At 43.0% G+C, this 218,204-nt stretch overlaps 9 protein-coding genes and 1 long non-coding RNA gene across 15 annotated transcripts; 1 reads left to right on the forward strand and 9 right to left on the reverse strand.

The window, feature by feature from the left end:
• Positions 1-9,040: 9,040 nt before the first annotated feature.
• Positions 9,041-39,598, reverse strand: LOC106864815 (T-box-containing protein TBX6L). Of its 3 annotated transcripts, none has more exons than XM_088176032.1 (12): positions 36,969-39,598; positions 31,404-31,526; positions 30,680-30,822; positions 21,054-21,380; positions 16,856-17,000; positions 15,768-15,870; positions 15,162-15,326; positions 14,702-14,848; positions 14,119-14,189; positions 13,261-13,352; positions 12,747-12,939; positions 9,041-12,160 (listed from the first exon to the last, which is right to left on the reverse strand). In XM_088176032.1, the coding sequence occupies exons 4-12, from the start codon at positions 21,067-21,069 to the stop codon at positions 11,734-11,736; spliced, it is 1,359 nt and encodes a 452-aa protein (XP_088032158.1). In that variant the 5' UTR covers positions 21,070-21,380; positions 30,680-30,822; positions 31,404-31,526; positions 36,969-39,598; the 3' UTR covers positions 9,041-11,733. The 3 variants fall into 3 exon arrangements, with proteins under 3 accessions (XP_088032158.1, XP_088032159.1, XP_088032160.1); XM_088176033.1 differs by lacking the exon at positions 36,969-39,598 and adding an exon at positions 33,977-35,593; XM_088176034.1 differs by lacking the exons at positions 30,680-30,822; positions 31,404-31,526; positions 36,969-39,598 and adding an exon at positions 23,936-24,452.
• Positions 39,599-39,742: 144 nt separating this feature from the next.
• On the reverse strand, positions 39,743-144,611 carry CABIN1 (calcineurin binding protein 1). 4 transcript variants are annotated; one of them, XM_014894730.2, is made up of 38 exons: positions 144,541-144,605; positions 143,440-143,577; positions 142,239-142,303; positions 141,727-141,819; positions 141,319-141,432; positions 141,012-141,146; positions 140,590-140,770; positions 139,712-139,841; positions 138,879-139,028; positions 137,757-138,040; positions 137,059-137,227; positions 136,491-136,627; positions 135,896-136,113; positions 134,435-134,513; positions 134,007-134,194; positions 132,608-132,757; positions 132,036-132,230; positions 130,788-131,024; positions 129,362-129,515; positions 129,018-129,133; positions 125,106-125,267; positions 123,410-123,616; positions 122,909-123,054; positions 120,472-120,733; positions 118,111-118,371; positions 117,371-117,522; positions 116,659-116,837; positions 106,287-106,469; positions 103,670-104,010; positions 98,543-98,656; positions 69,240-69,403; positions 67,183-67,279; positions 65,345-65,986; positions 64,823-64,897; positions 54,905-55,184; positions 43,558-43,722; positions 41,656-41,882; positions 39,743-41,157 (listed from the first exon to the last, which is right to left on the reverse strand). In XM_014894730.2, the coding sequence occupies exons 3-38, from the start codon at positions 142,239-142,241 to the stop codon at positions 41,014-41,016; spliced, it is 6,534 nt and encodes a 2,177-aa protein (XP_014750216.2). In that variant the 5' UTR covers positions 142,242-142,303; positions 143,440-143,577; positions 144,541-144,605; the 3' UTR covers positions 39,743-41,013. The 4 variants fall into 4 exon arrangements, with proteins under 4 accessions (XP_014750216.2, XP_014750215.2, XP_014750217.2 ...); XM_014894729.2 differs by having other exon boundaries at positions 137,748-138,040; XM_014894731.2 differs by lacking the exon at positions 43,558-43,722 and having other exon boundaries at positions 137,748-138,040; positions 144,541-144,611.
• LOC148221662 (uncharacterized) lies at positions 96,940-99,441 on the forward strand. Its single transcript, XR_015807665.1, has 2 exons — positions 96,940-97,190; positions 99,255-99,441. It is a non-coding gene; the product is annotated as an uncharacterized LOC148221662 (long non-coding RNA).
• A 2,729-nt stretch (positions 144,612-147,340) lies between the features above and the next one.
• Positions 147,341-150,117, reverse strand: LOC106864949 (D-dopachrome decarboxylase). The gene is made up of 3 exons (XM_014894734.2): positions 149,768-150,117; positions 149,506-149,681; positions 147,341-148,666 (listed from the first exon to the last, which is right to left on the reverse strand). The coding sequence occupies exons 1-3, from the start codon at positions 149,873-149,875 to the stop codon at positions 148,594-148,596; spliced, it is 357 nt and encodes a 118-aa protein (XP_014750220.1). The 5' UTR covers positions 149,876-150,117; the 3' UTR covers positions 147,341-148,593.
• Positions 150,118-151,204: 1,087 nt separating this feature from the next.
• LOC106864947 (glutathione S-transferase theta-1) lies at positions 151,205-160,353 on the reverse strand. The gene is made up of 6 exons (XM_014894732.2): positions 160,163-160,353; positions 160,030-160,086; positions 156,954-157,041; positions 155,697-155,847; positions 153,433-153,609; positions 151,205-152,438 (listed from the first exon to the last, which is right to left on the reverse strand). The coding sequence occupies exons 1-6, from the start codon at positions 160,332-160,334 to the stop codon at positions 152,238-152,240; spliced, it is 846 nt and encodes a 281-aa protein (XP_014750218.2). The 5' UTR covers positions 160,335-160,353; the 3' UTR covers positions 151,205-152,237.
• Positions 160,354-165,147: 4,794 nt separating this feature from the next.
• GSTT2B (glutathione S-transferase theta 2B) lies at positions 165,148-170,370 on the reverse strand. The gene is made up of 5 exons (XM_014894733.2): positions 170,191-170,370; positions 167,340-167,427; positions 166,561-166,711; positions 165,867-166,043; positions 165,148-165,390 (listed from the first exon to the last, which is right to left on the reverse strand). The coding sequence occupies exons 1-5, from the start codon at positions 170,300-170,302 to the stop codon at positions 165,184-165,186; spliced, it is 735 nt and encodes a 244-aa protein (XP_014750219.1). The 5' UTR covers positions 170,303-170,370; the 3' UTR covers positions 165,148-165,183.
• Positions 170,371-171,134: 764 nt separating this feature from the next.
• DDX51 (DEAD-box helicase 51) lies at positions 171,135-180,059 on the reverse strand. The gene is made up of 16 exons (XM_014894444.2): positions 180,011-180,059; positions 179,445-179,818; positions 178,801-179,045; positions 178,546-178,696; positions 177,765-177,910; positions 177,357-177,428; positions 177,093-177,199; positions 176,443-176,551; positions 175,927-176,072; positions 175,076-175,268; positions 174,370-174,485; positions 174,163-174,279; positions 173,132-173,233; positions 172,824-172,887; positions 172,481-172,615; positions 171,135-171,678 (listed from the first exon to the last, which is right to left on the reverse strand). Exons 1-16 carry the CDS (start codon positions 180,031-180,033, stop codon positions 171,652-171,654), a joined length of 2,127 nt encoding a protein of 708 aa, XP_014749930.2. The 5' UTR covers positions 180,034-180,059; the 3' UTR covers positions 171,135-171,651.
• Positions 180,060-180,900: 841 nt separating this feature from the next.
• Positions 180,901-183,567, reverse strand: MIF (macrophage migration inhibitory factor). Its single transcript, XM_014894736.2, has 3 exons — positions 183,329-183,567; positions 182,372-182,544; positions 180,901-181,168 (listed from the first exon to the last, which is right to left on the reverse strand). The coding sequence occupies exons 1-3, from the start codon at positions 183,434-183,436 to the stop codon at positions 181,102-181,104; spliced, it is 348 nt and encodes a 115-aa protein (XP_014750222.1). The 5' UTR covers positions 183,437-183,567; the 3' UTR covers positions 180,901-181,101.
• Positions 183,568-191,430: 7,863 nt separating this feature from the next.
• On the reverse strand, positions 191,431-198,592 carry LOC106864952 (solute carrier family 2, facilitated glucose transporter member 11-like). The gene is made up of 11 exons (XM_014894738.2): positions 198,467-198,592; positions 197,877-198,037; positions 196,207-196,331; positions 195,435-195,564; positions 194,757-194,905; positions 193,935-194,122; positions 193,683-193,793; positions 192,969-193,070; positions 192,736-192,811; positions 191,974-192,101; positions 191,431-191,637 (listed from the first exon to the last, which is right to left on the reverse strand). Exons 1-11 carry the CDS (start codon positions 198,590-198,592, stop codon positions 191,431-191,433), a joined length of 1,503 nt encoding a protein of 500 aa, XP_014750224.2.
• Positions 198,593-202,062: 3,470 nt separating this feature from the next.
• LOC148221663 (solute carrier family 2, facilitated glucose transporter member 11-like) lies at positions 202,063-212,829 on the reverse strand. The gene is made up of 12 exons (XM_088176144.1): positions 212,736-212,829; positions 212,045-212,143; positions 211,037-211,197; positions 210,365-210,489; positions 208,824-208,953; positions 208,539-208,687; positions 207,767-207,954; positions 206,627-206,737; positions 206,450-206,551; positions 205,344-205,419; positions 204,244-204,371; positions 202,063-203,496 (listed from the first exon to the last, which is right to left on the reverse strand). Exons 1-12 carry the CDS (start codon positions 212,757-212,759, stop codon positions 203,290-203,292), a joined length of 1,500 nt encoding a protein of 499 aa, XP_088032270.1. The 5' UTR covers positions 212,760-212,829; the 3' UTR covers positions 202,063-203,289.
• Between the last annotated feature and the right edge of the window lie 5,375 nt (positions 212,830-218,204).

Raw genomic sequence — 218,204 nt, forward strand, 5'->3', positions numbered from 1 at the left:
GCCGCGTGTCCAGGGAAAGAAACGCTCACAGCTGTCCCGGGCTGAGCTGCCTGCTCTGAAATGCAAGCCCTGAGAGCCACAGCGGCACCGATTGCTGTGACTCATTAACACCGAGTGTTGTGTGCCCACCCTGAGTCAGGCTATCCCTGCCTGCAGTGCTCCAGCTGCCCGCCCTCCCTGGGAGCAGCCCGGGCACCCAGCGCCCACCACCGTGACTCAGCCCATCTGCTTCAGCGGGGCTCCTGCTCCAGGCTGGCACAGCCCTGGGGGCTAAGAGCTGAGCTGGTCCTGCTCTGTGGTGTGACGGTGCTCACCAGGGACAGCAAGGCCTCGGTGCAGCCTCACCTGCGGAGATCCATCCCGAGGCAGGCAGGGGAGCGAGAGGCGATGGGGAATGAACGCAGTGCTCCCCTCAGCTAACCTTCCCAGCACCTGCTTGCTTCATTCCAGGCATTTTGTAACCAGAACCCTCCCTGCACGAGTTATTAGTCTAACCCGCCGCTGGCACGGCAGACAATTGGGATCAGAGCTAAATCTGGGGTATCCGCAGGGAACCAGCTCCTGCTTCATACGTCCTGGCTGGCCCAGCAAGGGCAGCTGAAAGTCAGCGCTGAGAAAGCTGTTGTTACTAGCATTTGGTCTAGAAATTTATCACTAAACTGAACTGAAAGCGTGGATACCGAGGGACTGTTAACCCCCCTCCACTGCACTGATTCCCCATCTGTGCTATCCAGTGAATCCTCTCCAGACCCTCAGGTAGGAGCAGTTCTCACTGGGCTGTCAGAGGGCAGCAGGGGTAGAAGGGTAATGCTGGACATGCTGCTTTACCTTCCCCCAGCTGCCCCTTCACCCAAAATCCAACTCATTTGGGGAGAGTGGCAAGGAGAGGATACTGTTTTGAACAGACAGAAGGGACTGACATAAGTGAACAACAGGAGTTGGTTTGAAACTCTTGGCACTCAACTCCTGTTCAACCCACCACTGGTCAGCAGCCAAGCTGGAGACCCCCAGGAATGCTCCTGACAGCAGTGACAAACCCAGCCAAGCCTTAGAGTGCACTGTTGCTATCCCTGTCATAAAAAATACAAAAATCAAACTTGCCCATTTTTCATTACTGGGAAGTAATGACCCCCTGTATTTCTAGTCACGATTTCCACAGTTTTTAATGTATTCTGTTCTTTACTACTTTGATCTGGATTATGTGGTTCAGGGGCTGTCATGAGGACTTCTACCTGCTGAATCCATTTCTGTTATGTTAGACCATCTCTTCTTTTCCCCTCTTCTTGTGACCAGTGATACAATTAATCCAATGACCTTGAAGAGAAAGAGCTTTTCTCTTTCCAGGTATTGCAGCTGGTGCTCTGGCTCTGAGTCTGCAGTGACAACGGACACACAGCTCTGGGCTGGATTCCTGCTGAGCATCAGCCTCATGCTCTGCAGGGCACAAAGGAAATGTAATTCATCAGGCTTGGCCTTCTTTGTGTAAGGAAGAGCCATATCCCAAGACTGAACACCTCCTGCTGTGCCCGACTACCTGGAATAGCTGTGCCTACTTGGCACTTTGGAGATCTAAAATTAACAAAGATCATTTCCCTGCAAGAAATAGCACCTTGGCCTGGACACGGGACACATCAGCAGGAGTCTGAAACAGAAAGGCTAAAATTAACTCAGGTCTGGGACTGCTGAATGCACTAACACAGGTCTGATCACCACACGCAGGATAAGCAGCACCACTGGAAATCTCTGGCCAAAATCATCCCAGCAGTGACAAAAAGGTTACTCCAAGTACTCTGTAGCAGCTCCTGCCTGTACGAAGCTCAGTGATCTACCCTCACCATGACTAGTGATTGAAGCAGAGGTGGGTGATGGGATGGAAACAGCTCTCCAGCTGGTGCTGGATTTCCAGCAAGGCTTTGTGCTCTACAGCAGCAGAAGCCCACAGACCTCCACAGTGGTGTTTGTGGGATCAACACCGGCAAATTGAAATAGACAAAAACAAAGGCATATTGGAGAGCAGCCCAAGAACAGAAAGTGTGCACAGTCCTTAAGAGGGCAGTGAAGATGTGGGCTTGCATCATCAGCCGTGCAGGGCTCACACCTCCCTCGCTGCAGTGCCCTGATTCCAGCCCATGCTGCAGCCCCATGGCAGCACCGCACTGGAACAGCTGGGGAAAGTGCAGGGGGGTGGAGATGATGTACCTGGAGAAGGACAGGCTGATTTAACACCCCTCCCTGCTGCCAAATGCTCTGTGGGCCCTGCAGTCATCACCCAAAATAGAGCCACAGTCTGTGCCTCCTCCAAGAGACAGTCCCTGCTGGAAATGTATCAGAGCATTGCTTGGGGCAGTGATTTCCTGCAGAAGCCACCTCGGGAGATGCCAGCACTATGCCCCACTGTACCTGGCTCCTTTCCCTCTCCTCCACCATTCAAGCTGCCTGTTGATGCTTGTTACAGCCTGGGAGCACAAGACACAAGGATTGACTTAGCAAGGAATGTAGGCAGGGTTTGGGCAGAAAGGAGGAAAGATCCTGCATTAACTTCATAAATCCACCACATGTGGCTGTCACCCATTGCTCCAGACACAAGGGGTCCCTTCCTGGGAGAGGCCGAGGGGCTCCAAGGCAGCCCCTGCAACATCCTTGTCTCTCTGGGACCAGACACACTGCCCCAGAGCTGCCTTGCACTTCTCAAAGCAGACACATCCTCCCCATGGAGAGCAGCTCGTCCCAGGTAACCACCTTCTCCTCCCTTTGTTTTGCTGCCAGATCCCTCCTAAAACGTGAGCTGCTTCAGCCCCAACTTGCCTAACACTTGGCTTCTGTCAGCACCTGAGCCAGGCATGCAAAACGCTGGCTCCAGACACAGCACAACAGCCCCAGAGCTTTGCCCCTTGTGCACTTTAACCAGAAAGCAACAACGTGGACGGTTTCTTGGCTTTCTGTTCTCCACACTGCCCTGGGTTACCTTTGCTGCAGCTTCCAGGCCTCAGCACCGTTGAAGCAACCCCCCTGCAGGCAGCCCCAGCTGTCCCCTCGCAGGTCACACGCAGTCACTGGGTGGCACTGTGCCCCTGCCTGTGCATGCCCGGCTCCAGCCTCATCCTCTGCTCGGAGGAACCCCCGGCTGGGCCAAGGGGCAAAGGCTCTCCTTGCCAAAGCGCCACCCACGGTGGCACCGACAGATACCCGGGCACCCCAGGAGCCCACAGGGTTTTGACCCCAATGCCTGAGCACAGGCTTCCCACTGCCTCCCTGGCAGGGTCTCTCTCTCCCCACCGTGGTTGTATTTTCATTACCGTGGCAAAAGGAGACCAACTGCATCCTTACAATAGGCCCCTCCATAAAACTAATAGGCCAGGCAATTGGGACAGGCCTGTGAAGTACTTTATAGTCTGGACTCAAGGAGTTCGTGCCACAGCTCACGAGCTGTCCCAGCCCTACATCCCAGGAGCACAGCGTTGTTTCTCCCTCTCATCCTCACTTTCAGCCTGGGAGCAGCGTGAGGATGAGCATGGTGCCCCCACACCTGCTTCCGTTTGTGTCCTGCCACCCAGAGCCTCACCTGATTCCAGCAGCACAAGGCTCTTAGGAGCATCCATAAGAATCAGGGTTTCCTTTTTCCAGGGCACCATGGCACAGTTCTACCCTGATCCCGGGAGATTTGACACCATCAGCACGTGTCCAGGGTCGGGAGCACCAGGCCAGGGCAGAGGCCAGGGAGGTCCTTTGTCAATGCTTTGCCATTTGCTTCATTTGCAGTTGAAAGCCAGAGGAGCAGAGAGCCCTTCTGACACTGTGATGGCAAAACCCGCTCAGCTCTGCAGAAGATCCTTCCCTCGACACTGACAGCCCGTGTTTGTTGGGGAAGCTGGGGTGACATTTGATGTAACCCAGAGCCCCATCTCAGAGGGTACCTGGTGAACTCTGAGGGACTGCTTTGCCTTGATGGCACCTGGCCAGTCCCCATGGAGCACACCAAGTGTTCCTAGAGCAGTGAGCTGGGCTCTGGCTCCAGCAGGGGCTGGGTGGGTGACCCTGGGGACAGCAGTAACTAAACAGAGGAGCCGCTGCCACCTTCCCTCTTCCTGCTGTGTAAAAACTGCCCGAGAAAAGCCTCCTTTAATCGCTCCCCCTACATTAGACCTTCCAGGGGAAATTAGCACAAATGCAACATCAGTGGCACCAAGGGAACAGACCCTGAATGACTTGGAGGGAGGTTAATTAGTTTGTTAAAATCCTTCTCTCTTTAGTTGCTACCTAAAGCTCCAAGCCTCGACAAACAGTTAGGAAAAAGAGTCTCTGCAGAAAATCAATGCTCTTTAGAGGTAAGAGTTAAAGATCCTCCAAGGAGCATACCATTGGGAAATAAAGTGGAGAAGACTGTTTCTCCACCATTAGGGTAGAAGATGAATATTAAATGGGAAAGCAAAATGTTTCCAGGTCTCCATAAAAGTCAGAAGGGAGGCAAAGAGCCCATTTCTCCCCCTGTGGTTTATTGACTTTAATCTCTTTGCCTTAGTGTCCCCACCTACCCTTCAACAGAGCTGCTGAAAAGCTTTAACTGGCTTTTGCAGAACTGCTTCAGGATCCCAGATACTGAGTGCCAGAGATGTTATTGCCTGTCCCTTCAGAGGACAATCCCCTCAGTGCCAGAGCTGCTCCCTGCCCCAGGCACATCGGCCAGGGAACACAAGTGTGCTGGGGACAGGAAGAAAGCCCCACAGCCCCTTACAGACAGTTGCCCCCTTAGATTAATTTAACAGATGACTGCAGTGACCCCAGAGAGTTTTTACAGCTCCCAGCCCACCGTAGCTGCCCCGAGCAAGGTGGCACCAGAGCTGACATGTGCCCATGATGAGATGTGTCCCTGCCAGCACTTCTACTTCCACTGCCACTGTAGGGCTGTGGTGGGACACGATGCTGCAGCTCAGTGACTGCCACAGGCAGCACTTTGGGACTAAAACTTTCTTGAGTACCTGGTTTAAAGTTGGGACTAACTTCATCCAGTCTCTACAGCAGAGCTCTGTGCTGCCGTGTGGGAGATAGAAGGGCAGACAGTTCCAGCTCCAGAACCAAGTTTTCTTTAATCAAAGGACATGATTTCCTTGCTAGACATGATGAACTGTGTGTCCTGCCTATACTGTCCACTGATGTTTGTATTTCAAAAGCTACTACATGATCTGATTCTGCCCAGCTGTCTAAAAACAAAATCCAAAACAGACATCCTGTATACCGCTGGGACCTCTTTGTCAGAGCTGTGAACTCATCTCCATCCAGCACCAGGATGGATTGAACAAACTGAAGCACTTTTTTATTGCTAAAGCATAAAACATGGGAATAAACAAGCACCAAAGTGCTACTGATCATTAAAACCAGATGGGAGCCCATTTACTGCCTCCAGCAGCGAGGTGCCATGGCTGCTCAGCTGGGGCCCCCTTGAAATAGGAAACCCAGCACACCATCTGGGAAGTGCTGGATGGCAGTGGCTACAGGCAGCCCCTGCAATTCCAGCATGGAGTTATCTGCACTGTGCTCTCACCACCACCCTAGGGATGACCAAGAGGTGTCAGAGCTCTGGTCCTAGCTCCAGAAATGCAGTCACCCCTGTAAGGTTGTTGCCTACATGAAAATGCCGTGGTAGGGACAAGCAGCCCATCCAGGGGAGGTGGGATGGGGAGAATTACTGGCTGAATTCCCACACACAGACCAGGGACTCGGTGACATTTCAATAGTATTTGTTCAAATGCATAACAGAGAACAATCAAGGGTTCTGGTCATTCCTGTGCAATTCAGCTCCCACATAATGGATTATCCAAGGCAGTCCAGGTCTGACCTTCCTTACCAACCAGTGCTGTCTGGCATGGGAAGTGAAGTGCTACGGTGGGAAGGAGCCAGAGGCTATTTCCTCTCCTTCCTAATTAACACACACACCACCGATAAACACCCAACGAGAACATTCCCAGTCTGTCTACTGGAAACTGGCCTCCAGGAACAGCCCCATCCTGAGCAGCCCCAGCTGCAAGCTGAGCTCAACCCCCTCCCTAGACTGAAGCTTTGCACCTTTGTCTCCAAGGCCATGGCAGGGAGCCCTCCCAGCACCGAAACCGGAGCACGGCATGGGGCCAGGGATGGATTCCTGGGCAGCCCGAGAGGAGATGCAAATGGAGCGGGAGACTGCTGGAGAAGCAGAGACAGACAGATGCTTTTACACTTCAAAGGGAACGGGGCCCTGTGAGGCTTTCAGGAATACGCACAAATCGATAGACTCCTTTCAAACACCGAGCACATTTGCTCAAGTGTGAGGCAATTATTCCCTGAGGATGGAGGCAAGACAAGGCCATTAACAGCCATAAGGGCAGGATGAGGAACATGCGGCTCCAGGAGGAGTGCCAGGCCAGCCTGGGGGGCAGAACTCCGCTGTCCTGGCCGAGCTTTCTCATCCAGGATTTACAAAATGCCCTGTGTGTCCCCAGGGGCTCTATGGGGAGCACATTAGTGTCATTCAGCCTATGTCAGATGCTCAGCACATCCTTTTGGTGAACAGCGGGTTTGATCACATCCCCTCCACTGCTCTAGTTCGCTGCCTTTATCCCCGGAGGGCTGACTTAGGCTTACTGAAGCAATTCCCATTTCCCCCTCACTCGAACGCTGGGACGAGCCTGAGCTGCTCTGGAGAGCTCTGTCTCCACTGAGCCCCTTCTAGATGGCAAAGCAGAGCCCGAACCAGATTGTGGGCGAGCAGAGGGCTGGCTGCTCAGCGTGGGGACAGACCCCACGGTGTGACAGGAATCACGCCTGACTCATCCCTGTCTTCTCTGCACCAGCACTTCCACACAGATTACCCTTAATGCACCATCTCCCAGCAAGGATGTTACAGAGATCACAGGTGCCCGTGCTTTGCGACCCCACAGATGGGATCTGGAGTGACAGTGCCAGCACACAGGAAGTCTCTCCTGTGAACAGCTGCTGTTTTACATGTACAGAGATACGGAAAGTGAGCAGTACTTTATGCCTGGTGCATAACTGATGGGAGTGCCCATCCTGTATCACTGGCTGCCCACTCTGCTTTATGGAGGCATATAATTTACCCTCTTCAGTAAAAATAGAGGAGGAGGAAATAAAAAATCTCAGCATGTCTCCAAAGAACTGTAGGAGATTAAAATTAAATCTATCCATTACACTCATCAAGCAGGGTGCTGTCTGGGCAGGAACACTGTAGTTGTACACCTGCATGTTCAAAGAAAATAAATTGAGTATTAGAGAAGTGTCAGAGGCAATCCAGCACCCCACAGCTAAGTGCTTCAGGTCATAAAACAAACTCACACGACTTGGAAAAACAAAAAAGGAATAACACTAAACTAAGTTGAACAGTAACACTGCTCAACACAGCTGCAGCACCTCTTCTCAACCCTACATCAAAAGTTTGCTGTACCCTCTGTTTAATTTTTGTCTGACACTTCTGCTCAGGCCCAGGCCTCAAGAACGCTTCTGGGTTTGTTCGGGGACGTGCATGTTTGTGCTGTGCAGGAGAAATGCCTTTCCCACTTCCTTCACTATCCCCCGTGTTCCTCCTGCTGTAACGTCCAGAAAGCACATTTAGACCTCGCTGCAGCTCTGCAAGGCAGGACAGTAAAACGCAGCTTACCTGGAGGAGCAGGGAGCCAGGCCAGCAGCAGAGGGCTGCAAACAGAGCCCCGAGGCAGGAACAGGCCTCCCTCACAGGCACTGCGGCAAGGCCGTGTCTCTGGGAACAGCTGAGGGACACAGAACTGGCCACCCCACCACGATCCAGAGGAATCCCTCCATTCCCCAGCCAGCCCTGCACAGTTTTATCCCTCTCTCTTTGCTCTTGGCCACTCAGCGAGTACCTGGAGGCCAAGGTGGGCAGGGACAGGAAGGCACCTGCAGGCACACGTGTGGCCGCTGAGGAGCGGGCAGGGGTGGCACGGAGGGCAGCTCGGATGTGGCTCGGAGCCACTCCCGGTGGGCGACCAGCACTGCTTGTGGCTCCAACCAAACGCTGCTTCCCCTTGCTAAAGAGGCTCCGCATGGATCCCACCCTAGGGCTCGGGAATTAAGTGGATTTTAAGCTCTGCAATAAAAAACTCATTAGACTTGAAAGAATGTTGCTATTCCTGGAAGGGGGGTTTGCGTTGCTTGCTTGGATCGCCTTAAAGTGAGCCTCGACTTGGGCTGAGCACGGAAATGCAGGTGGCAGTCTGCAGGGAGCTCAAGGAGCACCACACACACCCCAGGCCGGGCCGTGGGGTCAGCCCAAAGCCGGCCAGGAGCCCTCTCAGCCTGGCTGTGCAGCAGCAGGTGCTCCCCGAGCCGCAGCCCAGCCGAGCCCCCCAGGCTCCCCTCAGGCCTCCCGCCCTGCCCCGTGAGGGCTCGCCCCGCTCCCCGTGCCGGGAGCTCGGCCAGGCACCGTCCCGGAGCGCGCTGTGCTCCAGCCCGGCACATCCCTGTCCCGGCAGCACCCGGAAACTGGAAAAGCTCTCAGTGAAAGCAGCTGGAAGTTGTTTCTGCAGAGCCAGCGCAGGTGCCACTGAACAGGCCATAGCCTGGACTCGCCGTGTCCCCACAGGGCTGTGGGCACAGCTCGGAGCTTTGCTGCCTCGGCAAGGACTGCAGCATCGGCAAGAAAGCGTTTTTCTGCCATTCCCATCTGCATTGAAGCGGCGTCAGACAAGTCTTAAGGCTGCAAAAACCAGTAGGAGAAACCAAAATAAATCAAGATTTTGATTTCCCATAGGAAATTTACCTAGATCCCATTTATAGTCCATTTGCCCTCCTCCGTATGTAACTTCTCTGCAGGAGAGGAGCAGAAAACACAGAGAAAATAAACAATTTGCTGCAAAGAATTGGTGCAAGAGCCTGAGTCACATCTAGCAGTGTGAGCAGATAACCTGAGGCTCACTGAACACAGTGTGGAGAACAATGAATACCGAGATCAACAGCGTGGCATGCATGTACAAGCTGGCCCCAGGTACCATGACTAAAGCAGAGCACGTCGTGCTTGAGAAAGATGCACAAAACCTACACTTTTGAGTTTATTTTATTAGTCTTAATGGCCTGACTTCCACATGTCTCATTTCCTTTTATTGAAGCTGTCAGAGGCATTACATTATCTCACATGCGTGCAAAACCAGCATCTCAGTCGAGCTCCTACAGACTTTAAATGCCACAGCTGAAGAAAACAAGCCAGTGGGAACTGCAAAGGGAGGGGGCGGGAGCAGAGTCCAGAGCACACCTACAGGCAAAATCTCCAAAGGCTTCCCAAACAAGCCGAGAGCAGTCTCTAATCACAGAGAAAGGATAGGTACTTCTCCAGCAAGCTGGATGATTCACTGGAGAAGGGCAAGCAGTCCTGTTGCAACAGAAGGCTGATGAGTAATTGATGGCTTGTCCTAGGCACAAAGCTGAGTCTTTTACCCCAGTGCAGAGCCGTCTGCCAAACCAGCTCTACCGACAGGCCCAGGGGGCAGCAGCACCTGTACTGCTACTGCAAAGGTTTGAAAGAAACAGCATTGCACTCCTATTTTCACAGGAATTCCCCAGTGCTGCCCAGCTGTCCTCAGTTACTCATCCTCACTGCAGCTTCTCATCCTTATTAGTGCTCTGTGACAGGGAAACACCTCCCAGCTACAAAGATAAAGAAACGGATCCAGCCAGGTAGCCTGTGGGGAATGCATTCTCTCTGTTGTGGGCATGCTGCTGGCCCTGCACATGGTGCTCAAGGCACTCACTCACCTCCCCAGCCATTCTGCTCATCTCATTTCCAAGATGTGAAGGACAGTGGTGGTTGCTACTGATGGCCAGAGACAGCCTTTTACAGCTGACCTGCCTTCACACAGCTGGCATTTGGACAGCAGGAAATCACGATATTTTGGCATTAAAAAAAACCTGCTCCACATTTTGTTTCCCCAGCCAGATTTCTTTTTAAGTGAGTTGCTCATATCCACACGTGTGTCATGCACAGCAGGTACAAATCACTACTGGCCAGGGTGCCATCCGAGAGGAGGCTCACAGGGCATTACGTACATGTACTGTGGCAAAGTCTGACCTTTATTTCAATGCTGCACATCCTCAGATCCTGGGAAGCCCAGGAGAAGTACTCAGCTGCTCTGTACATATCATAATTGTGGTACAAAAGCAGTTTGCAATATACAATTTAAATAAGGAAACAGTCATTGTAGCCGAGTCCACAAATTTACAGGGCTACTTTTCACAGTAATTTTAATAATAACAACATGGCTCAACATCCCTATGCTATGCAGATTCACAATGAGGAGCTGGTGCCCCAAGAACCTGGTGCACAGGCTTTCCCAGTGTCCCTGCACATGGGTCCTGAGGCACTGGGCACAAACCTGCCTGGGTCTGCTCAGAGACATCTTGCTACACACACACACTCTCTCACACGTGTGTGCACACAGAAAACCATCTGGCACACAGGCTAAATGACACACCTCGGTGCCTACTGATGGCTGCAGGCCACATGGCAGCTATTAGCGTGACACGAAAACATTCCCTAAATAACACCTAGCAACATGTCTATCCTCCCTGAGAAGCAATGAGTCTGTCTCAGCAAGTCCCCAGTGCCACGGCCATCTGCACTTGGGCAATCAGGGAGGCCTCCCCCTTCTAACAGGAAGATGAGAAGAATCCCTGCTTGCATGGCAGTGCACGGGCTGCTCCTGCTCAGGATGGGACCAGAGAGGAGGGAGGTGGAACCACTCTGATAACTGAACATGGACAGATCCCTACAGACTCCCAAACAGCAGCGAGATGACTTCACACACTCAAAGAGCAGCACAGGAACCACAACTATAAATTATATTCTCCAGGGGTGGCAGGGAGGAGGAGAAGGACTAAGTTCACAGTGGAAAATCTCCTCTCTCTCTAAAGGAAGAGGTTGGAGTGACACAGCAGCAGTGCTGCTCATGGCCCTGCTTCTGACAACCTCGGAAAGCCCCAGAGGAGCCCCCCACGTTGCACGAACAACCTCCCTCCACCTCCACAGAATGAAGAGCGTGTCACTGACCTTGAATCTAGGGCTGACAGAGGAAGGATGGGCACAGGGACAGGAAGACACCACACACAGCCTTGCTGCTACTTCTGCATGGAACAAACTCTCCCCTGCCTGCACGACCCACTGCTGTGCTCCAGACACACCTTGCTGTGCATTTGACTCTCATCTGCTGCTGGAAGAAAGGTGAGACTTTAGCTTTACTTTGACTATACTATACTGCTCAAAGTTCACCAGGATTGCTTGCTTTCCTCATCTTTGCAGTATGTTCTATGGCCTTTTGGCCACATGGCTTACTGGAAGTCCTCAGCCCCTATCTCTTTGCACCAAGTCCCAGGAGGAAGGGATGTTGGAAACTGCCAAATGCGAGGTGCCAACACTGTGACTGTAAGTTCAGTCTTTAAATACTGTTCTTGCAGACCTGTGGTCTCCTACTCCTGCTGGGAAAAAAAACCACTGCAGAACACATCGGGCTTGACCCACAATGACATGGCTGGGGCCGCCACCAGTTTAACCACTGCTTGTGAAATATGGTGAGGGCTGTTGTGCAAGGAGACAAGGAAGTGAAGGTGTCCCATGCTACTGCTTGCAGCAAATACCTCTGCCTAGTGTAGGCAAAGCTTCACAAGTCCAACACCCCAGAGCAAATTCAATCTCATTTACAATTTTCTTTCAGTTTTTTCACTGGGAAGGGTCCTCCCCATTCACCAGCAGGCGTAGGGGAACAGAGGGTACTGGCTCCACTCTGCCATGGTGCCATGGGCATGTCCTGGAGTTCCTTGTGTGTTGTACTCCGTGGAGAAGGCTGAGTAGCTCATTGCCCTGTACTGGCTGTGGGGAGGCACCACCCACTGGCCCAGGCCCTGCTCGCTGCCATAGGGACTGTACATGGGCGCCCGGGCCCCGGCTTTCCCCACCGAGTCCAGAGCCATGTTCACCACTCCTGTGTAGTCCTGGGGAGGAGGCAGAGGTGGGGGCAGTGGGGGCAGGTTGGTGAAGCCCTCTGGGAGCTGTTTGGAGTCATGCTCAGGCACCATGGCCAGATCCAAGGCGTGGCACCTTGCCCGGAAATCATTCAAGGTCGAGGCATCGCGGCTGGGAAGCTGCTGGCTGTCCCCAGCCTCGTGGAACCTGGGCCCAAGGGCAGAGAGAACAGTGAGTCAGACCTACCAGAGTGGAAAACCACGGAAAACCCACAAAGATCCCCTGGGGAAAGGCAGGGCAAGCTCTTCCCCTTGCATACTGCTTCATCTTATTATTACTGTGGATTTTAGCCCAGGCCTCGCTGTCACACTCACAGAAAAATAAAATGCCAGAGAAGGTGAGTCCGGACTACCTTGGTTCTGGCTCAGTTCTAGTCTGGGCTCACTCACACCCAATTTTGCAATGAGGAAGGAAAAATCACTGGAGTCTTGTCACTCCTCCACCACTTCCTCCAAAGGACACAGAGCTGGCTGGGAGAGCATTTTGGGACAGGGAAATAAAGAACATTACAAAGACATGAGCATGCCCAGAAACGGTGGGTTTGAACTAGAAGTCAAAGGCCATCCTTGGAGCTATGTCCATGCTAACCTACCATCTCTCAACCACATGTGCTGTCCAACAGAAAGGCATGCTCCTCCTATTCCCAACTGGCAGTTTTTCTTAGGAAATACCCAGCAGAAGAGGAGGAATCCCACCAATTAAAGTGCAGCTTTGAGCAGAAGGCAGGACTCACCGGTATGTCTGGTAGGATGGTGTTGGCACTTGCTGCTCTCTGGCCAGACCCTCCCTCTGCTCAGCAGGCACTGGTGAGGCTGCAGGGAAGGCCTGGCTGCTGTTCTGCTCCGAGCCCCAGAAGGGATATCCACTGCTCACCACTACAGGGTTACTCTCTTCCTTCACATCTACATTCTCATCCTTCTCAAAATCTGACTCAAAGCAGGGAAAAGAAAGAATGGAAAAGAATGAGAAAGGGGAAGAGGGAGGCAAGGCTCACAATGGTCTATTGGCAGTTGCAGTAATCACAGGATGGTGGAAGGAAACACACTGCCACCTCCTGCAGCCCTTCTGTTTTAAGGGAATGGCCCCCCAAGCTCCTTTTTGCCCAGATACTGTGGTGGTCAGTCCTGCCCTGTCCTCTCTCCTTTGCTCTGCTACTGCAAGCAGCACCATGAGCTGGAGCAAGGAATGATTAAGCTTAAAAAAACTTTCTGAATATCATTCTCTGTGTTTGTTGTGATGAATATTACCACGTTCCTCAGCAGCAGGCTCCTTTTCCTCAGGCAGCTTCCTCTTCTGGCTCTTGGCTGGACTGGGCTTCTGGCATTTGGCTCGTCCTTCCCTGGAAAGAAACAAAATGTGGGGGTAGCTTGGATGTAAGCTTTTTGCCTAGATATATAGGAAGGGATGCTATTAGGAGGAGAAAGAAAATCCATAACATTTTTAAAGTTTAAGTAAAAAAGAGTCAGCTTTGGCCTCTTTTCATCAGGAAATTTTTTTTACAGGAGTTTTTTTTTTCAGGCATAAAACAAAATCTCAGATATTTTCATAACATTTTCTGCTTGGAAAAAGCCTCCATTTTTTCCTTCTCTATTGCCAGCCTGGGATTGCAATTTAAGCTTTTTTTTCATCTCATCCATGGTTGCCCTCAGACCAAGCAGAAGATCTCACTGATATTGGTATCCATCTTCCCTCTTGCACAAAAAATCTCCCACTGGAAGAGACACTTCCACCCACAGGAAAAGGAGACAAGGGAGCCTCCAAATGTCAGAATCAAGCTGATCTCCAAGAGACCAAATGGTCTGCTGTGGACTCCTGTTATCACTGCTATTCACATGTCAGACTCCAGTCTAGCTCCAACGTGCAAGGGAATGCAGGTCTCAAATTTGTCACACCTCCCACATCTCTGTAGGAATTGTCACCTCCCACTCCCCAAGTCTCTTGAGAAGAGGCTGCACAGAAGGACATCACTCCCAGATACAGGGAAATGCAGTGTGCACAATGCAGCAGGCTCAGCAGAGCTGGCTGGTAGTTTTGCTCAAAGACCTTGGGCAAAATTCACAAGTGAACTCCAGCTACAAATAAATTAAAATGAAAAAGCAGCTTACCTTCGAGTGTTCTTCCCATGTTCACGGAAACCTTTAGCAAATGGATTGTTGTCAATCTTGAGCTTTGTAATCTTTAAATGAAAGGAACAACACTGAGCATCACAGTGACTGGTTGGCTTCTTCAGTGTTCCAAGACCTTCACCTCAGTATTTATCACAACAGATAAACTGTGTGAGGGTTTTGGACATGGCCTTGCCACAGTATCTCAGCTCTCCCAGCAGCTCCCATCATTGATCAGGAGCTGACCCACAGAGAGAAATGACCTTGTCAGGGTCAGCAGGGATTTGGGTGTGATTCATCTAACTAGAGAAATATACAGGGTGAGCATCTGTATCTGGACCTGCAGCCATACTTTTTAGTGCATTTGGAGTTCTGTGTCACTGACAGTGCACTCAATATCATCAAGGTTCATGACTCATCACAGAGGAGATGTTTTCCACAGGAACCACAATGTTCCTATTTCTTCCCACTGTCCACCACAGGTGCCCAGGATGAGCAGACAGGAAGGAGACACCTTCCTTTACAGGAAATTTTACAGACAGCATTTCACAGTGTGTCCAGAAGCAGAGCCTGCACACTGTACCTGCTCGTTCTGGTAGGCAGTGACAGAAGTGAAGACAGTCTCAGGGAAGCTGAACACCTGGAAGATGCTCCAGCGGACACTGAAGAGATCATCAGCCTGCACGATGTGGAAGCGCGGCTTGTAGCGGTGCATGGAGTGCAGGATGATCTGGGACAGACAAAGGACAAGGTTACCATGTGCCACCACTGCCAGCACACTGCAGGTCCCCTGTGGACACTCCCAGGACAGCCATTTCTAACCAGAGACTCCTGCTGGGGTTGGTGTCTCCAAGCCCTGCAGTGCCAGCACAGAGCCACGCTTCCCTAGCAGGGAGCTGAGAGGGCACAAAGGTTGGCTGAGGGAGGAAGAAAGGGCACTTGAATCTCTTTTAATTTCTACATCATTTAATTGTTCACAAATCCTGCTTATTTCCCACAAAGTTCATCTGTAATGAATTCCAAGAGAGCACAGCACAACCTACATGCCCATGTTGATCCAGAGTGTTGTTAGTGAGCTTCAGTTTTTGGAAGGAGACAGGTTCTTTCATCCAGTGGCTGCCAGGAGCTGGGGAATCTGGGTGGACATAGGTGCGACAAGGGAGCTGGGGCTCTGCTTTTCCAGCAACTTCCCACTGATCTTTATTCCACTGTGAAGGGAAAGACAGAAATGTGGAGCTTAGAAAAAAATGCTTTCACTACAGAAAAGCCACAGCAAGTTTGCTTCACTGTCAATTCAGTGCACTCCTCTGAAGCACAAGTAGCCAATTTTTCCTTACAAGCCATGATCATGTTACCAAATCAGCTCCAAGTTTAGGCCTCATTTTTCCTCCCTTTCTCCCAATGGCTGCCAGAAAAGTCCAACATTAATCATGATTAAAACTGTACTCACAATGAAAATTAGTTACCTTTCCAGCTGCTCCCCAAGCAAAACTGACAAATAACTCCAGAGAGGCATAAAATCCATCAATTACTTGTGAACTTTGTCCAAAGAGAATTTATTTATCAGTGTGACAAGTGAAGCATAAAGATTAATCTATTTCAAATAAAGATGAAAAGACAGCATAAATTCTGATATTTAAAGTACTCACCTTGTACCTGAAGTTATCCATTGGCACAAAATCTACCAGCATGAGGTATTTGGCATATGGGATTAAGCCAGAGACTTTGATTTTGCATTGAGGAAACATTCGTCTGAAGGAGAAATGAAAAATTGAGTATAAAGGTTTCTCTGTGAGTGGCTGTTAATGATCAGCATGTCACATTTACTCACTACTGTGCAAAGCCCTGTGAGCAGTGTTTCTCCAGCCAGCCACTGACCATTTGTCCATCTTATTGACGGACTGTCTAGTCCTGTGGGTTTAGGTGGGATAGACACTAACAGGGCAGCAGCCACTGAGGATCTGACACTGTTACTGCTTTTGTTCTTCCAATTCCTCTAACACAGCAGTGGCAAACTTGAAAGGGACTATTTGGAGGTTGCATGTAGTTCCTGGCCTGCTGCAGCTCTCACAGCCCTGGAGGATGGATTAAATCTGAACGTGGGTAGAAAACGTGCTCTCATCTAAGAGCACACCCAGCTTTCTGTTCCCATACTCCTTGCCACTACTTTTAACTTCTGACTCTGCAAAAGAGCTTTGACAGCTACCTCCCTACCCAAAGGGATTATTCCAGCTCACAGCAGCTTTGAACAATACTTTACAGCTTCACAATTCCATCTTCTTTCCCTGCAAGCTCCACAATACATGACTCATTTATACTTCAGTGGAGTCTGCACACACAGATCGTTATGAGTCTGGGCCACATTCTTGTCTGCAAACACAGGCTCAAACCCAGGCCTTTACTGCTCAACTGCTGCTGCCTGTGACCCAGGCAAAGGGAGCCCAGGGCACTTCCCAGAGCAACCTCAAAGTGAAGGGAAGAACACCAGTGTTAAGTGGTGAGATAAGGGTACAGGAGTTTTCTCAGCACATCAGCCCTACAAGTGACCTTTTGCACTTCACAGTTTGGACTTCTATGACACCCTGAAAGTGCAATTCTTCTGCCAGGATCAGGAAGATCTGCTAAACTGGCTACAAAACTAGTTCAAGGGTCACCATTTGAAAAATGAGCACCAGGAGACTTTGACAACAGCTCAGAAGGGTGTGGTGTGTGTGGGCAGCTGTCCTGTGCCCCTTACCTGCCAGATTTGGTGATGATCATCTCAGTTCCTATCTGGTGAAACTTCATCCAGAGCCCCATGTCCTCGAGGGTGACCACGATGGAGCTCTGTGGGAAGGGCTCCAGGCTGGGGGAAGGAAGGGCCTCACACGGCGCTTTCACGTCTGCAAGGAGAAAGGAGAGGGTGACTGCAGACAGGCAGGAGGGGAACTGACCCTCGGGGTCTGGGCACTCTGAGCCACAAGAAACCTCAAAAACTGTTACTTTTCTTCAAAGGATTTTTGTTACTTAGTAGGCTCAGAGGTATGGAGCCTTTTCCAACAGGTTTGGTATGAGCTGGTAGGTGTGTTGTACCAACCCAACCTAACCTCCACTGTTACAAAACCCACACTGGCAGGTAGCCACAATCCACTGTTCTGGTGTGATCAGGCTTACACAAAACAATTTATCAAGAGAGTGCAATGAAAGCTGAAAGGACTGGAAGGATTTTAAGTGCACCAGTGGGTAATGGGAAAATGACAAGTAGGTGGTAGCAGAGGTGAAAAATCCCCACATAAGACAAAGATGAGACAGACAGGAGTCCTAAATGTAAGTGAAGGCAAGAAAAGGAGGCGACAGGGATAGACTCTATTCTGAAAAGAGAATGGCTGGTCTGAACGGGAAGTGGAGATGGGGAGCACTGAGGAGCTGTGAGAGGGGTGGAAGGTGTCTCTTCAGCAGCACACCATGGCAGTGCTGCAATCTGCCTGCTCTTCCTCTGGAGGCACAGGACCGACTGGGGAAGAGGAAAGGGAAAGCATTCTGGAGGAACTGCCTTTGGTGTTGATAGCACCAATCACCTCTCTACAGCTCTTTGGATTAAAAATTTCCTTAAAACCTCCAGTGTGTGCTCTCAGCAATATTGTAAGGCAGGCAAGATTGCTGCTGCTGTACTGAAAAGCCCAGTTCCATTGTAGGTCAGGATGTGACCCAGTGCAGTTCTGCTGGGCTGAGTTCAGACCAGCAGGGCTTTAGGAACACAGCCCTGAGGAGGGAAGAGGAGCAGGGCACCCACAGCAGCAGGGCTGTCCCAGCTCAGGGCCAGCAGGACCCCTCTGGGTGGTGCATTAGCAGCCAGGCACAGCTATTTGTTTAAAAGGCAGATTTTTCTGCCTCTCAGCCTGATCAGATCTTATTCAGAGGACAGCAGAAAAAAGGGAATTTTCATCTTATTACAGCTTTTCTGAGCAATGCCTTCAAAATTGTATTCACAAAAAGTAATTACCTACTTTCAGAGAAATTAGCTTTTTTCACAATGGAACGTCTTTCCACCAAAACAACCCAAGACAAGTCTAAGTGGTTCTTCCCTTAGGATTAAGAAGTAGAAAACATTAAAATGTAATTTTGTCTGTCTGTAGAGGTCTCTAGGCATTTAAAAAAATTCTCTACCCTTTTTTCTGCTTTGATCCAACATTAATGAACTGGCCAAGAAGTGACACCTAGTTTGCTCACCAAGATTAGCCTGTTAACATCTTCTTACTAAAGCTTCCCCCATATCCTCTTGCAAAGACATGAAAGCTGCCATGAGACCATGCATTTGGTAGCTCAGAGCAGCACATGTATCAAAAGGAGTTACAATAAAATTGGGCTGATTTCCCACAGGAGCCATCCAGTCACAAATAAATGCAAACAGGTTTTGATTAGCTAGACAGATGCTCACTCCTTCCCCAAATGAATTTTCGAATTAACATTTCTTTAAGCAAATTCCAATGCCATTAAAAGAGACTACAAGGCAGATCTCAGGAGTCTTTAGTGAGGGGAGATTTCCAATAAATTCGAGAGGAATTGAAGTGAAAGGAGTTCAACACTGAATTAAAAATCAAAGGCAGATGTTATAATCTGGTTTTTACCAAAATGAGCCCACAATGCACCTGTAGGAGCACAATGCTGCAGGAGACAGGGACAATTAAATGTCGCAGCTAAGGTTTTAAAATGCAGTTAATGCCTTTGACTGTGCAGGTTTTGTGTGCACAGGCTGAGGCTGAAAAGCAGGATATGAACAGTCTGCACGAGGAGCTGGAGCCCAGCAATGGTGGGAGCTGGTGAATGGATCCACTCAGCTTCAGCAGGACCCTGCAGTGATGGATCTGTTTGTAGGATCCACTTTGGATTTTGTTTGCAAATTTTGTTTGGATTTTTTTGTTTCCCTCCTAGTTTGTGCCTGTGTAACTGATGGCAAGGCTCATGCACTCACCCTCCCACAAAGATGCCTGAGTGTTGGAATTGTGGCACTGAGAGGTTTGGGCAGTGTCCAAGCACTGAAGGGAACTTGTGTGAGCTGTGCTGTTCTATGGTTTCCTCTTCTGTGCAACTTGATTTTAAAACTGTTATTATCCAAAAGAGATTTAAACCTTTTCCAGCAGTTCTAGTTTTAAATAAAAAAAAATATTCCTATTATCATTGTGTTGGTAACACCATACATGGCCTGTTCAAAAACGTGTTCTTTATGTCCAGATGAGGTTGAAAGGTAGGAAGCTGCAATGGTAAAGGCACTGAAAATTAAAAGATCTTCAATCTATTCTGTGCTTGATTTGAAGGTCCTTATACCAACAGGAGTGGCTTGTGCCACAGTTTCTGTATCTAGAATGAGCTGTACATATCTTTTTGTCATCTTGGGGGCAGAAAGGAAAGAAGGAGAAATGTGAGACAATTTAGTAGTTTTAGGAAGAAGATCTCTGGATGGAAGATTCTGCAATACAATTGCCTCACCTAAAGCAGTTCCTTAATTAATTTTCCATTACTGAGACAATGTGAAATATCAGAAAATTTGCTGCAGCCTTCCCAAAATGTGTAGGATAGGATCTGCAATACTGGGAAAACTCCAATAAGGGAACAAGCTATGCTTACCTTGACTAAAATCCGTTATTATTACGTTTGTTGCTGTTACCTTCCAAGTGAAGCCCAACACTTACAGCTATCCAGTGTCCACCAGGGAGGAATGCACATCAATATACAAAGTTTTCTAATAAATTCATATTGCAAACAAGCAAAAAAAACCCTCCCATGTTCTCTGATCTTCTCAATGTCAGTAGGAACACCCTGACCCTCTGGAGGGAGCCTCATTTCTCAGACCCAAAGAGTTTTTTAGCAATAACAAAAGTATGATGTTTCTACATCTCTCAGATGCATCCAGTCATCACCTGGAACATTTCAGCTCTAGGGGGTCATACACCAGAAGCAACCCAGTAAGAAAATGAGGTGAATACTGCAATATTTGGAACCTTTAACATGAAAATACCATAATACTCTCTACATTTTTTTTCATTGCTGGCCTTTTGTTTCTTAGCTTAAAATTCAAGTGACAGAAATCAGTATGAATCAGATCAACACAGCAGGGACTGAAAAAACCCAAAACAGCAGCAAAGGTGGAAATCATCTAACATATTGCACATATATTTTGTTCATGAATGAGACAACATCTTGCAGAGGAAGAGAAAGGAAGCTGAGGCTGCCCAGTCACCTCTGATGTGCCTATAAACTGGGCCAGGATTTTTTCTGATGTAAATTTAGGGTTCAGTTGAACTGACAAATACAGCACCTCTGGGCTGACCCTTAGTGTCTCAAGGCATCTCTGCCATTGTGCCCAATCCAATCATGCTCCACACAGGAAAGATTAACAGCATGCTCTGAGCTGGACTGAAGGAAAACATAATGAAACCCTAAAGAAATCATACAAATCTTGTGCTTGGTGTGAACCTGGAAGGAGTTGGCTGTGCCTGATTGGGGTTCACACTTTCAAAGGGCATAGGAAATAGGGAAAAAACCTCAAACCCAGAGACTTTGTGCCAGGACTGTTATTAAAAATATGACAAGCATTTCCAAACTTTCTGTGGCCTTCAACCTGAAGAACTCAGTGCTTTGCAGACAATACACAAACAACACCTCCAGCCTTCAGCTGCAGGGTCACACTGCACAAGGTGATGTGGGTAAGGGAGTTTTGGGCACAATTGTGAGCAAACCTTTGCTATCTTACCAAAGATCTTCTAGGGCTCTCAAAAAACACTCAAATGCACCATTTTTCATCTACTCCCATGAAAAAACCCAGTTTTAAAATCCTCTCTAGCCCCACACATTCTTCTATAAATGCTGGTGAGCCCTTCAGGTGCACTTGTTCCCTTTCTGGCATGAGTCTGGGATCTTTCCATGCAGTGAGAAAAGGGAAGGAGCCCTTCACTTACCTGGTAAAGCTTGCATTTTTCCATGTACTGTGACGTCAAGGAGCTTGCAGGGCCAAGAGAGCCACCAGAGTTCTTCCAAGGGGAGCCAAAATAGTCCAGTTCAAAAGCAGGTCTGATTTCCTGAAGCAAGCACAAGCCCTTCCTTCCGAGATCCAGTGTCAAGAGTGAGCGGGATGAGGATGGGACTCCAAGCACAGCTAGCCAAGGTGAGTTCCTGTTTTATGGAGGCTAATGAGCAGGGAGGAGCTTCCCGCCAGGGCTGTCCCCTTGCGAGCCTTTGATGTCCAAAGGGACAAAGAGAGGAAGGATCTGCAGCAATGGCTGGGGCTAGGGGAAGAAAATCAAAGAGAATTAACATGGCTTTGACATACAGGAAACCCTACAGGGGAAATGCACCTTGATTTACTGCTAACACACTTTTAAACAAATAGAGACAAGACTGAAAACATCAACTGAGGACTTGGCTACAAAATAAAAACAAATCCCTTAAACAGCAAGCAGGGATAATTTCTGTTTGGCTCTTCGATGGGTTTGTGATAATTCTCATCTTCAGCACACAGAATCATTCTACTCTTGATTTCTGGTATCAGAACCGGGATGGCCTGGAGCTCATTCCTTCCCAAATGGGAGATTAACAGTCTGTGTAAAGTTTGCTCTCACAACAGGAATGCTGCAGCAACACATGCCTTCACCCACTGATGCCTTCTCCAACAACATGAACACGTTTGATGATATAACATCACTCATCTGCCCAACCTCTGCATTCCCAGCCTTTAACTGCACTTCTTTTCCGGGAAGATCAGGCACTGAGGTTATGCCTTGCTCAAGGCACTGCTCTTACCCAGGGAAGGCTGAGCATTAATCGAAGGGCTTGAGCATTTTCCCTTAATTAGTTTATTCTGCAAGTGTGACCATTAGCTTTTGTGCTTATAAGTGCTTACAAGTGCTAAGAGACAGCAATCAAGGCTCAAGCTCCAGGGCACAGCACAGCCCCTGCACCTCCTGAGGAAGGGGTTCTGTGCATTCACACACAGAAATGGCTGTACTAACATTTACAGGAATAAAAAGTCAAAAAAGTGGAGGTCAAAAGCAGGATATTGCTCTGAACGGGCCAGTGCTGGGTGCTGCACAGCAAATTTAGGAGCTCTGTTCATTACAAAGAACTTGCTATAAGGCTGCATCTCTTTCACTGTCTCGATTTATTCCAAATAAAATAAACGCTTTTTTCTATTTTGTCAGTGATGTTACCGGGACATCTGATCTTCCGTCTGACATACAAAACAAATTTTGAATTTATTTAGTGAGTTTCTACACCCAAACAGCATTCTTTCAGTTCTGTTTTTACTTTCTTTTGGAGCAGACAATGGAAGGACATGCAGAGAGGACAAAGGAGCTTAATCAGATCAGGGACTGACTCCCTTCCAGTGGTATATTGAATTTTAGGCATCCCAGTGCTAGCCAGGGACAGAAAAGCCAATGCTTAGTGTGGCAAGGAAGAATGTTTTAAATAAAAAGGTTGGAGAATTTGGGAAGCCCAGAGGAGGATTTTACAGTAGGAGATGGTCCACTGGCTCCTGGCACCTCTGAAGAAGCACATCCAGCCTTGCTGACATCCCTTTTAAACCACTGGGTAACACAGAAGACTCCAGGCTTTTCTCCCTCAGGTAACTTGGAGACATCCAGAGCTGTGGAGTCTCAGCACCACTGAGGAGAGGAAAACCATGTGGTGGAGAAATGTCAGCTTGTAGCTCAAATGGAAATTATTTATTAAATATGTGGAGAAATAAATCAGAAGGGCAAAGGTCAGCTGAAATGGTATCAAGGTCAGATCTCTGCTTGTGCTGGCACAGCCACTACCAGACACAAAAAAAGATGCAGAAAAGCTTTTTTGTCCTGCTACAGAAGGAAAGCCAGCATTGCATCTGCTCCCCCCTCCATGTCCTGCTTTTCTAATGCTAGTATTTTAATTGTAGAAAGCGGAAAAAGACAACCATAATCAGAATCTGAAAAGGAAAAATAGAACAAAAATTGGGTCAGATTCAAGCTAGCAGCGAGATGAATCAACATCCCACACAGTCAGGAACCGCACAACAGCAGCAGCAGCTCTGGGAATTTCAGACTTCACCTGACAGGAGCGTGGGATGTGTATCATGACTTGCTGCTGCTTCCACAAAGGCTATGAGATGGTCTCCTGCTGCCACTTCATTTGCACACCGTGTATCAGCATGTCTGGGGAACCACATTTGCTACAAGTACTCAAATCCTTTTGGCTTCTCCCAGCTGATTGATGGGGAAGGTGGAGCCATTAATTACCCATGACTAGTTAACAACCAGCTTTCTCCCAGCCATTCTAGTCGCACTGGAAATGGTTTAAAAGTGAAAAAAACCTGAATTTGTTACTACTGCTGGAAAGCGTGGCTAATAGGAGCAATCGCCAGGAAATTCATCCCGAGCAAAGAGGGAATTTAGCACATTACCCTCATCTGTCCATCCATGGAGAGCCCTCAGGCAGTTTGATGGGAAGTCAGAGGTGAATGTGCTGGTGTCTAACAATTCACTGGCAAATTGGAGGCTGAGGGTGTGGAAAGGGATGGAGAGAGTGGATCTGACATGTGTAGGTCAGTGACATACACGGCTCTGCTCTGAGCCCATTGACAGCAGCAGGGATAAATCCTGCTGAGCCCAGCTCTAACGGCAGGCTCTGCCCTAGGCTGAAGGATGGGGTAGGGCACGAGGGAGGGGATGTGTGATGACAAAAGCAGAGACCAAGACCTTTTGCTTTGCATCTCTTTGAGAAGCTGATTAGAAAGAAACATTTTCCTCTGGGTTTTGTAGTAAGGCAAATGTTTTCTGGCATTTCTCCCACCTTAAATTTCATTCACCTGAAATGACCTGAAGCAAGGTCCTTACTGCTCAGCAGGACCCTGGAGGGAGCTGGTTTGTACACAATCCTCAGAGCTCTCCAGCACAGTGATGTCTCTCCATCGCTGGCTGCTGCCTGGGGCTCCCGGACTGCTGGAGGAAGATAAGGTGTCAGCCTTTGGCTAATGGGGTTGGAGTGGCACTGCCACCTCTGCCCAGGCAGCGTTCCCAGGGAAACATTCTGCCCAGAGAGCAAGCTCCAGTGTGAGGGGCACAAAATCATTGCCAGAGAGACAGCTGAAGTATAAAAGTCACCTTTAAAAGAAGCAGCCTTGGATTATTGCTCGTGGGTGCAGTAGGCAGTACCCAACCCTCAGGCTTCCTCTGTGAGAAAGTGTTACCTTATCAGCTTTAATAAACTGGGCTAAAGCCAGGCTGCCTTGTCTGCCTGGCTCTGCACAAGCAGGAAAGGACAACATGGAGCAGTACAAACTGCATCTAAGAGATCCTCCCCCCCAAAACGTGAGGAAAGCCTTCCTGCCATTTAAATGGGACTCATTAGATTCCCACCTGGCACACAGACAGAGGCCACAGTTCCAGAGCATCTTGGCAGCTCTTTGTGAAGGATCCTCTGCCATGTGCACAGAGTGAGTACTGGAAAGTGAAAAGACAGCATGTCATCAACAGGGCCCAAAATAAAACAGATAGCTCTACACTGATACCTACTTACTTTCATACCTCATTAAAAACATGAAGTGGCCTCAGATTCTCCAGAATCCACAAAGTGGCTCCTTAAATGCAGGCTAAGCTCACTGTGAAGCAAGTGCAGCCTGATTTATGCACACAGGGCCATGGGGAAAAGCTGAGTTTTTCCAGAGAAAAAGTCTGATGAAACTCCTGCTCCTACAGCTGTGCCAGCATGTGACTCCTTGTCCTTGTTAGTGCCTGACACCTCACCCAGAAAATAGGAAATACAAGAGCAGGGTTGGCCAGGACAGAACTGCTGAGCTCTGGCAGCACAGGCACAGCCTGAACTTGGGCAGCTTTCTGAGCAAGTGTCTGTGGGTGGCTACAGGAATGGTAAAAGCCTGCAGAGTGTTTTGAGAGCCTCTGAAGAAGTGGTACATATCTGCTATCATGCTGCAGCACAAGAAACAGCTCCTTACAGCAGCTCACATAACACAGCATTTTCTTTTGATGGAGGGGAACCTTTCTCCCTCCTTTTTATGGTTTTGATTGATTTTTTCCTGAGAAAAGCCATGTGCTGTCTTCAGGTATATTACAAGGATCATCCAGACCTTCCTACCCTGGGACCAATGCAAGGGACCCCACAGATCCTACAGATCTCTGTAGGACTGCAAACCCCATACTGAGTCCCCAACTGCATCAACCCCAAATTTCCCCCGTGCTCTCAAGAGTGCAAAAATGACATTTGGCAAAGGCAAGCAGCTGTTTGAGAGGCCTGTTGGTAACATCCCCACGCTAATTCACCACAGGGTCCCAGGCCAGAGGCTCAGTGAGCTGTGGGGACGGGTCACAGGGCAGCTGTGACAGGATCTGCTCTGCAAGGGAACGTGGGAAAGCAGCTCAGGTAGACAAAAAGTTGTACATTATAAGCCTAACATAAGACTTTTCCTTTTGCAGCTTTGAGGATTGAGGTATGTGGCAAAGCTGGGGAGGACACTGCCCTGTCCCCATCCCCAGCGCTTCCTTAGCAGGGGCAAAGAAGGGAAACACTTAGCAGCCACTTAGCACTGCAGGCTGAGTTTGGCCTCAAAGGCTGCAGTCCAGAGTCAAATGCAAAATATGTCTGTCTAGAGCCCTTTCAAGTTCTCCCAGACTGCTGATGGTGGGTGCACTGTTTTCCTGTCAGCCCATTGTGTTTCCCAGACAGAGCTCAGCTCTGTCCCGCTCCAATCCACAAAAAGAAGCTGCTGGAAGGAGCTGCAGCACCAGGAGAGCTCTGCAGGCAGCTCGGCTCACAGCAGCGCTGCCTTGTGCAGCCCTGCATCCTTCCTCCCACTGCTGGCACTCACTCACCAGCCCTGCATCCTTCCTCCCACTCCTGGCACTCACTCACCAGCCCTGCATCCTTCCTCCCACTCCTGGCACTCACCAGCCCTGCCTGAGCTCGCTGCTCTCCACCGGCAACCTGAGAAAAGGCAGCAAATAACTCTGGCTTAATCCCTCTATAAATCCTTCTGCGTTTGTACACATGTGCACACACTCATGTGCAAAGAGAAGCATCATGCAGATCTTCAAAACTGCTGGCAGTTTACTTAACCATGGATTGAGACCAGACAAAAGCCCTGAGCAGAAGCCCAGCAGGCAATACTGCAGCAATCTCTGTTCAAAAGCTGATGTTTCCAAAAAAAAAGGCAGCAGCTCAGACCCAGAAGGTTTTATCTAAACTTCACTGACTTTCGAGATTGCTGATACATTGTCATGGTACCTTGGTTTCCACGAAAGATTACTTTTGTAAAGCCATGAAACCGACAGGTAAAAAGCCAGACTTGAATCGTGCAAGTTAGGGTGCAAGTTACTTTGTTTGGCACAGACAGATCTCTTCTGTCATAAGGAAGTTTCCATAAACTGTTCATCACAGTAAGGTTCTAATCAAATAAAAATCAATAAACACGTATCATTCCGTATCAGAGGAACTACGTTCAAAGAGCAAATTAAAATTGTTAACATTTAAAGTGTTTGGAATTTAAAAATAAAAATTGCTGTGAGCTCTACAGAGCTGTGTAGAGCTCAGTTCCTCCAACATCACTATTGACTCTAAAGAACTTTCTGAGGAAGTCAATTATCATTACCAGAAACCATGACAAGAGAACAATTAAACCATACACAGCAGATTTTGATTCAGAGCACTTACAATAAATCACGTTTCATTTTAATAAGATTTTATTACTGCCTATTTGTTTTCCTTTTATAGTATTATTTATAATTTCTTTGAAAAAGAACTATAAAAAAATTATATAGCCATAGGATACATACAACTGCACATGCATCTCCCAGCAGCAAGGGAATTGAACACACAGGATGTCTGACCTGTAGGGTCTGAGCTGAGCTTTACAAAAAATAAAATGAACACCCAGACAGATTGATGCAGCACATCCTGCTATTTGCTTTCTGAAAACTGATATAGGGCATTATGATGGGACATACATCATCTGCAGCAAAGCCTGAAGTCAGTAACAAAGAGCTGAAAATATATATGGATTTTAAACAGAAAACCCTTGGATAAACTCTGAGCTGCACTTTTTCTCACCCAGCTTGTTCATCACCTCACAGAAAAATGACATTTGGGCCCATAATAACAATACTCAGGTAAGAATCCTTCAACACCACTGATAACAGAAAAAAGCACCTGTCAGGTTTCATGGATTCCTCAAATCAGATTGGGATGAGGCTGCCATAAGTGTACAGGAATTGACACAATCAAACACAGCTGCCACCTCTCCTTGCACTCCTTCACCTCTCCAGATTTTTTTCCCTTCATTCCTCCCATAGTGAAATTTCTCATGCTCGTTGTTTGTGGCAGGCAGGGCTGGGTGCAGACTGCGGGCAGATCAGAGCCCAGGGCTCCCTCCCCCTCCCCAGCAGATTGCCAAGTGTTTATGACCTGCCTCTTATGGCTCTAGAGGTGCTGAATGGCCTTTTCCCCCCTCGACTCTCAGCTCCTGATGGGCAGCTACAGACCAACTTTTAGCGGGTTTGGTCCGTAGTTGTGGATTTTATTGCCCAGTTTGTCTCTTCAGCTCACATTTGTAAGCTCCAGAGTAGATTTTTCCCTGGGTAACACTCTGCAGCTCAAAGAACTCCTCTTGTTTTTATTACATCCTTAGTGATTAAAGGGATATTTAAACCTCACAATGCTCCCTGCTGTGAATATAAAAGCCTAGCATCATTTCGGATAGATGTGCTTAGAAAAATAAATTAAAAATTAGGCCTACTATATCGAACAAATGCTCCTAAGTGGTTAAAAACATCAGACACCTGAATGATTTAAATATATGGGATGCAATTCCTTGAGAAAGCAAGGAGTGACACATGGCTTTTTCCTGCCAGAACAGTTATATAGACAAGCTTCCCTTGGAAGGAGGACAGAGGTGAGCAATGAGTGCATGACACTGAAAACACTGGATTTTATCTACTTAGGCATAAATGACTTTGATTTCTTCTCTGTAACCCTGTAGACATCAATACACTTCATAGGTGCCACTCTTAAAAACACAAACTTTGCATTTGTGAGGCAAAATTGTTTTTAAATGACTGCCACTTCACAGCCTGACCTATGCCTGCCAACCAAACACAGATACAAACAGTGCAAGGTAAATTCAACAGAAATATTTATCAATTCTGCTCAGAAAAGTGCTGGAGAGTGTGCAGGAGGAAATTGAAGTCACGTTGGGGGCAAGCATTCCTGTGAGCACAGATCAGATGGTACCAATAACGGGGTCACTGCTTTTCCACCCTCCAATATTGCAGTTACTGGTTTCAGTTTCTGCTGGGTTCAGCTTTGCTGAGCTGAGCCTGCCTGAGATGGAGGTTTGGACTCAGCACCAAGGACCTTCATTTCCAAATAACTGCTGACAGTGCAGAGAGAACCTAGCAGAGCTGGAGGGCCTGTGCTCTGCAGAACAGGGGTGGGTAAGTTACAACAGCAGCTGGGGAAGGCTGGTTTAGATTATCAGAAACCTGAAGCAAAAATTTGAAATCTAAGTCCATACATAGTTCCCCCAGTATGTCTTTCTGACTTTTTTGTCTTGTATTTCCTCTCCAAGATGGAACTACTCGTTCTCTTCCCTTTGCACCATACTCTGAAAAGCTGTCCAGAGGAATTGCTGAATCTGGAATTCTTCACCCCAATTCCAGATTTTCCCTTAAGAGAAGATCACTTAAGCTTTTATTTCGAACAGTGCAGCCACATCCACCAATACAAATATGGAAATATTAAGGAGGTTCCATTACAGAGGCAATTTCTAGGGTTTTCTGCACTAGGTGTGATTTAATTTCCTTGTTGAAAATATAACCACAAATATAACCAGAGGATACATATGTGAAAATAGCATATAGCTGAGCAGGAAAGTGGCAGGGCCTCTTTCTGTGAGCCTGCTGTAAAACAAACTGGCAAAACCACATGTAATTCTTATCACCTCATTATCAAAGCTACTGGGGAACTGGAGGGAGACTGGATGAGGTGAACACCAGAAAAGATTAGAGGAGTTGGTTAAGGAAAGCTTCCATGATTGATGGCCCTGTTCACAAAGAAGAAATGAACATGTCTGCAGGGTGTAAACATACAGATGACAGAGGAATTAATATTCTACAAAGGGATATAATTATCTTCATTAGCTGGGATGAAAATGAGAGAGATGCAATTTGACTACCCAGGAAAAAACACTGCAGCTGTGCAAGGGCAGCCTGTTCTCAGAGGAACACACAAACTCCTTCCTGTATTAGGCTTTTAATGGCTTTTGCACACACCAGTGGCATTGCAGAGAACAATCCTGCCTTCGTGTGAGCAGTAAAGCAGGCTCTGGTGGATCTGCTCCTCTCTTATTCCTCAGATTCCTCGAATGAGCACTAAATGAATTCAGGGCACACAGAAGAATGGAAGTTGTGCTGGCACATGAACAGGCTGCTGCCCAGGGGGATGGGACCTGGGCTCACTGACACTCTGTGGTCACAGCACTACACATATCCTGTATTTCTACACATCATAATTATCCACAAAACACCAGCTATGGACTCCCAAGGGAGGTGTGGCTGCAATAGAAACACCACTGACCTAGGGAGAGCACTCCCCTCTTGCACTCCAGGGCTCAGGTCAGAATGAAGGGACAGGTGACAAATTATTGAGCCACTGGGTTACATTTCCCACAAAGTGCCTTTGGGTGACAGTGGAGATACCCTAAAGCCACCAGCCATTGTGTTAGAGGTGACAAAAGATTGATCCACGGATGAGAGAAGCATTTTCTCTGCAGTTCTGAACACAAAGTTTATGAGCTGCTCTCTGGACTTCAAACAGCCCTCAGAGGAGAGAAAGGAACTTCAGGTTACACAACCATGCCCACCCTGTTCATTTAACTCCTGCACAGAGCTCATGGTTCACCAAGTCATTTTCTGTGTTCTAACAAACTCCTGCCACAGGCAGCTCCTCCCTTTTTCCATCGCAACTTTCTTTTCGATTCCTTGATAACCAAGAGCAGGTCAGAAACAGAACATTCTCTGTGCTGAGAAGTTCTTTCCTTTGAGGAATCCAACCCAGGACTGTTCTTGCAACAAACTGGGATGGACAATACCCCCCCTCTCTTCTGTTTCAGCCCTAATGCTCACAGAAGTGCCAGATCCAGCTCTGCAAACTGAAGTCTTTTTTAGCAGAACTGATACAGCTGTGGCTGAGGCAGTGGGTATTTCTCATGGATTCTGGACAGGAATATGTGCATCTTTGTCCAGTAAGGTCAACCTTGAGACTGACTTCCCACCCTTCAATACCTGAGTTATGGTCTCTCATTAGTAGAAATGCAGCAAACCCATCAACTCCTCGTTTAAACATGGCTTTAACCTTGCAGGGAAGTAAAATTCACATAACAACAGTTATTTAGGAACAGAACTTGTCAGGTTCTGGTTTAGCACTTACTGCCTGAATTTTTTCTTGCTTGAAGACAAATGAAAATATTCCTGCAGACACACAGATCTTGTGCAATCTGCACCAGGATCAGGACAGTCAGAATAAAGGAAATCATCACTGTTACCTGCATGTCCCCCTGACCAGCTTTGTCTTCTGCAGTGCAGCCATCTTCACTGATTTTGTGACCCAAGGAGTTCCAAACTGCTTCTGTGCCACATCTTCATTAGTTGGTTCTGTCTTGCATTAGGTGAGACAGTGCCAACAAATCTGCAGTGGGATTATCACCATTAAAAGGTTTTCTGACAAGCCTGGCCTTACAACTTGTTTGCCATCCCCAAAGGTAAAGCTAAATCCTGCATCTTGTTCAGCAACATAGCAAGGGCATTCAAGCCTCAGTCAGTTCCTGTCTGCAGAGATAAAAATTATGTTAATGGATGAAGATAGTGTGGGAGACAGTTCCTCTTCACCAAACTCTGCCCAAGCCAAAGGATCCTGGGTTTCCTGACAGCAGTTCTGCCCCAGCTTTTCCAGAATGTTGCCTTCAGAAATGGAATTAGGCCCTTAAGAGAGCTCTCATTTAAATGTATTTACCAATCAGAGGTCATCTTAAATAAACCTCAATGTACTTTTGCTCTCATTTCATGTTTAGCCAAACAATGTAACAGATTTTCTTCAGCAAATAAATCAGAATTCAGCAAAAATAAAAGCAGCAGAATCAACCCTGCCCACTCCAACATTATTCTCCAGCAGGCAATGTGCTAAATCTACATCAGTGTTTTGGCAGTGAGGAAATATGTCAAAACAACAGTATCACAGCAGTAATGTCTTCTGCTTTGGAAATGTGTTACCTTGATGTTTATATAGCCACAGGAGACCATTCAACAATGGCAATGTGTTAATTCCATTGACATTATCACTCAAATTCAGTCACAGGGGCTGGTGAATCCTTTTTTTTTACATGGCTCTTTCATCTAAAAGAGAATAAAGCAGGACATAATGGATGGTTAGTAACATATTGTTAAATGGTTACAAGACACAGGAAATTTCAGCCAGGGAATGGGAAAAACTGAAAAATCCAAGTAAGTCTTAATTAGAACAGAAACTTGGTGTTGCTAGACTGCACTGTGCCAATTTCTCAGCATTCAGAGCTAAGGATTCTCCAAAAAAACTGAGCATGCTCTACTCTTACATGAGCAGCCACTTCTTAGTCCTCTCCAGAACTCTGCTCATAGGAGACTGAGTTACATGGAGTTATTCACCATAACTTTTTGTGTTGCTCTCATTTAACTTAATTATAGGAGTGGTTCCTATTGGATACTCATATTCAATCACTTAAGATGAAAAGCCCCATAGTTTTACCCTATATTGGCTAGAAGATAAAATTATAAACAATTTATGACATAAAAATGTCCTAGCTGCAAATTCAGTGGCCATTTAGGGGTGGAGGGACAGTTTTGGGCAAGTAGTTTCTATATGATGGAGACAGAAAATGGAAGATAAAGTGAAAATCTCACCAGCTAGTGGGAAAGCTCTGAGGCAAAACTGAGTTATTTTGATTTATGATTTCTCCAATTAATCAACGGTGTTATCATGAAATAGATGCAAAAAGTGAATATTGACAAAGCCCAGATAGAGAACCCAGGAAAAACGAGGCAGCTTCAAATCCATCTTATTCCAAACCTATCACCACTTCTGCTGCTACTGTTCTGAAAGCCACCAGAATTTCCTTGCTGCAGCAATATCAGCCACTGGGGGATGATGGGGAAGAAAAGCTGTTAAAGAAAATTATATTCCTAATAAACACTGCCTCAGGGATCACATGAATACAGGTGTCACTAAACAGAACTTACATAAGTTGTTCTGCAGAGTTCCTCCATATGCCATAGCCACCATAACTTCAGGCAGAAGTAATTAGGGCTGAATTTTTTACCAGCAGAGATATTTCCACCTTTCCTTGGCTTTTTGCATTTTTCAGTGGTTAACTGTGAACTTTTGAGTTTGCACATATTAAGGTATTTAAGTCTGTTTATTTTAAAGCAGCTGTTTTCCACGGAAATTTGTGTTGTAGAAATACTTGATGTCACTGAAGAAACTGTACACATCATAGGCCTAGGGTGACACACAACCTGAGGCTGCCCTTTGCTGTCTTCACTGAAATCAAAAGGAGCTATTTATGTTTTGGTACCTTGTTGAATCAGGCACATCTTTAAGAAGAAACATTGTCCTCCTCTCTCCCTCTTCCCCAGCAGACTCTCTGCATTTGGAAATAACATCTCCATATTTTCAAATTCTTTCCAGGTACTTTTCCACATGTGCTGATAGTACCAGTTGTGACACTGTTGTGTCTGTGCCCGAGTTGTAACATGACCACACACCCAGCCTGGACATTGCCACATTCTGGGTATTTCTGAGTTTTATGACATTGCAACGAATTCACCTTATTAAAAAATAAAATGCAGCAGGAGTGCATTTAAGCACAGACTATTTACTCTCTCTTACACTTTAATCGAATTCTCAATTATCTAAAGTGAACTCCCCAGTTTGGAGGGTGACACCTGCAGAGCAGCAGCTGAATTATGTGAATTATGCACAGTTGTTAAAGCCTTTGTGTCTGGCTCTCAACAGCTGCCAATACACGTCCAGGGGCTCAGCCAGGCCAGGCAGCTGCACTGGGACATCTCTGTGACAAGGGGGAGGCACTGCAACACTGCAGAGGGACTGAAACAACTCCCAGGCGTTCTAGCAATCCCCCACTGCTTTCTCATCCTTCTACACCACGAAATCAGTTATATTAACAACTTCCAAGGCCTGGTAAAATGTGCCACTGTAGGAGAATCCTTGTGCAGTTCACTGGATACCCATTTCTGAGACAGTAAAAAGCATCTCAGTGCAGCCAGGCATGCACCAGGAAATGCACTTTGTAAATGTGCAGAAGGGCCCATGACTGCCAGCAGTGAAACAGGAGCTGACAGCACTGCCTGCACAGCAGCAGCTGCTTTTGGCTGCACTGGCACAATCCTCAGCCTGCAGAGCCATGGGATGGATCCCAGAGCAGGACAATCCTCAGCCTGCAGAGCCATGGGATGGATCCCAGAGCAGGACAATCCTCAGCCTGCAGAGCCATGGGATGGATCCCAGAGCAGGACAATCCTCAGCCTGCAGAGCCATGGGATGGATCCCAGAGCAGGACAATCCTCAGCCTGCAGAGCCATGGGATGGATCCCAGAGCAGGACAATCCTCAGCCTGCAGAGCCATGGGATGGATCCCAGAGCAGGACAATCCTCAGCCTGCAGAGCCATGGGATGGATCCCTGAGCAGGTTATCAGCACGAATCCTCCACATTTCTCTTTGCAGAAATCCTTTACAATGTGCAATCCCAAGCTGTTATTATGTTCCAGGCAAGCCAAACTGAAAAATCACCTTGTGCCACTGCTGCTTGCTGTGAGGAAACACGTCAGGCTCTTTGTTTGGCTCCCAGGAAAGCCCATTTGCTTATTAAGTGTAGGAATCATTTCCAGCAGGGTGTCTATTGGGAGAGCCATGACAGAAGTTATTTGTTTGAACTTGTGCTGCTTACTTGAGGGCACAGCATTGAAAATTGATGTTGTAAGCTCAGAACTTCCCCTACGAATTTCTCAAGTTTAATTTTTTTTCCCCTAACCCACTCTAACCTCATGGAGATCTAACTTACAGCCAAGACATTCCTAAGTGAAAAATAACTATATTCAAACTGCTTTCTGACATGCACACAGCACGGTGAGTTTCTTGGTATGTTGGCTCAATTAACAAGTTAAGCAATTCTTTGAGCATCTAGTGCCATCTCTTAAGGGGAAAATTATCACTGCAATCTTACTGAAAGAGTAGCATTTTATACATATCCATGCATTTAGCAGAGAAAATGTGACTCTTCATACACATTAGGGTGTAATTTAAGGAAATTAAATCTCTGGTGTGACTTAAATTGCAAGGAATCAAAGAACACTTCTGAGTATGAAGCTTTTCTGCTCATCCAACATCCTTTACTAATTATTACTGAACAGTATGTGTTCAGTGCTATATTAGATCATAGCTCATGCAATGCATATTGCAAATAAAACTCAGTTGCATATTATTCCTTGTGAACAGCCCTCTGGATCTGCCAGACACCTCAGAGAAGCAAAACCAAAGGAATGTGAATACAGAGGCAGTATGTGGATATATGTAATAATTCAGCATTCTCACAGGAAGCAGTTTCTGAAATATCTTTGCCCTGTTACATGGCCTTTCAATTGTAGCTATTATATCACTCAACTAAAACTCAATGAATACCATTCTAATGTGGTTCTCATATGCTTACACCATATATGAACTTCGTTTATATTCCATTTATACTGGAATTCACTGTTGTTTGCAAGGTCTCCAAAAGAGATGGGAGAGAGAAAAAACAGGCTGAGAAATAAAACTTGAGAGGGGGGATATCTATGTCTAATCTGAGAGCAAAAACTCCTTTTTACCATATATGTTGACTTGGCCCTAGATAGGCAGTTTCCTTCAGTAAGACAATGCACTCAGAGACTGCAGAGTGTTCCTCCCACTGGGGTTATATAATGGAATGTTTTTCTACCAGCTACAGACACAACCATTTAATTGTGCAGATAAATCTTACACGCAGGCAGAAGTGTGATTTTACTTTTCCCCTTGGTAGGAGTGATTTGGTTTTTCTGATTCTGCAGTCAGTGCATGGCCTCAGCTCCACATCCCTGCTCCTTTCCTGAGCTGCCAGATGGCTGCAGGACCTGATCTCACCTCGGGGCTGCTCCACATCACAGAGACTCTCTTACAAGATTCTATCCAAGCTTGAACACTACATCTTTCTCCCATCATTCTCAAACACATTTTCATCCCTGATTAGAATCTGACTTGAACAAAACTACCTCAAAGCACTTCACAGATGCACACAGACGTTTGTCACTGACTCTTGGGCTCAGTTTTGCCAGCACAAGTCCCACGCCACTGCCATGGACCAGGGCTGAATTAATCAGGATTTGCACTGACAAAGCTGAACACATTATCTGAGCCCTTTACACAAGACTGGCTGTCAGGAGATACCCCTGACACCCCAGTGTAACATGCTGCACCTTATGAAAATGGACACACCCAGGGGGCTTCTTATGGGGGAATTAAGAGGAAAAAAAAAAAGGGAAAAACAGTCATGGGGCAAAGAGATTTTGTGTGGAAAGCAAGAATGTAGTGGATCTGTTTTCCTGTCAAGTGTCAATATTAATGGTGACAAAGCAAGCTCTTGGTTTTTGTTGCCATGGCCAGGGACACAATCCTGCACCCAGCCTGTGAGGATTCTCACTCCCTCTGCCTTCAGTCAGACCATCCATGATGCAAAGCACAAATGGTACAGTAGCAGAGAGCCCTTAGAACCCAATGGGGTCAAAACCAGCAATGCACTGCAGTCTCCGTAGTTTCAAGATTGATCTTGGACATCCATTCAGGGTGGGGTTGATCCCCCTCCCCCTTTTTCCCCCCTCACTTCCCTCCTCTGTCCTAGGGCCCCCTCTAGTGCTCCTGGAGCTCCTGGGTGACAGGGACAGCCCCGGGCACTGGGCTGGAGATGCACCCAGAGCCAGCACACGCCTGCACAAAGCTGCTGCTGAGGCCGGGGTGCTCAAAGGCAGCTCTGAGGACTGGACCAGAGGCTCTGGAGTTGGTGAAACAAGCACTTGGTGACGAGTGTCATGGTCACAGTCACAGATGAATTAAACAAACAGCAGGAACACAAACATCTATGCAGGGAGACAAACCTTGTCATCTCTGCTGAGATTTCCTGGCATTCTGTGGGTATTACTGTGAAAGAGCCATGTGAGAGTGAAGGTAACTCATCCTCCAGAACCAACAAACCCAGATGCTGCTCTGATGGCCTCTGCAATCCCACCTGTGCCACCATGCCCTGCAAGGACAGCTGAGTCCCACAGAGCATGACCTGGGCTAGCACAGCCTGTGGCACAGTACCCTGAGGTTACCCCAAAACCCACAAACCACATCACAAATCAGCATCACTGGATCCCATGTCATTAACTGGAAGGGAAAGATGCCAATTAACACTCAGCCTACAGTGAACTTCATCATCTTCACATCCAACAGCAAATCCTCTTCATCCCAGCCTTCCATCACCAAGAGACCACAAAATTTATGTCTGCTGTGCCTTTTTAAAATGTGGATCTCAACTCATTTACTCACCCAGTCCCCTAAAATATGAAAGCACCTGCAGGAGCAGAAATGAGCTGTGCTCAGTGTGTACACACAGGCTACACCACAGATGCTTCACCCTCACTAGAATTTCCAGTTCAATGCTGTGCTTTTTGCAGTGCTGTTAACAGTGCTGGGATCTCACTTTCAATGGTAAGACTTTGTCTGGTCTCACCTGGGCCCTCTCTGTTTCCTTCAGTCCATTTTGTGTCCTATCAGCTTCAGTTGCTGCTGTGCCTTCCTCATCTTTTCCTGGTCTCTTTCTCCCTGACCATATGGTGTTTATTTTGGCTGCAAAAGACATTAATTTCATTATTCATGAGAAATCTCACTCCAATTAAGAAAAAAAAACCAAAACCAAAAACCAAGAGACAACAACTGACAAACCCTAGCACATAATAAAATTAAGGAGGTACTTGGTATCTTCCTTGATCTGCTATTTTGGTTGTGGAAGGAAACATTATTAGCTTTTGCAGAAAATGCTACAGCATTTGTCAGACAGTGGGCAGAAGCCACTAATGACAGCTGTGCTCAACAAAATTAATTCTTAGTAAAACACTAGTCCTTGCCTGAGAGAGAGAAATTCTCAATGGTCTCAACTACACATGGATTATCTAATCCCTGTGCCAGGAAATGAAAGTGCAAACAGCCAAACCCCAGTACTACAGATCTTAACAATACTTTCACCTTAACAGTGAAAGATACCTGTGTGCAAAGAGAGTGCCCAGTAACAGCACAGATAGCAACTCTCCACAGCCAATTCAAAAAAAATTCCTTTTTCCATATCCTTTGGAACAAAAATGGTTTTGCTATTTGCCTGAAAGTCTTAACAGTCTGGCTTTTCAGGAGCCAAAAAGGATTTGGTTTTTAATCAATTACTATCAAGAAAAAAAAAAAAAAAAAGAGAGAAAGCCTCACCCCACTTGGTCACAGACCTGACCTTTAAGTTTGCTTTAGGCATCAGATATTCCTATCCCTATGGCTTCAAAGGGAAAACCCAAACCAAAACCATACCAGAGCAACATACTTCAGCAGCTGCCATTTATTTTCTGGCACATCAGAAAGACACCTGGGAACAGATTTCAGAAGCAATGGTTACCTAAAGTAAACCCTGAAGGCAGATGAAGTGTTTACATTTCATCTGCAACTTGGTCAATTGGATCTTGCCTGGGCTTGAATTTCAAGCTCTTACCACCAGGATTAGACCAAAATAAAAGAAACTACTTCAAGTCATTGCTAATTTCCTTGATAATTCCACAAGATGACATGCCAAGCTTCACGAGGTCATTACTGAGTGAACAGCTCTGCTTAGAAGGATTTCAACTTCTTGCTCCAAGTACCTTTGGGGATGGTTCTTCAGACAAACATCATTACCCCAGTGACCCAGGGACCTTGGCACCTCCACTGCAGGACGTGGCTCCTCGAACTGAAGAACTACATCAGCTGTACTTACAGACAGGAGATTTCACACATGGAGAAGAACAAAGGCTCCTTCAGTGCAGCAGCAACACCTTTGTGGAAGAAAGCTCACAGCTGAGAAACATGGCATTTAGTCAACAGCAGAAGGACAGCACTGGAGGGAGGTGGCCTGTAATGGTTCAGTGTCAGTAATTTCTTGAGCTTGAGAAAAAGTCCTTGAGCTACTCAAGAGCATAATGGGAATTAAAAAAAATCATAGATTAAAACAAAAAAACAAACAAAAAAAATCTAGGTAAGAGAATTCAGTATAGCACAAGACAAGCTGCATAGTTGAGTAATTTGAAGGTGAAAATGAGTTTAGAGCAGATCAGCAAATGCAGCTCTTGTTGCTGGCAGGAACACTTACACTTACTGTCCTAACTTTCCTGAACCAGCAAAATTTTAAATCCTTCTCAAAAAGCAGGACTAGAAATCAAAAGAAAGCTCAAGACCAGCATTTTAGGAAGTCTGGAGAAAAAAAACCCAGAAAGCCAAGGGATTCTTAAGAATAATAAAAGAAAACCAACAATTTTCAGTGGTCACATTCCATTAGAAAATCAGATGCTTTATACATCAAACCCAAGCTAAAATTTTAAATGTGATCTTTAAGTTAGCAATACATTTAAGAATACACATTAGCCAAACAGTCTGTGTAGTCTATTCCATTTGGGTGGAAAAGCTCTGTTCAGAACTACACCCTCCCCTTTCAATTTCTCATAAGCAGCTGATTTATTTCATTCTGTGCTTGCTTCTAGAAAACCTAAACATCATGTTTACCTGAAACTTCTCAGTCTTTTACCTGCCAGTGACTACACAGTATGCAATACACTGCATTTAGAACAACTTACAGCAAATCAGAGTAAACACTGAAAACATTTTCCTACTGCAAACACGTTTGCTTTTACCATCAGCTGCCTCTTCTTTTCTGTATCAGTGGCACTCACCTCACCTGTCACTTGTAGTAAGTGAAAAAGTTACACAAACAGTTGCTAACACATCCAAAATGGACATGCTCACTTCCTTATAAACCACATTTTCTTCAAAACAAAAGCCCCAGAATTTGAGAACAACCTTGCAATACAAAGTTTGCCACAGCTTCTTCTTATCCACAGTCCATTCATCATTCTTATCAATGAGATCAGTGGATCAAGTGCAAATTTGTACAGTCAAATATTCTGTGTGATCCTGCTCCCCATGTGGTGTCTTCTCCCTTATGTTGCTCATCAGCTTTCAAAAACACCAAGATGGGTGAAAAAGAATTCATGTCTCAGTGGGAAACTGAAACTGCTGCAGGCAGCTTTGGCAACACTGGGTTCTGGGTCTCACACACCAAACACAGCCCCAGAGCTCTGGCAATCCTCAGAAAATAAAGGGGCTCCCATCAAGTTCTCCCAAGCCCTTTTTTGTTACCCAAAACTAAAAGGAAAGAGGAGCAGTGCTTTTTCTAGAACCACGGCACCTTGTGCCCTCTCAAACAAACAGAGACAACAGTGCATTTCAACTTTATTAGAAAAGAAACCCAAAAGTTTATACAAAGCTCTGCATTTTACAGAAAACCAACCCCCCCAAACACAAAGAAATCCGACATTGCAAGCTGTATGCATTTTCTGTTTTCATATACAGACATATATATATGTACATACACATATATATATGTGTGTGGGTGCACGAGGGTGTATATATAGTGTGTGACTTTTTTTTTTTGCATGGTTTGCATTCATTATTTTACAAAGTTAACATTCAGTAGAAAAAAAAAAAAAGGATTTTTGTTACCATTATTTTCTCATATAAATAACTGTGAGCAGTCCCTCTGCAGATAGATAAAAAACACCTTTTCGTGTCATTCTGTAAAAAACAGACATTACTGAAATGGTACTGAAATCTTTCAAGTTTTTTTTTTTTTTTTCAATACCACCATAAAAATATCATCTAGCCCCCAATTCAAAATGCTTGTCCAAGGCATTAGAAGAGAAAGGACTGTAAGACAATTCTGGAAAGATCAGTTCTTTAAGCCAACATTCAGGTAGATAAATTTTGCTGGACCTCATACATTGGTGTGAAATGAGCACGAACAGGAGACCACCCTCTCTGTCTGCCTGGAAAAGCTGGTTCTTTTGTCTATTTGAAAGAGTCAAATTCCAACAAAGCACCCAGCAGTGTGAAGGAGCTGACAGACTCTCAGCTCACCCTCCTTGCCCTATGACAAAGCCACAGACTTTCTCAATGCAATTAAAATCTCGACCAGCTCAGCACATTTTTCCTACTCCATTCACCTCAAAAGGAGCTGTTGGATTAATCATGGCATGGTTAGACAGACATCAGGTTGCTGAATTACTGGGAGAAAAACTTAGCTAGAGGGGGAAAATACAAGACAACTAAAAGGAAGAAAACACTAGAGAAAAGAGCTACTGGAGCAACTCCCAGGGCTCTGGTTTGGAGAAGCAGGAACAGCAGAGAGAAATGAACTGCAGCTCAGAACATCCTTGTGTTTACTGAAGTTCCTGGTGACAGCGTGATCCAGATCAACCAACTGCCTGGTAAACAATCAATCATTCTTTCTGTCAAGCACCATGATGGGCAGAATGGTGAAGAGTCTGAAGGCAATACAAGTGGTTGTGGTGATAACAAACGTAATGAAAGTGAAGAACACAATGATGCCAATTAAATGGAGAGTAATGCCAATGAAGATGTTTCAACTTCCAGAGATGCTGGCAACAAGAAGAATGGTTATGTGGTTGGTGTTGATGATGGCCAGAATTCATTCATATGTCCATGTAGTCATCATCTTCATCAGTATCACTTTCCAGTGAGGACTCCTGGCTTGAGGTCTCTAAGATTTCCAAAGCTGGCTGACAAAGGCTCTCCTTCTTTACATTCGCTGCAGACTGAGCAGACAAAATAGCAGACTGATCCCAAAAAGAGAGAGAGAGAATATATTGCTAAATAGTCAGGATAAACCCATGATCACAGGGACAAAAGCCCACTGGTTGCTATTCCTTCACATTCAATAACTGTCTTGTGTTGATAAAAGATGTCATCCTAATGTAAAACAACATAACATTTACCAGTAGGCTTCCCCACAGTTACTGTTCTGGTAGCTTCCACTAATCTAAGAACTGCAATGGCTCCACTAGGTCACTCAGCCATTTTTGTAACTTTTTTCCAAATCCCTCAGAAAAGGGATAGGGACTAGAATAGCTCTCATTTCACCCACAGCCAGTATCTCACCAGTCCTTTAAGAACTGGCTCCTGCTGGTAACAGCTAGCACCTCCTTCCACTACTTATCTACCTCTGGTTATGAACTGGGGACATGAACTGTTGCTTCTTTCATACAAGTATTTTATTGAGGGGAGAATTAAGATAAAAACAAGAATCTAAAAAATTACTGTTTCCCTTTTATTACCTTTAATTTTTGCTTGGTCTCTTCTGAAATGCTGCCCTTTGGAGAAAGGAGGGTGGGAGTGGGTGGAGTGACAGTGATCTCAGGTGGAAATTTGGTGACAGATGAAGGTATGAAAAGCTTTGGCATGTTGGGCAGAATGCGAGTTTTTACTCGGGTGCCATCTGTCTTGTTCTGCTGACTTCCCAAAGTCTGTGAACTGGAGCTGAGTTCAGGCTTGGAACTGGAGGCTAAACAGAAAACAGCAAGGAAAAAATATGTTAGGAAGTTATCTAGGATTTCAGATGTCAAAGAAGAGGGAAGAGTTCATTGTTTGATGTAAGGCTGGCTCAAAAGGCCTCTCTTCAAGCTTTACAATAACCAAAGCTTAGAACCAGAAAAAAGATTGTATAATGACAACTGGAAACTAGCAGTAATTAAAAAGTATCTTACTGGATGGCAGAAACTCAACCTGAGCAGGCACAACAAGTGGCAGTGTAGCCCTGGCCATCTACATCTACTACAAACACCCTTGTGTCAAACAAAGCTCTTCAGCTTGACTTATGAGCCTTCATTTCCTGCACCACAGTGTTGTCTCTTTAATTACTGAGAGAGCAACTCCTCAACAACTGCACAAAAATATATGGTAACACCTGTCAAAATTTCCCCATTAGTCTGCTCAAGCTCCTTGCTGTGCCCATGCCACTGGTCCCACACGAGTTGGCATCATCTCCACATCCTCCCCAAGTGCCCCAGCTGGGGTCTCTGCAATGCAAACTTTCTCAGAGTGTTTATTGAGGACATCTCTAGAGAAGGATCCAGCCCTTCCCTAGGCACTATAACATTACACAATAACAATAACCAGTAGATGACAATGCTCTTGATGTTAAAATTTGAATATTTGTTAAAAGATATTTCTTACTAATAGTGCTGCTATTAATAATGCTGCTTCACATGGAGTCAAAATTATTTTTTAGAAACTATATAAATGGAAACACCAGAGCTTTTCTCAGTCTGGTAATAATGACAGGTGTTCATATACATTTTTTCAGATTCAGTGCTGTCAAATCCATCTCTGGCAGATATTGGGAACCGACATGGCCACTTACACACAGCAAAATAAAATGCCAGTTTCCTAATGCTATCCTGACAAACAGCAGCAGTACAGCAAGCTACTGAGGGATGTAAAATTGAAATGCATGTTCTCAACAGCACACAGGAATGTAAGAGCTGCCACAAGAGATGAGGCATGGCTTTCCATCAAGGTCAGTGACCCATCTCCATGGGCAGCCAATCCTTCCAGACAGTAATCAGACACAGGATAATCTGCCTCACACAAAGAAGGAAAAACAAGATACCCCAAACATGAATATCTAGATTATGCTTGCCTGAAATACCAGGTTTTACATTTTTTTCAATTAAAACACCAACTTCTTCTCTTGGGAAGAGGGCAGGGGAGGGATAGAACACATTAACTGCTGTAATGCTGGTTTTTATGTTTACTCAGACTGAGTCAGTTTTGTGAAAAACCATTTCCTTCTGCTAAATATCCCAGTAGTGTAATCCAAGGTGTTATCATACTGCCCCATATAAGACTTCAATTAAAAGAAAAATTCTGCTTTAAAGGCTGCACAAACTATATTGTATGAGAGCTGGTACTGGAGGTTTTTGATTTGGCTTTACTGCCATGGTATTTAGCATGCCAGACATGCACCAAACACAATCAGCACTAAGGGATGACAGGGCTCTTGCCCAGGAAGCTCAGGCATTGCCAGCAATGCATCCAAACTCTGCAATACTTCACTGGAAGGCAGGCAGAGAAACTGAGGAATGCCAATCCCAGCTGTCCAAGCAGTCAGTGCCTACAGACTGCTGCACAGCTCACCACCCCATTTCAGAATTCCCTGAAGCACAGGAAGCTCCTACCTGGGGTACAAACATGTCCCGAATTTGTGCTGGCCACGGGCTCCACTTGCCAGCAGACAGGCTCTGGCGATGGTGCGACAGTGGCCATTTTCATCTGCTGACAAAGCCGTGACTCCTGCTGCTGAAATCCAAGCCCCTCCAAAGGCACTTCAAGCTCTTCTTCCTCTTTAGTAATGAAATATAATTCACAGATTAAGAGACATCCTGATCTCTCTCCCAAGCCTCAAGCCTTTTGCTGCCTAACCAACAGGTAGAAAAATCCTTTTAACCCTTGCTCCATTTCTAAACCGTAACATGACTGAGTGAAATTAAATATTGGTAAGTTAAGATGGCAAAAGCAACTTTTTCACACTTAGTGCCATCAATTCAAACTCTTTTAAAAAAAGTGTCATTTAAAAAGCAAAGGAAAAAAATTCTGAGTCTGACATTTTGTCATCTCTGCACATCTGCAAAAACACAGAGAGCTGAGCATTTCCTTTGGGGCTGTGAGGGCTGGAAGGAAGAGCTGCCACATGCAGAGCAAAATCCATCACCCTTAATGAAGGAGTAGCTGTGATCAAATGGGTCCCTCTCTGATCTCCAGCACAGGTACCTGCTACACTGAGCACAGCTCACTGCTGAGGAAGAATCCTTACTGTGAACCTCGAGTAGCAGGGCCAAATCCATTTCTTGTGAAACCAAAATCAAGTGTTACTGAATGCCCACCCTTCACTGACACATCCACTGTACCTCTATAAATATATTAGCTTAAAATTCCCACCTTCTGCTATTCTAGAACCTGGGATGTTTATAACTCAGAGTCCATGTGTGTGTACAGTCTTGTTATTATGTACCAGCTGTACCTGCTTTTCAATTAATGCAGTGTTAAACCAGCTTTCATACACACTGAGCTGCATGGTGTACATAACAGGAGTCATTTTCTCTGAACTACTGAGCTGCCAGTGCCCTTTTGGGGCAGGGCAGAAACCCTTTCAAGGCTATGGACACACAAACAAGCTCTTATTCTCTCTTAAAAATGAAGAGATTCTACAAAAAACAAAGGGCTGCCTAGTCTAATTTGAATCACCTCGTATTTCCACAGGCTAAGGTGTGCACAGGCAGCTATCAGGGACCAGCATATGCAGTGGATATTCACAGTCTCACTTGCTCTGAAATTCTTTGTATGGCAATGCTCTAAATTAATTTGGGATTTTGACCATGCAACGTCTTAAAAAGGAATACATATTTTAACTTTTCCTCATTGGAAAACTGCTCCCACCCCCTCAAGTGTTGAAAACACTTCTCCATCTCCACCAATATAGAGAAGATCTTGGAATTTACCATGGTAATATTCTCCTGTACAAGAGTTCCCCTTGTAGAAAGTGCTTCAGAAAACATCACAGCTTAACAATCTGATCTATACCATTTGAAAGATGCAACTTTTCTACAGAGCTTTCATTTTTATGGCTCTTAATAACTTGTATGAAAAAAAGCTCAGGAGAGTAGACTGTTCTTTCATCCACTAAATTTCATAGATAAAGAAAAATCCCCATCATCTAGACCTGTAGCTGAAAGCTCACATAAGCCTTAGGATAAATGAGATTGCTTGTAGCAAAGTGTCCAAGAGCTCCCAAAAAGGAAAGGTCACCCACGACAGCACAGTTCACAGTTCTCCTGTTCTGAGATGTTCCACTCACTATCAAGCACAAAATGGAACAGGCTAATGCAGATCAATGTACTTCTCATTCTCAGCACTCTCTTGCACATTTTTCTCTGGATACTTCAAAATACAGCATTGGAAGTAGGAAAATAATCTTTGCATCTGTGCATGTATTAATAGACCAAATCAGCTGAGAAAGTGCAGAAGGAAGTGCTGAACTGTAGGAATCTTGAGTAGGAAAATCCCAAAGCATTGTTTCCCTCCTGAAGCAGCAGAGGAGAGCTGAAGGCTCCCTGGGTGCTGCCTGCCCTTTCCAGCTGCACACGGGGACTGAGGGCCAGGCTGGGAAGGAGCAGAGCCCGTGGGCAGCAGGAGCAGCCCCAGGCCAGCTCTCACACATCCCACCCCAGTGCTGTGCTGACAGGCTGCAGGCTAAACCAGAGCACTTCCACACTGAAATGGCTACAAGACACTCCATCAAAGACAGGAGCAAACATTGCAACATCTGAGGAAATGCAAGATGAAAATGATGATGATTTCAGATTACTCCACAAGACAGAGGAGAAGTCAACTTATTCCTAACTTACTCCAGCACTCCAGAATCACCATCTTAAGCAGCCAGGGTAAGTACCAACAGAATCTTTCTTATCCACTGATTAACCCAGAATACAAACCAGTAATTAACTCAGCAGGTACAAAACTATATACAAATAAACTGCAAATCCTACAGCCTGAACTACACAGCTAACTGAGAGCAGTTTTCTATCTACTCTACTACTTAACCACATTAGGGACTTATTAGTTCACAATACAGAATAAGAGCTCTGATTTGCATTATTATTTAATGACAAAACTCTACTTCTTATGCTGATTACAATATTTGCTTAATTATAAGATATATCATTGCTTAAACTGATTTGCTGTACTTTATTTTAACTAAATTATGGCCCACTGACAAAAGCTCTTTTGAGCAGCCTAATTCTAGGAGGAGGCTACAAGACTGGTATCAGTCTATGTTCTCTCAAGAGCAACCAGCATCCTCATATACATCTCCATCTTCCAAAATATATTTTTTCAAGTTTTGAAGATGCAGTTTTACAGTGCAGTAAAATTAGATTTGAATTTGAATAAAATATCTGACAGCAATTTTTAATGCAGAAGTGAATGGAAATGAAAGGGCAGGACTCTGGCACACTGTATATTTCTATCACTGCACTTCTGAAACAATATTTGTTAATATTCTATTAGAATGTTACTTTCAGTACAATAGAAATCAAGAACCACTGTTCTGTTAATCAATCCCTTGCTGCCAGAGATGTTCAATACAGTCACAGAATTCTATTCCCTGACTGGGTCATACACTTTATTCTTTCAGGACTGTGCAATTTTAATTTTTTTTTATTTAAATAGAAACAATGCCACTAAAGTGACCAAGTTAAAAATAAAGTTAATAAACAAAATATTTTTAGACTTCTTGAAAATAGCAAGACTTGGTTGTTTCGGTGTACATATCATAATTTATACTTTAATATATTGCATAAATATCTGGGTTTTTTTCATTATAGACAAAAAGGTCAAAACAAGGAAAGACAATCAAGAAGAAATATACAGTTGTATCTCCTCATTATTTGTCTAAAACAGATTTCTGAAGAGAGTATTTTAATATTTGTTTTGAGGAAGATGCTGTTAAAGCCCTGAACATAATGTCCTAGTTCTTCTAATAAAAACTTTCCCCAGGGAGGTAAAGACTCCACTAACTCGTGAGCCACAATATTCTGCACAAGTGGGAGAACACCAGAATGTAAGTGCAGCACATTCTGAAGGTGTTCAGGAGCTCAGATTCAATACCAGTTAATAAATCTTTTGGTATTACCCAGTACTTGTACTGTCTTGGCAGGTTTTCAAACATGAGCTCTACAAACCCAGTTTAAAATAAAACCAGTTTCTGAGGATACAATATGCAAGAGACACTTGTCCCCAGGCTGAGGATGGGGCAGTACTGTACTCTGGAGACCCATTTAGCACTCTCACAACACAACACACAAAAACGAAGCACACACAGAAAAGCACAGATTTGCAATGCACGTCACTATTGATACTGAAAAGTTCCTCTCCAATCGAGCTGAATTACAAGTATTTTTTTTTAGCCTTCCCTTTTCCCAACAACTGCCTAAATACATATAAAACAGCACACGACATAGAAAGAGGGACATCATACCTTTCAACATCTCCCTGCTTTAGTGAGGAAGAAACAAGCTGACAACAATTCAATGCAACAACCTACTCCAGCTTTCCTCTCCAACCTCTTCCCACTTGTTGCCAGGGTAACCAGTGTTTGCAGATGCCTATAGCGGGCGCCTGGGTTCATGACTTCATCACAGTTAATATCCTCTCCCCAGCTCTCCATGCACACAATGCACTACATACATTTATCCACACACCACAAACACACGGATTACACAACCCTGCCGCTGCTCTCACTCTGACACCGCTCGCTTTGCTATTCTGATGCACGTAAAAAATCAAAAATAACGCCGGCAAAAATAATCACTTGGCAATCTGAAGATGTGCAGAAAGTTTAAAAGCAGTACTACTGTAACCAGCAAGCAGCTGCTCTGGACCCTTTGCACTGAACACTTAATAATTTGATTTCATCATGCTGTCAGGTAGGAGGCATTAGCATTGGTGTTATAAAACATTTTGTATGGAGTTTCAAAAAATTCTTTAGTCATGCACTAAAAACCTTTTACAGTACAACTGAAAGACAAGCCCAGAAAATGTGACTAGCACCTGGAAAAAAACATTTTCCAGTTTCTAACAGAAGCAGTTTGAAAATATTACAGCACAGATATGTTAAAGAATATAGGCAACACAGAGTGCAAGCACAAAACACCGTTTCATTAGAGGAAAGAAGAAGGAGCTGAGCTTTGAACTCCAGGACAAAATAGTAACATAATTTAAAAAAAAAAATACAAGGATAAGTAAACAGACAACAACCTCAAGTGCTTAAATAATTAGCACTTGCATCACTTGCCTTCATCCCTCTGCAAAACACCTTCCCCAGCAGTTCTGTGCTCCAAGACAAAAAACCTGAAAATACATCAGTAGCATTCAGCTGATTTGTACTACCTTGCCTTCCAACCACTTCAAAAGAGTCAGGATTGAATTCTGTGTGACTCCAGACTCTAGGAAACACTCATGTTCCTATCCCAGTAACAACTGGTTTACTCTGCACCAGCGGCCACCCACAGCACACACAACTGTTCACACAACTCATTTACTGTACAAGGCAGAGAATATTTTTTTTTCCACCCAGTGGAAATGGATCTCATCCTTTGCTCCCTGACATAGTGGAGGAAGTATCTTACCACATTTCCAAGGAATAATACTAATGTGAAAACAATTTATTTTCTCTATTCCATCTGCCTTGCTCTCCAGTGTGCTGGGAATTAATACAGCTTTTTTCCCCACACAGCAGTTGCAAAGGCCATGGAAAGCCTGAATTTGAAGGAGCTCAGAGTTTCCTTATGAGCTGTGCTACTAAATCAGCACAAAGACTGCACTGGAACACAGGCTGGCTTAGCTGGACAGAGTTAAGGATGCAGAAACACAGGAACAACAGAGCCTTTAGCCACGAGGTACCAAAGCACAGCAGACACTGAGGCTACCCAGCTCATCACAGGATGTGGCAGGTACACTTGCTAACCTTGCTTTCTCTACATTCATTCCAAATATCCTGCCATGAAATTTATTTCTAAAAAAGCACTGCCAAGTGCTTTTAGTGGCTAAAGCTGTAGAAAGAAGTATTTGACTTGAAATGCCAAATGCAGGAAATTACATTCAAAGCTGACACACAAGTCGTATGTAAAAAATTAAACATCAGAGTAAATTTGGAGGTGAAAAGCTGCAGAACACAAGTTCTATTGCCCCCTGAAATAAAGGAAATTCAAGCAGCTGGTGAACAGAAGTTTGCAGTGCAATAGCACAGCACAGTGCTATATTTATCACCAGGTCCTGAGCAGGGAGAGTGTTCTGTACAATCCAATGAGACATACCCCAAAACTTTTCCTAATGCTCAGGTCAGCTGCCACACAACATTAACAAGACTAAAATTTAAAATGAGTGGCTGCTTTTAAAGTGCTTCCTGGAAATAGTCCCTGGCCCACACTAACTCCCAGATCCTCTAACAGCCATGCTGGGCCAGTTTAACAGCAGAGACAGTGAATTTCCTATATCCAAAAACATTTCCTGCCACCACAGCTGTCCTAGAGCTGCAGAAACCTGGCTAAAGAAAAACCCTGAAATTCAATCCTAACTTTCTTCTTTTTTAAAACAAAACTTCAATTTAAAAGAGCAAACAATAGGCCTAGATCAAAAAGACAACAGTTTGATATTCAATTACATGAACTTTCAAATGGCATTACCAATACACAGTTAATTGATATTTGTTTAATAACTGACTCAGTAAGAACACATCACAGCAGCACCTGTGGACAGGAACAGTCATCTGCAGTCTCCTGCTTCTGAAATTTCTCTATGAGTTACCTAACAAAGCTTAGACCTTCTCTTTGCCATCAATATTTCACCCTCCTTTGCCCTGACAGCCAGCTAAGCCAAGGAAATTAGGAAAAGCAGCTGGCAGAAAAATCTCTTAAGTGAATGTAATGACACCCCACAATTTTCTAAGTACTTTATAAGCAACACAATGCCTGTGCAGAGGACTTATAACTACATCTCTCTTCAGTCTGCCTTTGTGCAGGAATATATGTAAATTTTATGCTGCTGACAGCAATGTAAAACTAGTGAAACTGAACCATATTGTAACCATACAGCATTGCTACCATGTTCCTTTACAAAAATCTCCAAAAAATGTGTTTCAGTAGTGCAAGACATCCATAGGGCAACGAGGATTTTCAGGGAGATCTAAGAGTGCACAGGGCTCCTGGAGTGCACCAAACCCTGGCTTCAAAGCATCACCTCATCTGCCTCTGCTGGGCAGCTGCTGCCCCTGCCCTGTTTGTTCTTACTGATCCAACACAGGTACATTACAATTATGACAGTTTTAATGTCAAAGGATTTTCTGCACTCCACTGGGTTGAGTAAATAAGATTTAAGGAATCTGAAGTGTAGGTATCAGAAATAGACATTAAGTGTACTGAAAAATTCTTCTGGAATGCATTTGTTTCGACAGGAGGTAAATCAGCATACTTTCACAAAGGGGAGAGGAAGAGCCATGACTGACTGCTACTGTCTGAGCACTACAAAAAGGAATTAAGAAGTCATTCACAAACAGGAAACCCCTGCTGACATTCAGCAGTCGAGTTGTTTTCAGAGTGCACCCATTGTGAAAAATAAAGAGTTTCACAAAAAGCATGGATCAGACAAGGGGAAGTGAGAATACCAATGCCAGGGAGGCTGAAGCAGCAAGAGATCAGAGAGGGCCCATGCAGAGCTCACTGGAGGAATTCCCTGATTCCCCATTGATGACTCTTCAGTCACTGACAGGTGGGCAGGAGCTTCTGCCCCAGGACAGCACGAGCAGGGGGGGCTACAAGCATTTAAAAAGAGCTTTAAAGCTTAGGGGAAAGCCAGCATTGGGAACTGAGGAATGCCAGCTGTCAAAAACCAGAGCAAGCCAACACTGGAAATTGAGGAGAAAGTAGTGAAAGTAAGATGCACACAAATGCCACAGGAAAACAGAGAAGAAGAACAGATTCATGAAAGAGAGAGGTTTCATGCCAGGTAACTGCAATATGAAGGTAGCTCACATGAGGCCACATGTCCTGGGCATGCATAACTTTTTCTGCTTCATCTTTTTTTGAGTCATCTGTTGAGAACAACTCTGTGCTCTACAGCACCATTTTGAATTCAACAGAAAAAATAAGGTAAGACACTGACTGCAATTAAGAAGGTTGAATGTTACTACTTACAGTCATTTAAAAAAATACCTGCAAATTTGAATTGAAATGCATAGTTAAAAGAAAGGCATGGCCAACAGGGCCAAATATTTGTGCAAGAAGAAAGTTGTCAAAACACTGAACTACACGCTCATAAAATCTGTTTGTCTTTGGAAATTCACAACAAGCAAACTCAGGAGCCACTGAGATCAGTATGAGGTTAAGCTCAATCTATGATGGCAAAGCACAATCCCCATTATTTCCCTCAGAAACAGCATGTCCACTGATGTGGAGAAACTGCAATGAATCCAGGTGGGCCCTTGTGCCATCACTGCTTTAATAAAAAGAGATGCTGTCAATGCAAAATGATGGTTTACATTCATAGTGATGCCTTAGGAAAACATTCAGTCTCCTCAATCTTCTGAGGACCCAATATCAACCTCAAGTCACGTATCAGTTGCTAAAATAATCTCCATTGCAGACTTGTGGAAAAAGATGCTCCTTACACCTAAAAGTTCTCCTATGACCCCAGCACCCAGTTATCCTACAGGGTGAAATGTCACATTCCAACACTACTGAATTCTTAGGACTTCCCACTTCAAAACCCTCTTTAGGTTTAGGAACATTTGCCTTTCAAAGATTCTGCACCTGCCTGCACACACTTAAAGAATTTAACTTCATAGTTTTCTATGCAATAGTCTGCTCATCTTTCCACACAACTGTCCTCACTTGTATTTATTTCTTGTGCTTCTGAAACTCTCAGAGTTCCACAGGTTGAACTATATTTACACCTCTACTTCCCCTGTTCACAACCATCTGAAATCACAGCAGGATATTCCCATGGCTTATGGAATATCACTTCCCTGCACAACACAAAGTTGTTGTCTCCCCTAGCTTTGAATTTCCAAGTTTGGACAGTTTTATCATGACCTTGCTTTCATATTGAACTGCTTAGGCCTTAGATGGACAAAAAAATAACAGTGGGGAGTCTTCTACTTGGATTTTATATTCCAACTTAGTAAATAGCTGGCTTTAAGCAAAACACAGAACTTTAAATAATTCCAGGTATAAAAACCTTCTCTTGGTATCAGAACTCAAATGTGAATGTTTTCCAGTTCATTCCTCATAAAAATCATTATTGCAAAAAGGACAGTGAAGAAGAAAATGTCAAGATTTTCCAGCAATTTAGAACCATGTAATACTGGAACAGTGTGACAGGCTGGAGAGAGTTTACCTTAATTGTCCTATTTTAGCTTCCCCAGAGAAATGTTAGGCTGAGCTAGGAAGGCTGAGGCCCAAGTACATTTATACCCAAAAGTTGGAAGGTGTCTTGCTGAAACTGCCACCATCATCCCTCTGCTGCTGGACTCCATCACTCTGTACCCTGTGCCAGTCATGCACTGGACAAAAGCTCAGGAAAATATTTACATCAGAAATGAGTGGCACTGCAGCAGCAATGCTTGGAAAAACAAATCCTTTTCCTGGGTGAAATCAGAGAAAATGAGAGCAGTTAATACTCTGATGTGTAATACTTCCATATGAATAAGCAGGTACAGGTAGAGGTGATGAAACAAAAAAGTTGAAAACAGTTTACTCTAGAAATGGGAGGAGTTTTTACACAAACAGAACTAATGGAAGGGAGATGAAAAAGGGTTGTAACAGAATTAGAAATGATTCTTTGTAGAGGTGGTGGATGCAAAGGAAGGAGAATTAAAAAGAAGAGAAGAAGAAAGGACACAGCAGTAATTGGTGTCTCTCTCAGCTAGAGAAATGACCTGTCAGGTAGGGCTGAGAGCCAGATCCAACACATGCATTGAGCACTGAGCTCTGGAGAGAGACAGAGCCTCTTGATCTTCAGTTTCAGGAGTGTAATTCTGGCAGCTATCCCTTCCATCTCCCTCAACCAAGATGATGTACAGAAAACATCAGACAAGAACGAACAATATCTACCTCCACAACCTTAACAAAGCCCAGAAAGTCAAAAGATTAAAATAAATGTTCCAATCACTGCGACGTGGCCTGGGGAATTGCAGAGAGGAAAGCACATCAGAAAAGCTCGTGAGTTCTGTTTGAAAACCAGAAGAATAGGTGAGTTCTTATCAGCATTGTCATTCCTACACCAGTCTCCTTAGTAAGTACATAACAGCCTCACACAGGATTCATTTTTTCCTCCCCTGTTGTCTAGGCACAAACCCAAATTACTCCCTGCTGAACAAGCCAGACAAGACATCTTATGACACCAGGCAACTCCATTCTTTTGCTTCCCGAGGACAGTAACAAATGTAATTTACACACAGACTAAGCAATTCCTTCCTCATCACTCCCCTTTTCTCTTTTTCCTTCCTAAGACAATCTCTCCCTGGAATTGTGAAAAAGGAAAATTAGACACCTATAATACAACTGCTGATACTAGATGTTAACTTTCCATTTTGTTCTGTACTCAGAGATTAGCAAATTGGGAAAACCTATTTCTCCCTAACTTGCTCTTCACTGCTGATGAACTCAGACTATGTGCATTCAAATACCAAGGCTGATTACATAAGGAAAGAAATGACATACCAGAAGTATCAAGACAAAAACTTTACAAAGTCACAATTCCAAACTAAACAAACATCCTGTCTCACAAATCTGGACACTATTTCCACTGTGCCTTCATGCATCATTTTCCACAATACCTGTTGTGTTTGTGGTTCATTCATAACTGATCTGGGCTCCCATGACTTGTCTAAGGCATTTTGTGAGTAGTGCTGGGCCCAGGCTTGTGAACAGATGGAGTGAGCCCAGGCAGCAGCAGATGCTTTTTCAGACAGTGCTTCTGCTAAAGTTGCAAGAAAGTACAGGCTATGGCAGGTGCTCTGCCACCTTAACATGCACAGTGTCCCACAAATATTCCCAACCAAGTCTTTGGGCACCCAAGGCAAGTCTGAAATTGGGTCTAATCTTACTTCATTCCCCAAAGTGGATCAGTATGACCCAGCACAGAGATTTTTCAGCTGCTAACAAGCCAGCCTGCCATGACAGCAGTAAAGCAAATGACAGTGTTCTCATTTATTCTTTCCTCATCTAGAAGACTGTACAGGACCAATTACATAATACAGTCATAAACAAATCACACAATGATGTTATAGAATAAATAACATTTGTTTGGTTTCTTCAATCCTTTCCTGTGCTCTGACCTGGCACATAACCACACCAGGGCTATAAATAACACATTCCAACATTCTGGGCCTGTCAGATGCTTCTTTTCTGAAATGTGAAATGCAATAGTGATGATAAGCTAACTTCCCAGACCATGTAGAAACTTGCTCATCAGTGTTACATATCTCCACACTCACATATGCTGGGCAGTGAGAGCTCTGCAGATAATTCTGTTAATCAAGCACTTCTAAGACAGATGTGGGCTGCTCACCAGTTTATTTTGATTGTAACCACTTTAAAATACCTTAAATCTTTTAAAACGTTAAAAGAACTGGATCCTCAACTCATTGAAAAAAACAAAATAATTTTAATTTTAATCCTGCTACAGACTTCAATTCTCTAAAAGAGATGACTATTTTCAGGCTGCTATTTTATGACTTCATATAAAAGTTACATAAAGTGGTCACTCTTTTAATTTATCCTACAAATTAAAGTTTGTATTGATCATGCACATGCACTCACTTCAGGACCAAGACAAAAATCTGTGCAGCCTTTAGGACGCTGTGCAGCGATCAGAAAACGGGACAGAAGCAGAACTCAGGCATTAATTAATTAATTAATTCACCGTGTGGAAAGTCATCAGAGGGGGCCAGAAGTCCCTGGCTGGACTTACCACGAGCAGCATCCCCCGTGCTGGGGGCAGCCTCTGTGCTCTGGCTCCGGGGCTGCTCCGGCTCCTGCGAGGGCGGCACCGAGGACGCCGAGGAGGAGGAGGATGAAGAGGAAGAGGCTGGTTTGGATTTGGAATGCAGATCATTCAGTCTCAGGAGGTTTTCAGGAGTCACAGTGTCTGGATTCACTGGGGTGGGATGCAGTGTGGCTGGTGCTACTGGGAAGAAGCTCTCTCGGGTGTCCTTGGTGTGCTTTGGGGTTGTGGGTGCTTCTCCTGTCGACTGCACGAAAAAGGGGCAGCAGTGAGAAAATGTCTGCAAGTCACCAACTCTGCTCCCTGCTTCACTGACCACTGCACCAGCACATCTGAGACACAAAACACTCCCTTAAAGTGAATATAATGTAACAGGGACTCAGCCACTATTCTAAAGACATCTTTTCTCCTTTATGGATTATGCTTCTGTTCTTTATGGTCTATTTATCAAACTAGCACTTGAACACTTATTCACATTTAAAAAGTTTAATTTAACACATCCCTCACAACATAACATACTTTCCTGAACTCTGTAATTAAGCATGAGTTACAATCTCCTGTAAACAGAAACATATTTCTTTCATTTAAAAATATGTTGACAAGTGCTTGACCTGAACAAACAGATCTGCAGTGCTTTAAGAGATTTTGCAAATTATCACAAGAAATAATTCTTAGTGAATGATGCGAGAAGAAACGGAGAAAATAGAAAAATGTATTCGCTTGTGAAATAAGAGATCAGCATAACTCCAAATAATAAATTCTGACAACTGCAGAACTGAGTAACACCAAGGCCCAGCTGAAACAGGCTGGGGAAGATCTGCTGCCTGTGCAGGCACCAAGAGCAACACTCTTCTCCAATGCCAGGGTTAAAAATTTAATGCAGTGTCATTTATTATACAGACAGAAGGTAGAACTGGGACATAAATTCACCAAAGAAGGGAATAAAAGTACCCATAAAACAGATATCTTCTCTGTAACTTTTATCAGTAATCAAATAATGTATTCTTGCTTGTGAGGCCACAGAAAGCATTTATTTTACACTCTTCAGAGTCTTCATTTAATGGAGATTTATTGGACTGTAAAAGATGCAGTTAGATAGAATCCTCAGATGTTTAATTGTTTGTCTCATACCTGTACCAAGAAAAAAACCCCTCATTTTAACCATAATGCTAAGAGTATGAATGTCTGAAACAGAAACAGGGTTCAGCTGTCAAATGTAAAATCAAATTGGACCTAATGTCCTGGATGACCAAAGACTTATTGCAAAGCCAGAAAAGTCAATAGAATTTCACTGAGAGCATAGAGGAACTTTCAGGTGAAGAAAATGCATACTTAAAATTCAAAGGTAGAGAGCACACAAGTACATTAAAAAAAAATAATTGGCAGAATGTATTTTTGAAGTTCCTGAACTTGATTAATTAATCTCTAAAAAGCATACAATTAAAACCTGCCAGATAATATGTGTACACAAAAAAAAAATTAAAATACAGCAGTTATATTCACAACAATTACCACACTGGATCAAAAAAAAGGTCTATTTTTCCTCTGAAAGCAGCAAATTTCTGAAGCTTAAAGCATTGGTTCCAAAACTGAAGGTCTCACACAAATGGGATCACACAAACCTGAGGGAAATGAAACTGCAGAAGAAAGCCTTAAGCCAGAGTGAGATCACTTGAGGAAATGTTTTCAGCTGTGATTTAAAGGGAAAACCCTTCACACCCATGCACTTCATTAACTTGCATAATGGATGATGTAGAACCTGACATTTCTGTGCTTGTATTGTATCCAATTTTTTTTCCAAGAGAAACACACGAAGGTACTACTTACCTACATATATGTTAAAAATGGATCTGCACCTCCAACTGGATTTCTACAAAAATGCACAGCTATTTGCAGAGCCAGAAAGAGGACATTTGGAAAGTAACTCAGCTGCATTTGGACAGTATTCAGATGAAAAATTATTAGAGAGAGTGCAACCCCATGGAATAATTGCTGCTGAAGGGACCTTGGAGGTCTCCAGCCCCAGTTCCTGCTCCAAGCAGAGCAGAAGTGACTTCCCAGCTCCATTTCAGTTCACTGGGGGCCCAGGGCCAGCCCAGTCCAAATACTGCCAAGGAAGGAGATTCAGCCTCTCCAGGCCCCTGTCTAGTGTTTTACCACCTTCCCAGTGAACATTTGTTTCCAATCACTTCATCCAAATTTCTCTTGCTGCAACTTGAAATGGTGCCTCTTGTCTGGTTCCTTCCTTTCTGCTGAAGACCACAATCCCATAACCTAATCTTCCATTATTCTTCTCCTCATCAGGATGAAGTATCCCAGCTCTTTTCCCACAGAACTGAAACATTTGATTTACAAAAAAGAATAAAGCTGAAACTAATGTGATGTTTCTGACTCGGGAAAACCATGACCAAAAATTCTAATGTGTATTCCAAAAGTGCAGCCTTATACAAAAGAAAGCAACCCAAAGATTATTGTGTTCATACTTTAAAGGGAACTGTCTTAAAAAGCTGTCTCAGGCTGCTGTAAACAGACAGGTTCTCTTCAACCCAAGGAAACAGAGACTTTGGGAGGAAAATAAAAAAATCTCACACTGATTTTTGTCTTCTCAAAAGAGGGAGTGGGGTGGAAGGAAAAGGAGAAAGCTTTCTTTAAAATCAGAGCCAAGCATTAAAAAACCCATTGTTGGCTACTGTGCATTCTGCAACTCACAGAGCCTTAAGAAAAGGGATTTAAACCTGCTTTTGGTATTTTTACTGCACTCAGAAACTGAAGACCATCCAAAAGCTGTAAGCACAAAGCTAAAATGAGCACCAGAGTGAGGCACATGTTCTTTAAAAAATTTTGGGTTTCGTGGAGGGGCAACAATTCCAGCCCCTCTGATCAGTAAGTGATGCTACTCACAAAAGCCAGCTCAGGGACTGTCACTAACTACACTGCTCAGGACTTTTGGGGCCACATGTCATCATCCTGCAGCTCTCCAGGAAAACACAGGACCTCATAACACCCAGCTGAGAAAAAAACCCAGAAAAATTCACTACAGTAAATCTTGGATTTACCAGAAGCCTTTTATGTTTACCTATCTCTACTCTAAGCCAACAGTAAGGGATAATAAAGATTATTTTCCACAGACAGACAGTAGGAAACTGAGAGGCAGTGACAAACCTTTACCAGTGTTTTATGTGGTTTCTAATCAGAAGATTATTTTTTAGTTTTTACTTTGCTGTGGTACTAAGCCAAAACTCAGCCAGTTCTGACTCAGAACTTCTCCTTTTCCCCTCTCCAATCCACCTCACCTCGCTCAATGCCTCTTTTACCATCACTATTACAAAGTGGCTTTAGTCACCAAGAAGAAACCAATATTTTCTTACATTTAGTGTTACTTCCAGAACATGTGAATATAACTGAAATAAGATAAAAAACTCTTTTATCTGACTTCTTCCTGTCTTTCATTGTAACCACAGGTTCCTCTAGTCAAGACTGGACTTCCTCCTAGATTTGTTAAAAAAACATGAGGTACTAAAGGACATGCAGTTACTACTTTCAGATTGACTATATATCAAAGTGGATAGAATAATTATTTAAGGCTTATTATTAATATCCAAATAAGGTGTCATGGATGATCCAGTGGTTTCATAAAGAGCTCACCATCTTACTTCTCTTCTTTAAAAAACTTAGCAAAAAATGGTTTTCATTGTGAAGAATGTATAAAGGTGAAATTTAAATGAATAATTAGGATGGATGTCTGTGTGAATTGTGACTATTTCTGATTTAGGTTGCAAAATCAGTCTCTTTATTTGTTAGAGCCTTGACTATTTCAGCATTCTCCTCAAAGAGTTCATTCAGCTTCACAGAGCTGATGGACAAACCCTTGCCATGTTGAAAGCTGATGTAAAAATAAGCAAAGAAAATGCTGGAAATCCAGCTTTGGGACAGCCTTCCACCAATAAAATTAACAGCAAAAGTGCAGAATTTTTGCACAGATGTTACTGGAAAAAATAGCTCCCTACAGTTTCCCAGTGAGGCACTTCAGCAGCAGCTAAAAGAAATCCACCATTAAGATAAAAGAAATCCTGCATTAAGATAAAACATGAGAAAAAAATTTACTTTGTAGCCTGTGAAGTCATAAACCAGAGAATGTGACCAAGGCTTTAGTTTTACCATACTTACTGTTTTTTCAAAACACATTTTGAAAAACAAAGAAATCCTACAGCAACCTTCCTGCTCCTGCTTTTGGGAGGGCTCACTGCTCTGTGGCTGTGGGAAAAATTACCAACCAAATGTTCCAAAGAAAGGGAAAGTGACAGTTTTCCCATGAAAAGTTTCCTAATGAAAGATGCTGCAACTGCAACTGTTACATAACGTTTTCTTGTGATTTTTTTTTTTTTTTTTTCCAATTACTCCCATGCTTGAGTTTAGCACTCTGGTGGGACTGAAGTCAGAACTCACCTCACACTAAGGTGTGTTTTTTTAGAAGGACACCAGCACATCCCCACAAAGCCTGGAAGCTGTCACACAAACAGCTGAACAATATGCTGGCCACATTCCACAGCATAACCACTCCAGCTCCTGCTCAGTATTGTGTTTTAATTAAATTATGCCTTTATTTTTTTTCCCCTCCTCAATCTCTCTACAGCAGCATTTGAAAGAAATCTCATTTGGAAGTTTTCTTCTAGGTGCATCAGAAATACCAGCAATATCTATGATCAAGATCCTGAAGAACCTTGTATTTCTCAAGAGCACTTTATGTATAGAAAATAACAAAGGTTTATACACATATGATTGAACTCTAGCCTAACTAAATCCCCCATTAGCACAAATGCATGCAGGGTTCATGTCCTGCTCTACATTGGCAGCCATACTGCAGCAACACTTCCATACACAAAAACATCATTGTTACACCAGGTAGCAGGATGAAAAACATTAATATACAAAGTAAAAGAGAAAAAGTGACTTTTCTTTCCTTCATGTTCACTTAATGATTGCTTTCTGCAGGAGACAGAAGGAGGAGAGCTGTTAATTATATCAAGAATACACCTCCAGGATAGAGTGAGAGGGGGATGCCATGGCAACTGGCAAATGCAACAGTGAACAAAATGGTCACCCTTTGGTAGGAGACCATGAAAGAGCTCGTCCTTTTGTCCCCCCCATCCCCACCTCCTCCTTCCCCCTCCCTTCTTGTCATCTTTGCTGCATTAATAAAGCATACAGACAACTCAGGAAAAACAACTTTTGCTGTAAGCAGTCTCTGACGTCTTGATGTGCAGGAAGAAAAGATGAAAATTAGCAGCATGTGGGTGGAACAAAAAGGGGGAGAAAACACATGAGGTAGAAGACGATTATTTTCTAATTATTTAATATTCTCCTAATCTCCTCCCATTCCCAGCAAAGTGCCTTTACAGAAGGCTTTTAGCTGCTTCCTGAAGAGAACAGCTTGGTGGTTTGTTGCTTTGTGGGTTTTTTTTTAATGTGAGAATTCAAGAAGAAAACACTCTAGACACTCAAGGCAGTTCAGACAAGTCACTCTCAAGTTTTCTCCTTGAAGAAAAATGCCTGAGAGCCCATGTCACTGCAGTGCTGACTGCATTCCAGAGCACAAGGAAAAATCCATGGGAGTGCCCTCTAGCTTCACTCACAGGAGAAAATGTTTTCCTATTCCAAGTGAAATATGACATTTACTGTCAGGTCCAACACAGGGACTGTCCCAGCACCAGAGCCATGCTCCTGAGTCAATCTGAACTTGGTGTGTGGTTTCAGCACAGCCTTGAGATAAACCCACCAGTGATCCCAGACAAGTCTTCAGTACCAGGCTGTGGATTCAGACCACTCACACCAGCCCTGGGAAGAGGGGGAAGGTGGAAGGAGAAAACAAGACCCCAGTTATCTGTTCTGGAACTAGAGAAGGGCAGGAAGAGCAACTAAAGCAGCACCTGCCCTCAGGAACTACCACTTTTATATTACAGTAGCAGCAAAACTTTTATAAACTCAGGGATCATCCTGGCAGCCTGCCAGGAGCCTGAAAGGCTCATTTGCATAACCTGATTGTGTTTATAATAAAATTCATTGTTTTGATTCCGGTGGTAGCTTCATGAAGCATCAGTTTTAATTAGACCTGACACAGAAATCTGCTGATGTGTTTTGACTGTAGGGTGAGACAGGGAAATGGGGAAAGCACGTGGAGCTTGGCATCAGCCAGGGGGAGAAGGTGGCCATGGGTTTGTTACTGTGGAACAGGTGAGAGAAGCAAAAGGTGAAAGGGAAGATCTGGGCAGCCTGAACCAAGCAGGGAGAGCTCGAGGCCTGGCAGATGGAGCAGGAAAGAGCAGCTGAAAATTTCCTTTCTCTCCCTGACACTTCAGGGATGGAGCTGGTCCCAGAGCAAGGATTTTTTGGCTAAGGCAGCAGTGAGCCTTAAATAACTCAGCAATGTTGAAATAGCCCCTTCTCATGACATTTGGATGATATACTATACCTTGAAGAGCCAATAGAAATTTCAGCTCCTACAACACTACCCATTACCAGGGCTTTCTACACACAGTCCCATGTTCTCAGGGGTCACAACACAGGAGCAGAGACTGTGGCATTTTGGAGCTTTGCCTCTGAACACTCTTGTATTTTTAGAGATGTTAAATCCAGCCCTGTGTGCAAAGTTGATTTTTACAATGTTTTAAAAGTATTTGTTTTATATAAATTCAGTTCTCAGGATTAGTGATACATTAAATCCCAACATACAACCATAGAGTTTTAACTGTCATGACTTTCAACATTGGTGAAAGGTGCAATTTTAATATTAAGGAATTCAGTATGAAGTCCACAGTAATAGAAATACCTTTCCTGACTGCAGGAAAAAAGAAGACAAATGGGTTCTTAAACTGAACTATCTCCACATGCATTTATAGAATATTCTGGGCAATACAAAACTTCATCCTAGCTTGTACTGTAATAGTTTTCCCATGTCAGTATGTCCTTACTAGCATAAAATGAAGAATTTAGTAAAAGCAATTTTAGGTAGTCAGTGGAGCAGCTTATTAGGAATTCTCTAATTATCTAGAATCCTTACAACTGCTTGCTGCCAACATGTCCCCTCCTTGGTACCCAGGACCACATATTTAAGTTCAATGTTACTTCAAAATCAAACTAGTCTGCCTCAATCTTTCATCCTCCCTCAACAAGGCCTCCTTCATATTCCATTTCCAGGGACCATTAATTTCATATGAAAATCACAGTTGGCAAGACTAAAAATATAACTCAGAGCAATAGATGACTGCTTTCAGGATCTCTGCAGATCTTTTAGATAACATTCTCAGATAGAAAAATCAAAGAAAAGAACAAGAAACCTTCAAAATGCTGCTTGACCAGAAAGTCAATTAAATCTCCAGTGAAGTGACTTTAGTTACTTGACTGCTAATGACCCAGCAACCACCAGTGGATTTCAGCCCATTTGATAGGTGTATATCAAAAGTCTTATTCACACTTAAGAATTTAAAGAGAAAAGGACAAAAAGTGGAGGAATTACTTTTGGCCACACTTTTCTCCACAACAACATTAATATCAGCACTTTAAATTGTGAACCAAAACGTGCTGAAGTTGATGAATATATCACTAAAAAAAAGTATTAATATTGAATACAGAAAGAAATGTCCCAGCAACTTACACAGAATGCCATTTTATATCAATTACTGGAATCTGCCAATGGAAAACACTCCAATTTCTCCAGTCCTCCAGGAGCACTGGAACTTATCATGGCAAAGTTTTGTACCACTGACTTTTCCTGCCTTCTTCAAAGCTGGAAGCCAACCTTTCTCAGCCTCTCTTCATGTTTTTAGCTGACTTTGTAGGTGATGTGCCTCTCATTGGCTTGAAACACGTTAGCAGTGCATCACTCATAACAACTAGAGAGGATTTCTGAGAGCAAGTCAAAGGGTCACAGCATTGCCAAGCCATTAAAGAGATGAGATCTGCTCCCACAAGTGTAAGGACCCACTTTGTCCAGTTCCTCTCATTGAGTGCTCCATTGTTTCCTGCTTGTGCCTGGAGAGGCAGAGGAGGAGATTTTAACACACTTGTTAAATATTTAGGTTAGAAACTTTGACTAGTCTGGAAGAAAGTTAAAAAGTCAGAATTTAAGTAATGGCTAATTTTAGTAGCAAGTGAAAACTTCCATAAAGAAACCATATAACACCTGCAACTTTAAAATACAACAGCCAGCTGAGAAAGACACATATAAAGGTGGATTTTTCCCCTGTTTTTGCCTTTTTTCTTTTTTTTACTGTCAATTTCTTGGGCTAAGTGACTGAAGAACCACAGGCCCTGCAAACCCCCTCAAACTATCCAGGAACAAAGCATTTACCCAGGCTGTGGCAGCTCTGTACATGACATCATTTGCTTACAGAAGGCAAATACTTGCCAATTTTAAAGAAAACAGGATTCAGTCTGCTGAAAACAGACAGATGTCTACAAGAGTGGCTATTCCTGTGTCTCCACACTAATTCACAGTGCTGTATGAGCAGCTTCACACAGCTTGCAAGATGCTGCTAGAAGCAGAGGAAAATGAGACTGCAGGATGTAATAACCTCGTTAGCTGGGACTGCTTCCTAGAAGGGAAAGTTTCCAAGTGCAGCATGTTAAGGGGTATGTTTTATTTCAAGTGATTTAACAGGAAATCTTATTGCTTCCAGTGCTGTTAAATACTAGTTCACCTATTGTGTCTGCTCTCAAGATTAGTTTGTGTGGTTTTTCACTGCTCTCATGTTTTGTCACATGCCTGAGAATCAGTGACTTTGCTGGAAGAACTGGAATAGCAGTGACATTCCCAGAACCTTCAAGGAATTGGGTTGATAAAGGAGAATTTGGTGAGTGGTTTTTAAAAAAGGTGAACACGTCCAAAAAAGCAACAGTAACATTACTTTTTAAAGAAGCTTTCTAGCAAATTCTTTTTATTTTAAAGTCATAAATCACAGTGTGATGACGTCTATTTTTTCCTCAAAATAAACTGAAAAAGACCATGCTGAGCTAACATTTATTTATTAAAAAAATTGAAAACCTGAAATACCAGACCACAAGTAAACCAACACTTCTATTAAATACCTCTCTCGACATCTCTGTTCATTTCTATAGTTCAATGGAACAATGTTACTGACTTCCTGAGGGGCACAAATTGGAGAAAGTTACTTCCATGAAAACCAAATAAAGAAAAAAACCTACCTTTCCTCTTACATCCTCTGCTATTACTCTGCTAAAAGATGCACTGTACAAAAGCACATTTTAACTGAACAAAAATGATGGAAAATACAAATGTAGTAAACATATTAGGGCTGCAAAATGAATACCAACAAATATGTCATTCATCCAGTTTTCTTCTTGGCTTTGATTTCACATTAAGGACTGATAAATAATGATCCCTTTAAAGCTCTTATAATTGTTTGCTGGGTAAACTCAGAAACTAGGAGCTAAAACAAAGTGAGTAACTGTTTTTAAGAGAGTTAAAGAAAAGCTATCTGGTATCTCTGGAGCAGAGAGCAATGTCAGCAAGGCAAGAGCTGATGAGGTTGGAGCCCTTAGGGAGCAGAGAGAAGTAATTGCCATCCATGAAATGCTGGGCTATGATGTGGACATTAGGAAAATTGTAGTATGCCAGAAATACTTCAGTTTGAAGATCATTTGGGGTTTCCCCAACAGCTTCTGGGCATGAAAACTATCCTGCAAGCCTGACATAAACAGCAGCCCTAATAAAGGGGATGATCCTCCTACTAATGTAGCCCAACTTATCTTAGATGACACCAACACAAGGAAAGCAGGTATTTCTGGGTGCTGCAGACACTCAGCAACAGATTAGCCTGTACAGACTCATAAAAGCTTGTTAGCAGCACTCAAGGCTTCAGAGCTTACCTGTTTCTGTGCTGATGCTCCCATATGCACCTGGCAAAACTTGACTGCCTGTTCAAGTGCTGCTTCTTCATCCACCTGAACACAGAATCACAACTAATGAAGTCATAATTACTTAGCTCCTCTATAAATCTAATTAAATTGAGATGAAATGGGGATGTAGAGCATGGGAGCAAGGGGGAGAAGCAGCAGTTCTACAGCAAAATGCTGACCTTAGGTTATTCAGGAGCACATATCCAAAGATAAATACTCAGCTCTCTCAGTTTAAACTAACATTTAGCTGAACAAACACCACATAACTGGTATTACAGCTCTTAACTCATTTCACAAATTTAGTTTCAAACCACGGAGAGTCCTATTTCCCATTCCCAGCAATGGCCTTGTCAAGAGAATGGCTCTTTGGGAAGTGTTTATCTCCCCAGGTTTTAAACAGATCTAGGGCTAATTTCACACTGCTTGGTTTGGATCCTGTTAGATCCTAAAACCATGTCTGAGGCCACACAGAGAAATAACAATTAATCATACCTGTTTAATCAGCATGTATGTTTCAGACATGATCTTCTCAATTTTGCCCAGGTCATAGGCCATAACCTTCTGCCCTTGCTGCCACACCCGATAAGCATCGAGCAGAAGTGTTTTTCCAGACTCCACATCCTCAAGTAATTTCCTCTTCCTGCTTGACCTCTGGACTGGTTCTTCTGCAGGTACTGCTTGAAGTGTTCCTTTAGCTGCCTGCTGCTGGTGCTTGGAGCTGATGCTGAGCTCTTCCAAGGAAAGCTCAGGAGTCCTGCTCTCTGGAGCTCTGTCCTTCGCGCTCCTGCCGGACTGCACACGCTCCGGCTCGCTGCGCTTACACGAAGAATCGATTTTTTCAGGGTCATTGGAAAAGCCATCAAGATCCATAGGCTCAACTGAACCAGGCCCAGGAAGCTCTTTAATCTCCTTGTCGTTCCTGTCCTCTTGTTCCAGTATGTCCATAGCATTGGGAATTTGTCCCTGGGTCACTTCCTTCACTCCATTTTCAGTGCTGTGTACCACTCCATCCGATAGAACTGGCTTTTTGGGAAGGACATCTTTGCCCTCCTCAGCACTAGTTTTATTGGAGACGTCTGTTGTCATCCTTCCTGAAGCAAGGCTACAAGACTTGGAACCCTGATCTTCTGAAACCTTCATAAAAGAAATCATTCCTCTCTGTTACCAGTGAAATCAGAAAGCATTGCTGTGACTATCATGAATAGTGACAAGTACCTTTCATTACTTCTTCTGTGTTCATTCTTTTTTGTTCCTCAATATTAATTAACCCAGGCCACAAATCTTACAATTAGAAGTATTTTAATAAATGAAAACACCACAGAGAAGTGTAAACAGCTCAGGCTGAACTGAAGCCACAATGTTTATTTTCCCTCACTACTTCAGTCCATGCTAAGGGATCCAACTAAATGAAATCCAAGGTTTTAATCACACAAATTTTTCTTCTAACATATTAAAATCAAAAACAAACCTGTTTCTTTTGGCAGCTGCAGATCAAGCTCAAGTTTAAGAATCTTTCCTTTCATTGTTCTTACATAACCTTTTTGTTAATAGATCAAAAACTAGGCAAAACCCTGCTATAGTATTTTAGTTTTTGTACCTTTACTTTGGTGATGTTCCAAAGGTAGAAAACCTCAGTACATCATCTCTTCTTTCAAAAACTGACAGTGATACAACTCTTACATCCAGATTTATGAACAAACTATTTCATATAGTGAGTTCCAGTGTTCTTGACAATGTTTTCATTTAATTTGTTAAACCTATAGTCTGTTAACTTAGAAAACCTTTAGGAACAAGCTCTTCCTTGAATTTATTTACCAAGTAAAGCTCCAATATTCAGATCCCTTAACCTGGAAACTGATTTGCCTCTTGATGACTTCTAAAAACTAAATCTAGATTACAATTACATGTAATAATGAGTGTGCTGCTGTCAAGGACTAGCAGTGAAAAGTGTCTACGCATGTAACACCAAGCTGTCTGGGATTGTTTTGCAAGAGGAATCTTAGTTCATTTTAAAAGGAAACTTCCTATAAACCCCACCTGAAAATGGAGATCTTGTACACTACATGTATCTACCATTATTTGAAATTTAAGGGACAGCCAAACCAAACTTACTGCAATCCATTTTCAAAAACTGCATTTATTACTGAATTTCAAAACCAAAAAGCAACAATGCTGGAAGAAAATTTTCTGTGTAGTGGCATTTAAACAAAAGGTATCAGAAGTTAAGTGCTTATAAATACAGCCCTTCAGTCTCAGGACACCTAAGGTGTGAACTGAGCACTGCAAAACCTAATTACTAAATGACAGCCATGAAGTGCACTGCTCCTCACCTGGGTGAGATCGTTGAGAGTGTCCTCCAGCACCTTCACTGTGAGCACAAAGGCTTGCTGGGCCAGAACCTGGCGATCTGCATCACGCAAATACTTCCTGTGCCACGGCAGGAGAGCACAAATGAAGTTAGCTGCCAAAAGCTTACAGCACTCGAAAAGCAAGAAGCAGGACATCGAAAGAAAAACAGGAAAAGCAAGAAAAAGCCAACACAACGATTTTAAAACATCAGAAACAAGCAAAATATCTACAGGTGCATACTGAAATGGAACAATTTTGGGATATAACACTCTAGCTCTTTTCCTCTCCCCACAAGCAGAGATGACACAAACAAAGCAGAAGCTCTGTCTGCAAACGGAGGGAAGGGGAGAAATGGGAAGACACCAAGGAACCAAACCCAGAGCAAACCAGGCAACCAGATTTACAGTCTTCTTGTATCAAGCCTTTTGTGCCCCTCAAATTCCAGCTTTTTATTCAGTTCTTTTTTTGAAGAAGAGTATTATAGTTACACAACACTATGTTGAACTCTCAGGTGATTTTCATGTTCTGGATAAAGCGTGCATCTGAGATTAAGGACATCAGCAAATCCTCTCTCTTTGATCATATCAGTTGCCTTCAGACCCAGGATTTTTTGAGCTAATACATGGGTGTGCTACTACCTTTTTTCCTAGTTAGTATTACAAAAAATAATATTGTGTGCATAAAACATTCCCTCTATAGCTTCATTTAATTTACTACAGCACTGTAATTTCAGTGTATTTGGACACAATGTTTTAGTCTGCTTTCAAGAAAAACACTTCCAGCTGTCAATCCCCCCTAATTAAGTTAAATGGAAAACTCAATTTCTATTTCAGAATTAGCTGGTTTCAATGAGAAGCCTAGAAATCAAGTAAATAACTCTGAAGGGTATTATTTCAGTCAAAAGGCCAACATTTTAAATATACATATTTCCTCTATGATTTTAGGTTAAATTGGTAATTTTGTTATCTTTTGCCTAGAAAGCAAACGATCAACACATGACTCCTCATCAGTTCAGTAATAACTAAAACCTCCCTATTTTTAAAAATAGGGTTGTTCCAGGCATATCCCAGACACACCCAGAATATCTGCATTCCTCAGTACCTCTAACAATTGCAGCTCACCACAGCTGGCACTGGCTGATCCAACATGTCAAATTACTTGTTTTTTTAATTCAGTCTAGACTTACAAATAGCACAGTATTTTTAGTACAGCTATGGGTTTGCTTAGGACAGAATTGAAACCTTCTATGGTCCAGTTCTTCTGATAAGTTAAAAGTCCAAGTATTTTTGGCTTGAAGTCTGCTGAACAAGTGGTGGCATATTCCCAGACACACTACAATCCATGCAAATTCACATGCACTCACACTCAAAAACACATGAAGAAACCTTCAATGCCTCCAACTTTTTGCCATCAATCATTCAAGTTTCATTTCTTAGGCATTTGCCAGAAACCAATTTCAACATTTCCCACAGGACAACCTACTAGAATTTTACCTCAGTTGCTTTAATGTTTTCCTTGGATGTTTATTTTGGTCATCCCATTGATACGAGTCCATATATAGCTCACACTAATAGCTTCTTTTTTCTTAAATAAGGTTAATGCAATTAAAATTAGATCACTCCTGAACAGGATAAGCTTTTTAAATAGCATCAGCTGCCAAGAGGCACATAACCATTGTTCAGGCCACCAAGGATTACAGGAAGGCAGGATGCTGGGCCATGACCTCCTGCACTGCTCAGCTCTTACACAAGAGCGAGCAGAGGGTGCCCAAGCCACGGCTCTGCTCCTCCAGAGAATCCCTCACGTGACACACCACCTCTGTAAGCCTGAGCAGGCTTAGAAGGCACAGAAACTCCAGGCTACATTACAGAATCACAATCCTGAGAAAAATTAGCCATCATTCCACTATATTCCCAAGGGAATCTGCCTAAAGACTTTTTTTCCTAAACAAAGAGCGGCTTTAAATAAAATAGTCACACAGCGAACAAAACACACTCGAAGCTTTACAAAGGAAGGGCTTAAAAGAAATCTATCGTACTTTCCCTGATCAGGGGTCCTCTGCAGCATAGATGAGACTTTGAGCAAGGTGTTGTAATCCTTCAGCTGTGACAGCACATTGAGCAGCAGCACGATGGAGCGGTTCATATGAGACGCAAAACTGCCCGGGCGGTCGATCTCATCCACGGGGATGCGCCAGATTCCCTGCAGAGACAGGAAAAGGGAAACCTTCAAAGAGGGATCCAACTGTAAAGGACAGAACCATGAAAATATGAGTCAGATTCTGCAGCATGTTCAGTTTCACTGAGGGCCAGGGGAATAATGGACACACAAAAGCTCTGGTCCCCAGACAGTGAGATATGGATTTAGACCTGGATTCGAAGTCAACTGATTCCTGCCAGTAGCAAAAGAGGAGGGCTCACAGAAGCCACAGCACACCTTTGAAATATGCTTCTGAATGTTCTGAGAAAAAGCAGGCAAAGCCCAAATTATACTGTGCATTTGTCTTCAATGTCAATGAACATGCCTTACTAAGTCAAAGCTCAACTAACCTTAAAAAACAAGGAGTAACTTGAAGTAAGTTTTCCTGGCCTGAAAGCTGTTAATATGCAGTCACAGCAAATTTCTATCTTCAAATAATCTGTTACTAAACATCTTAGGAATTTGGTTAGTGCCTTGATATCATCAGTGTTCACAGCCCAATAGGAAGCATCAGATTCCTCAGCAGAATCCATTTTCCAGTGGCAGATTCAAATACTTGGCCATACATCCTTCTAATTAAATTTCTGGGACAAGGGAATCTTCGGGGAGCAAGGCTGGAGAGTGATAGCAAATATAATTTAATCAGGGTTAGTCAGCTCAGATTTTGCCATGCCTAATACATCTAATGAGATTGTTTTCAGAGGTGTTTATTGTGGATGCTGTCAGCACCCTAGTCTACCACACGTGAAGAAATGAACTGCACGTGCTACCATGCATGTTAGGATGGGACTTAGATTATAATCATTCACAAAAACTGCTGCTGCAACAGTGCAAACCCTTCCCTTGTGCTTTATTTGGTTCTGAAGCTTTTCCTGTAGTAGCTTTCTAAGATGAAAATCCTCTGATTATGTAAACAATTTTGTGGCAAGGCAGGAAAGAATAGTCTCATTGATAGGAGTACCTGACTGAGAAAGAGTTTGGCTTTCCAAACCCGTTCAGAGAGCAGGATATACAAATATTTACTCCTTTATCTTTGTTTAAAGGTCATGCTTCGATTTGTTTAGCCTTACTTTCGGTGTGATCAAAACTCTTCAGAACTTAATACAAAGTGGAAGCAAAAAAAATGATTACTGCAATCATAAATGACATTTGACCAGAAAAGCAGATCCATAACCCCCTGTGTAAAATGGACCCTTCCCTTGCATGTCTGCAGAAAATCTCTAGTTCCACTCCATGAGATGTAGGAACTTAGGAAAAAAAACCCACAGAAATATCAATGGTTTCATATCAGTGCTTTTACATGGAAAACAGTGACTTCAACCAGATACAATGCACAGACTAATCTGCCAAATTTTCTTGCTCTTCCTTTTCCTCATGCCCTCCACTCTTACTCCCTAGTGATCACAATAAAGCTGTTCTTCCTCTTTGCTCCCTGAAGCTTTCTTTCAAACTCTTTTTTGTAGCTTCCCTTTTCCAGAATGTTCCTAAAACTGTACCACAACCAAGCCCCAGGCACAGCCATCCCTTCCTCCCATTCCCAACACCCAGTGTCCACAAACACCTCCCCTGGCCTGGTGGCCCAGAGCTCACCTGCCCAGGGAGCTCATCAGCTCCAGGCACATACAGATCCTGCAGGTGACAGTTCTGTAAACCAGCACAGATTTCTATTTAAATAGAGATGCTTTTTCTTTGCCCAAACCATACAATGGCTCTCCTTTCAGCCTACAGATGAAACACATTCTGGAGCTGCTATTTTTTGCTTCTCTGCACGTATGTAAACTGGGTTCCTGCCAAATCCCAAAACAAGTGAATGCCTCATAATGGCACCACATTGCAACAACCTACTTAGCCAATTTAACTACACAAAACAATTTATGGTCAACTCCAGCACACTGTAGGAGTGGAACACTGCCAATGTGTAGGTAGGTTCCTGGTCTTTTTCAGCATTATCTCATCCTTCATTTGAATCAGGAGGATCACTTGGATCAGATATCCCATCTGGAATTAGCTGGAAATAATTTTGCAGCTCTTTCTCACATATCCCATGCATACATTTTAATGCTACCCTGGAAATTACAACAATGTATTAGAACCACTTTCAACGACAGAATATACAAACTGCATCCAGAAAGCCAGGAAAAAGGCCCCCAGATAGAAACAAAGTTGTGTATTTTGGAGAGTGCTGCTGTCTTCTACAGCAGGGCACATTAGAAGAGGTTAAATTAAAACTCACATTAGGAGTCCCCAGGTTTACCAGTGCAATTACAAAAGCAGGATTGATTTGAAAGCAAAGTCACTAACATTTCATGTGTTGACTTGCAGCTTTATAAATGCAAAACAGCAACAGACAGGGGTCCAATGTTGCATACCTGCCTGTTCCACAGGCAGCCTCGAGCCAAAAGCAGAAAGAAACCTGCCACCAAAGCAATCTTCATTCCATCAGTGATTTTATTAAGCAATATGCAAAACACTGTTGGTAAAGTGAGTTTACCACAGTTTATTTCATGAGCCATGTGGAACTTTGAAGACTGTGATTTCAGTCAGAATCTAAATAATGTCTCTTTTAAATCTCTCCCAAAGAGAAGTTTAACAAAGCCCATCAGGAATTCATTTTTCCTTCCCAAATATCAAAAAACTTCAGGAAGAACACTTCTGAATTCAGATCACACACTGCAACCTTTTTAAAGAAGCTGAACATTAGGCTTTTATTATTTTTAACAAAGCTTAAGAAATACAGGAATGCAAAGTTTGCAAAGATACAACTGGGGAGAAGACCAGGAAATATTATTGTGTTTGACTAAAATTAAAGTTTTCACATCATCACTTGAAAATGGAGATTGGTTAGCAAAGCACCTCCCTTGAAAATACACTCACAGAGAAGTGCAGATCCTTGTGACAACAATTCCCAGTTCTTTGAAAGATTTTGTTGCTGGTTATGGCCTCTCAAGGCACCTGACAAAATGTCTGCAGCTCTGGCCCCGAAAGGATTTGACATCCAGCGGCCGCTCGTGTTTGCTGGCCACCATTGCCACTGCTCAAAGTTCTCCTCCCTGCTGCCACAGCCAGCAGAGCTGTTTACACCAAACCAGAGGAAGGAGTGAGACACTTCCAACAACTCCAAAATGCCTCTCAAGATCCAAAACATCAGGCTGCTCTCCATGCCTTCCTGGCAAAACAAACATGCTGCAAGAGTGGGGGCGGGGGAAGCCTGCCACACACTGCTAGGAAAAAATAAATCTGGGACTAGTGAAAACCCTGCAGAGAACTTAATACTGAACATTACATTAAATATGAAACTGAATAATGAAACCAGTCTACCATAATCCTGGTGACACTTCTACAATTCTTTTTTGGCTTGGAACTGCTGCTCTGCCTGCCCTGGCAGAAGTGCAGGCTCGGGAGGAGGGTGAGCAGCAGAGAACTTAATACTGAACATTACATTCAATATAAAACTGAATAATGAAGCCAGTCTACCATAATCCTGGTGACACTTCTACCATTCTTTTTCAGCCTGGAATCGGTGCTCTGCCTGCCCTGGCAGAAGTGCAGGCTCGGGAGGAGGGTGAGCAGCAGAGGACAGTGCTGTGAGCAGAGCCGCAGCACTGTGGCACTTTCTAGTTCAGTCACTGAAAATAGAAAGGAAGGAAGTGCTTATTATTCCTCCACACTGCTTACTCCAGAACTTTAGGGGAGGGGATTCCCTGGGGTTTAGGAATGCCTCTCTGAGGAGGAGAGGCTGACAGATCCCAGCAAACCCCAGCCTTCCCTGGGGATGCTGCTGCTGCCACGGCACAGCTCCAGGGTAAGCCATTTTCTAAGCACAGATCAAACTTGACTCCCTCAGTGCTCCATGGCTTCACTTCTCAACGAAATGGAGAAATGCAAGTCATGCTTCAGATGATCCAATTCACATCTAACAAGCAAACACATAAAACCCACACTAATACAAATAAAGACTTCCATTACTTAACTCCCTCTTTTTCATCCCTTTTTTTTTTTCTTCAAGGGGTTCTGGAAGTTCAAGTTGTACTACATACAACAAACTGGATTCCAAGTGGCCAAACCAAAACCAAACATTTTTTCATTTGTCAGTCTCAGTCATTACTGTTAAGAGCCTTCAGTGAAAATAATTTAAATATTATTTTAAGATTGCTAGAAAGTATGACAAAACTAGCAAGCTAATTAATTAAGTGGTTCAGAGAAGGCACCAATTAATAATGCAACAATGGACATGATATTTCAAAACCATGAAGTTTAACTAAGCACAGCTGTATAATCCCTGGAAAGCTCCCATTTTCCTAAACTTTCTAAAGTCTCTGCTTTTATACAGGGTTAAGCACAACATACTGAGATACTACCAGTTTTACTAATGTCCTGTGTTCTTAGTGACTTAAATAATTTTAATGTCTTGTTCTGGGTGCCTGCAGAGGAAAGGAATATGGTTCAAGCTGAACAGATTCAACACACAGGGTTGGAGACCTCTCTATTTGAAGTCAGGAAGGTCCAGCAGAGACCCCTGAATTTCCCCACTCTCCTCTAAGCATTGCTTTATTTAGTGCTCAGCTAGGAGTGTGTCTTTGCCTCACAACTTCCTGCTACCTCTGAGCACAGCCATTCAAACCACTGCCCCCTCCCCCATTTAGCAAACCACTAAACCACCTTTCCTCATGCAATCTTAACATGTTCCCATATCTCTTCTTATTTTATTCTGTCACCTGATTTTGACTCTTCTTCTTTTCTACAGATAATTCTATTATTTTTCTTTCTCAATTCCTCATTTCATCCACACTGCTATTCAGCCTGTAATGGAACAATTCTGCCTCTGTGATCAGGAATGCGAGTGGGCACAGAAATATTAAGAAAGGAAAGCAGCAATATTCAGAGTATTAAAACCATGATCTGCAGGGGCCTGTGTCATTGAGCAACCCTTGCTTACTGTAACTTAGCTGATTTCAGGAAAATCTTACCAACTTTTCAGACTATAGTCATTACATAGTACAGTAATAATATCTTTTAAAAGTATGATAATACATAAATTACATTTAATTGGCCTGGAAAAGGAAACAGAAATAAAGGCAAAACTGCAGCAACCTCCTTTCAATAAGTCAAGAACAAGCAGGATTACAATTCCTAGTCTACAAGGCAAATATTGTCAGTTCCTTATTTTCTTATCTTTTAAATACACACACACTTGGAAATGAATAAACACCATATATGCATTTTGGAAGAACTGTGGAATTCTGTAACTTTATTTTAGCAAGACAGCAGCATGAAAAAATATTGACAAATGGAAGTGCTCCACATGTTCCAATCATCATATGCTGATAAAGAAACATAATGGACAATTTTCACCTCTTATTTCTCCCTTCAAAATACAGTATATTTGCAGGGTCTTAAATTTCAGACTCTTCAATTTCCAGACCAGTCATTTTACAGTTGACTTGACTTTAAATTGGTTTTAACCCTATGAAAAGAACACCCAAGCTTTGGGAGGCTGTGAACATGAGTCAGGGACATCCACATAGGAGGCAGGGAAAGGCAATGATTTCCTTGCTGCATAAGCAATTACAGAAAACCAGAAATGCCTTGTTAAGAAGATGAGTTACAAGTTCAGGTGGAATTAATGAAACAGAAACTGAGGCCTGCAGATGGCCTTTGCAGAGCTTTGGGTTTGGCCATTTGCCAGGCAGAATCTAGAGGTTTATGTTCACCCGGTCAGGAGGCTTGAGGAGGTTTTACTCAGATGGTTCCCATGTACCATGTGATTTCACAGCCATGTCAACACAAAGTCACATCACTTTTTTTTTTTTTTTAAAGGGAAATAGCTAAACTAGACTGTAAGAAAAGCAAATAAAGAAACCGTTCTACTGCGTGGCTATAATAGAAAGAAAGACAAAGAAAGCAAGGAGAAGCAACAGAGCAGTCTTTTAAAACCTGCTTTGAAGGTGCAGTCCTGCTCAAACAATAACACAGCTGCATTTCCTCCAGAGCTGTGCATCACTGTGCCTCACTCAGACATCACCCACACGAAAATCCAGGAAACACAGGAGGAGTGTGCATAATGCATCATCCTGTGGATGGAGGTGGCTGCTCCCTGCACTGCTTTTCCACGTTAACACCAGCACTGCCAGGGCAGTGTCTTTCTCCAGGGTGCTCTAAGAATTCCCTCGTGTTCAGTGCCTCATTCCTCTAACTGGCAAATCTGGGCTACTAAAGCAAAAGAGGATTTGAAGATAAAGCTGTGGAACACTGACTTTTTTTCTTTTTCCCCCTTTTTTTCTGTTGCCAACATTAACAAAGGTTCCCTTCAAGACAGCTGGACAACTTCTCAAGCTGGAAGGTCAGTTACTGATAAAAAAGACTTTTAGAATAAATTACTTAAGTAGATTTATTATCTCTCCTCTATAAGTTGCTCCCTTTTACCAACTGTATTTTTGGAGAGAGAAAAAAAGGGATTGGTTAGGAATTAAATTACCAGCAATTAAGTTTCATTCACCATGTCCTGCAGACAATTCAAGCTTGCTAAAGGGACCCAGAAAAGCAGAAGTCATCCAGAGACTTGGGCACTTCCATCTGCTCAACAGAAAACACTGAGAAGTGTCTCTTAAACCATGCTGGAATTTCAGATTCTGCCTTTGTTACTCTTCAGTACTTTGTACTGCCTCCAGTACCCCTTTTTGAGGTGTATTTCGGTTTTATGTCATGTCTCTGTCTGAAAGAGCTTGGAATTTTTCCTTTGGGAGGATATAAAGCACAGAAGTCCAGAGAACACAGACTGCTTCTAAATCTTCTAACACACAAATAATTTGATGCAGAAATCTAATAAAAGAATATGAGAACTTTGATGGGAATACCCTTTATTGGAATTTTGATTTTCTTTAGTCATTTTCTGGGGCCACATTTCCAGGCAGAAAGATTTCTATACCATCAAAATAAATGACTAGCAGGGCACATCTAGACAGTGACAGAGGTTCTGGTTTTACCCAATAGACAGCCTTTCTTTGTATTAAGAGGATTTTCCTGCTAAGAACTTTTCTGTGGATCTTCTACAACCAGACTGCCTGGCATCAGATGCAAATGAAACAAGGCACAGTTTGGTCCAGCCTTGGTACAGGCTGGAAGTGGGCAGGCTTCTGCATCAGCCCCCTGAAGACACAAGCAAACTCTCGTTTTTTTCACAACACAATAATTTAATCTAACTCCACACACCTCTGATACAGACACATTTTACAGAGGGAAAAAGGGATTTAGGGGATGTGGCTCACCTGAGCTATTAGAGGCACCACATCAGATGAATTACAAGCTAGAAATTACTACTTCCTTTCAACTCAAAGGATGATGACGAAGTCATGAAAGATGACAAGTGTTAGGGGACATAAATGACAAGCAGAAACTTTGCAAGGTAGTTCTGGGCTCTGCCAGTGGCAAACCAAGGCTGAGCCCCACCACTCAGTCTTACTCCTAAAGGAGGTGCTGCAGAACCAGAGAATTGGGGTTAACACAGAGCTGGGAGAAGCTGTTGGTTCTCAGATAAGGGCAAGTTTAAGGATTATGAGATTTTTTTTTTCACCCAGACCCCAACACTTCTGTCTGTACAGTCCCAATACCCCAGAGGTTACAAAGGAAACAGGCAGCAGTGTACAGGCACTGTAAGTGGTGTTATTTGGTGCAAGGAAGGTTACCTGGGGATCCCAGCTGGATCCCTGTGTCCAGCCCCATGGTCCTCAGCACAACAAAGCCATGGACCCACTGCAGTGGGTGCAGAGGAGGCCACAAAGCTGATCAGAGGGCTGGAGCACCTCTGCTGTGAGGAAAGGCTGAGAGAGCTGGGGCTGTTCAGCATGGAGAACAGATTCCTTTCAATACTTAAAGGGGGCCTATAAGAAAAATGGGGACACACATTTCAGCAGGGCCTGTCACGATAGGACAAGTGGTAATGGTTTTAAATTAAAGAAGGGTTGACCTAGATGAGATATAATGAAAAACTTATTTCACAGATTAGGGTGGCAAAACACTGGCACAGAGTGCCCAGAGCAGTGGTGGATGCCCCATCTCTGGAAACATTCATGGTCACATTGACAGGGCTTGGAACAGCCTCATCTGGTTGAAGATGTCCCTGTTCGTTGCAGGAGATTTGGACTGGGTGACCTTTAAAGGTCTCTTATAACCCAAATTATTCTATGATTCTCCAATTCTATGATTCTACCTCAGCCTAATTTCAAGAAAATTGAAAAAATGCTTCAGAACACAGAACTATCAGCTATAATTTACAAGACTATGTCTTGTAGCACCCAAAAATAGTGAATGTGGCACAGAGCATTGCTAGGGTTATTCTGACAACTCTCCTGCCTTGAAAGCCTGCATGGGCAGTACAGCCTCCATCATTAGTGCAGTGTACACAGCTCTAGAAAGGAAAGGACAAGAACTTCATAACATGAAGTGCTATGCTGATTGCTGAGATTCAGCACACTGTTCATGTAGAATTGACATTCTGAATTAACATGAAGACTTCTTCAGAGATTCTTCATGCTGTAACACTGCAATAAGGGGCTCCTCCTTGTATAGGATGTCACTTTCTACTGTTTCAGCCTGAAATCCTTCAGGCTTGAAGGATCTGAAGAAATATATTTTCACCTACTTAAATACCAAGTTTTAGATGTAAATTACTGATTATCCAGTACATGAAGATCCATTGGTTTTGAGTGTTTTAAACTAGGCTGTCAGAGTGCTAAAAAGTTATTTTGCCAAAATACTCCAGTTTTTATGCCAACACAAACTGGTCTTTAATCCTACATTGCTTGCTTTTCAACAAACAAAATGCTTAACTGCCCACTCCTACCCAACAGCTGACACCCAGCATCCCTGCACTGACAGTACAGACTTTCAGCTTTTACTCTCTTCTATATAATGACACACAGAGTAAAATATCAAGATGAGAGTCTATAAAATCCCAGTGTTTGCAAAATATTTCAGCATGTTCATGAAATGCTTAGAAAAAGTGACATATCAACCTTCACATTTTACATCTATATCACCGTGTTAGGCTCAAAGTCTCAGAAAATATCAAAAGCTAGAGGGTTAGATGAGCACAGAGGAAAATGCTATCATTTCAGAAAATAGTACTGATCAAGCACTCAGTGTTCTTTCTTGTCAGTACCAAATCAGTAGAATACATGGCATCAGGAGATCCTGCTGAGATCTTTGAGCCCGAAGAAACATAAATCAAAAGGTCCAGAGAATGCTTGCTACTCATTTCCATTACATTTTTTGAAAACAGAAAACCCTCTGCAGCAATATCAGATGGCAGCTCATAAAATACAATCAAGTGATAATCCTTAAAACTGGTAGACAAGAGACTTCACTTTAATTTTATCTTGATACAAAATTACATCTTCATAAAAATGACTGAAAATGCCTGCTGGCTAAGATGCATCTATCAGACAAACACTCCAGAGTACTATGAGTGACCACACAGCCACATCACCTAACTCTGCAGGTCACTTAGGGACTTTTAAAAAGAATACATTTTTCCTCAGTGACCTGTTGGGTAGGCACATTTTTCTCAACTGACCCTGGTAAGTAAGAAAAAGTGAAGTAGGTTCAAGGTGACACAACACAAAATCACATTTGTGTACAGTACATACTGAAACTGGTCAGAAAAGGGCCATGTCATTACTGGGAAGTGACAAATCCACATGTAACAACTGCTCTGGTTGGGTACTGGCAATTTTCTTTAAAGCTACTGTGACCTTACATTCATGTTCAGGAGTTTATAAGCTACAGACTTCAAAAGACATGTAGGCAGGGGATTTTGCAGCTTATTTAGGAACAAATCAAGACTATGAAAAAGCTAGTAAACCCCACTGTATAGACTGTGAAGTTATTTATAAAAATTAAGAGAGCTGCATATTGGAATTTAATAAAGAACTGTCAGTACTTTTAACAGCACAAATATAAACAAGCACTACCGACCCGGGTGAAATATAAAATGCAATACGTACCAGGAATAGTACTAAAAAATATACTCAACTGTTCACTATTGGAAAACACTTTTGGAAAGTGACAGGAATGGCACGTTCTATGACAGGCTGGTATTTTGGTACGTGCATACAATCTGGAAGCACAGCGAAATACTCGAATCTTTTGTCAATGTTGAGAAGAAAAAAAGCAACGGAAAGCTGAAGGGAACAAAAACTTCAACTCCTCTAGGGTTCTGACAGAGTTAAGTGACAGCAGGAGCTAGCAGAAAAGCCTTTCAAACCAGAATCCTCTAAGATCTGACTAGGGCTCCCTGCTCCTTTTTCTAATGCCAGTTCTAGAAAGACATGTGTTTGTAAACACATGACTTAATTCATATTTGGAGGTCCCAGCTCCATCTGAGGTTTCAAACTGGTTTAGGAATGACAGAAATACACGCCCTGGATTTCAAATGGTTTGTCAGCTGAAGCTGAGGGCAGGAAGGAGCTTATTTGAAATAGGTAGTAAGAAACAAATATCCCATAATAGAGGTTATGAACCAGAAAAAGGCATATGAAGTGGGTAAAGCCTTGGAGAAGACATACTCCTCTCCAAAAACTAAAGCTCTCCATGAGTTTGCACATTCCATCCTCAACAATTAAGAGCCTCAAATTAAGAGATTAGGAGTTGACAAGTAATTAATTTCATTATCTCTTCTCCCTCTACTAGAACAGCATCCACAGAACACTTCCCTTCTCTGTCCAGCAAGTGGAAGCCCTGAAGGAATCCTGACGGCTATAAAAGGTAAAAAAATCTCTTTCTGTTATGCACCCCACAGCTAATCTCAAGTTATTTTTCTCCTCTGATACAGGAATTCATGCAACAAAAAAGAATTTCAGTAACTCTGTTGCTCATGTATTTTACCTTTTTTTTTTTTGTGGGGGAGGACATATATGTGTGTTAACACCTTATGCTATCTTGCTTTCAGACACTGCCAGGACTTCCTTAGAAAAACAAAAGCAGCTCTTTATCCAGTTGTAAGAGTTAGTGGAAATGCCTAATTCAAGTAAACATTTAGGCAGCAGCCTGCCTAGCACCCCAACTGAAGTTGACTGATCTTTGGTAACACCAGAGGAACAAGACATTGCAGGGAAGCAATAATTTAATTACCCTATTTACAGTAACATAAATCACAGTATACACAGGGGAGCTTCAATGTTCCACCAGCAGCAATACTACATAACCCAATCTAACACAAGGCATGGAAGTGTCTCAGCTCTCAGCTCAGAAAACAGGGTACAGTCTGCTGGTGTTTGATTGCAGCAATACTGTGAGATAGAAATTATTTGAGAATAATCAGAGTAATTATTGAGGGGGAGGAGGAGTTAGGAAGGCTTCAACATTTCGAGTATTTCAGACTCCAATAAAGATGCTAAAAACACACAACAGTCCTATTACTGAAAGCAGTATCTGGGTATTCAAGATGTCAACCTGAATATGCTCCAAAAGAAAGGACACAACTTGCAGCTCCCTGGGTAATAAAAACCTCTACAGCATATGCTTTAATTCCTAGATCTGCTTCATGCAAAATGCCCCCAGCACACTCAAAAATCTGCCATTGCACAAATAAACAGAGGCTGCAGAAAATTTAAAAAATAGAAACGTGGAGCTGCCACAGCCAATGCCGCAAACAGCATGTGGCACTTGCTTAATGCACAACACCAGAATTCACTGCAATTAAGACATACGTTCTAAAATTATAAACATGTGACTAGACAAAGCCGACCGGTTTTAACAAACTGCTAATTAAATAGGAATCCTCTTATCCTCTCTCTCTCTTCAAGCTGAATGAAGCAGCAACTGTTACAGCATAGTAGCTCATGCAAAATAGACACAGAACAACAGGCTTTCCTGTTAGGTCACCGTTAAGCAGGGGAATCTCCCGTGTGCGCCCGGCTCTCGTAGCAGAGCGGGGAGCGCACAGCAGAGAGCACAGCTGGGCTGCTCTGTGCCACGCTGCATTCCTAGAGACCCAGCGGCTCCCACAGACATGAAAGCCGCCCCTCGCGAGCTTTAGGGCTGGATTGAAAACGAGGGTGCTAAGTAATTCATCCCACCCAGGGAGTGGAGGAAGGAGAAATCCCAAACAATACACACCGAATCAAACAAAAATCCCTCACCCTTTCGTCCCCCCTTCCAAACTTCTCTCGACTCCTCCGTTTCCCATCGCCCTCAGGATTTTCCTGCGCAGCAAAGCAGCTCTGTTCAGCCTCTAACCGCAGGCGAACCGAACTAATGAAATAAGTATTTCTCAACCACGACGCCAAATGTCATCAGATCTCATCTCCCTCCCTCCAGCTCGGAGCTGGGATGAGCCCAGCGGCGCCCGCAGCCCGCCCAGCACGGGAGAAGGGATTCCCCGCAGACCACGGCCAGCTGCTCGGGAGGGTTTCAGTACCCGCGGGCAAAGCGGAATGGGAAAGGGCAAAAGCACGGCGCACCGAGGAACGCCCTGCAGCGCAGGGGAGCCGGCAGCTGTTTGCGCTGCTGCGGGCACAGAGACCGAACTTCCTCCGGCACCGCATCTGTCCCCGCCGGAGCCCCCCGGCCTCCCCGCGGGGCATCAGCCGCTCCCGGCGCGCCGGCCCCGGGCTCCCCGCGAGTGCGCGGGGGAAGTTCCCCGAGCCGCCCCCCGCACTCACCATCACCGAGGCGCGGGCTGGCTCCGCCGGAGTTCCCCGGCGGCCGCGGAGCCGGAGCGCGCCCGCCCCCGCCCGGGCCCCGCGCCGCCCCCGCGCCCCCACCTGACCGCCCCCGCCCGCCTCACACTTCCTCTCGCACCGGAGTTGCCCGAGCCCTGGAAGCCGCATACCTCGGATTTCCTGCCGCCGCGGATAGTTATTTATTTTATTTCTCCCTCTGTCTTCGCCGCCGGGAGGCTGCGGGCCGGGGCCGGCCGTGCCTGACAAGTCGGTGCCGGTTATCGCCGAGCCTGGCTCGCAGCCATCCCGCTTAGGGCAACGCAGCGAACAGCTGCCGCTGTCGGTTCGCGAGCATTAATAAAAACCAGTTATCTGCTCCCACCTGTCCGCCAAACCTTCCCGAAATATTCCCTGACCCAGTTTAACCCCGCCGGTGCCGCTCCACCGCCCTTCACCTCGCCGCCACCCAAGGCCCGTCCGTGACCTATTTTCCGCCGGCGCGGCCGGCTCGCTGCTGTGCCCGCAGCGCCGAGGCGGCGGGGCCCGCCGGGATGCTCGGAGCGGAGCCGAGCCCAGCACCGGCCGCCTCCCCGCCGCAGCTGCCGCCATGGCCGGGCGCGGGGCCGCCCCCGCACGGCACGGCCCGGCACGGCCCCCGCATGGCACGGCACGGCCCCCGCACAGCCCCGCATGGCACGGCCCCCGCACGGCCCGGCCCGCACCGCCGTGCGCTCGCCCCCGCGGGGCCACCCCGCAGCTCCCCCGCACGGCACCGTGGCCTAGGACACCATCCCCGGCTCCTGCGGTACCAGGGGTGCTGCTGGCACCGTTCTCGCACCAGCCCTTCGCCACCTCTTTCGTTACATCCTTCTGCCTTTCTCAAACTATTCGAAGGGAAAAACAAACGATCTCCCCCCCTTGTCCTTTCCCCCGACATCCCTCTCCCTACTTTTGCTGATTTCGCCCAATCTCCCATTAAAGAGACCCAAAATGTGTGCCAGTCCGCTGCCAAGCTCAGTCCATGTAATCCTGCCTCATAAACTCACTGATACATGTTCCACAATTTCAGCTCAGCACAGCTAAACTCATCTTCTTTTCCCAGCCACTGATCCAGGCTCTGTTCCAGATTACCTTCATCTCAGAACTTTAAACATTTTATCTTCACTTGCTCCTTTCTCTCACTGTATAGGCAGGGCAATTGCTTTGACCTCCTCCTCCTTGCCTTTCCAAGCATTGCAAGGACTTGGTTTGGTTTGTTTTCTTCCCTCTCCCACTTACTAGGATTATTCTGAAGTGCTCAAAATCCATCCTGTTTACTCACACCTCAGGTTTTATACCTTGCTTCTCAACCAGAACAGTCCCCACGGTAGGTAGAAATCAGGTGCTAACATTATCTTCCTTTCCCCTCATTTCAGTCACTTTTTACTCATCTTTTCTTCACGTTCCTCTTTTCTAAGCACAGCAATTCAAGGATTCTCACACTGAAAGCCCTATACACCTTGCCACTTCCTACTTATTTGCATACATCATATATACACTTCTATGCTCAACAGCATCTTGAAAAAACAGCTGTTTTTCAAGCTGCCCTATCTACCTTTTATAAAATTATATTAATCAACAATACCCTGACCATTTCTTGTTTTAAAGCTAAGATTTCACTATGGGCATTGCCACTCTCTAAAATAACCCATATTTTCATTGCCTCTCACATCTTTCCACCAAAGGCAACAACAAATTCTATATTGATTAACAACACAATTTTGACACTACCACTTCAAAAATCCATTAACCTTTACTCTTTTGACTGCATAACACAGATTTACATTTTAAATACAGAACTGAATTGAATACTTACTTTCTGTGTATTCATGCAAATAGGCTTCCTTCTGACCTGCCCTTTTTCATCTGCTTCTTTAGTCACAGTAGAGCTCCTATCTCCCCTATTACACTGGGGCTTTTCCCTATGTATTGTTCTGTTTAATGCAAATTAAGTAGTTGCTGTACCTGGAGTTAAGTACACTGTTGCTCTTCACTAATTTGAAATTGTCTCTTTATCTTTAAGGTTTAAAATTATATGTTTTTCACCATGTATTATTTTTTATTCTGTCCAATTCCAAAGGTTTCTTATCAACTTTTTGCCTGACTGGCATTTTCATTAATCACCATGGTATTTCCCATGCTTGCATTGCAGACTCCTACAGCATACATTAGTCAGTTGTCTGAACCATCACAAGCAGAAGGAATTTTGTAATACTTGCATGTGCAGGTGTACATAACTTACAGTGCTACTGAGCAAAATAATTCCAAATTAGTTACCTAAGGTAAAAAATACATCTGCTCATGAAGGGTTAGTGGAATCCCCTGTACCTGTGGGAATCAACAACACACCACAGGATTTTCACACTCTGGATATGGGACATGTTACAGAGATGCTCCAAATTCAGGAAGGTTGTGAAAAACAAGTGGATAAAACTACCTGGTGCTCATAGAAAGGGACTAAACCTTTGGTGCTCATGTTAGAAATGCCCTTGAGTTATTCACAGAGCCCCACACACATCCCTGGAAGCTGCAGCCCTGCTCCAGGCTCCTGCAGAGGGTGGCTGGCACCATCCCACCGGCATTCTTGGTGCAGACTCAACACCACCTAAAATCAAAGGCCTTTTCACTCATTACTTGTATACAGAGCAGTAGTTGGGACACAATATTTAAGTCTTCTGGCTGATTAAGGGTAAAAGATGATACACTGTTTTCTTGTTTTGTTAGTTGGAGACACTGTGCAAATGAGGGCTGTAGTAACAGCTAACATCTACTACTTTTTAAGCTTAATTTAGGTGATATAGAACAAAACAATGTGGCTTTATGCATTTTGGCAAGGAAGGATGGATGGGAAAAAGACTGACAGAGCAATTACAGGGAACTTGAAACATGCCCAGAGTCAACAAGATGACCTAACATTTGTCCTTTTAAAAATAAATACCCAGAATGAATAGTTTCAGCTCAGCAAACCATCTCTGAGAAAGGAAAATAATCATCCTAGGTGCAACTGGTAATCCTCAAAGACCATGTCCTATACTTATCCTACAGTTATGGGAAAAGGGGAGTGCAAAGCACTATTCCAGACCATTAAAACTGACAAGTTTGTATTGCACTCCATATTTCCTGCTTCCAGCTTCATTTAAATTTTTGTCTTTAATAATCTTCAGATCAATCAAATCAATAACAATCAGAAAAAGTCTGATGAACACCTCAGCCAGCTACAGTATGTGAACTCTAGCATGTGCTCTCCAGTGCTACAATACCTAGGAGCCAGATGGAAATGATTTTACACTTCTGCACACTGAGATTTCTCCATGAAATGTTCTAGGGTGAATAATGAATGTTCAGAAAGGTTGCAGGCCTCTCTGCACTGTTGAGATAAGGGTGCCAGCTTTCCTTGCAAACACAGCATATGAATTTGTTAAGGTCATTTGAAATTCTGTTCCATTTTCAAAATTTTTTTTTCCAGTTTGAAGGATATGCACTATAAATCCTAACATGAACTCTATTCATTATTTCACCCCTTGTTTTTAAGGAAGTAGGACATTGTTTTCACTTATAGATGACTTCTTTTTTCCTTTTAGAGATAAGAGTAATCTGAAGTTTCCAGTTCAGTGCAAGTCCTACAGGAACTAGAAAGAATCATTCTTCCAGCAGCAGTATTTGCCTCCTTTAACTCAGGTATTTTCAATCTTGCAGTCAGGTAACAATAGCTACAGATTGAAATATTTGCCTAGAAACCCTAATCCAGAGTGGCAAATTTTGTGGTCTTACACAGGTATTTTCCAGGACTCTTTTCCATCAGTGCTGGAACTGAATTTGATATAACTTCATACCTGAAAAACTGCACTCAAGAACAGCGATTTCTGCAGATAAAGCTATTATTTTGGGAATTTCAGATGGACCATATGCTGTTTGTCTAGAGACAAACAAATGTAAAATCATATCAAATGATTTATCTACACACGACATTTGAACTGCTGCTCTCAAAAGGGCAAATGGAAGAAGAAAGATCAAGTGCAAATGGAAAAATGGGAGAGGAGGATATCAAAAGGTAGCAATAGGAATAAATGAAGCTGAAAGGAGACTCGAACAGAAATCTGCAATTCATCATCTTGCTGTCTTCACCTTGCTGCCCACATACTTAAAAGACTTCAGATTCATCTCCTGGTGGGCCTTTCATTTTGTCAGCTCCAGTCTGCTGCTGGAGACAGCTCTCAGACAGAAGTTTTCAGGAAGAAAGACACTTTGCTTTGCTTTACCTTATCGATTCAAGAACATACAGAGGCAGGAAATTTTATTCTGGCTCAATTAGTCACAAAAAGCATGCAGAGACTTGTCAGATTTTGAAGGGAGAGAAGTGACATATTGAGAAGACAGTGACAAAATAACCCAGAAAATAGGCCTACATGGGAATGCTTTACCTGCCTACCCTGTCACCGTGATGTTCAGCCCAGAAAACAGCGGCTGTGGCTTCTAGCAATGATTTCAGAAAGAACAGCAATACTCACTGACTGCTAATTCACAAGGCAGAAACCCACCCTTCTGCTTAAAATTATTTCTCCCATACTTTGTCAGCAGGGTCCCATTGACTGATTGTCTAAACCCTGGGCAGGAAATTTGTAAGGCACTTAAATCTTGTCTCTATGTCTGTATGTCTGCTCTTCCCTCATTCAAATCCTTCTGCTTTCTAAGTGCCTGGGTGACAAGGGGCACAACTTGGAATAATAACTTTAATGGCACAGGAATTGATATTTATGAATGTTCTGAAATTTCCCATCAAGACACTGATGATCTCCAAAGCAATCAACCCTGGTTTTTTTGGTAAAATTCTTCACTTGAAGTTCTGTAACACAAGTCTGTTTCTGACCAAGACTCCCTCCAGCTGGAACACACTCACTGCTGTTAATTTAAATTTCAGTCAGTTTCTAATACTTTTGTAGCTTAGCATTCGTTTACAAACTATACAAAATATTGCTTATTTGCTCATGCAATTTAAATATTGAAAAGAAGGTTTTTAAAAAAACATTTACTAAAAGCCTAAGCTTCCAAAAACTCTTTGTTTGAAATAAGCTCAAGTCTCAGAAAATGCCTGTGTACATAGCTGCATGTTTTATTTGAAACACTAGAAAATGTAAAGTATTATTTTTGTTGGTTCTGAAAGTAATGTTCTCTCTAGTATAAATAATTCAGAAAAATACTTTTGCTTTCTTATTAATTGGGAAAAAAATTACAACGAAAATACCCTGACCTGAGACCTGCTGGGAAGTAATTAATTTTCAGTAAGACCTTTAGTACAGAGCTGTCAGTCTAAGGACAAACAAAGCCATATGTTTTTCTTTCAAGCATGTTGAAAAAACTATTTACAGGCATGAAAACAGCACCTTTATGTGTCACTAAATACAATTTTTAAGGATTAAGTTTATCCCATTGTCAGTATTTCAGCTTACAAAGTATTTGGAATGTGCATTTCATTTCAATACTTATATCCCCTTCACGAATATTTCCCCTTATGCTACCAAGAAAATACCTTTGAAATCACTGCACTGCATTCACCTCAGAAATCCCATCTTCATTATACAGCCACACGGGCCTGCAAGCCCTACTTCTCTTTAAAATCTGATTTATGAATCTATTTCAGCTTTTTTAACCCTGAATCTGCCACGAGCTGTGACACACACTGATTGCAAACATAAAATATGTATTCTGTATTAAACAGATCACCCATGACAGGAGGCAGTGCTGAAGTGTCACAGAGTTGGGATGGCTGCACACACTTCTCCATGGATGAGCTACATGGACATAAAAGCTTGGTCTATATCTTCAGCTTTGGCCAGATTTTTCCCACTTGGAAATATTTTAGTCACTTCAGTATCACTGAAATAACTGGAGCACAGTGATTCTGAAATGCTGTAGTTGATAGTTATACTATTAATTAAGAAAAAAATGAGCAACAAACTCCAACACATACTTTTAAACCCTTAGTGTAGTCTGTCAGGAGGAATAAACCAGGGATGTGTAAACAGAAATCATTTTAGCTGTTACACCAAGCTCATTAAATTATCTCTGAATACTTAAGAAAATGCCATTGTATTAATGACTCCCACTAGCTTCAGTCTGCTAAACAGGAGATCATAGTCTAAGTGCTAATTCATTTTGAATATACACACAGGGAGCAGCTGAAGAGATAAAGATTTAAATAGAAAATGACCTGGTACGAGTTTTCAGTTCTGATTTTTACTATGTCAGCAAACCAAATAGCCAGCAAAATTCATAATTCATTCTGAGTAACTGTTAGGAAGTGCTTCAAGTAAAAAGCTTGTGGTTGCTTTTTTTTTTTTCTGATTTTCTTTTCTCTAACCTACAGAAAAATTAAACAACTGCATAAAAGCCGAATTCGTGAAACTTTATTGACAGGAGGTGAGTAAGCAAACTGGAGGAGATGAAGTGGAGGCCACTGAAACGAACAAAGGCCATAAAGCTCCTGGAAAAAAGCCATTTGTCAATCAAGCTCTTACAGAAATTCTCCTGTCAGATCACAGTAATAATGTGAGTGTTCAGAGGAGCACGCTGAAATAATGACCACTATGGGCTCCATTACTTTCACTCACCCTCTCAATCCTATTTTGTTTTCATTCCTTTCAGGAGGCTGAGAAAGTCACCTTGTCTAAGTGGTCAGCCCCTGCTGCTTCCCACAGCAGCGACCACACAAACTCCAGAAGTGTTCATATTCTGCCAGGAAATCCTACCTCCTCCACAGGAGCCAAAGAGTCTGCAACAATACCACACTATACAATATTCAACCTTTTTACTCCTCTGACTTTAGGAATTTTGCCAAAAGATGGAGTACTATTACTAAGAGAGCTCCCACTTCAATGTCCACATTTCAGCTGAGTGCAGTGACACTGGCCAGCCTACACACAAATACCTGTCATCATCCCCCACCTTATCTTCTGCATCTTAACCTTTTTAACTTGGCCAATTAGATCTTGCTGCAGTCATTAAGTTCAAAAATATTTATCTATAAATGCTACCTGCTTGCACAGGTACACACGGACTTGCATCATGCTGCTCTCATCCCACATTCTTCTGTTTTCATTTTTACACTAAGACAGTGTATATCCATGAAAAATTCTTATATCCTTCTCCAGAGAACTGAAATTCCTGGAATATTTATCATGAAATACACTTCTTTAATAAAATAAAGTTAATTTCACTATTAATTCTCTTCTTTCTACTAGGATGAAAGTTATAATAAATTACCATAATTCCAGGTAAAATAAAACTATCACTGGTGCAGAAGGAAATTTTCAGAGGGTTCCAGAAAGGCAGGATGAGCTGTTTGTCTGATGGAAGTAGTTTTGTGTTCCCTTACTGCCATTTGGGTTGATGTTTTTACACAGCAAGATACAGGAAAGAAAAAAATCTGCCATACCAGGGATATGGCACAGACAAGTGCTGTACTGAGAAAGATGAGATACAAGCTGGTACCTACCTCAAAAGTAGTCCTGAAAATATCTACAAAATTAAATGTATAAAAGAGGAAACTGCTGTAGGAATTTGTAGGAGAAAGGAAAGCTAATGACAGGTAATTAAAGATTCAATTTCATATCTTAGATTTTCTTCGAAGATTTCAGATTTAGTCTTTTCTGTGTTTGTTTGCTGTGTTTTGCTTATGCAGCAGTCTACACTCATGTAACTGTTCTTACCATTTATTTCCACGATAAAGTTAGGAGAAATAACTCATAGTAAAAACCTGCAAAAACTACTCTGATAAATTGATAATAGACATATAATACACATGAAATATAGAACAGTGTATTTTAAAGACCTTTCATGGATCACCACCTTTAAAACTCTGTTCTCCTACTGGATTTAAAAGTCTTAAGTTAGTTAAAAAATCTCATTTAATTTTTTTTTAAGAGAAAAGAAGCCAATCCAAGTATAAAAGTAATCCCATTAAATGCCTAAAGGTAGCTCTTCCACCCATATCTCATACACAGCTAGCAGATGGAAAAATCAAATTATGGATTTATTCATTACACATTTGTAAAAGGACACTCATCACACAGTATTCCAGCAAGCCTCCACCTTTCAAATACTGTTTAGAGTGGGTGGAATGTTTGCTGTTAGACTTTTAAGGTCCAGATTTAAAACTAACTGCTCTATATCCTGTAACACACTACAATCTCCATGACAATTTCTCTTCCACAAAGAAATAGCTTCATTTATTTCAGGTTATTTGCTCCCTTGCTTACCTTTGCCTAGAAATTCAATTACTCAACAAAAGAAGAAACTTTTCCTAGGGAAACAGAATGGAAAAAAATAGCTGTTTAATATCCACTGGCACAAATGACAGCTCCAAACCCCATGCTTGTATCTCCAGGGATTTAGATTTATTGGCATCTTTACTAGCTGGGTCTTGGAAGCCTGCAAAGCTGGCCAGGAAGAACAGTGTGTATATATTGAGACAGAAAACTCTGTGAACGACAGACATTTTTCACTGATGAGTTCTGTTTTTCCAAGAGGATGGAGTGAAGAACTGTAAATAACATGTTGGGCAGAGGTTGAAAAAGTTATCTAGCTTTTTATAGGCAACTTTTAAGACTTCATTGCTTGCTGGGTTTCTGGTCTCAGGCCAATCACTATGAAAGTTTCACTTGCACAGTTAACTCCTTGTTTGCCTTTGCTCCCAGACTTGGTACTAAGGTTGCATAAGAGAGTGAAAACACATGAGAGCAAGTGAGAGAGAATGAGAGAACAAACTCCTCTGCACCTACTAAAAGCATTCTTTCAACTCAAATGATAGAAAATCGGTGGATGGGGGATGGATGAGTAGAATGACATTAAGTTTACCGATGGAAAAACAAGGGGCAAAGATGGAAAATGGCTTTTTACTGACAAAAGAACAACTATCAAGGGTAAAGTCAGAAAAGGAATCATTTAACTGCAGGGACAACCTGTATCATACTTCCCTGCTTCCCCTTTCCCCAGTGGAGGCCATTTACCACACCAGATGAGAAAAACAATGGACATTAATATGATTTCTTTACTAAAATGTGAATTTTTGAAAAGCTACCTTTTTCCACATAGAAACAGCCTATTTCAAACACAAAAACCTCAGTAAATTTAACAGAGTCAGAGTCACTAATCTTTCATACACATTCAGTTTCATAAAATTAATTTTCAGTCATGGTTTGAGAAAAGGGCTGGGCTATCACCTTATTACACATTTTAATGAATCAGACTTAAGTGTCAATTAAAAACAAAAAGAAAAACCACCCACAATTTCTATATTTGATGCAAAAATAATCCTGTAAATAAGAGTTATATGTAACCAATGCAAATATGCTTTCCTGAATCTGCAGGCAGGTAAGACAATGATTTTTTTCAGCAGGAGTTCCTCTAATCTTGTGGCTCAAGGAACATTCAATGATGAGTGCTGGAAGCATCACACCTGTAACCTGTATTTTGCTCTGCAGAAGATACAGTGAAGGGAAATGGAGAAAATTAGCAAAGACCAGAAAGGAAGAAAAACAAGGAAAAGAGAACAGAAATCACTGATTTGTTTGCATTTTTCAGTCTTGCAAACTTTAGCTTGAAGTGTTACCATAAAATATCTGCCTTTTATACAGTATTTACAAATTAAGGCTATCAATAGAATCATTTGGCTCAGAAGGGACTCCTGGAGGGTTTTTCATTTATTCCCAGCAGTTTTCCACACAAGTATGTCTTCACCACACCAGAAATGGTTTCCTCACCCAGACAAAGAACAATAGCTCTAGAATGTCATTATTGGAGAACGTAGGAAAAGATTTTGGAGCTTTTGTTCAAATTCCTGGGGCAGCAGGCCAGGCAGCTCCTGCAGAGTGTGCACACTGCAGAGTGTGGCAGCTGCAGCCCACGAGAGGCAGAGCAGCGAGGTGTGTGCTGTGTGTGCCCAAGGACAGCCTTGGCTCTGGCAGCCCCTGTGCAGCACAGGCTCCCCAGTGCAGGAGCCTGCTGAGCACAGCCCTGCACTGCTGACAGCCCCAGCTCCCACACTGTCACATCATTCCACCGAGCACTGCCTCTTCCTAGCACGAGCAGAAAATACCTAGCAGAGAAATGTCTTTTACTGAATCCTCCCCAGCTGCTGGAGAGCTGGCAGGAGGAGCTGCATTGCTGAATGGCACTTTCACAAAGCACAGCACTGTGCTGGGCCTGGTCCTGCCCAGGGAAAACACTGACATTTCATGGCTAGAATATGGCCATCTCCTGAAGAGATTAAACACAATTCGATCTTCTAAAGTAAGTAGGAATTTAACCATCTCCTAACCAGATGTCCCTACCTACCTAGCCTAAGCACAGAAAAGAAAAATAAGTAGTAGAAAAAAAAAGAAATTAGACTATTATTATAGGTTGTCATTATGGTATCATTACTATTTTGTTTAGTGCAACTACACAGTGTCAAAGGTGGAGATCACCTTTTCTAGACACTTGTTTTGCATATTGAATGGCATTAAGTCTAATAACTTGCTTAAACCATTATCTAGTTGCTGGAATCAAAGGTTTTTTGGGGTTTTTTTTAATGATTCCTTTATGGTTTCTGTTCCCTTGTGGTTGCATAAAAATGGCATCCAAAACACTCAGAAGTACAAATGGCAAAACGGAATAACTAAACCCTTGTGAATTCTGGGATGTCCCTTGTGATTTCTTTTTTTTTTTTTTTTGAGTTGGCAACCCCTTGTACTCATTTTTACATAAAGCATTAGAAGCACTAAAAAGAACATTTTTTTCAGAACCAATCATGATCAAACCACAATATAATCATTAATTTTCTTAGAGCCTCCATACATGATGAAACTCCACCTCTCACCACGCTGAGGACCCAATCTCAACTCAATGGATGCACAATAAGTTTCTTCAAGTTTTTTCCATTTCCCCCCAGTGTGATTTAAATGGCAGTAGTTTGGTTGGAAGGCTCATGTTCCACATAGCAGATGTCTAGGAGCTGGAGGCACATTTGCCAACCAAAGAGAGACACATCAGCTATGAGCAGGAGGAGAGTAACTCAGAGCTCTCACCAGCCAAGGACAGGAAGGAAAGAAGAGTGATAAGATTTCTACAGAAGTGGTTTTAGTCTGCTGTTACCTCCAGTTTCAAGTTTTCCAGTACATGGCAGGAAATACTGAACCTTAGCTTTCAGTCAGGTTGTCTCAAGCAGCCTTGAAGAGCTGTCCCTTGGCACTGTGTGCTGTTTGGGGGTTCTTCAAGCCAACTTTAGTAGCAAACTCAGACTGGGCAGAACACACATTTTTAGGTTCAGAGCACTGCTAATGCATTTTCCTCTTCCCCTGGATGATATATAGTCAGCTGTCTCTAACAGAGACATTAGATTCTGCAACAAATCTTGCATTTTAATCAAAGGCATGACAATCACTAATGCTGAGGTTACACTTCAGGAAATGGGAGAGAAGCAAACAACGGCTGGACTGGATCAAAAGAAAATCCCATATATTCACTCAATGCCATATTTTTGACAGTGACCAGTAATGTCCATCTATGTGATATATAAAGACAATTCAGGCATAAAATGAAATTTCCTTGATAGACTGCCCAACTTCCAGGAGAGCTGAGGCATGTTTCCTGTTTGTCTCCTATATTGGAGACTTCATAAGAGCCTTCTTTTCTACATCTCAAATTCACCTGCATGCCTCTGGTCACACAGAATCCCAGAGCACACCCTGCTCTCCTTTTCAGAACCAACTTTCCTCTTAAGACAGGCAGATGTAACTCTCAGCCTGGAACACAACTAGGGGAAGAACCTGCTACAAGGAGAGTACCAGAGAAAGCTCTCACTGGGTAACATCATGCTGTGTAATAAGAACTACCTTTAAAAACCTGCAGCACCAACTTTAGACTTCAACTTCTAGTGTCCAGAACCTGCCCTTCTGCTCAGCAGAGTCTCCTGACAGTCACACTTGGCATGAACAAAGGCAAATTAAAGGGAACTCACTGCTGTCTCCAGCTTCAGGCATCCAGAGGATGTCCCCACCTTAATTTGACCCTGCTTGCCCAGACCACAGAATGAAGGGCTTTACACATACAGAAGAGAATAAACACACTGCATTGCTTTGGGGATTAAAAATAGAACAATTATCCATAACAGTTTGCAGCAAGACTTCATGCACATCAGTGTCTGCACTACAGTATATGGTGTGCATGCACAGCTTTTGTCTGTGGGGAACAGTTACCAAAGATGGACATGAAGATCTTTATTACAACAGATTATTATTACCATAGAAGATGTGCCAGGAAAATATAAATAGTGTATATTATACCATATGGAGAACTTGCTGATAAGTGGAGCTCAACCACCAAAATGCTCCTTCCACAATCCCCACCTACCCACAGCCTGATCAATGCCCATCATCTGTGCACAAAGTTTAACTTTGTTTTATTAATAGTATCATGAAATCTGGATATATAAGAAAGTGCCCTACTATATAAAGCAATATATTGGGATTTTTTTCCTCCTGCTGAAATAATTTCTAATTTAGTTACTATAGAAACCATCCTGCAGCCATCCTAAAAAAAAAATCTCTGCATATATTTACACTCACACTGAGAAAAAGAAGAGGAGAAAAGCTGCAATGTACCTGTACATGCAAGAGAGAAATGGCCAAACAAATCAGATTTGACAGCAATTTATAGGAACACAGCTAAAACTCCTTAAAATCTAACAGCAATATTCATTCATATGATTGCCATCACTAACAAAGCCATCAACATGCACAAACCTCTGCTTACAGAAAATCAGGGCCTTTCTTTACTGCTCAGGAAACAAATAGGTACAATCATGCAGTAACTCTCAGAACTGAAAAAGAGAAGTTCTGAGCATCCTGACATTATTCTAATATGTCAAATGAGAAGAAGTCAGGGCTAACTGAACATGCCTTTTTTGCTCATTTAAGTCGCAGAAGAGTGACAGCTAACAAATTATACAACAGCCTGTGACACACAGATCCAGACCAGCAGTTCTGCAGTAAAATCTAACAAGAGACAGCTTTACCCAGGTTTATTTCTTTTCATACAGTGCTGTCATAAACATTTCATAAATAATTCTGCTAGGAGTATGCATGAATTATAAAATGTCTGGGAGGAGCTGCTAGCTTTCTCTCTTGCACTCTGTTGTTTGTACTTGTAAAATTGAGTCAGTTGTAATTTCAACAACCCTAAATCTTCTCTACAAGAGATTAAAAACAGCAGTGCTACTTGCTGCAGAAGAAAAAGGTATTCCAGTAGTAAAGTATCTACAGAAAACCACTGAGACATTCATTTAACTCTTTTGTATCATGAAGGCTGAAGAGTTCTCAAAACAGAAAGTCAAAGGCATTTTGTGGAAGCAAATAAACCCTTTGGGCAAAAGGTTTCTGTTGGAAATAACCCTGGGGGACATTAACAGGCTTAGAAAAATCTTAAGGTTGGCCATTTAATTTCTAAGATTAGATGAGACTACTTTTGTAGAGTGCTAGAACTTGTGTTTTATCACCCGAGCCTGTATGTGAAGACAGGAGCTGGGACAGTGGGCTGCAGCACCATCTGCACAGGGGATGACACAGCAGAGCTCTGACCCAGATGGTGCAGCTCAGCCTCTTCCCCACTGCCTGACTGGGAGCTTTGAGGGAGAACAGAACAGTTGTGCTTTAACCCAGGCAAGGTCAGCAGAGCTGAGAGGTTGTTTTCCAAGCTGTTCACAGATTTAGGTTTGTCCAATTCTGGAATGTCAGCTGACACCACCAGCTTTTTGTCATGGGCACTTGTAGCCCTTTCCCTCTCAGATCTGGATTTTCTCACTGTGCTATGTCTGTGTCATCTGTTCTGGATTAATGCCACATGCTTCACACAATGTTACTTGAAGAGGATTTTGAAAATATTGCTGGGTAGAAAATGAGACCATCAAAATATTTTATCATGCTAAGCTCGTGCCTGTTTCCAGGAAGACTAACCTGCATGCATGCAGGAATAAGTCAAGATGTCCCCACAGCTGGGACACTGGAGTTCACCCCCAAACCAAAATTTCTGAAGCCTGGAGACAGAGGTCTACATGGAGAACACAAGAGTAACACTACATTTTATGCTGACAGACTCAAATTCAAGCTGAGAATATAATTTGCAAATACCAGTATTCCCAATATATTGCACTGGGCCAGCATATACCTTTTGTTGAAGGTAGTCTTTTCTTTCAAAGTGTATCTAATTTCTGATTAAAGAAATCAATTATGGGAATAAAGTTTTTGTTGATTTACAAAATAACGTTATTATACTGCTGTCTAGTATCTATACTAGTACTTTTCATCCCTCAGAGTATAAAGATATCAGTATGCAGAGTAAGAAATAATTACTTCCTGAAATAATGCTAGAAAATTCCACCTAGGAATACAGTGGAATCTCTTTAAATTAAATTAGCTAGCATTAGCATTCAAAAACCAGACACAATTTAGGTCAACCACTGATCTCTCTTAATGTGGTAATTCACATTTTCAAGTAGAAACACTCCCTTATACACACCTCTCAGTTCCCTACTGCTCATCTTCCTCATACATTAAAACAGAATACTTTTGACACTTAACCCTGCAGTGATGAACAAGCCAGCCTTGATCATGCAAAGTTCACACTTGGCTTGAAGCATGTTGAATAATTGCATCAATTTCCACAGCAATACTTTGCACTATGTGAATCTGAGTCCAAGCATTCAGGAGTGTGAGGGGCTAATCACAGCAGGATTTTTGTAGGGAAAAGTGGCAGACAGTGCAGGGAAATCAGCACAAAGCCATGCAGCCATCAATCAGGTCCCCAGTGTTTAGTCTGCCTCTCAGGCTGTGCTGGTTTCAGCTGGGATGGAGTTAATTCTATTCCTAGGAGCTGGTACAGTGCTGTGTTTTGGATTCAGTGTGAGAATAATGTTGATAACACACTGATGTTGTAGTTGTTGCTAAGCAGTGCTTACTCTAAATCAGTTTCCCAGGCTCTGCCAGCGAGGAAATGCACAAGAAGCTGGGAGGGAGCATGGCCAGGAAAGCTGACTGGAACTGGCCAAAGGTGCAGGGGAGGTAAGTAGAGAAACCAGTACAGAAACTGGGGGAGCTGATTGCTGCTGGGGAACTGGTCCTACAGTCAGCAGGTACTGAACACCTGTACTGTGCACCACTTGTTTTTCTTGGGTTTTATTCCTCCTTATTTCGTATCTCCCTTTTCATTACTATTTTTTAATTCCCATTTTTTAACTGACTTTAGTCCACAGGCTTTACCTTTTTTCTGATTCTCCTGCCCATTCCATGGAGGGTATGGCAGGGGAGTGATCAGATGGGTGCATGGCATTTAGTTGCTGGCTGACAGTATTTGTTAATCAAAACTTCTCTCCAAAAAGATGTAATGATATAGAAACCCTTTTTGCAGACTGATCCATGAATCAAATTTGAACCATTGTCAGTATTCCTCAGTTGTATTATAACCAGGGAAGAGCACTTACCTTACACTTAAAAGAGGTTTGCAGAGAGGTGCTAATTAACACAATATACAGCAAAAATTAAGATACATGTTAACAGATATAAAGCTGAAATAAATTTCACAATTCCAATGTTAACAGAAGCACTGGATGGGAAAGCAGAGACACAAAATTATGTCATTGCCATCACAGGCAACCACACAACAAATTTGGGTTGTACTCAGGCCAGAATGACAAGCAGAGCATCTCCAAACCAGAGCTGCTAAAGAACCCTATCAAAAAGAATTAAAGGCAAAAACCCTGGGGCATACCACAGAAAAGCCAAAGACACCAAAGACAAGAGCAGTGTGTAAGTGGCAATCCCAGCAGGGAATTGATTGATAAATGCCCATGTGAGTCTCAGCAGCATGCTGTGAGGCACAGGAAGCCCTGTGGGAGTGATCACAGACACAGGGACAGTCTCTGTGACAGTGCTGCTGCCTCACTCTGGGGCTTGGAGCCTCTTCCTGCTGGGCCGTGCTACAGAGAGCAGAGCACAAGAAAGCTCCTTCCAACTCGGCAGAGTTCTTAGAGCAAATAGCATTATTTTTCATCATGAGAAGTGCAGGTTGAGTTGAGAAGCAATAAACAAAAGGATAATTCAGATGAACAAAATTAGAATTTTTAAAGAAGGCTCAGCCATCAAGTATATGATAAATGATGCATAACTGAAAAAATGTTGGTGCTTCTCTCTCTCCATGTTTTCAAGCTCTCCAGAAATAATCCCTCTAGTGTGGTTCCCTCCAAGACAGAGTAAATACCTCTGTAATTCTCCTTTCCTTTAGCTGCTCATGGCTTGTTTAACATGCCTGTGTGAAATTTCCCACCCCCATCCCTTTGCAAACCTTTCAAACGAGGAGCAGGTGTTGCAGGGATGGCTGAGAACTTGCACTGTGTTTACCAGCTGTGTAAACTTACATTGAAGAAGTTGGTCTTGTTCCTCTCACAGAAGAGGCCCTGTGCAGGCATGTGCTTCAGCTGCTGCCAGGGCACCCCACTGCCCAGCAGCACATCCCGTGCCCACTGCAGGTTCTGTGGACAACAACAGCCACGTCAGTTCCAGGCAGGACAAGTAAAAGTACAAAACAAAGTATGCTTTTATTTATTAACCTGCACTGTCTTCTCTTGTTTTTCACATACTCGCTGTTCCAAGAACATTTGTTCTCCCCACACACTCTCTGGAAGCACTTCCAGCTCTTTCCTTGGGCCAGCCACCTGCAGGGAATACCTGCCAGAGCTGAGGCTCGACCTTCAGCCTTAAACTGCAGCCTTCTTTTAGGGGGGTGGTGAATTCAGAGCTTTGAGCTCTACCCAGCCACTGCCCCCCATGTAAGTTCACTGAACATCCCTGGAAATTCCATGGCTTTCATCAAACTTGTTAATAGCACTCAGTGAATTAACAAGTATCAGTAGGGGACTAAATGACAGAAGACAAATCAAAAATGATAGAAGACAACCAATTTTATAAAAGCACTATTCCTCTAAGAGTTCAGTGCATGAAGCTCTCTTATGTAGCTGAGAACAAGGGACAGCTGTTGGCTCCAGGCAGAATGTTACCAGCAGATGGGACAATTATTAATTGTGAGATTTCACTGATGGAAGGTTTGCTTTACTTCATTTTTTATTTCAGGGTTCCAAAGTGACATTTGAGTCACATTTGACCAGCTTTTGTACAGAAAACTTCACAACAGAGGATATGAAAGAAAGAGGAAGATGTTTGGTTCATAGAGATAAATGAGAATGTTGCACTCTTGTGTTCTGTGGACTGGAAATACACTTCTCTGAGTCATAAATGTGATTAAATCATGTCCATCCAAGAAGTGTATTCCAGCTGTAATATCCTTTTTTTGTGTATGTATGTGTTTTGGGGTGGGGGGGTTATTAGAAAAGTTCTTATCCTGTGTTCCAGATTATTTTTGTTTGACACCCTGGTGAAACAGTAACAGCTTTGCTCAATCATCAGTGCCTTTGTGCTAATGACAGTAATCATGCAGAAATCTCCAATATCTTACCAGAACTAGAGCATCCCCTCCAGCAAAATGCTGATTATGGATTCATGTGCAAGAGAGCTGAACGCTGGCAATAATAATGTAAATAAGATATTTATGGGTGTCAAAAATCCCTCATTCCAAGAGCTCAGAGAGGTACTTACACAGGACCTTCATGATTATAGTGCAGCATAATCAAGAGGATTTGGATAGCTTTCTTTTGGTATGGAGCAAATTCATATTCACTCATAAACATCACAAGGTACTTTCTGGCTGGTTATGGGAATCAGTAAATTTAATTATTATCACTGAGTGTCAAATTTAATTAAGACTGAAGAAAGCAAAGGGTGTAAACTCAATTGCATACTAACTTTTTTTTATATAACTTCTTTTGTAATCCTGTTAACCTAATCCTGAAAAACACTTGGAAATACATACAGAAGAAAATACAACACAAAAGAACCTACAAAAATCTGGTCTTCCATGAAAGTCATCTTGTTTTGAATAAAATCAGAATCCAACAAAAATAAGCCTATTGGAACATCCAAGATCCAGGCACATTTGCTTTGATTTTTTTGCTAATCACAGTCATCAGAAATGTAAGTTAATTCCAAGTGAGAAAATGAAGTAAAACTTGCCCAATGTGTGGTAATCTGAATCTTACAGTTAAAACTATCACATAAAAATTCAAGGAAAACAAAACCTTTAAGAAAGTTACCATCCCACCACAAAGCTTACATCTAAAATCCCACGTTAGCTATGGATGTATTCCCTACAAGGACAAGGTTAAGAGATCATTAATTGTATCATTAATTGTAGCATCATGCTCTGGTGCTGGGATGTGCTCTGCACATTACACTGACCATCCACAGGCATGTGTTTGGTACACATAATTCACAGACTTTTATTGAACAAGATGATGGCAGTAACCCAGCTAGGAGGAGAAAAGATCATTCAGACAAATGGGGCAATTACACGGTAACTTCACACAATCAAAGCTAATAGGAATAAAAGACATAGTTACAGATTTTCCACTACCCTTCTCCTTAAATCAGCATGATCACTTATTCCCAGTAAATATGCCTGAGCAGGTCTCAACTCATTAGATTTCACAGAGTCTGCTCTGCTTCGTTTTCAGCTGATGAAGTTATTAGGAGTGGGTGAAGGGATCCAGGACACAGCAAAAAGGATTTATTCTTCTTGGCACACTGCTTGCCAGTCTGAAATGCTGGATTTGGCTGTCTGACTCAGGGCAATTATGAAATACTCTTTCCAGTTCAGCTGTTGCCTCCCACATCTTTATCACCCCAAGATTCAAAGACAAGATGACTGACAGGGTACAGTAACTTGCAAAAAAGCTGAAGTAGAAAAGGAAAATCTCTTAGGGTCAAGCAAGTGGAACTCTGAGTCACCTGCGATGGATACCCCTTAACTTAACGGTGTCAGAAGCACCTTTACCTAAACTGAAAACTCCACAAAGTGTTCCTGAGAGCTGAACAAAACACTCCAGCATCCTTGAATCCTTCCCTCTGATTTCATTTACAGTCCATTAGAAGGCTTTGTCTCAAAAACCTCCTCCTACTCCTGCATCAAATAAAAGCAAAATAAAAAGACTACTGATTTGAAGGGTGGCCTTTAAAATGAACAGTTATTATCAAACTGCTTCTATTTTAAGTGCTTACATCTATTATGCTTCCAGATTATGTCTGCATCTAAGCATATATTAAGCCTACATACATATAATCTTGCAATTTTTACATGCATGTATTATGCCTGGTTGGACTTGTCATGTCCCTGACCTCATGTCACACCCAATATTCATTTCCCCATTAAGGGCTCTGCTAATAACAGACATTATAGAAAATACAAACTTAAAAACTCACACAGTCTTTGTGAGCAGATTCTTCCAGGATTTACAGAGCACTTTTCATTTTGAGATTAAAAGAAAACATGGAAGTAAATATTTTTATTTCCTGACCACCTGCTGCTTACAGATTATCAGACCAGCTCCACATCCTGATCCATAAGGCAAATACTTTTCACAAAGTTACACCAACAAACAGGGTCCTGCCAAGTCCTAACTTCTCCTTCCAAACAGTGCCAACATTCATTTTGGAGGTAAAAATCACAAAGGATGAAGACTTTACTTCAAGACAATGTTAATGGGAAACTGAAACTACTGCCCAAATTGGCCATGAAGTAACTTCTGAAAATTCATCCATACTTCCCTGCACATTTACTCCAACTAAAAATAGCTATGTATAAATTTGTTCTGATAACAGACTAAAACAAAGAAAAATAGACTCCAAATATTAAGCTGGATTTTGCAGGGGAAAAAAAACCCAACAGAATACGTAACCAAACAAAATGTTCAAAAGAGTTGGAAAAGATGTTTTAAAAAGCACTCAACAACTATCTTCACTAATGTCACAACAGCAAAACCAGGAAAACTGTGAAATGGGAGAAAACAGATTGCACAGGGGGAAAACTTGGTTTTTTATGCACTATGGAGACCTGCCAATCCTCTCCTTTTCCCAGCCAACCATGAATTTTGGACATCAGTCTAAATTCTTCATGCAAATTCCTGGCGTTGGAACATAAATGCTGAATTTTCCAAGATGGTTTTAAGCATTTAAAAATTAATCTCAGTTTTCTAAAATTTACCACTCTGCCCCCCAACAGCATAACCTGATATAATTTATCTCATTTTTAAAATCATGCATATCATGAGTAAATGTAAGCATAATTCTTCCTTCAGTTACTGATGACAATGCATAGACCCATTTTGTGTTTTAAGTTTGTGAAGACACAGTAATGTGCCATTAAAACACAGACATTGGACATTGCTCTATAAAGGAACCTGAATGAGTCATTAAAGAAAGAAAATGTAAAACCCATGTGAAAATATGTAGTGCACATACATCAATAAGAAGATTATTTGGCTTTTGCCATGTCAAGTGCTGTTCATTATGCAGAGAAGTAATAAAACAGAACAGTAAAACCCAAAAATGCTCATTGAAGCCAGCCTGGCAATTACTAGGCTCAAACAGGCAGGATTCAGTTTTTCTGAGTTCCAGGAGCAAACAGATTTAGACAACAATGTGCATTTCACAGAGAAATCCATCATTGAGTTGATATTTATATATGGAGGGAGATATAAAAAGCAAAAGAGAAAGCTTCATCAGGGAAAAATAATAGAAGAAAATATTTTGCAAGTAGTTCCTCAGGCAAGGACATGCTATTTGAACCAATAAATTGAAAACAGGCAGCTTTTTTTGTTGAATGTTGATACAAAATCATGTCAGCAACAGTAATGACAGATTGCAGGAATCTATGGCTCCTATTCATGATTAGCTCCATGGAAAAATTAACAACTGTTACATACAAACAGCATAAGAATGTTTTCAAAACAAGGTCTCTATAAAAAAGGGTGATATATTTCTGGATAATCACTCTACAGACAAATGGAATATTCATCACCTCCCAGTAGGTTGGTAAGATTTGCTTGTGCTCACTTTGCAGTGACACTGGTGACATTTTCTACTTCGAGGCCAGGAGTACAATTTGTTTCCCTTCCCTATTGCTCACATAAGCTTCTGCACTGGTGGGGAAGAAAATTCAGGAAGCCATGCAGAGCAGCTTATGATGTAATACAAGACATCCAAACCTGGATTATGACAAATAGTAATAGTGATCATTTCAATGTCCTATTCCTACACAGACCCAGGATACCCAGAAAGTTTATCTGCACCATGATGTGTTTACATAACACTGATTAATTTCTGCTTCCAAGTCACTTTTCAGTCCACTTATTCAGCAAAAGAAATAATTGCTGCCATTTTTATGAGAACATCTTAATTTACGTGACATATCCAAAATGTGATTCTCTGCTGAATGACAGAAAATTAGTTAGTTCAGTAACAAAAAAAGACATTTTCTCCTTAACTGACCTCACACACGAGTCAGACAATCTAGGAGCTGTAATTCCATTCCAAAGTGCACTGAGGCAGCAGCGTTTAAGCCCGTGGCAGCAGAGCTGCCTGTGCTCAGAGCTCACCTTGTGTGTTTTGCTGTAGGTGTACAGGTAGGCCAGCCTGTAGAGGCTCTTGTAGTGCTGGGGGAAGCGGCTGAGGCACAGGCAGAAGGAGGAGATGCACTGCTCGGTCAGGAACCGCCGCTGCTCCTCCAGGTCCGCGGGGAGCCCGTGGGGAAATTCACCGCCATCGTCCCCGCAAGGCTCACATTTCTTCCTGCACTCCCACTGCGAGCCCGAGGCCACGGCAGCTTTCAGGGCACTGCCAGAAGCACACTGAGCATCCAGCACCAGTTTCTGGCCAGGAACATCAGTAGGATCATAAGGTTCTGAGCTCTCCAGCAGCTCTTCTGATTTCCCTGCAGCTGGAAGAGTAAGAGAAAAGTGACAGTGAAATTGCCATTTCCAAATGGCAAATGACATAGAGAAAATGACAAAAATTCAATATGACAAAAGGTAATCCTTTTCTTCATTAAAGCATTGTCTTGGTTTGAAAGACAGGTATTTGCTAAGGCAAGGTGAGAACCCCTTTCCTGAGATGCAGAGAGCAACCCCCTCCCTTCTGATTATTTTAGTTTCAAATCAGAGGCTTTCAGGCAGGAGATGTGGGGATAGGAATAACAGTTCTTTACTGATATCTAACAAGGCAGAAAACAACAACAGCTATAAAAATTGACAACAGAACAGAACAGTATAACTCAATCCCCAACAAGCATAGACAGAAATATTGAAAAAAAATGTATGGCTATTTGTGATGTTCATTGAATAAGTACTCTGCAACTCACTGACAGAGCCACACAGTGATATTTCCATTGTCTTCATTTTGATTTTATCCTGAACAATAGTGTGAATTCAGCACACCTCACACAATGCAGGGTTTTGCATACACTTGAAAGATTGAGGAGAAGGAGGGAAAAAAGCCAAAATAAGAGCAAATTCAGGAACATTTTATTGCAAAGAAAAGAAAGAACAGAAAATTAAAGCCACCCTCCCAAGTGAAATGTATTATTCTTAATAATCTGTCCAGAAGAACACAATCCCAGAACACAAAATGGGCTCAGACAGAATGGTCAGCAGCAGCTCACCTGGTCTGTATAATGTAGTACCCACAGTTCCATGTAAATATTTTTGTGATTAACTTGGTAACTTACAATTCAATTGACCCATCTTTTGTTGAAGGACACCAAATCTTACTTCAGAAATCATCTTGTTACAGTGGCAGCTTCCACATTTCCTGTTAGCTAACCATTATTGCTGGAAACACACATGCTACATGCAGATTCATTTCTTTAACTTTGATTTTTAGTCATGGAAGTTTACCATGTCTTTGTCTTTGCTAGGATAAAGAACCTCTTACATTACATCCCACCTCCCAGCAGAGAGTGTAGATACACTGAAATGTACTTCATCCTCAAATATAAAGCTGCTCTGTAACTTTTTCTCTGATAAAGCTGAACTTTTGAGTCAAATATGTTTTACAGAACTCACATTTTTCAAAATGTGCTTGCCTGATGTCTGTATCCATTACAATTTTACTGTACAGGTAGCTTTATGGGAAACAACATCTGTTCTAATCAACACCAGTAATTTAAGAATGCATTTGATGGTTTTTCTGACAAATTATGACAATAACAGCTTGCTGCAAGCCTGAAAAAGAGCCATGCTTTTAGTCTAGTAGCCAAAAGACTACTGGATTTAGTGATTGTGGAAGTACTATTTCACAAAACTAGGAACTGGCACCTATTTCTGCATGTTAATGCAAGCACCACCACAGGCTTTCCTAGCTTAGGCAAGCCTGAAGTAAAATATTTTTAAAAACAAGAAACCAAGGTAATCCAAGTCTGCAAACTAAGAGAAAACTGCCTGGCACCTGTTCCTAGTGAGATCAGGAAGTGACTCAGGACTACCCATGCAGCATGATCCCTGGAGCTCTGAAACTGGGAAAGTGTGAACTGGCAAAGAAGATTTAACATCCCACAAACAGCCACAACCTGGAAAGGTGGACAAAATTTACACATTGGTTTTGTTTGTTTTTCCCTGTTGAAGTCCAGCCTCTTTATCTACTGCCACATCCAATGTACAAACATCAGACAAAGGGAAATTCCAGCTAATGGATTTTAAAACCATTTTTCCAGTGGAATACAGAACATCTAGTACTATTATATATGGAAAGTTTTGGTAGGGAGCAATTCTAGTTCTCCACTGGAATAAAGCATCTAAATTCTACTATTTCTGCTCTTCTTTGTAATGAATATTAAGCTGCTACTGGGACAGAACAAAAAGGGCATCTATTCCTGGGAAAAGTAAAAAATTCTTGTTTGAGACTATATTCAAGTAACTACTCTTTAATTATTTAACAATATGAAACACTGAAGAAAAAGCAAATAATAACCTAAAAGAAGGCAAATCAGTCAAAGGGCCACCAAATATAGCAGTTTATCCTTATTTTTATTTTGTAAGATAGATAGCAGGCCACATAAGTGAGGCACAGTTCCAAATTTAAGCTACACACATAGAGGCAGCAATGATACCTAGTTAAAATTCTTAGTCACAGTGCAGCATATTTCAGTGCATGTGCAAGGCAGGAGAAACATTTTAATGAGACTATTGTAGCTGACATTATCTATTAAATCAGGCATACCCTTTTCCTCTGCAGATGCCAGGGTCTCTTTGCTGAGCATCAATGTATCAGCACAGGTAGCAGAAATTCTCTTCTCTGTGTAAGTCTTCTTCAGGCTGTCTTGAGAACTGGCAGGCTCATTAAACATGTCCTGTGTGGAACTGGAGTCAGACAGCACTGCCCCAGTGCTATCCTGACTCCTCTCTGCAAAAGAGATAAAGGAGGAATGCACCACTTCATACTCTTCAAGCTGTTACTTGTCTCTTGGTAACAGCAGCACAGAACTGTGGCCACTCTGCAAACTCTTACAACTGCCATATAGGACCCCTAACCACCACCAAGAAAAGGTATTTCATTCTCACCACACTTCTTCCTAGAATATAATCCTGAAATTTGATTCAAAAGTAATAAAAACTTTCAAGAGCAGTTAGGCTGGGAACACAATATTTCAGCTAGTATGGCCCTGTAAAATTTCCCAGGCTTACTGTACCATTTGCCTTGAAAAGCACCCAGTGTAACTTTGAACCTGACACAAGCAAAGTTAATTGACAACAGAAAACCATAAAGAACAATACTGGTAAAAATTACTCACGAGGGAAAGAAAGATCAGCAGAATTAGAGGGCAAAGACTTACAGGAGTGACGTGAGGCCAGCAATCCTGCAGGTGTAAGATGCTGTTCTGAAATGTGATTTGGTATGGCAAATAAACAACACATCAAAGAACTGGGCCTAACACAGACAGGGAAACTGGACTGCAAGGCACAGACAGAAGAACAGAAGTGACTTTACCTTGACAGAGTGGAGCAGTGGCTGCTGACTACAGTACAGCCACAACTGAGCTGTTAATCTGCACAGGAACAGGCATCCTGCCTTTATCATGGGGATAAAACACACACACCTCAGAACAGGCAAGTGAAAACCTCCCACTCATGTCTGAAACCTGCCAGATATAACCCAAGTTCTTTACATCAAGGGTTATCAGAGGCAACCCTGCATGACTAAAGAACACAGCTTAGTCTCTCTGACAGAAAGAGTCCTGCACATTCCCACTGAGATGGGAAACTGGCATTTTTCCATATTGTGTCAACATAATTCAGTGTTCAATACCAAATTCCAATACAGGCAATTCCCTTTAAATCTGGAGTCTGCAAGAATTATTTCCAATTTCTTCTTAAAATACTGACACTTGATTCTGTGATCTACTTACAAGTGTCCCTGCTCATTGAAGGGGTGTGGGACCAGATGATCTTTAGAGGTCCTTTCCAACCCAAACCATTCTATAATTCTATACAGAAATGGCATAGCCAGGAGGGGCTTACATCCATTGTCTAGGTAGTTCCACTGCATTCTGATTCATCAATTTTACTGATAAGATCAAGAAAGAAAATTAACAAAGCAAAAGCCCTTGTTTTGAGATGAGCAGATAATTTAATTAAATTTCTTCTGTTCCATCTGAATTGCACTTGCTCAGGAGAGAATTAAGGGCCTCCTATGAATTTATTTTATCAAGATAAATCCCTCTGCAAACCTTCAGCTTGCAGATCAGGTTCTGCTTATTAGGATTCCAATGAATTTAAACCAGACTTGATGCACTCTGTAGGCTTTTCACTACCACACAAAGAAAACTTTCCCTTTCAGTGAGCAGATCTTAATAAAACTGTATCTTGAAAAAGAATGGGAGAACAGTATTTACTTCCTAATTGGAAGCTATATAAGTTGGTTAATGATGACAAGTTTTATACAGAAAGAATATAATTATAAAGAATGGGAAGAGAAGGATTCTGAAGAGAGGTCAGTCAAGCTTTAAATGACTCATTTATAAAGCTTTAATAACTTTCTGTGGTACAAATCGATACTATTGAACTCCCAGTTAACATCAGGAAAACCATTTACAGTAGCTCCCTTGATATTTTTTAAAAAGAAAGTTTCTGTATCTGTGGCAAAGAGGCTGAATTACTCATTTAGGGAAAAAAAATTGCAAATTTCCAGATGTTGCCACAAGCCTGCAGGTCAGTTCTGGTGTGTGGGTTATGACAGATGAAGCATTAGAATGTAAATCAAGAAGTGCCAGACCAGTATGCCTGGGTGAGATCAGATCACTGGGAAATTACAATAATTCTTCATCATGCAAAGACAGACAATGATTCAACACATTAAATTTCAAATGTATGCATGAGCTTTTCCTTATGGGAACAAATGTAAACACCTCCTTACAATTAGTTAGCTATTTTAATTTGAAATTTCTGCTCAAATGACTGTGGGTCTAGGTAGGGACGGTTATTCTTCTTTTCTTTCAATGCCTTAACTCTATTAAAAAAACAATTATCTTAACATTGGGCTCCTTAATCACTGGAAACCAGAGGAAGATGACTATTGAGACAACTTTCTATTATATTAGATATTCCTTGAATGCAGTATATGCTTTCAAACTGAGTGAGCCTGATGGAAAACCCTGGAGTATTCCAGAAATTAGCAGCAGCCACCAATTATTAATATTAATTTCTCAGAAATCACAGAGGATGGGTAAAGTCCCAGGGAATGTAAAACAAAGAGTAGTACTTATCTTTACAAAGGATGAAAGGTCAAAGCTGTGAGTCAGCCAGCCTTCATTTCCCACAGAATTATTTGAGTATAAATAAATAAATCCTTCTCTAAGCACCTAAAAGGTAACAGGATGAGGAGTAGAAAATGTGTGAGTGGATCCCAGCACACACATTCACACAGGCCTGGAAGGAATTTGTGATTCTCAAACCAGACCTGGCCAAAATGTCAGGCTACTCTAAACACACCTCAGCAAAGCAGCACTCTTGAATGTGCAATCAGTAACTTCACAGAAAAAATATGTAAGAGTCTTCCTGTTCTACTGAGCACTAATGAAAATTAAACTTAATTACGGTGCCTGTATTTGGGACCCACATTTTAAAAAAGAGACTGAAATAAGGAAAATTAATTCAGAGGAGAGGATAAAAAATGAGAGATTAATGAGATGACATATGAAAATTACCAGGAGAATTTGACTTATCTTAAAAAAGATGAGGGAGAATTTCCAAATACATATGATTAACAAAAATAAAAATATAATAATTGCTCTTCATATGCATTAGGTACAGTGCAAAAGGCAATAGGTTTTAACTGCAGCAAAAAAATTAACTCCTTTTTTCCCCCTCATCTCTATCTTAACTGCTACATACAGTTATAAAATAGTACAGTGAACCTATAGAATCACTGTAGGCTTTTGAAGAGTCAGACAAATAGCCATCATTTGTTAGGTTACCCAAGATGTTCCTTCATATAATAAAAAGCTCCTCAATACCTAAATACTGCAGTATGCAATGCAGAACTTCTGGCAACTGCACCAATTCACATCCTAACTCTGGTTTCCTAAAAAGAAAAAAAAAATGGTGTATTTTGTATACATGAAAGTACTATCCTCTTCTAGCCTAACTGCTCTTTTTTATAAATATATATATATGCTAGATGGACACACAGCACATATTTCACATTTGTTGTGCCATGAAGCTTTTCCTTTCTGTGCTAAGAGCTGACTGCAGCTGAGACAGTCACACTCAACCTGAGTGCCAAACACTGCAGTGGTGAGGCACAGGAATCTATTCCAAATTCCCAACTGCTACCAACACCTGCCCTTTTGAATGACAGAAATCCATGGAGAACATCAGCCCTTTTTAATAAATCCTGCTACAATTAGAGACAACCTAATGCAACCCAGTGTCATTTAACAGTTAAAAAATTATTGGGTTTTATATTTTGTTTACCTGTTTTCTTAGTTTCCCCACCCAGCAATTGCAGTAAGGCAAGCTTTCCCAAAAAGCTGGGGTGGTCCCTTGTTGTAAGAGATTGGTAAATCAAGGACTAAATATTCTTTTGAGGTCCCTTCCTATTACTTCAAAGCTAAGATAAAAATATAGCTGGGTATTAATGTCCCAAAATTATTATCTGTAGTGGAAATGAAGAGACAAGGGAGAAAGCTCTACTAAATTGTGCATAAGTAACTGTACCAATATTCCTATGAAAAATATGACCTGATAGTAGATGTTTCTCCTTGGTATTATTATATTTTGTTTCATTACTTCATTGCATCATTCCTAAGTTTTAGGAAGATTTCAAACAACCTGATCAGCTGAAATCTCTATTTGATGTCAAGTTAAATATTTCATGTTTATCTCTAAAAATTTTAAAAAATGGCACTTGAAAGCAAAATTTTTTTTACCTCATTTCTCATAATGTCCTCAGCTTATGACATCTCATTTCAAATCTCTGTCAGATTACATCCCCTACTCTGTCAATGGGTGAAAAAGAACAGCTTTGGACAGGGGATTTGAAAAGGGCAAAAGAAGAACCTTGTTAACTTTCCAAGACATTAGTAAAAAAATACTAATTATTATCAGAAAGATGTCATTAGGAAGAAATAACTTATATATTCATCTGTACTGCCAAGACCTTTATTGCATCACACTGAGGTCCTGTCAGTCACATAGATGATTAAATCACTATCATTACTAAAACACATCTGTCACAGATGTTAGAAAAAATATCTGAAGTCAGTTTGCCTTAATTCCATGCTTAAGAGCATTTTAACATTAATCTTATCCTGAATGAAATAGGTTTACTGGGTTGACTTCGAAAATCCCACTGTTCCCCACTATTCCTGCATAGCAATCACAGCCATCGGCTGTGTCACTATGTCACTGTCACTGCTCCCTGAGCATTGGGCACAGCACCTGCAGGCCGCCAGGACAAAGCTGCATTAAACTCTGCAGAGCCAAATGACTGCTCAATTCTAAAATGCAACAAAAAGGAAAAGAGGGCTCAGTACTGCAGCAGGCATTACCCTGTGCCAGCACCCTCCCACAGGAGCCCTTGCACCATCCAGAAGCCTTGTTAGCTAAAGTGAGCCCAGTGAGCAGTGCAGAGGGACAGGGAGAGTGATGATGTGGCACAGTGGGAGTGACCTGAAGCAGCTCAGACAATCCTAATGACAGAGCTCTCACTGCTAAGCATGATGTCGAGGTACCAACCATGGCACAGACTCACAGAATTTATTCTCTGGGGAGCTGAAGAACAGTTTCATGCTGCCAATGGGAATGAGGTGTTCTGCCTTGGACTATTATTTACTATGCAGCTCAGTAATCCTCTTTTGAAACTTTCTGGAAGTTAAAAGGAAGGTAGAGAAGACCTCTGAAACATCAGCATGCAGGAGTAAGTAAAAGGCTCAGAAAGCCAAGAGGGTACAACTCACTTCTGAATGATATCTTTGTCTGTCTTAAACATCTGAAGGAAAATGTGCCTCCAGTTATTATAAGAAGGCATCTGAATCATGATAAACAATCAGTTACAAGTCAAAAAATCAGAAATGAGTGGCACAGAAAGCTTTTCTACAGAGCTCCATACATATGCTAACTCAATTTGCAGAAAAGAAAAATCCTGCTGCACAGTTCAGAGCTTATGAATAAGCAACTATATGTAATTAAAAGAAAAAAAAAATCTTCTCATGCAATAAAGGTGGGTTGTTCACAGGCTGTGAAGGTACAGACTCTCTTTGTCCTGCCTGGCACCACTTCTCCCCTCTTCACTTGAACATATGAGCATTTTTCTTTCCTGCTCTGCAGTCAGAAACATGATGTATCACAGAATTCTCATTCTGCAAACATGTTCCACCCATAACGGAAGACAACATTTAGCTCTGCATCAAAAGGCACTTGCACATTATTAAAAGACAAAAGAAGTGCAAAGATTTGCATGGGAGTAGGTTAATTTGAGGACAGCAATTTAAAGGGAGTTCTCTTTTAACATGAGTCAAAGATGAGAGTCTGTGTTTTGTCTGGCTGCACTGAACACAGAATGTGTTTCCATAACTTACAGTCCTATATTGCTGTTCTGTCTTCAAGAGCAGAGCACCAGAGTATCTCACCAATGTCCCATTTATGTGGACACATGCTTCTTACATAATCTCACACTACATCTCAGTGTGACACTTGTACTAATGAGAGACAGGTTCAATCGGGGAAAGGTAAAAATGGAGCACACTGCAATAAACTGGGTGTGATTCATTATTCATGTAGTCCAGTATGCAGCCCCCAAGAGCATCCAGCACCAGTGCCAGAACAGGACATGCACTGCAGACTCAAAGATTTAATTTTTAACTGCTGAAGAGAGAGAATTTTAAGGGCAAGATTTTAATGTTCCAAAATGCAATGTGGATGTTCATTTTATGCACAGAAACATCCACTCCATCCCAGAAGCTGATTTAGTTCAGCATAAGTGACAACCTGGTGCAAGAAGTTGCTCAGAGATCACCTTTGTCTCATCAGGATGTTGAGAACCCCCGTTTACAAAAACTGTGCACCTTGAGAACATTTGCAGAATTACAGACCGACAAACTATGGAGTGAGACTTCTCCCACAGCACGAAGCAAGGAGCCTTTCCCAGTGAGTTTATCATGCAGGTTCTGCCAATTATTAAAAGCAAGCCGTGACAGGTAAAAGCAGGAAGAGAATGCCTGGGGAACAGAGATTTGTGTAAAGGTTAGAGGCAGCACGGGCAATATTGGTTGCAAAAGCAATTAAGCAAAGACAAACACAAAAAAAGGACAATTAAGTCTAACTACACACGACATACTACATGACATGGATGAAGACTTACACAGTACAACACTTTAACACTGCAATAGCCATGGATACATCATGTGCATACCACCACAGGAATATGGAACTGAGTATCAACACAACAAAGGCATATTACAGCAAAAAAACACCTCCTAAACAATCTGCTTTTTGAGAAACAGATACCTTATTCAGGATTTTGTTTTTATTTTACTGTTTTTCCTGCTTTCTGAGCTAACTCTATTGCTTTCACTGCAATTGGTCTTCACTGACATACACCCAGCTATATATAGAGGAGGACAGAGAACATATCTGTTTTGCTATGTAACACTGGCCATTATCTGTGTAAATACAGTATCAGCACAGGTAATGAAAGTCTGAGGGCCTGGCAAGTTCCTGGATATTCTTGTTTTACTCTTGGAAAATAAGAGTCTGAACCTATGCTTCAGACTTCAAATGCAAGTTTTCACTTTGGAGGGTTATAAAATAGCAATAGGCAGTGTTGATGACAGGAAAGACAGGATTAACAGAAGGAAAGAAAAGATGTTGCCAAATGGAAGGACAAGAAAAGAGAAAGGAAGCTGCCCATTTTACATAGATGACAGCAGCAAGTCAGCCAGCAAATAACAGCTGCCACTCAGCAATACTTTTGTCTCCTTGAAGGAGATATGTGCTAGCAGCTGCCATGAGGAAAAAGAAGTTTAGTTACTTTACAAGCTGTATTTACTGGTTCCTTTCTCCCATTTTCATTAAATACATGACTTAAAACCAGTATCAATAGCATTCACTGAATCTGAAGCCTTTCAATGCTCTCAACTTTAACAGTGATTTCTGCATATCCCAGTCATCATTTCTCACCAGCAAAACGTGCTAGAGAGCTACAGAACTATAATGACACATTTAAATATAATGTATTCAAAATAAGTCTGCTCTCACAGCTTTACCTATTTACAGATACATTTTTGAAGATCAGAACCCCAGTATTTTCAAGAAAAGCTGTTTGGCTGTACAGCAATTCTCTCTAGCTTGTAGTGAGATAACCTGCTGCTCTAGAAGGCACCAAACTAACAACCCCACCAAAACTCAAACCCACAAAACCCACAAAATTAATAGACTAGAGTTCAGGAGGAACTGCAAATGTTCATCTAGTCCATTCCTTTTTCCATCAGGATAAATTATATCTCCATCATGCCTGGCAGACAGCTGCACTGTCACTTTTTAATGACTTCCAGTGCTAAAATATTGCAGGGCTATACTGGTTTTGTTTCTGAAGTTTCCTAGTTTCCTAAGACTAGTCTAACACTGTTTTCTAATGTTCAGAACGAAAATGCAATTTAAGTGCAATATCATCTTCTCTGTCTTCCATGAACATGGACATCCTGGGGTTTTGCCTCTTAACTCTTTTTACAGCTTTCAACACTGTTTAGGTAACTCTGCTGTTATGTTTCCCCTGAGTCTTCTCTGCAGACAAAGCATCCCAATTCCTTCTCTCTTTCCTTACAGGTCATGTTTTCTCAAAGCACAGAATACAAAAATGATCAAAAAAGGTCTCAAAGGTCAGTAATGACCCCAAATAGCATTTTGCTTCTGCTAATATATGAAAAGAAGTGTGTAAAACTGTACAATACCCTTACATTACCTATGCCGTGTATGGTCAACAATATCAATACAAGGGTAAACAAGAGTATTGACAAGCCTCAGAAAAAATAAACTTCTAGGCTGAATTTAGGTCAGCTTATTAGATCCTGAAGTCCAATACAGACTGCTTCATTTCTGCCAGAATGGTTCAAAAATAATCTAAAGAGTAGTCAAATGATGAGTATTTTCTTGCTATTTTTAGGAATGGTACAATGAAAATGCTGGCACCAGCTTTCTTCAGTGATGTGATTATGTGTAAGATGTCAAGAGCATTTTACTTCAAAAGTATATATTTTAATGCAAGTAAAATGCAAATGCATGCAGAAGAGCACAGTATATGTAATAATATAAAAGTGGAAGACTTCTGAGCCTGTTAGCTCAGCCTGTTAGCTCTTCCATCTGTAACAGCCCCAAGGCAAATATTTCAGTTTCCTGGGGTTCTTCAATATGCTGGATCCAGGGCTTAGTTGTGCCAGCAACTTACAAAACATTAGGAATGATGCAGTACTCTGCAATTCTCCTTGTCATGGTTACATACAGCCTTCCTGAAGATCACCCAAACTCTGCCTCTTCCAGCAGCTGACATTTGGAATTGCTTTGACAGCACAAAGCTCAGTCCCAGCTAGGCTCAGCTTGCAGCTCCAGACGTGCTCCTGCAGGCCTGGCAGAGGCAGATGTTCCTGCACTGGCACCTTCAGGCTTGGCTCAGCAGCCGCCCCCGCTGCCAGCGGGCCAGGGGCTGCCACAGCCCATCGTGTCTCACTTGGGGAGGAGGCACCGAGCACACATTGCAATATTTATTCAGCTTATGGCTCTCCTGGGAGCACTGAGACACACTTCAGGACCTAAGCAGATGTAGTCTTAGGCAGAAAAGCTTCTCATAGGGAATATTACTTAAGAAATATTTAAATATTTGTTCCCTTCTATGCTGTTGTGTCAAACGACATCAAAAAGCCAATAAAAGTGCCTGATCACTACATAACCCACTGACACCTCCACACTACAAATGATCTCAAAACAGTCTAATGAATTCCTCCCAAGTGAAATGCAAGCAGTAACAAAATGAACATTTCTCTGTTCAATATAATTAAAGAAATAAAAGAGCTTCTGTCAGTTGCACCAAGGATTGTTGAGGAAAAGGAATAAATTCACCCTGCAAAAATTTCAGGCATATGAACATTTGTTTCAAAACTGTATCAACAAAGTTATTTACAAATTTCCATTCTTCAGAAAATGACAATAGGAAGCAGCCCACCCTCCAGAAATAAATTCATATCAAGCAGAGCATTTCTGTGGGGCCTGACACATTCTACCAACACCAAGCTAAACACTGTAGATATTTTACTCCTTGAGTGCTGATACTCATAGATCCAGATGGATAAACAAATGGCTGGAAGAGTAGAATCAGAATCAAATTCCTAGCCAAATAATGAATTCAGGTTACTTAAATGGTAACTTAATTTCTATTATACATGCAATTGCAAAATCTTCATTAACATTATGACACCACCCCCCTTCTTCTTATATTTATAAGCCAATTATTTATTCTATCACTTCATATTCTACAAAGATGAGCTGCTAACCAGTCATTGTAAATGATAAAGGAAAATTAAAAGATGGAATCTACTGGACTGTCATGCAAATCACTTCGTGCTGAATCACAATATATTCAGAATAGTTGCCACCTGCCTCCTTCAAAAAATTGTAATACTGGCTTGTGTTGTCTTTTTACCAATTTGTCTTGTTTGAAGCAGTTTAAATTTTCACCTGGTCATTTGACACAGGCCAAAACAGTGTCCAGTCTTTTAAAGACTGAACCCACATGTTTCCCAATGAGCTCTGAAGAAAAAAAAAAATCACTGAAAATTCAGGGAGCTCATATTCCTCCTACCAACATTACTGTTTTGACTGAGTGACAGGCACCAGCGGTGGCAGGTGACAACTTTGAGTTTCGTACTTAAAGCTCTGATTGTACATTGATTCTATTTAAGGCACTGAATATATAGAAAGATAATGAGCTTCAATATTGCCCGTGTTACCACAGACCCCTCACCCTCCTTGAGCAGTTTGATCATGATCAAACCCCCCGTGCTCAGAGCACGCCCCTGCTGGCAGAATTGAGAACAGGAATGTACCGTCCGGCGTGGCCTGCTGACGGGGTTTTTTACATTTGACGTAATCGTGGTCAACTGGAGTGGCTGTGTAAGGTGGGGATGTCAGACCTGGACCCGAGGAGGAGGGGAGGGAAGTCCCAGGGCCTGGCACTGTTCCAGCTGAGGAGTGAGAGTCTTCATCTATCATGCAAGGTTTTTCTCTGGGAGGGCGAGAAGAAAGTGGAAGTGTTTATATACAAAGAACAAAAGGACAATGTATGTTCTTACAGCATTTCCAACGGAGTAATTAAATCTCACTGACAAATTCTAAAGAAAGGATTTTTAGTACAAGCTATTTTCCTCCCTTGTCACTGGTCAATGATAACTCTTTTTCATTTTTCAGCTGTTAATGAGACAAATTGTAAGGACTAAAATCTCTCATCCTATATGTGAACGTAATTTGCGTTTGCATTTTTTAACAGTTGATTTTAAAAATCAAATTTATGAATAAATAAAAACAAATGGATCACAATATCAGAATTGTTCTGTTTTCGTCCCTTCTCATTTTCTCTGTGACAATTATTGAGATCTCAGAGTAGCATGTAATCTTATTCACAGTACCTGAAAACTGCAAACACATTAGCATGGATTTTATTCACTTTGTTTGTATTTCATTCAGCTTCATTTTAATAGTGTATTGTACAGTAGTTCACTAGCATTCATTCAGAGGACACTGCTGGAAACTAGCACTCACTTTTCTGCTACTTTTGGGGTGTTCTTCTCCTCACCCCTGGCAAAGGGTCCCTCAGAAGCTTCTTTCATGAAACTAACCAGTACCTCTGCATCTACTCCAGAGTCTGGTTTCCCCACAAGTTTCAAAATAGAAGCATGAAGTCGAAAATATACCTAGAAAACACCAAAGTCCATTTGGTCAGTAAAGAATCTGTAGCTCTGTAATGTATTACTAATAGTCTTTTCTCTATAGAATCTGCAGGAGTTCATTAAGACAGTTACCTGTCACCTAAACTTACCTGAATCAAACTTTCCCTGCCTTTGAAAGTTCCTTTTAAATTACAAAATGCCAACACTGTACAAATTTTATAATCATAACCTGTGGAACACAACAAAGAAAGCAGAACTGGCCTTGTTGCAAGCAATTTACCACTGGCTATGTTCTAGAGCCACTGCTTTTCCCAGCCAGCACAGTGAAAGCAAAGCTCCCACCTCATGCATGAACTTGTGCATCCATAGCTACGAGATGCTTGTGAATCCTATCAGTGTTTGACTTTTATCAAAACTGTGTGCAGCAAAATTCAGAAGTGGAATTGCTACCCACCTGTCCAAACTGCCTTTGAAATGAAATCAGCCTGAATAACAGGCTCCATTTTGCTCTCCAAGTGTGTCTTGCAAACGTTCCCCGACGCAGAGCACCATCTACACGTGCCTAACACTCTGTAGAGAACAAGGCTTCGAGCCCACACATTTAACTTTTACCTCCAAGGCTTCCATGGCAAGTTCTGGTGGGTTGTGGTAGTGAATCTTCTTTGGATAACGAGCAGCCTCCTCGTGCAGGTAGTGCCCTGCCTGTTTGTAGTGCAGCAGGTACACCACAGGAGGCTGCTTCTGCTTCTCTGCGATCTTGCCCAGCATGTAGTGGATGAGCCACTCCTCCTCGTCGCCGTCGCCCTCGCAGCGCGCCGCCGACGTGAAGCACAGCTTGGCTGTCTCCAGCATGCTGTCCCTGCGCTCCTCCATCTGCCACCAGCCAGGGGGACACGACACAGCACAGCCACTCACTACAGCTCTCATGGCACACTCTACACTGCTGCCCGTGCAACACAGCACCAACACGGCACAGCTTCTAAACACGTTCCACCTCAGAGACAGAGAAGTGATCGAATACATCCCACGTGACCAAATACATCCCAAGTGGTCAAACACACCCCAAGAGCCCACAAAATGTGTTTATGGACAGGTTTTTGTTCACTCCAGTAACTCCTGGCACAAACAACCAGAACTAAACAGTAAGATAGAATAAGTATTTATATTTATATAATATTTATATAAATATAAATCCGAAAAATGACAACCCAGTATTCAGGTCTACAGAAATTCTATAAGTTTTTTGCTGCTTTAATTATCTTAACTCTTCAAAGAAAAAAAATATTTGCTTTGTTCTGCAACTGAAATCTGCTAAAGCCACTATGGACCACTCTCATTTGTGAAGAAAAGTATTTCATCTTGCTTGCAATGTATCTAATTCTTCGATGAATATTCTCCCCACCTCGTCAAAAAAAAAGAGAAAAACCAGCAGCATAAATTAAAATTAAATGCCAATAAATTAATGTGAAAAAAAACTAGGTCAAAAGATGCATTAATGTAATTTTCTGTCTTTGAAAATGAAGTTTATAAATTTAAGCTGTGTGGCTATAACCAAGAACTAAAACATAACTCTTCCTTTCCTAAACATTTTGTAAGAAGAAGAGAATAATAAGGTTTTTATGTATGAGAAACACATTCCTGAAGAGATATATCTGTGGAAGTGAGATGAAATTATTTCAATTTATCTTTTATTATAATAGAGCTTTTCTTACTAAATTGCGCATTTTTAATATATTCACTTGAAAAAAATGAAGACTTAAGTAGTCCTAAATAAACATTCTCATTTAATCCTCAACTTCAGATGGCTACTCTGTATTGCTCCTTTTATCTGATAATATGATGTAACTCCAGCATATTCCTGGAATTCTTCAACAAATCCCTCATTGCCAAGAGGCTGCAAGACCAAATTTCTGATAGGGCAAAGACATAAAATGTAGTAACTTCATTTTCTGAGGAGTTAGTTTTGGAGCTGCTGGATGCAATAACCCTCCAGAAGAAAACTCTACTGTTAACTGTTATTTCAAACATACTCTGTAATAAACTATTTGTTCCCTTTCCATCTGCAGGCTGACATCACCTTTGTTCTTAGGCAAGGAAGTGCCTGTGGGCAGCACCGTGTAAATGCAGTGCTGGAGGCAGCTCACAGTGACACTCACCACCCCCTGTAAATACTGTAAACACTTCTCCCACGAGCAAAGGGTGCTCCCAGCACTGATCTCTGCATTTCAAACACTCAAAGTTTCACAAATTGCAGCACTTCCTTTTTTTCACTGTGCTTCCAGCTGCAGACTACGTAACATTTGGAAGTCAGAAGAGCTAAATCAGAAATGGAGTTCACTGCTCCAAAAAGACAAAACATTTTCCCAAGCAACTCTTACCACTGTCAGAGTGTATTTAGAATTGCTCATTTTGGTTTAGCAATAAATTTCTTAATAATCTTTTTCACTTCCCTTATGCAGAAAGAGATAATGAATTTATAACGATGCTTCCAACTGAAATTCTACCTATCTTCTCACTTTGATCTTTTGTTTAGGTAAAGGGCCCAAAAACACAGAAAAAGGGGAAGATTCTTTAGATAGAAGAGAGGAGAGACGGACACAGATATCAGTTATTTCTGATCTCTTCACTATTTCAACATATATGCATTTCACCTTTTCCTGGAAACATTACATGACATTTACAGAAAGGAAAGGTAAATATAACTCCCCTTTCCAGAAGGTTACAATAATTTTGTGTCACCTTCAAAAGATAATTCAAAAATTAGGCTCAAACTGATTTTACATAGAAAAAAGAAAGGAAAAAACCCACCCTAAATGCTGCTTGACACCACCAGATTACATGACTACTGGAATTTCCAACAATACTAAGTAACCATACGGTCTCATACGTGGAAAATAACATGCAAAAATTGACTATGTTAGAAAACCTAATTTTAAGTATTTCAAACTTTATACTCTCTCTGTTAGATCCCACCTGCTGCACCACTTCAGGGGGAAGCTCCATTTTCCACTGTTTAAGCTGTCGGGATGCAAAGGAATGCAGGGCGTAGGAAATGGTGCCGTACTCGATCCACAGGGACAGGTTGGAGCTGTCGATCTCCAGGGCTCGTTTGAAGCAGTTCAGGACAGGGGTGGAATGTTTCCAGATAGGGCCATCACTCTTCAGCTCATTGGAGTTCAGCTTGTCCTGAATGCGGCTGGCTCGAGCCAGAGCCATCCCAGCCCAGGAGTCAAACCTGTGCAGGCAAGAACACGCCCCATGAACAAACTCCCCCTGAACATTACACTGAAGGCATGCATTTGTTTTCTCTTATCTACAACCTTTTCCACCTTTTATCAAACAAAACAGATTTCTGCATTTTCTCCTCAGGGTGGAATACAAGCTGTCCAGACTAAATCTGTGGGACACATATTGAGAAAGTAAGAAAATTACAGCCAGACTGGAGCTTCTCAGCTCTGTTCCCAGCCTGATGAGCTGGTCCAGCTCAAGGCTAGGGAGAATTTCTCCCAGGGTGATAATTTGATCAAAATAAAAAGGAATTAATAACAAAAATTAAACACCTGTTGTGGTGTGTGGCCAGGCCCTGGCAATGGGGTGTCTTCTCTCTGAACCAATCACCTTTTCTCTACTCTTGGAGTTGCAGTCATGCTATAAAACCAAGTGTGTTTGTGAATAAACTTGGCTCTTTCTTCCTGTCATGAAAGATGACCATGTAGCTGTGCATCTTATTTCTGCCACAATTAAAGGGTTAAAACCCCTTTCCACAGCTACATATATCATACTGATTTTCTTAAAATGGTTTCCTAACAAAGCACTGCCCCAGTAACTGTCACACCAGGAAAACAGATGGAAAATCCATTTATTTTCCATGCAAAGCCAGTATATCTATATTTCTAATGGCAGCACTCCCAATGGTTTTTTTCTCAGTAACAACACAGCCCTGTAAAAATGTTGTTACCCTGCAGGCCAGCAGACATTATCACACCTTATACTGTTGGACTCAGCTGTGAATAATCATAACAAAAATCATAAAGCCAAAACTGTATTCAATTGATGAACTAAAACTGCAATTTCTGCCTGAAGGTCCAGCCCTGTATTTATTGACAATACAGTCTGAAGGGTGGTTTCCATAGGCCACAACCTCACTTTAACACCAGGGTTCAGCTGCTTTGGGCTTTTTCAATTTTACCATAATTTTAACACCAAGGTAACAACCATAATGTTCTCATATTTTTGCCTGCAATTTCTTCTGATTCCAATTGAAAACTCATTTCTAGGTCAAGTGACCTCAATAGTCAGATTCCTGAGGGGAATGGAACAGGAACTATAGTACAGACAGGTACTAACTATTTCGACTGGGGCAAAAATACTATGCTACCACATAAGGCATCTTCTGAGCAAAAAATATCACACATTAAAGTAAAAATATGTTCCATTCATTTATTAATTTAAGTTTTAGAACACCAAAACGACAGAAAAATAGGTAGGGGGAAGTATTGGCAATTTCTTTATTTGCCTTTAGACAAAAGTTTTAGCCATTTGCTAGTCACAAGTCCCAGACTACAAAATGCAATAACATTAAACTACAGCTATTTCCTCTGAAGATTTCACATCTAAAATTGCTCTGTGCCTTCACCTTCCCTTTTGTCTCTGTTACGTGACTGGATTTAGAAACAATTTTCTTGTCTCAAATCTATCAAATTAGGGGTTTTTGTCACTGACCCTGATCTATCAACTTCAAGGAGAATTAAAATGATAACAACTAATATGCAAACTCTTTATTTAATCAGTAAATTTAAAGGTTATTTAATTTAATTTAGAAGACTGATGTTCAGAACATGCTTTATTTTTAAGATGAGAGAGCTTAATCTTGATGGTATTTCAGTGAATTTTAAATTATCAAGAAACAAGGTTGTTTTGTTTAAACATCACTTAAATACTTTACTTGTATTCACTGTGTAGATCTCTAGCAGCAAAATCAGCACTTTTAGGAAGAGGTCAGCCTAAACAATTAATCCACTGAAGGATGCCACTTGTGCTATAGCTATACTATCAAATGATGACATTTTTCACTCCTTATCATGAATGAACATGCCAAAACAAAGAACAAAAGGTTCATTCTTCAGAGTTGTTCTTTATTTCAATTTAGCTTCCCCCTCCTTTCATTTTTTAGTTTTAATTTCAAAGCACTCAAAAATTTAATTCTACATTTTGGGTTTTGTTTTCTCTGTTGGTTGCTTTAGACACCCTCAATTATATAATGGACATGTGATAATGGATTGCAGGTGGGGGTTTTGGTGGTTTGGGCTTTTTTTTTTATTTTTCATTTCTGAAAGCAGCTAGACAGCTTTTCAGTACTGAAAGAAGTGAGAAGAATGAAGGACGTGCAGCAGGATTCAAAAACACTGACCTGTTTGGACAAATACAAATGTCGTGCATGTAAAATTTAATGGCCTTGGACTGCTCTTTGTTCTTGAAATGATAGTCTGCCAGGAGATAATACAGCTCAGTCACCACTGGTGGGGAATAGTCTGCACCCTCAGGGAGAGATGGTGCCTGAAAATCAAAAAGTTTACATTAAATGAGCTGCACATTTGCTCCTTCCTTGCAGAGGAAGTAGCATTTTCATCACACAATATGAAGGTTTTGAATATGAAGACATTGAAAGCATTTCACAGATACACAGAGCACTTACAAACATTAATGGAATATCTCATGCTGACTACATTTCACCATTCAAAGACTAAAGCTCTGGTGGGATCATTCTTATTTTCTTGAAATGCAATTACCCAATGAAACCCAACATCATGGAATAAATCATTCCACTAATAATCTCAAAGTCAACATAAAAGTAGCAACATCAATTTTTACTCCCTTCAATTTAATTTTTAAAAAAAACAATGAATTATACCTTGCTGCATGTTCCTTCAATATAGGCAGATACAGTCTCCAGGCTCAGCATAGGCTTGTCAGTTCGAGGAACAATTGTGGCAGTTTTCTTCAGGAGGTTGGCCAAATCAGCAGACACAGTACTGGTTTTGTAACTATCAAATTCTGGAAGAGTTTTAGGCTTAAAATACTCAAACATGAACAAAGCATCTTCCCATGTCAGATCAACCTGAAGAGGGAGGTAGATGAGAAGGGAAAAAAATACTTCAAAATTCCAAAATTCAAGTCTACCAATGATGGTTTTCTATAGCCCTTCTACTTCATACGAGTGTACATATTACTCTAGCAGGAACCAAATTAAACCTCCCAAGAACAGAGCTAAGGGTGCTGTTAATTTATGCTGCTCACAAATACAATATACTGCTCACTGATTCAACAGACAAAGATATTCCTGTAACTTAGTGTATGCCACTAAAGTCAACATAAATTAAAAACAAATTCATTCTACTTGCTCAGAACACTTGTTCAGAAAATTTATTTATAAGCAAGGATCAATTGCAAACATTCTGAATGATACTGAGATCATGGGTAAGATATGGAGAACTCTGCCCCTTCCATTGCAGTCAGGTAAGAAGAGTTAATGAAATGGGAATCACACAAAATTCTGAGCCTCAAAAATCTTCCATCTCTCTACAGAAAGTTACTTCCAGAATTTACTCCTCATTTTCTCTTCACTTTTCTTTCTTGAAAACAATAGAAGTACCCAAAATAATTGACAGTTCTCTTTTGCTAGACAAAGTTTTTCTCCTTTTATTGTCCACTTTACCATTACAGTTAATTTTGTTCTGCATTGAAAAACAGGGAAGTTGCAGAGGGTAATCTCCTTATACTTCCCCTTTCTCTCATTATCTTCACTCTCTAAGATGTGCATGTAATCTAACATCCAAAATTTCCAAAGATTCAATGAACAGTAATGTAAAAGTATTTGTGTATTTTAAAAGGTTTGTTCAACAGAGCCAGACAATCATTTGGCTTGTATGAAAATAGTTTTGATCTATATAATTCTATGATCACTTGCATTTGGTAAGTGCAAAATAGTCTGGGGTTTTTGAACAGCAGAGATGTTTCCCAAGGCAGAGCATTGTATTGCTGCCCTGTATTTTTCTCTTCCTCCATTGCAATATTACAACCCTCTTCCAGAGGCACTTCATAGTTGCCCTTCTAAATTCAACAGAATTTCACATTTCTCATAAACAGTTGCCAGGTATTTACCATGAGAGATGTCAAAATAAGTGATAATACAAAGTACTTGCAAACTTTTAACAGTAACATTTTTCACTTTCATGAACTGAAAGGCTGGCTGCTAAAGTTTTCTTCTCTCAAGCTGACTTTTCCTCTCTAAATTTTCCTCAACCTTGAACTTCTTCTGAGCTGAAAACAGGAAAGTGATTGCTTAATAAAATCAACTTCTCCATACTTTCAAGATGGCAGACTACTATGGATAAGACTAGCATTTAATTTAAAATATTGGACTCATTATAATTTTATAAATATGAAAACTTTTAGTTTATTCTCTACAATGGGTAAAATACATAAAATTTACAAGGAAAGAAAAGTAATCTTTCTCCAAAATATATCAAAGTGCATTAGAACAAAACGAGAGTGCATCTTTCATCACTTCAGGATATTCCACTGACACTGGCTAACACATAACTTACCTGCTGTACTGAATGTTCTTCTAGGTACCTTGCTTTGCTTTTTTTGCTAGGGAAACCATATAAGCAATAAAAACATTGTTCCAAGGCTGTTTCCAGCTCTTCTTTGTATGGGTGAGTATCCTCAGAAGTGGAAGCTGCAAGTTCTTTCTGTAGCACCTGAACCTACAAGCCAAGCATCAAGGACAAGGTCACCTGCAGATCCCAGGGAGCTGCCCAGCTGTCTGAAGGCAGATGATGAAAACATCTTGAAGGGATTGCATGGATTTTTTCCCCAATAACAACCAAATATTTCTCATGTATTTCTGTAAACTGGTCTCACACAAGTGATTCCAATTTTTTCTTCCTGTGTAATTCACAAACACTTACCTTTAATCAATGAAGTTAAATATCAGCTTCATGTTTCAGACTTTAAATTATTCAAAGTTCTCCCCTACACACCAAGCTACTCTTGTGAATATAACTGTGAACTACAGTTCATCAATGCTGTGAAAAAGGAAAAGGTGCAGAAGAATTTCTGACCTAACTCACAACCAGGCAATTTCCTCTGCACAAAAAAAGCAGGATGGAGATGACTTTGCAGCAAAAGAAGAGAGAGAGTTAATGAAAGTCTGGCTAAAAGGACTATAGAATTGAACAGTATGAACAGTATTACACAGATGGCTACACACCAAGGGAAGTGGCTGGACTGATCCCAAATTACTAAACACTGTAGCAAGTTGCTATCTTTACCTTCAACACTACAAGAGAAAGCAGCCATCAGTAGAATATTTTGGAAGATGCTGATACTTTAAGACATTCATTACAAAAGCTGCAGCAGAATGCCAAAAGAAGAAAGGTAACTCTTTGAAAATTCTCACTAAGCTTCCATAAAAAATGAACCAGAAAGGAACACATTCCAAGACGCCATTTCAAGGTCAATAAAAATATGTTCACCAAGAATAAGCTGTGTAGGGGGATTCTGGAAATTTATTTCATAACCAAAACAAAACCCACACAACCACTGAGGTTTAAGATTCAATTTCCATGTCTTCCTCTGTGGAATTTCAATTTAAAGAAAGAAATATTTATTTGTAACCACTTATCATTTTTCAACATCTAGGATTGCAAACTCAATTATTTATGCATGATCCTACAAGAAGCTCATCATGATGGGCTTCCCTGCCAGAACAAACCCTGCATTACAAGGCCAAAGTCTGACATTCTCATTTGTAAGAGCTGGGATTAAACATAAGATGCTGATTCTCTTCTGATTAAAATATCTGCCCTAAGATCAAGGTACTGTTTATTAAGAGGCAAAACCCTGAAAAATAAAAGCAAGGACAATTCTTAGAAAGCATTTCAATGACATCTGGAGTCACAGCAGACACCTTATTGCCAGCACTTCCCCTGTATGAACTTGTGAACAATATTTCAAATTTTACAGAAAGTGTAGCTAAATAAACTGAAGAAAAACAGTGAGCATCAGAGGATACTGTAACAAAAGCCTTCTATTCCTACTGCTACACACAAAAGCACATCTAACAGCAGTAACAGAATTGTCACTTGAACAGCATTCAAAACAATCTCCTGTGTTCCTATTTAACTTTTAAGTTCTTGGCAGAAACCCAAGAATTCCTAATAATTCCTAATTGCTAAATAATTCCTATTGCTAAAGGCCTTAATTAATATTAACACCTCCTCTTGCACAGCACATTCATCCACAAGCAATGTAAGTTCCTTGAGCAGACAGTTCACCTACAGAAGGTGATCATTTAACACTGATCTATGAAACATACTTTTCACATTCTTGAAGCTGCCTTTCTCTTCAAATAATTCATCCCATTTTCCCTTTGTCTTTCCCTACCCTTCCAATACCCTCTCATCTCTGAAAACGAAATTCTTGTGTTTAATAATACCATATAATATTTTAGTTTAAGAAGCGGGCGATTGTGTAAGTGAAAACGGAACATTTTGTTTAAAGTATCTGATGACATTTAACAAAGATCTCACTGCAAATACACTGCCAGCTCTCAAACATGTGTCCTTTCCCCAGGCTCCCAGCCCATTCTGTCACTCCCCAGGCTGTGGGTACGGGCACATTTTGCAGGCACAATTCAGACTCATCACATCCGTGGACAAGCTCAGCCTGGGAACAGCCCATCTATTTTCATAAAGCACAAGGCCTGAGCTAACAATCCCTCTGGAGTCCCTGCAGGGGCAGCTCAGGTGTAGCAGCATTATGCTCCTAACGGCAGGGAGGCTGAGGAGAGCAGGACATAGAGCTAATCTGATAGTTCCACCCTGGATCAGCCTCACTTCAAACACTGCTCATTCACTCCAGCCCTAGCAGGGTGAGCTGACTCCTGCAGAACCCCTCAGGCTCTCTGTGCCATCCTTCCCTGCTGTCTAAATTACTGTCCTGGACATGCTGCTGCTCAAATGCAGAGGTAGATGGGGTCTGGCACTGAGCTGTGGCTAATAAGCTCCAGGGAGTGCAGAGAAGGGAAATTAAGAGATTCCTAAGTAGCTCTATGCAGAACTAATCATGATTTTTTCTTGGCTGAAGGTAATAAACCTCAGTGAAGTCAAGCTGAATCTGTAAAGTGCCACTGAAATGTCCCTGTGGAGCACAGCTCCGTGGATGCCACAGCACCCCATTATCTGGGATTTGCCAGCAGCCACTCTGTCCCAGGCTGTCACAGTGCTCTGCTCAGGGAAACACTTGGGTTTCTGAGCTAAGACAGAATGAGCAGACACATAGAAATATTCTACTTAACCATGGGAAATTTCTTTTCTGGTGTAACAATGAGACTTCAAGGAATAATCTTAAAAAGGTCAACCATGAATGAGTAAGTCCTTTCATCTAATAATGCTACAGCATGACTGCCCAGACACCCATTCCTGGAGCATATGAGATGCAACACACCCATCTGAGCAAGAGAGCAAAGAACAGCCTTAAGACACAGGAAAATGGAGGGCTAAAGTAATTCTTCATTCTCATCATTGTTCAACAGATGGAACTCTATATGTATATTTTAAATAACATTTAGTTAATAACATGAAAACAATAGAATTGCTATTTTTTTCAGACCGTGGTACAAAATCGAGGTAGGTGCAATTAAATAAGACAAATTTATCAACCACAGAACAATTAAAATCATCACAGCTTCAGAGCAAATCCAGTTAATACCACAGGATGTGGGAGCAATCAGGAACATTCCAGTTGAGTAACAGATGATGGCCTGCAAGTCTTTACTCTTATGATTTGGAAAAAGGAAACAACCAAGCTGTTCAAAACTGAATGTTCTTGGCTGAAAGTTTAAATAAGTTCTTTTTACATGATAAACAGTATTTATGTGCACTGAAAGTGTGCAAACCCTACCTAACATTTGACAAATTCAGTTCTGTGAAGTGAGGAACTTATTTAGAATCACTGAGACAAGATGAATATGGAATCCCACTGTGTTATTTTTAGCAGCAATTTAAAAGATGTAACACTACAGGTTTTTTTAGATTCTGAATAATGTACAGCTCTATCAGACTGCCTGGTTATTCCTATTTCCCTTTCAAATCCCATGAACAAAATAAAATACTAGTGCAAGAAGCAAAACAAAGGAGAAAAAATGGAAGAAAACAATTATTCTTCTCAGTGAGGCAAGTCCAGAAAACACTGGAAGTATGACTGAAGCAGACCAATATAAGAGAGTCTGGAATAACAAACCTTTGCTATTCAGATTAAACTGACTGAAATTTTCATATGTTTGTCTGGGAGAAGATGGAAAGTGGATTTAAAAGTGTATATTTAACATTAAGACAAGGCAATAAACAATGTAACTTCAAACTTTGTTTCCTGCTTTGAGATGTGGCTTGGCCAGATGATTTTCAGACATCAATCACAATCAATCTCAGTTATTCCACAATGCCAGTACTTACATAGAACTTGAGCAGAGCACCATCTGAATTGCAGCACCAGGACCTTCTGCCCAAATACTCATGAGCTGTGTTCAGCAGCATAAGTGAAGAAGGCAGCATAGGGGTATCAGGACTCACTGGAAGAAAGAAATGGGTAAATATTAGGGTAGCACAGAACCGAGTTAAATCTGAGTCAATGCTTCAGCTGGCAAAAAGCTTCCTCTCTAGTGCAAAGTGATGCTTGCATAGCCCTCTACTCCCTTACCAGCAAGGTAAGACAACAAACAAATATTTCATTTACTTCTATTCCTGAGCTAGATGGTAAAGAGCTCAAGACCAATATTAAAAGTGAAGAAATTATCCACCTTCTTCTCCCTGGTTCTGCTGCTGCTGGCAGCAAAGGGATCGAAAAGCATCCTCCTCATGCTGGATGATCCTGTGCAGGATAATCCATGGAAGCACTGAGGACACATATGGCTCTTTTGGCTCCTCCTGGACAGCCATGCTGCAGTCTATGATCTAATAAAGAAACAGACATTAGACAGACAAAGTGATGCAAGACAAAGATTGGCTGTGAATCCTTTCCAAACAACTCTAAGTTGGCAATTGATTTTACCCCAAGGAAATAATCTAAAGATGGATCTCAGCTTCTCCCAAGTGGCAATAAAAATGCTAGAGGTAGGTCAAACAGTAGGGGAAGGGTAGTAGATTATTTGCCCTCCTCTGACATTCCTCTTGCACTCTCATTTTCCACCTAGATGTGTCTCTGTTCTATGCTGTTAAATGCTATACAAGCAATTCAAAGTAAGCAAATACACAGCATCAATTCTTAGCATTATTATGTCTCATTATTGTACAAGAAATTTCTCTACAACCCAGATGAAGAGGAACTTAAAAAAATTCCTGAATTCTAGAACAGGTCTTATAACAACTGTGGAAGATTAACTAGAATTATTAAAGATGCTTTATAAATGATGTGCCTGAACACTCTGCTCTCCAGAATTCCATTACATTCCACAACACATACAACTCTGCACAATGAGAGTATGATTTTGTAAATAGTGAAGGGTCCTTGGCTCTCACTGAAGTAAATGGAGATTTGTAAATTGCAAGCACATTGAATTTTGATATTAACTGGACCCACTTCTTAACAGAACTGCCATTTGTAAGTCTGCCATTTGTTACCTGGATTGAAAATGCTCACTCAGTTTTGAGGTTTGAAAGTACCTTCTGTAAAAGGCTAAAATTAGCTGTATTCATAATTCCACAAGCACTTCACATTTCACTTTTCCCCTGCCCTGTTCATATCACCCTGTCTGTTTTTACTAGAAAAACACTTACTTTGGCCAGCATTTGCAAGCAATTCTACCATGTCTGTAAGGCTCTGTAAGGGACCTTGCCCTCCAGCCCAAAGCACATACAGGCAAGATCAGAGCCATAACTTACAAGCTACACTCAGGCAGCTCAATCTTCACATTATCACCATTTCAAATAGCCTAAAACCTCAGTGTTAGGTTATCTTAGCACCATATTTTGATTGCTTTAGGCAGCTTGGTGTCTAAAGGTACCTGCTGGTACTGGTTCTGGCACAGGTGTGTGCTCAGTGCAGGTCTGTCACCTGCAGACTATGACAATGCTCACACGAGGTGGCAATACCCATCTTCACAAAAATGGAACAGAAATGTAACCAAAACTATCTCTAGGAGAGGGAGGGAATTCACACAGTAACTGTATCATGTCTGGAGGTGTGCAGCACACAGCACCTGTCTGCTGCTGCAGGGCCGGGGTTACCTGGATCAGGTTGTTTGTTAAGCGAACCAGGCTTGGTGTGACAGAGGAGTCTTTCAAGATGCTGTTAAGTGATGATAATGAAGTGTCTATTCCTGTGAGCAGCTGTGTTACCGTAGCAACCCACTCCTCTTTAGCTGAGGCTGCTGTCATATTAATCATCTGCTGAATTGCTTCATTCAAGGCAACATCTGAACATTCAAAGCATTGCTTGTAGTCTTTCAGTTTGAGCAGGGAGTCCTAGGGAATGTAAACATGAAAAAGATCTATTATAACAATGAGGAGTTTATTTTAAACATGAATGCACAGCAGGGCAAAGCAAAACACTATCCTCAGTTAATGTGATTACTTCAGTGAAATGAAACAGAACACCTTTAAATACAATATTAAAAGGACAATAGGAGGTGCATGGATCCTGGATGACAAATACACAAATAGGATCTAAATACAAAAAAATCATCACATCTTCCTGCTTTAGTAAAAGATGCAAGGAAAGAAAACAGGAAAGGAATGGCTGTAGGTCTGTAATTCTAATGACCTATACTTGAATCGAGCCCTCACAAGAAACAGGGTTTGAATCTTTATGATCGTGTGCTACCATTTTATTACTTCATAAATAACAAAGTAGCAACTCTAAGGTGAGTGTAATAGCAACATTCTCCTGCTTCTTGCTACTCTCAAGAGGCTGGGTCAAGAGACAGCATTGAAACAGTAGGATTGGGTTCAGACCAGTAAAAAGTTCCTCAGCCTTTTTTTGTGCAAACATTTTTCCCCCAAATAACCTAATAAACTCGACACTTATTTTTACAGTGGCAAATGGACTAACTCTACAGCAATTATACTGCTTGTATCAGCAGTTTCTCATTCATGCAGGAGAGTGTCTTTACAGCATAAAAATCACTCATGTGCTAGATAACCAAGTTTCAGAATGGTTCTAAGTCACCATATAGTCAACAGCAGCAGGAATCCATCCATAAAATAACTCAGGAAATGATTCAAGTTTCTGCTCATTTCATGGAGGCCTCAACATCTTGTATCTTTAGCCACATTCTCAGTCAGCAAAAGCTGGCACATTGCTAATGATGTCGATAAAGCTGCGCTCTTCAGAGCATTTACAGATTTGGTTCCATGCTTTGCTTTGTAAATAAGACTCATAACTGTTAACACCCACTCCAGAAACCCTTCCATCCTGTTTTCAGGAATATGTCTTAACTCCTTACTAGAAGAGATGTTTTAAGAAGCAAAGCAAACCTGGAGGAGAAGCAGCTGTGCTGGTCTCTCTGGTATGGATGTGACAAACTCCAGATGTTTGGCTCTGCCGTAGCCGTTAAAGCACAGGGTTGGCCGGAGCAGATGCACCACTGCATTGTAATCCCCTGCCTCGTACAGTCGCTGGATCTCCTCCAAGGACTGGCATCTCTCCAGAGATTTTAGGTTCTTTTCAATCTGCACAGATTATAGAATATTTTATTTAAACATATACTTGACTGCTGACACTTGTCCCAGCAGTATAGCTCTTAAGGTTTAAAAAAAAGAAAAGAAAAACACTGATTCAATAATCTACTGCTGTACGTGCAGCTGCTTTAATATTTTTATTCTGCAAAAAAGCAATCTGAAGATGTACAGGACCAACAGATACAAAAACTGTCGTTTTTGAAAAAGAGACAGTAGTCTTGACATAATCTTCCAAGTACAGAATCCTCACTCTGAGATACAGGATACTTCCATCACAAAAGAACTAATTCATAGGTGACATTTGAAACTGCAAGAGATGGAGTGTGAGAGATGGAACAGGGAACACACACCTGCAAATGAACTCTTACCTCCTCTAAAGACACCACAGAATCGACATGCAGATTGGGCAACCGTATGACAATGCTACACTCATTGCCAGCTTTGGCTTGTGTGCTGGTGCAGTTCTGCAGCATTTCAGTGCAGATATCATAGTTCTCAAGTGCCTGTTCCATGTCTCCCTATAGAAACAGTACAGAGGAAAACAATCAACCAAAAAAATCCAACAGTTCTCATTGTAGAAAAGGTCTCCAAAACTTGTAGAAAATGTTTAAATTTAATGCAGTTACTGCCAGTGTGATTACTGCATGTCCTCAAAAATCAAAAAACAAATTCAACCGAATAGCTCAAGCTGAAGCAAAAATATTTAAAAATATCTTACCAATTATTTCAATAACAGATAAAACAAATCAGAAAAACAGAATTCAGCCTGAATAAATTTGTGAGATTGGTCTGGAGTGCTAAAACCGCTTTCCTTTAAAAAGGCAGAAGAGTAAACCAACAGAAATAACTCTTCCATTTGTGCAAATTAAAACATTTGTATATTCTGCAAAGTGAATTAATTCTATCTGCTTTGGGCAAAGTAGTTGAAAGGTCAGGAAGGAATACAAAGGCAAAATACAACTCTGTATATCCCAAGGAAAAAAATGCCAGTAATTGTATAGGAACTCTCATTTTTCCTAAATAACTTCATTAAAAAGGAATCCTTTGATGAAAAAAAAACAAAAAAAACGCCCAACAAACCAAAAAAGGGAAGGAACAAGTTAGTTCACACTTATGAAACTAACACACATAACTAGTTGACAACTGATTTAAACATAATTAATGCATAAAAAACCCTCTTTGATGTCCTGGGGAAGCAACATTTAGAGGAAAAAAAAAAAAGACTGGGATCAAATAACATTTCTTTCAAATTATTCCCTTAGTGATAGGTTTAAAACTCTGTGCTTCAAAATTTGCATATTAAATTAAAAGTCTTCAAAAGCAAAACCATGCCACCTTGAAAAAGCAGAGGGAAGAGTGATAAAATAGCCTGCTTCAGTTAAAATCTGCATTTTGGACTTCCTGAGACTTCGAGAGTGTCCACGAGTCCAGGCCCCCAAAACTCTTTTGTTCTGCAGCTCCACAATACTATTCCAAGTCATTTTACTACAAATATTTTTCTTTTTTAAGCTGAGCACAAGTTAATTTAAACAAAGACATAAAATAAACATACCTGAATATTTGCTTAGCATGTGAGACCTCCTACTTCATTTCCACCTCAACCCTCAGGCAAAGTTAATTATATTTAAAAACAAAGTGAAATCACTGTTTTAAGCTGATATTATCCACATGCTTAAAAGAGTTGAGACTCCCAAATCAGCTGCATCTGAACAATATTGACTTTCATTTGGGAAAAGCTGTGTTTGTCACAGCAGCAGTAAAGCAAACCTGCAGTGCTAGAAAGCGAGCCTTCAGCCAGTACACCCGAGTGACAAACTCCATCCAGCCTTCCTCAAACAAATCTCGCTGCGACGACGCGAACGACAGCTGCAACAGGTCCCCCAAAAAATGAGTTCCTGGGAAGTCAGGACCAAACTTTCCATTCACAGAGGCAGCAGGGCAATTTCGTGGAGAAACTGAAAGTCAATTAATTGTATTTTATCATGAAGTTACTGGCATTGCATGGAAAGAGTCCCATGTACCAGAATTTCAAAGGTACTGATCTACCTAAAGGCAAAGAATTGATACACCAATAAAACACAGATCTGGGAGATATTAAGCAAAAATAGCTCCAATATTTCTTGAATTCCTGAAAGCTTTTCCTCATATAGCCCCTGTGTTTTCAGAGTCTGAAGAAAGTGACATGAAGTTCTCACCTGTAGAACTCTTCCCTTTTGTCAGTAGCCACTGATCTAATTGCAGTTCCATGCAACAAAGGCTCATTAACATCATATCCTTCAGAAAAAGTAAGGAGATATCAAAAGAGTATTCACAGAAAGAAATACTTTAAAAGAAGCAGAATTTTAAAAAAATCACTAAATTTGCAATTTACTTCAAAGAAAGCCTTCATCTTGTGCTCCTGGGATTTCTATTCCCAAGCTAGAACTATTTCTTCTGCCTAAAAGGTGTATAACACCATTGACAAATCAACAAGTACAAAACCAAACAATACTTAGAAGCATTAAAAAAGAAAAATCTCAGCTCATGAAAGAAGGTCAGAACAGCATTGCTTGATGTTAGATAAAACTGTCATCCTTACTTTTTTATCTGGCTGAAATAAAACTATATTAAATTGCCAGATCATGCTGAAAGCACGATTCCAGAATACAGTAGTAGCATTGACATTTGAAAAATAATACCAAATTTACATACAAGTAAGCACTTATGCACTAATAATGAGAACCAAGGGAATAAATTTATAAATGTATTTACATTTGTTTAAAAAAGGGCATGGACATGCGAAAAATATACATAAATAAGTCATAGGATGTATAAAAATTTAACGTCTGCTACATAGAGGCACTTTTGTTTGTTTTGTAAATGACATCAATGGAACACAGCAATTTTCATAATTAATATTTCATTTGCAAAGAAGCAAAAATACTTGATCTGAAATACTATTTCCAACTGAAGTCATACTAAAGACAAATAACTTTCCAAATGAATACAGACTGCTAACATTAAAAAGATAACACAGACTGGCTCAGTGGCCTAGAAGTATCAGAACTGGCTTTATAATTCAAGGAATATCAGCTGCTATCATCAAGCTGGCCTTTACATGGTTGTAAAGAACTTACTGTTGTTTCTATTTGGTTTCAGGAAATTAAATAATAAAATGGTGAGGCTGAGAAGGTGGTTTTAGTTTGTTTTGTTGTTTGGGTTTTTTTACTGTAAATTTCAGGTTATCTTAAAACTACACTGTATTTGCTCTATTTAAAGCAGCAATGCTGACCCTCAATCAGCCAGTGAGAGCAGACTCTGTACTGACCTGATGACAAAACAAAACTGTGTCATATCAGAAGAAAAGGGAGGAGAGGAAAAAAAGAAAGAGCAACAACAGAATAAAGGGGTAAAACACATCTATGTCTACAACATCCCTATGGGTGTTTGTGTGCATAAACACACATTATATACAGGTTAGAGTTGCATGTAGCATCACCCAGGTCTGCTCAGCTCAGGAACAGCTGCAGTGCCCCAAAGTTTAGGACAGTTACTACAGCTGGGACAAGCAGTTCCAGACAGAGCTAAGTCAAACCTGTGCCTGCTGGATTTCAGTTGGGCACTTCTGGCACACCAAGACAACAGCAAACACAGAATAAGGAAAGGTGTTGCATTACCTTGATGTGTTGGTTACTTGAGTCCCTCAGGAGGGGGTTGGGAAGGCTACTGCTGTGCTTTCTCCAGCTGTTATAGATACTGAGGACCACCTCACACAAGCCAGGAGGCCACTTCACCAGGAACTTTTGGCTGATGACTTTTAGATATCTCATCATCAGCTCCAAGATCCCACCGTTGTTCAGGTTATCCAGCAGGAATTCATGAACATCCTGCTTTTCTAGAAAGCAGATAAACACAAAGGCCTACATGTGTAAGGTTGAGCCAGATCTTGAGACAATTAAGTTTCAACAGTGTTTTATGCACTTATATCAAAGCAGTTCTTCTGTGCTGCTCATATGTAGAATTCAGTTACTGAATTCCAATCTGTTTAAATGGGAAATTCCACACAACAGCTTCCTGCACACAATGATTAAGCAATCCCCCAAGACTTAAAAAATTAGTACCAACTGAGATACTTCTATACCATAAAATTACACTTTTTAAAATAGCATATACTTCTGTATCTTCTAGGCATGACAGGAAAACACAGAAAATAAAGCACACAATATGGCAAAAACAACAAAGAAAGAACAGGAGTTATAATGAAAGCCCTACCAGATTCCATAAATGTTGTAGAATCAAATGACATTCTATGTGGTCCAACATGCTGAAAATTCTCCTCCTTGATCTCAGATTGCACCTCATAGTTATTGAAAGGGTCCTCCTCCTCCTCAGGATCTAATTTCCTTAATCTGTGTGAAAGGGGGACAAAAACCACAATATCAACAAAGTCCTCATTCTTTCTTTCATTACTAGGTGAAACCTAAATATGAAACACTGTGCAAATTTTAACAGTGAAAATATATTAGTGAAACAAATTCAGAGATATGCATCCAGTTCCTTTTGTCCAAATCAAGATTACTTTATCTTATCCATTTTGATACATGTATTGTCTGCTAATTCATTTTAACAGTAGTAAATGCTTTTACATTTTTCAATTTTTATTCAGAAATTTTTACTAAAAGCAATTTTATTAAATTTATCAGAAGATAATGCACCACATCTGCTTCAAAAAATAACATAGGACTGGTAGTTTGAAGGTTGAGGGGATATCAATCAATCGTAATCCCAAACAGCTTCTTCTTTATGATTATCTCATAATCAAAGTTTTGCTGTACAGTACCTGGAAGGAAGGAACTTCACCAACAGCTCTTGAAAGTCAACCTTCTCCTCTTTTTTACACTTGGTGTTGCGAACTCTAGCAGATCTCCTTTTGGCTGTTTCACCACTGTCTTCTGTAATTCTCCTTCGCTTCACTCCTTTCTTTGATTTATCACCTGCAGATATGTCACCTGAAAAAATAATGAAAAAATAACAAAACCTGACAGGTTAAATTGACAGAATAAAAAGTGAGTAATTTTTTTATTTTTATTCATTGGTTTCCATCTGAAGACAGTGCCAAAAAAATCTTGTACAGATTTGAAATAAATATAGCTGACAGCTTGGTGTTCTCAGCTTCTTAAAGTGCCACATGAGCAGAAAAATAACACAGTCATCTTTCTGTAAAACAGCTCATTCATTCTAAGGAGCTCAAGGCCCTTCCCAACATTAAAAGTTTGATATGCATCACTGCTGGAATGGATGAACAATTTTTCTCATCTTAAAGACTGAAAAACTGAAGTGTGAGGCAACAGCACAAAATCAGAAAAGGTCAGACACTCCTTCACTTTCTCTATCACATGTTATACATATGCTGAAAAGGTACTCACTCCCCCAACATGCAGTTGAAAGACAGCATGGCCCAAAGAATTCTGAAGTGTTTTTTATACCCAGGTAAGTAGGAAAGATATCTTGAATCTTAGACTGAAGTACCTTGCTCACCTACAGTAGCTCCTGGTTCCAAAGAACTCTGACTGTGACTTGGGAAGTTGGGTGTGGTTGGAGTATAAGGTAATACAGGATCTGGCATTGTCACCACTGGATTAGTGCTGACAGGAGTTGGCTGAATAACACTGACAGGAGTAGAGGTGGGAGAAAGCATCAAATGTTGAACTGGGTCTCTGTACTCTGAGAGATCAATTCTCTTTCCCAGACTGGGTCGAGGAGGATCACACGTTGTGAGGTGCTGGTACATGGCAAGTAAGGCTTCTCCTAAACACTTCCACCTGCAAGTGGAAACACAGTGGCATTACAATGTAACATTATTTTCTATATTATGTATATAAACCTAACAGCATTCAACATTGTTTTTCTCCAACAGCTTAGAAACACCAAGAGCAGCTTCTCAGTGGGACAGCAACCTGTCAAAAACCTGTCCCATCACTCAAAAAATGTCTCTAAAAGACACAAGGTCCGTGCAGTAGTTGCTGAGGAAATTATATCAAAAGCTTAAAAATAGTAGTGTCAAACAAAGTTTTCAGATTCTGTATTCAATCAACAACACTAAAAGAACTCATCCCTATTCACAAGTAGAAACAACTACTCTGCAGTATGAACTACATGCAGAGCCCATTAATATTCCAAAAATAATGTGCAATACAAAAATCAAACCCCAATCCTTTATGCCTTAATAAAGACATATATAAAAACTTATTAGTATCCTTATATCTTCCTGCAAATAAAGAACTGCAAATGTTTTCCTGAGTTTTCATTATCCCAATAATAAAAACCATTTTGAAAAGCTAAACTTGCTTTAAAATTTGCATACAAACTAGTCACAATCCAGTAATGCATTGGAATAGCTGCCAAATCATTCTCAGATACCATATTTGTTTTTTACATCACTGGTTTAAAATCAAAAGTCGAAAACTAATAGCTATGGGATTTATACTAAAATCATAAGCACACCAAACCAACCTATAAGCTAATAAGAAAACACTGGGAAGGTTGGTTTGTTTTTACAAGGAAAAAAAAAAAGGTGCTTTGAAGAAATCTGAAGCACACCAGTTGTCAGAATATGTGCTTCAGAGGATGTTTTTGAAAAGAGAAAATAGAAAGACGTACGTGAAAAAGGGAATTGGCTGCACCAGTCTGAGGTCTGGCTCTCTGTCACGCACCAGCAATGCCTGTCTTTTCTTACGTAGCTCCAGTGCTTCATTTATGATTCTTCCTGTTTCAGCTGCACTCACATTCACATTATGGATAGACATGTCACTGAGAAATAAGAAAAAATGGAAATAAGTTAGTTTTTGTTTGCTGGTTTGTTTTTTTTATTAAAGCCTAGAGGGGATTAATTTAATACCCTCATATAATGTAACAAAAATAGCGATAAACGAAGCATTCATGTAACATTATGTTACCAACTTTATAGCATACATATGGAAGTGTCAATCATCAGAAATTTTTGTTCTGAATGATCTGTTAACTTAAACAGATCCTGTAAATTTTATGGGTGTCTATTTTCCCACTTTCCTCCTACCCACTCATACTATAAAATCCATACAGAAAGAAAAGCAGTAACGTGTGGGGAGTTTTAGGTGAGGTTTTCTTGTGGGGAGGCAGTGAGAGTTGTTTTAGTTTGGGTTGTTATTGGTTTGTTTTAATAAGGAAAACTAAAGTGAATGCTGCAGGGATCAGGGACTAATAAGTAAAACAAAGGCAGATGGTTACAAGAGATCTAGGTATGAAAATAAAGGAGCAGCAACAAGAGGATTCTTTTCTTCTTTCTACCTCCCTCCAAAAGGAATCCCTGAAGCACCAACACATAACATTATCATTCAGAAGGTAAGTCAGCAAGGTATTAAACTTAAATCACAAGATCTCAGCACGTTTTTTGAGCAACTCCAAATCCAAAATTTACACTCCAAAGGCAGTATATACTCTAAGACAACATTCACCATTTGAGGAACATCCTTAAGGAATCTTTCTGGAGGCAAGGCTGCTCCTCAAAGATCTTCTCCTTCAGAACCAATCCTTTGCTATACAGACAGTCTTTTTCCAGAGCTTTGCAGATAAAGTACAAACATGCTGGCAGAGAAATAGAAATTGAATGGTCAATGGCTGCCTTTGGTTCATTCAAAGCTCCCATTTCTGGGCCTCACATACATCACTGAATTCCACCCAAATGTGACGTTTACATGAATTAGTCCAATTGCTTTGTAAGGTCTCAAATACTTAGATGCATACAATTAAAACAGCCTATTGTGTCTTCCAAGATATTGTATCCAGAAAAAGAATGCAATTAATTTTGTTTAAACAATGTTTGCAGTACATTTTTCACTTACTTTCATGTGTGTTCTGGCACAGAAGAATTTAGAACCATAAAACAGAAACACAATTATCCACCATTTTTATGTTATCAAATGTCTTAACTGCAGATTCTATTAGTGAAGCAAGCAGTGTATTCACTGCTGTAACTACAATTAATCCTACCAGACTATCAATGAGACTGTAGATTTATACCCAAACCCTAGAGCTGTGCAGCAGGAAATTACTGGAAAGCCAAAACCAACACACATAGAAAGGCAAAGGAGCAGTGTACAGGGAAACTTCCTGCAGAAGCTCTGACCTGTGAGACCACAAGTTTTGGTTACCCTAAAAATAAATATCAATCTAAACCATCATGCTTTGTATTTCAGTAAAATCTCTATGATGAAGTAGCAGTCTCTATCAAACCTTGCTGCATTGCTTATGCAAGATACATTCAACCAGTATGATTTCATTGTAGCAATTTTTCTTGGTATGTAAAATTACACACATACTGAGATGTACTCACTCGTGTAGTCACTGAGTGTATACAAAATTGTGATAAGGTTATCCAAACAAGGCCAGTGATCAGGATTACACCTGAGCCCTTCTTCAAAAGCATGACGAGCCAAGGGAAGGCGGATCAGTTTTATTGCCACACGACCAATTTTATACCAGAGGTTGACATCAGTGGAGTCCAGCATTACAGCCTAGAAAGCACAACAAACAATATTATCCACATTTCACACATGCATACCCACTTCACTGCAGGGACTGGCACTGCTTTAATTTCAACAGGATCACAACTGCTCTGAGGACTCCACTTTATCCTATACAGCATCAGAAAGAATATTACATGATATGGTGACATGATGTATGCTGGATGTGTATTGTCTGTATTTTAGAAGTTTTTACCAACATTAAGGCTCCAGTGCCTAATTTCAGCTGTACCTCCAGATAGAACTCCATGGCTGTCTCTAAGTCATCCCGTTGTGCTGCCAGTTGTGCTAGGTTTTTATAGGTGGAATATTTTAACATCAAACCCGGGTGTTTCAGCCCTTCTTTCTCATCACCAGAAAGAACTGCCTAGAAATTATAAAACAAATGCAACATGGGCATTAGGAATCAGACAAGCAGCAAGAACAGCAAACAACTTGTTAATTGATAATACTGACATTTCTAGTTAGCCAGTTAGAAATGAAGTAAGACAAAACACAGCAAACAGTTTCCAGAGTGTCATTCTCTCAAGGTCACTGACCTCTCGCAGGAGACGAATCTCCAGTAGCTCATGATAAGCTTTAGCAGACTCCTCAAATCGGTCATGCTTCTGAAGGTCCAGAGCTTTGTGGTACAAAGCAAAAGCTTCTGCTTCCTGTGATTTAAATAATCAGAATGCATTTATTAAGACAACTTTATTAAATGTACTTATATTTATTATGTGTTTCAGTAGTTCCACACTTTTAATACTTTCTGCTATATAGCAGAATATTTGTGTTACTGTTGTAAAATAACTCATTTGAGTGAAGTTTTAGTTTGCTAAAGGAGGGCTCAAGACTCGTTAAGCTTTCATAAAAACAATATATCATGGTTAAACAAACCCCTGCAGCTAGAGGATAAAACTCCCATCAAGACAAAACTTCATTAAGAAAATTGTGGAATTATTTACCTGAGCTTCCTTTGTCTGTGTCTTATGACTTTTGAAGGTACCTTCATAGTCATCCTCAACCGTGGAGCTGGCATTCAGTGCTGCAATTCGAATCTGGAATGACAATTGAGATGTGACAAGAAAGGTGACATCTACATATGGCCCAGTTGCCTCTGAAAACTGGATTTTTTCTTTTTTTTAGTTAACTGGTATATGAACAACACTAAGAGATCTCTACATAAAGTTACAAGAGTTGTAATTAATTTAATCATCCCTAATTGCAAATAAACAAATATAAAAAGCATTTCCCATCCAAAATCAGCTGAAAAAAACAAATTTCAAGTGTCTTGCAAGCAACACCTTTCCTGGAATAGACATGTGCATTACAGTGATTTTTTTCTAATTTCTTAAATTTACCAATAACTACAATCACTCCAAAAACAATGTTCTCATTACGGCAATTTATTCTTAATCCCTGGGAAGGGGAAAATTTTCAATTTTATTTCTACCAAAACACCTCCAAAAACCCTTACCATGTTCACTGCTATTCACAATGTCTTTCTCCAGGAACAGAAGGAAGGGTCTATCACAAACAGGTCTGGAAAGCAAACAGGATTACAATATTTATTCTGCTCAAAGAAAAAACTTCAGAAGAAAAAGACAAGCTGGGAATAATTTACAAGCATATTTAAATAACCAATTAACAACCACCCCATGCCAAGATATAGACAGCCCAACCACTGAGGAACAATAATCCCACTGAGGAATAATTTTCATTACTGCCATCTCTGCTAGAACAGAACCAGTGTTTGTACCACAGCTGTTCTGAGTAGACTGACCAACCTCTACAGCCCAGCCCTAATGCAAAAACAAGTTATAGTTACTGCAGACACACTTAGATATACTAGATGGATGCAAACAAAAGAAATTGAACTTTTGTTAATTAGCATTTATTCATTCTGAAAAACGATCCTCATATTTCCAGTCCTTTTTACCACTGATAAAAAGTTTGAAGGGGTAAATACACCTTTATAAACTGTAAGTAATTTTTCCTTATAAGTAAGCCCACAATTTATATTCAATTAACTGCTTGAAACAACACGTTATAAAGGCAAAAATATATGAAAGAGCTCTGTGCTGCTTTTATAGAAAACCTTCACTGCTATATGATAAAACCTTCCCATCAACTCAAACAAGAAGATGACATATGCAAGACAGGCTAAAAACAGTCCTTAATATGGGAGACTACATTAATAGAAGAGTAAGTCCAGAATTAACCACAGCAGGAAGCAGTGGGAGTTTTGAACTATAAGCTGAATTAACTCATACATCATCATGATTAGTTCTGCACATAGAGAAAATAATGCCTTGACAGGAATTTCACTCATTCAGCAATGAGCATTTGCTTGCCCATGCTGCACTGGCTCTCCTCGCTTGTAGTTAAATCAAACTGACGACTGCACAGCAATAAAACATTTTTCTCTTTAAAGTCACCAGATAAACATTAATAAAACCTCAAATCTCCTTCAGGACAGATTCCTTGTCTGAAACAAGGAATTGTCTACTTTTCATATGAAGAAAATACATACACAGAAATTAATGGTTACCACTTTCAGTTAGACTGAATGTTACATATTTGGACAGGGTGTAGATGCTTATGACATTTAAGTAAGTCAGTCTGTATGATCCCAAATCAATTACATATTAAAGTTCATAAGGTTTAAGTCCACTTACAAAAATGCCTATACTCAGTAATATGCCCAAGTCTTTTGCTAAATCCAAATAATCTCGTTCAAGGTGGCAGAGGAAGTCAGCAGCACAGACTACAGTCAAGACTTGGCTTCCGAAGCTGGACTCTTGGGAAAACTGCAACTACAGAAAACGTGGGAAAACAATTTCAGTTCTACTTATTATTTATACTGGAAGCTTGTAACACACAGGAACTTAGTAACTACCATTCAGCCTCTCTCCTGCCTGGTGTTCACAGGTTGAAAGTGCAGAACCAAACAGGACTGGGAGATGCTGGCAGAAAACAAGGGCAGGGTGTCGCCCCCACACAGCTTTTGCACGTGTGCTATTTCATTTTGGTTTAAACCAGGCACTGTACATGGCTGCAAAACTACCCTGACTGTGGAGCGAGTTACACCAGTGCCACTGCATTTAGGAACTGAGTATGTCACTACAAGCACTTGCAGAGGAACACAGCTACATGAGATAAGCAGGCAAAAATAATTACTCTTAATTAAGTATAACCACTTTGAATTTTTTCAGATACAAGAGTGTCCCAGCTATAAATTTGCAGCTACAACAGGTGGGCACATCCTGAAAGGCAACAAGCCTTTTGCCTTCAAAACTTTCTCTCCTTTTATCTTAGTAGTTTAAAATTTATGTAAATATTTCCAGTGTCAGCTCTTGCTCCCAGAGCTTGTGTTCTCAACTTCTAAATAAGAAACGACGGGAGTGACTTGGGCTTTCCCAGCTTTTGTTGCTCCTGCTACACTTGGGATCCATACATTGCAGATACACGTTTGAAAAAAGACTTGATTTTTATTTCGGATTTCTTTTTTTTAACATTGCAAAGATCCGCCTCACTTTAGCACAAGCTGTTTTGACCGAAACACGATCACTTTCTGCACGGAGGGGCAGGGATGCTGCTCTCCCGGAGGGCGGCACACAGGGCCGGGAGGAGGCGGGAGCCCATGTTCGCCTCCGACCGCGGCTCCGCGGAGGGAGGGGCGCGGGCGAGGCCGCCCAGGCCGGGCTCTCGCTACCCTCACCGGGCAGGGCCCAAACGCCGGCTGCCCCTCCGCGGGGCCGGGCGGACGGGACACTCACCTCGCGGGGCCGCCCCCGGCATGCCGGCGCTGCTCCCGGGAGGTTCCCGGGGGTTCCCGGGCGGTTCCCGGGGCGCTCCCGCGGTTTCCCGGTGCGGGTCCCTCAGGTCCCGCCGCTCCCCCGGGAGCCGCGCACCGGCGGTTTCCACCGCAACCGCCTCCGGAGCCACGGCGCCAACAAGGCAGCGCCTGATTGGCCGAGCCGCCCTTCCGCAGCCAGCCAATGGGAGCGCTGCGCACTGGGAGGTGGGGGGCGGGGGCGGGCTGAGGGCGCTCGCAGGTCACGGAAGCCCGGCATGGATTCGGCTGGAAAAGAACTCCGGGGTCAGAGTCCCGGCTGCGACCCAACCACATCACACCACGTCCAGTCTTTCTTTAAACACTTCCAGGGACGGTGATTCCACAACCTCCCTGGGCAGCACGGTTTAATATCTCAATCAGTTTTTCTGTGGAGAAATTCTTCCCAATATCCAATCTAAACCTCCCTTGGTACAGCTTAAGACTCTAATTGCTCCAACACCAAAAGTACCAGGACAGCAAAGTCATGCAGGCCTTTACCTCCCCTGGGCAGCCTGGTATCTGCACCTGAAACACTGGTTCCAGGTGTTTTCTTTCTAAGGAAAAGCCTCAGCATTCCCTTCCAGGGATCCACCACCGAAATTTGGATACCACCTCCAAGAATCAATACATCCAAGGACTGATCCCACTCAAAAGCTGTCAGGACGGAAAGGTGTTTCCCGTACCTCTGGACAGTCTTGTCTGACCCATCGACAGTGGGACCACGAGCATTCCTTCTCAAGGAAAGGTACTGTCATTATCTTTCAGCAGCCTAACCCTAAAATGTGGAGCTGATCTTCCAAATTTAATATATCTGGGGATTTCTCACAGAAAAATGGTGCAAAGGCAGAAAGCAGTTCCTTGCTTCTTCAACCCTCAAACACCCTAACACCTGCACAAACAATGCTGGGCAGAGCTGCTTTCCTTCACAAAGTAAGGCAACCCATCTGTAAAATTTGGATTCCAGCTTCAGAAATTAATAGGTCGAAAGACTGCTCCTACTCAACAGGGGACAGAAGGTCAGTTGTTATTCTGCCCGGGATCTTCAGATGCAGCTTGTGTGGGGTCTTGTGGGCAAAACCCTCAATGAGTGTGGATCCCCTGCCCAGGGGGATGGAAATCAGCCCAAGGCCACCGATTTTCCCTAAAGCTTGCCATGGAGCTAGCTGCAGATGGGAACACACTTCTGTGCCCCTGGGATCTGGGAGACGTGAAGCCCAGCAGCACTGAGACAGCTCTGAGTGTAAATGACTTTATTGAAGTGTAAGGTGGTCAGACAGCAGCGAGTGTCAAAGAGCAGATGTGCCACCTGCAGCCCCACAGAGACTCAGCACAGCCCAAGGACACCAGACAGGGTCAGCCAGGCTGGCAAGGCCCCAGCTGTGGGCCAGAACCTCACGTTTGAACAGTCCTGTTGCTACAACACATCAGGTCACACTGAGGAAGGTAAATTTGTGCTCAAGCACTGCACTGAATCACCACTTAGCACTGTGAGGAAGAGCCCTCTTCATCTCAAATGTACCCAAATGTTAATGCCCTTCTTTCCACCATGACACACTAAGCACAGGGCTGCTGTGAGCAGCAGTATCACACTGCTGTGTTTGGACAATAACTTACAAAGCTATCACAGCCCTGCAGCACTTTCCTGTCAGTGGTGTGCCCTGCATCATCCTCAGGGCCTCGCTGCTCCTCTCTAGTGTAAATACACAGAAACATTGTCCAAAGTTCAAAGGTTTGAGGCTAGGAAATGGTTACTCAGCATTCAAAATCAGGGGCATTGCCTTTCAGTTTGAACATATGCTTATACAGCAGTTTCAAACAACAGAGGCCCCTTTGGGGAGCAGAAATATTTGTTAACCTTAGGAGGTTGAGCCTGGGAAGTTACAACAGTAAAAAGATCAACCATAACTGGGAGATACTAATTCCAGGTGTCAGGCAGGCTCCAGCCCATGGAACAGGGACATCTGCATGTAGCATTCAAAGGAAAGGGATTTTATAATGTTATTGCTGAGCCACAAATAAGGGTGGTGCATTGATTTTCTTCAGCCTGAGGTGTGCAAAACATTTCCTGTTTCTGTTGGTTGATGTGTTCATGCCCTGGGGGGGGGTTCCAGGGGCCTGCATAACCCCTTTGCAGGTTAGAGTCCCAAAATACAGTCAAACCTACTCCAACATTAGCTCAGTGAAGTAAAAGATAGGCCATTTCTTCAGATCAACATGAACTTTCTTACATCTTCTTGCTCAACTCTGCAGTACTGGAAGTTGTTCCCAGACACAAGCCCACACTGAGAGCAGCCCAGGGTGAGGAAAGCACAGAGCCTGCAGAAGTCCCCAGGGTGGTCAACATGGCCCAAAACCAAGAGAACTGGGGCCCAGAGCTCAGCAAGTTCTTTTGAAGGAAACAAAGGCTTTGGCAAGGGTTTGTGGTTGTTACTTCAGAAGGCAGAAGGAAATGAAGCATCTGCTGATCAGAATTAAAGTGAGATTTTTTTCTGCATTTCAGAATATTCACCTCAAGCTGGTGCAAATCCAGGGCTGTCCACACCCTACTCTGCAACACAGTACTGCTGAGTTGGGGTTCTCAGACTCAGTTCACCTACCTGTTCATTGCCTGAGTTTCAAAAACTTTTGATTGAAAAGACCTGAGAAAGTGGAGAGACCTGGGCAGCCACAATGTCTGTCTCCAAGCACTAAGACCTACAAACCCCCAATGCTGTGAGCCAGTAAGCTGACACTTATCAAAAGAAGCTTTGCAAGAGTTTATTAACCAGATAAGGTGTAGCCCCCCCAGCCTGATACACTGATTTGTGTTTGGTATTATATTCCTGTCAGATTTGTCAAACATAGAAGTTATTTAGGGTGTACAAGGGAACAAACAATTTTAAATGGTAATTAGAGGGAATATTTTCAATAATCTTAATACCTCAAGCCATGAACAAATAAAACTCCATTTAGAATGACGAAGGAGCACAGAAGCTCCCTTCAGCCTTGTGTTCTCACGGATCCCCATGTCCCAGGGATGTGCTCTCAGCTCTGCTGAGCTCCCTGACCTCCAACTGGCCAAAGTGAAAGGGAACCGACAAATGTTTTCATTAGCAGCAGAAGGCAGAGGCAACATTGTACACAAAAAGTACCCTTACAATAAAATGTTTTAATAAAATGCCCTGTGTGTTCTAGTTATAAAGTGAGCGGGTCCTAAAAACCCAAAACTCTTCTCTGCAGGAACGCTGAGCCAGAAACATCAGCCAGAGATCACAGTGAGATGCTGTATCAACCCAAAACTCCCCATAACAGCAAGGAAAAGGACTCTGAACTAACAGTGAATAACAGGAATCAAAACTGGGAGTAGCAGAAACTTCAAAATATGTTCTGGTGGCACAGTGCAGGTCTTCAGAAGTGACTCTCTTCTCCAGACACTGCCATCAGCAGACAGACTTTGAGCCCTGAAAACCTTGTGAACACTTTGTAGGAGCAGTCACAGGAGGTGGCAATGGCAGGGCTCACAGCAAAGATCTGAAATGAGCCTTCAATGCCTAAACTTCTCTCCCAATAATCACCTCTCTTTCTAGAAAGAGCTTTCAGAGGAGCCTGAAAAAGAAATTAATTTGAGTTCCAGGTCATCTTCACTGGCCTGAGACCCTTTCGCTGCCACAGAGAAACATACAAAAGGAATTATTCTGCCTTGCAAACTATGAGAAAAACTTGATAAACCTCAGAACCTCTCTGGTCCTCAGGTAAAGCCAAATGTTCTAGAATTAAACTTTTTACTGCTACAAGCAGCTTTGTCTAGGCTTGAGCTTGAGACAAAGACTTTGAACTATTTCAGTAAAATCAGTACAGTTGATGGCCTCACTCTTGAGCTTTGTGTGTATAGGATGCAAAAACAAAAGTGAATCGAGTTACACAGATTTGATCACAAGGGGAAACAAGAAGATAGAGCTGATCATCTCCAGGTTGCCTTCATCATTGCTTTGCTCCAGTTGGCCACTCAAAAGGATCACAGGAATGTCATGACTGTCCTGTTCTTGCCAATCTGCCAGGGCTCCAGTGGGTAAAAGCGGATGACAATCCTTTTGGGTACAAGAGCAAAAATGTGGACAAAAAACATTATTTTACAATGAAGCATTATTGCTGCCCGGTTTGCAACATAGTAGAAGATCTGTACTAGGGTTTCACTGTCTTACACTTCTGTTAAATGAACAGAAGGAAACACAAGCTGTGTATGGTCAGGGTACAAACAGACTTCACCCACACAAACAAAAGCAGTCTGTATTTCAACAATTTAAATGAGATACTTGTCCATTTTAGAAGGAACCACACAGTGCATAATCTTGCCAGGGATAAATCCTGACAGCATCCAAGAGGCAGGGAAGTACTATTATCACTCTCATTTGGGGAGATGGGTAAGACAAGCAGAGATGGACACGGCTGACCTTCAGGAACAGCCTTGTTCCAGCATTTGGGAGGGTGACTCCTGTGAAGCTCTACCAGTTTCGGTGGGGTTTTGCACCCATTTCACCAACTGTAACTACTGATCTTGAGAGAACAGTAGTGCCCAGACTGTTCAACAAGTGCATGCCAGTTTATACGGTTTTATCTGGCTCCAAGCCACATGTCTGAGATTCAGCATCCACGAGCACTTAGATCTTGGATCTGTACTACAACTTAGTCTCCTGGAGGACATGGGAACTGCCACTATCTCCACCACACTGAACATCCCCTTTTATTTGTCGTGTTCCATATCCATGGACCACACAGGCCTGTAGGCCCGATGGGAGGACGCTGTCGCTGCCCTTGACGTGAGCAGGGTGCCCCCCGGGCCGAGCCCCCGCCGGGCCGAGCCCCCGCCGGGCCGAGCCCCCGCCGGGCCGAGCCCCCGCCGGGCCGGGCCGGGCCGGGCCGCACTCACCGCTCGGGGCCGAGCCCCAGCTGCGCCGTCAGGACGTCGAAGAAGCGGGCGCTGTGCCGCTGGTTCTGCTCCGCCGTGCCCACCACGCCGATGGACGAGACGACCAGCTGGGCGCAGGGCTCGGCCGAGCCCGACAGCACCATGGGCAGCCCGCTCCGCACCGTCACGTTCACCCTCTGCGGGGACAGCCACCGTCAGTCCCCGCCGCTCCGGCCCCGCCGCCCGTCTCCAGCCCGGCCGCCCCCCGCCCCTCCCCGCTCACCTCCGCCGGTTTGCCCAGGATGTCGGCGGTGGCGGTGCACAGGGTCTGTGCCAGCCCCGGCGGCAGCCGCTCGGCCGGCAGGCTGGTGTCCAGCTCTACGAACGGCATGGCGCTCCTGCCCCGCTCCAACTCAGCCTGCGCGACCCGACCCTGCCCCAGCTCCACCCCCGGAGCCGCCCTCGGAGCCGCCCCCGGAGCCGCCCCAGCAGCGCCGAGCCCGGCCCTGCCAGTGCCGAGTTCCGCCCGGCCCAGCCGTGCCAGCGCCCCTCGCTCTGTGCCAGCCCCGGGCGGGGCTCCCGGGTTACTCGAGCTGCCCCAGCTGACTGCCGGGCCTTTGCGAGTCACCACGGGCATTGCTGGGATGTGCATTAGATGCTGTGAGACCAAAACCAATCTCACCAAGGGATGGATAAAACGGATTTTGTGGTGGTCCTTACTGCCAGTGGAAAAACACTTGAGGTCACTACAACAGACACCTCTGTGCAGGGAGGGTTGAGAATGGCAGTGCGGTAATTTCTCAGAACAACCAACACTACAAGAAATTAAAAAGCAAGCAGAGAGGTTTACTACTTTATCCAATGTGTATTAATTATAAGGACTTTGAGCAACCAGGAGTTTGAGCTCTCAAGTTGGTAAGTGACCTTGGCAGGCTGGCTCACAGGGACTGCCTAATCTACAGATCAGAGGTGTCTAAACTAGAGAGCAGAGGCTTCTCAGAAGCTGAGCTACTGTCCAGTGAGGTTCCATGAGCTCGTTTACAGCAAAGGGTTATGAACCAGCTCTACTAAAAGGTCATCATTTAAGGCACAAAACTTGTGTAAAACTTGCCTTGTGTAATGTGACATCTCGGTTTTCCACAATTCCAGACAACACTAATGAAAACTGATGAAATTGCTCTTTTTTTTTGCTTAGTGGATTGCTTGGCCTTCACTGCTGCTAGTGAAGACAATACTGGCACAAAGAATCATGTGCAAAAATCAGCCAGGGATCAGGCTGAGAAATGATTTCTAGGACAGAGTAGTATTCAGAACTGAAAAACACCATGAGAAAACAACAGGTTTTTTAGAACGTGCCAGCAAAAAACGTCACTAGCCAAGACATGGTAGCACTGGAGGAAAAAAAAGAAAAAAGTAGTTATTTGATTAGTGAAAGAAGCAATTCCTGAATTCCATTAGTCATTTTGTTTTAGTCTTTGCAGGAAGAATTTTTTGGCAAGGATTTTAGAGTAATGCCAACAATTACTTATGAATGGAAATATACAGATAAATATTCCACCAATTCCTGCATCCTTTACAGTTTGTTATTTTCAACTGAGGAAACTGGAAATGGTTGGATTTGCTCAGTTTTACCTCATAAATTGTACTGCAATACAAAAGGATTTTGTATTTCATCGATAACTGAGCAGAAACAAACAGCCAAGAAAAAGAGCCCAAAAGCTCCAAAACAACTCTTTGCCCTTTTATTGTGATGCATGTGTTGCTCAATGCCACAAAACCTCTCTTATTACTTCAGCTGCACAGGGTGACTTACTTGGTGAACTTCCATCCAAAACAGTCTCAGAAGAGCATGTCTGCATTTATTCCCTCCACATTTTCTAAGAGAAATGTGGATTGCTATTACAGTATTGCCATAGAAAAAAACCAATTTGTTTACTGTTATATTCCCTTTCACAAAAACACTGTGAATGCATTCTTTCAGGGTACTCCCTATATAACATCACCATGGTATTTTAGGTAGGCAGTTATTCCAAGGCTGTGGCCACCAGCAGCATGAATCTCCAAGAACAGCTGCCACAAATGTGTATTGGTAGATAGAGCACCAAGAGAACCCAGGCTTTCAGAAATCCAAAGCAGCAGTTAAACTGAAGAATTATAAAGATTCACAGTTGCAGATGAATACAAAGAAATTTCTCAAAGGAACTTCAAGGGAAAAAGAAGTGTGGAATGTACACGGACAGCCAAGCAAGATGCCCCAACAATAAGAAACTTCTAAAATTTCTTTTTTTCACTTTTGTGAAGTAGTTTTGGGCTCTGCTTGTCTGTGCAGACACATGCTGGGAAGATGAGGATGAGGCACACTTTGCAGTACAAATATTAAAATTGAAAACAATGATCCTCATCCTATTCAGTACTTTAACATTCCCAGTTTATAAGCTGGCTTTAATTTTGTCAGGAAATACCGTTCTTGTCTCTACCATCTCTGAGAAGACTGACACTGAAACAAAATCCAGATGCTTGTTGAGTGACCTGTAGAGCCTCAGCCCTCTGTATGAATTTAATGTTTTTAGATCTTAAACTTTCCCTAGCTTCCACCCCCAAAGATACAAGAAAGACCTGGCCCAGGGACAGAACACTCAGCAATTTCTCTGTTAGAATTACAGTGCTCTTTCCAGTTACATGTAGAACTGGATGTCAGAGAAGAAATTAAGAAGGGAAAAAAAGAGGCAGGAAAAATGCTAAGATAGGTTAATTCATTTCAACATCTTCATCAACACAGGTGCCAGTTGCTCTTTCAGCTGTGGATCGATTTGAATATTGCTCAGTTCTTTGATATTGAGGATCATCTCATGGGCTTGGAAAAAAAGCTCTTTTCCCACAGCATCCTCCACCCGCCTGCGCCACTCCCTCAGCCTGGGCCTGTCTTCAAAGATGTCACAACCAACTCCAACAGGCTGCAGAAAGGAGAGAGAACAACAGTGAGGCTTGGGGCAGTCACTTCTTAACTGAGTCAACAGGCACTAAAAGTATTCTTGCAGGTACAGGTAAATGGGAAAAAAAGGAAGAGCTCATAGAGGAGCAGGAGGAAGAAGGGAAATCTATCTGGGAGACACAAAAGCTAACCTGTATTTTAAAGGGCATTTACAGCTCAGTTCCTGGGTGCTGGAATAGCTGTTTAGGGCAGCAGAAATGACCACATTTTGTGGGTGATTTTCAGCCACGACACTGAAGATGTGGTGGGCTGGCAGTTCCAGGAACACTGCCCAGTTTGCAGTACAGAGTGCTGGATTATACAGCAACACCCAGCACAAAACGTGAAGTGTTTAACTGAACCAGTGTCCCAACTAGCATCATCTACCCCTCTTCTGCTTTCTGCCTGTGCCATTCTCTGGAACACAATGCAGAGAAGCAGAATTGCTGTTTTTCATTCCCTTGGACCCCGATCTGGGAGAAAGAAATCACTGCTGGGCTGCAGGATCCAGGCCCTGGTGGTCTGGCAGGGAACAACCAGTTTGTAACAGACTTAATTTGATTGCCTGTCTGAGATTAATTCTTTTGTCTTCCAGACATGGCATGGGCAAGTATTATATTCTTGAATGACAGAAATATTCCTATATGGTTGTCTCATTTCATCAGACCTGTCTGCTTGCTTCTCACTTATATATATTACTTCCTTCTCTAGAGGTTAAAAATAAAATCATGATTAAAAAATCAAGAAGTAGTTATTGCTAGAGATGAGAAACAAAAGAGATCTGTTGCAGACAGCTTTTTTTTTTCACTGCTGTTCTGAGCCCACTCCCACATTCTCCCATTGTCTTAGGCCAGTTCTGCTGAGATATGCTCTTGCTTCTCCTCCTAGGGAAGTGTTAGCACATGCTGCACCCTCCCTGCTCAGCAGCATCTGTTTTCCCTTGTGCTGACACTTCCTCACCACGCTCCAGCACTCACTTGCATCAGTTCCACAATGGCCACCAGATCTGCCAGGGAGATCTCACTCCCAATGATAAAAGCCTTGTCCTGCAGAAACCTCTCCTCAAATTGCTTCAGGGAAGTGGACAGCCCCTCCATAACCTCCTGGAGCTTCTCCGAGGGCAGTGGCTGCCCTGTGAAGAGGGGAATCAACACCTGAGGAGAGAAGGGACATAACAGTACACATGACCATCTTCTTTGGCAGTAGTAATTTAAGCTTCACAGACTGTGGCAGCTCCACAGAGCTCCTGGACAGAGAGCACAGCAGCAGTGCTGAGTGGCCATGGCAGTGACCTCCAGCTAATCAGCAGCAATGTGCAGAACAAAATCAAGGCTCCTCATCTCATTTTGTGCCTGGCAGCCATGCCCTCCCACTTCACCCTCTTGGGCTACAAAAGAAAAATGGGCAACAGCTCCAGGGAAGACAAATCTCTGCCACAGTCACCCCTGGTACATCCTCTGTGTCACCAGCAGCCATCCCTGCCAGCCACCCTGCTGTGGAACTGGGTGCTGCAGGCAGCTGCCTGTCCTGCAGGGTGACAGAGAGGAGGGAATGGTGGTGGCTGTGGCAGGAGCACTGGAAGGAACAGAATGTATCAACACTGGCTGGAGAGACAGAAATGGCTTCCTCTGTGTGACAGCAGCCAGCAAGGCTGGAAGTGGTCAACACCATTTTTAACAAACCTTTCTGTGATGCTTAAAGCATCCTTCTTTAAAACACTAGAAATTTTTCTGGAGCAACCACATAGATGAAGTCCTTGTGTCTGCACAGACTTGCTAGCACAGGGGGTAGTTGCCTTTCCACAATATTTTTCATCAGTCAGAGGTGTATGCACCACTGGAGCCTGCAGTGTTTCACAGCTCTGCTGCCTTCACCTTCTGCAGCTAAAGAAGTACAGTTTATTTAGAGAATCAAACTTAAAGACATAAATTTCAGTGTGAGTGGACTGAATTTCTACTTACTGCTAGTATATTCAAGAGTTCAAGTTGGGATTGCTTAATCCAAGCCAGGATTTTGGCCAAATACATGTGGAATCTATTTCATCAGAAAATTCGTGGCCAGTTCTCTCCCTGATTCCAATTATGCATGATGGGATCTTTGGGTAAAATCACTTGAAACAGCATCTTCTTCCTTTTCCTTATCTCAGGGCTGTCTATCTTCTCCCATTGCTAGCTAATATGCTTCTCTTACATGGTGGCTTTATGTGTTTCCATATTTACAGCTATTCTGAGGATCTTTTCTGCATCTGGTCTATCTAATCATCATCATTAGTGATTAGTTGGATTTCTTTCTCTTGGAGCACTGCACTGACAGCCTGCAGAGACTGGAAGAAACTCCTTGTATGAATCTGACTCATATTTGAATTGCTTCTCTGTACTCTATAGCCAAAAAATAAAATTTTAAAAAATTCAAGTAGATAAATGAATCCTGATATGCTCTGTTAGGCACAAACAAGGGTGAACTTTACAATGGAGGAGTGAAGTTCTTACCTGTTCACTAGCAATTCTGATTTCATCTGAAATTCCATAGCAGCTCTTCCTCACAGAGCTACACTTGCACCTAGGGATAGTTGCATTAACTGTCTGGTGAGTTGGCTGGAAATAGGTGTCCAGCAAAATCATCTGATACTAAATAATTTTCTGGCTCAGGATGAATCAGGTAATTTTGCCTAAATGTAAACTGGCCTGACTGCACTGAGTAAAGAAAATCTGCCTCTCAGTGTCTCTCTCCTCTCTGTCTCTGAGCCTATTTCAGAGAAGCACATAAGTGTGCTGGAAGCAGAGGCTCCTTCTGCATTTCCATCCTAAAGAGGCTGCAGGGAGTTGTATGAAGAATGCAACTCTTTCTGCTTCCAGCAACTAAACACATGTTGAGCAAAGCCAAACTCTGCCTATGTGCACACTCTGCACAGCTGTGCAGGGAGGGGGAGGCCCTTGGAAGCAATACTGAGTTTGTTACATATTCACTCACAAACCCAGGCAGTCAAAGTCTGTTGGGTTTGAGACATTCTGTATCAGACCTTCTTTAAGGGAAAAACCAAAATGGCCAAATCTGCTTTTGCCAAATCCTGACGTTGATCAGTTTGGAACAGCTCTCTCTCCAACAGCTCCTTTCAGCTAGGAATGGCCCAGGTTTGTTGTTTCATCATGACAAACTGTCTCTGGATTGGGGCTGTTAAAATGCTCAGTTTTCTCACAGGAAAACATCACTTTACTGACATTTTTACATTCAGTCTCCTTACCTTGATCCACATGGTTTTAGGAGCATTAGCCCGGATGTTGGCATGGTGCCAGGACAGGTACTCATCGACCCGTGCCCGTTTTTGGATGTCTGAGGGGTACCAGTGGTCAGGAGTGTTGTACTTTCGACTCAGGTACAGCAGAATGGCAGTGCTGCTCAGCATCAGCAGGAGACAAGAAAGGGGTCAGCAGTTGTGATGCAGAATGCTTTTGCCTAAGCTCCCTATCCTGCTCCTCCTCAGCTTGTTGTTTCCACTAAAAAGCATTCAGATCAGGATTTCCAGTAGAGTCTAGGGACCATATAAAGGCATCTAATTCATGTGACATCAGTGGCCCTTAATCACCTCAGCTTCCATGAAAACTTTAACCTGCTGGAAAATCACAGCACTGTTCTATGGTGCTGCTGGACAGTACTGGGCTAAACAAACAATAAACCTCCATGATCACCTACCAGTGATGGTAACTCCACTTGCTCCTTGCCTGTTCTGACCCATCTCTCTGAGACCTGTGCTGTTTCTGTGCCTGTGTACTAAATGGAACTCTCTGATGGGTTATTGCTGCCTTTTCATCAACTCTGTCTCCAGCATGCAGCTTCCACTGAAGTCAGTGGAAGTCTCAGTGAGGAAACTCCACAGAATCTTTTTGTGTTTGTCCAGATGTTTATACTTTCACTAACTGGCAGAAGTCAGATGGAAAAATATCTTAGTCATCTGCAACAATACTTAGGCTATTACTACAAAAAAAGATGCCATAGAAAATGTGCTGACAAAATGGAAGAAAATGCAGACACCCTGACCATGCTGATACTGCTATAGTTCAATTGTTTCAGTATTATGACATCATTAACCAGCCTCCATATTCATCTTTTAATGTAAAGCCTAAATTTTATCTGTGTAGATGTTCACTCAGCCTTTATGACTAATTCAGATAAACAGAATTCCTTCCTAGAGTAAAAGGGATTTCTTTTCCTAGGGTGAAAGGGATTTTTATAAGCTTTAAACATCTCCCAGAAATGTTTATAATCCCATTTTGAGGTAAGTGCATTCGGGGTGAGATGAAGAAGCTAAGTCAGCTGAGTTGTTTACATTCTGAAAGATAATTCAAACAGAAAGTGGAAACAGATCAAATGAGGTTACACTATTAAAAATAACCAGCATGTTCATATATTCTGTGACCCTTAATTATTCCATGGGAATGACATCTTCTGAATGCAGCACAGATTGCTGGTACCCAAGGAAGTTTAAGAACTGAGTTCTTACCATTCTGCAAGGGTGAAGTCTCCATCCTTCAGTGCTGGTACTTTCTTCAAGAGGCTGACTTTGCCTCCACTTTCACTATTTGATGGCCCTAAGGACACGAACAGACAAGTCTGAGGTTAGAAGTGCACCTGCCAGTGTGTGATAAATGAAATAGCTGCAGCCAGCTGGATGATCATGAACTGTGTCAGGTTTTCCCAATTGGGTCATAGCTCACAGTTGAAAGGCTGGGCACCTGGCATGGAGCACTTTACATTTCTAACACGAGTTCTCTTGCTTGACTCAGGTACCAGAATACTGCAAAGCTTTCTGACAGAGTGGACATTGGCTAGGGGCAGGGAACTCAGACACCTCAAGCCTGCACTACTCCTGACTCTGTGTTACTCCTGGCTCTGCATGTCAACCTACTTCTAACAGGAAAACACAGGAGGAAGGCATCATTCCATAAGAATTTAAACTCCACAGTCCCTTGGAGGAATTAACAGCTGACTATCTAATCAGGCTTTCAGTTTCCCACTGCTGGCACCAGACTTGCCAGTCTGCAGTTAAATGCCAGGGAATTGCACAACAGCCCAGGAACACCTGAGTAAGAAAAGCTGTGAGGAATTCGTTTGCTTTGCTTGTTTTAAGTGCTCCGAGGGAGACATAACAATTAAGGTGCAAATCCTGATCAAACCAGCATGACCAGCAGGAGGTCTTGTACAAAAATCCCTTTGTTCAGAAAAAGACAAGAAAAATTAACATTAAAGTGATCTCCATCTCTAACAACTATTTGTGCCCACTGAGGAAGCAGTGGCAGTGTCTACATTACTGGACAAATGTGCAGTAGGAAATAGTCTCTGGGAAATAAAACCAGCCCCTGGACAAACAAGTTTATTTGCAGCTGGTTTGGGAAGGGCTGGGAGAAGGCAACTTGCTGCATGACAATTAGACAATTACAGACTGCTTTCCCTTTTATCGATTTCACATAACGATTTCAATCAAGCAGAGCATACATTACCATTTGTTCTCCTTTCCAGCTCACTAGCCTCTACCTTGTTTCTTCTTTGAGAAGTGGGGTTTTTTTAAAAATTGCATTGTAAGTGGCTTCATCAGAGAATAAGGTCTCTGCTATTCATCTGCTATTTGAAGGGATTAAAACCCATGTTTTTTCTTTTATTAGGAAAAATCTCTGACTTTTTGATGATGGCTTCCAGCTTAGCTGGGTAAGAAGTTCCATCTGCACAGCAGAACCAGGCAACACTATCAAGAGAGGCAGGAAGCCCTAGGTAGGGCCTCTTAAAAATATTAGCCTGACAGAAAGTGCAAGTTAATCCTAAAAATTGAGAAAATTGAGTATGAAAAAAAAGTCCAAAAATCAATGGGCAAATTACAGGGTGCTTCACCCCCATGATTTGTATCACAGAAACAGTGAGGCAAATGTTTGTAAATCTACTGTCATGCTCAGGGAAGGTGCTTTGTTCTGTGCTTCTAGAAGGGCCTCAATGGGCAGTGGTAACCACACAGCCAGCTCTGGTGAGATCTGTAGCGTTCACTTGGTCTTTGGAAAAAATGCAATTGCAAGTTGCCAGTCAGTAATGCTTACAGCTAATGAGCAGTGCCTTGTCAGACCCAGCTGTTTGGTTGTCCTGCTGTCTGTGTTTATTATCCAGGGCAGCAGGAAACTAAGAAACAAGGACATGAGAAGTAAGCAGTGGGTGAGGACAGACTGAATCAGATTTCAGAGAGCTTTCATCATACAGTAATTCTAGCAGGAATACTGAGCATATTTGTTCCCTGCTTGGGCTAACATGTCATTACAGCAGGTTGGACAGTAGGTCAGTGTCTGTGACACAGCCTACACCACAGCCCAGGGATGGCATCAGTTACTTTGGTTTGTACATAGACATAAAAGACCTGTGTTGAGACTCTGACTGAGCTGTGAACTGGTAAATGCCTTGGTGTGAACACCAATTCCAAGCAGTTTCATCGGGACCCACTGCTTATTGTATGAAAATAGAGACCAATATTTGTATTTGCAGTTTAGCAGAATTTAAGCTTGTGCCTCTCTTCTAGCCAGCAGGGCCAGCCTTTTTGTTTAGTGGTATTGGGTGGCCCATCTGTATAATTCCTGTGATGTTGGTGTGACTTACAGTTCTGTTTAAGTTTACCCCAGATCAGTTATATCTGGGGTAATTGGTTCTTGATGACTCCCAAGGATGGATGGAGAGATAGATAGATAGATAGATAGATAGATAGATAGATAGATAGATAGATAGATATACACACACACAGTGTGTATTGTTGGGCTTTGAGATGTAACTTTAACATGCAGAATATCCATAGTCAAAAAGCAGGGCAGGCTGCACACATGAGGAAATCTTAAGTGTAAGTCATAGTGCAGAGAAGGAGGCTTATTGGTGGGTGAAAAGAGCAGTGGAAAAGATTTTATGGAAATAGAAGGGGAAAAATCCCACTCTATTTGCCAATCACATACCTGCCTAATCACCTAATCCTCAGCCAAGGGTTTCCATGCAAGTAGCATGCTTTGCCTTAGGCACAAAAGTAACAATTTACTAGGAAAACACAACATTTAACTGGGCAATAGTCATACAGTTAGAGGAGCCTGAATAGCTAGCTGAATGTTTCCGAAAAGTACAGCATTCCCAGAGCACTCCTCGCCTGTCAGTGTGACTAATTTGCTAGAGACGGCTAGAGGAACATTCCTTGGAGAGCCACAAAAATAGATGCAGCAGAGCTACGAGACTGCTCTGGGAACCGGAGCCGCACGGTCCAACCCCGCGTTCAACGTCCCTGGGCAGCGCAGGGATTCAGCATCCCCCGGGTGACCCGGGGAGCTCGTCCTTTCCTCCCACCGGGCCCAAGGACGCGCTGCTGCTCGTGTGCCGGGAGGCGAAGGGGCTCCCCCGGGCTCCGTGACAGCAATCCCGGCCACGTCCAGGGCAGCGGCGGCGGCGGCGGCTCAGCCCGGCCCCCGCCCGGGGATCGCGTTACAGCTCCGAGCGCTTGGGGGGCCCCTCCCCGCCCCGGGGACACGCTCGGCCTGCGGGGACCCCGCCGTCCCCTGCCCTGCCCTCACCTGCACGGGGCTGCTCCGCGCCGCTGCCCGCCGCCGGCTTCTTCCCCAGCACCGAGTCTGCCAAGAGCCAAGAGAGGGGCTGAGCCCGCGCCCCGCCGGGCCGCGCCCGCCCCGGCCCCGCCGCCCGTCCCACCTTTGAACAGCTCCACGTGCTTGAACTCGAAGGGGATGTTGTTGCTCCGGGCGAAGATGTAGATGGAGCGGCAGGGCTGCGAGAGCAGGTCCAGGTACAGCTCCAGCCCCATCTCGACGCCCAGCGGGAGCTGCCGCGGCTCTGCCGCCCAGCGCCCGGAGCCGCCCCGCATGGGCCGGCGGGGGCCGAGCCGCGCCGGGCGGGACGTGCCCTCCGTCCCTCCCTCCCTCCTTCCCTCCCCCGGGCCCCGCCGCCCGTGCGGGGCGGGGGCGCAGCCAGCGGGGTCTGTGCCCCGCGGGACCCCGGGACGCTGCTCTCCTCCGGGACCAGGAATGGAGAGCGCTGGAGGAGCCCAGGAGAGCCCCCTCAGCCGGGGTTGGGACAGGGTTACAGGGGTTACAGAGCTCCCCTTCCCACAGCGCCAGGCATCGAGTTCATTCATTTTCCTTCAGGAAGGGAAGGGAAGGGAACGTGAATAGTGACAATCTGCGAGTAACCAGCCTCCAAAGAGAGGTTAGTACTAAGAGAGGCTGTCACTCCTCTCCACAGCTTTGGCTGGCACCGCAGGGGCTCGGGAGCCACTCTCACCCACAGCATCCCACTACGACTCTCACGAGGTAAATGCTGAGTTTTGTAACAGTTCTGCAGGGCTGTGCCACGCTGCAGACAGGGCCTTTGCACAGTGTCCTCTGAGCCAGTGTTAATCACACAACACCAGATCTCAGTATGGTTTTCAGTTCAGAACGTAATTCTTTGGTCACATAGTCTCTGCTGCAAGGTGACATCTGAATGGCAGTGAAGTGTGGACTTCTGTGTGGACATTACGTCTGCATACCCACTCCAAGTGACTTTCCTCTCTCCTTGGTATTTGTCACTTCAGATTTTCATGCAAGGGAAGGAGAACTAAAGAAGCTGAGACTCAATTCAAGCCGTGGCACTGAGCTCGCAGCGTTTCACAGCTGTGTCATTCTGGAAGGTGACATGCTGGCCGAGTACTGGGACTTCTGGGACCTGGAACAGAGAGCAGCTGAACCACTCAGGGCAAAGTCACCCCCGATCAAACCCACCTCAGCTGTGCTGACACCTTGCTATCAGTGTTGTGCCAGAGTTTGTATGTCACACACAGGTCTTTGGAAAGAGCCACGGGAATCTCAGGGAGAGGGAACTGCAGGATCAGTTACTCTTTTAATTGTGTAAAGGAGGGTGAAAAGGGGTAGTGAAAAGGTTTGGATACTGAGCTGGGAGCTTGTGGACTAGACAAATTACAAACTGGAACATTTCCAGCAGTTTAGAACTTTCAGATTTAGAAGAGCACTGTAAGAATTTTTCAGTTTCTCAGCCGGAACAAGGAGAGGGGCTGTGCACACCCTTCACTTCCCCTGCAGCACAGCTCACCCCCTTGAGCACCTGCACCCAGCACCGATATGCTACAGATCACAGCTCATCGAGTATGTGGCAGGTGCTTGAGTTCAAACTCCTTCAGTGCACAGGAATCTTAAATGTTAAGGGAATGGGGGAAAGGAACAGGAAAGTGGCTCTGTACAGGTAATATTTGGAGAAGTCTTTGTGCTGCTCCCCTGCCCACACTCGGAGATATCATTGGGAAGGGTGTTGATCTCAGCAGTCTGCAGCAACATCAGCAGTGTGGGTTCACTCTGCTCCTTCATTCGTGGTTCAGTTGATCCATTAGTCCACTCTGAACTGCAAAGATGTTTTCGTGTGCCTCCTGGAAATGTTCCTTCTTTAAGTTTTTCTCCAGTTTGCTGACTGCACTGTACAGCCCACATAACCAAAGAGGTATTTTTATGTGGTTGTGCTTTAGGCCATTTCATTGATTATTCCTGGCTCCAGGCTAGTGCTTCTAGCACTGTATTTTCATTTGACTCCATCACCTCAAAGACCATTTTTCCCGCCCTTATTTTCTCTGTCAGCATATTGGAAACAGGTACAAGACAGAAAAAAATGCACTAAGTTTTGCAGTTTATTTCTTAATAATTTAGAAGAAGTCTTAGGACGTTTTTCTGTTTTTTTAAACATTCCTCCTATTTTGTATGTCACAATTTTATTCCAGAAATCACAGGTTCTCACATATTTCCAAATAGCCCTGGCAAGAACTGAGGAAGTCGAATCAAACATGTTCGATTAAGCTGACACGTTAAGCTGACAGGGGAGGTGCAATCCCTCTCCCTTTTCAGGGTGAAAGGGGAGTAGACACTCAACAGACCTTGCACCAAGGCAAGCAAAACTCTTGCACAACCTGTTGGGTTTTGGCAGGCAGCTCCCAGGGCTTTCAGTCTAGGAACTGGAACCAGACAAGATCCAATGACACAAAGGAACAAAATACAGAGGTGGAGAGGTAACAAAAGGCAAAGTACAAGGATGAGCAGCCTTATCTCCATGATTCAGAGCAAAGAACAAGGCAGATGTATCTGTTTTGTAACTCTGTGGCCATCCAAGGAGTTACTCTAGAGAGGTGCTTTGTCCTGTGGGAATGGAAAGGCTCAAAATGCCACTGGACCCTGCATATACACCAGGCAGAAACTGTGGGAAAAACAATTTAAAATCCCTTCCTGTCATCATGACCAGGCTGAAGTGAAACTCCAAACTTTCACTTATCCCTTGTGAAACAGCAGTGCAGGAGCACCACAGAGCAAGCTCTGAACATAATTCCAGTTTGGTTTTGAAGGCAGCCGTCCTTGCAGGAGTGCACAATGGGTGACATTTATGGAACATTGGGCCTCATTGCAACAAGCAGAAAATTGGTTCAAGACCCTTACGTGGAGCTCTTGTGCTATAAGTATCATAAATAAAAGAAGTTGAAAAAAACCACTTTATTTGCTTTGGCTTGTGCAATGGTTTGCATGCAGAGCAGTCTTATCTGCAGATTCTGCAGGGAGATGTGTGTCACAAAAGGCTCTGCTCTTAATTCCATTTTGAGATCTGTCAAGATTAGCACCCAACAAAATAGACTTTTGGTTTTAATTGTTTCTCTGCTCTGCTTATACTTGAACAGAAAGTGTGGGAAATATTTATGATGTTGGTAGAAGTTTGCTCTCTCCAAGAAAGGGAAAAGTTGAAAGTCAGGGCAAGCACAAAGGTACCAACAGGAAAATGCAGCGAGGCTGGGCAGCCTTGGCAAGGCAACAAAGGCACCTCTTTAACTGCAGGGGTGCAGAGCAGCCCAGCTGTGAGTGTGGTAAAGCTGCAGCTGGAGGGAAGGAAGTGGTTGGTGGTACAACAGAAACACCTCTTGAGGCTCAGCACTGGCAAGTGCACAGGACAGCATGGGCAGGGATTGCTGCTCAGGCAGCAGGCATGCAAACACTCCTAGTGCAGAGGAGAGCTGCAGTCATTGGCTTTGCTCACTGGCATGCAACAGGCCCTTCTCAAAACAAATTTACTCATAAAAAAATCAGGTAAGAAGGCAAATATCCCTGCATGCGTCAGCATGGAAAGGGAGAGAGTTTGAGGGCAAATGTTCCTTTTCACCAGTGACACTGGGGATTTCCTGTAGGGTGGAAGGATGGAAAATAAAGGCAGCAGCCTGCTTGGCTCCTATAGCTCAGCCTGCAGGCGTGTGCATTGCAGACTATGGTTTGTGGCCTTTTGAACTAAAGGGCAGGTTTGCTCAAAAAACAAACAGAAAAGCCAGCTGGCTCATTCCCCAAAAACAGTAGATCAACTGAAAGAATGTGTGAGATTTTGAGCAGCTACATTCACCATTTCTGGACACTGTAATTACTTGACTTGCATTCAGACAATTGACATCTCACACCCAGCACACTGTGCAGCCTTCCCCATGGATGGTGTAACCATCAGCAGAGACAAACAGACTTCCAAGTACAAACACAGCTTAACAAGGAGGGGAGAAAAACAATTCTGCAAACTGGAACCCTCCTCATGGAGGCCTGTACCTGGAAATGGGAGGTCACAGGGACAGAACAGGAAAGCAGGAGTGGCACAAATGGACACAAGCAAGAGGCTATGAAGGGTGCACAGCTGTGGATGGTCTTCACTTCCTTCCAAATCCTAATTACAGATCCAAACAGAGCCACAGCCCCTGGCAAATGCAGCCATTGGCTTTACAGAGGATCTGACTGGCTGAAGAGCAGTGGAGCATTAACTGTGTGTGGGACATTCCTCAGCTCATGGACTGAGCTCTCTGCTTACCCAGGGCTGGCCAGCACAGCTCCCTCTGCTACCAGTGCTAGCCCAGCCACCAGAGCCTCAGTGCCAAGAGCCTGGCCAGAACAGTTCCTGTTGTGCTGACAAACCACTCTGGGAGAGGGACAGAGCAATGAGTGGTTTGTAGAGGGGCCGTGTGGTTTGCAGCACCTTGACCAAGAAAAGCAGCTTTTTTCCATTGTGCAGGATGTTCTTTGTAGAGTGTAGCGTGAGTTTCTGGGCAAGGAGCTTTATTGACTCTGTCCTTGCCAGAAGCTGAAGGCATCCCTTGGGTACCAGCACAGCTCCCTGCTCCTGGGCACTGTGTCCCTTTGCTCTCACAGGTGATGCAGCAGCATCTAGTGGCCAGGTGTTCCAAGGGCCCTGGGTCCTGACCTCACTTTCCCAAAGACCAAAAATCTTCCAGCAGACTCTTTTCACTTGGCAAAGTGAAAACCATCTGCTACAATGGTTTTTCCTTGTTTCAGACACCCCTGTTCTGCCATACCCTCAGGAAACCCTTGCTCTGGCCTGGAAAACCCAGAGCAGGGATGGGAGGGCAGGTCTGACTGCTCCTGTTCCCACACAGACTGATTCACCTCAGCCTTGGAACAAATCCAGTGGTGCTGGAGAATGAAAGAAAATGAAAGAAAAGCCTACATGCTGCAGTGGACAAGAGGGAAAAGCAGCTCATGGCAGTCTAAGATGTATTTTTCTTCCCTTCTAAGTTGCAGAAAGGCTGTGAATTAAGGGAAGTGCATTTTGTGGAATGGTGTTTCTGTATGATTTTTAGAAGAAATGCTGAAAGACTACAACAAGCCTTCAGAAAAGAATCCATTTTATTAGAGCATAACCCTCTAATTCTGGCTGAACTGCTTTAGGAGCTGCTGCTTGAAAGTCTCCATCAACTCAGGTGCTAACTGATCAGCAGTCAAGTTCTGAATGTTCATGATTTCTTTGTGGGCTTCCTGGAAGAGCTCCTTCCCCACAGCTTCTTCCACCCGCCTGCGCCACTCCTTTAACTTCGGCCTCTCCTCGAACAGGTCACAACCAGCACACACAGGCTGCAGAGACAGACAGAGCACCCACAGTGAGGCAAACAAGGCATTTGCCAGGGATGGGACCGAAGGAAAGATGGATGTGCTTTTGGCTGAAGGCAGCAGACAGCCATGATGAGCTGGAGCTCATCCCTTAGGTCACGACATCCTCAGCAGCTGCTGTCCCTTGGGATGTGCAGCAAAGAGCTCTGCCATGGCTAACCCCAGAACTCTCGAACACAGAACACAGAAGTTCATGCACACCAACACAACTCTTCCAAATCTCTGTACTTTCCTGATGAATTCTGTCCATATTTCTATAGAAAGAACTGTTTCATCAAAGTAGGTTTTCCCTGATAAACTTAATTGTGGTTAAGGTCAAGAAGGAACAAGATTTAACCCCAGGGAAGATCTGCCATTACAGAGGTGGGGGTGCAGCAGCCCCTCCTTGGCCTGGCCACATCCCAACTCACATTTCCAGCAGTGCTGGGGTTGATGCTCACCTGCATGAGCTCCACCAGTGCTACAAGGTCTGCCAGGGAGACCTCGCTGCCTGCAATGAAGGGCTTGTCCTGCAAGAACTTTTCCTCAAACTGCTTCAGAGCAACGTTCAGATCCTCAGTAAGGAACTCCAGTTTCTCTGGAGGAAGTGGCTGGCCTGTGATGAGAGGCAGCATTACCTGGCAGGGAGAAGAAACAAGTTGCTTTTTATGTGTTTCCTTCCAACCCTAGTCATCACACTCTCACTGCCACCTTCTGAGGATCCCTCACCAGCCACACATGAGAACAACCAGAACTGCTCATCAACCTTGCCAGGTTAACAATTTATGTCAGTTATTACTTCCTGCCTCTCCTTGTGTGCTGCCTAGAAATCTGAAAATTCAACCACAAGACTCTCCTCTCAAGGGAGGCACCATCTGCCAGCACCTGTGTTTGTTTTCCAGAGGGAGATTGCTTCTCTCCATGGAGCCAGGCAGCCAGCACTGAGCTGTGTCTGGGGAGAGCTGCTCACCCAGGATGCATTTGGCTGCAGCAGGAAGGACCCAGGCCACTTCAGTTAGGCTCAATTCAGCAACAAAATCAGTTTTGTTCTGTCTCTCACTTGGCTTGTACATTTGCTGAGAAAGGGCCTGCACAAAGGCAGGCCATTTCACTCACAGTTCTTAGCACTTCATTTTTTATACATAACGGTTTTACCTTGGTTAAGAACAACTTGCTCCCCTTTGCACGGATGTTGACATGCTGCCAGGACAGGTACTCATCAACCCTAGCCCGTTTTTGCAGGTCAGATGGGTACCAGTGATCAGGAGTCTTGAATTTCTGGACCAGGTACAGGAGGATTGCAATGCTGCCCAGAGAGCAAGACAGACAGATGAGCTGATCATCTGAGATTAAAGCACCTCATCCTTTCTTCTCCCCCCAAATTTTGCATTGCTGGACAAGCAGCCACATAAACCTGATGGGAGTCAGGCAGAAGTGCAGCAGGCACAGCACAGGAGAGAGTTGGTGCTGCTGCTTGTGGACTGCAATCTCTGATATGAGCCCAGCAGGACAGGTGTGCTCTGCTGGTATAGTTTTGAGCAAATAGAAGCTGCAGAATGAGTATATACCAAATCTGAGCTTCACATTGCCTGGCCATCCAGCAGCAGGTGCTTTATGTCAGATTTTCTGCACTGACCTACAGCCTCCAGCTGCAGGCACAGAGCAGGACAGATGGACAGGTATTTAAGCTCAAGAAACACTGCCTACAAAGTAGCAAAGTAGCTCCAAGCAGCAGCTTTTTCTACTATTAGTACTGTTCAAGTTGCTTACATAAGACAGCTTCCCTTGAAACAGGTTTGTTATGTACAAGTGGAACATAGGATAGGAAGGAGACAAAAACCTGCCTGGACTGGAGCCCCAGCAGTACACTGGCAGAATCTAAGCATTGGGATAAACAATACTGCAGAAGGGCAATGAGCTTATTTGAGCCTCACCTCTCTGCTAAGGTGAAAGAACCATCCTTAAGTGCAGGCACCTTCATCAGCATGTTCACCTTCCGGAACTCCTCTGTCTTGTGCTGCCCTGAGGAGGGAAATGAGAAGTTTTACAGGTTTACAGGGATACTCAGGACCTCTTTGCAAACACCTGAGGAGTTTGTGGGGACCATCTGGCTTCAGTTCTTGTTTTTGATTGTACAAATCTTGTATTAAGTTTATAACCAATGAGTAAGTGCTGCAGGGTGAGTAGGGGGCTAGCCCTGTGGTATCAGCTTATTTGTTTATTGCCTGCATACCAAACCCACCTCTTGACCAAGGGCAGGATGGTTAGGAATCTTTTCATACCAACAGCCCTTGACACCTTGGGACTCCATTCACTCCAAGTTTGTGCCTGAAGGTTCCTGTCCTGAACAAACCCAGAGGGAACACCAAGCACCTTGGAGCAAAGGGATCTCACTATCCCTTTCCTCCAAGGAAGGGAGGACTGTGAGAAAGCAGATACCTTTTTCTGGAAGATTATGTAATTTATATTCAAGTACTCTTTCTAAAGTCCACAGATGAAAATAAATTCCTGTGATTCCGTGTAAAGCCATGGGTACTTCATTACAGATCTTTCAATTAGCTCTTGTGCATTTTGCATATCTTTTGTAAGAGCAAATATGGATTTGAGGTTGCTTTTAAGCTATCTTGTAGGTCCTCCCCAGAAGATAAGCAGAGTGAACCCGACAGGAGAAGGTGCTTTGTTCATGTGAGGTCTCAGCATACTCCATTCTGTCTGAAACCAGTCCCAGAAGCCTTGTTTTATGTGACTTGTTTGTGATAGCCTTTTCCACCCACTCACTTCAGTCACACGTGGCTGCCTGGGTATCCAAGCCTCTCTAATGTGTAACTAACCTTGTGCCACGTCCTGCTACGTGAGCCATCTGAGAATCTGTGTGCCAGAGGAGATGCTCTGGAAGCAAATTTAGCTATTCTGGTACTTGGCAGACCTGATTTGTGACTATTCCCCTGTCACTTGGCTCACAGCCCATCTCCCCTACCCCTCTCAAAAAGATGAAGTGTGCAGATTCCAGGTTTTCAGGTGTCCTTTGAATGTCATGTGATTCCTATCCATTCTCACTCTTTCTACCCCTTTTGTTGACACCTGCCCTACTGGGGCAGAGAGCTTTTCTGGGACATCACATTTAACCTGCCAGCTCAATTCTGAGTATCAGTTGCCTCACCTTGTCCTATAAACTGTGCAGTGACAGGTGAGGAAACCCTGGAAGGCAGTGTCAGGTACCCATCAGTGAGGCCTCCCCCACTGTGGTACCCAGTGCAGGTACCTGGAGGGTTGCCCATGGCATGGGAAGTACACACTCTGCAGGACTGGGATGCACTCAAATCACCCATCTTAAATTCGCAGGCCAAAAGCAGGCACTGTTGCCAAGAGCATTGGGAATCTGTGATTTAACTCCCTTTCCCTCCTCTCACTTCCTCTATCCTTGCATTTCAGTTGTTCCATTTTCTTTGTGCTCTCATTCCTTGCCTGTCAGTCTCCTCTCCTCTGCTCCAGTGTCTCACCACAACAGTTAATGTATTGGGAAAGAAGGGGAAGGACACAAGATGAGCCATCCCCCAGCTACAAACAATTGCTCAAATTTTTGCTGTGAGACAAGTGGGAGGAAAGCCACAGTAAGGTACAACCAACACACAGCTCAGGTGCAGGGAAACACCCAAAGACTCAGCTGCAACACATCTGAGGTTTGTCTCAAGTTGGAGCCTCTTTTGTTCCTTTATCAATTTCAGTTCCAGGAGCCTTCTCATCTTCCATTGGTTTAAAGCATTACTAACTGAGGCCTTTTTATGCCCAATGCTTTACTTTAATTTCAAGTCCATCAGATATCTGGAAAGGTTGAAGGATAGATTTTACCAGCTTCAATTGCAAAGAAAGAAGATACAGATCTTTGGGCCTCCTTTGGTGAAAACACACCTTTGTACAGGCTCCTACCAGGTATCAGTTGGTTTTAACCCAACTAAACGACCTCCCTTCATTTCTCAATGTTCAGATTAGTGGCAGCTGCACTGTCTCGCTCCACAGCCAGCACAAGCTGCTCCTCAACCCCCTCAAAATAACCTGACCACAAACCACTTGGCCCAGTGGAACCCCCAGAGGGGCAGCCCTACCCCTGCCCTGCCCTACCTACACATGGGGACAGCTCGCCAAACTGGGCATGACGAGCCTCCCAAGGGGCTGTGAACCCCTGCCAGGAGGAGAAGGGCTGCTCTGCAGCAGCTGCTGCTGCTCACCAGAGCACAGACTTTTAAAAGTTGAATTACTGAACAAGAACCACACAGCTCGGCCGGGCCGTCCTCGCCCGTACACGAATGTCCCGTGTCTGCAGCTTTTTGTTTCCCATCGAAATGGGGAACGCCTCGGACCTGGCACATCCTGAGCACTTCTCAGAAAAGCGTCTCTGTTTTTCAGAGACCCATTTTTTACTGGGGTGGGGCGGATTTCCAAGATGTCACATGCCTTGGTGGAGTCCCGTTTGCTGCAGAGGTGCACAGGCACTGAAATCAGTACTTAAAAAACCCAGGACTGCATTGGAGAATTAGGTATTGTTTTTGTGTAGGCACCAGGAACCCTGTGCAGCAGGAGGGCCACCCCACCGTCTCAGCACCTGGCACTGCTGGGGGTGAGTTACCCTCCTGCTTCCACCCGCGGGCTGCGCCCGAGCATCTCCGCTGGAAGTGGAGAAGGGACGGCGAGTGCGGGCGGGGGGAGCAGCGGGACACCCGCAAAGCCTGGGGCTGGGACAGCCCCCCTGCGACACAGGGGTCCCCCCGCCGCCCCCGGCCCGCTCACCCTTAGTCAGCTGCACCTTCTTGAACTCGAAGGGGATGTTGTTGCACCGGGCGAAGATGTAGAGCGCCCGGCAGGGCTGCGAGAGCAGGTCCAGGTACAGCTCCAAACCCATCCTGTCGCTGTCGCTGCTGCTGTTGCTGCCGCCTGTTCCTTTGCCCGTTCCTCTTTAATCCCGACCCGCACGGCCCCGCCCCAGGCGGGGCGGGGCGGCAGCGCCCAGCGCTCCCACCCAGGGGTGGTGCCCAACTCCCCGGACTGGGCTGGGGGCACTGCCCGGGCAAAGTCTCAACGGGGCTCTGCCTTTTCATGCCGTGGCATATTGGCTTGTCCCAAAACTGCCCTTAAAGAAATCACAGCTCGGCTGAGGGGACGTGAGAGGCAGAGCCTGGTTTTGTCCGTGGGAGCTCACAGCTCTTGCACAAGGGGACTTTCCGTTCCTGTGACTCCAGCACCAGCCCAGGCACCCGTGCTATGGAAAAACATCTGGAGCCAGCAGTCACAGCACGAGAACACACACTGCTCCTGTCTTCACAAGATTCAACCACCATTCCCAAAACCCATCCCTTCAAGACTCCCAGCTTTCAACAATTTATTGCTAACATTTCAACATTTATTTTGCTTTGCAAAACAAAAGCCAGAGCTGGAGCCATTCCTGCTGAAGGAAAAGCAACCCTTGGAGAGTAGCTGCAGGCCACAGCTACACGGCAGCCCTAAGCCTTCTGCCAGGGCATGTGTCAAACACAGGCTTATGGCTTGCAGTGACATGAGCTTGCTCCAAGACATTCATATTAGACATCAGACATTTCAGTCTGCTATTACCTCTGGTACAGAACACTGGGGGGAAACAACATAGGCAAGAAGAGGACAAGACACAGGACTTGTGTCCTTGTAACAGTATCTCCATCCCTAATCACAAAATATCCTGAGTTGGAAGGAAACAAGGATTGTCAAGTCCAATTCCTGAGCCCAGGAATCTTTATTAGACACCGTTTTAAAAATATATATAATATTTATTTAATATTTACTTAAAAGTTGGAGCCACTGCAGCCTACAGCAGCTCTTCAAACACATTTCTGCTGCAGGCCCTGCACAGGTCTTCATGCATTTGCAGACAGACAGAACCACTGTCCCAGAAGTGAGAGCCCAGCCCTCACCATCGGAGGGCAGCAGTTCCATCAGGCCACGCTCCAGAGCTCGTGGTAATTCTGCATATGCCAGCAGGATACGATACAAAGTCCTCTTCAAGACAACCTGTATATCAAAATATATCTTTTTTTTTTTAAATAAACCAGTCACTGAACTCTGTTCACAGCGTCCTTGAAAGAGGAATAAGGCCTGTAAGAGCTGATTTCATACTTGATAAGATTGAGGAACTGACCATTGAGGGACCATGACTCAGTGTTTCTGTGCTGGGGAACAGTCCATGGCCTGTCCCACGCAGCCATCTCGGCTTCCACTCGTTCAGGCTCGTTTCTGTGCTCGCTCACTCTGTTCAAAATTAAAGTTGAGAAGGTGACTGAAGATGCCCCTGTCTCAGAGTCACACAGAAGGAACTTCAGGGAGGAATATGACAATTTAATAATCCTTTCTGTCTCACTTCTCAAACATTCCTAGTCTAGAACTCAAAATCATCATTTTTCAGGGACAGGTACTTATGAGTTCTCAGATTAGAGAGCAGAAAGCTTGCCCACATCATGCAGCACAAAGTCTATTAAGGATCCCTAATCTACCCATCTGGCAAGGTAAATGCTACCCTGCTTTTGTCTCAAAGCTCTCAACTCCACACTAGTGTATAAAAAAGGGCCTGCAGATAGCTGTACATTACAGTCTTAAACTCTGTAATGAAAAAAAGTTTAGTCTCTGCATTTTATTGCAGTCTTCTGGGTAGCTGTCAAAATCCCAGCTACAGAGGTAAAGATAAGGCCATAGAAAAAACCCAACAAAAATCAGAATTGTTTTGGTTGAAAAAGAACCTTAAAACCATCTAATCCAACCATTTACCTGGCACTGCCAAACCTATCCCTAAATCATGTCCCCAAGTGCCACATCTACATGTCTTTTAAAGCCCTCCAGGAACACTGCCTAATTTTGACAGAAAACCTTTGTCCCCTTCCCACCCTTTCTGAGTATTCCATAATGATGCAACCACAAATGCTGCCTTCACACTGAACTGGTACTGTCTCAGACAAAGGCAAGGATCCTGGACACTAATACTTGTGCCAAGCATGAACTGCAATAAAAAAATCAAACTGCAACTCGCACAGTTTCTTTTCTTCCCCATTTCAATTACCTTGACTGTCTTCTCGAGCTTACACAGAGCTCCCTCATATTGCTGCACCAGTGGCTTCAATGAGTTGCCCTTCACTGGGTGTTTCTTGATGTCCTGGATGCCAGCATCCCTCAACATGCGCAGAAAGCGCCGCTCCTGCACAAAACAGAGCTGGAGATGAGACACCCCATCCTGTCAGCTACAAAATGAGCACATTTGGGAACGTGCTGCTTAGTCAGGAAATAACTGAAGTTTCCAAGCACAAAGCTCAGCTGACTGGAAAAGGTGGGAAGTAGTATGAACTTTATTATCCTTATGCCCCTGCATGCATCCTTACCAAATGAATCTGGCACCAAAGACATACCTGAATTCTAAGGACCAAGCTGAAAGCAACACCTGCTTCTCCTGCACGAGCTGTTCTTCCAACCCTGAAAACAGAGAAAGGAAATCCAAGTCAGTTTAGCCTCATAGTCACTGCCACTACCAACTCCAAGATTCTGACGCTGAAATTCTCCAGTTTTAACAAAGTCTGATTCTAAGCAATGCTAGAAAGCTATTTGCATACTAAAGTAGAAAGAAGAGCCAAAAGCCCTTTTAAGTGCATGTCACCTTTGCTGAATATTTCAAAACAAACCAAGCTCAGGCATCTTCCTTTTGCTCCTGTTGTCTCACCTGTGAATGTAGGTCCTGATGAACTGAGGTGCATCATAGTTTATCACATAATTCACTCCTTTAACATCAATCCCTCGGGCTGTGGCATCTGTGCTGATTAACCTGTTTGTAAATGTATATATAGTAATTTTCAAGTAACATCTCAGGCACCACACATACAAATAAAATACAAGTGAATGCAGCACAACTCTAGCTAATCTCTGTTCAAACTGGACAGTCAGCCTCTGCCTCTCAGCCTGGCAGCATTGCAAGTTATTCCTTATTACCACTTGCCTTATTAGCTGCCCACAGACCTCCAAGCATCACTACAGGCTTGTCACCATCTGCAGAGCATGAAAAGTTACTGGGTCTTCCCAGGTTCTCCAAGCATGCCAGACACCTCCCAGCTCACTGGAGCTTACAAATCTCTAAGGAATCTGAACATTGCATACAAGCATGGAACACAAATAGTGAGGTGAGAAATCCCAGGAGTCAAGGACGAATTTATACACTGGGTTTTCATAAAAAGAATACCCAGAAAATAAGTATTTACCTTTTCCTCAGAGACACTTCACAGATACAATCTCTTATAGCTACCAAAACCACAATGCAAATCAAACACATGGACAGAAGTAGACCTGTATGCCAGTCTGAGCAGGGATTGTCAGTAGGAAGCTCTAGCACTAGATACAGTTTCAGCACCAACATCCATTTCTGCCCTACAAGTACCAGATGCCCAGCACAAACATTAAACTCTAGATTTGCAAACCTGTGCGTTTTGGGCAGCTCTATGAACACTCATTTGAATTTATTGCTTGTTATAAAACAACACATAGGAATTCAGACTGCAGCTAGATTAGAACAGGCTGAGTTACATGAAGGATAAACAATTCAAAGTCACAAGTCCAAGTCTCACACCTATTCTGCAACAGACTCCTGCAGGCTCTGTTTTAGAAGACCCCATGTAACTGTGCCCCTTGTTCTGTTTAGCTTTTTACACTGGAAACAGCCTGTGCTGGAAAACATACAGGAAACTAGTTTAAGATGCTCACAGTTGTATTTTTCCTTGATCAAACTCCTTCATGGTTCTCCTTCTCTCATTTGGAGGTAACCTAGAAGAAAACTCTGCCACCGTGATTCCACCAAAGGCTTGAACCAGCAGGAACAACCTGCAGGTAAACAGGAGGGAAACTGTCACTTCCTCACCTCTGTAAGATCCCTTGGCAGATACCTGTAACAGTGATGTCCTTAATGCTTACCTGTGAGAGGCTTCCCTGGAGTTGGTAAAGCACAACACACGGGTGAATTTCATTGTCAGCATGAAATACAAGAGGAGCAGAGGCTTGGAATTCAGGTCACAAGGCACATAACATTGCTGCAGTCAACAGGGAAGGAGTTCAGAGAGAATAATTACTTCTTGCAAGACTATCTTCCCTGAAACCCACTACCTGTCCATGACCTACACAAGCTTGCATGTTTCATAGCTGACTATTAGCAGCAAAGCCAGAGCCCATAATGCCACCCCTTTTGGAATAAACAGGCTGGCAGGACACAACACGAGTGGAGATAGGAGACCTGAGTTGTTCTAATGGTCTTACATCACCATGACAAGTAACAACATGCACTGCCTTCCTGCCTACAGCCTGGCCTGTATAGACAGCTCTTGAAATGAATGTTAGCTGTATGGACAATTGATAGGTGCTATTACATTATTATGACTTCCTAGTTCCACTCCCCATTGTTGCTAAACTTAATTCCACATGAAGAGAGATTAATTAAAAAAAAATAATCAAGTCTTAACGAAATGAACACTAAGTAATAAGAAAACAAATGGGTCATATATACTCCCAAAGCCACTTTTGCAAGGAAACACAGGGAAGACATTTTAAGGTAAAACCACAACTAGATAGTCCAGAATTAAACAAATCTTCAAGTATAACTTATTCAAAAGAATTCCCATCATACCGATAGCCCCTCAGGGAGTGTGTATTTATAATTAGCATCTTGTTCAGTTTCTGTTCCATCTTTATTTTTCTCAGAATACACAGATGTGAAGAGACGAGGCTGGAATAAATCCAACTGCTGCAATTTCTCTGGGTCCTGGGTCAGTGTGGCTGAAAACAGCAGCTTCTGTAAGGGTATCTGAAGAGAGCAGGAACTGGAAGAAAAAATGCACAGAAACTGAGCTTTGAGGATGGGGCAAAGGAGTTTCACCCCAAGTGCCTTCACATGATATAAGGGAACCAATGAATGCTCTTTGATGCTCTTTTCCTGCCCTGGGCCTTTCCTGTAGGTTCTTTTCCACCCTTGTTTTATGGTGGAGCTCACAGACAGAAAAGATGAGCATTCTCAGTCAAATACACAACCCAAATCCCCCCCTGCACAAGTCCCTGCACCCTGGGTACCCATGTCCTCATTCTAGTCATGTCCTTCCTTGGCTATTCATCTCAGTTTCTGACACATCTCTGCCATTGCTGCACAAAACCAGCAGCTGCAGATAATTAATTGCAAGAGTTTTCCTCCAAATCCATTACTCAGCTTTGCCAGAAGGCATTACTATAGCTACTGTGCAAATGGATCACAGATTTGCAATATTTGTGCATTCTTTTGATGCTCCTTTAGTGTAAATAAGGAAAGCCTGGAGAATACAATACTTAGTCTGAAGGACATCCTCTGGCATCAGCTGTTTGCTGCCTTATTTTGGCAGACATTTCTCAGAGGAATCAAGCTTTGACAGCAGTACAGTGGAGCAGGGCAGTGACACTCAGGTGCTGGTGTCCATGGTATCAGTTCAAAGAAATGACTCTGCAACTTACCTGGCTGCTGTTACAGGCCCTGGTTTGGTCCTCTGGAAAAGCATGTTGGAGCCAGAGCCATTTTCCCCTTGGAATGCAGCTTTGACAATTTGGTTCAGACAGTTCTGGTGCATGTCATCAATCATACGGTCAGCTTCATCCACGATCTGAACCCACAAGGATGAAAAACACCATTTGTTAAATACTGGGAGCTTTCATTTTCCTTTGTATCTGTAACCAGTGTGCCAGAAGGTAAGATAATGGAAGCTTCTAGTCAACAGAATTGCTTTCCTTGCCCATCCTTACTCCAAGTTTGCAAGAGCCTAAGAGGGAAGGGGAAGTGGGTGGATGCTTGGGTGTCACAAGTTGGAATCAAACATCTCATCTTGTGACTGCTCCCTCCACAATCTGGAGTGCAGGCAGGCCCACACAACAGTTCCAACACAGAGGCATTTATGTTCCACACAAGAAGCAAGCAGGAATTACTGCTGCAGCAGACACTGCACTCAGATGGGAGGAGCTGTGGAGGTGACTCACCAGGAAGCGAAGCTGTGTCAGGCTGAAGCCCGGGGTCTGGTTAATGTGATCTGTGAGCCTCCCTGGTGTGGCCACCACAATGTCAGCCAGGCTGCAGTAGCCTGTCACTCTGAAAGGACAAGTAGCCCATCAGTAAGTCTCTCTGTTCACAACAAAGCCTGTAGCAGAGACCTTAAGAAGCAGACCTTAAGGTTTTCCTACCACTCAATTAACTGAGGAATAACAAAAATCACATATGCACTTGACACTGGAGAGCATGCAGGGGCAGTGGTGGACACCAAACACCTGTCTCCACTGTGCTGCCCTACTTTAAACAGAAAGTGTCATTCTTCATTGCTCTTCAAGAAACTTTAATTGCAGCAAAATCCCACACAGTCATATGTACCCGTGGGCACAAGGCAAACATTTGCATTCTGAGCATTTGCTGGTGAAGATCCCCAAAAATCCAGTAAAATATTACAATCACAAACCAGGGGTAGTAACAAGCACTGTGACAAAGACAGAACCACCAGAGCCCAGCATATAAACCCATTATCCAAAACCATGATAGCACGATGCTGTGTTGCAGTAGTCTGTATCTTGACCCCGCCTTAATGAGAGTAATTAGCTTGCAATCTCTACAAACCTTGTCAAAATACCCTTTAACCTACTTTTTCTGGACAAGCATCTCCTGCTCCTTTGCAAAAGATTTCTGGCCAGTAATCAAAGCAACCTTCAGACCTGTCCCGTCAGTGTAAACGTTGAACACTTTACTCACCTGCAAAGAGATGGGCTTTGTCAGCTGCAGTAAACAGTTTTCATTACATAACAGCACCAAACTCACTGGCAGGTCTTCAGCCTGCTCCACAGAACAGCCAAAGTACTGGCACCAGCCTCAGCCCAGCTCTGCTCAGAGATGGTGAGGAGCCACATACCTGTTGTGCCAGTTCTTTGGTGGGAAGAAGAACCAGAGCTCGTATATGGCAAACCACTCGATCTAACAGAACCTGCCAAAATAAAGCCAAGTGAGTCCCTGAAAGAACAGGGGAGAACAGGGTTCTTGAGCCTAACTCAGCAAGAGAAGATGGGCTTGACACATTCACACAGTTTTATGTTTCCATTTTTCTTCCTCCACCCTCCCAACTCCTCATGCTGTGCCTGCTGTCTGAGAAAAGGAGTGGGATGCTGACAAGAAGCTCCCTCAGACAGCTCTGAGCTGAAAATCTGCCACCTTATGTCCACAAACTCCTTGGCTTTTTGACCTACTTTTAAGTTCAGGTTTTGCTTGAACAAAAGCAATGCCAGCAATTCCCCTAGAGATACTTCCCTGAGGATACACTCACCTGTACAATGGGGATAACAAAAGACAGGGTCTTGCCACTGCCTGTGGGTGCAGAGACACAGATGTCCTTGGGGCGGTATCCCCCCCGCCCCATCAGGTACCCATTGGCAGCACTCTGGAGAATGGCAGGAATCACCTCTGCCTGGACTGAGCAAAACCAGAAATAAACACACACTATTTAATGAACTCACCAATTACTGAAAATATTATATAAAAGCATTTTTGAAGGGAGAAAATGTGTGCTGGCTTCCCAACATAACCCTGATAGGTCTCTGACACAGCCTAACTCTCCAGACTCAGCTGGACTGAAGGTCTCTAACCTTGTCCTTGCTTCCAGCTGTCCTTTCTTCTTATTTAAGAACTGGCATTTACTGTAGTTGTTTGCAAAACTGGTAAAGTAACAGAAAACAAATAGATATTCTGCTTTTGTCTGGATGTTTTTGCTTTAATGAGCTGAGTTCCTAGAAAGCTCAGATCAGCAGCAGAGACAGTGGAAAGTAAGGAGCTAAAGCACAGGCTTGGCATAGGGAGGAAAACTGTGAGGACACAAGTAAGACTTCCCTCTTTGGGCAGCTCTGAGCCATCAATCCAAGCTGTATTTATGAGTGGGTAACAGACCTTTACTCAGCCTAGACAAAGCTTTGAGAAAGAAGGGTTAAATCTGCTGCAATCCCGTTCATGCATTACATTTTGTCTTGTATTTTACTTCACTGCCTACATAAAATTGACTGCAGGAACTCCTTAAGCCCCTTTAGGAAGAAACAAAAGCACTGTCAAGGCACCTGGAAAAAAGGACTCGATTCCATTCATTTGCAGCTTTTTCAGCAGCCGGGGGTGGATCCCTGGGACGTCTCTGATTGGACACAGATTATCTCTGATGCGTTTCTGCACCCGTTTGGGTTCAGCAAGCCACTGTGGTAAGAAGGGCTGGACCTGAGGTGAGGGAAAGAAGAATATGGCAATACCACATGTAAAATAAAATTGTAAGAAGCATTCTTTTCCTAACCATCAGGCCAAAATTCAGACAAGTTGGTTACCTTCTGCACTGGCTTTGCATCATAGTCTCCGAGAATCATCATACTGGAGGGTGGACAATTTGCCTCTTCCCCTGAGGCTACTAAGGGCAGCTCCTCCTCTGTAGTTTGATTTCCTTTAGCTTTTTCACTGCTCTCTTTCTTCCCTGTTTCATCTTCTTGTGTTTCCTCATCTGTCTTCTTCCTTTTATTAGACTTGTTTTTAAAGTTGTTTCTGTTTTCCTGTTGGTTTATGTCTTCTTCAGAATCTGGAATTTGGGTAACAGCAATACAAAGCTACAGGTCAGAGCATGCCACGTTAAAGGGATTTGGCAATATTACAACACAGGACTACAGCAACAAGTCCTTGCAAGCTCTTTTTTCATAAACCCCAGTGCAGAAATCAACCATTTCTTTGTTGGTATAGATGCAACAAGACTGAGGTGATGTGACATGTGACATCCCTCCTCCCCTTACACTAAACTGATCCTCAAAGTTTGCAGTGCAGGGCTTTCCCTCAAAAAAAAAGAAATTAGGAACATATTAAGGAAATGAAAACAAAATCAGGTAAACTGGCCAAGGTACTCAAAGAGCAACTCGTGTCCACTCTTCTGTGGAAACTGTCAACCGCAGTGAACTGAAATCCTATAGCCTCGCTTTATTCTTACCTGCTTCAGTCCCCTCTCGCTGCACTTTCGATTTTCTTCTATTGGCTTTCCTCTTCTTTGTGGGGCTGCTGCCATCTGCTGCCTCCTCAGTACCAGCCCTTTCTTCCGAAGAGCTGCTGGGCTGTTGTTTTCTCTTTAGCTTCTTCTGTCTAAGCGTGCTGGGCTGCTCTTCACTCTTCTTCTTTCCCTTTCCTTCGCTTGGCTCCCCCCCGGGGCTCAGCCCCGCTCCCCCCGGGCCTTCCCTTTCCTGGGCCTGCACCTCTCGCTGCTTCTTAAGCTGCCGAGCCCTCGCCTGCTGCTGCAGCCGTTCCAGCAGGAGCCGAGCCCGGTCCTCGGCCTCAACCTCCTCCTCCTGCTCGTCCTCCCCGCCGTACCTGGAACACAAACCCCACACAAACCTCCTCAGGCACGAGCCGCCCGCCCGCCCGCACAGACCTCCGGGCAGACACCCCCGGCTCGAGCCCGGGGCTGAGACAGCACCCGGGACAGGGGCAGGGTGCGGGTGTAGGAGGAGAACGGGAGCGGGACAGGAGCAGGGAGCGGGAGCGGGGCCGTGCCCGCGGTACCTGCGGATGCAGAACAGCGCCATGGCCACGCCGCGCCGCGCGGGCGCGCACAGATGACGTCATCGCGCCGCGCGAGGCCGCGGCGGAAGCCTCCAGAAGGCGCAGGGCGGGCGCTCCCTGCCGGCCGGGGGTGGAAGGGCAGGGGCAGCGCCGAGCGCGCCCAGCGGGGACCCTGAGGGGAGGGACGGGAACCGCAGCCCGGGGAGCCTCAGGGCGGGACACGGCACGGCACAGCTCCAGTGTGGGACAGGCCGGGAGAGAGCACAGCACGGCACGGCACAGCTCCAGTGTGGGACAGGCCGGGAGAGAGCACAGCACGGCAAGGGACACGGCACGGCACAGCTCCAGTGTGGGACAGGCTGGGAGAGAGCACAGCTCCAGTGTGGGACAGGCTGGCACAGCACCAGTGCAAGGACAAGCTGGCAGAGCACACTGAAGTGCTCCCCACAGTGCTGCAGGCCCCTGCAGAGCTTCCAGAGCACTGAGCAGGCAGTGTAAGCAATGTTGATAACAGCATTTCCCCTCAGCGAGCAAAAGCACGCTTTCCTTGCTCGTTTGGCCACGCACAGGTGACACATCCTCAGAGGAAAGCTGCCCTGAAGCAGCAGGCACAGGGCCGGTCTAGGGACTGCTGCAATAGCAGACACAGTCCGAAAACAAACCTCAGAGCAACAAACGGCCCTGAACACACCCAGAGCCAGGTAAAAAAATCAGTGGAGTGCTGTCAGGAACCAGCCCCAGGCACCACCGCCATAGCGTGAAATGCTGTGTCTAAGAAACAGGGGCAAACCCAAAACATTCCTTTTGTTTGCTTTAGGATCAGAGTGAAACAGACATGCTAGCAATTGCCCAACTCCATCCCCAACCTGCCAAAGCCTACACCACACAGCTTAATTCTAAATCTTTATTTGTTTTCTACACAGAGAAAACAGAGGAATGTTGAAGCAGCAATATTTAAACACACTAGCAAGGAGCCATCAATCTGTGAGAGTGCACAAAGAGCAACACGGGGCCATTTGTGCTGTGGTCTGTGCTACAGGGCAGGGTGAAGGGAGGTCCAGGAACAGCCTCTTCAGACAGACACGAGAGCTCTACGCAAAGGTGGAGCCATTCCAGCCCACGTTGGCAGCATTCATGTCGAAGTAGTTGATGTAGATCCTGCAGAAGAGGCACAGGAAGAAATAACGACGACCTTATTAGCTCATTTATGTAAGTCGGGACAACACAACAGGGGACAGTGCTTCTAATTCTGCTTGAAAAAACATCAAGCTTCATCTTTGCCAAAAACCTGGTGGAGCCTCCAAGCTCAATATTGGTCAGTCCTCAAAATTGTATTTTTTCTTTTTTTTTTTTTTTTTCCAAAATACAGTCTGAGACTGCCCAGACACCAGACAGCTTTTGTTTGTCAAGAATTTCCAGGTATCAGCCCCTTTTGTTTCTGAGCACTGCAGTCCCTCACACGTGTCACACAGACCGACAGCCTTGGAGAGTTAAGCAGTCCCTCAGGCCTGGCTCTGCATGTCTCCCTTCAACCCTCATGGCATCAGGCTCTTCCCGTTCTTCACAGCTGCACACAGACACTCACCCAAACTCTGCTGCCTGCAAGGGAGCTGCTTATAGCCTGCTGCCTTCCACTTTTGTCTCTCAGCTCCAGCCTGTTACTGCTCCTTGCTCATGCTTTTGATGCCTTTAGTTTTAAGTTTTCCTGTTCTCCTTGGATGTGCTTTTCTGATGTGCTAGGGTGATGAAGACAAAACAGTCCTATTCTAGTTAAGAACTCAAGGACAGTTTCTCCAAACTTCAGGCCCTAAGCACAAACTACGTGGAAAGATGGAGGGTGGGTTCATGCAAATGAACCAGAACCTATAAAAGTGTAAGATTTTGTGACCAACCCCTCCTTTCCTTCCATCTTGGAGCCATCCGGGCAGGGGCCACGATTGTGGCACTGATATTGCTGGGGTGTGGCTTTTGTAGGCCTTTCGTAGGCCTCAGAGTAAATACCCATTTTATTCTCCTTAACTCTGTGTGTAGCCTCTGTTCCAGCTCCTCAAGGCATCACTTTCAGTCTTGCTTCCCCAGAGGACAAGACACCACACCTCAGAGACAAAAGACACACTGGGGAACTTGTCAGTGCTCTGGTGTTTTTCCCTACTCTCAAAGCAGAAAGCCATTGAAGAGAGGACTCTCCAGGGAAAGAGGTAGGCACGGAATTCTTATGTGGACGTGAAAGTGCTGCAAGCAATCACTTGGTATTTTCCAAAACACATGGACTTATTTCTGGCTTTTAAAATTTTTAAATAGACTTTTCAAAGCAGTTTCAGAAAGCCAGATAAATATGGTTAAACTGTGTCCCAGCCTTACCTGTCTGCAGATACATGCAAGTGCTTCGAGATCAGATCACACAGCATCTTGGTGTAGGTCTTGTTCTGCTGCCCTCCTATTTTGCCGATGCTGTAGAGGCTGCAGAGCGCGCAGGGATCAGTGGAGCCCCCAAAGGACATCATCTGGTCGGGTATGATGTGCACAGCGATGTACTGCGGGAGGGAAACACTCTGTTACAGGCTGTCTGAACTGCCCTCTCCTGAGGAAAATCTGCTTTCGGTACCAACTCTAAGCAGGGCAATTGCATTGGGGTCAGGCAGCTCTTCAGTGCTGGTCTCTGCGCACTTCCCAGCCCCAGCGAGCCCCGGCCCGGCTCTCAGCTTCAGGAGCGCGGTGATGTGTGCACAAAGCCGCCGGCGAGGCGGGCACTCCTGCCCGCCACAGCCTCGCCACCGCGCGGGGCGGAGCGAGATAAAGGCCCCAAAACTGTGCCTGCGTGCCGGAGCTCACATCCCCAAATCACGGACCCAGACGCTGGGCCTGCCGGAGAGCCGGGCAGCGATTCGGCCTTATCGGGCTGCGGCTCCTGTGGCTGCTGCGGTCTGGCCCAAGTGGGGCCGTATCGGATGGCAGAACCGACGGGAGCTGCCCGGTCTATCCGAGCAGTGCCCGGGTGGCTCCGTGCCACTGCGCCGCTCGAACTCCCAGCACAGGCGCAGCACATCCCCGGCTACGTGAGCGCCGCGCTCCTGCAGGCCCGGCCGCTGCTCCAGGCAGGGGCCGGCCATCGGGAGACTCGGCGCCGCGGGGAGGGAAGGGCACAGGCTCCTTCCTCCGGAGCAGCGGGGCCGCCGTGCTGTGCCGCAGGTGCTCCCTCAGCGGCCGCGGCCCGCCCGCCCAGGGGGTGAGGGAGCGGCGATGCTCCAGGGCCGCTCCGCCGCCGCCCCTCCCGCCGAGCGCCCGCCGCGCACGTGCTCGCCCCGCTCCCGCCCTCACCTGCGCGGGTTTGCCAGTGGCCTTGGCCAGCTGCTGGGTGAGGTCGCCCAACAGGCTGTCGGGCACGGCGTCCTTGCAGACATTGGTGTAGATGGTGAACATGGGCATGGTGGCGGCGGTGGGGGTAGCGGGGCCGGCGATGCAAGCGTAACCGAGCGGCGGCGGGACCAGCACAGTGGAGCGGGGAGGCGTCAGCGGCGCTTTTAGTGCGCGGGGCCGGCCCGGATGTGAAGCGGCCCCGCCCGGCAGGGAGGGCAGGGAGCGGGGCGGGGACACAGCGCACACACACACGAACATGAGCACACACACCAGCCCCGCAATTTGCAGCCCTCGCTGCGGCGTGCAGACCCTCCCGCGGAAGACTCTGAGCCTGAGGTCTCCCCCTCTCCGCCCTTAATCCTTGGCTTTGTTATGGACACTGAATATTTTTTGAGGGTTTGTTGCTGGCCCCTTCCTGGAACGGAGTCCGGGCGCCCTGGGCAGCTCATACATAACCTGGTATCAAGCGCATGTGATGCTCCCGTTGTAGCACTCTCACTGGTTTCTGCAGGATCAGGGCCAGAGACGGATATAGGCCTCAGCTTTGCAGTTGCAAAAAGGAATACTTGCCCTGCCTCCGAGAATTTTTTTCTTTTGCAAGATAAAGTAACATTTGTAGCGGTTTTGCTTGAACTCTGTGTACAGCTTTAGTTCGGTGTAAGCGGAAACGTCTGCCCCTCTGCTATATTGTTTATCATCTAAAGTATTTCAGCCAAATTAAAAATTACCCTCCCCATTTTCACATCATATTTTTCTACTAGAAAAAGGCAGAAATGAATTTTGTTTTGCTTATGAAAGAAGTGCTGCGAGCCCATTGGGAGGCGAGAGCAGCGGAGCCGAGCCGAATGCTGGGCTGTGTGATGTGATGCACGTAGGCTGCCAGGGCTCGGCTCCGCACTCTGCCTCCTGCCTGCCCCGACGGCGGCAGCGCTGCTCTGCTGCACCGAATGACTCACAGCAGGGCTAAAGAGGATCAGCCCCGGAGCCCTCTCCACGCTGACATTGCACACACAGCAGTCATGCACTGCTGCCGCTAGAAAGCTTGCCCGCAAGTACATGTTACATATGTGAATATTCATAGCCCTGAATATGGAGGAGTAAGGGATGGTGTCACATGGGAATGCATGGGAGTGACACAGGTTATAATGCTGGGAACTGGAGCACTTCCTTTGCTAGTGATTAACACTGCTTAAGAACACCCACTAAATACTGATTAAGTTTTCTCCCTTTGATATCCTCAGCTCCCTGCCACTGCATAGTCACACTTATTTCTCTCACCTTTCTGCCTCCCAGATTTGTTGCATGGAGGTGGGGTGGGAATTCTACCTGTGCAGTGAGAAAAGCTTGAGAGTAACATCCCCACTGGTGTGCCTGCCCTGAGGCCTGCCAGGCTCAGAGTGGCAGCCCCTGGCACTGCTGAACACAATGGAGAGACATCCAATTTCATTCTCTTTCACCTCCCTGACTAAGAAAGAAGTTTTCACCAAAGCCACTTCCATTTGTTATCCCAACAAAGCATTTTTGTTATTTGAGGTGCAGGTCTGTATTTAAAGTCTGTGGCTGCAAAGCAAAGCTGTGGTAGGGACACAATGGGATGTTAACAGAGTTTACAACAGGGGTGTGATAATGTTTGCTCTCCCAGAAAAACCTCACAATACACTTAACTATAGAATTTTAGGAAACATCTCTACTCAGTCTTTTATTTTACTTTGGAAGCAAATGATCTTATCTGACCAAGGGCTTAAATAATAAATATTTGTATGCAAATCTTCCTTTCATAATTAATTCACCACTTCAGTCCCTAGGAATGGCTTACTGTGGCTTGCTGTGCCTCTGCCTCATTCTGAGCTGAGCTCTAATCTTCACTGTCACTACAAATTGTTCAATGGATGAAAAGGGGAGGGCACAACAGTGAAGAGTGGTTTTTTCCACTCACTCCCTCTGCCTACGCTGAGCCCTGGGAGACTCACAGCACAAGTATTTCTGCTACTCAGCTAGATACCCCTGCAGTGTTAGGCCTAAAGAGGACCTGGACTGCAATCCCTTTTAAATAACAGGTAATCATGTCTTTGCTCCTTTTGAAGGGAGGTCCATGTGCAACATCTGTAGCCACATCGTTTAACTTAAACATATCTTGAAACCAAGCCAGGATATATCTCTTCCTGAAATTTGGCTCTTGAGCATGGACAGGGCAAAGGCAAAAGGAGTGTTCATCTTCACTATGACTAAACTTTTTTTGAAAGAAAAGTTTCTGTTAATAATATTTTGAAAAGGCACCCCCCATCCCAACTACAGGTCTTCCCAGAGTAACAAGAATGTCTCAGCCATAAGGCTTCTGCTGCATTTTTATTTAAGCAGCAGGCAAGATGTTAAACAGCAGTGGGTAGCAGCAGCTAAGATAAATGCCTTTTGAGTTTGGCAGATGCCAGAAGGTGTCTAGAGCTGCAGTTCTCAAAGCACAGTGAGGGTTCAAGAATGAGCAGTGACCACCCCAGGACACCTCAAGTGAAGGCTGTGTTATTCCAGCCTACACTGCCAGGGCTGATGTCAAAGAAGCTGACAGACTCTGGAAAGGAAGACAGGCACCGTTAACAGCTGAGAGCAGAGTGCTGCAGGCTGCTCAGGGTGCTCCTGCACCAGCACACACAGCCAAGCTGCAGACTGTCCCCTAGGGCTGTGTCCTTCTCAGGCATTCTACTCTCTTCCTCCTGCCCCTTTCAATGCCTCATCTACTTGCATTCTGGAGTTCCTAGTGATCGAGTTATTGTGTCTATACCTGGTCTTTTGCACACGATATCTGTGGGCACATATAGTGCCTGAACTTACATCATTTTAACCAAGGAATTCTGCAGCTTCTAGACATCAGCATTGCAGCTCATGCTATGGCTCATTTTTACTTTTTAGGTGGGGAGTTGCTCAGTGGACTTGGCATTTAACCTCATTGATCAGCACATTAATAGAGAACACCAAAGGACCAGCCTGGGACTGATAGTTTTTACAATCTGTGGAAAGTCATGTCAGACAGGTTGCCATATGAGCACACCTGTCAGATGGTATTTTCAGCTGTTTGTTTAGCAGGTTACAAAGCAATTTGGAGTAGATCTTATTCTCCTGCTCCCCTGTCTTTCCAATGCCATAGAGAAAGCACATAGCACAAGGGTCTGTGGAGCCTCCAAAGGACATCACCTGATCAGGAGAGACCTGTATTGCTAGATACAGTTGGAAGAAGAAAATGAATGTTATTTTCTGTGCTGTACTAAGAGAAGTTTTGAAAATCCATGAAGGCATTTATGTACCTAAACTGCAGTGAAAATAAGTGCATGTTTTTCATATGCAAGTCTTTCATTTGTTGACATCTTACTGTCTAGATTTACATTCACTGCTGTGTCCAAGGCCAGTACAAAGACTCCATAGTTTTTGGGCTTCCTAGTCCAGGTGCTCCAGGAGCTCAGTGACCTGTGATATCTCCAGCACCTCCTCTGAGCCACCAGGCTCTCCCTGCCTGTGTGGGAAGCTCAGGGGCAGGGGGGTGTGCAATGGCACTGCTGCCACATTGCGTTCCAGAGAGATTTTGCACCTCACTGGCTCCTGCTGCAGTCTCCTCTGCTGAGGTAAATGTGAACTGACACAGCAGAGGCCTAAACCAACATCCCCCTCATTAAACAAAATACAGCCTAATCCTGCTTTTGTTCTTGATATCAGGAAAAGCAGAAGAAAGTATCTATGTTAATATTAATGACCAGCCCGCGATTTTCCCTGCTGCTAATACACAGTGTCAGATCCACACACTGGGGAATCTAGGGATCAGTTCCTCTGGCATTCATCTGCCTTCTGTGCTGTTCTTACCCACGTTTATTAGCAGTGCCTCGTTGGAACTCGGCAGCAATTAACCCTCTTGGTAAAACAAGCTAGCCTGAGTACCAGGAGTTGTCTGGGTAATTAGTCTTGGCCATTATTTGCAGTTTGTTTGGGTGTGAGGTGCATCAGACCACAGCAGTACAGCACAAGCCAAGGAGATCCTGCTGAGGTACCACTTGCTTGGCCCTGTTCTCCCCTGTCTGGACACCATGTGCTCTTGACTTTATGCCAAATGTAGGTACATCCATGCCTTTAACATCTACCCAGGAAGCAGGTTATCACTATTAAAAGAAAAATCAAGTTGAGGCATTAATCAACATTATTTTCTTCTTAGAGCAGTTTGAAAATATTTGGAACAGTTTTTTCCAGTAGGAAGAAACCCTGTTTTATTAAAAATCCGTATTTTTCCCAAATGGTAGAGTTTCCTGTGAGAGGAAAGCTCTGCATTCCAGCCTGCCCTAATCCTTTCCTTCTTTTTGTGTCATAACTAAGAGACTCTCCCTTTCCTATTGCCTCCTTTGCACGAAGAGCTTGTATGTCCTCTCCAGAAAAATCTCTTTGTTGTTCCCTGTATATTTCTAAGTCTCATTACATATCCCTTCCACACAGCTGCACAAACCTGTTCCAGCTGCATCCCAGCCCTCTAGCTTTATATTCAGAAGCTGTTATGCAAGACACACCCCTTGCCCCCCCAACAGCAAGGACTTGTTTGCTAGACTGATAAAAATTGGCTTTTTAAAAAGAGGGATAGAACACATCAATTTTACATAAGAATTCAATGTATTCAGGTGTCCCAGTGCATAGAGAAAGGTTTGCTGGGGAGCCCTCAGAGCCCTTTCTGTAGGCACCAAAACTTCATTCTTTCTACAGCTTAAAAGCATTGCTTCTAAAATAAAAAATAAAAAAGAAACATTTTCTGAATGTGGGCTCCTCAATATGCAGAAAGGGTGCTTAAACAAAGAGCTACAAATCCATAGCCAATTCACTGAAGTTACTGCTGCTACAGCAACTGAGCTATAGCTCCTGTTATGAAGTTTACAGCTCTGAAGAGAAGCTTTCTTTTGGTTTTTCATATTCAACAATCTTCAGTAAGCAACTGATACAGTGACTAGTGACCAGACAGAATTAAGAAAATAATGGCTTTATAAATCCTTGTAAGACCCTCAATACCAGTATTTCAGGACTTCACCTCAGTAGCATACTGCCATTTTGGCAGGTAAACCCCCTCCAGTCTGGTAGTGAACCAGCAGACAGCTTTTACTCTGGTATTTTGACTACAAATAGCAGGATGCCACACAGATATTTTTGCCAGATGTCCAAGCAAGCTGAATAAATAATTTTTTACTTCAACTGCAAGCACTAGGCTACAGGCAATTTGGTGGCAAATAACAGGCACTTATTCAACAGGACTCAGCAAGGAAGTGGAGGGTGAGGTTTGATTTTCAATCAGACAGATCCTCAAGAGGTATTCACAGGTACTGTGGACAAGTGCCCACATATACCCAGTGTTTTCACATACACTGATAACTACATGTAATATCATCCTACTACTCCAGGCTTTTGGGACCTCAATAAAACTGTGTTACAGTGAGCAAGTATTTGATATTCTCCCAGAGAAAAGACTGCAAATACTGGTGAGTCATTAGCTATATCAGTTTATCAAGGCTATCACTCAGAAACAGCTCATTGCATAGGCACAGCTGACTAAAGAAGGAAAACATTTCAGCAAATGGACTTACCTGTGCTGGTTTGTCCAATGCTTTTGATAATTGTTGGGTGAGCTCCCCTGCAAAAGATTCTGGAACTTTATCCTTGCTTATATTTGTGTTAACAATGAATTTAGGCATCTTTGGATCCCAAGCAGGTCTTTTTTCAGCTCACCTTGTTCTCAGCTTTATTTCTAACTCACCCACAAGCTGGCCCAGCCCTCTGTGCTAGTAAGCACATCAGGAGCCTCTAAATAGTCAGTGATACCTTGAGCAGGTGCACTGAGAGGGGTGGGAGTGTCTCAGGAGAGGCTGAATGTGCCATCTGCAGCTGCTAACACAGACAGCCAATGCACTGGCCTGGGAGGGAGCCCAGCTTTTGCACTCTGGAAACCAAAGTATCCAAAATGACACCTCGTATTTGGATACAGCCCCATCATGAAACCAGTGGAAAAGCAAGTGTTTTAAAGACTGAGTGTAGGTTGTAATGCACCTCTTTATGCAAATCTAGTAATTATTTTTTAAAATTGGATGAATGATTCAACTGTGAGTTCTGAAACTCTCTCTGTGGAATAGAGCATAACAAAAAACCCCCAGTGACACATGTTGTGCAGACCTTTCCTGAACCATGACTAAGTCATGACAAAGATGCCTTAAAATCAGGGTCTTGATTTTCCACTGTGGTGAGCACTGGACTCTACATGCTCACAGAAGGTTTGTTTTCAACTTTCTCCTTTGTTGTGCAAATAGTTCCATAACAGTCATAACTCCTGGAAATCCACAGGCTTTCTGACATGAGCAGCTTTTATCCAGAGTGAAGGGAGAGTGTGGCAAGGCTGGGATCAGTTCTCACAGCTGCCTAGAACAGCCTTACATGAGAGAAGTGATTTAGAGGGATCATATGGCATTTTTTAGGGGCTGTTCACAGTCAGATGTGTGGGGAAAGCAGATTGAAAATGCTGGTGGGAATAAAATAAATGGTTTGGTGACCTCTCCATGTTGAAAGTATCTTTATGCCCAGTAGTTTCTGAGTTATGAGCTTTTCTATTCACTCCAATTTCTCCAGGCAGCAGGAAAGAGGGAGAGCTTTCTCTAGCTTGCACTAAATGCTTGTATTGAATGGTGTCATTGAAGGAAATACTTTATAATGGTGAAAACTTCTGTATGAAGCTGCTGAAGCTGACTGTGTTCAAGGTCAGGTTGACTGGGCCCTGAGCAACCTGATCTAAATGGAGACATCCCTGCCCATGGCAGGGGGGTGGAACTGGATGATCTTTAGGGCCCCTTCCAGCCCAATCCATCCTATGATTGTGTGGTGTATGTTGATTTTGAGTTAGTTCCTTCACTGTAGCACCCTTGCTGTAAAAAGTCAGCAAATAAAATGTCAGGAGATGAAATTACTGTGTCAGTGTTCATTTACAGCCCACGTTTGTGGATTGTGTTTCCTGTATGAATTCTGAAAATAATGAAAACCCAAAAAAACCCAGAAATAAAATCTGGTTTACAAAAAGCCTTTTCAGGGTATGTTTCCTAAGCCAAAGTGTTAAAAACAAACCCAAGTGACACCTCCATCTGTAAGGAGAGGACCTGTAGTTTGAGATATTGATTCATTTTTTTCTTCAGTGGTTAGAGAAAAGCAGGTGGCATGATCCAACGTGTTTAGTTATAAGTCATCCTATACTTGTTATTGGTCACTTGGAAAAAGTTAGACTATTTCCAATGAACTCCACAACCTATTTTTACTGCTGGGTACAATAATCAGTCGTTATTCCCAGCTTGCTTACATAACAAGAAAAACATTTCCAAAACAAACTCTTTCTTCTGTGAAAACATCTGATGTAATTCCCAGAAGCTGATGCACCAGGTTGAAAATCAGTTCCTTAGACACCAGAGATGCTCTCCAGACTCTGCTTTATTTTATAGCAGCCACTTTACTTCTTTTGCATGCAAGAATATCTCAGTTTGGCAGGTCCTTCTCTCTGCCTAGAGTTACTAGGATGTTTTCCACTGAAATTTCCATTACCTCTCCAGCACTGTTGTGCAGCAAATTTCACTTTCAATCCTCTTTTCTGTTGTCATGCTGGAAACTGTTTTCTGAATCTGAGGTGTTAAGTTTTTAGTCTGTATCTGTTTGGATCACCCTAAACCATGTATTTAGCTTTTCCTCTGCATGCCTGTCAGCCAAATACTTCAGACTTCTGTGCTTCCCCAGCCTCATGACTCTTGGTCATTGAGCATTCTTAATAATTCTTTACCTTGGTTCATCTTCTTAAAATATTTCAGTTGTTCTTTTGTATTTCTGATACTCTTCTCTGAGCTATTTGCCAGCTTACGAGGTACTTAGTGTAATTCTAGAATAGTGAGTTTCATATCTGTATTAAAAAAGAAAAATAAATGAGACAGAAGAGCTTGCAGTCTGTTTTTAATGTTTCCTTTTCAGTTCTATTGCAACATTATTTCCTGTCTTTTCCAAGAGATGCAAATTTCTTCTCTGAACATTCAGAGCTTGGTGCAAGACAACTGTTCCTTAGGAAAGTTATTTTCAGTGACAGAGGTTTCTTTTTTCCCAAAGTTCAGCTTGTTGAATTCTGCTTTTATTTCCATGATTGACTTTCCCTTGGTCTCAGGAAGATACAGGTAGATGAAAATTGCTGATAAAGCAAGGATTCCCAAAAAGATAAGGAAGCAGAAGTGTCCAAGGTTATCCTGCAAGCAGAAATGCAGGACAATGTAAGGAAAATAAGAAACTAATTTCTATTTCCCTGCCCTTTAGTGCAAGCCTGTGTCTTAGAAGTTCAAATTCAAATGTGTGCTCAATACACAACCCAGGACAGGTATCAAACCAGGAGTTCCCCCGGGCCACATTTGACCTGAGTCCTATTGCTGCTCCTTGACAAGCCTGGGGAATTTCTGAGCACGTTTGGTGTTTGAACAGAGTGCTAAGCTTTGCATGTCATTGCAATTTATTGATATTATTTTGCCCCTTGCCAGCATTCAGAACTAGATTAGCCTGGAAAGAGGGATCATGTGAAAATCACTTACAACAATTACTGGAAAAATCATCCCAAGTACGAACAGTCCCATCCAGTTGATGCAGCCAACAATCAGAAAGGCTGATGGTCTGTATGACTGGCTGAAGATTTCAACCATCACAGATATGGTGGCCCCAGCTGGAAAAGCAAAGCCAAACACACAGCAGGTTTATTTGTTTCCTTGCTTCTGCTAAAGCTCCTCCCAAAAGCAGTGGCAGAGATGACAGACAGGCAGGATAGGGAGTCTCTGCTGTGAGGGTGGAAGACCTTGATTCCAAAAATGGAATCCAGCACTTAATTTAGGTTCCTCTTGTATGTACTGGAATCCTTTTTCTGGTATCAGTGGATCTGTGCAGTTTCTGGTAGTTGTTACTGGTGCAGTGGTTTATAAAACCAGCCTCCTCCTTGGCACCTGGAGCATGCTGGTAGGCATAAGCTTAACTTGTTGAGTTACTGAAGATGATTATTATAACATACCTGGCAATACCTAGAATTCTGTGTTTAGCTGATTAATTTCGAAATTGCTTTGAAATTTCTGTCTCACACCCTCTGGAGAAGATGATACTGTTTTAAATTATTTAGATCATGTGATCAGCAATAAAATTTGAGGTATCTATATCCTTTTCCTGTCTCCCAGTTGTATGTGTCTGCCCTTCCCTCCTTAATTTCCAGAAGTTTTTAGCAAGGCACTAGCCTGTTCTTCCTCTGTCAGTTGTGTTGCCAGCCAATACAAAACCAAATTTCCTCCCAGTATAACCACTGATGTACTCACATGGTCCAATTCCATAGAAGACAACGAACAGAAAGATCAAGATGACACTGAAGTAATGCATCCAGAAAAAACGATGCTAAAAGTGAGAAACCAGTGATATCAAACCATTAGACACACAACAGAGCAGCAGAGCTCTGTATTTCCTGCCACTGGCTGAAGTTTTTATACATCTCCTGGGAGTTAGGAGCAGAAAGGTGGGCTGGGGAAGTGGCCAGAAGGTGCTGCCTCTTTACCTGCAGTGACAGGGTCATGGTGAGCAGTGCCAGCACAGAACACATCAGCAAGTATCCACCCCAGAGCAGCACCTTCCTCCCAAAGCGGTCTATAAGGGTGCTCTGGAAAGCAGAAAACATGGATCACAAACCCCAGCTCTCAAAGGAAATAATTCCTCCTCTCTCCATGTGTTCTGTGCAGAAGATTTGTCTAAATAATAGCCATAAATCTGTGTCTTCTAAAGAGATTTGACAGTCTTTTAGTTCCTAATTAATTTGATTATTTTCTTCAAAACTAATTCATTATTAATTAAGCTGTGTTTGTTAGTCAATCCTAAGATGTTATTTGACAGTCTCTTAGTTCCTAATTAATTTGATTATTTTCTTCAAAACTAATTCATTATTAATTAAGCTGTGTTTGTGAGTCAACCCTAAGGTGTTATTAGACAGTTCCCTCTCTTGCATGCTGGCATATATCAAGTTGTCCACACTACGTGCACACATCCAATCCAGACCATCAGAAAATTATTATTTTGCAGAAAAAAAATTCGTCTAAAGACACACAGTCATTCAAATAATTTGGGAAAAAAAAAACTTATTTGCCTGTGGTTTTGCAAAGCAGGAATATGAGGCTTAAGTTATGTAAAATTTCCCTGAGCCCAGTTATAAGAAAGGAAAAGCACAATTGTTGGTCACATTAATTTTTTCCTTCAAATCAAATCTGAAAAGACTTACACATAGTATAGAGGATAAGCACTCACACAACCCAACTCCCAGGGACACGTATGGGATAAGGTATTCTTCAAACTTGGCTGTGTGGAATACTTCAAAAGAATAGAAGTATATCTGAAAAATGCAAAGAGGAAATTAACCTGTGAAAAAAACCGTTGTATTTGAGATACAATTCTAAGCTGGTTTAATAGCATTGCCTTTGAGAGGTTTGTAATGCTGCCTGCTCTTGTTCTGGGGACAGAGAGATCACTCAACTGCATTGATGCCACAGAGCTGCAGCGTGGTCATGACGGTCATCAGAATGTAAAGCTGCCAGCGCAAAGATCGCTCCTTTATTACTTCAAGGACACGCAAGGTTTTCGTGCTCGCCATTGCACCCTTCTCCTTCATAATGTCATCAATTTCTGCCTGGTGGTCTCCTTCCCCCCAGAGCTTCCTGATGGCTGTAAGGGAGAAAGAGGGAAGTGAATTCTCCTACCGGGATGGCTCCATCAGGAGTGGTTACATTAAACTCTTTAGGCTGCCTGTCCATTGCAGTAGGTACTGGTGCTGCTTCTGCCGTCTGGTTGCTGCAGGGGCAGTGAGCAATCTGCGGGATTTTGTCTGTCTGAGCAATCTGAGGGATTTTGTCTGCTGAGCAATCTGAGGGATTTTGTCTGTCTGAGCAATCTGAGGGATTTTGTCTGTCTGCTTGTGAGTACAGCACAGCTTTCTAATGTGGAGTTTACTTAACTGTAAACAAAGTAAACATTTGAGCACTTCTTATTTAATAATACAACAAAGGACAGCTGCCTGAACCATTTCCTTTAAAGAAATAAAGCAGTGCCCACCAAGGTGGGAAATGTTAGACATGCTGATACACATCTGTGTTTTTTGACTTCATGGGCTGAACGAGGCTGAGTGAGGCCCAGCTGAACACAGACATTGCCATGGGTGCCTCAGCTGCTGTGTGTGAAACTCCTGTGCTCCATGGCACTGCACTGAGCAGCACAGCTCTGCCCTGCCTCGTCTTCTGCAGAGGCTCTCACTGTGACACAGCAGGTGAAGGGAAGTAAGTGAGGAAAGCAGACACTCTACCTTTCCTGCAGGCTTCCTCATTACCCTTCTGTATCAGGAGGTAGGATGGTGAATCAGGGAAAAATGGGAGGGTAACCAGTTGAACCAATGCTGAAAGTCCACTAGATGCTAACAACCATGGCCACAAAGCTTCGCTTCCTAAAATCTCCCTGGAAAGTGTATGTGAAACAAAATTATGCTGAAATAATGGAATGAATGTTCAGGAAATTTTTCTGAGTGATAAAGATTGCTCAGATTCCATTCAAGGGTTCATTGGAGTTAACCCTTTTTATTTCTGACAATTTATTTTAAAGGAATTATCTGATCTTTTGAAAATCTTTCTGTACACCATTGGTATGCAGTATAATATCTAGACAGCTGATGAGACTCATTTGACCACTGCTTGGCCACAAGAGCAAAACATTTTGCTAAGACTTTTCATGTAAGCATATTCAATTTTGAAGGGAAAGTCTCCTAGCAGAAAGAATGTGGAAATAAGAAGAAATCAGATTATGAGTAAATTATTTTCTGCCTTCTATATTTAAAACTGTATTTCCCTCAAATAGGATCAATATTTTTTCTTCTGGCATGTTTTGGGGAGGAGGAGAGTGTTTCTCAGTCACTGACTAGGTGAGAGGGTGAAGTTATAGAAACATTTCTATTTTTCGTGTAACCTGATAGAAAAATTGAAGAATTTACCGTAGTCCAACCACCTGTCCTGTGAGTTTTCCCAGGGTCAGAAAAACGGCAACAGTGGAGTTGGTAAATCCACGCAACTTCTTGGGTGAAATCTCTCCTACGTACTGAGGATGTATATTGAGAGAAAAACCTTGAACATAAAAGAGGAGAAATAAGAGTTAAAAGATTTCAAAAAGCTTGGCTTTTTGACCATCTTCTCTTCTATTGTTTCCATTCACTCTGGTATTTAGATTACAATTTCTTGCAGAAGAGATTGTACCTTTCACTGTTATTGAGTGCCTGGTGTATTGTGGTCACTGCACTGCAAAGAGAGAGAAAGGGCAGCAACACACACGGAGCTCTTTGGGGAAAAAAGGCCAATTTATTGTACAGACAGCCCGGATTTAAAGTGTGTCAGTGCAGCCAGGACAGGACAGGAGTTCACTGGACAATTGGGAAAAACATCCTTGGGACAGCACCTCAGGATGTGTCCCACGGGAAAGACACCAGGTGTTAATCTTTATGATGAATTCCACTCTGTTTGTCACCGTGTTATCACCCTGGGAGACTCCTCCCTAACTGAAGCTGCAGTCAGCTTGTCAGCCTGGGAATGGAGCTGAGAGTCAGGAGAAATCCAGGCCTGGAGAGAATTTCCAAGCTGTGATTCCCCAGCTCTCTAAATGTGTGTGTCCACAGTGTATTTGCTTTGAAAACCATTCTTCAAGGCTGGCTGTAGAGACTCCCAGGACAGCAAGCCAGGAGCCTGCAGGCCTTGCAGGCCATGGTGACATACCTGAACCAATGCCATAGAGAAAGCGCCCAACCAGAATCATCTCGAAGGATTTGGCTGTTTTACTGAGGGCCATGAAAAGTGCAGCTACCAACATGATCAGGTTGGTGAACATTTGACACTTTTTCCTGGGGAAAAAAAAAGACCTTGAGAATTTAGTGTGAAATGAGAACCTCTTGTACTCTTTTGACTACTCCTGCTGTGACAGGAAGCATGGTACAACCATTCCTACTCTATTGAGGAATGGATGAAATAATTCCAATTCTGGATAGTCAAAATGGTTCCTTAACATTTTAGGATCTTCTAGATTTGAATTACTAAAATCTTAGGTTAGAATTTAAACAGTTGGAACCCTTTGTCAGCATTTCCACAGTACAAGTAGGGAAAAAGATTGAAGGACTGGCTCAGTTTGTCACCTAGATTTTTAAATGGCTGTAAGTCTTCATAATATGTCAGGTTGTTCCCCAGGTATAGTCTGAGTCCACAGGTCCCATTCTAGAATGGTTCATACTAAAGACACTCTTGGCTAAATGGGTGCTCTGGGATGGCAGACAGAGTTTTTAGAGGCATATTTCATTTCAAAAGTCACTCAGTGAGAATCCAGGCTGGTGTGTTCCCACCCTGCTCTCTCAGGCTCAAAGTCTTTTGCACTCAGATGTTTTACTGTCACACTTGTTAGACAAGAGCCCCCTTGCCTACATTAAGGGTCACAGAGACTCTGTGCTTATGCTATAATTCAGCTACCAGGTGTTAAATAACCCATGGGAGAGGTGCATGAGCTTGTTTCCAGTCTTGGGAGACTCTCAGCGTGTGGGATGAGGCAGTGTCCCACAAGAAATTTCTTGGGGGCACTTACCTGTTAGTAAAGAACACAATTGCAGGCAGGCTAAGATGGTTTGTTGAGACCCAAATGAGGGGCCCCTGGATCAGTGTGTTGTGGAGCAGATCTTTAAGTGGGTCACACCAAGAAGATCTGTTTGCCAATTTCTCTGCAAATGAAATTAGTGGTGTTACACACAAGGCACCGAGAACAGACCTGACTGGTGAGGAATCCTTCCTTCGTCCAGTGGCAAAGATCGTTTGGAACTGACTTTCAGTAAAATGGATTGCCAAGAACAGACTTGTCTCTTGGAGTTTTGTTTTGGTGCTGATTATATCTTTACAGTGAAATTACAAGCGATTTTTTTTCCTCCTCTCTCCATATTTTCACTAGAGTAGATCTGAATATTTAGTGTAGTATCACCATCCTAAAATGAGTGTATTTAAATGGAAATGTGACTCTTCTTTGTCACATAAGGATGTTTTCCAGATGTTTGAGTAACTGCATGTAATGTGTTACAACACAAGACACACAGCTCTTTTATTGGAGTCTGTAAAGCTTGGAGATCTTATGAGAGTGATCAGGGACCCTGAAGAGAATGTGATCCTATGCCACTAGTGCCAGAGGCAGTGATCTGGGGATGTGATGATGACTGCAGCCCTTAGAGAACACAGCTCCCTGGGGAGGGCACAGAAATAAGTCAGAAGGCTACTTGGAAACACAGTGGATGTGCCAGGAAATGAAATCAATTGTCTTCAACAGGGCTACTTCAACTAAAAAGAAGGGACTTATTTGTCCACCTTGGCATTTCCCTGTACTTTCTGACTGCTGAGCTGTTACAAGAAACACTTACTTCCTGTATTTTGTAGTCAGGTAGCCACAGCAGAGGCTTCCCAGGAATCCTCCTATCCCATAAACAGACACAATGAAGGACCAGAGCAGCATGATTGTCTCAGGATGGAGGGGAGAGCCATGTCGATCTATCCAGGTTTCATTAATAAACTTCCTGATGTGCTGAAAAATAAAACAAGATTTGCCTGGATAATGGGTATAAGATCCCTTCACATTTGGCTATTGTAGTTCAGATCAAGCCTGTGGTTTTAATATGAGACTTATTTTGAGACTTTTTTAGTAAAACAAGTTCATTGAGATCACACTGCAAATTCTTCAAGTCTGTATCAATCAGGAAGCTTCCTGGCAAGCATGCTGAGACTGATTTTGTGCCCTCCTTTGGAGGCTTGTACACTACATGGCAAGAACTTATGTAAAACAGAAAATGCTATCCAATTCATTAAAGGAGGGAAAGTTCTTTACTCATGTGATGTTACTGTTAGCCAAAGAAAAGGCCTAGACATATCAGCTGAATGCTCAGTAAATTTGGGATTTGTGGGAGAACAGACGGCTCAGGCTCTCACCTTTGTGTTTTCAGAGATGGTTACTTACCACAGAAGGATAGTTGATGACAGAAATGTGGAATCCATATGGGAAACTACCACCAATTCCCAGCACTAAGATCATTTGAAGCAGTCCCCGGAACTGAACCTGCAACACAAAAATAAAATGCTCCATCAGCTTCTCACTGCTCTAGTTTGGTGCAAGGCCAGAGACTTTGTAGCCACACTGGTCCTTTCTCTTCGTCCACTTTTGAATTTAAACATTTTTCAAAATCCCTCTAATCTGCTGCCAGAGCATGACCATCAGCCACAGCACCAGAGCAAACAACATGGGTGTGAGGGTGAGAATCCATCACTCTGCTTGCAAGAAAGAAAAGGAGTTTGAAAAGGTTTTCCTGACAGTACAACTCCCACTGTGTGCCTGCAATATCCAACAGCTTGGCTGGATAAAGGTGTCAATCCTGGCCTGGGGGAAGAGGGAATCATTTTCCTGTCTGCAACCAACAGCAACCAATGTACACCAAACCATAATGCATGATGATACATATCACTTCTTCCCTTTTGAAGATTATGGAAACTCTTGATGGATTATATTAATTATCTTTTGATGAAATTAAGAAAGTAATTTATTTAAAAGTTCGTGTCATGATTTCTTAGCCTATTGCTGTACCATTACTACATTCATTATTTAGGATGTAATCAGAGTGCTTCATATTTATTATTGTTATCAGTAATTTAGAAGACAAAGTAAAGCATCACAGTCAGTGGTGGAAGAGCCAGAGCTGTTGCTGGATTTTCATTTCATTTCATTTCATTTCATTTCATTTCATTTCATTTCATTTCATTTCATTTCGTGTTTCATAGAAAAGACAATGCAACAGGACCTTCATGCCCCAAGCCCCATTGCTCTTTGTGATGTTTAAACACAGAAAGGAAGGATGCTTTCTGTAACAAAGGCATTTAAAATCTAAAGAACCTGAATCTCTAGTGCTATTTTATCTTAGTCTTTGGTAAGGCAGAGGCCTGAGTTGGTGTGAGCAGGTACTCACCAGGTTGGAGAAGAAGGCAGCCATCTCCTATGAACGAGCTGGTGCCTGCCAAGGGAACCAAATGCTCACATTATACAGCAGCAGTGTCAGTGAACCAGCCCCATGTTACTGAAGTTAAAATTTACTTCAGAGGTTTTTGAGTTAATTACACATATTCCAGCTGTGGTACAAAGTTTAGGATTGTTGGATTAAATATTTCAACCAACGGTTATGTCCAGCTCAAGTAAACAGGATGGTGCTCCTTGCAGAACCCGTGTACTTCATTAACTCTGTCTTCTGCTAGGGGGACAGGGGGCCGAGAAAACAATTTCAAACAGGATTCCCATCATCATAACCTGCTCAGTTTTTAGTACAAGTGAGAAACTTAGAGTTCTCTGTTAGGAATCTTAGATGGGGCTTGGACAGTGAACTTCAGGACTTTGACATGAAATAGGGAAGAGCTGTCCTCTCTCCAGGTGATGGCAACTGGAGCACATCGTAACTTAATCATTATTGGAAGGAACTGAACTATTCCATGATTTTGAAATGGGGTGAAAACTTAACAATTCTGCAGTGGCACACCAGGCTTGACCAGCCAAGTATTTAGTAGATGATTTTTCTTTGCTAGTAGAGAAAAAACTTCATCATGCACAGTTTTGTCTGGCATTTCCAGACAAAATATCAGTGTATTTATTTCCGGGTCTGCAATGAAAAATAAGATTGTTTTGAAGCTGTTTTGTAACCTCCATAGCTGGATTGATGTCTATTTCTTCTAAGACAAAATTCTCAGGCTTTAACTTCAGTTATTTCACAATTAAGAGAATATTGAATGTATTCAGTTGGTAAATGGCTTAGTTATCACTTGGCATTTACACTTCAGTTCAAGGAGAGGATGAAGAAATCATAAAGGGCTTGGTTGATGCAAGCAGTCATATTTAGTAGAAAATATTTTATATGCAAAGCATATTCCTGGATCCTCTAGCTAATGTTTGAAATGTAGTGTAGAGCACCATTCCATTTCTCCTGCCTCTCCCAGGCCTCATCATGACCTTGCCTTTGCTGTTGGTTTGTGCTGAGAGTTCATGGAGGGATTTGTTCTTCAGTTGAGGTTCTCCAGCAGATGAGTTGTTGCTAGAGCACAAATGAGACTGTCCCTTTGATGCTAAGAATTAATTTCCTTTTTCTGTTAAGTTATACAAAGTTGAAACAACATGATGTGCATCTGACAAAGGGACAAAATTCCATGTTAGCTGCTGGCATGTGCCTTGCTCAGATGATATTGGGGGGACACAAACAGGCAATAATGTGCATTTCAGCATGGGGCACTCCTCAAATGCAGCCTGTTGCAGATATCCTCTAATGTTTTACTTTACCCACTTCTACTTAGTGTATTTATACATATTGGAACTTCCACTTTTTGCTCTAGGACTTTAATTTAGGATTCCTACTTTGGGTAGGTTGAATCTTCCTCTCATGACTCCCTTCCTGTGTAATGTCTTCTGCATTTATGGTGATTAGTGACTGTACTGCCTGTGTGCTGTTACTGCTTAGACTCTTCTGAGGCCTCCTTTTTCAGATGTGCAGTCTTATAATAAATAGTTGGCAGAAATCTTACAAATATCCTTTAGTCAGATTTGTGCTCAGGGCAGTGAGTCTCACAGCATCATTAGTCATTTATTTTCCAGTTTTACAGTCATGTGTGACACACATATCCAAAGCTGTGCTAAGCCTTCCTTAGCACAGATCCATAGTTCTTTTGTGTCCAGCTGACAAAGCTCACAGACACATTTTAAAAGTTTTTATATCTGCCTCAATTGGTATTTGAGTCATATCTTACCTCTCAGCTGATGTCTTTGGAAGATAATGTGTGTATGGGGGTCCTGAATCACTGTCCCCTTTGTCCCTGTGCCCTGCCATGTAGACTTGAACCATCCCTTTTGCTGTTTCATCCTTGGCCACGCTGTCCCCATGACACAGCTCCTGCTCCACTGAGCACAGCCAAGGCTGACCTGTGCTCCACATGGCTGTTCTGCTTCCCTGCCACTGCAATGTTCCACAGGGCATCTCTGCCTCCCTGGGGAGGGTCCTGTGGGGAAAGCTTTCCTAAACGGCACCTAATGAATAACTGAGACCAGAGAGGTGACTCACTGGAGAGTCTGTCAGCAATGCTACACAGGGACACTCTGCTCTTGTTTCCAAAGGTTTCAGGGATTGCTGTAATGGAATGCTGTTTCCAGAATGAGTGGTAGAGAAGAGAGAATTCTGTTTTGCAAAAAGTTGATATTTCTTATCTATATTGGTAGCTGTCTCCAGATGACTGGTGGTTTTTAATCAGACTACATGTATATGGAACACAACGAAATTATTGAGTTTTCTGACTTTAGGACACTTCACGTTTCATAGATATATAGTTCTATTTATATCTAATGAGTTATAGTTCTAATTAATATCTATTTATATTTAGTGAGATGTCTGAAGTGTCACTCAGTACTAAAGACAGGAATAATGAAGAACTCCAGTCATGGAAGGTTATGCACACCAATAATTTTTCTAGTAAACTCCCCCTGAGGAGATCATGATGTGAGGAAATAAATATTTGTGGAGGCCAGAAGTTTTATTACAAGGCAATTTGCCATTTTTATTATGGTTACTATTTGCAGTTAAAAATAAGCAGCAGTTAAGATGAACAGTTGAATTCTTATTTTTAATAACCTTGTTTGAGTTGAAGTAAATATGCCAGTCAAAGAAACAGCAGAGGTAAAACCACTCATTTTACTGTGCAAGTCTAGAGTTTGGACTTTAAATTGTAGAGTGTGCTTCACAGTAAGCCTTAGCTTTGTTCATGTTCTTTCTCACAGTATTGCTTTCCTTCTACAACCATGTGAGCCTCTCATTATTAGAGGGTAACATGCAGAATATTAGACACCTTCTAAAGAAAAGAAAAGTCCCATGGGCCTCTGTATTTCAAAATAAATTTCGGGTTAAATCAGTTCCAGTCTGAGGCAGCTCTTCTGGGGTAAACAGGTTCCAGGTAGCCAGGTAGGGGAAAGTATCAGTTCAGTTGCTGTGGGATTCTCAGCCCTTGAGATATCTGTGGGAATTCTGCTCCTGGAGGAGGAGCTGCAGACTTGAGATGACAGCAGTGATGGGCAGGATAGCACAGAGCATCTAAAATGCCCGTGGATGCTCGGGGTTTATGGTGCCTGGATTGTGTCCATCAGTCCTTTTAGCTCTGTTGCTGCTGAAAGGCAATCTGAAATGGTTGAAGTCTGTCAAACTAGACACTGTACAAGGACAACATGGCACTGTGCATGGGAACCTGGCAAGGTTTGGTTATTCAGCTGAATCTAGAGAAACAAAGAATTTATCTCCTATTCCACTAAATTTTTTCTTTAATCTGTTATGGATTGAACACTAGCCAGAGATAGCAAGCCAAGAACTCCACTGTTCCCATTTCAACACTGTAAAAACATACTCAGAAATCATAGAGAGAGAGGATCACAAGTTTTTCCTTTTTCTGTGGTCAGCAGAGTGTTTATAAATTCTACATGTGTAGTTTCAGTGTGTATTAGTTGCTCTGTTTAGAAGAGATTTACACATCAGCACATTAAGCCAAAATGCTGATGATTCACACAAGTCTATCCTGTTAATATCAGTCCTTATCCCTTTTCAGAGCTGCCCAGAGTGGAGTGCTTGAGAAAGAAGCTGGTTTGGCAAAATGGGAACCTTGGAAGTGACAGATAGGAAAGCTGACAGTCCATTTGGAGCAACTTGTTAGACAGAAAATGGCAAATGTCTTTTTTTCCCGACTTTTATACAAAAACCTAATTCCCCTTACAGCCAGTCAAAGCCTGGTGCAGAAGGTATAATCCTCTGTGACATGATTTGGAGTTGCTGGAATATGCTTGTTTTTAAAGTTTAGCTTATTGAATTCTTCTGTGATTTCCATGATTGATTTCCCTTTTGTTTCTGGAAGGAACAGGTGGACAATTGTCCCTGAAGTGAAAAGTACCACCATAAAGATGAGGAAGCAGAAGTGCTTGAGTCTTTCCTGCAGGAAAGAACAAAGTGAGAAAGAAAGCAAGATGAGCATATCTTAGCTTTAGCCACTTTCTTGGCACAATTTTTATATTTGGGTCCCATGATGCCTTTAGTTTTAGCTTTTCTATTTCTCAGATTCTGCATTGCTTTAGTGTACAGCTCTGAGCTCCATGCAGAGTGTTACTGAGCTCTCTTCACACTTTGGTCAGAATAAGCAATTCTCAGGCCTGAGAGCCACGACCACCATCTTCCTCAGGCCCAAAAAGTATAAACAGAGGTGAATCAGTGGTGGGGGAAGCAAACCATGGGAATATTACTTATTATCTGAATCTATAATTGGACAATTAACCTCTGATATGCAGATAGACCAGACTGATATCCATCTGAGAAACTCGTGGCCTTCACCCATCTTGGCTGTAGCCTCTGCCAGGCTTTGCACTTTGCCCAAGGTGTATCCTTGAAGGCCTTTAATAAATACCTACTTTATTCTTTTAATTCTGTCTGGCCTCTGTTCTAGGTAGCCACACCAAGGCATCACCCAAAGTATTTTGAATTTGATAAAGAATTTTTTCAATTTTTGCTTTTTGTTTCCATTTTGAGCTTTGACAAATATTTTAGTCTGAATGAGTGTCTTGGGCAAATCAGGGCCCTTTGTTTGTAAAAGTGGACGTGGGAGAGCAGGTGGCAAGAGCTCTGCAGCCTGTCCCAGCAGTGTCACCTGTGCTGCTCCTGCCCCAGGGTGGAGCTGAGCACTCACCACGATGAAGGGGAAGGTGGTGCCGATCACAAACACTCCCAGCCAGTTGAGAACTGCACTGATCACAAAGGCAGGAGGTCTGCAGGACAGCTTGAAGATTTCAACCCTGGTGGAAACCGTGGCACCACCTGAAAGGACAAGAATTGTTTTTCCTTTGATGTCTTTGGCGTCAATATTTCGATTGGGTGTTATTATTACACAGTCAGCTGATGGATGTTACCATAATGGGCTGGCATGAGTACCAGAATTGTGCAGTGGCATTGAGTAGGTTGCTCTTTTTTAGGAAAGAAAACCTTTGTGGCATCTAATAAACTGCTGGACATCAGTTTATTGAAATGCTAAAATAGTGAAATAAATTTTTGGGGACATCCAAGAATTAAGTAGTTGACACTTGAGAAAGCCTGACATCCTTCCATGAAAGATGTCTCAGAGTGGAATGACAATTATTATTGCTAAAATGAATTTCCAGTGTGATTCTGCTAGATTACCAATGGGTGATCTTCCCAGATTTACTTCCTGGGCATTTCAGTTATGTTTTGAAGCCACAGGATTTCAACTGTTTTGAGTTAGGAAAATAATTCAACCCTGCCATATGAGAAGGCAAATATTTAGAACATTATTAGCCTTTATAAAACAAAGCCTTTTATAAAATAAATTTTATAAAATAAAGTTTAATGAGTCGCAGGCAATAAATGCTAGGAAAAAAATTACTTCAAAGTAGCTCTTCTGCACTGCTGTCTGTGTGGGATAAGATGTTATATTATACAACACTGAATCTAAAAGAATTCTTGCTTTTCTTTTTCTCTTTTTTTTTTTTTCTCTAGCATTAAAAGAAAAAAACTTTTATCCATCTGCTTTTGCTCTATTTTTGCTGTATTTTTCCAGCGTGCTCCTTTCTTCTTGCTAGCAAAACTCAAACCTGATGGTATTGAATTTCACGTCCAATGAATAATTGGACCCACAGTGTTTAAATGAGTGCAAGATTATGTTAAATGAATTTACTCATGCTGAAAATTATCCAATATAAGGCAGTATTTTCCTAACCCTACTAATAAGCTCACCTGACTCAATTCCTTTATTTCCTTTGATTGAGAACTTACCTGGCCCAACAGCAAAGACAACTGAAAACAGGACAATGAGAGCAAGGCTGCAGTATGGCATCCAGTAGTGCCAGTCCTGGGGGAAAAAAGCCCATAATAAACTTCTGGTTGAAAACTGTTAACAGCCCTAGGTGATGAATGCTCCTGCTTTTCCAATACTGTCACCTCAAGAAAGAAATATTCAGTGTGTGGAACTGAGAGCTGTGAGTGCTTTGTTCCGTGGATGGAGCAGTGAGGTTTTGTTATGTGAGCAGACACAGGTCTGCCAGTGCAGGGCAGCTGCAAATCTAGGGGGGCTTTAATCAAATGAACTCTGAAGGGTACTTTTGTACCCTGTCCTTTCTTTCTGACCTCATAGTGCTTCCTCCAATCCTTAGGGATACGAGGAGGACAGATCACACCTTTCTTCACTTTTGTTAAGTTATAGATTTAATAACTGGTACTGCAAAAACAATTTTTCTAGATCTTAGTCAAGGAGAAATAAGACTCGACGCTTGAGGGAAAAAACAGATTTCTCTCTCCTGTGTTTGAGAGCTTTCATGAATGAAACAAAACCAGAAGTCTGCTGCCACCTTGCTTCCAGGTCAGTTTTGCAGTTTATCTGTGGAGTGGCTCCGGATCAGTACTGGTAACACAGGTGATTTATTTCTGAAAAAGCTGCAGCAATGGCACAGAGAAGTGAACTGGTCTCCAGTCTGTGCACAGAGAGTGCCTTCCCACAGTTATCTGCAGCAAAGTTCAATTTCAAATGAACTGATGCAAAAGGTCTCAGGTTTTGCTGTCACTTGTTAAAAACAGCATTAATAGAAAGGGCCATTTTCCTAGAAGGGTCCTGTGGCCTGTGCTGGCTGGTGCCTGGTGTTTGCAGCCTGATGAAGTCAGGAGCCCCTCTCCCCGTGTTTCACGTGTGCCATGCTAAGGTCATGGGATGATGTTGAAAGGAGGGCAGGAGTACAAGAGGTGACTGGCTAAGAGAGAGTTTAATCCTACATATAGACAAGCTGGATCTAAGCCTCACTTTCCTTTCTCAGCAGCATGGTCCTGCCAGTGAGCTGTAGATCACAAATAGAACAGGCAGAGAGCTGCTGGGAGCAGAATTTCCTTACCTGGAGGGACAGAGTCACAGTGAGAGCAGCTAGCAGTGAACCCATGATCCAGTAGCCTCCTCTTATGAGCATTTTCCTGCCCAGTCGCTCAATGATGGAGCTCTGAAGGACAGAAATCACATCAGTGTCAGTGCTGGACAGCAAAGTGTGCCCCACTCCCCTGGTAATGTGACTTACACAGACTACAGCAGCTACCAGTTCAGAGAGCCCAATAGAGAGGGTCATATAGGAGGCCATTCTTTCATCAAAGCCAGCTGCCTGAAGGACTTCAAAAGTATAAAAATAAATCTGGAAAAAAAAAAATCAAACATTAAGAGAAGAAAATAACTGATTTCTTACCCAAACTTGCATGACACTGCCCTAGATATGAGCTGCTAATCAGAGAGCACGCAGCTCAGCTTTGGGGTGAGCTGGAATTCTGCACTCTTTTGTTTTGTTTATCAACAAACAAAAATATTATGAAACGTTATATAATTAATTCATTAATTAATTTGATAAAAGATAAATTGCTGGTATAATTGGACCTCCAATTGCTACAATGCAATTAGTTTTGCAGACTCCTGATTTGGGTGCTTTCAGAAACAGCCAGGTGTATCTTGTTTTCAGAGCCCATCCAAAAACAATACTGTAGGATATTCCCAAGAAAGAAGAGCATGGGTGATGGAGTAATGAGGGGATAAACTAAACATCTTTTCAAGTCTCTCTGCTTGGAGAGAGATATGCTGAGGTGATAAAGAATCCAGTTTAAGCTGTGTTATGTTCAGCTGTGTATTTCCTTAGCAGATGCTGCTGCATGGTGGTGTTAGAGGTAGGAGGGTGGTGCAGGCAATTGCAAAGCTGTGGGTTCAGGAGGATGCCAGGAAAGCAGCGCTGTGAGGAAAGCAGAGCTGCAGGGGCTGCAGAACAGGGAGCACGCTGCTTGTTAGCTTTGAGGGCAGAGTGAGCAGACTGCCATCCCAACATCTCAGGGTGCTGAGAGCCAGGGGAGAAATAGCAGCAGCTGCAGTGAGCAGCCGCGTAAAACCACAGGTTTTGCCAGTAGAGAGTGGGCTGATTCCTAAGAGTGAGCTCTGGAGCTCTGCAGTGGCTCCCAAAGGTGGCAGCTCCATGAGCCTAACTACAGAGACAGGTAACTCCAGCAGGGACCAAGAGCTGGGCTGAGGGATGTCACACAGAGCCCAGCCAAGCTTTGTGGCTGCTGCTGTCCTCTAGAAGGGCTGGCAGACAGCAAGGTTTGATCTGGGAAGCCTGGGAACAATGGAGGACGCTCCTGTGAGCTGTGATCTCTTGGGACTTGAAGGGGGAAATACACTCAACTGCATTGATGCCACATAGCTGAATTGTGGCGGTCAGAGTAACTGTCATGTACAGCTGCCAACGGAAAGCTGGTTCTTTCACTAGGTCCAGGACACTCAAGATCTTGGTGTTTTTCATTGTTGCCTTCTCTTTCATGAGGTCATCAATTTCTGCTTGGTGTTGGCCTTCACCCCAAAGCTGCCTTATGGCTGTGAAGAAGGAGAGCGAGACCTGCCATGTTAATTCATCTCTGTTTATTCCCTGAGAAGTTTCTGAGCAGGTGATACAAGAGTCTGGCAGCCCAGCCTGTGTGTGCTGAGAGCCAGAGATGTCTTATGGGGTGTTCCAGAGCCCTGATCCCCTCCTGCACAGCGGGAGCTGTGGGTGCACAAGGTGCACTCTCTGCCCATGGGGCCACCTTTCAGCCTTCCTCCTTCTCTCGGGGTGTGAGCAGGGTACACAGCCAATAACCAGAGATCGGGGGTGCCCAGTGGAGCCCTGCAGTGCAAACAGCTATTTTTCATTTTTCATTTAGTATTAATCATCAGACTGACAGTGCAGGTGATGTCAGACAAATGAGAAAGGTTTTGTAATACAGAGCTGTAGAGGGAAGTAGTTTTATGTTCTATGTGGGCACTACAACAATAATGGATTCAGTAAGTATTCACAGAGCCTCGTGGGAAATGAGCTGGGAGAAACTTTGTCCTATTTCTTTATTTCCATATGGGGAAAGCAAGCATCACAAAATGGTTCTAAGTCAAATGAGGAACAGGAACCTGAAGCCCTCAGTTACCTTTTTTGCAGCCTTCCTGGTCTCCTTTATGCATGAGGAGATACGATGGGGACTCTGGGAAGAAGGGAAGTGTGACCAGCTGGACCAGTGCTGGGAGTCCACAGGAGGCCATCAGCATGGGCCACAGTGCCTGGCTGCCCAGCAGCTCCCTGGCAGGGAGGAAATGTGTGTTAGGGTAACAGCTCATTGCATTGGCTTTGAGGAGAGAAAGGAATGGATGGAAAAGCAGAGGAAGAGTGGAAGGGATCCAGAAATGAATTGTGGGGATAATCAATTGCATTATACCTTTGTCCTGTAATTTGTCCTACGGCTTTTCCCAACGACCAAAAGAAAGAGGAAGTAGAGTTTGCAAATCCACGTAACTTCTTAGGGGAAATTTCTCCAACATATTGGTGATGTAGAGGAACACAAAGACCTAGAGGTGGAGAGGGAATTATGGGAGAGAAAAAAAGAAGCCATAACCATTGGACATAAATCTAGAAGTAAATAATGAAGTATTACAGAATGCAGCTGTCTCTGGCACATAACTCACACATGAGACTTTTAGTATTAGATTTTTTAACTCCTTCTACAAAAGTATTGGTCACCTTTGCAGAGTGCAGTTTCCTGATCTTAAGAAATGTAAAGTTCTCCCTCTAAAGTGTAGGTGAGCCTCATCATAAGATCTCCTGTGAGCCTGAACATGTTTTAAAGGACACAGGGTATGCAAGTGCTGAATAACTAAATACTTTTTAGCAGTATTTAATATGCTTGTAGTTAACCCACAGAATCTCAACCTTCTCTGACATTATGCTATTGAAGACATGGTATGGCAGATTTATGGCAAATTACCACATACAGTGCTATGGTCAATGTGGATTTGCATCTGATTTAGGTGGAGACATGGATATTTCTTTTCTGCCATCCAGCAATAATTTTTATGATATCAGGCAGAGCTGATGTTTCCAGTTATATCTGTTATCTCAGACATGCAAATACTAGTCTGGGAACAGAAGCTTTTTCCTGATATGGTGGTCACAGCCCATTTTATCTGTTTCAAATGCAACATATTCTTCTCTTGGCTGTATGTGATGGCAAAGCAATCTCTTTTGATAACAGTCTCTTTAACAAAAATCAGGTTTTTGAAAGAGGCATGATACAGATTCTAGACCAGAGCAAGGCCCTGTGGGTAAACTGTTCTCAAATTACAACCTTAGCTCTTCAACACACCTGTATGTCAGAGAAGTAATCTGATTATTTGAAAAATAAACATTAACTTCTAAGTTAACTCTTCAATAAGTTAAAAGAGGCATCCCTGTGAATATGTAAACAATAGAAAGGCAAGATTTGTGTAAGGAAAAAATACAAAAAAATACTGATAGCAGCATAGCATGTTTTTACTGCCTGTAGTCTACATGCCAGGAGTGATTTTGCTTTATTAAGCCCAGATCTTTGTACTAACCCCAAGGACTTACTTCTTGGAATGCTCCTCCTTATGAAAATACTAGCTTTAAACTGTATAATTCTCAGTACTGCTAGCTAAATTCAAGAAAATATTATACATAATTTTCCTTTAGAAAATCCCTTGTTTCATGTGGTATCAAAACATTTCTGACATCTCTGAATATTCATACACTTGGCAAAGCTGAGTTTCATTTGGTATTAGTGAAATTAATAATAATTATGCTCTTTATTGCAGCACGTTAGAGGAAATCTTCTTACAAAAGATCACCGACTACAACATTTTGTTTTCTTAGTGTAGCCTTACTATTTATTTTTTAAAAAGATGCAAAATTTTGTGAGATTCTGCTGAAATCTCCCAGTCACCTGTAGGAGAAGTCACTCACCTGCACTGACTCCACACATGAAGCGTCCGATCAGAATCATCTCGAAGGACTGGGATATTTTACTGCAGCCCATCACAGACGCTGCCACTATCATCAGCACGTTGTTGCACAAGAGGCATTTCTTTCTGTAAGTGCAAGAAAACGAAAAGATTTTTTTTTTATGACTTCAAAGGGAAATGGCATTTAATGCCATGCATTGGCTGAAGTTGTCTTGATAGTTTTCTTGAAATGACACATATGTGGTTCTGGACAAAATCAGCACTGGGTGCTTTGGACTCATGATGTGCCTTGGCACGTGGCTGCACCTGGGAGTTTGGGAACACTTCTGGACTGTGTAACAAAGTCTGAAAGCTTTTCCCATGCCCTGTGAAACACATTATTGCAGCATCAACAAGGATCTCAATGCTTCTGTACTCTGAGTAGCACTTTCAAGAACCCAATCTCACTTCAGCCAGGTGCTGCCTTTCCTTATTGCTGAGATGAAGCCAATCTGAGGAGCTGTGCCTGCTGGGACAGGCTGACAGCACAGCACATGGGCAGCAAGCAGGAAAATCAGCTAAGCTGGCTGTGCTACAGCCATGACCGAGTCTAAAAGTCTGTCTCTTTTAAAACCTTAACTATCATTTCCTCAAGCTAAGATTCAATTGACAAATTGTCTTTAAACATACATACTTGCCAAATTTAACAGTGAGGTATCTGCTTCCCGAAGAGCCCAGGAGCCCTCCTATACCAAAGACGGACACAGTGATGGACCACAGGAACAGGAGCTTGTCCTGTTGGATGGGATAGCCATAGCGCTCCAGCCAGGTTTCATTAATGAAAGCCTTAACATGCTGAGACAGAAAAAAAGTTCATTAACAACACCTGTGACAGCAGTGCAGGTATTTTATTGTATTCACGAAATAGTTTTGTTGTTTCAGCTGAAGGAATTACTTCACGTAGGCTTTAAAAATGTGTGTTAGTTAACAGATGTGGTGTAATAGAGAGTGCTGTGCTCATTCTGCCATTACAAGGTAAGTCCCTGGGGTTTTTATCCTTGGAATCCGAGGAAGCAAGGCATGGACTGGTACTAAAGAATAGTGTAAACAATACTACAAAGTTCTGCACATGAGTTATGGGTTTTCTCTCACATACCTGCCAAGAATGTCACATTACACAGAGCCTGTTCAGTGCAATTCCTGAATACTTTTTCACCCAGAGCTTAGTGCTCTGAAGCCAGAAAATAATGCTTTTCCACTAAGGTGATGTTTACAAAATAATAATGTCTTCCCTCTGGACTTCAGTGTCCTCAGTGGAAGTTTTAGCTGGGATCAGTGGAGAGAAGCAGACATTTCCCTAGAGCATGGCTCACTTGTTCTATTTTTCTGTCAATATGGATAACCATAAAAAAATAATCTGAAACCACTGAAGAAGGCACATGTGCTATGAGATTCTAGGGGAGACAGATGCCACCCTAGTTAATGTGTGTCTTCTGAGGAACAGTTCTATTAACTACAACTTGCAGATCTCTCCTCTTCTGTTTGCAACACTTTGACATGCTCTGCTCTTTGTGATAGCAAGTGGGAAATGAGAGGAGAATATTGTGATTAAACCCTTTCTGGATGGCAGAGGAGCAGCCTCAGGCAGCAATAGAGACTCAGTGCTCTCATTAACCCGTGTACCACGTGCATCTTTGCCTACCTGAGACATGTAGGTGATGGTAGAAATTTGAAAGCCGATTTGGAATGTGCCACCAATCCCCAGGACAGTGATCATTTGAAAGAGCCCCTGGTACTGCACCTGCAGAAGCAGAACAAAATCTTCTTAAGGTTGTAACCAATTCAGGCTGTTCTCACAATCTGTCTTTCATTCACCAGAAACATCTCATTTGTTCAGGGGATTTTCAGGTAGGAACGTTCCCTCTGCTTGCCCTGGTGTGAGATGTACATCCTCCTGTGATTTCCCTACATCCAGCTCAAGGAAGTGCAGCTTCCACAAGCATCCTTGTCAAGGCACCATGGCTGCATCCAGTCCTGTTCCCTGCCTCTCAAAACCTCTGCCTGCCTTGTCTTGATCGAAATAATTAGATGTATTTAACAAAGCACTTTTTTTTTAATCAGGCAAGCAAAGCAAATTATGTTTCTAGATAATCAAATATGTTCCAATCCATGAAAACATTTAAGACACATTAACATAGTGATAAAAATATGTTAAAGATGGATGGCAGAGCATATGAAGTGCTGTCATACCTCAAAACAGTGAGCAGAACCACTTCCAAGAGACTCTCAGTGAACAGGAGCCTTGTTCTTACTAAGACACTGAATTTATTTTCTTTGAAGCCCAAGCAGCACACGAAAATATCCCAGATGTAAATACCCCAGCAAGTACTTACCAGGTTTGATAGGAAACCCGTCATGACTGCCTGAGGACTGGCTGTCCAGCGTGTGATGTGTCCTGGTCATCACAGGCTTTGTCTCTCTGTCTTCTGCCACTGCCACAGCACTGGGCATTTGGCTTCAGGCATCAGAGTTAAATTTTTACTATTTCATCTTCACTCACATTTACTTCGATTGGCCAAAGTCAACACTGCTGGATTAAATATTTCAGGAAATAATTACATCTAGTCCAGTCTTCAGGGGGAAAGTTTCAAAGCAGAGAAAATCTGCATCTGGGCACCAGTGAGGGCTTTGGGAAGGGAAACTAGAAGAGTTCAGGAAAAACAATCCAAATAGTTTTCCAGGAGTAGTAAAATGTTTAACTTCTATGATACAGACTAGCCTGTATATCTGCCATAATCTGCAGAAAGCAAAAAACAGCTGGTACAAGGTTTAGCTATTGTTATTTATTAATAAGTAAAGTATGTGGTGTTCTGTTTCAGATTCTCTGATAAAGTAAATATCCTAATTAGAAGAAAAATAGGCAGATTTCAGAGCCTAATTTTGCTGTTCAGGCCTTATGAATCAGTTAGACTGTGCTGAGGAAGAGTATTTGCTGTCTAGTGTTTATGGGGATGTTTGTCCACCAGGTGTGGTGAAAAAGCAGTAAAAGATTAAGGCTCATGAAAGTTGTCAGAGAAGGTAAAATATGCCCTAATGAATTGGGATAGGACCACTGGGATCTCACTGCCTCAAGTTTCAGCTTTGACACAGAATGGCTCCAAAATCAGTGTTGATTATTTTTCGTACAATTGAAAAATCATTGAAAAATCACCTTTGATTCCCAGAGGGATCAAACTGTAGCTCTGTGTGGCTTCCACTGGAGCCAGCACATGGAAAAAGGGGTTGGTTTTCCTGGGGCTTTCATGTGTGCTTGATGCCCTGTGCTCCTCTTGCCTCCAAAGCCTTTTCTCATTCTCCCCATGCCAGGGGATTGTCCTGGTGGGGGCAGATGGGGCAATGGGGTTGTACTGAGCCCCTCAGCAAATGCTCGAGCTCACCCTCAGGACTGGTGTTTTCAGTGTATAGAACACAGAATGCAATTATTTACAGAGAGGTTCACTGCAAATCCTGTGAGTCTAAATCTTAAAAAAAAAAAAAAAGAGGCATGTTAATATTAAAACCTTGGTTACTTGTGTAATTCCAACTATTGTCTGTTTAATTGCCTAGCAAATGCTGTTTATCCTGGCTGGCAATAGTGTTTAGAATGATTTGGCCTTTTTTGTATTTTCTCTTGAACACTGACATAGTAACTATTTACATATCTCTTGGCTCTTGTTTTAAAAAAATTTATTTTACATTTTGAGGGATTCCTGGTGATTCTGAGCCATGGTACTATTTCACCTTATTAGCAATTTTAGGAGAATTTCATTCTAGGAACATACTTTAGGATTTTTTCAAGTCAATGAAAGTGACCATTTCTGTTGAAAATGTCACCTGTATTCTTGAAAAAGCTGCTACACTGGAAGTTGTGCACAGTTTCATGTTTAAAGAATTATTACTGAGTTAAAGAGATCTTGTAATTATTTTTTTTTAATAGAGCTGTAAGAAATGCTTGCTGTGAAATGGACAAACATATGAACCCCACCTTCATGAGGTGTGTCAAAGAGTTTTGTGGAAAGAGCTGAAAATCAGGCTTGGTTCTGAGCCAGCTTGAGCCACACTAAACTGCTCATTGTGGATGAATGAAGCCATCTGCAGCTGAATTCTGCACTGAGAGAAACTCTGTGGTTTCTTTTAGATTTTATTTAGGTTTGTTATAATCCAAAACTCAAAATGAAATTCTGAATAACGAAATCATGGGGAATGGAACTAAAGAAAATGTTTAGGTACAAAACAGGTTTTAAGTGAAATCTAAGACTTTAACATAGCACATATTTTATGTTACAATGACTCGTTGATTGCTGACTGCTCATAGCACATTTTCAAGGCGATATGAGAGCGACTCATTCCTGAAGATTCCACTTGTGTCTGTGAAAAAAATATCTTTTCCCATATTAGAAAACAATAATTTGCCTTTGTTTTGCATTCTGCAAGCATCAATGTCTTTTATGATCTTAATATATGGTTTTCTGCTGACCAGTTGGTGTAGGTGGTGCTTACTCAAGAGAATTATTTCCTGCAAAGGAGTGAGGTCTCTTCTTAAAATCTAATGTGCCAAATTCTTTGGTTATTTTCATTACAATTTTTCTCTTTGTCATTGGAAGGAAGAGGGAGGAGGAAGATGTTGAGCTGATGAGGATCTCAGTGAAGATAAGCAGGCAGAAAGTGATGAGGTTTCCCTCGAAATAAATCAGAGAAAGAAAATTTCATTTTATTTTTTTGCTCCTCTTTTTACAGCATTTTGAACATGATGACAAAATGATGGCAATGAAGGCAAAGTTTAACTTCATGAAATCCTGTTTGTTTGGTTACTGTGACATGATACACTCCATTCTTTAGGTGTGAAACAGCAATAGAAATAAAATAATTAAAATTTTCTTCTTTCCTGAAGGCAAGATAGGAAGGGTGAGTAGTCAATATAATTTGAGATGTTGCTTGCAGGAGTATGAGAGAAAGGCCTTGGAATAGGATTAGAACAACTCTCAAACATTAATATTGGCAGGTTAATGATCTGCTCTTTGGTTTCTCAGTAACTGCAAGAGTTGCAGCAATAGTGAGTGTTTGGGAGAGCAGGCTTCCTGAGGTCTGGCACTTTGGATTGGTGTGGTTTGGGGGGATGAATACTTGAGATGGAAAGGTTCATTGAGCCATGAAGCAGAGGAGGTGCCCAGCAAAGCAACCTGGCTTCTTGCAGGAGACACTGGAGCCATAGAAGAGCCAGCAGAGCTGGACTTGATGAGAGAGGGACAGAGCAATGCAAGGCCCCTGCTTTCAAAGCAGCCATGGTGCTGTGTGACAGGATGAGCTGTCCCTCTGCAGTGCTCCAGCTCTGCTCCTGCTCAGACCAGCTCCTGCAAAAGGACCAGCACAGGGAGTGAAAGCACAGAGAAGGAGCTGAGGCTCATGCAAGTGGAAGTTACCCCAGCAGAACACACCCCTGGTCTGGTACAGTGCCAGCAGTGAGCCCTGATCCCAATGGGTATTTCTCCAGCTGTCTGTTGAGTTAGCAGCTCTCTGGCTGAATGTCTGCTCGGCACAGGTGAGAGACACTGCCACCTGCAATTGCATTTCATTGTTAACCCCGGGCAGAGAGGCAAAGAGCAGCATGGAAGAAGAGAAATGTGACATTTGTAATCCCTCTGGCCTCGTGCTGCTCTGGCTGTCACACAGGAGACACAGGCATTAGAAATTCCCCTTTAAACACTGCAAGCTGCGCTGTCAGAGAGGGCACAGGGAAGGGGGCATGGCAGCTACACCCGAGTGCAGAGACTGATGTGTTTGTTACCTGAGCATGCCTGCTCACAGGCAGCTGTAGGGGAGCTCTGACCCTTTCCTTCTGCAAAGAGGAGCGGGTGGAAAGAGCTGGGAATGAAAAGTCCATGGAAAAAAATTTGCAATTTGATTTGGGACGCATCCTTTACATTTTGACCCCACCATCAATGACTACTGAAGATGCTCTATCTGCTTTTCTTATCACGGAGGAAGATTTGTTCACAGAGGTTTGAAAGGGACTTGTGAGGGACCCACCAGTTCCCAACACAAAGAGCATTACAGCCAATCCTGGTACTGAACATGCAGGGAACAGCACAAGCTCATCACACAAGAAGCTGTGATATCACAGTCCCTGCTTTTCTAGGATATTGGCTTGTTTGCTGATGCTTAAACCATCTCAGCAGAACATGCAAAGCATAAATGCAAAAAAATGATCAGCCAGATAAAGGTTCTAAAATTTCAGTTTTGCTGCTCTTTTTCACATTAACTAAACCATCCACAAAATCTTTATTTTCAAATATACCATTCCATCACATTATCACTCTACCAGCTAGGAGAGTAGCCTGATAGTGTCACACTTGGACAGGGAAGCAAACAGGTAAAAATGGTACAGAAATACCTCACCATACCTAAGAAGTATAGGAATTTAATTTCTAATATTTTAAAATTGGTTTTTCTAACCACCTGGAACTTCCTTCAAAGTTTCCATGATGATTTATCCCAGAATGTTAAGTCTGTGTCTTTAGATTTTTTTTTGAATGTTAGCTTTAATTTTAAAGGATTATCCCTTGCCTACCCTATTATTTTGGAAAAAAAAAGTTTGGTAAATATGTAATGCATTATCTTTAGGAATGGCAATTGCAGCAGGCAACATCTCAGTTCTGAAAGTTAATGCTGCCAGCTGCAGTACTCACCCCTTCTGGAGGGAGCTCGTCCATCTCTGTCAGGGTCGTGGCTGATCCCAGGCAGACAGAACTCTGAGCAAGTTTCCTCAGCCATGTTTTCTCCCATGCCACTTCTGCACCTTCAGCTTAAGTAACCATCCTACTCTGAGGCTGAGGTTAATGTTTACTTCGTATGATTTCTGTTGATTTATGTTTTTTGTAGCAATTGGACAACGCTTAAAATGGGTGGATTAAATATTTCAGTGCCTCAACAGGAGAGGGGCCTCTGAATGGGAACATTCAGTATTGTGAGTGCTCCCTGTGGTGATACAGGCAGTGATAAAGGGAGTGATCTAAAATCTAAATCAAGTTTCAATTGCTGGAACACACACTGGCACTTTAATATCAGAGCTTCTTCTGTGGTTATTCCTTTAGAAGCAGTGAGTATATTATTTGTAATTTTTTTAATAGAAAACTCCCTAAACAACCTAAAACTCAATTCAGACCTCAGCACAATGGCAATAAATAAGAATGGTTAAACTGCAGAAAGAAAGGAATTATAGTCCTGCTAAAGAGGAGGCATGAAATTCCATTTGTAATCATGGCAGGAAAAGGAAAAATAATTCATCATCCAAAGGTAGAAGAGTTTGGGGAGGAAAGAACTGACAATTGAGAGAGAGACAGGGACTGCAGACTGGTGATCAGAATCCAGTTTTACTGTGAGTTACATATGCTTATATACCATTTTTAGGAAGGCTAGTAATTTTTTACTACATTCATTTACTACATTCATTCACAAACTTTACATTTCTACTTAATTCTATCTTCTTTCCTGTCTTCATCCAATCTTCTTATAATGGTCAAAGCTCTGTTTGCTCTTGCCAAGGCACCTTGGATATCAAACTGCAAATGCTGATTAAATCCACAGTAGTCTGTGCTCAGCTCCCACAGGGAGGGATTGGGTGCTGCAGTGGCAGCAGGACTGGCAGCCCTGGAGCAGCACAGTGCACACAGTGCAGCAGTGAAATGCAGGATTGTGTGCTGCTGTGCATTGTGTCCTAGAGCAGCACACAGCTAGCAGGTACTGGCCATCACAACTTCTTGCTTTTCGGGCAGTTACTTTTTTTACAAAATGGGCTGAATTTTCAGGCTGCCTACTCTCTCAGT

This window comes from Sturnus vulgaris, chromosome 19 (assembly GCF_052056855.1).
Source record: "Sturnus vulgaris isolate bStuVul1 chromosome 19, bStuVul1.hap1, whole genome shotgun sequence".
Lineage (NCBI taxonomy): Eukaryota > Metazoa > Chordata > Aves > Passeriformes > Sturnidae > Sturnus > Sturnus vulgaris.

Excerpts from the sequence above, each read along its gene's own strand:
- LOC106864952 (XM_014894738.2), bottom strand. The coding sequence starts at position 198,592 with ATGGAGCATTTTATTTTTGTGTTGCAGGTTCAGTTCCGGGGACTGCTT. Across the intron at positions 194,123-194,756 it reads TGAGGAAGCCTGCAGGAAAG|CCATCAGGAAGCTCTGGGGG; the intron begins GTAGAGTGTCTG and ends TCTCCCTTACAG. Across the intron at positions 192,102-192,735 it reads CTTCTATGGAATTGGACCAT|CTGGGGCCACCATATCTGTG; the intron begins GTGAGTACATCA and ends TTGCTTTTCCAG.
- LOC106864815 (XM_088176032.1), bottom strand. Across the intron at positions 15,871-16,855 it reads ATCATCACCAAATCTGGCAG|ACGAATGTTTCCTCAATGCA; the intron begins GTAAGGGGCACA and ends TTTCTCCTTCAG. Across the intron at positions 13,353-14,118 it reads CATGGGAAGAACACTCGAAG|GGAAGGACGAGCCAAATGCC; the intron begins GTAAGCTGCTTT and ends GTTTCTTTCCAG.
- CABIN1 (XM_014894729.2), bottom strand. Across the intron at positions 131,025-132,035 it reads CACAGCTGCTTCTCCTCCAG|GACTCCCTGCTCAAACTGAA; the intron begins GTTTGCTTTGCT and ends TACATTCCCTAG. Across the intron at positions 129,516-130,787 it reads TAACAAACAACCTGATCCAG|ATCATAGACTGCAGCATGGC; the intron begins GTAACCCCGGCC and ends TTTCTTTATTAG.
- LOC106864949 (XM_014894734.2), bottom strand. The coding sequence starts at position 149,875 with ATGCCGTTCGTAGAGCTGGACACCAGCCTGCCGGCCGAGCGGCTGCCG. Across the intron at positions 149,682-149,767 it reads TCCTGGGCAAACCGGCGGAG|AGGGTGAACGTGACGGTGCG; the intron begins GTGAGCGGGGAG and ends CTGTCCCCGCAG. Across the intron at positions 148,667-149,505 it reads CTGGGGCTCGGCCCCGAGCG|GATTGTCATCCGCTTTTACC; the intron begins GTGAGTGCGGCC and ends TGTACCCAAAAG.
- LOC106864947 (XM_014894732.2), bottom strand. The coding sequence starts at position 160,334 with ATGCGGGGCGGCTCCGGGCGCTGGGCGGCAGAGCCGCGGCAGCTCCCG. Across the intron at positions 160,087-160,162 it reads GCACGTGGAGCTGTTCAAAG|ACTCGGTGCTGGGGAAGAAG; the intron begins GTGGGACGGGCG and ends GGCTCTTGGCAG. Across the intron at positions 153,610-155,696 it reads CTAAAACCATGTGGATCAAG|GTGTTGATTCCCCTCTTCAC; the intron begins GTAAGGAGACTG and ends TTCTCTCCTCAG.
- DDX51 (XM_014894444.2), bottom strand. The coding sequence starts at position 180,033 with ATGGCGCTGTTCTGCATCCGCAG. Across the intron at positions 176,552-177,092 it reads GAGATGCTTGTCCAGAAAAA|AGTGACAGGCTACTGCAGCC; the intron begins GTAGGTTAAAGG and ends TTGTCCTTTCAG. Across the intron at positions 171,679-172,480 it reads AGCTCGAGAAGACAGTCAAG|AGTGAGCGAGCACAGAAACG; the intron begins GTAATTGAAATG and ends AATTTTGAACAG.
- GSTT2B (XM_014894733.2), bottom strand. The coding sequence starts at position 170,302 with ATGGGTTTGGAGCTGTACCTGGACCTGCTCTCGCAGCCCTGCCGGGCG. Across the intron at positions 166,712-167,339 it reads TCTTTCACCTTAGCAGAGAG|CATTGCAATCCTCCTGTACC; the intron begins GTGAGGCTCAAA and ends CTCTCTGGGCAG. Across the intron at positions 166,044-166,560 it reads GCAAGTTGTTCTTAACCAAG|GTAATGCTGCCTCTCATCAC; the intron begins GTAAAACCGTTA and ends TCTCCCTGCCAG.
- MIF (XM_014894736.2), bottom strand. The coding sequence starts at position 183,436 with ATGCCCATGTTCACCATCTACACCAATGTCTGCAAGGACGCCGTGCCC. Across the intron at positions 182,545-183,328 it reads CCACTGGCAAACCCGCGCAG|TACATCGCTGTGCACATCAT; the intron begins GTGAGGGCGGGA and ends TCCCTCCCGCAG. Across the intron at positions 181,169-182,371 it reads TTGCATGTATCTGCAGACAG|GATCTACATCAACTACTTCG; the intron begins GTAAGGCTGGGA and ends CCTCTTCTGCAG.
- LOC148221663 (XM_088176144.1), bottom strand. The coding sequence starts at position 212,759 with ATGACGGGTTTCCTATCAAACCTG. Across the intron at positions 212,144-212,735 it reads CGGGTTTCCTATCAAACCTG|GTGCAGTACCAGGGGCTCTT; the intron begins GTAAGTACTTGC and ends CTGCTTCTGCAG. Across the intron at positions 205,420-206,449 it reads CTGTGACTCTGTCCCTCCAG|GACTGGCACTACTGGATGCC; the intron begins GTAAGGAAATTC and ends TTTTTCCCCCAG.